The sequence below is a fragment of the Vanessa cardui genome, chromosome 4 (assembly GCF_905220365.1).
Source record: "Vanessa cardui chromosome 4, ilVanCard2.1, whole genome shotgun sequence".
In the NCBI taxonomy this organism is placed as follows: Eukaryota; Metazoa; Arthropoda; class Insecta; order Lepidoptera; family Nymphalidae; genus Vanessa; species Vanessa cardui.
The window spans coordinates 5,825,313-6,057,258 of NC_061126.1; the positions used below are offsets into that span (position 1 = coordinate 5,825,313).

General features: G+C 32.9%; 7 protein-coding genes and 1 pseudogene across 21 annotated transcripts; 2 read left to right on the forward strand and 6 right to left on the reverse strand.

The window, feature by feature from the left end:
* Nucleotides 1–201: 201 nt before the first annotated feature.
* Nucleotides 202–34,972, reverse strand: LOC124544044 (annotated as a pseudogene).
* A 34,204-nt stretch (nt 34,973–69,176) lies between these two features.
* On the reverse strand, nt 69,177–131,546 carry LOC124544352 (proton channel OtopLc-like). 11 transcript variants are annotated; one of them, XM_047122862.1, is made up of 10 exons: nt 131,463–131,546; nt 130,275–130,638; nt 96,867–97,115; nt 93,384–93,539; nt 79,706–79,823; nt 78,996–79,104; nt 76,211–76,390; nt 74,384–74,544; nt 73,767–73,929; nt 69,177–71,641 (listed from the first exon to the last, which is right to left on the reverse strand). In XM_047122862.1, exons 2-10 carry the CDS (start codon nt 130,493–130,495, stop codon nt 70,635–70,637), a joined length of 2,364 nt encoding a protein of 787 aa, XP_046978818.1. In that variant the 5' UTR covers nt 130,496–130,638; nt 131,463–131,546; the 3' UTR covers nt 69,177–70,634. The 11 variants fall into 11 exon arrangements, with proteins under 11 accessions (XP_046978818.1, XP_046978824.1, XP_046978821.1 ...); XM_047122868.1 differs by having other exon boundaries at nt 131,467–131,540; XM_047122865.1 differs by having other exon boundaries at nt 130,275–130,674; nt 131,463–131,540.
* A 259-nt stretch (nt 131,547–131,805) lies between these two features.
* Nucleotides 131,806–137,968, reverse strand: LOC124544119 (vesicle-associated membrane protein 7). Its single transcript, XM_047122565.1, has 4 exons — nt 137,490–137,968; nt 137,177–137,405; nt 134,552–134,619; nt 131,806–133,683 (listed from the first exon to the last, which is right to left on the reverse strand). The coding sequence occupies exons 1-4, from the start codon at nt 137,691–137,693 to the stop codon at nt 133,525–133,527; spliced, it is 660 nt and encodes a 219-aa protein (XP_046978521.1). The 5' UTR covers nt 137,694–137,968; the 3' UTR covers nt 131,806–133,524.
* Nucleotides 137,969–138,499: 531 nt separating this feature from the next.
* LOC124544357 (pyridine nucleotide-disulfide oxidoreductase domain-containing protein 1) lies at nt 138,500–140,254 on the reverse strand. The gene has a single exon (XM_047122873.1). It carries the CDS (start codon nt 139,988–139,990, stop codon nt 138,572–138,574), a length of 1,419 nt encoding a protein of 472 aa, XP_046978829.1. The 5' UTR covers nt 139,991–140,254; the 3' UTR covers nt 138,500–138,571.
* A 1,260-nt stretch (nt 140,255–141,514) lies between these two features.
* On the forward strand, nt 141,515–164,129 carry LOC124544292 (sorting nexin-25). Of its 2 annotated transcripts, none has more exons than XM_047122771.1 (17): nt 141,515–141,980; nt 142,397–142,704; nt 142,812–142,984; nt 143,212–143,398; nt 144,843–145,089; nt 146,873–147,082; nt 147,156–147,330; nt 148,167–148,324; nt 149,684–149,857; nt 150,800–150,934; nt 151,179–151,319; nt 151,398–151,528; nt 152,007–152,149; nt 153,312–153,462; nt 154,313–154,446; nt 155,065–155,213; nt 160,710–164,129. In XM_047122771.1, the coding sequence occupies exons 1-17, from the start codon at nt 141,750–141,752 to the stop codon at nt 160,764–160,766; spliced, it is 2,904 nt and encodes a 967-aa protein (XP_046978727.1). In that variant the 5' UTR covers nt 141,515–141,749; the 3' UTR covers nt 160,767–164,129. The 2 variants fall into 2 exon arrangements, with proteins under 2 accessions (XP_046978727.1, XP_046978728.1); XM_047122772.1 differs by having other exon boundaries at nt 148,179–148,324.
* Nucleotides 164,130–165,323: 1,194 nt separating this feature from the next.
* LOC124544321 (low-density lipoprotein receptor-related protein 4) lies at nt 165,324–187,760 on the reverse strand. 3 transcript variants are annotated; one of them, XM_047122818.1, is made up of 35 exons: nt 187,533–187,760; nt 183,742–183,917; nt 183,455–183,637; nt 183,157–183,275; nt 182,873–183,077; nt 182,427–182,553; nt 178,832–178,938; nt 178,485–178,644; nt 178,040–178,190; nt 177,508–177,818; nt 177,180–177,366; nt 176,939–177,092; nt 176,651–176,860; nt 176,285–176,466; nt 175,814–175,977; nt 175,554–175,691; nt 175,001–175,106; nt 174,780–174,930; nt 174,120–174,281; nt 173,600–173,815; nt 173,030–173,219; nt 172,867–172,957; nt 172,611–172,773; nt 172,388–172,521; nt 172,233–172,320; nt 172,052–172,157; nt 171,668–171,971; nt 171,249–171,577; nt 171,041–171,164; nt 170,865–170,959; nt 170,544–170,787; nt 170,161–170,419; nt 169,709–169,903; nt 169,416–169,579; nt 165,324–169,253 (listed from the first exon to the last, which is right to left on the reverse strand). In XM_047122818.1, the coding sequence occupies exons 2-35, from the start codon at nt 183,830–183,832 to the stop codon at nt 169,122–169,124; spliced, it is 5,742 nt and encodes a 1,913-aa protein (XP_046978774.1). In that variant the 5' UTR covers nt 183,833–183,917; nt 187,533–187,760; the 3' UTR covers nt 165,324–169,121. The 3 variants fall into 3 exon arrangements, with proteins under 3 accessions (XP_046978774.1, XP_046978773.1, XP_046978775.1); XM_047122817.1 differs by having other exon boundaries at nt 187,528–187,760; XM_047122819.1 differs by lacking the exon at nt 187,533–187,760 and adding an exon at nt 187,199–187,248.
* A 4,944-nt stretch (nt 187,761–192,704) lies between these two features.
* LOC124544530 (gamma-aminobutyric acid receptor subunit beta-like) lies at nt 192,705–200,435 on the reverse strand. 2 transcript variants are annotated; one of them, XM_047123128.1, is made up of 10 exons: nt 200,126–200,435; nt 197,784–197,884; nt 197,027–197,094; nt 196,186–196,331; nt 195,912–196,069; nt 195,505–195,620; nt 194,869–195,037; nt 194,549–194,797; nt 194,002–194,190; nt 192,705–193,299 (listed from the first exon to the last, which is right to left on the reverse strand). In XM_047123128.1, the coding sequence occupies exons 1-10, from the start codon at nt 200,230–200,232 to the stop codon at nt 193,124–193,126; spliced, it is 1,479 nt and encodes a 492-aa protein (XP_046979084.1). In that variant the 5' UTR covers nt 200,233–200,435; the 3' UTR covers nt 192,705–193,123. The 2 variants fall into 2 exon arrangements, with proteins under 2 accessions (XP_046979084.1, XP_046979083.1); XM_047123127.1 differs by having other exon boundaries at nt 194,002–194,193.
* Nucleotides 200,436–202,682: 2,247 nt separating this feature from the next.
* LOC124544525 (gamma-aminobutyric acid receptor alpha-like) lies at nt 202,683–229,921 on the forward strand. Its single transcript, XM_047123123.1, has 11 exons — nt 202,683–202,863; nt 222,889–223,235; nt 223,323–223,390; nt 223,467–223,687; nt 225,761–225,843; nt 226,364–226,498; nt 228,269–228,396; nt 228,577–228,762; nt 228,831–228,962; nt 229,090–229,273; nt 229,608–229,921. Exons 1-11 carry the CDS (start codon nt 202,817–202,819, stop codon nt 229,769–229,771), a joined length of 1,695 nt encoding a protein of 564 aa, XP_046979079.1. The 5' UTR covers nt 202,683–202,816; the 3' UTR covers nt 229,772–229,921.
* The last annotated feature ends 2,025 nt before the right edge of the window (nt 229,922–231,946 follow it).

The window sequence follows — 231,946 nt, forward strand, 5'->3', positions numbered from 1 at the left end:
CCTTAGATGATAAATGAGAAGGCGTGTTTAAAAAGAACGCTATGGTTTTTTATAGGTCCATAATTTTAGGTAAACTTTGCCATTATTGTATTAAATAATATATTTAAAACATATCAATATATAATAAAAACTGAATGCTTATTCACTATTAATAATAATAACACTGAAAACAGAAAATAAAATATAAAATAAAACTAACAATCACATAAGTATTATTTAATTTATTCAAATAGACATTTATATTAATCATATATTTAAATATGTAGAGGATCCAAATTTTTAATTTTTGGTAAGTATCTATAACACTGACTGAGTATCCACTTAATAATTTTAAACCTAAAGATACAAACATCGGTACATTTTGTTCCAAACATTTAGGTACACAGTAAATATCACTACAAAATTGAACAAGTTAGAAATAGTATAGATTTATCAAAGACTTACTATTAAAATGTGGTTTAAATATTATATCGGCAGTGATAAAACAAGCCAAACACGCATACGTACCATAATACCGCCGAATGTTTCGAGATGCTAGGTATTTATAATCATAAAGTGATAGCGATCATCACGTAATCCTTTATTTAGATAAAGTACTAGATTTTAAGAATTATTACGATCGTAAAGATTATACCATTCAAAACTCCGAACTACATTCACTCAAAATCTCACAATGTGAGCACACATCACTCCCTGATTCTAGGATAAACCAGACAATTAAATCTTAAAGTTAATTACAAAATTAATAAATATATTATAAATAATTTTATATGACCTATTTATACAAAATCTGTAAAGTAGAAATGATATTGCGCATAACGCGTTCGTTAACTTCGATCTCCAGATAGGTATGTTTCTACCTACCATAATAAGTCAGCCTATAAAAATAGATTGCACATAAAGTTAGTTACGAAAATATTTGCAGTGAGATTTAACGCAAAGGAATCATAAATTGTGATAAGACACAAATTAACCAAACGAACTTTTCAAATTATACGCTTAGTTCTCTCAAGCTTCACATGTAGACAACTTATATAATAGCTAGAAGTTGTTACTTTATATAATAATAAATATTCCAAAACGCTAAATACATAATACGTTATACTTAAGAAGTGTGCGAAATAGTGATAAATGTTTTAGATCTTCTGGCCCCTTGCAATAAAATCAAATATCCAACATATCAAGCAGTTTACTGCCAATAATTCACAATCTGATGTTTCTGTAACTTTAAGTACATTTAATAAGATAATCATTTCGGCACGTCAACTATATAATATTCGTATGTAATATAAACCTACTTCTCTATATCAAATAATTACGTAGCTCTAATAAATCTTTTGATACTTTTATATAATTATCTCTAATTTTTAAAAATACCCTAAGCTTCTCAAATATTGAAATTGTGGTAAATTATTTGTTTTACACTATTAATTCTGATAATAAATTAAGGCGCCCCTAATTTCCTATTGCTTTCATTTGTTTTCGTTAACCGAACTGACGATAAACCAATCAATGTAAAATATTGTCGAATTTTAAAAACGTCTTAAATCCTAAAACCATGGCACTCAAATTACTTCTAACAAAGGAGGGAACTCTTCACAACTGGTTATTAATTTAATTTTGATTATGAGCAATAGGTTAATACGTATTTGTCGAATGTCGGCATTCTTTTTATTCAGTCTTCCACAAATTAAATGTAATGCAAAACTATTGTACTGTGGAATGTGAGAAAGAATTTAAAAAGAAATACGTATAATATCTGGGAGTCAAATAAATCGTAGTTATAGTTTCTGTTCTGACATATTCTGATTTACGACTCATTCCGGGAAAGCAATTAGGTACTTACTTATCTTGTTCTACTTCATAAAGTGAGAGTCATTTCAATATTACTTCCTATTTACCTACCGACTATGAATACGGAATTACCTATCCAAACATGAAACTGTCATACCCAACCTAAGTTTAAAATTGCTGCCCCGGACCAGGACGAAATTTATTGTTCAACCTAGGGCGTTGAAAATGTTGGACTTTGTTTCTTAACGTCCCGCAGCTGATGTCGTTCACTCCAAACGCGCTTTGTAGCTAGTCTTCCATATCTCAGCGAGAGTTACCGCTGAGTGGAAGCGATGGAAGATGCAAAGCGGGAGTGTGAAACGTTGGACGAGAGACCAGGCGACGAATCCGTAGAAATCAAGTTGAACCTTAAATGTTTGAAAATAGCATTGATTAAGCTTTTTAAACATACAATTTTAGACCATTTAATTAAAAACGAAACGAAATAAATGTCATTTTTTGTACCATAACCTAGAGCTAACCTAACCTCAATCTAAAGTGTGTGTAAAGTTACTGTTCATCTCTTGTTGGATTTTTCTTGAAATTCTGTTGCACGCTTTGACCCAGGCATACATATAGGCGAAGTCAAATAAATGCCTTTAAAAGGATTTCTCCTTTTAAATGTAAATAAATATGTTTCATTCTATTGCATGACTCTTATCTAATGAAATTAATGTTTCAGGTTGAACTGCTAATGGCCTTGGATTATTTGTAAAAAAGAATTAAAATTCATAGTTATGTAATTGATAGGTTTAAAAATTAATTTCAATAATAAAAAGTCCGTTTCATTGCCTGTATCAGTAAGAGGAAAACTGGTTATCTTTTTACCGTAAGAATCGGAATTGCATTTCCACGAGAAAATGCTGTCAGCATTCTTGCGCCCATTCCACTCAGTCATGATTTAGACAAATTGGTTATCTTTTTCATATACTTACTATAAGGTACAAAATATTTACCGGGTTAGCGAGAACTTTCTGTGCTTCAAAAGTGTAGATCAGCCACATGGTGACATTGCAAATAAGCAGGAAAGTAACAGCTTGACGTGCTGGCTTGCTGCGCTCTTGTTCGGGAAGGTGTACACGGCGACGAGAAACATCCGCAATAAATAGTAGTTGCAAAACAACCTGTAAGAAAGAGATCATAGCTTTACAGTAAATTACTGAAATTTTTTCATCAGTATGAAAAATCTCTTAATTATGAGAATGGCATATTCAAAACCTTAAAGCGCATCAAAGTTAAAATATTCTATACAATATTGAAAACAATATACATATATTTTCGTCAATGATAACAGTTGCTTTAAGAGACAATGTAACTTAAAAAAAAAAAACTTAAAAAGTATTGCATTAACTTTAGATTATTCAAATTATCAAGTCCGCGACAAGTAGTTTTTTTTAATATAATTTTACCTGGAGAACGCTCAAGCATCCAGTAATCATGACAAGAAGATTGGGCTCGTGGGTGAAAGCGCCCATGCCGCCAGCAATGACACTAAATACAGCATACACGAAGAGTCCAAACGCCGAGACACGTAGAAGAATATCATTCAAGTCCGATTGCTCTTCTGAGCGGAACTTCAGTGATTGTACCCTGCGAAGAGGTTCGGTACAGGAGGAAGGATTTGAGCTCCATTTCATTTTTCTACCACTACATTATTATAGATGAACCAAAACCGGTAAACATGTATGTTAAAATTTAAGATGTGGCCATTGTTATTGACAATAAATGAGAGTGCACGGAATGTGCCCGAAGTTTAATTGGAGCAATTAAAATTAATTACGAAATAGGATTTAAGGAATGTTACGGGAATTTATGGAGTTAAGAACGGAAGGGAAAAAACAAAAATGATAAATGAACAAAATAAACAAATAAATTAAACACAAACAATAGGAGAATAAACAAATTAAAACACTGTTTCTACATGTGTGTGTTAAAAACAAATAACGTACATTAATACTAATTTAAAGAAAATGTTAAACGAAACCCTTTAAATTACTATGATTTATGTCAAATAAACAAAGTGTTCTAAAAACATGAATGAAAAATAAATGATTGTCTTACCGAATAAATCCAATAAGAATAGCAAAAATTGACAGCACCATCAGCGCGCAATGGGAAACATCTGCTAAATAAATCGATAAACGCTTCAACTCTTGATGTCTTATCAGGACGAAGAAGAGAATCAAGCAGATGAGAGAAGCGACCAGGAGCAGGAGTCCACAGAAGAGTCCCTTCGATGCTCCAGCGCAGTCAACACGATTGCCACGCTGAGCCGCCGCTAACGCCGCTGCCCTGCGGGACAGAACAGCTTCCAGACGTCTTTCCAGATCTTCATCGCTGGCCACGCTGCAACCAAACACGTACGCACACGTCATTAACGTATGCGATGGTTTTGGTGTTAGTGCTACTAATGGTATACTAATCGTGCAGATGTGTGAATGACTTTTCCCCAATAAAACATGAGTAAATACGTATAGCTATATCTAAAAATAATCTAAGCTATATGTTATATGGAGAGACTTACAAGAGACTAGAGATACGTTAATTTTTTAAAACTTACCTGGGATATCGTCCAATATGCTTCCACATAACATAGATTACAGCTGCCCCAATCAGAGAGTATTCAATGATAAACGGATATAGATAAGGAGCCGAATCCGAAACAATGGTCCCCATGATTGGGTTTCGTCCGCATACTGTACTATTATCGATGTTGGCTATTAAAGCAGCAGGATTCAGATTGTCGAATGATTCAAAGATTTCTGTAGCGTTGTTGGCTACAAACATAAATTAATATTTAATTAGGTTTAAGCTAGTTAAGAAGATAAACAAATAAATTAAAACGATAAATATATAAAGTAAAAAAATATATTCTCCAAAAATAACGTAAGTTTTATTTGAAAATTTTATTTTATGGACACTGACAACTCATTTAATAGCGAGAAATTTAGATAATAATTGAATTTCAATAATTTTACGTTATAAATGGCGTAATTTTTACAAACAAATATTTTATTTTTGCTTATTTAGTGCAATCGAAACTAAACACCAACGTGCTAACACTTGTGTACAATGAATAATTGATTAAAAATAAAAAACAGGTGCACCTAGACCTACTCGAGAAAAAAATAAACGCAAACTATAATCTCTATGGCGGGGAACCAAAAACGAAGATGGAAGACACTCCGTCGACAAACCTGGTGAATGTGGTGGTTCATCGACACGGTACGTTTCGATACTATTCCCCCATTCATCTCTAACCGATGGTAATGATCCAGAAGTGCTTGACATCAGTAAGGTAGACATAGTGCTTACAATAGGTTTCATGGTGGAGGAATAAAGCCATTGGAATACTTCCAACATGGCAGTTTGTGATTGTGTCACTTTATCAGCCCCTACGGTTATTGGTGCTGCAGTGGAAGTCGTTGTAAAGGGGTTGTCATTTGGCCATGAATCTTTAAAATCCCGACCATAAGCTATTCCGGTGTCATACCCTAAAGTAGTCTTTATTGAGTCAATTATTTTTGATTTAGGAATGGAACCACCACCCATGTTATAATATGATGAAGTAGTAGTCGCTGAAAAGTTAGTCCAATGCTCATTTTAATAACATACATGCAGTTAAATGAAGGGTTTAATTATGTTATTAGGAAGTTATGCATCTAACAATTAATATTGAGTAAATGTAATCCGAAACTTACTCGTAGTGGGGGTCGTTGTAGGAGTAGAAGTGGTAACCGAGATTGCATTTAAAATCTGTTCTCCGGTAGATTTTGCAACAGTAGTTGCAGTTGAAGCAATCGTAGTCGCAGCGGTAGTGACAGCGCCGAAAACTTTGCCAGAATGTCTCAAAGTATGTTTTCGGATAACTTCTTGAAATTATAAATTCATTAGATATTTTATTGCTCGAAAAAACATCTTACATGAGATGATACATCAAAATAAAAACTTACTTCCCAGTACGCCTTCTCCGGGAACCCCTTGAGGGTTCTTTACGTGATAATCAGTAATTTCCTTTAGTGATTCCAGAACCAGAGTTCTTATCCAGACACATATATTAGTAGCGACAACATGCATCAAACCGAATCTTGCTATAACTTTGAATCGATGTATATTTAGCTAAAATAAGAAGAACAAGTAGTTATAATTGTTTTCTAAAAATGTTAAACATAAAATTGATTACGGTATGTACTCACTCTTGAATTCATGAATATGAAATACATTTGCATGAAAGTAAACACCATTTGAAGAACTGGATTTACACCTTTCAAAATCAAATAGCAAGGCGACTCCAAGGGTAATTCGAAGAACGTTCCAAACTCCAAACCGTTATAAATCATTGTTCCTAGACCAAAAGCTGTAAACATAAAATTAAAATATTCAAAATTTATGAAATCAATCTAAAAGAAAAAGGGCGTAAACGTTACAGTATTTATTTTTACCAATGGCGCCGATTCTTAGGAAGAAGCTGCCATGGCTATGTTCGTTCTGAGAAGTCTTCCGTCGGCGCATTGGACGGGCAACGGGTCCTGCCTCCAACTCCACGACATCTTGTTGCTACAGAAAGATTCAAAAACGATTTAAATAATATATTATATCATCCATTCTTAAAATGTCACTATAACACAACGTATCGTATATTAAGAAATATATCAAAGTTTTATTATATAAACTTGCCTTGGTATTTGCAGGTTTATTAGTGAATGAAGAAATAAAATGTTGTTATCATTTATAAATAAATTTGGGTACATTCAACACAGGAGCATAACATGTTTTTAACGATTTATGAAAAACAATCTACTACTTGATAAAGCAAAAACAGTGTAATAGCCGAGTAAACAAGCATTGTACGTTATCGCAGTCACACACGATAGAACAACAGCACATCCAAAGCTTTCCGTGATAATACAATACGCATATGATAAAGCAGGATCTTCTAGATATACCTCACCTGTTCTGAGGCATATAATTGCGCCATTTGTATTTGCAATTGTTGTTGTCGTACTTTATCACGCATCTTACGGGGATACACCTCCTGCCCAAATGATATGGAAAAAACAAAAAGTAGGCGGCATAAACAAAAAGGGGTTTCATGCGCCAGTCACGTCCTAACGAAGCATTTTACAAAAATCAGGGTTGAGTGAAAAGCTTATAAATAAATTTGCGATAGAGTGCTAGAGGATCACAAAACTTAAAATGTCACATAATAAAAAAAAATTATACGTGAAGATATTATATGTTAACTAACACAGAACAACACAATGAAGTGACCATGTATTATGATAACTGCGTTATAAACATTTTATTGGATGTGCTGATGATGTGCGATAGATGATGGAAGACTTTACACGAACCTGAAACTGGCTATGTTTCTTGCTCTCTTTGGCCGTCTTGTCCTTTCCACTGTCTTCTTTCTTATCTTTTTCCTTATTCTTTCCATCTTTCTTGCCATCTTTCTTTCCATCCTTTCCTTCTTTACCTTCTTTGTCTTTAGTCTTCTTTTCTTTTTCTTTCTTTTGTTTCTTCTCTTTAGGTGGAGGTTTTGGTTTCGGAGGGCTACCGTTGCAGCATGCACTTTCTGGTAATACATTAACATGGATACTTTTAATAAGTATAATGAAAGTCGTTTTATTTGATTGGTAGTATTTAAAAAAAAATAACAATGTAATTATGTAAATGCTGACCTTGTAGTAAGAAGCAGAACACGTACAGCAAAAACAATATGCTCATGCCATACAAGTAGGTGAAAAATCCCTCGTAGTAGTAAAGAGGGAGATTGTGAGTGATTACATCGCTGATGACGTAAGCAATACACACAACTACCAGAAGCTTCGCGTAGATGAAACTCGAGATAATGAACAGCGAAGTTCTGCAAAAAAAAAATGTTTTTGAAATTGTTGCCAGGAAGGTCAATGAACAATGACTTCAAATCAAAACTTATAGACAGTTTTTAATTATAAAGAGGTTTTATAAATAAGGTATCTTAAGGTATATCCTAAATTAAACAAATAACCCGTTCCGTTAAAAGTGTTTATGTTTCAAATATAATGTAGCACCCACCTATCAACACTGTTACAATTAAATAACAACAATTCGTATTACGACATTAAAAATGCACTTATCAATAATATATTTTAAAAATAAAGTATGAAACAAAAAGATCTCTACATTAAATATTTTCATACAAACTCTTTTTAACATAAATTATAAATATCGTTCTATTCACTGATATAGGATGAGCCATAAAAGCTTGCTTTATTCATAGAATAATAAAATAAGCTTTTAAATGCTGCATAATTTATAAAAAAACCAGGTTAAGTTAGGCCACTATTCATTACCCGCCGCGTATTAGCATTCTGGGTCATGGACAAAAGAAGGTGAAAAGGTAGAGCATAAAATGGAGATAAATCCGCGAATGAAATCAACTTTTCAAAAAATCAACTTTTGAAAAAATTAATTTCATAAAAAATAAACTTACAATCAATTCGTTATTGAAATATATTTTATAAGTTACGTTCTTATACATAAAAATATACAATAAAAATGTCTATGTAAATGTGTGTATTGATATTGTTTTTTTTTTTTTTAATTTTTCTATTATCTAATAACAATATGAAATAGATAGAATATGGATATACGCTGTTAGAGACATACTTCTTCGATGGTTTCGGCTGAACGCACTTTAGCTCCATCTCTTTGTTAGCGGTGTTATGCTTCTCAGCGATTGCTATGTCGCTGCCCTGTTGCCGGTGCTGGCCGACAGGCAGCGTAGCCATGTTGTCTACCGCCTCCAGTTCCACCGTCGCCACCTTCACTTCAGCCTCCATGGGCTGATGCTTATCCTTCCCCATCGCACTTCACTTAAACCGGGACACTACACAATATGATGGACATATCACGGGGTACTGGGTTAAGGATAAGGAACGGGTCAAGAAGGGCTTACGAGGAGCCTTTACTGAGCAAAACGACTCCGGAAGTTTGAAGGTGCGGCTTTGCTCTGTACCCGCGGCTCGAGTGCGCCGAGAGTTGCGCAGAAATGGATGCTGCGCGTAAGACTCCCAATCCAGGGCCGGCAATCGACGCCCCTATATTGTAAATTGTACTAATGGCATGAGGGATTTTGTAGTTCAACGATGGGGTGGTTATTAGGAGGGTCGCTTAAACAATGCATCGAGTGCTTGCTAAAGGTTATTTTGTGAGGAACGTGTGAGACTAAATCAAAAAGTGCAATGCTGCACTAAATCATTCATATCTATATTATTGATTGTAACTCCTGACTTTAAATATTTATGTTCGTTTGTTACTTATTCTGCTTAAATATTATTTATTATAAAAATATAATATTTGTGGAATACTAAGAAATTGACAGCCCTAATATGGCGGCACGCGGTCGATAGAGGCGCGTCTCTCCCAGAAGCTTTGGGAAGCTGCGCGACCCACTGACCCGGCCTTTGGTTTGAAAACACCCATCAAAATTACCTTCAGTCTTATATCAGCAACTGTCTACTGCGGTTGTGGCAACCCTAGCACCCCATAAAATTCATACACATGAAGGTTGAATGTCCGACTATTATAAGTCACATAATAGCTGTCTCGAAGGATGAAAGCGACGCGCATGCTCGATCTCGATTGAATAGTGACCGTAACAGGTCGCTGAACCCTATTGCAAGCAAAACACTACGTAATACTAACTCACCCACTTCAAATAATAGAGGTCAAGCGCTAAAAAGGACAAGCATTTGCATATAAATGACGTCCGTTTAAAGGTACTTTTACACTATCAGAATATATTATTGAAATGGCTTGAAAACACACGTATAAGCCTTAATTGGCTTGCAATATAGACGAGAATAGCTTAATCTATAAAAATTAAAGCGTTGACTACGGCAAAGCTCGTTTACTACTTCAACTATAATGGGTTAATTGTGTCATGTAGTGCACAATAATGAAACAGGCCAGATAAGCTAAAGTATTAACAGGGATTCCACTCATTTAATATTTATATAATAATTCTATCGAATTTTCCTCAATATTATTAAACCTTTGTTTAAACACTTTTCTCTCCAGCTAACGCAATTTTCTTTGGTCTAAATAGTTCGAAGGAAAAGTCCTCAATTCGTTCATAATACAGCGCAGGTAAAATATATGAGGGAACTGGTCCCTATGTCTTCATAGACTTTTTTTATGGTATAGGTTGGCGGACGAGCATATGGGCCACCTGATGGTAAGTGGTCACCATCGCACATAGACAATGACGCTGTAAGAAATATTAACTATTCCTTACATCGTTAATGTGCCACCAACCTGGGAACTAAGATTTTATGTCCCTTGTGCCTGTAGTTACACTGACTCACTCACCCTTCAAACCGGAACACAACCATACTGAGTACTGTTATTTGGCGGTAGAATAACTGATGAGTGGACGGATTTGCACAAAGCCCTACCACCAAGTGATGTATATGTCACCGTACCAGGTCCCAAACTACTTCGATGTTACATTTCTTTACGCCCGTTTTACAAAGTCGCTTACTGCTATCTGTAGCTGTGTATGCTTAGATATTTTTTTAAAAGGTAGATTCGGGAGGAGGATTTTTGTATCTAACACATTGCCAATATAATAAAGAAACACTGATTATTTTAGACGTTTATAATGTGTGTTAAAGAAACAAATTCTGCGTATATTTAGTATCAGTATTGCACCCGAGTGGAGCCTGGGCGGATCGCTAATATATATATAAATTAGCTTAAAGTCATCAACTCTTGTTGCAAAACCTACATGCTTTGTTTCATGAGGACATTAATTTAATTAGCTGCCTACCCTACTTGACACTCTATACGTTAAAATCGTCACACGCATTCTAAGTAGAAGCCTTGCGAAATCGTTCTCGATTTAAATCACTTGTATTTGTTTCTAAGCTAACTAGTAATGTTTATAATGTACCTAACTAATTTGAAAATAGAACGAAAATAACTACAACTTATATGCATAAGATTATTACTATTTATCAATTCTATTCTATACTTATAATGCAATTTATTAGTGATATGATGAAAATAATTACTTTATTTCGTTTTAAATGTTTTAAACTTATTACATAATTCACGGTGGTTTTAAAACTATTATCGTGATATTTAAACGAAATATTTCATCTATTATCACAGCTTGAACTTTATAAAGTAAATATTATATAGCTTTATATTGATGTTTAATTATGATTATGAAAGATGTTGGACACGCGCCATCGAAGATCTATTTTCATCGACTCTTCAGCTCATTAGTTCGATATAATTACATCACCTTCTAAATTCAAAAAGTTCATGGTTAAGGTTTTGAATTGGTGAATTAAAGTTTTTTCATTGTTTGTATGAAATTATACAAGATTTAAGTCAACATTTACTTTTTTAAAAAGGGTAATAGTGGTCATAAATGTAGATTCTACAAAAATAACCAGCAAGAAACTTAGTAGCTACTCCTTTCCATTGAACAAATACTCAATGCGTATACGATATATGTATTTTGTATTTAATAAATGATGTTATGAACTGTCTTACACTGAAGGATTTTAATAATTCATGAATTGTTAATAGTAACATACAAATGTTTTTTTTTCTGTGACGAATTGTCTTTGTTGTATAATAAACTGCGAGCCAGGATTTTTTAATATAACTTATATTGCAAGTGTTGTTCGTGTTTGCATATTTATATTTTAGTTTAAAAATTCTTTTCAATTTATTACATTACTCGCATAAGCTCTTAGTACATTCCTTTAATAAAACGTCATTTCACAAACCTAGTGAGAAATAAAACAAAACTATTGAGTATCGAATATCATTAATTGTACCTTCAGACTTAATTAATTCATTTAACACTTGATAAATATTCCAATTACGTTCCAACAGTTCGTTGTAGAAATTTTAATTACCAACGTTTAATCCGCCAATGACATAATACGAAACTTTGTCGGTGACCGCATACAATATGTCATTACAATATTTTATGGCCGTCTGAAAAGGCAGGCGGAACGGAATTAAGCATCTCACGTATTCTCTGCTTCTCATTTGGAACGACTTTTTGCCGCAACGTGTCTTACTTGGGAATGCTTGTGTTTTCGAATATGAATCAGAATCAGATCTTATATCTGTGGAAGTTTTTTGAAATCATTACAATGTATACATTTTATTGAATCAAATAATTATTCAGTGACACGTTTGTGTTTGTAATTCATCTTGTGTTAGAAATCTTAAACGTGTATCTGCTGATCCGCTGTAGGACCGGACGGTGGAGTAAGGTTCTAATCTACTTCTCAAAAAAGGAACGTAGGATTTGGCTCAATAGTGGGACATATCAGACTGTTACTTTACTTTATTGCGACATGCAACAATACTTTTAATACGAGCGAGCAATTCGGATTTATAGTATTGGTTAGACCCCAAAATGTGCAAAAGCCGTACTATAAATGGTTCAATTTACATGTTACATGTCGCAAAGATAACTTGGTAAAAATACTACATATAAGCCGAGATGGTTCAGTGTCTGAAGCCCGTAAATCATAAGCATAGATTGCGGGCTTTAAATTTTATTACCTAAGTAGTAAATACTTATGAATAGCTATATTTCTCTCATCTCAATTCCCATAGATACTCTACGAGCTCTTAGCATTAACCCAGGTCCTAAGTAATATGTCACTAGTAATAAACAACCACTGAAAGATTGAACGATAAACATTTATCCGTGCCATAAATAACTATGGATGAATACATACTATTAATAAAACATGAGAAATGATGAGGTGATTATGAAATATGTATGTGTTTCGGTGGTTCAGGTATCTTATAGGAACATATTAATATATTTATATAAAACACGCTTACAACGCAATTTTATTACACAGGTATACATCTCATATACATACTACATTTACGATATACCATACCTACGTAACTTAAATGTATAACAATTACAAATAAATACTCAAATTGAACTTACAACTACAACTTACTTATCGTATATACACATATTCCTAAACTCACACATGCATACATGGATACCTATGTATATATAGAAAAAGTTTCTGACATAACATTTTAAAGATGAACCAACGATTTCAATAATATAAATTAACCTGTAATTTACTAGTCTCTAATTCTCTTTTATAAATAAAATTTTCAAAATAACAAAAACTGTAACCATGTTACGGCGTTTAATTCATCTCATTATCTAATCGACTTTATTCCTTTACAATTAAGTTCAATTTATAATGCCGCACGTGTTCCTTTGATGTATGCACGGAGGACCGTATACGCTATTGTCCGTCCATGCAACGTGGAAGTGCTTTGATTACAGCTTCCTCCCCTCTATTTATTTTTAAATAGTCTATTGAGTTTTTTGTGATGGCCTGTATGTGTCCCCTATGATTTAATAGGTCAATTGGTGATTTGCTTGACCACCGCTTTATAACTTTTTAAATTATATCGCTACGAATAATCTCAATGATAATCAATAAAGCTCTGTATTAAGAAATTTGGCAACAGGTTTGCTATAGAACTAAATCTAATTGCATAAATAGCCCAATTTTTTGGTTTTTTTTTTTTTGTGTGGACTTTTGGAGTGTATTTGGTGCTTTGCATATATCTTTTTATTTCGCTGGTAACGATTTACGGGTTCCCCAAGTGAACTGGGAGGGATATGCGAGATTTTCCGGATCCCAGGAGGACTAGTAGGTATACTGGAATACCAACTAATAAACCAGCGGTCATCTCTCTGTCTCTTCGGCGAGCGCCACGGGATCGCTTTCGCATGCAACCGTGACGATGCATGTCAGTCCTACCATAATTCTCGACATTAAATTACAATCGCAATAAAACTAACATATAATTTCACCTTATTGCCTCCACTGTGTCAAGAGGGCTGGTTCGTTTTTAGCACAGAGGATCGGAATTGCGATTCAAAGAGAAAATGCTGTTAGCATTCTTGCCACCATTCCACGCGGTCAATTTACACACTAACTATTTTTAATTCATATTTGTATATATTTAAACATTTAATGTTTTTCATTTTCGTTAATAAAGATATTTCTTTATTATTATTAAAAATATTCCAATAATTAAATTAAACTAAGTATAAAAACCGGCTCTGACACATCATTATCATATGTAACATATATATGTATAATTTATAACAGATTAGTACACATCTTTCGTATCTGTTCTTGACAGTAAACTATGAAATGTACCAACGTGAAATTTGCTCAGTTGAAGCGAACTTAATTAGTGTGTCTCTGGGTACATATGGAGAGCCCTCCATCAACAAATCATAGATATAATTGACGAAGGCAATTGACCTCTTTACAAAGGTTGGGAGAATTATATTTCCCATGAGAAATCCAAACTTGTTGTATGTGTAATGTGTTCTGAACTTTACCTTCACTTTTTCCTTCTTTTCTGGATAGATCTTAATTCTTTGGTCTTACCAATAATATTGTATTGGTATTCTAATAAATCACTTTTTATTTTATTCATGTACACCCCATTAAGATTCACTTTCCCATTAAAATCCGTAAACAGCAACTTAAATACAACACAGCTTAGATGTAGCATCGGCAAATTTAATAACACCGATTAATGCCGCTTTACTCAACCAATAGAAATTCGATGCTATAGATTCTCAGTTCAATCCGAGAAAGCAAGTGATGTATATCGTGTCAAATTGACGAATATATTAGGTCACAAGTTATTACGTTTGTGTAAAGATCATTTTCACTTAACAAATAAATATTGATATTTTGGGATAGCGTACTTAACTATCCACATATTTTATAAGCTTACTTGTGCATTTTTGGAAGAGGATCAAGGGAAACCATCTTTCGTTCGTCTAACACAATTCGCACATCCGTATGGCTTGCGATGTGATCGGATTTACGAAATTTACCATTGCTACATCTAAATTTTGTCATACTATATCTGCTTGCACAGATCAACTGGCGTGAAGTCTTCCCACTAATAAGAACGTTCAATTATTATCAACTAACAATAGCGATGGCGTTTGTATGTAGTAATGTATGTCTTGGCTCTGTACACTATAAATATATAATAAATGGTACCGTGTAATAAGAAAACGACAAATGAGAATTACATTTAATCATCTGGTAAGATTGATCGACGTTCGAAACCGGAATGTTTGTCTACGATAAATCTTACGTATCAATAATCTTGCCAAGATGATTATCATTGTTGTTTTATGTTATCATATCTTAAGCAGGAATAACATGTTCGTACTTTAATGTTTCTTGTCAGCTTTAAATATACCTTTGAGACATGAACAGAACAATACATTAGAGGTCATAGGACAACGGGTTTTAACGCAGTTGCTTTCGCTATATATAATGAATTATATAACAGACACAAAGAAACAGTTAACAATGTGTCAAGATAATTACATAAAAATAAATAAAAATTGAACCAAAGAAATTGAAAAAAAGTTTCGACAATCTTATATATATACAACCTTATAAAATAGAAAGCCTTGAGTGGAGCAGGCTTTTCTTATGAGACAATTTCTAGCAGTTCACTCTATCATAAGCAGCTTAAAAACTTCGAAACAAAATGATTTCAAATATATCAATTGAGTTTAAAAAATGACTACAAGTTATTGAAAATATATTTTAAACGTATCTTCAGATTTATATTCTTATCGGCATACATATTTATGAATACTCACTTGGCATTCTTAGGTTTGGTTTCTGGCTGGCAACAAGCGCGGTACCGCAGCACCGCCTCTGTGGGTGTGAGTGCATCGGTCTCGTCCGCCGGCGCCTCACACTCGTCCGTGACGAGCGGCGCGCGCGCCGGCGACGTATGTGATCCGTACCCGTCGGAATTCAGCTAGAGATTTAAGTAATATATTTATATCTGCTGATAAATAAGTTATGGTAAAACATACAATTACCAAATTCACATATATATATGTTTTTCAACGTCAAATTTAAGGTATAGCTGACAACACTTATAAAGATATGGGTTAAAGGTTAAAGGCTCTCAAAATATTTTTACACGTTTGAAAGGAGCACTTATGTTTCGGAACGGCCTCGTATGATGGTTAATATTATGAAAATTTAAGTTAATTTAAGTAAATAAACGAATGAAATAAGGTCGAGTCCTCAGCGATTACATGATTTTTAATAATTAAACTAAATAGCTACGTATAAATATAATTATACTGGCTTTTAAAATAAGGAGAAGAGTAGATCGGTCACCAAAGTAATACTTAATATGGCAAGTTGGCTTGGCAAACTAGATGATTAACTTTCTCTGTCTTTGTACTCTTGTATTCAAATTGATTTTTCTTAGCGATACAATAAATTATAAGTAATTAAGCAACATAAATGCGATAACTACATTCGTATAATATTTTTACAATTACCGAAATAAACTTTTGCAAAAAATCCAATACCTGGCTTTTTATGTCAAGGACCATCACTCTTGATCTGAGTTCAGGTTTATTAGCAAAGCGTGAGGAGCAGTAGGTACTTATATATAGAACTTACTTTGACAATAGTGCCGACCTGAGGGTCGGCCAGCTGTTCGGATTGCGCGCGTTGCTCGCGCTCGATCCCGTCTATTGGTGCGCCCAGCAGCCGCTCCTTCATCTCGTGGATGTAGGGGCAACGCTGCATCGCGATATAAAACTCGCGGACGCGCACCTAAAAAAGAAATTATGCATAAATTACTCATCATTTTAAATGAAAACCCGTTTTTTTTTATTATTTCCAAGAATAAGATTTTATTAATATACCATTTATTTTATATCTACCACTGCCCTTAATTTTTTTATGGTATAGATTAGCGGACGAGCATATGGGCCACCTGATGGTAAGTGGTCACCATCACCCATAGACAATGACGCTGTAAGAAATATTAACTATTCCTTACATCGACAATGTGCCACCAACCTTGGGAACTAAGATGTTACGTCCCTTGTGCCTGTAGTTACACTGGCTCACTCGCCCTTCAAACCGGAACACAACAATACTGAGTACTGTTATTTGGCGGTAGAATAACTGATGAGTAGGTGTTACCACCTAGTAAATTAAATTTTATTTTAAATGTCTATGTTAAATATATTTTTTATTTAATATATTTTTTAATAATTCGATTATGACTTTTTTTGCCTGTCTTAAATAACATTTTCCTATGTACGAGTACCAAAAATTTATAACAAATCGATATGTTATATTATGTAGCATATTTTAAAGACTAAGATCTGACAAATAGCGTTCGTTTAACGGCAACTCTTAATTTTTGTCAAAAAATGACAACTCAAACCCATACAAAATACTTCGACAACTTGTGTTATCGACTAGAAACATTATATTGTATTCTCAGATAGATTTAAATCAAAATAAGATTTCCGATGCATGATGGCTATTCATTATTCAACAATAACATCTCTAGAGTATTATTGACAAGGCAAAATTCTTCGACACAATACGACGTCGGGAAGCAGTAACGTGACATTGTTCCCGACCTTGTTTATTGGCGTGACAATAACTAAAATCTAACCTTGAATGGCTTTGTGCTTAACAATAATAAACAATTATATAAATGTCCATAATGTGCGTGCAGACTGCCCTACTAACTGTGAATTATTCGTTTAAATACCAACGCGTGCTATTTATCGACGTAATCGAACACGTGCGAAATAAATAACGTAAACTTTCAATAAAACTTGTAAGAAATGAATAAAACATTTATTTTGTCATACTTCGGTTTTTATTCTAAACTAGCGACCCGACCCGGCTTCGTTCGCGTGCTAAACTGATACTAAACGTACTACAGAATTTGTTTATTTACGATATCACATTAAAAACTACCAAAATTATCAGTTTCTATACTGATTTGTCCATGTATTACATACAAAAACCTTCCTCTCGAATCACTCTATCTATTAAAAGAATATGCATCAAAATCCGTTGCGTAGTTTTAAAGATTTAATTACACATATTTGGACAGAGAAAGCGACTTTATTTTATATTATATAGTGATAATCGCATTGATGTGAAAATGAAATTGATAAATAAAAATTAAAAAAATAAATAAAATAGTTTTGTAGCCATAAGTTTTTTGTACATTTTTGCTTGTGATCTTTATTTCATCGTATTTTTGGTGACAGTTAAATTCCACGATTTTTCCGTCCCTGAGCGAAGTTCTTATAGCTTCGAAGTTTTTTCAATCATATCATTCGATGAGACTGACAGTTCAAGGTCTTAAAGATTGAAGACTCTCAATGTGACAGTTGAGCGGAACGCTTTTACCGCAAAAACGTTTTAGTATTTTATTCGGTTTTCTAGTCACAAATCGATTATTCCAATCCGAGCCGAATCGATTGCTAATTAGTATAACAGATGAGCATTAAATACTTTATAGAATTAATTATAAAATGCTGTATAATTAGATTATTTAGAATAGTATATATAGTACACATAAAGAAATAAATACATACATTTCTAGTTAATGGAATTATTTGAAATAATCTAAATACTATAATTTTTTGTATTAAAAACCTAGAGTACAAATATGTTTTACAGAATTTTTAGGGTTCCCTACCGTTAAGGGTAAAACGAGACTCTAGTACTAAGATAAGCTGTCCGTCCATCCGCCTGCCCATCAGTCACCAAGCTGTATCTCTAATCTCTAATTAATATCTTTAAAAAAATGTCAACTATCATAATATATTTAAAGCTTAATAAAGAACATCAGAATCATTTGAACTTAATGTTATCAAGTAAATGTCGCATGAAGTGAAAGTTTTAATACAAACTGAAATAATTTTCTAAGATTAAAGATTCTGACACTATCAGAATATAATATTACAGGGAAACAGTGTTAAGAGCAGGAGCCGCCGCGGAAAAAGCTGAGACAAACGAACAATGCAAATCTCTTATTCCAAATGATGTTTTGTTCTATTTGCAGTTGAGTTTCAGAGCAGTTGGACAAAAACCTTTATTAAAAGTATAACACCTCGTCTTAATGCCTCCATTGTTGACAGGAGGGCTGGTTCATTTTTTCCCTAGAGGATTAGAATTTCGATTCAACTGGGAAATGCTGCTAGCTTTTTCCCATCATTTCTCAAGGTCAAGATTTATGCAGTGACTATTTTTTATATTAATTATATAGATGTTTACGTAAGTAGTATTACAGTTTTCTTAAGTACATATTATGTAAGTACAGATGATATAATATACTTCGAAAAGTAAGTTTTTACCTACTAAATTTTTTTATTTATTTATAAAAATGCCAAGTTTACATGGAAGTGGAAATTTAAATTTATAAATAAGATGTGCTACAAATACCTTATAAAACATTCATATTTTACGTACTGCTATAATGTCGTCATAACCAATGTAGGTAACATATTAGCCAGGACGATACGTGTAATGTCAATATTAACAAAACATTTTATTTTTATTTTTCCTTTTTAATAATGACAAGGTGTCGAATCAATGTGTCTCATATTTTTATCGACGACGAACTTCGATCGAATTTTGACCAATAAACAACTAGTGTTTAATATTTTTTTTATAAAACTTGTATAAAGAATGTCCACGCTATACCTATTAGACTAGCAACGAATGGACGAATGTGTAACTTTCACGTGACTAGGCTGTATACCGTTGAGCTAAAGAGGTTTTAATGACAGTGACACAGCTAATTATTAATTGACTACCTGATAGACACTAGTAGCGATAGGTAAATGCATTAGCACTTTAACGGTACTATATGCAAATATCGTTCCGAAATCTGTTGACGATCAATAAACTTGTAAAACTTGTAAACTTGTCTAAAATTGTTTTCTTATAGCATTCAATAAAAATCTACGTTCTACAATACATAAAATTTGAAATGGATGACATTTTAAAAATTAAAGCATTTTATTTCAGTATAAGTAACTTTCTCCCTTTTAAAAAAATATCAGAAAAAAATAGTTTCTAAAGTCTAGTCTATAGACTTATAAGTCTCTTTCCAGAAATCTTGGTTTATGATTCGGCTTAAAAAAGTATGTCGGGGATTCGCAGTGACAATTTTTTCAGTCAAATTCAATCAAAGTTAAAAATAAAATTACCTTAGATGTTATAGAAGATAGAAAAGAATCGGAAAAAATAGAAATAAAAAACAGACCGATATCATGAACCATATCGGATGAAATATCATTTCAAAGCTCATGTAAGCGAACACAATATTAACATTCAACAAAAGCATAAAAAGATTGAGGCTAATTAAAAAAACAACACTTTTCTAATTCCAGCGACGGAATAAATGTTTTGAACAGAAAAGCGGACAGAATGTTTTTACTGAGAGAAACGGCAGTATTATGTGTGGAAATACTGGGACAGACCCATCCGCCTCATGTGGGACTACACCGTATATGGTATAATTGCGACGTACAGACACATCATTTCTTGATTACTTTATTGCGGACTGAAATGACGTTAAATGCTGTTGATTTTAAAGATCCGTTTATCTTCCTTGCTATATTTATATATAAATCTTCTGTACGTTACACTCACACTTAGATACAGTTTGAACGGCTCCTAAACGGTTGGTCTGGTTTTGATATTTTTTTTTTGTTTGTATCTTGGTTATAACAGTTTGAGCTGCTTCTAAAAGATTGGTCTGATTTTTATGTTTTATTTTGTTTTATCGTGATTGCTTACTACTGATATCTTATTTAAATTAGACTTGGTAGATGGCGCTTCTATTAAGAAGTAAATATAATTCGGACTCTCGGCCTACGGTTGTCTATAAATGTAGTATGTATGTATATCAAAACGGATGAAACTAGTTATGGCTACTTTTGATCGATGACTTTTCAAAAGTGTACTTTTTTGGACAATACAATCACAGCACACTTTTGAAAAATCATCGATTTTTTGATAAATATTAAACACAGAAATAATATTTAAGATAGTTTTTTTTAATTAATTTTATTTTTTAATTAAATTACTCTCACAACTGTATTATCTGAGCTTTTTGGAACATATTCCACCACGCTGTTCCGATCCACCATCCCGGTGGAATACACATGTGGCAGAATTTCTGTGAAATTTGTCACATACAGGTTCCCTCACGATGTTTTCTTTCACCGCTGAGCACGAGATGAATTATAAAGACAAATTAAGCACATGAATCAGCGGTGCTTGCCTGGGTTTGAACTCGCAATCATCGGTTAAGATGCATGCGTTCTAATCACTGGGCCATCTCGACTCTTGTGACCGCTATAATTATAACAAAATACTTCATGTATAATTAAGCCATATTATAAATTTATGTAAGGAGATATTACATAATTATATAATGATTAACTAGGTTCCAATGAAAATGATTGCAAATTATAGCAAATTTTGTTACAGTTAACTAAATACCAAATACCGATAACTAGCATTTTAAAATAAATACTATAGAATTTAAATTTATAACTTGCAGGTTGGGAAACTGTGAGCATAATTCGGTAAAAAAAACAGGAAGACTGTGATAAACAAAACACAAAAAAAAACAAATACATATATAAATTTAATTGTGTCGTGAATTATTTTTAATTTCTTTATTAATTGCATTTTAGTTCTAATGAAAATCGTTAAAAAATATACTTTATAAAGGTTATTACAATAAGGTATTTTATCTTCTCATATCAATTTTACAAATCACTTAAAATAAGATTAAAATACATAAAAAGGCATTTTAACAATTGAAATACTTGTATAACGTAGCCATGAATTTCCAGTAAAATATAACAGAGAAGGCATTTGTCACCAGCAGATATTAGATTTAAAAATAGAATTAAAAGAGAAGTGATTCCGTTATTTTATATTTTAACGGTATAGCTACAAGAATCAGTTCCAAAACCGTATAGCACTTAATTCTACTTTATATCAGAAACACGAAGATCTGCTATAACTCTGCAATACCAAACACGGAATTGACACAATAATATTTCTTTGAATGCTTGTACTTACCGCGTACTCGCACGGCTAGCACAGTACAATCGATTGAGTAAAACCGGGCTATTAGGTCACTGGGCTATTACATGCAGAAATTAAATTCGCTTATAATTTTTAATTTATGGAATAGGAGTCAAGGCGATTGAAACTTGATATACAGCGATACCGCTCAAAGAAGTTAATTGAGCCAGGCATATGTTTTCGTTTGTGACAGCGTATGTAGCTAAAATGAAGGTTAGAGGAATTAGGGATACGTGTTATAATGATATCCGAGTCCCTGATGAATGTTTTGGCCATAGCGACCAATCTCAAGGGATCTATCTAAGTACGTACGTCATATAACTGAGCGCGATTATGTGCGCAACCACAGGTCTACTGGGCTCACACATTTCTTGATTTTCACAGTTCAATGGGATACTGATGTTTGGAGAAGGATTAATGGCCAAAGGTCATACGTGCCTTTTCGAGATACGGGAGTGTTTAACAACTTCGAAACTTTTCTACTAAGGAGTTCTTGACAGACAAACTCTGAAGCATTTTACTAGTTCAGTGTGGAGTTTCATCTCCACACCTCGACATCTGCAGCTTGATGAGCTAGCCAAAAAACCAACGAACTTAGCAATGAATACATCATATATGGGTATCGATGTCAAACATGATAGTCAGAAAACATTATTATTGCTATTACAGTAGCGTCTATGTGTGTAGTACCCACACAAGTAAACCAACTTCGCGGTGTATTATTCCGGTTTGAATATTATGATACACCCTGCAAGGACAGGCACAAGGGGCGAATTGACGAGGGGTATTTTGGCACTCTTAGAGGTATTTGTTACTGTTAAAATGATATGGGTGACATACAAAGATAAGTCGAATAGCTGTGTATGTGAATTGACATATGTAAGAGGAAATTCAGTCTTGTGTAATTTCCAGGAAATCCTTAATGAATTTAATTTATATATACCTTTTATTTCATAAGTGAATTGACTGCAAATTTACTATTTGAAGGTAAGTAAAGTAACTCAGCGTAAATTTATTACATTTATCTAAAATAAATTTTCAAAGGCTGAGTTATTAGGTCACCTAGCAGAATCAGTATCTCCCTCAGGCTTCGGTTATGATCATCACGATTTCCTCATATCGCTTAATACAAAATATAAAAGTCAACCTACTTTTATGTTTCGAAAAATATTTTATTTGCACTAAATATGTGTTTTTTATTAACAATTGAATCGCAATAAAACCATACGAAGATACAGATTTCGGATAATCAAGTCCATATATGGATTTATCAAAATTTATAAAATTAATCGGATATCAATTTATTAATATTCAATTCTTAAAGAAGTTTATCAAGGCTCTTTTAGGTACCGGTAACATAAATTTCAGTAATTTGTTACATAATAATGGATAACGATTGTATTAAAAATTATACCGTAATCTATGTAATAAATATAATATAATACAGTGCGAATTGTTAAAACGAATGAAATGCTGTATTAAAAAAGGTTAATGACACACACGCTGAGCCGAGATGGCCCAGTGATTAGAATGCGTGCATTATCGTGCGGGCTCAAACCTAGTACCACTGAATATCCACATGCTTAATTTACGTTTATAATTCATCTCTTGCTCGGCGGTGAAGGAAAACATCGTGAGGAAGCCTGCATTTATCAATTTTATAGAAATTCTCCCACGTGTGCTTTCCACCAACCCGCATTGGTACCTCCTGGTGGAATATGTTCCAAACCTTCTACTCATAGGAGAGGATGCCTTAGGTCAGCAGTGGGAAATTTATACTGTTGTTGTTGTAATGACTCAATATATACATACATACAAAAACAAAGACTGTAAAAAATTAATGCTAATATTAATAACTGCCATATTAAAATTAGCATTAATTGTCAATCGTGTTAAAGTACTTACTGATATACGACTAACAACTTTCACCTCATTTAACAATTGAATTTAATTAACAACAGATAACTTCTATTTGTTAGAAACTCTATCCACGCATCTTACGTTACAGTTCGCAATTAAAATCTAATAAGAGTCAATGAGGCAAAAAAAAATGTACTTACTATTTTATAAAGAAACAAACTGCGTGGTCAAGTTGACTTTCCTACGGTATTACGAATTCTAGGTTAATTTATATGGCACAGATACTTTAAATGCGTTTTTATTGTTGTTTCGTTTGACATTGTATACTTTCGGATCTCGAGCCCATTTAAGGTCGAGACATCGAGAGATGTACAAAGATTAAAATAAATGCGGTGAATGTATATTACATTCCAATCGACGGAGTAAAAGATAAATAAACCTTACATATTGCATGCGTTTTCCTCATCTCGCTTGTGTTGTATACTACAAATAGTTCATGATTAATATATCTTTATTTATAGCACAACACTAAGACTCTTATTAAATCAACTAAAATGTTACTTCCAACCTTTCGGAAATAACTTCAACTTTTTTTTCCTTATCCATCCTGTACTTGTATGTATAATGATCTGTATGTGTAGATGTGTTTAATGACTTCTTCAAAATCGTTGGATGACGATCCATTCAACAGCCATTCTTGGACAGGGATCAACAGGTGTCGCATAGTCATTATAAGGAGTAAGTGTAACTCTATTCCTGAACAATATGAACTATATCGATGTTTAATATTTGTGACATAAATCGTTCCATTTAATATTAAACGTTACAATAACGTTCTTAATATAATCAATACGGCTTAAGAAATATTCTTTGTAAATTGTAATCATAAAAATAGAAGCATCACAGCTGCTTACATACGAAACATATTTCAAAACATTCGCTGACTACAACGAAAAATAAGCTCTTTAACAACACCTGTGGCAGACTAGTAAAATTCTCGTTAATATATTTTCGTCTACTTTATGACTAAGCACTAAAGTTAAAACTAATAAAAACATAAAGAACGGCATAACGAAATTGGGTCACGTGGAGTAACAGCCATTAGGCTTCGTATCGTAAACACACTGAACGCCCACAGTCCGATAGCCCGCGGACTGTTGACTGACTATCAACAGGTAAATCCTCAATTGATTTATGTTCATTAAACTATGCTTACATAATTCTCGAGAGAAATAGAGCGTGCACTGTGGCTGGAATTTGTAATATTTGTATATAATTTTGTATATATTCTCACTGCAATAAACAAATTTGTAATAACAAAATTTATTTATTGCAGTGAGAAGAACATAGTTCAATATTCTGGAACATGTGATCTATGTTATTCACATTGGCGCTGTAAGAAATACCAGAACAATTCTTTACATCACTAACGGACCAACAATTTATGGAGCTAAATAGTATTCTGCCTGTAGTAACAATGGCTCACACAACCTTCACACTGGAACACAATTATACTATATATATTTCTACCTAATAGTATCTGATGAGTGGGTGGAATTAACCCAGGCGGGCTTGTACCAAGTCATATCACTACTGAAAGTTAAGTTTACTTTTATTGTTGCATAAAATATAATAACATGTCATATATATTAATTATACAATATAAGGTGTAAAAAAACTATAGAACACCCAATAATACAAAAAATGTGATTAAGTATAAGTTTTAAGAAATATCTGAATGTCAATAGTTAAGGCCGTTAAATAAGACTCCCGAATAAGGCTATGAATTAAAATGGTTTGGGTATATGGTCGAGTTAGCTCCAGGTACACAAATATTTACTTAAAAATTCAGGCAATAGCAGCGGTTTAGCACGAGAACAATTTAGATACAGTGTACATTAAAGTACTCGGGATAATTAAGCTTTGTACCTGTGAAAAACCAATTAGAATTTGATCCTTAGCGTTTGTAAACAACCTAAATACAAACAACTAAGTTTAATTAAATTTATTATTTATTAAAATATATAATTTATAAAATAATATATGTCGTAATAAATAAAATTTTAACAAAAAGAAAAACCGACTTCACACAAAACACTATTTTAAAACAAATAAAAATGTACTAAAAAGTAATAAAAATAATTGCATATTTAACATATTTTTGAGAGTCCTCCTAGGTAAAATGAAATGAAAAATATTAGACTACTTAAAAGTCGATTTACGATTATATAACGTAGTTATAGTTAGTGTTATATTTGGAGCCGGTGTCAGCCACGGGTACACGCTTCAACAATCAAAAGAAAGAAGCGATACGAGCCTCTTGATTGACCCAGTATATTATCGTATAAAAGGTAATTTGTAAGAAACATATTTCTTAAAGTATTCTTGTATTGTTTTTTGATAGATATAGTATAGGTTGGCTGACACCGACTCCAAATATAGCAATAATTATAACTACATTATATAATCGTATATCGACTTTTAAGTAGTCTAATATTTTTCATTTCATTTTACCTAGGAGGACTCTCAAAAATATGTTAAATATGCAATTATTTTTATTACTTTTTAGTACATTTTTATTTGTTTTAAAATAGTGTTTTGTGTGAAGTCGGTTTTTCTTTTTGTTAAAATTTTATTTATTTTTTGATTTTAAGTGAAGCTGATGTAGACTAACATTTTTTTTTAATATGGCTAGATTAAGCGTGCCGTTTATATGAATCAGAAACTACTTCGGGGACAATTTCAAAAGAAACTTTCGAATAAAGCAAAAATAGATTTTCGAAAATGCGGCTTTAATACGTCATGCGGCATAAACTACAAGGTACCACCCTCGAATGAGCTGTAATCGACCTCAGTAAAAAAACTTTGCAAAAGAGCTATTCGTATGCTATGTCGTACATCATATGACATCACATCATATACACAAAATTTGATTAAAGACAGTAAGAAATTCTGCCCCAAATCGCACCCTAACTGTAAGCCGTTTAGGAGTTCCGTCAATACATATTATAAAACAAAGTCGCTTTCTCTGTCCCTATATCTTTAAAACTACGCAACGGATTTTGATGCGGTTTTTTTTAATAGATAGTGTGATTCAAGAGGAAGGTTTGTGTATATAATAAATGAACAATATAGTAAAGAAACACTGACAGTTTTAGAAGTTTGCAATGTGATGTCGTAAATAAACAAATTCTATATTTAGTATCAGTTTTGCACCCGTGAGAAGTCGGGGCGGGTCGCTAGTTAATTATAATATTCGATTATGATAATTACATGAACATAACCACGTTCCGGAAGGTGATTTAAATATCCAAGTAACCCATAAATAAAAGATTCGACCGAGTATTGCTAACGTGCTCCTCAGAATTGTTCCGTTCCCTCCCGTTCCCTTAATTTGTCATGGATCCTATACTCAGAACCTTACCAAACTTTCACCAAACTACCCTTAAAGTATGTCCTTTATAATTTTAAAAGTACCATCAAAATTGTGCCAACCGATTTTGAGTTATTCACCTATTTATCGCGCACATACATAATGCAAATTTAAGACTTATGTCGTTTTCATAGGGATACCATCATCGGAAAAAAAAAAAAAAAATGGGACCCCACGGGAAGCACTACCTTTCAAACAAAAAAAAAATTATCAAAATCGGTCCACCCAGTAAAAAGTTATGAGGTAACAAACATAAAAAAAAAAAAAAAAAAAAAAAAAAAAAAAAATACAGACGAATTGATAACCTCCTCCTTTTTGAAGTCGGTTGAAAAAACAAAATTACCTTCTTTTATTGTTAATTATAAAAATATGCTTCGAAGTCAAAGTGTTTTATTATCGCTACTGACATAAAAAAGCTTTATGTATTTAAAACATGCTATGTAGACACACACGAATACCTCAAAAATGTATAAAGTAGGAAATGCCACAATGTATAATACTTATATGAGTTACTTGTCCGTTCCCCTCGGTAGAATCTACATTCCGAACCGGTGGTAGTTTTACTTTTAAAGTTGTCTAAAATTAGCATTTAAGCCTACTTTAATAAAGTAATTTTATATTCTGACGTTTTATTTTAATATTTTATACATTCAGCCTTAGTCGTTATAAATAATTATTTAATAACTTAATGTAAACGAAAATAACTTTTTGTTTCGGTTCATTGATGGGCGTGGACTTTGAAAAAGGTTAAAGCAACTACTTTAAGTCAATCTCTCGGATTTTATAAATCTAACATTTTTTGTCTATTACTAGTAAATTCCAAAAATGTGTGAATAACATTTTATTTTTAATTCACCAAACAAACATCTTTCGACTACATATTATAGTTTTATAGAAATACTGTTAATTAACGGTTTTAAATACAAACTAACTCTAAAACGTCGAAATAAATGTTTTGGAACCAATTTATATTTAAGCAGCAACAATAATAAATAATCTCAAGTATTATAAATTAATCTTTCAATCCGACAAACGTCACATAACATTCTAACAACGATACTAGTTATATAAGATGGCTTTTATTTAATTTAATGTCGAATTATGACAGAATAAAATCTTGGCGTCAACCAAAATACAGCGCATTTTTTCATTGTACATAGAAGAGATAGAAAAATAGCAAAGTACAAAAGCACTGTTGTTTAAAAGAGACAAATGTTTCTGGGTACACCCTTGGTAACGTAAGCTAGACAATCGTCATTGTATAAAACGTTTTCTGAGTGGACTTGCCGAGAGATAAAACATCATCGTAACAATTTACACTTCAATCTTGAGTTGTTAATACTACCATACAAATACACATTCCTCAAAATATAAAAACATTTTTTTAATATACTGATGCATATAAGTAGGGCGAAAGGGCTACCACCACTAGTGAAGAAGAATCGCTCATAAGAAATACTGATTTACATCGCCAGTACACCTTCAACTTTACCAACAAATCATGATTTTAAGTCAGTTGTGCATCACACAACTTAAATGTAGCATCGACAAAATTCGTTAAACCGATCACATCCGAATTAAGAACGCTATTCCAAATTATCAATATTTATTTCTTATGCGAATATGATTCCATAAACGTAATATCAAATGACCTAATATATTCGTCAATTTGACACGTCGATTTACATGCACTTGCTTTCCCGGGTTGAACTGACGCGAGAATCTATGGCGACGAATGGCCACGAATGGCGCGATATGGTAGCTCCATCATTTCTCTTCTCATAATTACTATTGGTAGTGTACATAAATCTTCAGTAATCGGTTTTATTCAATTTGCCGATGCTACATCTAATTTGTTTCGTACTATACTACTCAAGTATACATGCACAAAAAAACAAAGTGAAAAATATAACATAAAAATATTATGCATGATAGCCTTCAAATATAAGAAAAGGTATGTTTTCAAACACAACTATTTTGTAAGAAGTTGTGAAATTTTAAGATTATCTTCCAACGATATGCTATTTTTAATGGGTATTGTACACACTTTAAATTATAGTTATTGTTAACAATATGGGGCATCAATTTCTAACGTAACTTATTATGAAATCCATGTTAGTTTCTCGTTTAAAATATAATAAGTGTCAGTAATTTGTAAGCTGAACTTTGAATATGATGTTAGTTTGTTTAATATGATAACAACTCCATTCATTATGATACCGTCAAATATAATTTCGACGCCATTCGATTTCAACCAATAAGAAACTCTTTCGTGGCGGCTACCTCAATTAGTCCAATTATATCATATTAACATTCAAAATAAAAAAAAAGATATATATTTCGACTTGTTTTTTGTAATTACAAATATAAGAAATTTGTTTATAATTTCTACTGTACTAACAACGGTTGTTTAACAATAAATAAACAAGATGTTTATTAATTAGTCCTCTAAGCGAACCGTTTATTTATGGCGTGTTTACAACGTGCCTTCCAGTAAGCTGATTAAGGCTATCCTAATTTTTCACGCCAGTTAAAACCACTTTATTTAAAATTAGTACAAAGTCAAAGTGACTAGAGTAATAAAACTCGAAGCTTTAAAAAATCATTTATATACATACATACTACAGCTATAAGTTAGTTTTATCTATAATCCACATCATAACCATCTGTCTGTCGACCTTTTACTGACAAACTATTGAAAGATTTATTGGTCTTTTGTAAGAAGCAAGCATTAGGTCCATGAAAATACATATTGTAATACCTAGCAAGTTACAATCAACTCCTAAAACGCGACCGAAGTTTCGAGCAAAACGAATATATTAGAGGGAAAATCTGTGTATGGAGAAATCTTTTATAAACAGTATTTATTTTAAACTTATACGTATATGTATGTAATAGAAACAAAACTAAATTCGTCGTTAAAATTTAGCTTTCAAGTCCACCCCAGCTAGACTACACAAAAAAAAAAATTAAATTAAAAAAAAACTTTGCTCAGCGCAGCGAGATTGCAGCTAAAAGCAACTTCCGATGTAATTTCTCTCGGTAACATAAACATAGCTTCTACTTATAGAGTTTGTTTGAGGCTCTTAAACAGCCTGTTGCTTGGTCAAAGCTTACCTTCTTCATTATAATTTACATGCGTTTATTTCACGGTTGTAATATTTTAACATCAAACTCATTGAATTAAAATTTAACAGATTGATGATTTGCGACATTTTTAATTAACACCTTAATTTAGAAATTTAACAAAATCAAAACATTTTGCGTCAGTAAAAGCCAAATCAAATCCATAAACGTTTTTTATAGGTAATTTGTTAAACGGGATGTAAATATATTTTAACTTAATGGAATCTTACCCATGCTGGTCATACGGAAAAGGCCTTCTATTGAATGTGGGCAACACATGACTACATCCTACAATATATTTATAGATAGAGTATTCTATAAATAACAGGGGGTGGTCAATTCACACAAATGGTCAGTTTGTCTATAATATATTATTATAAATATTAAGTAACACTGTCTAAATAGACAGTGTTGAAATAGGAAAGTACAGACAAATGTCTGTACGTTCCTCTTTCAAACCATTGAACTGAATTCGATTAAATTTTGTTTGAAGCAAATTTAAACTACAAAGAACAATATAGGCTACAATATATAACTAACATATGAGGATTAATCCCTGAATCCGGGGGCGAAAAATACTTTATAAATACTATACTTTTACAGCTCTTACTCTTGTAGGTATATAGATTTTTTTAGTATCGAAAATAAATGCATACGCTAACAGTAAAGTTCATTTAAATATAATCTATATTGATATTACAAATGTAAAAAAGTAACTCTATCTGCCTGTCTGTCGTTTTTCACGACCAAACCGCTCTGAACCGATTTTGATGAAATTTGTACGAAGCAAATTTGAACTCTAAGAAAGGTACATAAGCTACTTTTTTGCGTAGCACATGACAACTAATACCCTAAAACGCGAACGAAACCGCGGGTTACTATTATTTTTGTCATGTATATACAAAAGAAAGCTTTAGTATATGAGAAAGTGGTTTGCGTAATAATATAGTACGCAGCTTAGATAATGCCTGCAAATAATTTTCTCCAACTCAAACCCGCCTTTGCTTATTAGAGCAGCGTAATATGTTTATCGCTTCTAATTTTCCGCTTGCTAATTCTGGTTGCGCCTACGATGAGCAACGATCAATATTATCCCTTAGTAACAATACTTTTTTATTATTAATGGGTTACTATTTCATTTGAAGTGATTAGCTTTTAAGATAAACCCAGGACGAGTTAAATATAAAGAATTAGTTTTTAAAAAGAAATTATTTTTAGTAGCTACTTCTATATAGGGAAATACAAATGCATGGAAAGTAAAAAAAGCCGTTAATGGCCTGAACTCTCTCCAGTTGCATCAGTTCATCATCCTATCAGATTGTAAGTGAAGGTTACAGAGACAAGTATACAGAATTTTACGAACCTATATCCTTTTGACTTATCAAATGAGAAACAAAAATACTTAGTATTGTTAAAAGGATCATAACATCTTAGTTCCTAAGGTTAATAGCATATTGGAAATGAAGGAATAGTGACTTCTCAGTGCCAATGTAGGCGGTAGTGATCACATACCATGAGGTGGTCAATTTAGCAATCTACCTCCTTTTTTAAATAAAAAATGAGGAGTATCTCGCTATCACTACATAATAAGCCTAAGAACGATATATTTAATGCCTAAGAACGGAAATGTTCGGCTAAATTATTAATCTTTTCATTTCGCCCGTTTTTATAACAAAATTAAAATTAAAATTAACTTTACTCGAGTAAAGTCGTACTTAAGAACTTACGTAAGCACTTTTGAATCGTTTACAAGTTAAATTAGACTTAAAACGAGCATTACGCAACCAAGACACTATTGTGAAAAGCCGACAATTGACTAAGTTTGTTCTAATACTCTTTAATAAGCATTGTAACGGTTATTAATTATTTACAATTAAATTATTCCTAATACCCACCCACCATGCCTACATGGGTGCGTAGGCATGGTGGGTGGGTATTAAGTATCCACAGTTATACCTTCAAAGTTAAGGAACATAACATGGACTTAAATTGAAGTAAAATTAAATTTTTCTTAACAATTTGCTTTTTCTGTGACTAGGTTTTTGTAAAACAACTTTAACATCATAAATTATACCGCGCACATTTTCATTTGTTATTAATAAGACTATAAAAATATTCTTAATTATATAATGTTATTTCTTGCATTCTTAATTATTATGACTATATTCTTTAAATATATTTCGGATATTACTTTATTGAGATAATTAGAGAACTGTCATTGATATAATTTTGTAATCCATCAATCTATCTACTAATAGCTAACCGTCATCATAGCTTATTATATTTATAATGATAGGCGGACTGGCAAATGAGCCGCCTGGTGGAAACGGTCATCACTACACTGAGATATCGACGTGATAAGAAATATTGACCACCAACCATAGGAAGTAAGTTCCTTGTTTCTGTAATTACTTTGGCTCATCCTTTAAATCAAAACACAAAAAAACTAAGTGTTTCTATAAACAAATAGAGAGAGCTTATTGCTACAAGAAGGTAAAAGTAAAAAGGTAACTACACAACAGGTCACAAAAACAACAAGTTAATAAATATATGACCAACAAGAATATTAAATATAAAAATAAAATTACATTGTTTTGTAAATTTGTAACAAAAACGTATAAAATTATGTAGTATTCTCACCATTTTATACTTAATAATGTTACTAAAAAACGTTGATTTTTAAAACTCGATATCATATAATCATTATTTAAAATGTATAGTATGTAGATTGTAAAATTATATCATCACCGCGACCTCATTTGCGTTGCAACTTACAAACTAAAAATAAAAAAAGGAAATTTGTGCTATGAAAATGTACCACTCCTAATATGAAATAAGGACTAGGGCCTGCCTTCTCTTAAGAATTTGGAGGTATCCTTCCAATGCTTTCCTTCATCACAAATCAATTTAAATCAAAATACCAGAGCATGAAAATTGAGCTTGATCAGCTTTTAAACCGCTATCTTCGGTAAAACTCACGTGTACTAAACCACGAGGCTGTGATTCCTACCAGAACACAGATAATAAAGTATAGCAAAAACCGTTTTTCTATTATATACTTAATTAACTTCCTGCGTTGAAATTGTAATTTGCCTTCACACGTTTAGTATTTACTAGCGTGCGAACTAAAATGAATTGCGATTACATAAATGTACAATTTAATTAATTTATTCTTATGTATTAAGAACATTTATGACTATGAAATAACTATTTATTTAAGACCACATGGAAAGCTGCCACATATCAAGTGCTCAATTGACATGTTAAAACTGATGTCCTAGTAACCCTTTTACATGCAGGAATTAAATTTATTTTACGCTTTCAACACGTAAGCCAGCATTGTGTAAAACAGGCAGATAAAATAAACTAAAGGTTATAATTCTTTTCAAAATAATCTCAAATATAGTTTTACGATATTTCTCTATTTTTTTACATCTTGACGAGATCTTTGATTAATGTTTTGTATATCGTAGAAATTGTAAATGATGTTAGGAATAAGACATAAACGTTCTATTTACTAGTACATACTTTTAATGGACATTTAAAAATATTGTAAAAATGTTATATGGACATTTACGATTCCTATTTGTTATATGTTACAACGTAGATCGTTTGTAAAAGGATTTACAACAAAGGATTCTGTGCTAGAAAATTTTCTAAGGGCATCTACAAATAAACGTCAGTTTCATCGTCCGATACACGCGGTGATCTCATCGACTCGTAGTTCGTATTCAAACGAAGCTATTAGAATTCTCGGATATGACATATCCCTTGTCGTAATTCAGTTACTCCATCTCATGTGAACGAAATCTAATTTGAGTTCGAGACTCAATATTTAGGTCGCGAATTTAGATAAATAATTCGATGATGTCGGAAGATTCATTAATGAGATTAATGTTTTAGCTGAATTTCTCCTTAAAACTATATTAATAATTGTAGATCGATGACGTAATTGAAGGTTTAAAATACTACGTTCCAATTTCACAAGGACCACCGGAAGCCTCGTCCCTAATGAGGTCATCGTAAAAGATGGCCCATTGGACCAAATGTAATGCTTTTCTAAAATTTTGTATTAAGCTAGATACTGTGATCTTTTGAAAATAAATACATATATTCATATATTATTACTAAAAAAAAGGAAAGAAACGTTCTGAAGAACTATTACGTCTTTAATAAAAAAAATGTATACTGAGGTGCTTTAAGATATTAAGAATGGTTTTATAGCTTTTTGTAGAAATAGTCAAAAAATAAATTTATTTTAATTCATACGATTACTTTTTACTACATGATTACTTTGACATTTGGGGGTAACGACAAAATTAAGCACTGGAAGTGGTACTGGATGTCAAGGCTTCGGGTGGGAAAACAGGCTCTATCACATTTAGTTTGGGTCGTTTTTTGACTGCACTAAGTAGGTCACCAACCTTTTGACACTGAAATTCAGTCACGGTGGCCGTGTTATCTACGGTCGATTCGGAAAACGTGACGCCGCGTCGAGCGCGGCGTACGTCGTCCGCCAGGGCGCAAGCGTGGTCGGCTTGCTACGGCGCGCGGCCAGACGCGCTCGCGGGCCGAGACTGGCGTGTTCGCGCGTTTTCCCTCCCGCGCTTTCCCACTGGCATGCGCACATCAAGCCTGCATTGTTCTGCAAATAGCGGCGAGGGCTGGGCCGCTATTCAACCGTGCGTCTTTCAGAGCCAGCGATACACTGAACTGTTGCCGCGGCACTAAAGATGTGCGCGGACAACTTCGTTTTGTTGGTCGAAACAGTAATTTAACCAACTACTTACACAATCGCAGGTAGCCTTTAAAATGTGCTAAGGTGGCCCGTTTAGAACTTATTACCTCTTATTTATATTATTTTGTTTTATTTTTTTTACTATAAATATATTTATCGTTAGCTAAAGAGCTACTAATATCTGCCAAATTACTGACTGTATTAGGATTATAAATACATAACAGATTAAGAACAGCTCAGTATATACTATTCATTACTGTTTTTCAGTTATTATCATACATAAAATTGAATCAAATTTCGAATTGCAGTACTTATGATAAAATAAATTTTATTATTGTATAAACTTACCTTGTGAAAATCTTAAGATATAGCACGAAGAAAAAAACAATTAAAAAGGTCGTAATAAATCCAATGACCCAGTTAAGCTTTCTCTCGCATAGTACGCGTTTGTTACGAGTAGAAATTGTCGAGCTATTTCAAGAACGCATAAAGATTAAAGTCGGTATAAACAGTCAACAGTGGCCACATCACAAATGTCGATCGTCGATAAACAATTCGTTTCCGAGTACAGAGCAGTATACATGCCCTCGTTTCAAACATACTAATGTTCTGAAATCCGGAAATCATGCAGATACTTATGAGTAAAAAGGTTTGTCGAAAAAAACTATTTTAATTACATCAAAGGCTTGGGATGTCTGAAATGTTCTAAGTTATTACAAATTTAGAAAAAAAAAATATTTTAACTCCTGGAATTAATAAAATTAAAATTTACTAGTTTTCGTCTCGACTTCACTGCCATGTGGGAGGGGTAAGTGTTTGATCATTTTTGTTGCCCCAACGTATAAAATGAGATATTGTGAAAAAGATTATGAATGTCTGAAATTATCGAAGAATAAGATTATTCAACGAAAATAATAAAAATTATTAATATTATTAGACAATTATAACATATATTTTTCGCTAAGACATTTTATAAATATACATAATTACATATATTACTTCTCTACGTTTATTTGTACTTGTATCATTTTTTTTATGGTATAGGTTGGCGGACGAGCATATGGGCCACCTGATGGTAAGTGGTCACCATCACCCATAGACAATGACGCTGTAAGAAATATAAACTATTCCTTACATCGTCAATGTGCCACCAACCTTGGGAACTACGATGTTATGTCCCTTGTGCCTGTAGTTACACTGGCTCACTCACCCTTCAAAACGGAACACAACAATACTGAGTACTGTTATTTGGCGGTAGAATAACTGGTGAGTGGGTGTTACCTACCCAGAGGGGCTTGCACGAAGCCCTACCATCAAGTAAAATTTTGATTGACTTAGAAATATTCTAAGAAATTAATTATATTTACTAAAATTAAAAAATGACGTCTCAAAGTCAATTATGTTATATTTTACAGACACAGAATGATAGTAAATATTTTTGTTTATAATAATGTGATCAACTACGTGTGTACCTAAAAAGCTACAAAGGATGTTACAAGGCTTCCAACGATACCCCATACGTTTATATGGGTTATTGTTAGAATATGTTTAGACATTTAAAAGTTAATGGTGGAAAAAACTCACATACATAAATTAACCCTGAAAACATTACACTTCTTTTTGGTTATTACACGATAACTTTGGTACTACCTGTTTGTTTCAGGTAAACTATTATTTAAAAATTAATATTTACGCCAAAAAAGAGAAACAAAATGATTTTTTTATTCTTTATATTTAAACCAATAGTTTTAGAGATTTTACCATTAATTTGAAGAAACGTATTATAAAAGGATACTGTCAGTGATACGACAGTTAGAAGCTTGATTTAATACACTAAATATATTAGCAAAAATATATATATCCCAAACTTTAATAACATTTAAATAAAACTAGTTTTTACGGATTTTAATCGCGTATATTAATTATTTTGGACATCCCGACGTTTCGAGCACTTTACAGCGTTCGTGGTCACGGGTAGGTCTACCCGTGACGACGTAAAAACTAGTTTTATTTAAATGTGTAATAATCGCGAAAATTTAAGACAACTTTAATAACATTATTATATGGAACCAAGAATTTTTCCGTACAAAGTTGGAATGGAAAACTAGTATTATGATAAATACTTGAACTCGAAATTTTAATCTAAGGTGTGAGTCGTTTTTGCCTCGTATAACGAGTTAGCGTTAAGATGGATCGAATTCGTTGTCGAGTTTCGAATTCAATCTCAGAAAAGAGCTCGTTAACTCATACACAAAACAACATTCAATTTTCATTTTATCTCTAGAATTTCATATAATCAACTATTTTTATTGTATTATAGTCAAACCTCTTTGGACGCTATGTGAGTTATTAGACCTTAATCAATCATTAAATGTGTAATATTTTACCAAAACAAACGTTTACATTTTAAAATTTTATAAGCATATTTAATCTACTAATTAAATCAATAAAATATAATGAACTTGGAAATAAAAGTTATAAGTTTTTGTATGTTTTGATGCAAAATTATTATTATTGTTTTCATAATAAATAAATACGCCTAAGCGTAACTATGTCAACAAGCTATTTTTATGATAATTTACCACAAGTACAAAAAAAAAATTGATTAGTTAAAGACATTATTTACTTTCAATCACGAAGCATAAATCCTTTTTTAGTCTATAGTAACTAATCATAAATCGTACTCATACATCATATTATTTTATCATCAAACCTGTTTGCTGTATTTATATCGTATAAACTTTTCTTTTTAATGACATACAATGATATCAAAGGTTAAAGAACAATCACAGTAATTACATGAAAATAAATTAAAGTTGTTATCACTTAGGCACAGCGCTCACTGAAAAATTGTGAATATAAAATAGATTCAAAGGGAAATAGCGGCTCACTAACAATACTGAGGCCGGCCAGATTCAAGCCTTTTAATTAAAACTTTATCTCGAAAATAGGTCGTCATATTATTATTTTTTTCTGTTAGCCGATTCAATTATCTAAATCATTTACTATACAATGAACAGTTAATGAAAAAATCAAGTGGTTTAAATCAAATGAGGCTCATAATAAAACAAGTAGTTAATATACTACCATTCGCTAAAAACTTTTTAGTTAATCTCTTGGTTATGCATACAGCATTAAATACAAGTGAGTGCATGGACATGTGTGTGCTTTTAACTTTCTTAATTTAAAAGAATCTATATGTAACCGTGACTTTATATATGTATATACAACCATTATTATAAGCGACGAGGCTTAAAGTACAAATTTATAGACCAGGGACCGGCTAACAAAATGTAATGCATATCTTTATAAATTGGTTTATAATATCCACTCATAAAGACATCCATCCATTCATTCGATTACAGACATCGTTTCAAACAAAGGAACATAAGCTACCAAATTGTTGATATACTAAGAACTTCGATCAATCGAATATTCAAGGTTTGGTAAGCTGTAGAATATCTGTATTTAATTATGTAAATAATATATATAAAAATAAAAATATCTCTCGTGGTTTGTAAACATTAAATTTCAATTAAAACACTTACCCATTTGAAGTAACAAGGTCCAAAAAGTTATATAAATTGATAACGTTCTATAACTTCCTAGGTTTAATAAATAAGTACAACACAAAATGAACTATTAAAATGCCTGACTTTTTTCTTATTAAGAAACCTATAATACTAATCAGGATGAATAGCCCCGAAGTAAATTTATTAAATACTTTAATATAATACTAAATTTCCATCAAAGCGTTTCGTATTATTAGGAATATTAACCTCTTTTATTACAAACTATGAGCAAACCTTAAACCAAAATGCTCGCTAGATCCCTAACTATATTCAAATAGATTGATATTTTGAGGCCGGTAGTATTTTGTTGATCTAGAGATGCATATATACAATACAATGCACATACATATGTATAAATTATATTACTATGCTATTATTGTTCAGTATGCATGAATTATTTACTATAAGTTAAAAAATAATTACGAAACGTAAATGAAAGGTACACTGGGGTATTTACCCATCAAATAATACCTAAAAATCTGCTTGATTTTTGTAATATAAATAGTAGTAAGTCAGGATTAGTAAACATTTAAGAAACCTGTAAAACTAGTACTAGTGTAACTCACATTTTTGTCAGCGATTACTCCGATCCGTTTTAAAGGCACATATATTCTTCACTGCAAATAACACAAAATCACGCTTGATTTCAAAGCGGCAACTGCATGTTATTTATACACAAATAAGTCGTAACAATGTTCATATTATTTAATAACAAACACGTACTAGAACGGTCGTGTTACAACGCAGCATGTTTATGAGAGCTTCGGAGCATTTAACTTTGAGCTTACTCGTGTTTTTGTTGGAGAGAGCGAGACGGAATAAAAAACAACGTTAACTTTCGGCTAAACTCGGCTCCTTCCGCGTGGCGTTGCCTTTTATGTCTAGACGCTAGTAACACATGGATAGGTATAGCATATGTTTTTTTTTTTTCACAACGTTATATAATTTATTAGTGGACATGGAGAATATTATTAAACTTATTAAAAAGTATTATTAATTATATTTTACATATAATAAAATGATGGCAATTAAATTAACCAATATAAAAAACATAGTAGTCACTGGTTCGCGTTTTAGGGTGTCATATTGTGTTAGGTAAAAAAGTAGTCTATGTCCTTTCTTGACAGATAGACAGGCAGAGTTACTTTCATATTAATAATATTAAAACAATGTAACAGCAATTGAAAAAAACAATTGTATTTTTCAATTTCAATCATTCTTAAAAATTAAACATAAATAGTACATAATTATCCACACTAGTATCACCGATCGTAAGACGTAATATCACCATAGGAAACAGATGGGGGCGGCGAGTGTGGGGTTCCGAATGTCCCATAGTTTCGTAATGCACGTCACAATCGCCCATAAATAAAATACGAACTAAAGAAGTATGACATCCTACAAAAAGTATTAATTCAATCGCATACAAACTAAAATATATGAGATTCTTTTTTATTCATAGCATTTTCTCTCATATTTGGTGAATCATAATATCAAAAGATTATAATTATAAACGTTATATAGCTATGTTATAGCAATAATATGATATAGAACTTTGATCCCGCAATGTCATTTAGTAAGAAATCGCTTCATATTTCACAGCTGTAATATCGAAAACCGACTTACTTGTTTTAATCAAATATGATATGATTATTATAACGCCGCAGATCACTTTCGACATATTACGATCGTGTCTGCGGTGAGTTGCGAGTTTGTTCATACAGAATAACTGTTCAGAGCTTAAACTTTGACAATCTTCTACTTCTAAAGAGTTTATTATTATCTATTACGGTTTCAATTCTGGTTCTTTCGATATGTTTACGATAAAATGCGGCAGAAGACTGCGAATAATATAGTAAAGCGCTAGCAGTGTTAAAAATAGGGTTCAATGAAATTTGTCGATGACATATATATTTTTTAAATATAATAAAAATAAAAATAATTAACAATACCGGTGCCTGCACTTGCACCTGTCCTTATATGTGCGAGATTAAGGAGCAGGTGCATTCCCAACCCCCTAATTATCTCTTAATTTCTTACTAACATTAAGTGTCATTAAAACCGCATCGAAATAACTACAGGATAATTGCATTCAATTTGCAAAAAAGAATACGTATCTTACCTGTATACTATGTATAATCAATAATAAAGAAAATGTTCTTAAAATTAAATTTTGAACACGTTACATTACATTTTTTCATATATTATATTATATGTTTAACCAATTATTTACAAAGTTAAAAACATTTCATTTTATTTGTTACAGGAAATATTACGAATCGAACTACTTACTAAGTAATGAGACGACTTATCGGAATGATACAAAGCTTTCGCCGTCGCGTCGTGAGACATTATCTTAGATCTGCGTTTTAAGGCCATTTTCCAGTTAAAGCATTGACCGATATCGGCAGATAGACAAACAAATGCAATCTTGAAGCGTGTGCACGTCTACTAATGTTTACGTGAGCCGCTGTCATAACAGTAGCTTTATAACTTGTCCATATAAATTAATTTTCTTTTTTTTTTAACTATAGCTATTATATTGAACACGCAACAAATAATTACAATTTAAAAAAAGAACACAACCATACACGCTATTAGAACGTTAATTTTTAATCTGTGCTATTTAATTGTTAATATATAGATTTTTATTGTGTTGAAAAAGTTTGACTCAACTGTAATAAGGTTGTATTGGTATATTTATTAATTATTATTAGTGTAAAATTTTATGCCAAATAAATACGTCATGCATTGGTTTTGAAGTAGGCTAGTTATCCGTGAGAAATATAACAATGGATCAACAAATTCTCAACTCATTTAGTTTTAGTCGTTTATTTTTACAGAGAAAGTTATAGGCGCCGTTAAAACAAAAACGTTTTAGTATGTCTGTAACCGACACGAAACTCACAAACTCTTAAATCATATAGTTTTAGTGACATTTCTGTACATATTAAATATTGATAATTATTATGTAACATGCACTAAATAAAAACTTTATTTACACAAAAATTATTAACATTATGGCCTTAACTGTATATAAATAATAATTAAATATAGTTACTGTTTTTTAATATGATATTGGTGATATATATAAAACAACAAAGTGGGAAATATAATGAATATTATTTTGAATACTTACGTAACTGCGATCAAAATATAACGTTCCATTACACGTTTTCATAAAAGTTTTATGTACAAATTAAAAGATATTTTTTATGAACATTTTTACTTTATTTTATTATTCTCGTTTAGCGCTAATTTTAAATAAAACCCAACGGAACTACTATCTCTTTCAGTGAAACATTAATATGCTAATAGCTCACGTACGTTACACATAATGGTATATCTTATTACATATAACTTTAACATAAATAATGATAATATAATAGTTTAGTAGTAAATTATGAAATTGTATATAATACTAGCTGTATATTTATATATGAAGATTTTAAAGCTATTCGGTAAGAACTAACTAGTAGAACTAATATTTCTGTAATTAGTTTTCTGCCGGTTCATTTCGGTAGAATACACATTCCGAACCGGTAACGCTTGACGATTCATTATAGTTGTTGCACTTGAATTTTAGACTAATTTTATTTTTTTTCTATAACGAATTTCTCTTCGTGATTGACAGTAAGAAAATGTTCTTAGTCCAATTTTATTTGTAGTTTATAGTACCAAGCTACTCTTTGCACATTGGTGCATGTATAGATGCATGTTAACTATGTTTGGCACAACCAATGGCAAAACGAATTATAATGGTATGTTAACTATTATTTTTTCAGTAGTTCTTACACTAATTTGCATCTGCTTTTTTGACTAAGAACCACACATTCTGATAGGAGTATCCCATGGACCTTTTTAATAATTAAGTCAATACTAAACGAAGTATTTATTGATTTTATGTTTACATATATAATATATATGTGTATATATAACATAGAATTCTAAGGATACAACATTATCTGACACCGGAAATGGGTTCATTGTCCTCGGTTAACAAAATGGGCATAAATGATAACATCTTTAATTAACTAACAGAATTTAACTTGACGTGTAATTTGGACATCGTGGAAGCGTTAGAGCATTCGTGTTACGTAAACATAACTCGCATTCAGTTAATTAAATTTGAAAATTATTTTTCTTATACATTATTATAAATTAATAAATTTTGTATATTTTTGTAATATACATTAAAAAATAATAGTAAGAAGAAGTAACAATGACTATGTTCCATTACTGAGCTAAGGTGCTCATTCCATCACGCTTCCCCAATACGATATGCTAGATACACTATAGTGGAAGATTTTCATCTCACACATGCAAGTTTCTTTACAATGTATTCCTTGAAGAAAGAGATGAATTATAAATACTAGTATATACTATTTTATAAAAGGTAGAAAGATTTATTGAATCAAAAGTTCATTGAACTGTTAAAAATGCGCAGCAATTTTAACAAAACAGAAGAAAGTGTACCCTCTACAAGGGAATCGTGCAAACCGAATTTCCCCTAGCGATGTTGTGTTTTGACAGCTGTCGTAATAATACGGTGGCGTTGTGGCCAAAATTTATTATATTTTTGTGAAGTTAATAAAAGTAAAGTAACATAGTCAATTTGTTATTAATGGGTTAAAACGTCGACTAACGAAAGAAGGAAAGTGGTTCTTGTCCGGGCTTGGACCGGCAACCGTCGGTTAAGGTTATAAATAAATAAATAAATTTAAGACAACATCACATACATTACTCTGATCCCAATGTAAGTAGCTGAAGCACTTGTGTTATGGAAATCAGAAGTAATGACGGTACCACAAACACCCAGACCCAAGACAACATAGACAACTAATCGTAATCTGCAACGACTCGGCCAGGAATCGAACCCGGGACCTCAGAGTGGCATACCCATGAAAACCGTTGTACACACCACTCGACCATGGAGGTCGTTGACATATTCCAACCAATGGATGATCTGAGCACCTGTATTATTGCTAATTATTTTACACTTGGAAGAAGCAACAACCGATGCCATACAAGCTCAGTATAATAGGATTCCCAGATACATTATATCCTTGGGTCACTTATATGCAGCAATTATGGTCATACATCGTGGTAATTGAGCAATCTTCTAAATCAAAACAGTACGGGCTGAAATCTATGCAATTCTCCATAGAGTTGAGTTAAAGAAAGCTATAGTGCCCTCAAGAATACGCTTAATCGCGCAAATTAGATACAAGTGCACCTTTTTAAGTGGGTATAGAAAATAGTATACATATATATGGATTAATAGCTAAATATACGCATTAAGTTTCAGTAATAGTACCAAATATTATTCCTGATTAAAATTGACAATAAGAGTACCATAGAATGCCTATTATGACAATATTATATAAATGTATGACCTGTAAATGCGTCATATTTTAATGATGTATATCCGTAACCAAGATGAGTGAAAAGTTATTTTAAAAATGTCATAATGTTGGCAAATTTAATACTGTTCTCAATTTTCAGTATCAATGGAAGCTCAAACGTTATTTAGGTTAACCAACCTATTATACGTAAAAAATCTTCTCCATCCTCTTGAATCAATCTATCTATTGAAAAAAAACCGCTTCGAAATCCGTTGTATAATTAAAAAAAACTAAGTCATAGGGACAAACAGCGGTAAGCAACTTTGTTTTATACTATGTAATCATAATGATTAATTATGTTCTCCCATGAGGTTGACATAATAACTGAGTGACTAAAACCTCTTTAAAAAAACGACTACAAAAATCGTTATAATTTTATTTCTGGCCAAATTGCCAATCTCTTTCATAAACTACAAAAGGGAACGGCACATTATTATGCAATACTGTCACGTGTGACTGGATACGACCAGGATTTTGTGCGGCAGTCCGTCGTATGTAGACCGCAATCACATTCCATCATAAATCAAATCAACATATACTTTATTCTAGTAGGCATTCAATTTCGAATCGACATTTTACTTTGATAACATTTAAAATTAATAACGCGTTATCATTAAAACAGGTAGCCTTATCTATCTCATGTTATTGTAAACAAAAACATACCTACACTACAAAGGTCATGAACTCATTATATTGGTTATCTAAACATATAACTATAATATAATAACATAACATACGAAAAGATCGAAAGATAATAAAGATAATAAAGATTTTTGTATTGACTTTAAAAAACCATTATTTTATCCAACAATACTAAATTGTATTGTAATCATCAACAAGCATGTGTGCAAACAGCTTAATCGGTTAGGTGGAACCGGTTTAATATTCAGCTGCAAGATTTAGCCCACACATGACGTTAAATAACAGCTTGCAATAAACCTCATAACAATGACAAATTTACCTTCCTCGTTTTTTTCATTAAAAACTCATGAGACTAAGTATAATTTACTTATAACACCGTGTTGATAATTCTGTAATTAACACATACGTACCTTTATAATTCGAGGAGGTATCGTATAATTAAGAGCCGTAAAAACAAAAGTGGATCTGAGGTAATTGTTTTTAGTAAGTAACAGCCCAAACTCAATGATAATATGTTGATACCTACACAAAGTATATTCTGTTGTTTCGATCCTGCAAAGTATTGTATTAATAATATTTCGTGTTTCTTTCAAAGGGCAAGGATAAAAGATGTAGGTACACATGCAATGCTTTTATTTTCATCAAGAGCAGTCTCTAAGCTGTCAAAGGGCCATCAATATGCAACGACGGCACGCCGAGCCGGATATTGCTATACACAAAACATAATCACACCTGTGCACAGTACGCATAGACGTCGCAATATTCCACGTGGAATAGGATATGAACGATGTCTCGGATATTAAGATAACAGGAAATATTTATGCTGTAAACCCATATTTGTTTTATTGGCAATGTTAATTATTAGTAGTTGTTTTCATTTAATTTATTGCATCATCGTCCATAATACCTTAGTCGCCATCAAAAACGTTTCTGTGATTTTTTTTTTATGCCAAAAAGCACAGATTATATCGCCAATGTCACGTGCGATGGAGAAGATACGATAGAGATAGATCGGTACGGTCGAGATTACAGGCTCGAATTAATTTTGAAGTCATAGTAGAAGACGAATTGAATCAACAAAACAAATCAGCTGAGGAAAGACCACAGGTCTTAAGGTTTTCGTTTTGTTAATTGCAATGTTATAGTACAACACAACTTAGATGTAGCATCGGCAATATTGGTAAAACCGATCACATCTGAACGAATATGACCTTCTTGATCTTTCTTATGAGAATATGATCTTTATACAAACTTAATAACTTGTAATATCGTATGACGAGGGAGCAATTTCTATTGGTTGTATAAATCGGCAGTAATCGATTCTATTGAATTTGCCGATGCTACATCTCAGTTGTTTCGTACTATCCCCTACTTTTAAAAGGTGACTGATATCAGTGACATCAATTTTATTGAGCTAGAAAGCAATTTAAACTGTAAATAACTTTCCTGAACTCGATATGTAGGTAAATATCTAATTATGGAATTTCAAAGTCCAAATGTCATAGTAGAGGAAGGACACATTAATCATAAAGTATAAGAGGCGACGTATTACGACATAATGATTCTCTATTTTGTCAACAAACTGTTCTCTTCTTTGTTTACAGTAACTTGCAACTAAACGATGTACCTGTCTCTCTCAACTTCCCCCTAGAGAGCCATAGAGGGTTGTAATGGGAGAATGCTATTACTCTTTGCAGCGTACGTTAGCGTTAAGTAGATTAGACATTCTGCTTTGCATATTATGGAAATCAGCTCCTATGTATAGCCGAATATAATGAATCTATATTTTATCATATAACGTCTTTATAATTATAATTTTTTATTAATATAAACCTTAAAGAGTGTTGTACAAAAGAGCGCTGCATTGCATTATTTCTAAAATAAAACACATTCAATTGAACTTTTATTATGCTCTCATGATCTTAAATTACAGCTGAGCAATATTGACAACGAATTACGGATGACGTATGTTGAATAAACATTCGCGCAAAAGTATTACGCAAGATGGTGATTTATGTTTTATTTCGAGAAACATCTCAAAAACACAAACGCTCGTAATTCGGATCACTTATGTGTGTAAGTTACATGCAATTGAAATTAAAACACCGAGCTGTATCTGATATGTTCTGTTTGAAAGATGAGCTTGCTTATATTTATATCATCATAACACAATATAAAACAAAGTCGATTACCGCTGTCTGTTCCTATGTATGCTTAAATATTAAAAATTACACAACGGATTTTGATGCGATTTTTCTTGATAGATAGAGTGATTCGAGACAAAAAAATTTACATATAATACACGGACAATGTAGTAAAGAAACACTGATAATTGTAGAAGTTTCTAATGTGATGTCGTTAATAATTAAATTCTGTAGTACATTAAGTATCTATCAGTATTATTATTAGTATTACTAGTTATAAGTACAAGCAAGCTTTATCTCCGGAACAAAAGTCCTTTATTGAAGAAGGTTATAAGGTTACACTTCACACTACAGCTGTAAGGCGGGGCATTAACCATAAGCTCTTACCAATTTTGCACACTTTAGTCTCAGATTATAGAACAAAAGCCAGATAGAGCGCGGAGAGTTAAAGTGAAGCAAAAGCGAATAAAAAATTGAGAGCGAATACAAATTCTTGGTAGTGCGAAACGACCCGTCTTTTTGTCAATCGAAAATTTTGTCACTTTAATATATTTTTAGTCAATAATAATAATTCGTAATTTTATAACGAATTTTTATTCCATATATATATATTTGTAATGACATAACAATAATACTAAGTTTCTGTTTGTATACGGTGCAAATACCAAAATAACATTTTTACAATTTCTGTCAATCTGTCAGTTTGTTTCGGCTAATCTCTGGAATGGCTGGACGATTACGATAGTACTTTTACTGGCAGAAAGCTGATGTATTAAGGAATAACTTAGGCTACAACAAAAACTCGCGGGTACAGCTAGCTATAAATAAATACTGCAAACATTTTTGCAATCATTTCACGCGTTCGTACAGTAATTATTATTAGGTATTATTTGTATATAATTTACTGTAAATATTTCTTTATTACGTATCCACACTACCGATAATTTGCATTCGCTATTGATTTTGTATTCGCTTGTATTGCTTCACTATAATGTTCCTTGAGCTTCATCTGCATTTTGTTTTACAATTCAGATTATAAAACAAAATGCAGCATGCAACAGGTAAATGAAATAATCGAACGCATCATACACGGATAATACCGAGTGTCATTAAAGCCTATCCTTATTATTATGACTTCAACAGTAATATTTATCGAGTAGCAATACTTAATAGCCTTATTTAAGAAGTGTTTTTTTTATTTGTTTGTTTTAATGCGCTTACCTCAGAAACGACGTCTGATTTAAAAAAAAACTTTCAATGTCAGATAACCCATTTAACGAGGAAGGCTTTAGGATTAACAGAAGTAGAGTATCGCTGCAGATAGCGGTAGCGATAATACCAGAGTGTATTGTCAAAAATGTTGCAAAAACAGGGAAAAATATTATTTTTGAGAACTCCTATTGCGTCACCACCCACTCATAAGATATTCTTGCACAAGGGACATAGCATCTTGGTTCCCAAGGTTGGTGGCGCATTGACGATGTAAGGAACAGTTAATATTTCTTACAGCGTCCTTGTCTATGGGTGATGGTGACCACTTACCATCAGGTGGCCCATATGCTCGTCCGCAAACCTATTCCATAAAAAAGTAAACTTCAAGAACGGGTGTAACTTTGAAGGAATCACCCGAAAAAGTCGAGGCGGGCAGCTAATGATATGTGCTCAACATGTTACGAATATATTTTATCGTATAAGATTAATAGGATTATCCTTGTTTCCAAAATTAATACGTAATAACGCAAACCGAATCATTTAAATCTTCGTACCACACAATTTACGGCTCGGAAGTGCAAGGGTGAGCCAGGCCGCCCTCTAAGGTCGATGACCGCAGGAAAACAAAGCCGCGCACCACCTGTAGCCCGACACTGCTTTCGGTGCCGCCTTTATCATACATCGGTAACTAACGATACTTTATAACAGTACTACAAACATCTTACCGTTTAAAATTGGATAGTGTCGAAATATTCTTACCAACACTATTTTATTCGCCTACATTTTAAACAATTTTTCATATTATATATTCAGCGTATCTATATTTAAAGATATATGTATCGCAGCATCAGATAATTAAGCACTTTGATTGAAATTACTTAGTTTAGAGATTTCATTCTGGATAGCCTTTTTTTTTTTTTTTTTTATTACGCTGGAAAAACGCTTTACGCGCTTCCCCCAAGTGATGGAAAGTGGGGGGGTGTGTGGGACTCCCCGGAGCCCTGAACGCCTAGTGCGCCCAAGCACACCGGGTTTACCCACTAAAAAACCAGCGGTACCCTCTCCGTCTTTCGGCGGACGCCACGGAATCGCTTACGCATGCTACCGTGACGCCCTGACGGTCAACAGCTAGGGGGGATTCCCAGGGTACTGGGACCCCCCCTGGTCCCTACGGCGCCTATTGAGGCGGAGGGAGAAGATGCGCGTAGCGCCTTTTCCTTCTCCCCGGTCGTCTTCTGCGGAGCGAGTCAGAGGCGGCATTTTTTTCCCGCTCCCGCTCCGCTGCTTCCTTCTGCGACATGACACTTTCGCAGAAGGAGCGCATCTCTGACCAGCACACCTCGCTACCGAGCATGGTGTTGATAACGCTCGGTAGCGAGAGGTCTCCGCCCATAGTCGCCGCAAGGATGTGCCTCTGGGGCCCCCACGCAGCACACTCGTACAGGGTGTGGTACGCCGTGTCCACTGGCGCACCACACTCGTGACAGGAGGGTGACTCCTCCCGCCGCGCTATCCCGTGCAGGTACTTACCGAAGCATCCGTGTCCGGTAAGTACCTGCGTCATTCTATACGACAGTGTGCCTTGCTTCCTCTCGACCCAGCGACTCAAGTGGGGACGGATCGCCTCCACTGTCGCTAGGCCCGCCGTGGGAGTCCCCAGATCCTCCTGCCATCGGGCGATCAGGGCTTGCTGGGCTAGAGCCCTGATCCGCCCGATCTCCGCCGACCCTGGACGGTCGCCGCGGTCCCTCGCCTCGACCCGGAACCGGTACACTTCCGCGAGCACCTCCGCCTGGAGCTCCCAGGGCGGATCGCCCGCGAGAAGTGTCGCCGCAGTCCACGACACCGTACGGTACCCTCTGATGCCTCTCACCGCTATGACCCTCTGCGGCTTTCGCAGCAGAGCCCGATTTTTAGCGGTGAGGGCGTCTATCCAGATCGGGGCACCGTACAGCGCCATCGACCTCACTACGCCGGAATAAAGACGCCGGCATAGCGACCCCGGCCCTCCCACATTCGGAAGGAGGCGACCAAGAGCGGCAGCGGCGTTGATGAGCCTTGGGCCGAGATGAACAAAATGCTGCCCGAAGCTCCATCGTCCGTCCAGGATCAGGCCCAGATACTTCATCTGGGCCTGCACCATGATAACCGTCCCCTGGACGGTGATACTCGCCCCTCGTGGGGGTCCTTTTCGTGGACCGTGAAAGAGGAGGGCCTCCGTTTTGGATATGGAGACCCTCAAGCCCAGCATTCCCATGCGGTCCACGGTGAGAGCCGTTCCGACTTCGGCAAGGCGAGCCGCCTCCCGGAAGTCCCGTCCAATCGCCGTGACGAGAGTGTCGTCAGCATAACACAACACCCCCATCCCGGGAAGGACGGGAGCCCGCAGGAGCCAGTCGAAACCGACGTTCCATAGAATTGGGCCGAGGACCGACCCCTGTGGAACGCCGCAGCCCACTCGATGCCGGACGATCCTCTCATCGACCCCCGCCCAGAGGATCTCCCTGTCCTGGAGGTACGCCTCCAGCAGTCTCCTCAGATAGGTCGGCACCCCATGGTATCGGAGTGCCTCCCGTATCGTCTCGAAAGGGAGACTGTTGAAGGCGTTCGCCACGTCAAGCGACACAGCCAGGACGACCTGCCCCCGGGCCACCGCTTCCGTCGTCCGAGTCTTCAGGGCATTCAGGGCGTCGACTGTCGATCGGCCCGCCCTGAATCCGTACTGCGCCTCCGAGAGACCCGGACCGACCTCCTCGAGGTGCTGAACGAGACGGGCTGCGAGGACCTTCTCGAAGAGTTTTCCCGTCTCATTCAGCAGCACAATTGGCCTGTATGCCGAAGGGGAATCCAACGGCCGACCTTCCTTCGGCAACAGGACCAACTTCCCTTCTTTCCAAGGCTTCGGAAACTGCCCGCTGCACAGACACTCGTCGAATAGCTCCCGAAGCCTTGCACCTAGGTATTCCAGGGCGTCGCACAGAATACGCCCTGGAACCCCGTCCGGACCCGGCGCCGTCTTCCTGGCCCTCAAGCGACCGAGGGCCATCTCCATCTCCCGCTCCGTAATCAGTGGTGAAACCACTGGGTCTTCGGTCACGGAGCGGGGCGCCATCTGCGGAGGGACGTGCTCGCCTGGATGGGGGAAGAGTTCCCCAACCAGGCGAAGGAGGAGTTCCGGTGGCATCGTCTCGATGACGGGGGCGCCTTGGGTGCGGAACTTCCCGCGTACACCGCGGTACGGGCGCCCCCACGGGTCTCGATTGAGACCCGCCAGAAGTTCCTCCCTGGCCTTCTCCTTGGCCTTGCGTATCGCCAGCTGCAGCTCTTTTTTCAGCTGGCGATAGGCGTCCAGCAACTGTCCCTCCAAATCCGTGTCGAGGCCGTTGCGTCGTGCCCGACAGCACGTCGCCCGAAGGTCGGCGATTTCGGGCGACCACCAGTATACGTGTCGGCGCGGAACTCTGCGCCGGGTCCGAGGCATGGCCGCATCGCAGACTTCCTTGAGTGAACTGCGCATCCGGCCTGCCAGCTCCTCTGCGCTGGCGCCCTCCCTCCTCGCTGCGGAACCCCACCGCTGCACGATTGCGGCCTCCTTGACCAGCTCTCGATCGACCTGGCCGAGAGACCACCTCGGCAACGTGGTCGGCACCCTCTGGGGTTCCGCCGGCCTGCGAGAAGTGGAGATCTCAAATCGGATGTACCGGTGATCCGATAGAGTCTCCACCTCCTCCTCCACTCTCCAATCAACCACTCTGCGTGCTACGACAGCAGTGGCGAACGAAACGTCCACCACGGAACCCCCGTGATGGCGAACGCAGGTGTGAACCTGTCCCCTGTTGAGAAGGGACAGGTTGGAGAGCAGGGCCCACACCTGGACGGCCCTCCCTCGCGGATTCGTGACAGGGTTACCCCAGGCACGTGACTTCGCGTTTAAGTCGCCGAGAACCATTATCGGTTTCGGCGACTGCCTGGCCACCGCAGCTCTGACCAAGCCGAGATAGGTCTCGAACTCAGCCAGGCTGCGGTTAGGGGAGAAGTACGTCCCGACGACGACGTACTCCCCCCACCCCACGACTACGTAGCCCGAACCCCTTTCGATGAGTGAGAGGGGGGGCCCCGTTCCGCTCCTCGTGAGGACCGCTACGGTGTCGTCCAAGTCTCCCAGCCAGTGAGGTAGGGGAGGGACGTAGTAGGGTTCACAGGCCACCGCCAGGTCTACCTGCCACTCCGCCATGGACTGCAGTAGAAGATCCTGAGCCCCGGCGCAGTGGTTGATATTCGTCTGAAGGAAGCTGAAGTCTGCGCTCATGTTGACATTGCAGCTTCCTCCTCAGCCTGGCGTCGTCCGACGTTATTGGTAGTCTGAGTAGCGAGGGCCACCTTACCTTTCGTGATGGGGGGGCTACATTCTTTAGACCCCATCACGTGCCCGGAGGGCTTGCCGGCGTCTGCGCATACTACGCAGTGCAGCTTCCCGGTACATGTAGACGATTTGTGTCCATCAACGCCGCACCGGTAGCAAAGGCTTCCTCGTTCCGCACTGAATGGGCAGAGCAACCTTGTATGGCCTAGACCCATGCACTTGTAGCAGCGCAGAGGGCGCTGCTCCATCACGTATACTCTGGCCGAGCTCCACCCAACCAAAAGACGACCGGTGACAGCCAGCTTTTTTGCCGCAGTTATTGGACAAGACACGAAGACCATACCCATGGAACCAGGTCCTCGTGAAATATCCCCGCACCTTACCGTTTCAGCGGGGCAACTCCCCTCGCGAACGATTGCGGCAATAATTTTATCTTTAGTGACGGAGTCGTCTAACCCTGTCACCTTGATGTCCACCTTTCTTATGGGGCGAGCAACGTTGGCCACTCCATCCAGCACCGTACGGAGCTTGTCGGCTAGTTTCTCTGCCTGTTCCGTCTGTGCTTTCGGCAGCTCCAACACTCTGGCCCCCGTCGCTGAGCGTCGAACTTTGAGCCCACCATTGATCCCAAGGTCTTGGAGTTTCACGCTCTGCTCAGCGCGCTCCAAGACCTGAGCATACGTGATGCCTTTCTTCTCCGCTTCCGGCTGCAGAGTTAATACCACTGCAGCTGTACGAGGCGCGGACAGCTTAGGCTTAGTTGCTTGTCCTGCCTTAGGCACCATAGGCGCAACTGTGGTGGTTGCAACAGTCGGAAGGGAAGCCGGCTTTCCCTTCTTTCCCTTTTTAACTACAGTGGACCAGGACACCTCCTGGACCATCTGTGGCGGAATTATCTCCGACGTAGGCTGAACGCCTGAGGGACCAGCAATAGATGCCGTCGGAACAGCAGGTGGCGCCCGTTTTGGCGCGGGTGCAGCTTTCGGCGGTGGAGCAGGCTGGACAGCCTGCGTGTAGGGCGTAGCATTCTGCTGTGCCACCTCCCGCCTCTTATCCGCAGCTAACGGAGGGCGATGTATTTTTGCGGGAGGCAACCGTTCCTCTAGTGCGGCAAACCGTGCGTTGATCATGTCGCCGACCGAAGAAATTATGGAGGCTTTAAATCTCTCCATTTGAGCATCCTGTGCCGAGCCGGAAGCATCACTTGCCCCTGCCACCTTGGTCCGCATTTCTGCAAACTCGCGGCGATGAGCCTTTACCTCGGCCTTGAGGCTGTCCACCTCTTTGCGCAGGCGGCCATTATCGGCACGGAGCTTTTGCGTCTCCTCGGCTTCTGTCCGAGCTGCTAAGGCGTCTACAATGCCCTGTAGTGCAGCCGCCGACTCCTTCAGCCTCTTTGCAAAGCCACCTTTTAAATTGGTGGACTTTTGGGCCACCTCCAAAATTAGGGCTGCGCTTCGGCCAGCTTGTGCCCGGAGTTCCTCTGCTCCCATCTTCGTGGGATCTTCGGTGTGTACATCCGAGGATGAGGATTCCTCGGAGTCCACGACAACCTGTGGAGCGTCCTTTCGAAACGCCCGACTACGCAGGGACCGCTCGAAAGCCTCCTCTCTGGCCTCGCTGGCCTTGGCTTTCAGCTCAGCCTTTGCCCGAGCGAGGCCACTACCCCGTCCTTTCGCGGTTTTGCCGCGAATCGCAGGCTTGCTCTTCGCAGCCAACCTCATCTCCGTCTCCGTTTCAGAGTCGGAGTTATAAATAGCAAGGCCCCCATAAGGCCGTTTTCTACGAACCAGGGCGTCGGACGACAACTCAGTGTCGACGTCCATCGCCGAAAACGAAAAACATCTATAAACAAAACAATAAAACAAACGAAAATATTTATATACAATAATAAATATTAAACTGAAACAATTAAGATCTAAAAAGATCTATTCCACAACAACAATAGGACCAATCCTTAAACAAAACAAGTGTCCGATAAACAAAGCCAATAGTCCAGATGTTACGCGTCAGAGATAACGAAAACCGGCAAGCAGGTGTCGTTTTAAATCTTCAATCGTAAAATCTTATCGCACAATTCAACACAACCTCTGTCGACGACGTCCGAACGTTGAATCATTCTGGATAGCCTGTGCGGTCAAGCTCTTTATCATGTCAGAAAAAACAAGGTATGTCAGCTGTCAGAATGGTGTCATGGCTTATAAAATATTGTAAAAGTCAATACACGAATCCGGCTCTAGATTTTTTTGTACTATTTCGTGAATATGTGAACCAAACAATCTTGCCAGTTCCTCGTCATATATAATAACGCTTTTATATGAATCAATGACGCACTTGTTTTAACATCCCCCTGTTACCAAAAATTTATGGATTTAATAAGTTCGACATCGTACGCTGTGCGCGCTTTTGTTTTAGGCATATAATTTTCAAAATTCGACCCCCGCTTGTTCATCACTAATTTATAAACACAAGGGCAGTCCAAACAGAGAGAACAAAACATCATGTCCCTAGAGAACCCTCCGATTCGTGTAAGCCAGATTAATTAGACGCCTGATAGTCACAGTGCGACTTTGCACTTGCACCAAGCACCAAACGAGGGGATCCTTATATTATATTTGTACAATGCAAAATAGTTCTTATTCGTATAGAATATGTGTTATTTTACCTTAACATTTAACAAAATCTACGAATACCGTCTACGAACCTGCAATTACATTATTTGCTGATTCCATTCAAGAAGTGCTTTTTACTCGCTATCTGTAATGAACGCTTTTATACTAAATTATAAAAATCTTACTTTTCATATGACATCTCACTTTAAAATGATTCGTTAGTTTTATATAATTTAATGTTATCGTAAATACCAATATCAAAGTATTCTTTATTATTGTTAGTGACGATCAAGAATTAAATTTAATTGTAGGTAAAATGCTTGCTCATTCCTTCAAATTTAATACATGTCGACTGTATATGTTAGGTCCCGTAAGCTTTTAAGTACAATATGTGAAAACACTATTTATATGACAGGTGACAAACATTTATTATAAATTCTGTATTAAAAAAAACTGTAGAAATGACTTTTTTATTTTATAAAATGCAACCCGACCCGGCTTGGAACGGGTATATGATCTATATGAAACATACCTGTTTGACAAACTAAACATACAAAGATGAATTCTTATTCTTCGTTATAAAATCAAATATCGATTATCAAAATCGATTTGAAATATAATATGCAAATCAAGGTCAACACTATTATTGATGTTAAAACATTCTAAATGTTTGAATTTTTAAAGCATGTTAAAATAAACAGCGATGTGAAGTGATTATGTCACTGTGAAACTGCGACGGGCCATGAACGTAGCTTGGTTGCAAAAACCAAGGTTACTTGAAAACTCGAGTAAATTTTGTTTATCGGTAATATGTATTATCTGTGCCCGCGACCTTGTACACGTTTGAATTTAACAAAAAAAAAAATAATGTAGCCTACGTTACTCCTTATTATATCAGTTATCTGCCAGTGAAAGTCCTGTCAAAATCGGTCCAGCCATTCCAGAGAATAGCCGGAACAAACAAACGGACAGACAGACAAAAATTGAAAAAAATGATATTTTGGAATATGTGCCGTGTATACATACACATGCATTGAGTAAAAAGGGCTATTTTAATATTATAAACAGACTCTCCAATTTGATAATACATGTATAGATTATTTGGGTTCGATTTTTGAAAAACCGAATTTTATTGTGTATCATTTAGATGCATATCTATACATATGTATTAGTATTTGTGTGTTTGTAATTTTGAATGCATGGTGCTGAATCTACCAAAAAGTTTAGTTTTGGAAGTGAAAAAATACTTGGTTTCTTTTTGCCCCACCCAAGAGTAACAACAATGACTATAGCCTGTCGAATTGACAGAGTTCAGAAATTAGGTACAACAGAATCGGAACAGCACCATTGACTCTGAACTAAACTAACTAAAGGGAAACTCGCTAAAGCGTAATTAGATTTACGTGTCCTAAATAGGTACTTGATAGATTATAAATAAGTTGACATTAACAAATATTTGTGAATGATAAAAATTAATATATGTGTTTTCATTTATATAAAAGATTAACTGCTGCTTTTACCGTTCTTGACAGGACATCAAAGCTGGTTGTTTCATATTTAATAAATATACTAGCATAATATCTTTGCCGGCTGTCTGAGTTTATCATTAAAATAAAAATCATAGTATACTACTTTCGAGTATTTTCTAACACACATCAAATTTAATTGTTCTGACTTTATATACCAGTCAAAAAAACTGAATAGTTACTCTTTTCCATCATCACAATAGTTTGTGTATCATCAAACCTGGGACATTCAGATAGCCTACTCGAATACCGAATACTGCTGAGTAAATAAGGTTATACCTTTATCAAGGTTTCGCCAACCTCTGACTTAACACAAAACGATTTAGCCTTTGAAAGCCGAACATATCGTTAGTGGGACGAATGACGCTTTAACAAGATAATATTTGGAGCTATATAACTAAACCTTATTTCATTTATGTTTCCGAACTGTAAACAATGAAATAGTATTCATATTATTCTTATGTATGAGAACGAAACAAGTTATTCTAATAGCTGTTATATAAGGCTCATTTAAATAGCAATTAAGATAACTCGCAGTTCGCACACAATACATCCGACTATAATAAAGACCTAAGGAACTTCACATGCAATAACATTTTTATATCGAACTTATATTGTGTATAAATGTTTCTAAGTAATAATTAAATGTATATAATATATTCACAGGAATATGTCATATCCTTAAATAATTAATCAAAGTCGTTTTTTGCGTCCGTGTGTTGTTTATTACTTCTCAACAAATAGTGTAAAATATAGTAATCGAAATGAAATTTTTAAATACAATTTACACTCTAACAGGACTGACGAAATCATAAAAGATATTTCGAATTTATACATAACGTAATCGTAGGTCTTAAAAATGATGACATATAAAAACAATATTGTGTGCATACTTTAATTTTACTCGTATGAAGTCAGCTTGAGTTGCTACTATAATAATAATTTATTACAAATGAAGAAGGTATAAAAACAATCAATATGAATGATCATGAAGCGACAAGATTGTAGTCGCTAATAATATTGCATGGAAACACAATATTAGTTTTATTTTTAAATAAAAAGTAGAATAGAACAAAAATCGTCTTTTTGGGCTACCTTATATCCCAAAACACGACATCTCACCAAAATTTCACAACAAATGAACGGCTTAGGAACGCATACGGAACGACAAATAATTCATTTATATTATACATTATAATTATCAAAACAAAAAACAAATTGCATTGTCACGCGTAGCGTTTTAATATGTCATGCTTAAAAGTAAATTGAGTAACATTAATTACGTTTATAAGTTGTGGGAACTCGGTTGACAATTAACGCCAGTTGTTCAGACCTTGAAATTAAGACAACAATACGCAATTTAAAATGCGAAGTGGCAATTCGGTCAAGAGTCAATTAAAATCTGTCTCCATGCATTGATTGAACGAACGAACCTTTTATGTTGAGTATGGCGTTGTTTGTTAGGCTTTTATCTCAACCGGAGCGAAACCTGCGTAAGTACCGATTACTTTTCAAATACAGTGAGGGTAGAACGGATTGGTGACAAAATCTCGCTCATTCTTTTCATAGAAATTCTCGATGAACAATTGATGCATTTGAATGAACTTATATAACTCATAGGATTTCATATATTTATGTACAACATTGTAACAATACTCGGCAAGTAATTTGTCTAACAAGATTTTTTTTTGTGTTTGTTTTTCATTAATCGACGTTATAAAAAATGAAATCATTTAAAAAAAATATTTTTGAATTAAATTATAGAATTTTAATGTTAATTGATGTTTTTGTTACTGTTTTTGTAAATACCGTGTATTTTTCTTTCAATTAAAAACAAAAAACATTTTAAACCAAACATTCGCTAGACGACAATTATAAAAAAATCCGTAATTGTAAATTACGGCATTATTTATAATTAAAAAAAAAAACTAAATTTTTTACGAATTATTATAAATGGTACGAAACAAGAAGTATGGGATATATAAAAAAATCCGAATTAAATCATAAATGACGGAGTTCAAAGACTAAAAACAAAATAAAAAATAAAAAACATCGACTCAACAAACTCGTCATTTGTCGTATAAAGTCGGATAAAATAAACTACCAGAGCATCATAAATCGACACGACACTCGTATGATATATATTCATATTTATTCAAACAACCGCAACTACCATAAAATAGTTTTTACAGACATAAAAATAAGTTTCCATTGACGATACATTATTCACATGTAAACACTGCATTCATTGGTGTAGTATATATTCTAATATTTTTTGAATGTTTTATAGAATATTACACGAATTATTGAGATGTTAATTATATTGTATTGGCATGTCAATTTGATTCGCAGGTCAGTAGTAAAGATCATTACGTGTAATTATATCAACCTGCGGTTATCGCAACCGCTAGACGCGCTGATTCCTACACGAGGACAGTAACAAGATGATTCGTTGACACGGTACTACTTGAGCAAATTCCTATATAATATAAATACATTGTAAATAATGTCCATTTTTTTGTATCAAATTTATAATACAACGGTGTATATATATCTAAAATTAAAAAGAACAAACAATGCTTACGTTTTCATTTTCCCGACACGAAAATCACTAACAGAAAAGTCCCATTGTCCATTCAAATTTGTAAAGCCGAGCACTCACAACACAAAACCGTTCCAAACCCAAAATCGCTTGTCTATGACACACTTTCTAAAAGGTCACAGACAAACGCCTACTAATGGCATCTATTTGTAATTATTTTTAAATTCGCTGTATTATTTATGCGCGCTCCAATTCGTTCGCAAACGCGCGATCAAGACCAAAGCTCGGCGCCAACTCGCTGTTCATTCGCGTTGTTTGTTACTACAGACCTATAACTACCGACATGGGGTCCTTTGTGCCGTAGAAGCCAGACACGCGAACCCTCCTCTCGTATCTAAAACTCATCTATAGCTATACTTTCCCTGCATTTCCCATCGATTTTCGACCATTCAAGTTTGATAGGAGTAAAACGAAACCGGCAGTATATTTGTGTACATTTTGTTAAAAGTAAACGTCGATTAAAAACCTATTCTTTGTCTATGATCGATCAAATAGTTGTTCGAAATTTAAAATCTGTTGTTTGCTTGTAAGCATGGGTGTATGAGGTATTCATAACTGCTTTTGAAGTTGATTGAAATATAGTGTAGGTAGTAATTTATAGGCTATCTTTGTTTGTCAATATCAGGTGTACCGTTATGTACGACCGCTTTTAGTGAAAGGGTGATAGCTAGCAATTGATACAGTATAAGAATTTTTAATGAAGTTCCTACACATTGTATATATAATTACTAGTTATGACAGCTTGTAACACTGTTAATTGGAAAAGAAATATTTCTCAAACGTTATAATTACTTTAAAAAAATGCAATTTATAAATACCTAATGGAACATTTATGGGTTGTAACTTTTTCTATGACAGTGTCTGAACTAGATCGAAAAGACTCTTGGTCTGAATACCACAGAACGAAAGCAGTGGCGCCATTAATAATTTAATTATAACACAATATTAACACGGTCTAAGAGTTTATTAACCTCTTTAATCTAATTTGGATTTAATTTTCAAACCAAGTTTATTTAAACTTGCTCATCATACACAAACAAAATTTATTAAAATAAATACCTAAAACTCTTGTACATATTCACTTCGATTATATTAATTACTTGCGATCCGCCCCGACTTCGCACGGATGCAACACTGATACGAAATATACTAAAGAATTTGTTTATTTACGACATCGCATTAGAAACTTCTATAATTATCAGTTTTTCTTTCTAATCAATTTTGGAATTTAATATATAAACCTTCAACGTATTTTTATCAGTCCATCAGAGCCCTTTCCTTAATCTATGTACATTAATATCCAGTTAAATTCAAAAGCGATTATTTTTAAGATATATTACTTGATATGTACTTTGTGGACGATGTGCGAACTAAAGAGGAATATTAGGGCGCGTTATAATGTAGGGGATCAGTGACGTGGGTTAACAGCATTGAAGATGCATTGAACAAATTCAATGAACGAAATTAATATAGACGAGGTATTATTTTTAAAAATAGAATTTAATCGTATCTTATGCAGAAAACGCTAACTTTATTTTACATTAGGTTCTATTATAAACTTTTTAAAACTTCATGATAAGATTTTTTTTGTTTTTTTTTTTTTTTTAATTGCCAGTCTTGTCAACTTGTCAATATTGCTTCCATATTTATACTACATTCATAATTATTTTACTGATAAAATGTCTGAACCTGTGTTTTACCCGCGTGAAATTTAAAAAACACTTCACAACAAATCCACCAAGTATTTTATAAAATAAAATTCTTTCTTAGGGAATGTATAAGTCTGTAATTTAAAAGGAACCTACCTGCCAAATTTCAAGTTTATATATGTTATAGCTTTTGAGATTTCTTGATTAAACACTTTTGATATAGATTATGATATTCTATACTATTTTTTGAATATTACAATTAAAATATCCTCCCAATTACGACATTTCGAATACATTGCTTAAGTTTTTGTTATATTAAAATTTAAGGACTCCATTAATCTTCGTAGATTTGCGTCGACGCAGCCGCCTGCATCTCCTCGGCGCATCATATTGATCGCCATTCCACTCACATTCAAATTATTTCATTGATTTAATATGCAGCGAACATCTTCAACACTGAACTATTTTTTTTACTTATATAAACACCGACCGTTGGTCTGATAGACCACAGACGGATATTATTAGTTACATAAGATAATACGTGATACATCTTTCGATTTTTATTTATAAAAATGAGAAAAAGTGGAGATAACGAATACTTTGACGACATCCATGGTCGAGTAGTGTATAAACCTGTTTGTTATGGGTATGTACTCTGATGTCCCCAAGTAAGAACTTTTCGTTATAATAGAATAGATAAACACCAAGAAAATATTTTTCGCTTTTTGATGGGGGCGCTGCACACCCCAAACTTCATTCTATCGATCCGTCCAAAGTTTGGTTTTGAAATAATATCAAAGCCGTGAGGAGTACGTATTTTACATTAGAGAGTTTTTTTTATTTAGATAATTATTTACTTTTTGCCTTAAGATTTATATATAATAACAATGAGAACAAATGATATTTTTAAAAATAAAAGTAAATAAGTTTGTTAATTAAATGCCTTTTATTCTTTAATATCATTAATTTTCGTTACGAACATTAATTTTATTATAATTAACTTTTCAATAAATATTTACCCTGTATCCAAAATAATACAAAAATAAATTCCACATAATATTATAACTTTAGTGTTACCAAAATCAAATACTAACATTACCGTATTCCATTGCATAAATATTATTCAATAAATATTTGTGATCATATATTACGTCGTAGTCTGATTAATACACCAATTTATTACGGTTAAATCTGGTGCTTTCCATTAGTCGAATGACAGTTAAATGCGGTAGATAATTTATGACAAATCAATTGCACGTTATATGGCGGCAGATCGCGTCTATTAATTCCTACTCGTTCCGAACCTTATTCCGAAGCCACACGAACGAAGCATACAGAAGATCTGTATAAATAAAATTGATATTATAACGTTCTTTACAGGTAACAATGATACACAAAAAACTTTTAGAATGTTGTAATTTTTTCTAAATATGAATTTGTTATATGAGACTTAAATTTTATACGGGAGAAGCTGAGATGAGTTACTAGTAAAATTAAATCGATCTCCACCGCTATTCTGAGTAACTGTAAAATAAACGTAATCGTTCACCGCGACTATACTCAATTGAGACGATATAACCGTGTGCACAATCACATATATACTCTATTCCCTCGACGTCATATGTCATATGCAAGATCAAAAATTTTAGTAGTTTTCCAAGACACGACAATGAAAACTCCGGGCAGCGTTATTAATCAAAATCAAAATAAACTTGATTCAAGTAGGCTTTTACGAGAACTTTTGAATCGTCATTTTACAATTAAGTGAAGCTACCACCGGTTCGGAAAGTAGATTCTACCGAAAAGAACCGGCAAGAAACGCAGTAGTTACTCTTTTTGAACATTAAAAATACAAAGTCAAGTTAGTTAAATACATTTATTTATATTAATATATCCCGCTTGGAAGTCATCAGGTATTAACTCCACGCTTTTTTATCATCTATAAAATCTTGTATCGAATAATATGCGTTTTTTACCAATGTATTTTTTTATAAACGATTTGAATTTACGGAACGGCAAAGTTAAAAATGTCTGCCTTGCCTATAGACACCTTGCCCCAAGAAGGATTTATTGCCTTTGAATTATAGTAACCGTACCAAATAAATTTGTTTTACCAGAGATTTAAACCCAGGACCATGTGTTCTACAGCCATATAAACTAGCTATTCAAGTCATAAGGTTAAAAAAGAACGTGACTGTATAGTATTACTACTGCTACATTTTTTTTAAATATAACTCAAATTATTAGCTAATATTTTTTTGTTATTTGTCGTTTAAGTTGGAAAAATGTCGTGCGGCCCCAGCGCCTCTATAGCGTGCGCTGTTTAAATCGATACGACCATATAAAATCATGAAGGAAAACTTTAAAATAGTCCAAAAGAAAATATAGCGGCTTTGTTAGATTTACTTATAAAAAATATTTTGGGGGTCATTAGTTAAAACAATTAATGATTGTTTAACTGGCTGAGTTGCGCTAAAGTCTTTATTGTATATAAACTTCGGGCCTGTATGCGTTAATGTATGTAGTTTTATTTTCAAAAATAAATATACAAAAAATATCTTTGGCGATCGAATATTTAATATTTAAGAGTCGAGATGGCCCAGTGGTTAGAACCTCGTGCATCTTAACCGATGATTGCGGGTTCAAACCCAGGCAAGCACCGCTGATTCATGTGCTTAATTTATCTTTATAATTCATCTAGTGCTCAGCGGTGAAGGAAAACATCTTGAGGAAACCTGCATGTGACAAATTTCATAGAAATTCTACCACTTGTGTATTCCACCAACCCGCATTGGAACAGCGTGGTGGAAAATTTCCAAACCTTCTCCTCAAAGGGAGAGGAGGCCTTTAGCCCAGCAGTGGGAATTTATAGGCTGTTGTTGTTGTTGTTGTTGATCGAATATGTAATGTTGATGGTACCTACCCAAACGAGCACGCATAAAGCCTTAATGTCAAGTAAAAAGTATATAATAAGTAAGATATATGTATATATTGATTCATAGTTAAAAATACGGCCAAGTTTAAGATTAGCGTTGCAAGAATATAATCCTCTATCAAGACCCGTATGATGATTATACTGAGTAGTTTCCCATGTGTAGGAGAGGCATTCATACGCTCACGTAGCGCCTTTATGCTGTCTACAAAGAATTTCTTTAGGGTTTTCAACATGTTGGACCTTTATATTGTAATTGGATATAACCATCAATCAATTTATATTTTATTTTTCTTTTATTAAAAGGGAAGTACTGAATAAGAGGAAGAACAGAACACCTAACTTTGTTTGCTGTGTTCAAATCATAATAAATGACTTAAATGTTATTAAAACTTACATTGAATTATTAGAAATAATTTGTAGTACTAAATAATTAATTTGGTCAAATAAACAACGTTGAAATAATTTTATTCATCTTTTATTTGGCGGTGAAATAAAACAACTTGAAGAATTTCTACAAATTGATGTAATTGTATATTCACTAACCCTCGCAGAAGTAGCAGGGCTACAAAACTTCGTCTTTCTTTTTTTTTCCAACAGTAAGAATAATACAGATTATTTTTTACATGATTGCATTATGTTAGGAACATAAACAAGTAATATGTAATTTTCTGAATTGAAATTTGAAAGATTTCATAGAAATGCAAGATTCCAAACACTTAAACATTTTAACAAAGTAGGATTGCATAGTAAAATACATTAAAATACAATCAATATTTGGATCACAATTTCGGTTGTATTTAAAGAAAACTTTTAATTTTTACATGCAAATAAACCTTTTACTTTTATGTTTACTGATTTGAATATACCTTTATGAATATGTATGATGCGTTCTTCTCCTAACATTCATAGTATGTGACAGCCCTAGTAAATCGACATTCAATACTGTTAGAAATAAGGTCAATAGAACCAGATTACGCGTTCAAGATTTCAATGTTTGAATACGCTTAATCTCAATCGAATTTGTGTATCGCTCATTCATTCATGGAAACTTACGACTTAAACTTAAAAAAAAACTATAATAAAAGAAACGTAACAGGTATAATGAATCGTTTCGTTAAAATTCATTGACGTTATTCAAATAATTTACGTAATTTTATGTGTCTTGCTATGGACCATATTTAAAAAGAAGGTTTTATCACGAGAAAAAAATGACTCCGCAAAGTCAATAAATCCTTAATGGGGCAAGGTAGCCGTTTCTATAATAAAATTCCGCAGACATTTTTAACTTTGCCGTTTCGTAAAATCAAACCTTTTATAAAAAATACATTGCTAAAAAAAGCATATTATTCGATACAAGATTTTATAGATGATAAAAAAGCGTGGAGTTAATACCTGTTGATTTCCAAGCGGGATGTATTAGTTTAAATAATTGTATTTATTGACTTGACTTTGTATTTTTATGTTGAAAAAGAGTAACTACTGAGTTTCTTGTCGGTTCTTCTCAGTAGAATCTACTTTCCGAACCGGTGGTAGCTTCACTTAATTGTAAAATGATGATTCAAAAGTCCTTGTAAAAACCTACTTGAATAAAGTTTATTTTGATTTTTTGGATCTTGACCACTTACTTGAAATAAATACTATTTTATATCAACAAATATTGTTCAATATATGTTGATATAAAATAGTAGTTTTAACCCAAATATTGAACAATATTGATAAAACAAATAGTTTTATATAAATAATAAAAGTATAAAACGTTAAGAAAAAAAACGACCAATATTACCAATGATAGTTTTTGGAAAACTATTTACACATGAATTATATTTATTAAGATTTTTATTACGAGAAAAATACTGTAATTTCCTGCAAGGCTCAATGTGAATGTGAGAGATAAAAACAATATAGATACTGAAATAACTTTTGCTTATCATTATTACGCTCAACACTATATATTAACTTCAAGATAAGATCCCAATGACAACATTAGCAGTCCTTTTCTTGTAATAGGGTATTACTTAAGAGTTTTATTGTTAAGATTTCAGGATTAGTTATTTTTATAAGCTTAAGCGGAAACCATACATTTTAATTGTCTTTATGCAATTACTGGGAATTTCGCATAAGCTTGTGCACAAGTTAGTTATCGCGTGATCTTGCACGTTGAACACTGCAAATTCTTGTAATAAGTAATAATTAATTTCACCACCGCCCATAGACATCTGCAGCAATGAGAGGATTTGCAGGTGCAATGATGAGAATATTACTTTATATTTCATTATAAGATTAGATTAAAATTCATAAATAAGATATTTTCTCTTTTCACCACTGTCCATGAACATTAGCGCCGTAAAAAATTGAATCACATTACTTACTCGCCCAATGCGCCATCAACTGTTTTTTTTTTTAAGTTCCTTGCGCCCGTAGTTATACTGGCGTTATCATCCTTCGAGCTTACACTACGCTATTATTAAGTTAAATACCACCCAGTTAACTAATATATATACTGCTTATCTAGCTAATGTACATAATGTATTAAAACTTTCATATTTACAATGAACATCAAAAATAATATCACAAAAAATAGAATTTTTGCTATGATATCACCTTCCAGATCTATCCTTTACAGCAAGATGAAAATGCAATCCAATCCTAAACGGCTAGATGGTGTGAACTAAAAATATATTTCGATAGTTATAAATTTGATCTGGAGGTTATGACACCTATCATAATGTCGTTAGCGCAAAGTTTAACCTAAATGCGAGCATCGATACTCCAAATCGGTAATATTTGGAAATGTAAATGTAAAAATAAACTAGGGCCACTTACCAAATATATCGATTACACGCTCTCTGTAATGATTAAATTAATTTTTTGTTCATACTTAATTGTACAATTAAAATAATAATAATATTAAAAACTAAAATTAGAACCTACAAACTTTTACTTGGTGGTAGGGCTTTTTGCAAGCCCGTCTGGGTAGGTACCACCCACTCATCAGTTATTCTTCTGCCAAATAACAGTACTCATTTTTGTTGTATTCCGGTTTGAAGGGTGAGTGAGCCAATGTAACTACAGGCACAATGGACATAACATCTTAGTTCCCAAGGTTGGCGGCACATTGACGATGTAAGGATTAGTTAATATTTCTTACAGCTTCATTGTCTATGGTTACACCTGGTATTGGTTTGTTTTTAAAAGTATTTATTGGTGTGTCTATGGAGCATAGCTTAATTGAACTTGCCGTGATCTAGACTGCTGTTTAAGTGGTATTCCTATTATATATAAGATTTTAAATTAACATGGTTATTTTTATTACTAAAGTTATTAATTGCGGGATATTTACCATGTTTTTTATTTTCACATGAACAAGACATTAGTAGATAATGCCGTAATATCGAGTTCACCGAATATAAATAAAAAACATGGTAAATATCCCGCAATCAATAACTTAGTAATTCCTATTATAATTATAGAGGTTACTAACTTATATGGTGAATTACTGTAATAATAGTAATGATTTTAGATAAAGGCTTTGCCAAAGTCAGTCTTGCAGCCTGTTTGTACTCTGAGATAAAACTGGTATCATTCGTATTTTTTTCCGCAAAACCGCACGAATGCATAATTGCGGTTTGAAGGGTGAGCGATGCAGCGCAATTACATACAAGGGATAGATCTTCCTATTAGTAATAAATTAATGAACTGATACACAACGAGAAATGCGATAGGACAGCATTGACGTAGCTACACTCGTTGCAAATAAATGGCTGGTGTCATTTGTCAGTTGTGTAAATTTAATCGGCATTTCAGAATCTAGATGTGTTTACTTTTTAAGCTAATTGTATAAAATATGATTGGCTTTGAAATTGAGGCGATGGCTCAGCGGCTAGAACGCGTATCTTAACCGATGATTGCGGGTTCAAATCCAGGCAACCACCTCTAAATATTCATGTGCTTTATTTGTGTTTATAAATCATCTCGATCTCGTTGGTGAAGGAAACATCGTGAGGAAACTAGCATGTGTCAAATTCCATAGAAATTCTGCCATATGTGTATTCCACCAACCCGTATTGGAACAGCGCGGTGGAATATGTCACAAACCTTCTCCTCGAAGAGAGAGGAGGCCTTAGCAAAGCAGTGAGAAATTTACAGGCTGTTGTTGTTTGATATTTAAAACAAGATTTCGAGATAATTTCAAGAAAGTTTATTTGCTTGTAAACGTTAAACATCCAAGAAGATATTCTTACAGCTATCCACAATATCGCCTAAACAAATAAATAGTATACAAATATATAATCGAAAAACTTTACTCTAGTATCACTATCACTTTAAATTAACACATTAGTTTGAGAATATTTAATAATACAAATTTCGGACTTAAATATAAAAGGCATAACACATTATTTGGTGTATTTTGGAAAATTATTTCAATACAAATTTTAATCAAACTGAAAATTATACTTAGTTAATTTAATAATAATAGCAATATAATATGCGACATATATTTTACAATATAACATACTCGTAGCTTAATGTTCGCTATGTTGCATGTAAAACAAAAAAAAGATTAATAATATTTAAACTTCGTAAAATAACAAACATATGAAACATTTGTTATAAGAAACTTAATAATGTAGCTTGCTTGCTTGCTTTATTTAATACCAAAATGTATGAATTTGATATTAAACATAGTGTACATATAACATCTGGGTGAGTAATTTTGTAATACAATACAAGTTAATATACAACTGTACTTTATATTTGTTGACCAAAAATCCAATATAATTAATTTTCAGCTAATTTTTATATTTCTTTCCAGTTAATAAATAAATCTTATTATTTTTATAAATAAATACAGATACTAGATCTGGCTATTGATTTATTTCTTATAATATAACTGTTAAACACAATCGGAAATGCTTATAATAAATAAAACGCCCGATGCGTTGCAATCTTAAGCATTAAAATATATTTGTTGCAAATTAATGCTTTTCAAATAAATTATTATAAAAATTCATTTAAAGCTGTTTTATTATAGTATAAGAACATCTCTTAGTGACATTTGCTCGTTTTAAACTAAGACATTGTAGCTTTATGCTTGTAAATTATAAAGATTCTTACAAAGAAACTACAAATATATTATTAATAACTTTTTCCACTAAATATACTATTGTACCGATTGTAGTTGATAAATATTATAAAAAGTTAAAAAAATGCAAGTAAAAGTTATTAATTTGCTTAAAAGACAGAAAGCTAAATATCATACAAGAAAATTGAGCAATGAATATTCAGTTTTAGTTCAAATTTATGTATATGTTTAAAAAATTTGATAATAAGTATATCAATCAATAAATCCATGGCCCTCTTTCATCTTCAGTTTTCAATAAAAATCAGCATCATCATAAATTATATTAACATCGCTTTATTTATAGGAATACACATACAAAAATAACATCGAAATTGTTTAATTACGGTTATAGTTTTGAATAATATATATTTTTTTAAATGATTGAAATTATACAAGCAAAAATCGAATCATTCAAGATGATTATATATTTAAAGCTAACGAAATAAATATTTGAAAGTGTGAACACATTGTACTTAAAGGAAAATGAAGACGTATGGAAGAAACTGAGCCATAAATTTATATCAGCCAAGTCCTACTTATTTTTCAAGACATAATATTATTACAATTATCAAATACGGAACGAATCGTCGAATGACCTATGAATCTAACATTATAAAGGCAGAACCATTAATACTGAATAATTTTACGTTGAATATAAAATATATAAAAGTAAAACTGGACGAAATAATTGAGACTATTCGCTATAAAATTGGTGTTTCTAATTTATCGAAAAATGTCACGTAACTATTTCATAAGCTCCAATATTTCCTACAGATTATATAAAACTTGGTGTCACTTTCCGCCTAACTACTGGGTCCATTCGAGTAGGTATTGCTACGTTTTTATAAATTTATCCAAAATACTGACACTACATTTATATCGCAAAAATATCGCTACAAAATCTATCTGATCAGACTGAACCGATTTCCGATCGATTGAATACAAAAATCACTACATATACTTTTAATCAAAAGCTTTCGAAAAAATATTATTAGGTCGATATTATTGTTCCCACTGTACCTAATAAAAGTTCGCGTGTGTCCTTTAAAATATCTTACAGCTTAAATAAATATTATTGAAATGATATTTATTGTGATATTAATTACAGTTTTTTGCGTAAAATGAATTTAATATTAAAAGATATAAATAAGGACACAAGCACAATACATTAGTTATGTTTGACAATTATAAAGCAAAGATGAAAGTTAAAATATGTGAAGGTGATTTACAAAATAACCTATTGGAAGACTCTTTATTTGAAACGTGAATGCATGACAATAAATGTTATACAGTTAATCTGTAATGTATGTGGAATGTGAAGATATCTAAACGCCTAGATACGTCTCTACGCTAATTATTCTAAGTTTACCTAAATAGTGTGACAAAATGAACACAAGGATTTTATTACTCATCCACTAATAACGATAAAAATGAAGAAAACAACATCAAAAACATTAAGCGCTAAAAGTAATATAATTAATCCAACCCGTCTAATTGAGAAATACTGCATCAATTATCAACATACATCCGCTAAGATAGTTAAAGCGTTTCATAGAGCTACAAATAAATAACACATTAAAATATCTAAATACAATAACTTAACATTATAGCAGTCAACTTCAGAACAAATACAAGCGCTAGTTTAAGTGCACACCATGTATAAACAAATGATGTACGGTTTCATCTCAGGGTAGTTAATATTCGATACTCTTACACGACTTTATTCCTATACAAATATCTATATACTTTATGGCACTAACATCTATCTACGCCACTTGTCTACGTTCAGTGTCATAGTTCAGATCAAAAGTAACATGATTCGATACAAATCTTTGGCGCCGTTCGCTACATGTAAGCGGGTTTCATTTTGTACGCCCTCTTCCATATTTCACACAAGCACACCGTCGAGTGGAATCGGTAAAATATCGCCAGAGGCATCGAAACGTGCGTTATGATCGTCCATGCCCAGAGGCCGTAGAAATGCAATTGAACAGGATGTGACTCTGCCCTAGATTTCTCCAGAGTATTAATAGCCCACATTGCCAAGTTGGTCACGAGTAGGAACGTTACAATTTCCCTTCCCGGTTTTTTGCGTAATTGCTCCGGAGTTTTTGCTGATCTCCGACTGGCGTCCAATATAAACATCGTCTGGCATGTGGTCTGGACCAGTGACGATAGAGCCGTTATCAATATAAGTATTGTATTCTTTTCGATTGTAAAATGTCCCCCGATGATCGTGAACGTTCCATAAATGAACATTCCGGTTTGAGCTCCGACGAGGAGGATGTTGTCGAGTTCCAAATTCCTGTTTCCATCGTACTTCAGGTTCCGAACGCATACCATTCCCGCTAAGCTGGCAAATGTCGTCATTGCATATAAAACCAGTTCGCAAACATTTACTTCGACCACCGCTAGAGTAGCATATTCTTTTCTTGAAATCAGAACGAAGAACAAAATGAGCGATATGATAGTAAGAACTAATACTAATATTCCAAAAAATAAACCTTTATGAGCTCTAGCGCAGTCGACGCTGTATAAATGAGGTGATTTCTTGTAAGCCAATCCTTCTAAGAGTCGAGCTTTGGCTATTGCTTCTGCAACATCTTTCGATGGATACTTAGATATGTTTTTCCACATAACATATAGTATGGCTGCACAGATGAGAGAGTATTCTATTGTGCACGGAAAAAGGAACGGCGAAGCGTCTTGGACCAATGAGCCCATGATGTTCGTTCGACGGCATTCGAAAATATGATGAGGTCCTTTCAGTCCTCGAGGTACTCGCAAATGCGCTGCTGCTGGATGAGATGGTGGAACTTCAGTCGCCAACGATGCAAATGCCTTTTGAAATGCTGAAAATATAAAAAAGTAATCGTTTTATATCAATGTTTCCAATTACTCTAATTATTATAATCTTATTCCAATTAGTCTAATCTTACAAAAATAAAACTATTTTTTTTATTCAAAAAGGTTCTAATATATTTATTCATTTTCAAATTAATCAGATAGGAAAGCCCAATTAAAACTTGACTTGACATGATGCAGTAAATTTCTTTCATAACTCAATGTAAAAAAGATTTATAGATATGGATTATAGCACTTTAGCTATTAGAAATATTTTTCAAGCAATAACATAGAAGACCCCGTTAGGAATTAGGAGTATCTATTATCGATCTCGAAACTCACGCAAGAATTTAGGGCAGAATTCCATTTGAGGTCAACATTGACAAGAATGCTATCAACATTGTTCGGAAACATGCCTACCCATAACAATGGTTTCCACAAATTAAAATCATTTATTTTATTCTTAAACATGTAAACTCGCAACGAATTTCATTAAAACCTTGTATCTACCTACGTACATAGTTAATAAGCTGGGTCAAACAGAAATAAATTGAAACAAAGGTTCGCGTGAAGGAAAATTACTCGGTAGGGGTAGTACATAAAAAATGAGGTTAGCCTGTTTATGGAAACGTTAAGCGTACTGTGTTAGCGGTTTAAAATTGTTAACTGGGCTTACATAAGTGGAACTCTGTAATTGGTCAGATTTGATTCTGATAACAAACAGCCAGTAAACAGCTTTTTTATGATAGCTTTTGCGCATAAAGACGTTGCATTATTTGTTTTATATGTCCAACTGAAATTTGGAATCTTGTTTTTTGTTTTAAAATGTAAATATATTTTTCGAATTTTTACGCATATAATGCGATATTATATTATTGAACAAGTTATCTCAGGATATCAGAAAATAGCTTATAAATTGCAGGAACTAATAAATCGAATCATCGAAGCGAACTCTCCGACATCACTACGTTATACAGCAGCGTTCAATCATAATTAATTCAATTAACAGTACACAAAGGAAATAAACGAAATAAGCGTGAGATATATAATACTGTCACAGGATATATTTTAGCGTGACTACTGTCCGTTCTGGTAACAATTTTACACTCAGCGTTTCGACAGTAGTAATTAATTATGATAGCTCGAATTTACCCATTCTGCTGTTTTTAGCAATAATTGGTAAAATATTTATTTCAATTACGTCAGTATCATTGTTGGAATAAACTTGTTTAAGTTTTTCATTGATAGTGCATTGTTTAGCATAGTTTCGTTATATATAAACTAATATTTTAAAGCCGAAGGGCTTGAATGTTTGTTCGTGATTCCGAATTCCGAGTCTGATTTTGAATATGTATATTTATAAAGACGACAACCGAAGACTTCTTATGACAAAGCGTTGACATAATAATCAACCAATCAGCCAAACTGTAGTTGTTTAATTATTGAAATCCAAGTGGATTACAATAGTTATAATTATATGCATATTTTTTTCCATAACAAGTAAACTTAATACGTATGAAACAGTCATGTATAATCGTGAGACACGTAATATTAAAATATTTATTCCGCAACGAACCTTTTTGTTTTTACGTATTTTATTCGTGTGGAAAATATCGCGTATCTTTCACAAAGGGATATTCAATATCCATTTTATACAACCTAGTATTTATATATTGATATTTATAGTACTGATTATTGAAAAAAACAGTGTTTGTTAAAAAATTATGATTGTTTTTTTTAATGTGCTATAAAGCAATATAATTGTGGGAATTGCTAAAAAGTACTGAATTGGTCTAATTACGTTGTGACAAAAATATTTCATTTAAAATATATTACATAAATCAAGTTCTCGTACAACAAAATTTTACTGTTACAAAATCCATTCATTTTTTAAATAGTCAACAATATCTTCACTTTATATGTTGCAATGAATTTGTTCTGATATTCTAAAAAATAAATATATAGCAATTTACAAAACACTTTATAATAGTCGAGGGCTTTATTTTCAAATCATGTCATCGCGTTAAATGCGTGATTTGAAATCAAATAAACACAGAAGCTTACCGTGTAATGATACTAGGTTCTTTACAAGATGTAGCCGTTCTAACAAAATGACAGGTAAAATAAACTTACCAAGACGATGGGAGATGCCAATTGTTTTGTTCTCAGGGTCGTAAAATGTCAGTATTTCGTGTTTTGTCTCCTGAACAAGCACGTTGAGCCAGACGCTAAGGTTAGTGCCCACCATGTGCATGAGGCCAAAACGGGCCACTATCTTATGTTTGTATACTTTCATCTGAAAAACATTTATATGGCAAATTAGAAAATAATAAAGGTGATTTTAAAAGCTAGTCTTTTTGCTCTACTTAATAAAATTGATACAGACCAGACTAGGTGGAGTAGACTAGCACTTAGCTGACTCAAAGAGTTGTACGTTTTGACCAACTCTCCCAGACATTATTTTTGTCATTTTATAATTGTTACAATGTTGAATTCATACACTATTCCATTATATTTCAATATATAACAGCATTAACAATAATTTAGCTGCACACTTTGACCAATCGTTGGTTATTTTTGTAATTTTATCTTTTAAATTCAAATATGATTACATTTTTTTCAGTGGGTTAGGAACAAGTAATACAAATGGTTAAAAATTAAATAAGGACAAGAGTTCTGTTACAAAAAAGGGCAGCAATATTCCAATTAGACTTAGTTGTTATAAAAAAAGTGATGTAACTTTTTCTAACCTCATTGTTGAGAAAGATGAAGTACATCTGTATAAATATGAAGGCCATTCGCGTGGCGGGCGTCAGAGCAAGCAGGACATTGTGGCAATTCGTATTCCTCTCGAGCTCCCAATACTGCCCAAACTCCAGACCCGAGTAAATCATTGAACCGATGCCGAATGCTATTAAACAAACAAAAAAAACATAAAGAAATATCTTGTAACTTCTAAATACCCAATATATGTATACTTTCTAAATAAAAGTGCAAAAATATATACTAAAAGTGCGTATATTTATCAATATACATATGAAAACAGTTATACATAATATAGAATATTTCAACGATAATCGTAATTATTATTAATATATCCAACGTATAGACAAATATTTAAAAGGGTCCATTAAACAGGATAAAGTTAACTATAATTCAGATAGCTTGTTTGCGAGTTAAAGACTCATAAATAACAGTAAACGGACTATACGGGTTGGCTCAAGACAACATCATCTAAACTTTTCTGTAATCCTGAGACATTGAATAATTCATATAAGACAAGTCGCAGAGATAAAATCTCTTAATACTTAAGTACGTTAAACGTAACACACATACGTCAGCACCTCAACACTATTTATTATTCTAAGCGTAGACAACTGAATGAAAAGTTGAATTGCAAACGTTGTTTTATCTCTTTTAGAATTCTCTTACAGTTCCAGCGCCCGGAGTTAAAAAGAAAATAAGCAAACGGCCTTTCTGAGCGTCCACTTAGCCTACTTTGTAAAGGTATAATAATGAAACATAGAGAACCATAACAGCAAAATGAAAAATAATACTCTACACAATGCGAATTGTTATTCCTACTACTAACACAGTTATTTTCCATTCAAAGTTAAAGTTGAATAAGAAAACTTTTTTATTCGTATAAAATGTTGACATAAAAATAATCAAGGACTTCTTAAGCCCAGTTGAAAACAAACTGTTGTATCATTGCTGTACAAAATATAAAGGAAACAATTGCTCATAAACATTGCTTAGCATGTGTTTAATTAAAAATTGATTTAGCTCTGTTTGTTTGTTCGGCGAACTTATAACGCAGTTCAAATAATTATTTGAAAATAGTTCGGTAGTAGCTGTTGGCAAAATTTTGTTATTAAAAATAAAACTTTTTTTAATTTATTTTTTAATGATCATCACTAACTATTTAATTATTTCGATTTGTTTATTTACTATCATAATTCTTAAGAAACAACACGAAATCTGTTTAATTTATTTAACGAAACAAAGAATAAAGTGTTTTCGTGTTGTTAAGTAAATTACGTTCCGTTTAATTCAATACGTAATGAATACAATAACTTTTCCTTATCAAGGCTGGTGATAAAAGTCCTTGAAAATTTTGAGCCCTAACTTCTGAAGGTCGTTTAAATTTTATTTATTTAACGTTCTTGAAATAATGTTTTCAGGCAGTGAAATGTTTGTTTGTTATTTAATATTAACATTTATTTGCCTTATTTAATAAACGCGTGTGAGCGTATTCATAAAATGTTGATTGTAATCTACCGACACACATTTGGCGAAGAACAGATGTTGATAGGTAATTACTGATCAAGTCAACAAAAAATATATTATATCGTTACAAATATTTTATAATTTTGTATAAAATATTTATCCTGTAGCAATTACAGACTATAGTTTTGTGATCGTAAAGTATTTAGGGTTACTAGAATACCAAATTAAAATAGTTTTACGATAAATTCTCTAGGTATAAAACTCCAGATTTTTATACTATCGTCTATTTATAGCTTTACACTTTTATTAGATAATTTATGTAACTACTTTTAAGATTTATAACTTACCAACTGCGCCCATCCTCAAATAGAAGCTACCGTAGTGATGTGTGCGTGTGGCGAGGGCGAATCCCAGCGACAACCGCTTAGCGGCCAGCTGCGGTTGCACATGCGTGGCTGTGGTGTTGCTGCGCTCCGTCCGGGATGAACACGAGTCGGATTCCGATGGAGATGAACTCGAGTCTGATTCTAAATGAAGTTGGTTTTATTTATTTTTAAGCTATATGAATGCTTTAACGAATAAAATAAATGACATTAGATATATTGCCTTTTTCCCTATGTTAAAATCAAGTGAATTTCAAATTAGTGCGAAAGGGAGAGTAATCATAATGATAATCTTAATAAAGTTCAACTACAAATACATCTTCAGCTAAAATTATAATTAAACTATATTACAATATATTAGTATATAACAGTTTACATGTTAATGCAAACTATTTCAGAAATAAATATTGAAATACATTAAATACTCTTGTGTAGAGAGAGATAGAAAGTCTATTAGAACTTTTAAATTTAGAACAAATTTCAAATTCACAGCATTACACAATTCTCATAGAAGAACTATGGATTAGAACCTTTCTTTAAGTATTTATTTAAAAACAAGTCTATCATCAATTATATTTTATTTTATATCAAACACAAGACAAATAAAAATAGAATTAAATTCATATCGCCACTTGAACACGTATTTATCTCCTTGTCAGTCAAGAGCCATTCATTATTTTGGATTTAGAATTTCATATTTTGCTTGAAATTATTTTATTCAATTCCTTTATAAGGACGAGGGAATATTTAGACGCAAATACCATATGAAACGATGAATATATTAAAATACGTTTACTCAAGTAAACGAAAACATCAGGAAAGAATATAATAATCTTTTGTCTCATGTCAACGCTTTGTTCTGCCAGAAACAGCTTACTACAAAGCGGATTGAAATTTTTCCGTCTGCAAAATGTTTTTACATAAACAATTCATACACTCACATACGATTTTACTTGCATTCATTTTTTTTGTCAGAGATTTTTTAATCGATACTTTTTTTGACATCAGATAAACTATTAAAAACACTGTATTTTGCTTGAATTTTATTTATTTCATAGTCGCGTAAGCCTTACAGGAAGACAAAGTTACTTTTATCTATATAGTATTTGTATACATTTTTATTAGCTTTTAAGATGAGATCCTGTCCGCGAACGGTTTGTTTTATTCATGACAAAAGTGTTTCATTGGGTTTTGCGAATGTTTTTTAAATAAGGATATATAAAATGCAAGTCTCTTTGAGACGCAAAATTGAATTGACGAACCGTCAAGGATTTTTACGGTTGATAATACAATATCTAAAGATAATATATATTTTCTAAATTTGAAAATTAACAGTTATTAAATGACCCGTATCTTTGCTTTTTAAGAAGGTTAGGAGCTTATTTTACTACGTTGCTCAAATACGGGTTAATGCATACTCATGTAGTAGAATTTTACGGAAATTAGGCTCATGCAAGTTTTATCGCGATGTTTTCCATCACCGTTCAGCACAAAATAAATTATAAACACTAATGAAGCACATTATAATTTAGTGTTGTTATGATGGTACGAAAATCCAGGCAGTGATTAAATGGGTATTAATTCACGCACAATTCATTATTAATAGTTTAAAAAATAAAATGTCACAGACAATTTTTTTCACTCTGTCCTGTGCTATTTTATCAATATATTATACCATAGATTACAATTAAATTTTAAATTAGAGGCATGTAAAAATGTATTGAATTTATTATTATAGAGTTGAGGCTATATTCATGTTTACCCCGATTCAACAATTTAAGCCCAAATCTAAGGTTTTAAACACTTCCCTGCAAGATAATTTTGTAAGAATCGCTTAATTAACAAGCAACGCTCATTTCTTTTTAAAACCTCCAGACTCGTAAGAGGTAATTAGTGAGCCGGCTTCGAAAAATAAGATTTTCTTTAGTCTTCATTTTGGGCTTTGTAAAATAAATTTTACTTTATCAAGATCGGTTAATCATCAATAAAATGAGTGTATTAACTAAATGTTACTCTGAATTAAAGACGTATATTCTGATTATCAGAGTAATAAAATCAGAGTTTCTCATTAGGAGTTTAATTTGATAAATAAACAACTTGAAATCATTCTTTTTGTACAAAGTGTCAAACGCTCGCTGAACATGTTTGCCGTCTTAACGAAGTGCATTTCAAATTAATATCCGAGTAAGTTTGTTTAAACATTTAAGCCCAAAACAATGACGAAACTAAACACACATATAGTCTTCCTACAATATTTTTTTTATGGAATAGGTTGGCGAACGAGCATATGGGCCATCTGATGGTAAGTGGTCACCATCACCCATAGACAATGACGCTGTAAGAAATATTAACTATTCCTTACATCGTCAATGCGCCACCAACCTTGGGAACTAAGATGCTAAGTCCCTTGTGCCGGTAGTTACACTGGCTCACTCACCCTTCAAAACGGAACACAACAATACTGCGTACTGTTGCTTAGCGGTAGAATATTTGATGAGTGGGTGGTACCTACCCAGGCGGGCTAGCACAAAGCCCTACCACCAAGTAAAAACAATATTTTCATTATTCGTTATTAATTAATAAAAGATACACATTAATGTAGTAAGAAAAAGTTCATTATGAAGATAACAAGTACGCTTACTACATAATATGATTCAAATACCTTTGAATTTCTTTTGAAATCCAGGAGAAGATTCTTAGTATTTAAATGTTAAAAAAAATGCTTCGTACATGAAATAAAACAACTCACTAGCAACGACAGCGGTGTCAGCTGCGGAGCGGGATCTGTCTCGGAGCAGAGCAGCATACATGTATAGAAGGAACACCATACTGCCGATATACAGGTACAGATAAAAACCCTGCCGACAAAATTAAACATTTGTATCTGATTCTAAACAATACATAGCATTATTAAACAAGGAAAACTTACTTATAACTAGTGACAGTAACGAGAAAGATATCGTCACATAACAGTTTTAAATAATAATGTCTAATATAAAAAAATATAAATAACTTTCATTATTATTGAAAATAAGTAAAAGGAAGAGGAGTCTTAAATACCTATGTAAAACTAGGGAAAAAAATTGGTGGTGAATTGAATTTAGTGAGACCTAAATGAAATAATGAATTCGCTGGCCATAATTTAATAGAGATGCACAGAAAGATCAGTTTTTTTAACACGCCTTATATATTTGTTTGTCGAAGAAAAGTAATGTATAAGCTATGTAAGGTTAAAAGGTATTAAAGAAGTTCCAGTAAATGATTATCCAACAATCCAATTCGCTTTTATAATTTAGAACCAGCTCAAAGTCTTTCTTAGTAGAAAAAAATAAATTTTACTTAGCTTTTTAGTACAGTTATCTATCTATAAAATAATATTAGAAGTTTTTGGAATATATTCATCATCGGTTATATCAAATTGACCATTTAACAATGTATTTGTATTACCATAAAACTTACCTCATAAAAAGATGGTGGTATGTACGTTGAGATGACTTCGGCCATTGGAAACGCAACTCCCATCACAACCAAGAGTTTCCCATACAACGCCGAAAGGGTCGTCGCGAGTGCATCCCCTCTGTTAACAAAAATATAAAAAATATATTAAAAATATATTATACAGCAATGACACTTTTAACAAAAGGTATAAGGTAAATAATATCACAAATAGGCATTCGTTGGTAAACATACATTATAATAAATACGCTTACTATAACAACTAGCATTTAAACCTTGATTATAAATACTAAGTATCCAATGATAGGTCATAAATCCTATACAATTATTGTTGTAAGTATTTATAATTCATCTTTTTAGCTATTAAGGAAGACGTCACGAGGAACCATGTGTACTTACCCGCATTGGAATAGCAGGGTGAAGTAAGAATCAAACCTACTCCTTAATAGGTAGAAGAGGCCTTTAGAACACAGAGGGACGATGACAGATGATTACTTTAGTTATTTTTTAAAATGATGGAATTAAAGCTTTTTTGTTGGATTATAATCCTGTACAATATTATGATATTTATCATATTATTGTTTCAAATTTCAATAATGAGTACTGTTCACACGATAATACGATATCACAGTTATTTTTAATTTAATTTCATGGCAGGATTTATATAAATTTAATTGGCCTCTGTTATTGTTAATGTTTTGTTATATTGTTCATATATGGGTTACTACATTTATTTTTTATATTAATGTACTTTATTACGACTTTACTTTCTTGTCGATTCTTCTTGGTCTCGGAATCTATATTCCTTACTAGTCTTACATTTCATTCAGTAGCATGAAGATTCTAAAGTTATTTTATGAATAAGGATTTTTTGATTTTTGAAGCAATGTAACATTTTAAAAAGATATAAATTTTGGCAAGATTATTATAAAATTAACACATACTACAAAATTATTGTGTACATACACACTATATGTTAAACAATAAACTAGTGTAATTCTATTATACGAGATAAACATAGGAAACATGATACTATTTGCTTTTAAAGTGGAATTAATTCGGTCGCTCTGTTTATTGAAATTAGTTGATTAAATTCTTAGTACAACAAACAATGAAAGACTGTACATTGATATTGTTTATTTCAATGCGCGCTGCTGTAATGTACAGAGTTATTACATTATAAGTTAGCACCGCAATGTACATCTTGACGTATAGATCATGTCACTTAAGATGCCCCGGTAAGTGCAAGAGTATCGGAGTGCATGAGATTATAATACTAGTTTAAAAATAGCACCAAAATACAAATTATATTAAATTTATTAAACGCTGATTATTTCACGTGGCGGGACACAACCAGATCTATATGTATTATTGTAATACTTGTTTCCTTTAAACATTTCAAATGAATGCTCTCGATAAAATTAATAAAATAAAAGTAAAATTAATCACTAACATATTGAATACAGTTTTCTAACTGCTTGTTATATTCTAGTTTTTCATAGTAAATAGTTCATGGTAAAATATAAAAAAGAGAAAGGTAAATGCTACCCTTTATTATTTTTTAACCTAGCAAGAAGTACATTGCATCGCCCACCTGATTTGGATTGAACTATACAAATATTTTTTTTTATAATCGTTCCTATGTTCAATCTTAGAAAAAAGAAATAGTTTATTTTGAATAGAAACAACAATGGTACCATCATCATTGAGTATGACGGAGGGAGACATCACTCTTCCATATTATAATATAGAGTTACTTAAATCTTATCACATATTCTGTTTAATTGTGACTGTCGCATACATAACCTGAACTAATATTTTAAACGCGATGTAACGCCAAATGTTTGTCCGTCTGTTCAGAGATAATCTACTGAATCGATTTTTGTGAAATTTGTTACAAGTTTAAGGACGAAATGACTCTTTTTCACCCTCGAAGGCTGAAAAACTTCTTGTCCTTTCAGTTCAGCTTAAGTTTCAGCATTTTCATTATAAAATGAATTTTGATGTGATGCGATCATCTTTTCACAATTTAAATAAAATTAATCTTAAACTAATGCTATCACCGGTCAAGCAGTTTCAGTTTTCAGAGCTCTCGTTGAAGTACATAAAATTAATGAATTTTTCTCAGAGTCTCAACATTAATTTACATAAAACGTTGAATGAAAACGAGCGTGCTACGGAAATTATAAATGAGCAGTTTCGTCGTTTTCATCTTATTATTGAGAATCAAAGAGCTCTTCTACAATTTAAATTAAACTATTTTTCGCCCGTGGCTTAGCTCGCGTTTTAGATTTTTGTTATCATGTTTTAACTAAAAAAGTAGCCTATGTCCTTTCTCGGAGTTCAAGTTTTACGACCTCTATGGTCGAGTGGTGTGTACACCGGTTTTCATGGGTACGCCACTCTGAGGTCCTGGGTTCGATTCCCGGCCGATCCGATGTAGATTACCATTCGTTTTCTATGTTGTCTTGGGTCTGGGTGTTTGTGGAACCGTCGTTACCTTTGATTCCCATAACACAAGGGCTTCAGCTACTTACATTGGGATCAGAGTAATGTATGTGATGTTGTCTCATATTATTTTTTATATCTATTTAAGTTTGCCTCATACTAAATTTCATCAAATTCGGTTCATGGGTTTTATCATGAAAGAACGACTGACAGACAGACAGACAGAGAGAGTTACTTTAACATTTACAATATTAATATAGATAAATTATTAAAACCTCACACGAATTGATATCTGAAAATGCTAATGTATTCATTTTGTTTGCTTATTAATTCGAGCAATACTTAAATCTAAATATTTATAGTACTACCAACTACTGTTCGCGTTATTACCCGTTAAAGTTTTCGTCACCATGGAACGTGGCGTGATCTTGTATAGCAAGGATGTTATGGAGCTCTATAAGGGTAACCGAAACTATCGGATATCCGAAATAAAATTCTATCCGAAACCATAACCGAAATCGATAAAAATTGTCTACTATATTTTTAAAAAAGTATCTTAAGTTTTCAACCGACTTCCAAAGGGAGGAGGTTATCAATTCGTCTGTATTTTTTTTTTATGTTTGTTACCTCATAACTTTTCACTGGGTGGACCGATTTTGATAATTTTTTTTTTGTTTGAAAGGTAGTGCTTCCCGTGAGGTACCAGTTTTTTTTTTTTCCGATGATGGTATCCATATGAAAACGACATAAGTCTTAAATTTGCATTATGTATATGCGCGACAAATAGGTGAATAACTGAAAATCACGTGAACCAATTTTTATAATTCTTTTTTTATTATAAAATATATACTTCAAGGATAATTTGGTGAAAGTTTGGTAAGGTTCTGAGCACAGGATCCATGACAAAATAACGGAACGGAAGAGAACGGAACAATTCTGAGGAGCACGTTAGCGATACTCAGTCGAATATTTTATTTATAGGTTATTTGGATATTTGAGTCACCTTCCGTAATGTGGTTATGTTTATGTAATTATCATAGTCGAATATTATAATCAACTAGCTACCCACCCCGGCTTCGCACGGGTGCAATACTGATACTAAATATACTACAGAATTTGTTTATTTACGACATCACATCGCAAACTTCTAAAATTATCAGTGTTTCTTTACTATATTGTTCATGTATTATATACACAAACCTTCCCCTTGAATCACACTATCTTTTAAAAAAAACCGCATCAAAATCCGTTGCGTAGATTTAAATATATAGGGACAGAGAAAGCGACTTTGTTTTATACTATGTAGTGATGGAACTCCTATACGGCTCGCGGTTAGAGTGCGATATGGGGCAGAATTTCTTACTATCTTTAATCAAACTTTGTGTATGTGATGTGATGTCATATGATGTACGAAATATAGTTTATCTTTTTCAAAGTTTTTTTGCTGAGTTCGATTACAGCTCTTTCGAGGGATCCTTGTAGTTTACGCCGCGTGACGTATTAAATCCGCATTTTCGAAAGTTTATTTTTGCTTTATTCGCAGGTTTCCTTTGAAATTGTCCTCAAAGTAGTTTCTGACTCATATAAACGGAAAACTTAATCTATCCATATTTAAAAAAAATAGTTAGTCAACATCAGCTTCACTTAAAATCAAAAAATAAATAAAAAGTTTAACAAAAAGAAAAACCGACTTCAAACAAAACACTATTTTAAAACAAATGAATATGCACGAAAAAGTAATAAAAATAATTGCGTATTCAACATATTTTTTAGAGTCTTCCTAAGTTAAATAAAATGAAAAATATTAGACTACTTAAAAGTCGATTAACGATTATATTATTTAGTTATAATTATTGTTATATTTGGAGTCGGTGTCAGCCAATAAAACCCAACAGTATATCTATCAAAAAACAATACGAGAATATTTTAACAAATATGTTTTTTACAAATTACCTTTTACACAATAATATACTGGATCAATCAAGGGGCTCGTATCGCTTCTTTCTTTTGATTGTTGGGGCAAGGGCACCGTGGCTGACACCGGCTCCAAATATACCAATAATTATAACTACATGATGTAATCGTTAATCGACTTTTAAGTAGTTTCATTTAACTTAGGAAGACTCTAAAAAATATGTTGAATACGCAATTATTTTTATTACTTTTTCGTGCATATTCATTTGTTTTAAAATAGTGTTTTGTTTGAAGTCGGTTTTTCTTTTTGTTAAAATTTTTTGGTACTGTTTTTCTCCGTGATTACACCTAAGCTAAATAAAAGTCAACAAATAAATGTAAATTCGTGCCCTGTAGTTCTCCCATTTGCAATTTACCTATTTAATTAATCTATCCGAAAGAATCGGACAATCCGAAATAATTTCGTATCCGAAACCGTATTTGAAACCGGTGAAATATTATTCACATATTCATATCCAGGTCTGAAATAACTTTCATTTAACATCCCTGTTATATAGTGTATATCTCCATAAATAAGTTTATAGGATTTTATAAATCAGACTTGTATATTGGGTGTAATCCTGGCTGTCTAAAAAACGAGTAATAAACTCTTTAGAATTATAAAATAAAAAAACATTTATTTGAATGCTTAAGAAAATCTTGTCTTATTATTTTGAATTTAAGTATATTTTTTACTGGATATTAATTCGTATATATTACATATTAAAAAGTCATTCAAAAACATCATTCAAACCTCAAGGAATCAAAATTCCAAATTCGAAATTAATTAAATCATTAGTATAAACAAAAACAATTAGGGCATCCTAGAATAAGTAAATTAATTACTGAGAAACCGTCAAATTTCCGGTTACCAGAATAAGCTTTTATCGTAATTTCCGCTGTTTAAATGCTTGTGTATGAAAGAAAAAAAGAATTCATATCAAGTTAATGAATACGAATGCTTAAAAATTTTTTAAAAGCATTTTTGAGGTGTTTAAAAATGCACCGTTTACTGGATAAAACATTTAGGGAAATGCCAAAATAATTAAAAGGTAAAAAATATATACCAAATTGAGGATATAAAGACTTAAAATAATTGGTTTTATACAAGCATTTCACCAAACTTTGCATGGAGTATATTAAATTTTGATCTTAATTTTTTTATGACGATATAAATTTTGTAATTTAAAAATGCAAAACATGTTTACATTGTACATTAAACACGCACTACCCTCACGTTAGCGTGAACAAAATTATATTAATTATTTATATTAATTTCTCCAATAAAATTTCAATAATATTGCTTTTCATTTCAATATAAACGCACTAACTATAGCATTTAATATGTATGGTTTATTATTGAACATATTAACTATATTCACGGGAGATATGTATAGAAACTCTATTTAAGTTGACTAATACAAGCTTTTAATATAATTAATAAATCCATATAAAACGATGTTTATAACATGAAATAAAATCATATGTTAATAATCATATATTGCTTCACCTGTAACTAATATTTATAAATGCGAAAGTAACTTTGCTGGTGGCTCTTTCACGGCCAAACCAGCGAACCGAATCTGACAAGGCAGGAATCTATTATGAACCAACCTCTAAAAAGCAATCGAAACTGCGAGCTACAACTAGTATTACATGTTGAATTAACTATAACGAAAATGGTATATTTTCGAGCCGAGATGGCCCAGTGGTTGGAACGCGTGCATCTTAACCGATGATTTCGGGTTCAAACTCAGGCAAGCACCACTATGCATATGTGCTTAATTTGTATTTATAATTTATCTCGTGCTCGGCGGTGAAGGAAAACATCGTGAGGACACCCGCATGTGACTAATTTCATTGAAATTCTGCCACATGTGCATTCCACCAACCCGCATTGGAACAGCGTGGTGGAATATGTTCCAAACCTTTTCCTCAAACGGAGAGGAGGCCTTTAGCCCAGCAGTGAGAATTTACAGGCTGTTGTTGTTGTTGTTATACATAAAACTGGCTCACTAACCCTTTAAGCAAAAACTTATTTACAATGAATAAAGACTCCCAGTGAAATTGCGTTTCAAAAATAGTGTTGTGATTTTACTATGTGCCAAGAAAGTCTGCATAGAAAATTGTTTCAGTTACTAATTCATTCAACCTGTATATACGTTATAAGTGAATTCCATTCATCTGGAGGAACCCGTCGCGCGATGTTTCTTTGATGTCTACTAAAGCATAAACTCTTAGCACGGGTTCTTTGAAATCTACTACATCGTATTCTATGAGCCATGAGATTTAATTTTTTTCTAAACATCCGGTTTTCACGTTACTATTTTCATTCGAATGCGCTATTACATGTTTAAACCGTTTGATATGCGTTGATTAATTTTATAAAACTTTTACTTTTGTAAATATTATGATTGCCATTATTAACAATGGTATTTACATAAGATTATATTATAAATGTTTATTTATCTTCTTTACCAAGACTGGTGATGTTCTTCCATTTGCGGTTTTACAACGGCGTTCAGTCAAGGACTAACTGACCTCTAATCAAATCCGATCGTATACCAAAAGTGTCTCTTGCGCGCAATATCTGCGCTAGTGTTTATAGGTTCCATCAGCACCAGCCATTTATCACATATATAACGGACAGCAATACTTAATATCGTTGTGTTTCGAATTGAAAAGCAAGTGATTCCTATAGTTGGTGGCACCTCCATGATATAAAGAATAATTCATATTTCTTAATGTACATTGTGTTAACGCTCGGAGTTAACAATAAAAAAGACGAATAAAATAGTATGCGCTTTACTTCGAAGATTTTTCGCATCGTAATAATCTTTACAAATATTGTTAGATATGTTGTTATTTTGATATTGTTGTTTTTATATTGTTAGAATAGCGTAAAAGGACCAATCGCAGTCGTCGAAGTCAGTTTGCGTTTTGTAAATGCTTGAAGTTTAGTTTACTCTTGAACACATTGTCTCACAAAGTTATCATTTTGACAGAACTCCCGGACTTAAATACTACTAATTACTGCTCCAACAGGGGATCTAAATCTAAGGCTTCAGGATCAGAAGCGACATGACTTGATATTAAACAAAAAAATTGTCACTGAGTGATATTGGTACATTCTCTGAAAAGCAGTCCGACTCTAAATTATAAAATTACAATTTAATTAATATCAGAAGCTTATCACGAAATGTTTAAGATATAAACATACTATTAATTAATATCGTCCATATCAATCACACTTATACTTAAAAAGACCCGAAAAGAAACGAATGAACATACACTCTTTATAATATGGATCCTACCTAAACTATTTCTAATTAAAAATATCAGCGTGATTAATGCAAAGACAAAAAACCGAAAATATTATATCTTTGCTTCGTAAAAATAAGAAATGAGTCGCTAGAAGCATAAAAATTGTTCATTAAAAATAAGACATAATATTCTCGTATGTACCTGCACGATATGAAGTATCCTAGTGAGAGTTTTATATACATGTGTTTCAATTTCAAATCAACAGACACATGCAAATTTCACGCTTCGAAAAATAGGGAGCTTCTCTCTAAGCATTTTCTTTATAACAATTACGGAACTAACAATGATACCCGCTACTATCCTGGCGAGTTATATGAAGCATTGACTTTTTTTATACAAAACTAAGGGCGTCTTGAAATGTAAAAAATATAACGAACAATATGTTCTTCAAACTATTCAGCTTGATAGATACAAAAAGGGTTCACTTAAAACATGTTTTTTTTTTAAATATAAATTGGTTCTAGATATGTAGATTCACCATATAGTTTTATTCTTCGCTTCTATTTAGGATGTTGGTTCTTAGGTGTCAGACAAAAAAGTAGCCTATGTCCTATATTATATTCAAAGTTAAATAATCAATTTATATAACTTTGAATATTATGTTTTTTTGTAAATTTTTAGGTTGGAAAGATTAAGTTATGTGTTTATTGGCGATTCTACGGTTAATTCTACATTCGAAACCGAAATAGCTTTACATTTGATGTAATAAAAGCATAAGTTGATTTGATATCCTTGTTAATTAACTTCACACACGTGACTATATATTAGAATTAGTATATTATGCAAATATGCCTTGAAATTTGTCGTCTGGCTTAACATGGGACGCGCTGCGACGTGCTGCTAAGATAGATGTACCGAGTGGCACTAAATAATAGAAGACCAGGAAGCAAGGACCCCTCGGCATTATCTTTCGCAATCTCCTTGTAAAAGTATTATTCAAAACGTTTCAAACTTGAGGTATCTTTTCGCCTGGTTTCTGGAAACCCTTAACGCTCCCTCTGGGAAAAGGGGCCCCTCTCGTGCGTGCCTCGTTGTCATGGCAACGGTGTGTTATTGGCTCCCCACAGCTATTGTAACTTCCAAAGATGTCTATAGGAATACGTATAGTAAGCCACTCTGTCCGAGATGACATAGCCCCAAATTCATACACGCCCTACTTCCCAGTTGAATGTACGCACTTGATATTTTTTTTTTAGATTTGAGTGTACGAGGGTTTTGGCTTTTGAGATATTTATGTTTTTTATCATTTGTTTCCTGTAGAGGGTAAATATTTATATATCGTACTTAAATAAGATAATGATAAAATTTGTGTTCCACACGGTCACATCATATAGTTCAGGATCCCTCATCCATTTTTCACTTGATCGCTATCAAATTAATAATTTCGAGAGTAGCTTCATTATGATGAGACGCCCAAAAAGTTCCTGTACGAAAACACTCGATTGTGGTAACCAACAGAGGTAGCAAGGATATAACATATTTATTTGATGATTATCGAAAAAATATCAGCAATCATATATCATTATCATTTCAGAATTTACCTGAGTAAGCAACGAAAAATTCTCTTAGTGACGTTTTTTTGTATTAAATTACTATTTACTAAATTATTCTGCAGTTTTTAAATACTTCGTGACCCTATTAAAATATAGACATATTAAGATATATTTTATTAATAAATAAAACAGTTTATTTACATACACTTAGCACATTACAAAATTATTATTGCATTTAATACTATATGTAATCATTATATACTTTAAGTTCAACAGTTCTACCAGCACTTGGTTATGCTGTTTTTCGTTGAATATAAATGATATTCACGAAGACTCAAACCCTCGGCTACCCAAAATGTACCTGATTCATTATCAAGTTCACACCAATAATTTAATAAGCAATCGAGATTAATGAATTATATTTAAGTTTAGAATTAATTTGCTGTCTAAACTGTTTAACTGTATTCGTTAGATATTGGTCGATGTAACTTCTCAAAATACCAAAAAAATTAATACGTTATTAAGTTTATTATATCAGCTGTGAGATATACTATTTTGTAAATTCATCTATAGTACCTACAGTCCACAAGAGGACAAAAGTCAAATATTTGATATCGAATTGAGTTGATATCATTGATCGAATGCTTGTATAATAATAATTTATGATACTATTTATGGATATTCAAAAAAATGGCGTTGACGTTAAAACGCATGAATTCAAGTAAATATAATTAGATGAATGGAGGACATACATCGTAAGCAATAAAAAGAAAACATTTTTACTTATATCTGAAATGATATCTGGCACTGAATGGAACTTGAATTACTGATTAGGGGAGGTACTTCTACACCCCCCTCATCAGTAATTCAACAACCAATTAGCAATGTCTAATATTGTCATATTATAAATCTATTAGGAAACTTGACGTGAATTATACAGGTAAGATGAGTTAATTCATTAATCCAAGGAATAAAATCAATTTGCCCTTATACACGGTTTGTAGAAATAATTGTAAAATAATGGCCCGTTAATGGCCTACTTCACCTCCTAAGGATCAAAGGTCACCTCTTAAAAAGCTTACTGGGATTCCATTACGCGGTTTCAATAAAGATGGATATACATATGACAAAATATCAACCGGCAACGAAAGGTTCCTTACGGTGAAAAAATACCCTATACGGCCTTCGACATAAATTAGAATGACGCTGTAAGTTCAAAAGTGTTTTATATAATTTCTATTAACTATTTAAAAAATGATGAAAGATTTCATTGGCTTATAAAAATCATTTCAATCAAGTATGCATTAAGTTATTTTATAAGTAAAAACGTGCCGTCTAAAAACGCTTTTTTTTTAATAAGTACTTAGAAAATGGTAATAAATAAAGATGTACGAGTAAAGAGAACATCAATATAACCTCGTTATACTCGGGAGCTATCGTAAATTTCGTTTATATTTTCGATACTTCTGATCAATTTATTAGTATATATATATAACGAAGCGTTAATAAATTATATTGTGATATATATAATATACGTCAATTTATATGTGCTTCAATTTATTTATAATTCATTTAATGGGAAACATCGTAAGGAAATCTGCAATCAAATGAAAATCAGTGAAATTAATGAGTAATTAATAATTAACTAAAAGTTGAAATCGAAAATCGTTAAACTTTTTTATTATCAAAATAAGCGATTATTTCAAACCACTGGGTCATTCAACAACCCTAGAATTCCTTTAGTCAAGCTTAAAGTTTAATCAGACCTTCTGATTACACGTCCCATGTAAACAAAGAATTTCCATTAAAACCTTTTATTATGGAAGCATAAAATCCTCGCCTTTTAGAGATAACTTCCACTTTTTTTCGTTATTTTTGCAATGTTTTATTGTTAGCGAATACGCTCAAGATTTAGTGGCTTCATAGCTGTTAATTTACGAGCACTCGAGTACATTTTGTGACAAGTCCAAGGCACTCGGTAGAGTGAGCATTTAGCCGGGAAATATAATTTCCCTTCCTCGTGCGAACAGATCCGCTAGAGATGAACGTATGCTTGTCGATGGTTTCATTAAATGATTTTAATTAATATTTTTTCTAATATTTCAATTTTTTTTGAAATTAGCATAAGTATACTTTATTCAGGACAGCTATTGAACTTAGCACTAAAGCCCTTTTCTTTCAAGTTGCCAGTATTTTTTTTAATAATAGAAAAAGCTGAAGAGGTTTTATATATTTGAACACGGAATCTCAAGAGATCTGTCAGTTTGGATAAATCATTTTACGTTAAAGAGAAGGACTCTTGACAACTTGAGAAACTTTAGTAATTCTTTATATACATTTATTTATACTAGAATTACAAAAGTTTCCTTTTTCTAAAATATCATATACATCACGTTTCGACTCACAGATAAAACAGTAATGTTAAAGTACGTGAACTGTGAAAAGCAATGAAGCTTGTATTTGATACACATATTGAAAGTCAATTTTGAATATTGCCTCTTTATTAGCATACAATTTTACCAAAGAAACGTTTTCACATTTCAAAAAGGGAAAAAAGCATTACGAAAACCGGTAATAATTAATTACATTACCTATCCGCGTATCGAACAAAGTGCTTCAATCAATCAAAACACTTTTATAACATTATTTAATTTATTTCGTATAAAATATCATGCGTGCATCAGATATGGTGCACTGAAACTTCAAAACCCTTTGAAAAAGTTTCTCTACAATTACATTATCCTTTGCAATTTAATAATGTTCCTTAATAATATTTTATATCGAAGTACGTAAGTCGTAAAATGGCTTCGGTCATCATACTTATTACTGCTACCAAATAGTATTACCAAAATTGTGCCATGTAAGGCCCCTTACATAAATGTTGGAAAAGGAGTTCCAATAATATAACCTTTTACGATGGCAACATTTGACCGTCGGAAATATTTCATTTATTACGTATACTGTTGGGAGCGGAGTAAGAAATTATGCGCATAGTTCTGATAAATTGCTTTCCTCGGTTTAAGGTCCGTATATCAACCAAGAAATTATTTCATTAATACATAAATACATTTGCACATACACATATTATAAAAAATACTATAATGAACATTAAATAAACTTTTTTCAAGTAGGCTTTTACAAGCACTTTTGAATTTTTGAAACAATTAAGTGAAGCTACAATCGGTTCGAAAAGTAGATTCTACCGAGAAGAACCGGCAAGAAACTCAGTAATTACTCTATTTGAACATTAAAAAAATAAAAAGTCATGTTAATATATCCTGCTTGGAAGTCAACAGGCATTAACTCCACGATTTTTTATCATCTATAATAAAAAAAAGCGTATATAATTTATATTAGTAATTGGCTTAAGAGCAGAGAACATTGGACAAGTGACAAAAAAGGCGTTAATAGCTAATTATAAATAAATAATACGCGTATACTCAAGCAAACACTAACCACAGCTGCTAATCTTTATTTGCTCAATTGCACCTCATTTTATGCATATTGACAGTGATGACATGCATGTGTCAGGAGTGATCGTGTCACAGTATAGCGCAATTATTTGAGCTTTCAAATTTTATATGTTCAGTAATTAGGTGTTAAAATAAATAAAATTGAATTAAAAAAACGAAACACGACACAGCCCTTGGATATTACACGCACTCAACCACCGGGATGATTCGTTTTGACACAGACGGACACTACAATACGCATGGCTTGTTCAGATTTGACAACGCTACTCGCAGTGTCTGTACTTAACACTGTTATGTATTCTGTATAAACATTTACCATTACGAAGATCTGATACTAGGCTTTATTTATGATCATATTTTTGAAATTGATAAAATATAAAATTCATTACGATATAATTAGTAACTCCAAATGTACTCAATTTAATTTCTGTTTCATTATAAACTTATTCAACGTAAAAAATATATTATTTCACACCTCGGACGCGAAACAGCGCGATTGTGCTCTATAAAAAATAAAAATTTGTTATTTTTATTTTTTTTCCGCTAACATTTAAAATGCTAACTGAACTCTAAGAGATAGATCAAAATAATGTACATATTAGTAGTAAGTATATCATAAAAAGGTTTACAAAATACTGTGTATGTATATATGTCCATCTCCTACGTAAAATTAACTCTAACCCTTTTTTATTATTCACTTTTTGCGAGTGAATTTAAGCTTTACAGCATTAATGTTCACCCTATTAAGTCCCTTAAATGCATTAAGCATTTCATATAGATTAATAGCACCCTTTACTACATGTAATTAAATTGATATTTTCAAATATATCACAGATCATAAATGCCAGGAATTAGGGGTTTGTATCGTCTAATGACAAAAAAAATTGATGTCGTATATAAAGATAATCAGTTGTATATTCAGTATAAGTATTGCACTAATGATAAATAAAATAAAACTATGCTTAATTTATGAAAACAACAATTACTTACGCGCTTATTATGTGCATGTTTTGGATCGAAGCAGATGGCCTCGTCGGATGCCTGCTCGGAGGTAGGGGTGGTTGAACTGAACCGCTGCCGGACCCGTACAGCATTGGTTGCAATGACAGTGACGCGCCCAAGGTCATTGATGGCGGGCTGGATAACCTGAATAAAATAAACCTTCGTATAAATAATAAGCATAAGCTTCATCTTTTAACATAGACAACAACAACAACAGCCTGTAAATTCCCACTGCTGGACTAAAGGCCTCCTCTACCTTTGAGGGAAGGTTTGGAACATATTCCACCACGCTGTTCCAATGCGGGTTGGTGGAATACACATGTGGCAGAATTTCTATGAAATTTGTCACATGCAGGTTTCCTCACGATGCTTTCCTTCACCGCTGAGCACGATATGAATTATAAATACAAATATAGCACATGAATCAGCGGTGCTTGCCTGGGTTTGAACCCGCAATCATCGGTTAAGATGCACGCGTTCCAACGACTGGGCCATCTCGACTCATAGACAAAAAGATAATTTCAACAAACTTAATAAATATTCCAAGTTATGTTATATATATGTGTACCTATGCTATGTTAGGTGTAAATATATATAAATAAATGAATTAGAAAGTACACAATGTTAGGCTCATGTCAAAACAAAACTGATCGGCCGAGCTATTCCGACTTGAGTTACGACTTCTCCGTAAATCTCCACACAAAAACAAAGATTGGAGTGTACTCAACTGTAATGGTACGAGAAAAATTGCTCCGTATTTTATTTAGATAATTGCCAATGTTTTTTTTATAAATGGATGTCTCGTGAAGCCAAATTGTTGTGGAGAGAGTAATTTGTTAATAAGGTTTTAGCCCCTTCATGTGTTACAGACGCTGGAACGAAAACGAAAACTTAAAATATTACAACACTAGTAGTCACCAGCGGCTTCGCTTGTGTTGGGGGCTGGCTGTGATTTATTTATTTAATGCCACACTGTATACATATCATTACAGATTGTGTCCCTATTCGATATTACAGCACTTTAAGAAAGAAATTTAAAATATCTATCTATGATATAATACTAAATTGTATATGATATATTCCAAGCAGCAATTATTGTGATTTCAGTCAGGATGCAACAAAACAAATCTGCTCTGTCTGCTATCACATTGAGAGTACGTAACGTGCGCGTCAGAGGTGCTTCCTTGAGTAACTTGGTTCGTAGTGTTAGGTAAAAGAGGAGCCTATTAAATTACATCCAATTCGATTCATTGGTTTGATAGTGAAAGATCAACAGCCAGGCAGACAGGGTTTCTTACAAATGTATAATACTAGTATATAAGTACATTTATAACACTGATGGAAATATAGATTAGTATGATTTAATAATATGTGTCGTGTCCTATTCATTCAGATATATCCAGTTTATTTGTTTGATTCTATTTAACAGCAAAATGTAGATTATCCTGGATCGGATATTTGAGTTTTATAGGCAATAAAATGGTTCCCATGACAGGATAGAATAACCTTAAACGAATATAGTCGTGAGTTCAATTCGTATATAAATAAACATCGTATTCATTGAGCCGGTATCGTTAAAACGTTATCATTGAAATAGGAGTTACATCAGCGCGAGCCACAATAGTTAATAGCCTGTCGCTTCAGAGAATACAGTTTACAACTCAATCCATTTCTATAAAATTGTATTTTCAAAGAGCTTTACTTTTAATATTTTATTATTTCGCTGCAAATGAAACATTAATTACATTTTTAATGAAGAGCTTACTGGTAATTATAACAGAACCAAATCTCTATACAAACATATATTATAGTCTATCTTTTGTTTGGATTTATAATTAATAATTCGTGTTTTAATTATATAATTAGTAATTAATTATTATATAATTTTGATACGTTTGTTAAATCTATATTTTAAAGTAGTTTCAACATATTATTCATGTGTTTTTTACCGATTACATACAAATATTTTGTTTTGAATGGTTTGGTGGTAGAGGGGCTATGACCGTTTGCGTAAGTACCAGCTACTCATCATTTATTCCACTACCAAACAGCAAAACTCAGTTTTGTTTGTGTAAGTGAGTCTGTAATTACAGGTACAAAGCACATAACATCTCAGTTTCCAATGTTGGTAGATCATTTGCCATGTATGGCGTAGTTATAATTGCTGAAAGGCCAATGTCTAAGGGCAGTAATGACCACTTACCACAGATAATTCGTTTACCCGCTCGCTGCCTCTGTTATAAGATAAATTGTATATAACGATTATGATTGTATACTTGAATGTTAGAATGGAATTGTTATAGTCGAAAAAGCATCTTGTAACTGGACTATATCAATAAATATGATAATTTATTTTTACGAAAATCCACTTTATAACTAGGATTAATTGAAGCCAAGTCGTGCTCAGAATTTAAACAAAATATACGACACGCGCTCAAACCTTCAATAATCGTATGTAATAAAATATAATTTTGCGATCAATATAATTCATACAAAGTAAAGAAAACATAATATATTGGTACAAACACTATTGATTTATGAACCCATTAGAATGGCAAAACAGTTTAGTGAAACCTAGACCGCGTCTACAATTTACTGGTCGCCGTTTCCGCCTGTCTGGACATTATGGGAATCTGATACACTCCAATCGTAATTCCCGCTGGATATTATATTTCGAAAAGCGAACAAAAACGAAATAAAACTTTATGGAGAGTACTGGAGACGAATATATGAGAAAAGTTAATGTCATGATTGCTTCTACGCTATGTTGAAAAGAACATCAAAATGTTCTATAATTATTTTTTATATAAAAACTTATTTTAACACAACCTCTTTAAAAAAAAATAGCAGTTCCTCCAAAGTATTTATATTAGAATCTTATACGAGACTTTTTATTCTCTATATATTTTATTCCGTTTAAACTTACTCTAGTGTTATAGGTATTACCTCTTTGAACGATAAGCCTTAAGATTCAAAGCCTTTTATTGGAAAAGAAACTTCAGAAGCGTTAATGTGTGCCTTTACCCTTCAATCGAAAATAGATTTCAATCGATCAATGAATTACTTAAAATACCTATTAAATTATCCCTAATTTGTCCAGACAAGTTTTAACAGGTATACGAGGTAGAAAAATTTTGTTGTCATTAGTAAATCTGAGTAAGAAAACACGAATTGAATTTTTCCAAATGTAAAATAGCATACCGTTTATACAGAATATGTTATAAGTGTGGTTAAGTTTGTTATTCAATCTTGCCAAAACAGCTGCGCGGATTTGGTTGAAATTCTGAATAATGATAGTTTATACGTAGACTGAAGATATAGGCTACTTAAATTACAAATGAAAATAGTGGTGAGAATTATTGTTATTTTAATTTAGAGATGCACCTAAACTATACTTTGCCTTAGCAACTTTTTAGTTGAACTATTCGTATAATTCGTAATCACAAGATGCTACTTATTATATGAAAATACCTCAGAGGTGATTCCAAATGAACTCGATGGGATGAACAAGATGGCGCCGGTTGGTGTGTCGGGTGAGCCGGGATTGGTGGAGGGCTGCTATGCCTGCTTAATGTCTCCGGTGACACCAGTGCAGCTCCCGGTGACGCTGGGCTTGGCAGAGGCGGAGCACTGCTCCCAGACATCTCGGAGTCTGCGCCAAATGTACCCCTCGACACATGGGACCCGCCCGACATGTTGTTCGCTGGTATTGAGTAGCAGCTAAAACAACAAAATTGGAATTAGATTTATATCTATGTAGACATAACACATGTTCCTGAAAGTAGTTTCTTTAAGAGTCAATCGTTCCTTGAAATAAAAAAAATATGGGTTTTTGAATACAGAGCGTTCCTTCTCATAAACTAGACAAATATTGGTAAAAAAAGTATATTATTCGATAGAAGATTTTAAAGATGATAAAAAAGCGTGGAGTTAATAACTGTTGACTTCCAAGCAGGATATATTAATTTAAATCATTGTATTAAACTAACATTTTTTAAATGTTAAAAAAGAGTAACTGGTGAGTTTCTTGCCGGTTCTTCTCGGTAGAATCTACTTTCCGAACCGGTGGTAGCTTCACTTAATTGTAAAATGACAATTTAAAAGTGCTTGTAAAAACCCACTTGAATAAAGTTTATTTTGATTTGATTTGATTTGATTTGATTTGATTTGATATAGTTTGTATTTACGTGAGTACAATATCGAAATATACAGGTATTTATATGAAAAACGATAAAAAATAATGAAATAATTATAAAAATAGTTTTAATGTTTTTTAGTAATCTTTCTTCTCGGCGTAGATAATTTAAGTAGTAAAAACAATATAACGAAGAAGTACCAGTTTTCTTAAATAACGTCTAAGGTTTCCATTACAAGTTTAAACATTATTAAAAGTTTCTTGCCATGAAACTTTTAATCCTTCCGTTAAAGTTACTTGATATTGAATTAATTCAACACGTGAAATTCAAAGGAACCGCTTTTGTTGCATAATTTATATGGACTATGATTTTAGTATATATGCTTCTTGTCTGGGATTATTTTCACGTATTATCATTACATATTATAAAACAATGTCTTCTGTCATGTCTATTCGCCTGAACGCGATAAATTCAAAAATAACTGAACGGATTAATATACTTTTTTACCAATTAATGAAGTGATTTGAGTGTACAAATGAATATACAGGGTTTGGGTATATACCAAAAGTATGCCTATATTTTTGTTATAAAGTTTTTATATAGACTTCACTTGTATACGTTACTCTATCCATACAAAGCCTTTAACTATAAACATCAATAAGTTTGAGTATGTATTATGACGTTAACTTTAAATTAGATTTCTATTCCAAAGACAAACTCGTCTGATCTTATCAATCTTATCGAATAGAAGGCTCAATAGATCTGAACAAACTCCGAATAAGAGGTTAAGGGTAAAAGATGGGGAAGAAATTGATGGCTCAAGATTTCGAGTATTTCAATCGAAGACGTAATACGCTCGCTGCTCGATTTTAATAGAGCTGTCTAAATCCTAACGAATTTTGTTCAGTCGAGATTTCAAAAATCCATTTCCTCTTTTTGAATTACACGAAATCCAAGCTTTGAATAAATCGAAGCAGTCAGTACCAATTTCATATTTAAATTTCGAATACCTCTACATTTCTGTCAATCGTTTTGCAATTTTCATAGATTATGTTTTATTTTTCAGAGGTTAATAATACTGGAATGTTGTAGGAATCACGTTCGTTCTTCCTGTCACCATTCAATTGGTATAATACAAATAATAAGCCGATTTATTGGCGCCTCTAGATATCGGAGGACGTGACGAAAATCCCGACATCCGCTCCAAATGAAATACCGTTTGACAAACTTCGCTTTCAGTTGCCGAACTTCTATCTATTTAATATTCTAACGTCAGATCTCTGGGTATTGTTACGATTTACAATGTGAATAAATCGATTGATGTCTATTGAATTCTAATGTTGACTTAATAATTTTAAGCTTGTCTTTGAAACAGCCGATCCTATACACCACTAATATGAAACGAAACTAGTAACTACCAGCTCCATATAAGTGTTATATTTAATGGAGGAGTATATGTATGTATAAATGGTCAGTGAAAAATATGATTGTTAATCGACTGAAAGGAATAGACGCCAACAAAACATTATTATTTAATGTTTTGTGTTTTAATATAAAATCTTATAATTTCTTTTTAATTATCCTCCGCATTGAGTAACACAATCAGTGATGAGAGTTCCTTCATAGATTATTGCAGAAGACAAAGCCAATGACCTTTTGTTCGTATAATCTCTCTTTAACGTCGAACAAAAGAGGTATTTGAGCACATTTCTCTTGCTGATATTTGAACTGGTATATTTTGCTTGTGAATAGTAGAATTATCTATCAGTTATACTGGATATTTCTTTGAAGAATGTGATTATTGACAATGAAAATTATATCTTAACCCTTAATGTAAACGGAACAAGAACGAAAATTGTCTACTTATTCTTATTAGCTTAGGTTTACGTTTTTGCTTTACATGTTTTGTGTAGTATAAAATAAAAAGCTTCTGATAATCTCGACCAGTTTTAATAAAACCTTTTTTTAATAAAAACTACTATAATGATAAAATAACTTCCAATTTATAATATCTTTCCTAATTATCTGTAAAAAAGTAATTTAAATTCCAACACCTTCGAAAGCACTTATTATAAACTCGTTACCCTCAACTAGACCTCGGACGATTAAATGAAATTTTAATTAAATGATACTTCGCGTCAAAATAAAATTCGTTTCAACGTGTAATCGAATAACATGAAGCGACGAGCGCGCCATTTCCGCATCCAATATGGCAGCGTTTGATTTCCTGTAGCGTTTCCCGCGTAAACGTTTTACGTGGGATTACGATGTACGTTTATTTTAATCAAGCTTCGTTGCGCCGCGCTCAACAACTGTCTTTACGGTGTTGAAATATTTATCCCTTATACCTACATCTCTATAGTCTAGGCTTGGTCTAGGTGGAAAAAAAATATCAGTTTAAATCAATAATTTGCCTGAGCTTGATATTCATATCAGACGTGACGTCATAAAGCGTTAATTACATTTATTATAATTAATATTATTTAGTGTTTGTTTTTTAGAGGTTATTCTTTCTCCTGATTAACGAAAAAGCCGATATTATAAAACTTTTAATTTTCAATGTCAAATTTGACTTTAATAATATGTTTATATGTTGCGTATGCTACAAAGCATAAACTGTTATTACATTCTATCTATACATAAAAAGAGCCGTACGATGAGGCTATTAGCACAATACGGGCGGATCGATTGCTTGGCTCAATACTATGTGTACTATAATATTTATTTATTTCAAGTTTTCGTTACGGAGTACTGGATTTCCGATAGTCAAGATTCGGAAAACGATCATCAACATCGCCCAAATTCTTTACACATAACTTGACCTAAAATAACGCGAAGTTTATTTAAAAGAACATCAGTACATTCGTAAAAAAATAATTATAAAAATGTTGAAATGGGTTAAGTGTCAAAATATAATTAAAACGAATTCAATTCACGTTTTTAAATGCAACATTATATCATTTATCTAGAACAAAGGAAGACCTTCAACTTCAAACGAACAATGGTTACTTCAAGCGGCCTAAAACACGAACCGTCTACGGTTGGGTTACAAACTACCAATACTGTTAACTAGGTCTGGTCACGATCCTCGAGCCCCTATTATACGACATATGTTTATTATATTTTTGTTCGACACGACTTGTTTGGTTTGTAAAGTCCGCATAATTTTAAAGCTGTATGTATGTATTTAAATCGAAATTTGATCAAGTTGGTAGATATTTGATACGATTACAGTTTATAGCATTGACTGGCAATGCAAACAATGATTCGCAAAAGTTAAAATCTAGATAAAAAATTAAATCTGTATGGGGAGAACGTTTTTATTATTTTCGAATAGCCTATTTTATCTTAATAAAGTTATTAATTTCGGGATATTTACCATGTTTTTTATTTTTGTTCGGTGGAGCTCGATATTTCGACATTATCTACGAATGTCTTGTTCACGAGACATGGTAAATATCTCGAAATTAATAACTTTAATACTAAAAATTAAAAAAAAAAGAAATAATAATAATAATAATAATAAAATATTCGAAGCCTTATGAATAAAAACACACTTTACTTATTCCCGCTGCAAAATTTTAACAATATGAATACTTTGTTATGAACCGATTTTATTTTAATGCTGCAGTAAAAGAAGAATTATATAAAGGGCACCACTCCACTAGATTTTAATTTTATTCGATTATTTGTATATTTTAATTTCATAGAGGAAAGTATATAAAACTTAACATATACTACGTAAGTGTCTGTAAGCCTTACATCATATCGAGTATGCAGTTTATGTGTGATCGCTCGACTATCGTTTTACTTTTATTTTCAAGAGACAAAACAAAGGCTTCCTAGCTGTAACGGTAATAGCTACGGAACCCAAATAACGAGGTTTGGGCGACAAAGATTAAAACAATTATACGATACATATGTTTTTATTTTTAAAAGAATATCAATTGCTGAAATTGTAATTTATAACAAAGAAGTATCTATATAAAAGCTACCATAGATTCGAAATCTTTTTCTAAGTTTTTGTATCGTAGATATGTAAAAATTATTCCAATGGAAGTAGTAATAAAAGTAAATAAACCTTCGTATTTCATACACTTAGCTAATACTTCAGATGAATTGTGCATTATAATCAGGAATTCTTATTAATTCCTGATTAATATATTTTTATTTATAATACATCTCTATCACGCTTTACTTATTTCCACTTTAATTTTACTGCCAAAATACCGATAACAGTTTCGTTGGCGTTCAAAACGCTATTTATTCGAAAATCCGTAGTGAATATCATAGATTAATCAAGCTCTCGACTAATGATATCGCGTCAATTTGCCGTCAAATTTTGTTTATTTGGTGTATACATGTAAATAGTAATTTTTTATATTGTAGATAGATTCCGTAAGGGGAAAATAAACTGAAAATAGACAGAAAATCAAGCTGTGCTTTAATCGGAGCAAGGATGAAGCTAGAAGTGAATGGCGTCCAAAAACGGAATAATGAAACGTCAATAGTCCAGTAGGAAACGTGGAAGATGATATAACAAATACCATAGACTGAACCTCCTTAAATTTAGCCTAGGGAGCCTATGCTCAGAAGTGATCAGAGCACGTAGATAAAGACAGTATCTTTGACGACCTCCGTGATAGAGTTGTGTGTACACTGGTTTTCATGGGTACGCCACTCTGAGGTCCCGGGTTCGATTCCCGGCCGAGTCAAGTGTAGATTATCATTAATTTTTTGTGTTGCCTTGGGTCCGGGTGTTTGTGGTACCGTCGTCACCATATCATTTTCAGAGTAATGTATGTGATGTTGTCTCATATTTATTTATTTATTATCTTGTTGTTAAGCAAGGCATTAATAGTGAGATGATGAAACGTAGATCAGACTCTAGCTACCCACGCGAATATCCTACGAGTAAAATTCACACAAAGTTCACCAATAAAATCGAGATTTACAGATATTTATAGTGAGCCTCAACGCTGTAAAACAAGTAACGAAGCATCGTTTAGCAAACATCGTTAACAAAACTCCTTTACTTGAAATACGAACTCATTCACTCAATTCACTTTCACTATCTATAATCTCACTAATCTTTGAGCGCCAGTATAAATATTATCAGTCATATACACTGTATGTTTGTAGCGTACTATGCTCTGCCAATCCATAACCGAACGATCATAAGTATCCACTTTTGATCATAAGAAAGTGGACTTAAATTCATTGACGATAGAGCTGCTTTTAGTTTACAGCATAAAGTAAATACGTTTAATAGTATATTGTAGACGGTTTCGTAGCGTTCGCTTTCGTTGGAGCCTGTTGGCCGCCCGCCCAGTGATCAATGAGCGTCTGTAGTAACTGACTTTTTACGCTGAACGTAGTTTTGTACTTTTATGCAAAGGGATGAGATAAAGGATTCAGTTACGAGCTCATTCTGTTGGGTTTAATCTGAGGAGAAAAAGCTATTCAATGATGAACGATGAAAGAGAATGTAGTGAATGTTAACATTTAATTTAAATCAATAATGATCAAACGAGTAGAATATTTTATTATGGATTTCGCGCCTGAAATATGATTAAATTGATAATTATTCAAGCATAACTTAAATTTAAGAGGGATTTAAATAAATTATCCAATTGGTATACATTACGTCCAATTCCAGTGTAGTTCGATATTATTGGATTATACGAATGAATCAATTATGCAACTGTCTGTGACGCAATTACCAATTGATTGAATATGTTCGACGCTACATAATCCACAATTGTTTACTGTTCCACGCTTCCGCCGGGCCACATTACCGTGTGGTTCCGGCATAATATAGTACCATACCATCACGACTTTTTGATGTTGCACCAATCGACTGAGGAATTTTTTGTAAAGCAAATCATTAACACAAAGTCCATCAATCACGTATCTGATGATAAATATCAATGTAACGGCAAAAGTATTACCGAAGATAGCCCAGGTGATCAACCTCATAATAATTTCCTAAATTTGTATAAACTTGTACACTGCGCCGACTCCGACCAAATGGAACAAGGGGACGAGCAATTATTGATGATGATTATGTTATTGTTGTATATCGTTCCACTCTATACAATTTTGTTGTTGTTATAAGTGTTGTTTTAAGATCAATTATAAAGTACTAGTAGTCCCCGGCGGCTTCACTCGCTTTTCAAGGGGTTGATTGTCATACAACCACAGCCTGTAAATTCCCACTGGTGGGCTAAAGGCCTCCTCTCCCTTTGAGTTGAAGGTTTGGAACATATTACACCACGCTGTTCCAATGCGGGTTGGTGGAATACACATGTGGCAGAATTTCTATGAAATTTGTCACATGCAGGTTTCCTCACGATGTTTTCCTTCACCGCTGAGCACGAGATGAATTATAAAGACAAATTAAGCACATGAATCAGCGGTACTTGCCTTGCCTTGCGTTCTAACCACTGGACCATCTCGACTCTTTGTTGGTTGTCATGTTTTATGCAAAAAAACGTAGCCTATGATATGGTACTTGAACACTAAGAAAGGATTCTTGGTGTTCAAGTTTGCTTCATATCAAAATTCATCAAATTCGGTTCAGCGGTTGGGTCGTGAAAAAGCGACACACGGACAGACAGACAGGGTTACTTAAACATTTAATAATATTAAGATATTAGATAAAAAATAACAACAAGAATAAATGAGAAACAGTTCTTTATCTATTGATGTTTATACACAATATTTACAATAAATGTTAAATATTGTTAAAGGCTTATAAATAATAATACATATTCAAAGGAGCAGAACCTTGGTCTGTATTAATGGTAGCAAAATATTTAGTTACATGACATGTGGTCGATACCGCAGGAGCCGCGTTTGTTTACAATGTAGGTAACCGTACATGTGGTTACACGAACATTATTGAGTGAGCTCTTTGAGTATTCTCCTTTCCACTTTACTCTTCACCTGACGCGGCAAAAAAAGGGTAATGGGTTATCAAAACATAAACGCCAGATGATGTTCTAACCGAGTTCTTATGTAAACCAACTACTTAAATAAAACTTAACATTATTTTTACTCGTGTGATGTATACGTTTTAATATGCATGACTTTAGTGCAGTTCAGTACTGAGATGTATAAAAATACGTGAGCCACTGATGTGTGTGTTTGTGTATGTGTGTGTGAGTATTCTCAACTATTAAAACGATGACAAAAATTATATATAGTAATAAATTTAACTAGCTATATAAATCTTGTAAAAGAAAAGAATAGAAACAATGTCCACGTAAAAAAAGACTAAAAGAGTAGTGTTTTACTACCGCGCGAATATTCACTCCCTCTTTGCAGTTTCCCGTTTTGTTTCGTGAGTTTTTTTTAGCCAAGATGCTCGGCGAAATGGTCGTAAGAAAGAATAAGTAATAACTTCTTACGAGAAGTATGTTGTTACTTTTTGGCTTAGGCTAGAATTGTTGCATCATTTCACTCGCCTTATATATGAACAGAAAATAGTAAAGCCTTAACAAACGCTTTCGTGTAAAAGAAAATATACAAAATTTAGGACAAATTGCTTCATCATTCGCTCTTTAACACATATCAAGTGAACAAATGCTCCAGTTGCTATTTCATTAGCGAAGGGTCGCGTGAGATATACACATTCTCTTGCATTTTAAAATTAATAGTCGACCACCCTTGTCAACGGACGTTCGCGGGGTAACCGGTCAATGACCCCAAGTATTTAGGACGAACCGGGGCTTTATAACATTGAAACAAATACGCCAGGAAGTAGGGCGAGGGGTTCGAAGCGTCAATGGTTTCCTATCCTGACTTCAAACTTTGACAACTTCTTAAGGTAAATTATTCATCAAGGGACTCGGGATATACTTGTTTGCCTGTCCCTTAAGACGGCTTAAACCCTTATGACCGTCGTAATTTCATCAGACCAGCGTGAACAGTTTCTAAATTAAACATTTAACTTTAACAACCATTAAGAGCAGCGACTACCTTTCGATGGCATCAGCGTCGACTTCGTTTCCATTGGCCAAGGTTTCTGTAATCTTCATCGCTACGGATTTCTTCGAATCACAAATGATCCCTTTCATGTAAACGCTAGTGTCAAATCATTTTTAACTTTCAATAGCAACACGCAGGTCGCCGCGAACGCACTCTCCACACTGAATTAGATGAGAGCAACGCGGGGGATCTAATTCGATGATACCCAGCTCGATTGCAGCAATTTTGTCCTGCTATTATTGCAAGCACGAGGGCGGGACAGGACATAAGCTCTCGAGCGAAATTGTTGTACAAATAGGTTATTAACGGCCTCAAATGTGACTGACTTCGGGACGTGGGAATGTCAGGGACATATTATCGGTTCTCTTGATCGTAAGAAACAGAATACGATGAACGCAACATCAATACCTTTATTGTGGAGAGAATCCATAGAAGTGACTGGTGTCTATGATGAGGTTAATTTTTTGTAGTAAATTCTTGGAGTTTAATGAGTATAAAATCATAAGGGAACCGATATTATATTAAAACGGGCAGATAGTCGGTGCAGATAAGTAAGCTACAAAGCCTTATTCTTTGACCAACAGTAGGATATTTATGGCTTTACTTTATCTTTTTCAAGGTTTTTTTTTTGTACCTAGACGGAAAAGTATACACTACAATACGAGTACAGGCGTTTCTAATGTATTTTAGTATTTTGATGAATCAAAAACATGATAAACTTGTATCCTAATTATTTTAGATAAAATTAATTACTACGTGGTATAAATATAGTACGTTTTACCTTACTTTCTGGATGGGTATGTATATTATTCAGCTATTATAACAAAGGGTATTTTGCGCAAGAGCTGTAATTGAGGGACGCAGGGGTCGGATGGTTACGGATGCGGATATTGTCGATTTCACTGCGGAGACAGTCTGTGACCATGATTCTGAATGGAAATACGATTTTCCTTTTTTTAATTGATTTGTAAGACAGCTGAACAATAATCCATGTTATACTTCATAATCATAAACAAATGCCCTGTCATCGTCTGATTTAGGATGTTATGACCCTTGAGATCAGACGTCAACGAGGCCTGAAGTTGCACAAACTTCCGCTTCGAGCCGGAGTTTGAAACCAAGACATCTAGTCTGACGCCTTATATCAAGCCAGCACACAAAGATACAGATAATTAAGAATGAACGATTGTATTGAAGATACAGCTGAAGTTAACTGACTGACTGAGCTTCCACTAAACATTTAGAACGCATTAGAACAGCGTAGTGGAATATGTTCCAAAACCTTCTCCTCATAGGAAACCTTATCCCAGCAGTGGGAAATTTACAGTGTTGTGGTTCTTGATATTATTGAAACCCTATCAAAACATTTGCCTAAAATATTTTGTACTCTTATATTTGGTTTTATTTGTCTGTCATTTTTAATGGTTTGGATCATAAACATTACTTTGAATTGCCGACGATGCACTAAAAATAATTAATTTAAAAAAAAACACAAAGACCGATATTTCTAAAAAAAAGAATGTTGACCAAATTTACGTCCACCGACGATTTATAATATGCCGCTAAAAATATTCTCCGGTTAATCTCACCGTGTGAGCATGTAACTCGCAAAATGCACAACTACCGGCCACGGAAGATTAGTGTCAATTTAAATTTACGATCACATTCGCGGCTCACGTGACCGCCGGTGATTTTGTAACAGGTCGATTACGCTGCCATTTTGTTCTTAAGCCTTTTAAAACAATCGAGTATGAAATACAAGTTAGTTCATTAGCGTAGTCTTGAATACCGAATTGAAGCTTTTTTGCAGCAGTATCGTCGAAAGATCCTTCATTTTCCAAAATAAAAAATATATTTTACTCATTCAAAGACGTTCTTAAGTCTGATGTCTTATTTTAAGTAAATGCTTCTAATGATGGATTACATAAAACATTTTATTTCTTGAGACTTACTTGAAAGACAACTTATTATCCACTATTTAATTTATTAATATAAAGCCACATTTTTTTTAGTTACGTACTATCAAAATATATGTACTTTACTCAAGCAGGCTTTTGCAAGCACTAATGAATCCTCATTTAAGAATACATATATTAAGTAAAGCTACCACCGGTTCAAAATTTAGCTTCTGCGAAGAAGAGCAGCAAGAAACTCAGTAGTTACTCTTATCAGTTCTTTTTGTTAGTGTCTTAACTAATTACGAGAGAGTACACATTCTTATGCGAATCACGTAAGATGGAAGAGACGCGACTCCTTTATATACTATTATACCTTCGATTGACCGATTAAGTCGAGATTGAAAAATCAATTAAAATTTTCAAAGCAAACTAAACATATGTGCTTCACTTTCATTTTTGCCTTATACAATATCGTCACCGTAACTAAATTTTAACCAAAGTTTCACACTCACAATATATTTTCAAAGAAATTACGTATGTCATGGTCTGAGTGTTCATATTATATTTATATTGTGTGTATTCCCAAGCCCTCGACACAGCATTCAGGCAAAAGTAGTTGAGTGTGAAGCGTTTTTTATAAGAATATCTCGACATCGTCAACAAAAAATCAACATTTATTCAATGATGATAAATTCCAATGCCTTAAGAGTAAATTACAGTGATATAGCATTTCCTTAATAGTTGCTGAAAAACAATTACAACTATTCAAAAATGAAAACCAAAGTGTTAAACCATAAGCAAAATTTGTAAGTAAGAACAGTTACTGTATAAAACACAAAAAATACATTTATATTTTATAAAATAAGTACTTTACAGAAACCCCATTTTATTTGACATACAAATAAAACAATATGAGTTATTACCGTCACACAAAAAGCAAATGTTGTAGTATAATAAGTGTTCATTAAAACTTCACGTAATTATTATTTACTCATATATTTTTATTACTTAAAGTCGTTGGCCAAAAGGCGACGCGCAGTCTCGTTTCAAGCACGCTCGCGCTTGCTAAGAACACGAATTCAATTTATAAGCAAATCTCGACTTTAATCCGATGAAATAAATCTCATTTTGCAGTAATAGATTGCTGGTACGATTTTGTCTAGCTCTGCATACATAAATTGTACCATTTAGTAGAGACTGGAATAGATGGAAATATTCTCCGTGGAGTAGTGGCGATTTGCATAATAATTCATTCAAGAACTTCCTCATAAGTGGGAATGCTTCGGATTAATTCGGACAATACCGTAAATGTATTATTAAATCTATTAGCGTTTCTCTAATCGGTCCGGACTGTGTCAGAAGCTTCTGATATCTTCTACGTCATTCTATGGTAAAGCAACAATCTGTAAATGTCCCACTTTTGATTGCAACCTCTCCTTTTGGGTAAACAATCCGTTTGTATGTTTAAATAAAATGTCGCAGTAATTTGTACGTGTATATTTTCACTTAAAGTTTTATGCTAATTTGAATCAAAATAAAATATGGTTAACACTATTTACCTAATAGTAATCTAAAGTTATTACGTCTTTGATTTGTTTACAAAAAAAAGTAAGAAAAGCCTTTATTTTATACTGTATGGGGAAATAAGCTAGTATTATCATTATTTCTCCTCTAACGAATGTTCTCGAACTTTTGCTTTCCTAGTAATTGGCGAACAATAATATCAAGTGATATTGTTCTTTTCAATGAAACTGCTTGGAAGTGCTCATTAAAGAAACTTGACGTTTTCGCCCTGATTGCGAAGTCCCGCCAGCGGCGTCGTGACAGTTTATCACAGGAACAAATGTTGTCCTTCCGTCTGGCAGATAACTTTGTTATATACACTTGACATAACGTTACGAGAACAAAAACAAGAATTATTATGTTCGTTTGTTGTTCATATGCAAGAACACTTAATATTCTTGACTAGATTTAAATCTTTTGTAAAAAGATTTACGATGATTCTAGACAAGAGCACTATAAACAAATAAAATGGGCGCTAAAAGCTTTACGCTTTTAAATATCCAACTGGAAATACTCACAACAGTACATCGAAAGTTTAATGTTAACATTATAAACACTGAATTATGAAAGTAACCGCTGTTATATAAATATAAGTGAATATTCCACGACTGTGTAAAAACTCGAAGAGAAAGAATTTTGGAGCTTATCTACCACGTGACTTCAGTAGTTGGATACGTATTACAAAGTATCAAGTATACAATATTTCCTGAGGATGTTTTTTTCCACTGCTTTTGGTGGTCACCAAACATTTTTTAACAAAAATTAAATACATAAAAGTTGTCAGCTCCTTGATCGGATTTTAAACTGCAAACATTAATTAAGATTTACGTTTTTAAGCCACTGACCCCTGTCGGCTCTTATATTGGCTGTTAGATTTAAATGAACACCAAAATGCCTTACATCATAATAATAAATAGTCATAAATATAATATACTAAAATCATTTACTAAGGATTCCTCGATATTATCGATTTTTTTTTTATTTTTATAACTAGCGCTTGCAATTCATATTCCATGAACGCCTAGACATTTTACAAGGCAGGAATGTATTCCCCCAATAAGCTGCGTAGGCGACACACGTCGAGAGGTGGAGAGGCAGCGGAGACATCTGTAGGGTCCTCCAAGTCACAATAGCTATAAGCTAGGCGGTAGATGCATCTCGCACAATGCTCCATAAAACTTCAAACGGCATAACTCAGTTATATTTAATGACCTGCCCTTTAATTTTCATTTACAAAGGATTAGAAATATAAATAAAAGTCAAATATCTCAGGAAACATTTTTAATGTTATTTTTTTTTATGTAGTAAATAGTGTTCTATACGGGATATCGATTACCCAATTTAAATAAAGAACGATTCTGTAACCAAAATACGTTGCTACATTTTTAAGATTAGCGTGTGTTATTTTTACGTACAGATCCTAAAGCATTAAGCCGAAAATATACAAAATGAATATAAAATACCAAAATTTGTATACTGTAATCCCTACAACATCGTTGTGAAAACGCAATTTTACAGCGGTATTTATAGTTCTGAAGCTGACTAAATATAGCGTCATGGCAACACCACGGCCCATTAACGTTATCTCCCTACAAATCACCATTGCCTATTTTCACACGATCACAGAACCAGTATACGCACACATGTGCCATCAATTACGTAAAAGGAAATATAAGTATCTGAGATTTCATCTCAATTTAATGTATACCCATATAAATATCCTACTTGTCATTTACTCCTTGTTTTATTTTACTGTTCAAAGCTATGGAGTCAAGTATGAAGCGGTTCGAAACAGAAATATTAAAAAGGGCTTAAGTACAATTGTAAAAGATTCAAGTCGTAGATTAAATCAATCTCTCCTTGAAAGTCACTTACTATATGTCTTGTATATTTATATACGTTTCCGAAACTTTTTGTTGAAGTTCTAATAAAAACTATAACATATTTTAAACGGTGTAAATGATGAATTTTGTTATCAAGTACGATTGTTTTAGGAAAATTTCATAGAACGTACAAATAACGAGAAAAGTTACCGTATTACCTGCCAGCATATAAATAGAACAAAAACAAAAAGTTCTGAATTTAAATATTATCGAATGAAAGCATACAGTTCTAAAACAGTCTATCTTTGTCTCCAATATAGATACTATAACTAAAACAGAGCATTTATTAATAATTCATGGGACATTATTTGGTTTTTAGCTACAAAAATATACATGAGCAGAAAATAGCACACTAACCGCCACTCAAAGCGCCTCCATACACCAACAGCGTTCATTAACCACACAAAAGTGTACATTTGAAAACTAGAGTAATATCAAAGTTTTGATCAAAGTGGAAGCGACAGCGAACAATGAAAAAAGCGCAGGAACTACAATATGCATTTTCTTCGCGGACAATGTGCGAAATATAAAGTGCTGAAAAGCGCTTTCGTGCTATCTTTTTAAAAACTTTACAATTTTGTTGTCACTGTATTCTAAATTACAGCATTCGATGAATATGTATCTAAACATTAATACTAGTTATAAGAAATTTAATATCAGCGGTAAGATGCCGTAAAGTATTAGTAAGGGCTTCTCTCGCTAATTACATTCCGGCTATCATCGACCCCGATGTCTTATAATATTCCCGCTCAAGTAACTCGTAAAATGACTCGATTTACTGAGAAGGATGACACAAATTCTATGCCAGCGTTACTGCAAGGCGCGTATTCGAGATTAATCGCGTTACTGAATCGTTTGAGGAAAAATAATTTGAAGGTAAAATACAAGATATTATAATGTACCGCGTTAGGCTCCGCTAAAGGGTTTTATTATAATTAAAATAAATACAGTTAATTAATTCCAATGTAATTTGCTTATTCTAAGTCAGATAACCAACGGTGGCGGTATAGGGGCAATAGTGGACACTTGGTGCTTCCCAGGAGTATACATAAGAATGTAAATACATTATTTAAATATGTTTAAAAACTTGTTTTTATAAATAAATATGCTATATACAATAAATATTTATAAAATAATGCTACTGCTAGTTTTCTTTAGTTATCACTTTAATTGGAATTTTATAATTAGTATACAAAACTTCCGCACTAGTGATAGACGAAAAGCCTCAAGTGACGTTTCTCCTTTTTCGATAATTTCGATTTAATTAGTTTCGGGATGATACCTTTTCTTCTCGAAATTAACAGCACAGACTCTACCACCACATGAGATTCTAAATTACAATTAATTTTGTGTTCACATCTTTGTAACAAAAACAAAATCAAAACAATGATTATCGTTGCGTTGAAATTCACTCCTAAAAGGTAAGCAATCTATGGTCTAAATTTTATCCCGATGAAAATGTAACAACGGTACAGTTGTATCGAAAATTGGCTACTTTCATTATAAAAGATTTTAAGGGCCTGGAAGAATATAACAAAGAATAGACATGAAAGCGTTTCCGTATCAAAACAATGCAACCCATGGGGAGCCCCAACTTCCGGCACCTAATGTCAGAGAGGGAGATCATGGATCCACTTTATAGAGCATCTCTATATTTATGTATAATAGATTAACGAATATTTTCACAATGTTTTTGTTTTATAAATGAAACAAAGGAACCCATAAATCATAAATGTTGCCAGTTCAGACTGAAGCGTCAATAAAATATTCTCTAGTATAAAGATTGATTGAGCAATATATTATATCCGGTATATCAATATGGCTAGCCTAGTAAGTAATAATTAATTCTACTATAATGTAATCGCTATATTACCATTTAATAACATAAGACTAGCTTCTTTTATTACTCTAAATCAAGAATTTATTATTAGGTTATTAAGATAATTAACCATAGGGTACATTAGATTACCCGTATTATAGAATATTAAAAAAAAATGCACGTAACAGTTACCTACCGTAATTACTTCATATTATTGAACAAAGTCCTTCCGCAGTGTTTGTATGTTTATTTGTCTGAAAGCAATAAACTTAAGCATCGTCAAATCAAATGTAATTATATGAACGTCGCAAATGCTGCGTATGCCAAAAACCAAAAAAAACGAAAAGATTTATATAATGTATATTAAGATATTAACATTTTATGTAAACTCTTATACGGAACTAAGCCGAGAATGCTGGTATTTTATAAAATATTATGAAGTTATTTTTTTATTATTTCTAATAACCATAATTCAATTAGTAATTTGTATTTCTATTGGTTGTATTTGTATGTCCATACAGTTAATAACAAACAGCTAGCACAATCTTAATTGTTCAAGCTTGGAACAGGATAAGCATTAATCTAGAGTAAGGATTTAATTCAACAACGGGACTAAATAAACAATGCAATAACGTAAATGCAGTTCGATTAACCCTACTCTAAGAGCTTACAAGATCTACATATAAATACAGATAAACAAAGGCTTACCTAGTTTCTGTTAAGGAAGGTAAACAACTATAACTGCGATAACATAGTTGAATAATTATATCTTAGAAATTAGGAAAGCATTATTTATTCACGACGTAAATAAACACAAGATGTTTTAAATATTTGAACTTGTTATTTAAACCTTAACTTCTATGAAGTAAAATATAAATGTGTTTTAACTGATCTGATTAGAATTACTGATACGATAAATATGTCGATTTCAATGTACCCTTGTCATCCTAAATATTCGTACATTTCTAATTTAAATAGACTTCATTTGTCTTTTGATAACGATCGCAAGCGTAGCCTCAACGTTAAAAAGAAACATGTACCTTAATAAAAAATCACGGTTACTACATTTTAATAATATAAGTTGAAACATTCGTAAAAAAACTTCCGACATCTCAATTTCCAAATCCTTGTATGACATTAAATCTATTATAGTAATTTATCATCACGTCGTCATCCCAATGTTATTCAAATCGAGTAACTCAAACATTTTTATCAAAGATCGTACGTGACTCAAACAAAAAAACCTCAACGATGATTCCTGCAATGTTGCCACCGTATAAATTGATGGTTTCCCCATTTAAATAGTGAACCTAGAATAACAATGTTTGATTTATGACGCGTGATAGGTCGTTGAGTAAAATATTACCCGCGAGGGCGTCAAGAATGGGGGAGATGCGAGGCTTCTTTGTAGGAAGATTCAACGCAGATATGACTTTTATTCAAACGCAACCTATTGTATAGATATTTAAGTTAAGCAAATTGGTGTTTTATTGACCGTTTAAAAGGAAATTTAACTCTTATTGTTACATCTCAATGAATGTGCTAATGTATGATTTGTTTTTGTAACTCGATCTTGTTCTCGGCGGTATAGGAAGACACCATGAGTGTACTGTCTGCATATCTCGAATTAAACTGTCACATGTGTGCCATACACTCAGCCCTGTAATACGTTGGTTTTTACAATGTTACACGTTTACTATTTATGTAACGAATGTTGTGAGTGAGTATTTCTTAATCGAATGTACTGTGTACCTATAATATTTGACGTAGTGTTGAGCTTTTAACGCCTATAATATAGTTCAGTTACCATTTACAGTTTTCAATGTTATTTATAAACTAGCTATGTTCGCGAATTTGTACGCCTATCAATTTAACGATTTTTTTTTTTATTGTAGCTTAATTAACTCCTAATAATACCAGTTTTCTGTCAGTGAAAATCCTGTCAGATATTAGCCGGAACAAACATACATAGAGTCGAAAATTAAAAAAACATTATTTTGGTATATGTACCGTGTATATTGAGTATTAAATAAAAAAGAGCTTTTTTAATATTACAAACACACACTCCCATTTTATTATAAGTATAGATTACATTTAATTTTAAATCGGACTCATTTAATCGAGAGATTATAATTTTATAATGTCAGTTAATTAACAACCGGGGAACATAAAGTATTGAAACTGCTTTGTATTATCGATTAGGTTAATTTTCCTCTGGAACTTCAATTATGTTCAGGCTATCTTATAATGCCTTTTACTTATTCCGGCATAACGGCATCTGTTACCTTGCACGCCTGAGATATGAGCCTCAACGCCCCAATGTATAATGGGCGTGAATAACCATTATACTAGCATAGATGGAGGCATAACGCTAACGATATTTGCATTGTTTCGAATATATTGATTTTGGATTAAAGCGAAAATGGTAGTTTTAGCTTGTGGGGTTTCGAAAGGTTGTGTCGATATGACAGTCATATATTATAAGTCATCTTGATTTTTGCTGTTAATATTATAAAAATAAATAGCAAATCATTCCAGTTTTAAGTGTATAAAGTTCCAGTAATTGTTCATTTCTTTTTCTCGTATAACATGTAAATATAATAAATAAATAAATATAAATATGAGACAACATCACATACATTACCCTGATCCCAATGTAAGTAGCTAAAGCACTTGTGTTATGGAAAATCAGAAGTAACGACGGTACCACAAACACCCAGACCCAAGACAACGTTGAAAATTACTGATAATCTACATCGACTCGGCCGGGAATCGAACCCGGGACCTCAGGTGGCGTACCCATGAAAACCGGTGTACTCACCACTCGACCACGGAGGTCGTCAAATATATATACATATAATATTGACTAACATTAAAGTTTATATTTTTATATTTCCTTTTACTCGTACTCAAGATGAATACTGTGCTTATTTACAACGTATTATATATAACGTATAACAGAAAAAAATAGTGGGATAGCATAAAAATTTAAGAGTTATATATAATTTTAAATAAAAAACATGCGAGTCGTTTATGGTAAAGACTGTTATCAAGTACCGTAAATAAATTAGCGTTATATATCAAGTATATAATGGTAATTTACATAAACTATAGAACTAGTATTTTTCACAGTATTAGTCTCCCTTAATGTAATTGAGATGGTAATTTGATTTGTAGTCGATGAAAATACGAAGGGAGTGCTTAAGGTAATTGGCACTTGATAACCTGCCTAGACAAGGGAAGAGATCGCTTTGCGGAGTGATGACTGTATTCTTATTATTACTTTAGTCAGTCAAAAGAGCGAATGTTTGACTTGATGGTTGTAAGTCACCTTCTTCTATTAATATTCGGACCAAAACACATTAAAATTATTGCTACGCCAATCCATGCCAATCTTTGAAATCAACAATGTTATTTATATGTGCTATTCTACAAGCAACACTTACTATTTTTCTGTTACTATTTAATGGGTGAGTAAACTCATGTAACTACTCACAAGGGCTTATGCCCTTGTTAGTATCTAATGTCTTGTTTCCAATATCGGGGGCGCATTCTCGATGTAAGAAATAATTAATATTTCTGTGTCTATGGGCAGTAGTGACCTGACTTAAAATCACCATCAGGTGACCGTTAAACCACCACAGTAAAAAGCACCTGTGTTTCGTAACACGATAGCATAGTAAGAGCTCTGATTAGTCTTATCAACTCCTGTGTAAATAAATCGAAAGAAACCCTATAGCTGAATTATTTGCACATTGCAGTTCAGTATTTAAGACTTGTTTAATGAAATTGGAAACGAATCAAAATTAGGTTTAATTTAATTTAATTAATTTGCGCCGATAGTATGTTTTAATTCCAAACTAAAACATACTATCGGCTACAAACTAGTTTATTGAACCTGCCGGGCTTTCAAGGCACTATTTAAATTAGAATAACGAGTTAATACAACATTTTAACTTGATATTTTTGCTATTTTAATATTACCGTCTTATAATAACACTAAAATAATGTCGGTGAGCTGAAGTAGACTACTTTAACTATGAACGCTATTAATAAAAAAACGTAATTCCTACACTCAACGCGAACGATCACACAAAGTTATTTAAAATTAATAGCATGGTGGGTAGGATTGTTAGCGCAATTTTAACTTACATTAAGGTTTTCAATTTTAGAAGCGGAAGTTCCTTCATCGCGGATGAATATTCTGGTGTAATCATTAAAGCGATTAAGTTTATTACCTATCCTAGACACGCTTTATACGGTATAGACTTTTATACAAAAGTTTTTAAATAAATCGCATTTGTAAGTCTAGCAATTTAATAAAACCTTTGAAATCTCATAGTACGAATAGATATTCGATTGGATTGGCTGTTAAAGTTGAGTCCGATTTTATCCTTACTATCAAATCCTATTCGAGACCTGTAGATACTCGAAACTATTATATTAGAGCCAGTATTTGTGTTTTATTCGTTTAGCTAAAATCCGTTTTGGGATATTATAAGGAATTCATAACACAATGATATGGGTTTAAATATTGTAAAGACACTTGAAAATAATAGATATAAATTATTTTCAGAAGTAGAGGTTAAAAAGTAACTACTGAGTTTCATGCCGGTGATAGAGTTACATTTGATCCAAAACTGTTATATGAAAATGTTGCTTTTATAATTATACTTGAATAAATAATAAGTATTGTGTTTGATTGATTAATAGAACCACGTCTTTGGTTTATCCAAAATCAAATTTTGATTTAATAATGTTTGATAACAATTTTATCCCAAATAAATGTATAACAACATATTCATTTCGTACGTTAGTTCGAAATATATTTGATAATATTTTTATTTCTACTAGAGTATTGGCTGCCAATGTGCAGTCAGAGTAAGAAAACCATCGTCACTTTTCAAATTCATTCCTTTATCAAGTCTTAAAGTCTTAGTTCCTTTTGAACTAAATCACAAAACTAACAACTTTATATAATATTAAACTTACATAGTATGATAACTCGATTCAAAATAGTGTAACATCTTTGTTTTATATCATATGAAATCTTTTTAATGGCGTAATTAGACATTCCATATTTAAATTAGATATGACATCTTCTACTGAATTATCAAAATATTTCTGTCAGTGGCATATATGCTCGATCGGTAATGCAGATTATCGTTCATAGTGAGCACGCGAAAATAGATCGTAAGGTGACGAACCATTTTTTACCTCGACTGTACATAGTTTGGTATGTCATCCCATTATGAAAAATACCGCCTGTTTATATTTTGTCATTTCTATGAAATATATTTGTAAAGGTAAGTCAAAGGCCTCATTCATCCTGTAATTATCCTAGGCGAAAGAAACTTATACGCCAAATTCTATAGAAACCAGTACACATTATTTGTTAAATATTTCGACATATGAAATTAGACACATAACAATTTCGAAAATATAAAATAAAAAAGTAAACGTTTAATTTATTACGCGCTAGAAAGTACATGTTAATTACAGTGATTAATAATTACTGATATTTTTAAAGGTAATGCGTATTAAAAATCATATGAGGATAACTTTAATCTTTGCTCATCATGCCAGACACATTTGTTCTAAGATTTCATATAAATTCTGCTCCTTAAGCGCTATGAGTGTTTTATAGTCTCAAGCGTCAAAAAACTTATATGCTTTATATTTTTCAACGTCTACCGCGTTTGCTGAGAGTGACGTTAAGAAAAATATCTTGCTCGTGGAAATTAAATATCAACAGTAGCGTTGTGTATCTTCGTTTATACATACATACAGCGTTATTGTAATTTGTTATTGTATTTACTTTTATTGCAATATATACATGCTCAACAAAGCCTGTAAATTTCCCTAAGCCTGTTTTTTACTAAGGCTTTTTCTCTTAGGAGAAAGTTTAGAACATATTCCACCACACTGTTCTAATGCTGGTTGGTGTAATACACATATGGCGGAATTTCTTTGAAATTAGACACATGCATATTTCCTCACAATGTTTTCCTTCACCCCAAACACGAGATGAATTATAAACACAAATTAAGCACATGAATATTCAGTGATGCTTGCCTGGGTTTGAACCCGCAATCGTCGGTTAAGATGCATGCGTTCTAAACACAGGGCCATCTCGGCTTACGTACTCATTTACATTACAAATCCAATATATTAAATGTCATCATATTTGTTGTTCATTTATTAGTAGTAGACTTATGTGTTGTCAAATATACCCATGTCGCTTAAATTTTCACTAACACGTATGCAAAGTTCACGAGCAACTATACAAGTCAATTATTGTCGTGACAGCGAATTCAGAACTCGAGGTGTTCTAATTAATTGTATTATACAGCCTTCGTAATATCGGTTTACTTGATAGATATAACCTTATTTACTAAACATTGTTACTGTTCGTTTTACACAATTTATTTATTATATTATATACACATATCTGTTATATTTATATATAGTAATTTAAGTATTATACGAGAAAGCCCAGTAATTAGAACACCAGGCAAGTACCACTGAATTTTCATGTGCTTAAATTGTGTTTATAATTAAGCTCGTACTCGGCGTACCCAGCAGTGGGAAATTTACAGGCTGTTAATGAAAAAAAATTAATGACTATGTGAAAACGCATAATTAAAATGTTTGAAGAAATTTCTAATCAGTAATTCTGAGTATAAAGTGCGAAGTATTTCGAAAAGGAAGCAACACTTTTGTTTGTATAAGCGAATAAAAACGCGACTTCTATTGACTGACGCGAGGCACGCGATTCGGCAAATACGGCTGACTATCAAATGTCAATGTTATGTGAACGTTTCCCCTTTAATCATGCACCGGTTTCGTCACTCCGCAGCGCGACAGACTGTTTCGGTGCAATTTAGGGATCGCTCTTGCTGAGCTGTCTGGCGTGAAATTAGCGTCACATGTCGGCTCAAGTGCCAACCACTCATATGTTCATGTTACCGATTACGCCATAAACACTGCAATAGTGGATAGACTTTTAAAGGATCGCGGGAAGTTTCCAAGTGGCCATACAAATGAATGTTGATAATTATAAATGTGTAAGAAGAATGCCTGTGGGAATTCTGAGATAGGTTTTCATCGTACTTTTCGTTCTCATTTCCGTCCTTTTGTTTATGGAATTCATCCAATTTACACAAGAATCGTTGAGGCCCAGTTCATTATTTAAGTTCATTAAGACATTTGTCTCATTATACTTTAAAAATACAACCAACTGATTGTTCGAATGGCCTAAAAAATATATTTTTAAAGTCGGTTAGACATATCATCAAATTTATCATCGTCGCTATTCAATAAATATATGATATTAATTTACAACAGACACACTTATCACACCAGTACCAGAAGCCCTTCACGCTGACCGCAACTCCTCGAGAAATAGTTCAGTACTAAATGTTCTCTGACCTGTTGTGTGCGGAGTCGTAATAACCGACGAACTCCAACTGAAATTTTAAGTGCTCCAACTCTACCGAGGTCAATGGGATGCGTATTGGAGCATACAAAGTTTATTTTTCTCTCGAAACATTATTTGCTTACCTATTTTGCGAATATTTCATATTAACGCTTATTGCTTTATTGCTTTCCGGGACCATGTAAACTTATCTAGTTTACATGGTCTTCTGGGTACACCAAAATGCATGGTTTAAGAAAATGACAGATTTTCTGTTAAGAGACTTTTAGTAACAGACTAGTACGTTTCGAAATTGGTCGTGTTACATCCCTTGATGTAAATTATGGAACGCCTTTAGTCCTACATCCATCAAATTAATGAAAAGAAAATGGAGATTCCATTTGATGAACTGAATGAACCTTCCTCATGTATATCTTCTTTAAGAATTCCGGCGTAAATCATGGAGCAAAACATTAACATATTCATTAGTATTTACTTTTATTTTACAAAAAGAGCATATAATTGCTTGTGATCACATTTGCCCATTGAACTTACGATTAGAAAGAATCAAGAAGGTACCTTCCTCGATAAGGTATCCCATAGATCTAATAGAAATACAATAGTATACATACATTCTCGTTTTCTTTTCACTAAACACACACAAGTGATGACCAAATAATAACAGTAAATTGTTTCCATGAAATATGTGAATGCATACGCATGATAAATCGTACGCATTAATCTTAGCTAAAAGGCGGAGAAGCGATTATGATAAATGGAATCTCATAAAAATACATTAGAGCAAGAACGTACATAGATACACTCATATATTATTACATATACGCATAATTGAAATCAAAATATCTTTATTGAGTTATAATTTTGTTAAAATAATAATTTAGTAGGAAAGAATTCAATTCTACGATCTATGAACGATAGGTCAGCTACTAATGACAGGTTTTCTTACTGCTTGTGCTACATATTGGCTGTACTAATGATAATTTCAACCTGCGTGTGGTAAGGCCCCCTTTCTCTGACAATACATTAAGGCGACTTTAGCTGTTATCAAAAACCTCTAAACATGTACTTAAAGGTAAATTATTTTAATCCAATGTAATTCTGGCTTGTCCCTTTGTACTATGAAAGACAGCTTTCGATAAAACCATTAGAGATTAGATTTTGAAGATAATAGTGAGTGAATAAAAATTAATTGGTATGCATTAGTAGATATTATTTATTATAAGGGAAATTATTCATTATTTTTTAAGCTTTTTTCATGCAGTATTTCGAAAGCAATCGATACGAATTTGTTTAATTGCTTGATATTCATAATGAAATTTATACTCCAACAGTGATATAGTTAATATTTTTATAAATCTTAGAGAATACAATAGAGCAACATGCGTTGCCATGAAATTACCAAAGTTTACCATAATTAAAGGTACCTGTTACGTTTTGATTAATTTAATATATTCATCATTTTAGAGTAATTATATGAAATTAAGACATATTAATTTTAATTATCAGTATGAATCAATCACAAATCTAAGGATAATTTAATAAGATTATATATAAAGGTTCTTTATCAATTATATGAATCGACAACGAGTAAATTCCAAAAATCGTACATTTAAAGTGAGAAACAATTAGTTACCTTTTAAAATCTGAACTGAAACGGCGCCGGCGAATCGCAATTAACTTTACATTGAAGTTGACAAAGGACGCTTTGAATGTCATAGGCAATGTTTGTTTCGAGCGCGGGAATTTTCGAATAAGTACTATTACGACTACAGTCCGAAGTACAACAGGTTACCCGAAGCCTTTTTTACTAACATTGATTTTTTTATGGTGTAGGTTGACGGTCGCGCATATGGGCCACCTGATGGTAAGTGGTCACCATTACCCACAGACAATGACGCTGTAAGAAATATTAACTATTCCTTAAATCATCAATGCGCCACCAACCTTGGGAACTAAGATATTATGTGCCTTGTGCCTGTAGTTACACTGGCTCACTCACTCTTCAAACCGGAACACAACAATACTGAGTACTGTTGTTTGGCGGTAGAATAACTGATGAGTGGATGGTACCTACCCAGACGGGCTTGCACAAAGCCCTACCACCAAGTAAAATTGATAGTGACTTGACAGTCGTTCCCTATATTAATATTATAAATGTGAAAGTAGCTTAGTCTGTCTGCATGTCGCTCTTTCACGACCAAACCGCTGAACCGAATTTGATGAGATATTGTATAAAGCAAACTTTTACTCCAAGAAACATTTTTTCCTAACATCCGATACCCCATACACAAGCGAAACCGCGGGAAAAAACCAGTACAAAGTTATTTTTAATATCACTTTATGTTTGTAATAATTTTATTACAATTGATGGAAAGATTCAAACAATGTACATCCATTTCCCTGTTAAAATGTTATTGTAGACAAACCATAATGCGTTAATTGTGACCCCTCTAAAGCTAACAAAGCCCCTCCGATGAGATGTTATGGAGCGTGATGTTTTATTAGTAAAATTTATTATTTTATGTCATTCTTTGTTTTGGTAACGGAGTACGTAAATTACATTACACAAAAACACTGTGGGATCTCGTAGCCTAAGTTGAACTGTTTGTATTTTCTACCATCTGAAGTTTATATTTCTTTTTTCTATCTTTTAACAAGACTTATTGGTAAAACAAAAATACATTTTAATATTACATTAAATACTTGGACAAAAAGTATTATATACTTACAATTATTATATATATATATTTTTTTAAACATCCCGACGAATTGTTATATTTAAAAGATATTAACTTATTCTAAATAAGGTTTACATTAATATTTTTTATTCAAATTATTTCATTCATAATGCAATTCTTAAAATGACTAAAAAAAAATATTAAACATATTCTACGTACGTTTATAATATTAAATACGTATTTGAAAGAGCGTAGGTAGATTATTTTCTAAAAGATTTGAATTGGAAATGTGTGAAGAACGTGCGGCATTTCAACGTATTTTGTCGCCATAATAATAATGAGGTTTTCATAAAAAAAAAAAAAAAACTTCAAATGAAAAGCCGTGTCTATCCGCTGCGAACCTTTGTTTGCCATGTGTCTGGTAACTCAGTGCTGTAGTGTATGAAAACGCAGCTTTAGATCTTTCGCATGGCATCATCAATCAACACGTGTCATAATGTCGAGCGGATACAACATGTGAGGTCGAACTATTAACATAATAAATCTTACTTTCAAGTATTTTATTGTTTTGTTCTTTTAATAATTATCGTCTTTGATTTATCGTTTTTTTTTAAGTCGTGCAAGTATACTTAACAAAATATTTTGTCCAAGGTATAAGACGAAAAAAGTTTAAAATATCGATACTTAAGATAAATATATACAATATAACAGCATCATATAGCATCATAGCATGACATTATCTACAGGTTAGGTTTCTAATATCTCCCAAGACATGTTCATTAGGGCCGGCGCGGCCCGAAGGTACTTATGGATTAAACTAGGAGCAGGGGGAATCATTATAAACTCTTGTTATATTCTCTTAAAAATATAGATTAAAAAAAATCTTAAAAATTGTATTTAAATATGTATTTCGATCTATTTAAAAATGCAATATTCACATTACAAAAAAAACCTGAGATGGCCCAGTGATTAGAACACGTGCATCTAAACCGATGATTGCGGGTTCAAAACCCGTAATATTCATGTGCTTAATTTGTGTTTATAATTAATCTCGAGCTCAGCGGTGAAGGAAAACAACGTGAGGAAACTTGCATTACATTCCACCAACCCGCATTGGAACAGCGTGGTGGAATATCAAACCCTCTCCTTAATGGAAGAGGAGGCCTTATCCCAGCAGTGGGTAATTTACGGGCTGTTACTTTATACTTACATTTATGTTATGTAAACGGGTCTTTATTTTAGTAATAATATAGTATTATAAAGTATTACTCATATTCTGAAAGTAATTAAAATATCGGGCTTGGTGTTATTTCGGCGAGCTTCATATCTAATTAAGTTTCATGGACATGTTTATTCGTGATTGCAGTTCGTCCAGCAAATGATAACACTCGTTAAACCCGATGCTACCGTACTGATAAAATAAGCTGGATTATATTTATTACAATGCATTTGCATTTTTATTATTACATTTAAAAAGAATTTAAATTTTACATTCTACAATTCCTATTCTTTAGGGATTTGAATAATCTTATCAACGAATTGTAATAGCGTATGTATATCTTCTTTTTTTGAAATTTAAAAACCAATAGGTATACCTAAGTTAGTTCAAACCGTATTTCGAAGCTATGTTATTATATATAAAACAAAGCTGAATATAGCTGAGTTACCTATAAATAGCTAAATACCAATTTGTATATTGTTATTCATTAGATACAACAATAATTAATATTTAAGTTATTACTCGCCATTTCAATTAGATAAGTAAAATATAACTGAATAATGAAAATAATGAGAGTGTAAAATCAATTTCATTCGTCTCAAAAATATAGTAGAAAATCAAAGCGTCGAAGTAAAAATATCCTTAAATGGTTATGATTGTATACTAATCCAGAATGTTACAGCGTGGTGAAGAGCGCTCGAATTTCATGTCCTTCGCTATATAAAAAAATTAATCATATTAATGATAGTTTAAAATGTTCTTGCGTAAAATATTTTAATCGTAACGTCATTTGATGCTTGCTGAATACAGTTAAAATCGTAAATGCGACGCTGAAAATTCACGTGATAAATATAAAAATGTTTTTCCACAGTAACGTTCGCTTAGTATTGATGTTCGTTGACCTGTACCGATATTATATTCGGGTTCAGTGAAACGAAGTAGTTGTAATAATCTATATCAAAATGGAATAGTGTACCAGAGAATAATGGAACGAAAATATATTCTTAGAATTTTATAATTAAACGTCCATTTATTGTTATGTACAAAATGAGATCAAATTACGTCACGGGTACAATATAAGCTATATTTGGTCGCTTGGCTACACTGTCACAGATAAAATAAAAATAGAATTTATTAAAAAAAATTAAAACTATTTTCAAATATTGTATAAGAATTACCAGTAATTAGTCCAAATTATAAGCATATTTCATTCGATTTAAGGCTATCACACATCTATAGTAGTGAATTGTCAGTATCTACTTCGAACAGCAATTAAAGCGGCCTTAATAAACACTATCAACTTAATGGTTACAAATCTATGTAATAAATGTCTTTAAGTATTTTATGTGATTTATTTATTATTGCTATTGTATAGAATGAAAGTAAAACATAATAACTGCAATTTTCCCATTGCTGGAAAGCTCGTCATAAGAAGGATTGGAGATTATTCCTGCTCTAGTGCAGGTCATATGACTGACAACTGAAATTAAATCCGATAAAATAATTAAGCCAGTTCAACTTAATACACTTATTACAAAATAATTTTTTTGGTATGTCAACACAGCTGTAACAATGTCAACAGATCGATTTGATTTGCAGATATATTCGAAGATTACTGGCCGGAGATTGACTTTTTCTATCGGAAAAATGTACGGAAGCGAACCTTCCGGTATCAGATAATCGTGATACATTAATATTCTCCGCACATCATACGTCTAATCACATCATGTCTGATCAGGTGCGACGCGGCATTACGCTTGACGGTAAACAAATAGCGAGATTTCCGGAGAAAACGTGCGCGGCTCAACTAGCAAATTGAAAGAGGAATACTAAGCAGCTTCATAGAACTAGGACTCAATCTGTTAACACGACTGCGGAACTAATAGCATTATGTGCGAGACTCTATGTATTGTTCATAATTAACATAATATCATTTATTTATTACCTACGTATTCATAATTATATCGACATATAACTTATTGTCAAAAAGTGTAACAACTTATGTTCATGTAATTAAAAACCCAAAAAAAACACCAGAATAATAAGCTGAACTGGCAGTGGGCTGACCATATTTGTAGAACCGATAACCGTTGGGGAAAACGTGTTCTAGAGTAGAGACCGCGTCTCGGCAAGGGTGGTGTAGGACGTCCTCTAGCACGGTCGAGTGATGATTTGCGCAAGACGGCTGGCAGGAGCTGGATGCGACAAGCCGAAGGAATACCACAGTGGATTTGGAGAGGCCTATGTTCAGCAGTGGACAAATATCGGCTGCTGATAATGATGAGTTATGATAGTAATGCCATTTATCTCACAAGAGACAAATAATAATATAAATTAAACAACATGAAAAATGCTCGTCCTGATTTGGACCCAAATTTAATTAAAATTCACGAACATCTACTGAGCCATCTTGAGCATCATACAAATAACACAGCTGTTACAAAAGAAATACAGCGTAATCTTTCCACATATCCATTTCCAATAATAAAATACCTATTTGAACCGTATTATAAAGTCTCCAAGGAATATCTCGGAACGCGTGAACAAAAATAAAATGAACCGTAATAAAAACCGTTCCGTATCATTCCTATATAATGACAGAATTATTCAGCTGAATGGTTCTGTCGTTAAAAGGACATTAAATTTCAACCCGTAAATCTTATTCACGCTTTTTTAATTCAAAAAAACTTGAGTTATATTACGCTGCATATTAATAAACCAAGTATTGAAACGGCGCTTCTTGTTGTTTTTAAAAACCTTTAAATATAATACTACCGCTGCCTACGGTTTAAAACAAAATTCTTTAATCTTAGCAATTCATTCAATTTGCCTTAATTTTTCAACTAAAAGTATGAAAAATACGAGGATCATTGACATTAATTTTACGAGAAATAAATAAAGTAAAACATTTTTTTTCGTAGCTGAAGCGGCAATTATCCGTAATACGATTTTAATAATACGTCGTTTTAATCCTTAAAAGCTTTATACAATGCGTGTTTAACATTTAACGTGCGTTATACTCATGAGATTTTTTTAAACACATATTTTATCTGTTTCCGGTCGAATGAATCATTTGTTTCAGATGTGATTCGGTCACTTTTTATACATGTGTTTTTTAAAGATTGAGTAAGCTATTTATTGATGTTAGTCATAGAGTAATCTGAAATGATATTCTAAAAGCAGAGTAGCTCCTTCTGTCTATATGTTTCTCTTTCAAGGTCAAATTACTATACAGAATTTGATAAAATATGATATGGAAAAAAGTTGAACTCAAAGAAAGGTAGAAGAAAAGGTAAAGAAAGTAGAAGAAACTCATAGGCTACTTTTTATGACAAATTATCCCTAAAACTCAACTAAAACCGAAAAATTATTTAAATAAACCTATGTTCCCAATTTAAGACTCTAAAAGTTGCCTTGGCTCTACATTACTACAGGAGAAACGATTTTTTAAGGTTAAGTCTGGTTTGTTGCTATCCCATGTTTCTGGGATCGATCATCCCTATATATCCTGAATTTGGATCAATGCTTTCAGCACTGGCAATGAAATATATTTAATAATCATTGCAACGCATGCCGAATACATATGAGAGAGACTAAATTATTAAATAGAATAAAAAATTTCTGGGGATTTATCATAAATTACGATATTATCATACCCATAAATTTCGAAATTCCACCGTATGTTATGAGTAGAACATCTAATTATATCCCAAGTATAAATTTTAAATAGTCCAACGTAATATTCGTGTTGGAGAAAAATATGAATGGTAAAAATCTGGGTTAAGCTTTATACCGTCCTGTATGAGATAAACTCGCATAGAGAACGAAGTAGGAAGTTAAATTTATAATATCATAACTAGCTTAGTCAGGGGCCTTTGAGCAGACCTGACGTGGGGACCACCCATTCACCATTTATTCTACCGCCAAACATCAAATTTAGTTTTTATTGCTGTGATACCAATTTTAGTTTTTATTGCTGTGCGCCAGTTTAAATGGTAAATGAAGCAGTAATTACTGGCACAAAAGATCTCGAGGTTCATGGCATTCATCAAGTCAAAAATGTAAGACATTTCTGACTCAATACTTATCGTACCAATATCTAGAAAGGGTAACCACTGACCATTTATCAAAACGTAACCCATTTACTTTCCTGCTATCTCAATTCCAACTTAATATTATAATTAAAGAGCTTCATTCGATTCCAAGTTCTATTAGATTAAATAGTAGTGTTGCGTTGTTTGATTCTACTGAAATAATTCGCAACGTGAGGTCTCTTCGATCTGACACGTGTAGTGGTCACGTGTTATCTATATAACTGAATATAATATACATTTAAATATATCTTGCATGAAAATCAAGGTCTCCTAACTGCTTCAAAGTTCTTTTTTCAAATATATTATACGTATCGGTATTGTATCGGGCACAATAATATGCCTATTAATTATGCCATATGTCACAAAAATGTATTCTTAAACCGGTCAAATCGTTTTCCTCTTCGAAAAAACCTGAAATTTAATTATTAACAACCTAATAATTAAAGAGGTCCCTTTCAATATTTATCTTCAAACCTATGTATTCTTTCATCATTATCTCTTCTAGGTAAACTTATCTTTGAAATTAGTCCCATGTCTTTCAACGTATATTATAAACTTAAGCGACCCGTATAGTGACCGTTGGTGGTTTATCTGACCCGAGAGAAAGCCCAGATCAACACGACCCGTCAAACGGGTGCCGTTGGCATACATATGTCCTGAGTCGCCGCTCTATTTATATGGAACAAGATTTTACACTCCACGTGCTGGCAGTGCCTTATACGTCAAATTGGAGTTAACCGCTTTGCGACAAGGGACCGAACTAACCCTATTTCGTATAACATTAATCTCAAGTTTGCGGAATTATTTCCTAATCGACATATTAATTGGTCTAAAGTAATAACAGAGTTAATTTACGAACAAATACGAGAAAATTTGCTTCCTTTGTTTTAATTAGCACAAATATGTGATAAATATTCACGAATTCAATGGACATTAAAGTCACCTATAGTAATAAACTTGAGTTTTATTGTTAACATGTTTTAATGTCAATTAAAAACATAATCAAGTTATACATGGAAATAAAATAAGTAATATGTTGTATAACAGGATATAATATCAATTATTATTTGTCAAAGGTTAAAGGCGAACTTAACTATTAAAAATTTGAAAATACTATTTGTTATTAATAGTTAAAACTATTGTAATTATGGCTGAAACAGTTATAGCTACTTTGGTTTGTTTCTTATAATAAATAACAAATTGTGTACGATGACCAAAAGTCAATCAATCTTTACATTATCAAATTGTACCTTTAGACCAAGGTTGATTTAACCACAGCAGATCGATAGATTAACGCCTAATACTACAGTCGTTGTAATTGACATAAGTGTATTCAGGGTCTATTCTTACAGCAGAAAGAAAACGTGTACAAAGAAAAGGGATAATAGATCTTTTTCTGTGAAAACATTCGTTTATCCAAAGTAGTCTAGACATAAAAGACGATGTTACTTAGTGAGCGCCAAATGGCGACTGACGAAACTCGAGAGATTGACGAATCGTCGCAATCGTTGGTCAATCTAGCGCCATTCATAAAAGCTTCACTATTTTAATCACATTTAATTATGTTGATTATAATCAGGTTAACAATTAGCATTGGAAAATATTTATTAGACAATGCAAATTAAATACTAAGAGAGAGTGACTATTGTAAGCTTTGTGACCATTAAAGTAAAAATTATAGTGACAAAGTATAAGCTTTCAAGTACCTAGATATGTTTTGTTTGCTTACTTTGACTATATTAAATCCTACATTGGTGGTGACAGTTTTTAAATTTCAATTATATGTTTATAGATTTTGTTATTGATTACTTTTAAGGGCACGTTAATTTACGTGTTTTTTTATTAAGGTGTTACTTATTTAATGACTAATTTGTAAGTTTAAGTTTTACTACATTATTTTTAGCCTGATTTTTTTTTTAAACTATAACCATTTAAATAGTGCAGTGCACCTAATTAATGTGTGACATCTGTGGAAGCGATTTCGTGAAAAGGGAGGGAAGTGTGTAACTGTGTGAATACTATTTCGAACTTCAGTCTCTAATATTAGAGATTTGGAAATCTAATAAAAATAATTTTAACGATAATGAAACTATAGTTTACTTTGTATCATATCGAATTTAATATTCATCGCATTAAAATTTTATTTTAAATAATCTTACCATTGCGATAGATCCTTGTCGTCTAGTCCGGAAGGCGTTGCGAGCGTGTCCGCATCTCCCTCCGTCCTCCCGCCCGGATGCTCAGGTATTATCCGTTCAATCGTCGTCACCTCTTCTATGTCAGAGTCGATTCCTTGAGCGAAGTCCATATAAAACGACTCTCTCGAATCGCTGGATCCGCGTCGCAGTTTCAGCGACAGATCTGGTGAGCTGTCATCCATCTTTCTGTCACTCGTTATTTTACCTCCATTCGATACACTATTCGTTAATTACAAAGTCCCATTTCCTCACTTCTTTGTAATCCATTTTCGGCGTGACCAGTCTTTGTTAAGCAGTTACGACTAACCCATCTTCAAAGCTTTGTCTAAAATCGTTAGGGATTAGCTTCGTTTTATTTATACTTTAAGAATATCTCGGAGATGTTTTATACAATAGTTTTTATAAAAAATCTCACTATCCACAAGTTCAAAACGTAAAGAAACCTAAACATGTGCCTCAACAATTAATGGAAGACAATAACAATTTATCTTCGTGATACGGAAAGAACAGTTCTGAGTAAAAAAGAACAATGACCCGAGAACCATTCCTAGTGTTTCATTCCCTAAAATCGACACCGCTTCCTGTCGCTCTAATAGCTATTAGGCCATAGAACACGCACATGCAGTCAAATTTTACTCTAATAATATAAAATATTTAAATTTATTTTTATTACTAATATGAAAGAAATGGTTTTGTGTTTACAAGTTTTTTTATATAAATGAGCACTCGAAGACCATTCGCCACTGGCAAAATAATATGCAATGCCATAAATCACATCGGCTCCGTTAAACGCTACCTTTAATAAATATTTATAGCATATAATCTATCTTATTCGTTGTTATGGTGAATCCATCATGAGTTTTAGTTTTTTTTATTATTAATTCAATATGTTAATTCCAATTGACGACTGGCCCTGTATATAATAACCGATCATTATTAATTCAAACAAAATAATTTTGTTTTTTATTAAAACATGAATAATTAATTCCTAATTATACCAATTAATTAAATTAATCAGACATTCGTAAACAATACACGAATACGATACCAAGACCGAACAATAATACGCGCGTTTACATACACGCCGGCGGATTCCTATTCTGAACACGCATCGCTCCGTACGTCGAATTAAAAACACGGAACACTCACACACCAATATCGTAGACCTGTAATACTAGCACGTGGTAGAGCGCGGCGCGACTGAGGCGCCCTCCCGCGGCAAAGGATAGCGCGCGATTGCCGCGAAGCGGGACTACGGCGAGGTACGGAGGGGGACCCACCCTCAATGGCGCGGGATCAATCTGCCGCTCCCGAATTTGGAACGACCTCACATTTGTGAGGGTAGCGAGGAACTTGTGAATCGGTTATTCCTTCACTCCGATGAATATAAGCTCCTAACTTTATTATCAACTTTTTATTCGACTAATTCTGGAGGCGGCTATTTGGATTGTTCGTGAAGGAGAAATGAAACGCGTTTGTAATAATCTACAAATTTATAACATGGTTCCACATGGTTATTAAACAAATTCGTATTATACTTACAATATAAAGATATCACAATACTTTAAAAGTCTTTATAATACATAAAACAATTCAATGATAATTAGAAAATACATACATTTTCTTTAATTATTGTTATTAATATTATGGAAGATAATTTAAGAAGATAATTTTTATGTTTTGAAAGTAAATTTCACGATTCCAGAACATTCACACTAAAACATTATACTTGAATTAATTTCCATAATATACAATAATACTACAAACAATTTGGGTATGTGGACTAACAACAAACAAAAAAATTAAGTAAACATTATTATTTGACGAAAAAAATTACATCCTATAAATAAGTCCCTAAAATAAATCCAATTTTATGACATTTCAGTTGGCATATATTTAAAATTCATAGTTAACAATAGTATTGCATTAATTATTTTAGTTACTTTATTGACAAAAACATACTTGGTTATTAGTATACACTATTGATACACATTAAAGCTAAAAATTAAACATTTTTAATATACTTGTTAAACTTTTTATTTAATCATCAATTGTAAAATTAGAATAATGGTATTAGAAACAACTCGATATTGCTGTGTTCTACATCCTTTGTTATTAATTTATAAACATTAATTTTATATTTCTATTGTTTACATTTAAATTTTGTTATAATGTAACAATACAATGTAATTGTCCCACAACGGGGTCAAAGCCACCTCTCCACTTGAGGTTTGTATCCTATGTAAATTAATCTTTACGTTTTACCTTTCATTAATTAATCTATAAGGTTAAAGTACTCCAAATTTTTAATAGATGCTTTCGCTTCTTCGTTGACATTTATAGTTATCAGGCTTCAAATGCAACAGGACATACCTAATAAAAATAATAGCGCCAATTCTGTCACCAGCCAACCGTGAGCTGATTTATTAAATCAAATAACTGCTATATTTTAGGTTTCATATATGAGAAGTACGTTTAAATATTTCATTTAAGTGAAATGGATAAGATTGCGGAACATTTGAAAATCAGAACAACTGCGATTACATCTCTAGAGTCTACACATTATAAAACAAAATCATTTCCCGCCGTCCTTACGTTAAGATATTTTATATCGACACAACGGATTTTAATGCGGTTTTCATCAATAAACAAATTCAATTAATATATATAATACGTGCATATTATAGTAGAGGAAAGCTGAAAATTTAAACTTTCCTAGCCGAAAACGTTCTTTTTTTCTTGTTAAATTTGTATTTAGAACCTTATTGTACGGGTAGGTCGAAATTTAAATAATAATGCTAATGCGAGTTGCTATGTAATTAAGTGTTGTTAGTTAAAAAAAAAACCTAAAATTATTAGATATTTGCGTTTGTGATTGGAATGTAACTGGGGCTTAAAGTTTATGTTCTAAGAAGATATTTGTAAATAGAAGTGATTAAATTTAATATTTTATAACGATTATTTATTTCGAACTGGGTGAAAAAGAACTAGTGAAAGCGAAATATTTTTTTGTTTATTTTTTGTTATTAATCAAATAATACTAACGACCGCTACGTCTACAACAGATTTTTAAACTATTTATTTTTAATATTTTGTCTCAATAGTAAGATAAATATTTGGATACGTATAATTACTAATTAACTCAATTAATTATCTGATATAATAATATGATGTTGTATACTATGATATATGATATAGGAACAATATCAGTTTAGCCGACACAGGATCTCCAAGCGAGGCCGCCACATGCCATCGCCCCGATCAGATAAATTGCTAATGCAGCTATTAGTGTCAGAATGACATACATTTTTATATTCTTCCAAAACAGCGAACGTTGCAGAGTCCTCGCCGAAGTGCGATACGAAACGGACTGGAAAAAGACAAAATAATTAAAATGTACACATGTTTCAAACAACCTGATTTTCCTGTTTGTCGTGTTAACTTTAAATGTCATTATAACTACATATTATTACAAAAAATTTAAAAAACTAATTTTTGATTTCGAAATTAAAACAGCGGAAGAATATTTGACGAGTGAATAAAAAACCAGTTAACTCAAGAACAATCGAGAAACAATCGGCACAAAAAAATATTATAACACGTACACAACGGATTCGATAAACAAATCTTTAATATGGCTTCTTCTTAAAAATAGCCGGTCTATATATCTTGTACCGTAAAAGTCTACTTTAGTTCGCACTCAGTAAGGTAAATAAAAGCAGCAAAACTGATATGGCGAAATCATTAAAATTATAGAAAATGTTCCATTCTAAAAACACAGTGATAACATTTCCATTGGCCGTGAAAATCCGCATTTTTATAAAAGCATAAAAGGCTCTCATTTAGATAATTCAATCGGCATTGAATTCATCAACAAAACGATTACATATGAACGATGCATAATTGCAAATGCCAACAATAAATAATTATAAAACAATCTAATCCAGGTCTTGGTTTGTTGTTTGTGGTTCGCTATTTGGGGCAGCAGAATTAATACGTTTTTTCGGCAAGAAAATAACAATCTCATACTTCGGAAACATTTATATTCGTTGATTTGCATCTGATTTTTTTCGCTCAAGTTGATTTAGCCACCAAATCGTAATATCCCAGTATAAAATAGAGCGTTTTTAGATTCGGAAACAAAGCTAGACAATCTTTAATAATAATCACTAAGGCCGAAATTGGTCAAGTAGACATCATCAATTGCATCAATCATAAACAAAATCATGATTACTTACACTTGTGGCCAGATTATCTGCCTTATTTACGAGCAGCTCCAATTTTTCTCCACGCATTGCCATATTATCTGTAATAAAAAAGAGAATAAATATTTTTAAAACTCAAAATTATGAGTAAATTGAATGTGACTTAGTTACATGAATTTAATTTCATAAGATAAAAAATATTTGCATTAGCATAAATATCCATTAAAAAATAACTATATTGTAATATTATCGCCAGTATAATTAGCGTATGGAAAAATTCAGCTCAATCTATTAGGTGGAATCTGTTTAAAATTCAATTATTTTATCCACACATACTAATTATTTAAGTTCATTATAGGCCTGTAAATTTCTATTTATCTAGGTTACAAGGTCAACATGGTATTGAAAAACTTGTACATTCAACTATACTTTACAAAAAGGACTAAGATGTCAATTAATCCACTTTTGTTAATATACTTTTGCTGTAAATTGATCATAAAATATGATTATTACAATTAATACATTTAATATTTCTGCTTTTAACATCAACATTAGTAATGAAACTAATTAATTAATACCATTTACATACTTTTTTCAAATTTTTATTTTTTTTGTTTTATACAAGTTGAAACAGCCTTGAACTTGAGGTTTACAGTACATTCTGGCTCTACTTTTCATAAATTAATGTGTACGTGATAACATATATAATTGATTTATCGATAATGGTGATTTTGATACCATTTTCCTTACATAAAACATTAAATTCATTGCTACAGCTTAGTTAAATTAAACATTGTTTAATGTAATGAATATTTATTTGACTTTTATTATAATAATTGTCATATCCTTTAGAATATAGAATCTAGTTCCTTAGCAACGTATTAATTGTTATGTCATTACAAATATATATATGGAATAAAAATGCGTTATAAAATTACGAATAATTATTTTATTTACTAAAAACATATTAAACTGGCGACGAGGATGTCAAACACCGTAAAAAAATACAAAAGATTAAGAGCCTCCTTACGGGGTAATTTAACAAGAACAGAAAATTACATAAATTTACAAGAAAATATTACGGAAGAAGAAATAGATTCACGACTTTACACTTTACAAGAAAGCCTTCAAAGATTCCACGATGCACAAAGAGAAATTGAACTTGAAACGGAAGAAGATCAATTAGAAGAAGAAATACAATACAGGTACGAATTTGAAGAACTTTACACAAAATTGAAAGTGAAACTGTTACTTTTTCGTAGATATAATAATAATGAAATAGAAAATAGATTGGAAAATATTGAAAATTTAGGATCAGTTAAAAGTTATACCCGCAAAGAATGTGCATGGGATTTTCGGTGCACATTCTTTGCGGGTATAACTTTTAACTGATCCTAAATTTTCAATATTATCTTACTGAGCAAAGAGTGTTACATAGGACTTCAGCTCCTTATCACCCAGCAACTAATGGACAAGCGGAACGATTCGTTCAAACAATAAAGAGAAGATTAAAAACTATGGAACAGGAACGAGGAACCTTAATAGATAAAATAATTACAGTCAAGTGTTGCTTGCGACGAACCCCGGGGGTATGCGGGCGGAGTCCATACGAACTCATGTTTGGCAGAAATATAAGGACATATTTACATACAATATTTGAAAGAGATACGAATACTAGAGTACAATTAAAAGAAAACATAATTTTAAATAAACAATTTAAAGAGGGGGACAGAGTACAAGTTCGAGTATACGGTAAAAATAAAAAGTGGATTTTTGGAACAATTCAAAAGCGACTAGGAACATTACATTATCAAATAGTCACAGATGAAAACGAGATAATACGTCGACATGTCGACCAAATGCTTTCGGCACCTTTAATAGAACGTCAAATTGCGGCGGAGGGCTGTCATATCCTTTAGAATATAGAATCTAGTTCCTTAGCAACGTATTAATTGTTATGTCATTACAAATATATATATGGAATAAAAATGCGTTATAAAATTACGAATAATTATTTTATTTACTAAAAACATATTAATAATAATATTACATTTTTAATAATATTAATCTAAGACTTCAATTGACAAAGAATTTTATTTAAAAAAAGGAGAGTTATATGATATTATAAAAAATTATAACAATAAATTTTATAGTTGAGATTATTGCATTTCAAAATATTTGTATACAACATTGTGTGCACTGAGAGGGATAACGTGATTGTGATAATGACTTGTTTACTATATTCCCTCTTATCAATAAGCAATGAAACGTTAAATATTAAATGTAAATACTGTTTTCTTCCTCAATAGGTCAGAAAGTTGAATTGAGGACAATATCATTTTTTACCTCTTAACAACCTACAATTCTTTTATTCTTATATCAACAGCATCTAATGTAGATGGAATGAAATATATCTGTACTATTTACTATACATACAACATTTATGTAAATTAATTATTTGAAAAGGGCAAGTTGATAGCATATATCTTCATAAAACAACAAGCATGTAGGTAAGATCTAGTCTCATCAATTGTTAACTGCCTTGTTGCATAAAATCATGCTTGAATTTAAATCTTAGGGCAGTTTGTAACCTTTTGGGCCTGTTAATAAGAGTGAAAACTAAAAAAATGAGACATTACAGCTAATAGAGCTACTTACCAATGTTTTTGACCATGATGTTTTTAAGTTCATCCAACTCTCCGTGGACCCTGGAAATAGTTTCCAGATCTTTTGACTCGCTATAGTGTTTCATTTCAGTGGCCAGAACTCTTGCAAATTCACTGTTCATGGCATAAGGTATAGCAGTTTGGGCAGTATCACCAAATAATGTTGTAAACCTTCTTTTAATTTCATTTAAAAAGAGGAATGCTCTCGATCGTTGAAATTTCTAGAACGAAATAGGAAAAAAGAGTGATAATTTTGAAATTAGTGTTTATTTAGAATTCAATAGGATTTTTATCATTAAACTTACGTCGTCAGTGATACAAAAATAGACCAATTTATTCTCTGCGATGTAATGGAATAAGTAATTTCCATGGGAGTATGTAAGTTTGTCATCGTGTGGTGGTATTTTAGATAAAATTTGTTCTGTTACTTCAGTAAAGTTACCAGCACATGTCGCATATTTGGCTAAAACAATAGTACCGCGGGCAACAACACTAAATAGGATAGGCATTTTCGATAACTTGCGTCAATAATACAATTACAATGAAAACACAATGGAGAAAACAATGACAAATTACATTAGACACCTACAAACTTCAAACTAATTAAAGAATTAACAATATTAATCCACGTCACTATAATAATTTCAACTTTAAGCGATAAAATGAGAAACTATGAATATCTTCTCTTTTTACTATAGGTTTTACAAACGCGAATAATTATCAAATTAACAGCCGACAGTAGTATAAAGTGTACTATGAGTACGGATAAGGTAGGTAAGTGTAATAATAAATGACAGTGACACATTAGAATATTGCCATTTACAAAATCCAATATCAAGTAAATCTTAATGACCTAAATTTATATAACGACAAAAACATATTTTTATATAATATTTAGATATTTTACAAATGAATATATACAATAAAATGGGACGTTTTAATACATTAAAATGCATATTTATTGATTGAATTGATTTAATGCTGTTTTTACAGAGTATTAATAACAATTAATAAATAATCGCGTAAACTTAGCATTTTATCTCTAGCTTAATGATGGAAGATAAAATATTTTTATATATCAGGTAGACAGGTAGAGACTACTTATCGATAAACAATATTGTATTATAAATAAAGCTGAGCTCATATCTTGACATTGTACGTGACAACTTTTATAGGATAATAAACTGGATTTTCATGGGCTATGTTTTAACATTTAAATTTTTTTATTATTTACTATATAATAATACTATAATCATGCAATTAGTTACATAACATGTATATAAAAATTAACATGTATATAAATAACATTATAATTCCAATAATTTATTATTTCAGTAACAATTTATACTTTGGTAATTTTTTTTAGAAAATTTTGAATTATTTTGACTTAGTCAAAATAATCATCAATGTCTATGTCTGGATTTAATATATCATCACCAAAAGGTGTAAGATCTATTTGATCAAGTATTAAATTTTCACACATTTCTTCTAAATCAGTTTCACCGATTAATATGGCACCTTGCAACCTTCCATTTTGCAACACAAATTTTATGTATTCATGACGAGGAGTTGTTCTTAAAAGTATTTCATAATCATTTCCTAGACCTTGACCATTGTATTTACCTAATAATACAACTCTATACCCAAAAAGAGTTGTGCAATGTGTAAATAATTCAAAGCAAAAATCTTGCAAGACTGGTTCACTTGTTATTCTAGCATGCATAGCTTTAGCTGCCATTCCAGCCATCTGACGGGCTTGGGTCCATAATCTTAGCTGAAACCAGTGAGGAGCATGTTGCCAAGTTGCACTTGCTACATCTCCAGCAGCAAAAACATCTTTTATTGAAGTTTCTTGATATTCATCTACAGCCAAACCACCATCAGAACCTCTTTTTAATGATTCATCACAAGAAAAATTTACAGCAGGTTCAACTCCAGTGGCAGATATAACAAAATCACATTGTATGGTTCTTCCATTGGTCAATTTTATATTTAAAGCAAATTCTTGATCATTCACCTCTTCCACTGATTCAACTTCAACTTTATAAATTATTTCAAGTTCTTGTTCACCACTTGCATTCTTAATATTTTCAAGTTTCCTATACCAATCAGGGCCTAAAGCTGCTGACTTCAAATTCTTATTAATAGATACTACTGTATCCTCTTCAGAAAATATGTGCCTTCTTAAAATAGTGGTATCTTTTTTTTCTTCAGATTTATTTCGGAATGTATCTTGAAAGAATTCAGCCGCTCCAGGATCAACAAATGTGGCTGATATATAGTCATCTCTGATCACCCATACCTTCTGAATGCCTCTGGTAGCGTGAACAATTTCTGATGCAATACCTCCATTTCCAACGATGACCATGCGACGGCCATCTTTAAGTTTTTCCTGAAAATCCTTTACTGAATCTGTATCTCTAATACCAAGTATCCTGTCAAATTTATTTGAGTCTGATATTAATCTTGGTATTCCACCAGTACAAATGCATACTACATCATATTGGATTGAAACATTGTCATCAGTAACAACTATTTTATTTTTTGTATCCAGATATTTCATTGAATCATATACTATTTTTAAGTTAGGATGTATCTTTAACAATGAACTTGCTTCTGTATCTTTAACATCAAACTTCACCACAGTTTTCGCATAAAAACTTACATTGCTCACATTCTTAACAAGTGAAGACGCAGTAACTATTACAAGTTTTTCTTCGGGATGTAAAATTGCTAATGTCTCAACGCAAGTGACGCCAGCTATGCCGCCACCAATAACTAAATATCTAGTTTTTATTGTAGACATTTTTATATCCTTATCCCGACAAGATTCTAAATATGTAAAATATAAATTATGAAATGTTACGTTATCGTTGTTTACTTTATTAAATACATAATAAAATTATATACGGCACATTTAATATGATGCTGCTGTTGCTAGTAAGGTAGTTTTACTTTATTAAATTTATTTAATTATATATTACTTTATATCACATTCATATTTTCATGAAATTACAAAAGTTTTAAAACACCTCCCCTTCAGTTTCCACAGGTTGTGCAGTAAAATAAATTTGACAATTGACATATCTGTCAAATCTAATAGTACCTAATAGTTTTATGCAGAACTTAACCAATTGCATAGAGAATATATAGTAAATAGTAATACAAAAAGAACAAGTGGAAAATGGACCAAGATTCTATATTTAGTACTGTCATTCCTGTTTCCAGTGTCCAGTATCCAATTTAGTGAAGCTACAACATGACACCAGTCATATAACAAAAACTATCGATGAACTTGAGCTGACTTTAATAAAATATAAAAGTAGAAGTAAACGCAATGATATTCTAATAAACAGATATGTTATACCGTTTATTAAACATTTCATTACAAGTAAAAAGGATAGCTTGATAAAAACAATAAGTAAAAGGGATAACTAGATGTTTTAATTACGCAAAACGTATTACTACATAATTATGATGAAAACGACTAAAGGCAAACGTCCCAATTAGGACGTTTTCTAGTCTTCATTTTTAGCGTTAATGACGCAGCTGTTTACTAGAACATCAACAGAGTCAACGTAGTTTTGTTGAAAAAATAACATACCATGCAACTAAAACTTATAATTTTATCATTTAACCAGTGGAAACTTAGCTGATATATGTAATTTTGTATATTCTTATCCCATAAGTTTATCTTACTATTTGTTTCCCTAAAATAAAATAAAATAAAAAAATTATTGTGATATAAGTGTGATTTTAGGTATTATTGAACAATTAACAAAAATATTTTCCGTACAGCTGTATCGAACAGCTCGTCAGAGTAAAATTATTCTATGGTATCGAGAGTCAAATTATTTAATGATCGCAATTCGTCAATATTTTATAATATAGCATTTTCTTGTATAAGATAGCTTAGCTCTGATTTTGCTTTTCGATGCCTAAAGATGTATCATGGATTAAGCAAAAATAAAAACATTCAGTCTAAAACGGATGAGCGAAAAATGGATGGGTGTTGGCTTTTATTGGCCAACTTGTATTCTCAAAATGAATCTCCAAACACGCCCACTTGATTAGTCGGACTCTCTACCAAACACCTTCTATTTACCAAACATATAGATATAAAATTAAATATTGATAAGTCTTTGCGTAACTATACTTTATTTTGGATATGTTTGTTAACGGTAACAAACTTTATGAAAAACCGTATTTTATTATCACATTTAATTCATTATTTTAGAACGTTGTCGTTGTGTTCCTGAATAATTCGATATATTCAGTAAAAGTAAACATTATATTTTATCTATATCAACAATTATTGTCATAATGACAATGAATCAAAACTTGAAAAAACCAAAATATCAATACTGAAACAAAAAACAGACTTCAGTAAATAAAATCAATTTTTTGAAATAATATGAATTTATGCAGTAAAAGAATGTATTAAAGTGAAGTTAATTTTTGTGCGAACATTTAAAATGTGAAATTTCATCATAACGTAACTGGAGACAAGTTAAAATATTTCATAACTTATTTGTTTACGTATATAACACAGCTTAATAATAATCATGTTAAAATGTCTTATATATATTTTTGCTCCAATTTGTTTATCTCTGATATATTACTTCCCTTTTATATTAAGCCTGACGTATATAGCGCTTCTTAGTGCGTGTTGTATATCGGGTGTATTTGTTTTAACTCTTTGGGGTCATCTTGCACTCTCTTCACCACACCAAACTTCTCTGTTTTTACTGGATAATATTGAAAAGGAAGCGCGACTATTGGATACTGCTATTCGTGTGGGTATTAAATGTTATTCTCTAAAAGAAAATAGTTTAAATTAACAATAAAGATATCACTATCGTAGGCGTACTTTTAGAAAGAGGCGACGTTTTCTTTAACACCGGGCAATAAAAGTAATTTATCATTATTTCAAGAGAAAATATGATTTACTTGAAAGTGTAACATTGCCCAAAACACATTATTTTTGTATAATTTTGTTCCTAGTTTCGCTAGTAATACTTTGGTTATAATAATAAGACTTTAACTTTTAACAGAGTTATTCTTCATCAATCATCTATTTATAATCAAATATAAAATTTTACACAATTTATTATAGTCCCCTAAATACAATCCTCTTGTTATTTTGTCAATTTCAATTCTTAAAGTGTTTTTAGTATGTTATAAAAATGTTAACTCTTAAAATTGTTTGTAGGAGGAACAAAGTAACTGGATTTATTTAGCTAAAAAACCTCATTTACCTGTCATCTTTGGACGAACTGTGGATAGTCAATTGCAATTATTAATTGACTATTTTCTTAGAGATTTTGTAACACGTTGGCTGAAGGAACTTTCTTATAAACCAGAGCCAGTAATTGATAAGTTTAAAGAACATATTTGGAATGCGATACAGACCCTCTATGAACGTCTTTTAAAAGTTGATGCTGAAAAACTATTAGCTAATGATATAGTCACAAAAATAACACAGCATTTTGAACGGATTCGGATAGCCAGAAGCTGCGCGTAAGTATTTAACTTGATATATTTAATCAGAAATGCTTTGTTTAATTAGATTTTTGTAAAATTTTAAGGAATATTTGTTTTCAATAAAAATGTTAATATTTTTACAGGTTGGAATTAAATCAAGCTCCTGTTTTTGCATTAGCTTCGCACTTGATGTCTAGTGATACAGAATTGCACTACTTGCGTCAGATCAGCGATCTGATAGTTATGTTTCTAATGCCACGTTGTTATTCACTGTCTCCTGTCTCATACCTTGTTAGAGAGATATTAGCATGTAAAAGTATGTATAGCTATTGCATTATTTTATTCTGTATAAACGTTAAATTTTGAAATAAATGAACTTTGATTAATAAATTAATTAAACTGTATAACAAATGAAAGAAGCAGCACTTTACTATATATAAAATCAATATTTAGCTTTCATACCTGGAACCGCCATTGGCATAGTGTGGTAAGATAATATATTTAATTTGAAGACATTCTAAAAAGAGAATTCATATATTATAGTACTTCAGCCTGCAATTGATCTTATCACCGAACCTGATTATATAAATCAAAAGATATTGCAATATCTCGAAGCCCAGAAAGAAGTGGATGCCATGCATATAAGAACACATGAATATGCCAAGACCTTTGAAGATTACATCAGGCTTATTAACAACTGCAATAATGTGGACACACTAAAACGTTTAAGGTAATATATACACAATAGGTATTATTAGAGCTTGAAATTATTCATTATGAGTTATCGTAACTGGTATTGCATTATGTAATAATGATTTTAATGTATGCTTGTTGTCTGCAACTATGTTTGTTTAAAAATATGTTATCACAGTTCATCATTTTCAACAAAATAATGTCATAAAAAATTCACACACCATGGCCATTTTATTACACAACCTTCTTACTAAATTTCTAACTCTTAATAAACCTATTTATTAAAAAACTGAAATGAATATTTTTTTTTATGAGATTAATAACACTAAATATGTAATATTATTGAAAAGATTTTATGCATAAAATTATGGTAATCATTTGATTTTCCAAAAGTGGGTAGATTTTATTTAAGTTATTTCTTAGTAGGATTTTGTCACGGTTTTCGTCTCACATATATGTCATCAATATCTTTGCTGTTGTTTGCTTTCCAAATGCATTACATATAATTGCCAAATATTAAAAAGGCCAAATCATTATGATGTTATTTCACACACTAAAAAAAAAAATAAAGTCTATAAATATTAAGACAAAATATGTTGTTTATTACAAGATGTTTTTACTTATTTTGGTGCGAGTTAAAACTGCGATGCCCTTAATGTAATACGTAATAAAAAAAATATCAATACATTCATTTTTATTCCGTTATTAGGAATATACTTTTCTTTAACTCATTAGTTATTTCCTGTTGTATTCATTATCATCAAAATTTAAAACACATTGTTTTTGATTAATATACTGATGTGTTATTTTATAAAAAATTAATAACAATTGGAATTTCAGATTTTTTTTTCTGATTTTTGTTACATTTGAATGTAATTTTTGTATCATTTCAATTACAATATAATTTATCATGGGTTATGCTGTAAGACCTAGTACGTACCTAGATATAAATGCCTACGTGTAGGGCCAGCTTGGTTTTCGTTGCCCTCATTGATCATAACGATGTCTTCGTAACAATCAACGTATATTTTACGTATTATTGTACCAGATGGCCATCGCTGATTCATGTGCTTAATTTATCTTTATAATTCATCTCGTGCTCAGCGGTGAAGGAAAAACTCGTAAGGAAAACTGCATGTGACAAATTTCATAGAAATTCTGCCACATGTGTATTCTACCAACCCGCATTGGAACGGCGTGGTGGGATATGTTCCAAACCTTCTCTTCAAACGGAGAGGAGGCCTTTGGCCCAGCAGTGGGAATCTACAGGCTGTTTTTTGTAGAAATCCAAATTTAACTTTCAAATATGTAATCCAACTTTAACTTTTAATAAAAGTAGGTATCTGTTGTATATATTGTGCTATTTCACACCACCTTACGGATGTGCTAACAATGACTATACGAAGTTCAAATAAACGATCAGTGAACACTCAGTACGAATATATCATGAGATTAAACAGTTTTTTTTTTTTAAATTACAGATACGATATCGTTACACAAATAATGCAAGCGACAACATTACAAAATATAAAAAGAGCGAAGGGTGTGGACGTTGATGTGATTGAAAAGACCGGTAACCAGCACAACGTTAGCAGGCAACAAGTGACTGATGCTAAGAAATTGAAGAGATACATCGACCAACTGACTATAGCCAAGGCCGAGTGTGAGGAGGCATTACGCAAGTTAGGCTGGGACGGAGCTTTTCCAGCTGTGGAGTCAGATAGCAAGGTTAATATTTTGTCATGTATAACAGTTCAATCGTACACACTTAATTTTATCAGTCACAAGTTCCGCCGATTTGGTAATTCTAGCGTATTAAACTTTTTCAAAAAATGTCCAGTGATTGGGATATCCATCTCACTAAGTTTATGAGATATGTACACAATATGTATAGTACGACACAAATTAGATGTAGCATCGGAAATACAATGGATTGAAAATAAAACCGATTACTGCTGATTTACACAACCAATAGAAATAGCCCCCTATCGCGCCATTCGACGCTATTCGTCGCTATAGATTTTCGCGTCAGAGAAAGCAAGTGCATGTTAATCGATGTGTCAAATTGACGAATATATTAGGTCATATGATATTACAAGTTATTACGTTTGCGTAAAGATCACATTCGCACGAGAAAGAAATATTCATAATTTGGAACAGCGTACTCAATTCGGCTGTGGTCGGTTTAACGAATTTTCCCGATGCTACATCTAAGAACTAGCGCGCACTGGTAACTTTTGTCACGGTGACTTTTTCGTCAGTCTTGTCAAATCCGTGAATATGTACAGAGGCAGACACAAATGTCACCCCATTGTCACGTCGTAACGTGCGCGCACCTCCATACATATTCATGGAGTCGACAAGAGTGACGAAACAGTCACCGTGACAAAAGTTACCAGTGCGCGCTAGTTCTAAGTTGTGTCGTACTATACAAAATTGCTGTTGAGATAGGACCTTTTCAATTGCGTTATGTTGTTTATCTACTGTAATAGATCGCAATTCTACATATAAAACTATTTACAAGACAGTTACATTGTCAACTAGTATATATAATATAGTATAGTGTACTTAAACTTTTCGTTGACATCATGAAACTTGGCAACTTTTCTATTACGGTAAACATATCTAATCAATTTAGTCGTTATCTTAATTTTAGAAGCGCGATGTTGCTTTATCTTTTACCGCAAAACCATTTAAACGTGAGTGGGCGTGACCCACATAGCTCACACCTTACGCATTTTTATTTCCTAAATTATTTCATCTAATTGTCAATTTTGTTTGTTCGTTCAAAAATAGGGAAACCACGAAATAATGTCAGGGAATTTTATATTAAGTAGGAACATTTTCTTCAAATTTTATCTAAGAGACGTGCCATATTATTATTAATGTTAATTTAAATAACTGTATTAACTAACATGACTGTATTTTTTTTAAATGTTGAAAAAGAGTAACTACTGAGTTTCTTGCCGGTTCTTCTCGGTAGAATCTACTTTCCGAACCGGTGGTAGTTTCACTTAATTGTTAAATGACGATTCAAAAGTGCTTGTAATAGCCCACTTGAATAAAGTATGTTTTGATTTGATTTGATATATAATTCGTTTTCTCCATTCTCCATATGCCAAAGGCGATTATCGCAAACTGATAATTATAAATCTTGATGGTAGGGCTTTGTGCTAGCCCGTCTGGGTAGCTACCACCCACTCATCATTTATTCTTCCGCCAAATAACAGCACTCAGTATTTGTGTGTTCCGGTTTGAAGGATGAGTGAGCCAGTGTAATTACAGGGACAAGGGACATAACATCTTAGTTCCCAAGGTTGGTGGCACATTGACGATGTAAGGAATAGCTAATATTTCTTACAGCGTCATTGTCTATGGGTGATGGTGACCACTTACCATCAGGTGGCCCATTTGCTCGTCCGCCAACCTATACCATAAAAAATAAAATATGCGAACAATAAACCTTGTTTTAAAACTGAAGTTTTATTTATAATATTAAAATCAATTTCAGGCAATGCCTCTAGATCAAGTATTGGAAAGTGTAACCGGTCGACGATACCTCTCAATGTTCCTAGAGACACTGTGTTCGCAAGGTCTGGTTGGTTTCTGGACAGCGGTGGAAGAATTACGTCACAGCGCTAGAAGCAGCTGGCATCAGCTCGGGGCTGAAATATTTTACACATACATAAGATCACCCAGTGCAGAAATTAAAGTAGACAAAGTATGAATAACCATTTTCTTATTCACAAATGTATTACATTAGAAATATATAAAATTATTTGAGTGTTTTTTAGGATACAAGAAAAAGAATGGAAGCATTCCTACTGGGTGATAAAGGGCCAGAAGTGTTTTATGAAGTCCAAGACTCGGTAGTCGACACAATTCAAGAGAAGTATTATCATTCGTTTTTACTGAGTGACCAGTATAAAGCTCTAATCGCTGAGCTTGCAACGGAAGAGGCGAATCAAGGTGACTTACTGAACATGTATTAATCTCTTTCAAGCTACTTAATTAATTGTGCTTATTTTTAGAATAACAACAACAACAGCAGCTAGTAAATTCCCACTGCTGGCCTAAAGGCCTCCTCTCCCTTTGAAGAGAAGGTTTTGGAACATATTCCACCACGCTGTTCCAATGCGGGTTGGTGGAATACACATGTGGCAGAATTTCTATGAAATTTGTCATATGCAGGTTTCCTCACGATGTTTTCCTTCACCGCTGAGCACGAGATGAATTATAAAGACAAATTAAGCACATGAATCAGCGGTGCTTGCCTGGGTTCGAACCCGCAATCATCGGTTAAGATGCACGCGTTCTAACCACAGGGCCATCTCGACTCTAATAATTTTTAGAATATTCACGAATAAAATTATTCTTTTTTTAACTGTACTAGTAGTAGTCGTCTGTGGCTTTTAGAGTGTTGGGTGTTATGTGTCAGTCAAAAAAAGTATGTCCTTTCTTGGAGCTCAAGTTTCCTTGAGTAATTATGTCTGTCGCTCTTTCATACCCAAAGCGCTGAACTGAATTTGATGAAATTTAGTATGAAGGAAACTTGAGCTCCAAGAAAGGACATACTTTTTTTGACTGACACATGACACCCAACACTCTAAAAGCCACAGACGACTACTAGTACAGTTAAAAAAAATAGAATAATTTTATTAACTATACTAGTAGTCGTCAATTTCATCAAATACAGTTCAGCGCTTTGGTTATGAAAGAGCGACGGACATAATTACATTCACCTTTATAATATTTGTATGGATTATTTGTACCGATTTAATAAAGCTTAATAAAATTTATCACAGAACTGTGTTCAGAAAGGTCTCCAATCGAAGACCGTCAGCTGTCGAACGAGTCGGTCTCGTCGGCGGAGAGCGCGGGGACCGTGCACCTCGCCGAGCACTCCACGTACGCGCGCCGGAAGTTAGACCAGCTGCAAGAGAGGCACAACAACAAGACGCAGGTGATTACAATATGTTACGGCTTGACACTTCATAAGTAATCATCAAGATCGAGATGGCCCAGTGGTTAGAACGCATGCATCTTAACCGATGATTGCGAGTTCAAACCCAGGCAGGCACCGCTGATTCATGTGTTTAATTTGTCTTTATAATTCATCTCGTGCTCAGCGGTGAAGGAAAACATCGTGAGGAAACTTGCGTGTGACAAATTTCATAGAAATTCTGCCACATGTGTATTCCACTAACCCGCATTGGAACAGCGTGCTGGAATGTATTCCAAACCTTCTCCTCAAAGGGAGAAGAGGCCTTTAGCCCAGCAGTGGGAATTTACAGGCTGTTGTTGTTGTTGTTGTATATGCATTATAACCATTTCTCGGAAATACTCCACCAATATTGGGAACTAACTTACTATGTCCCCTGCGCCATGATACTTCATAAGTAATCATCAAGGTATATGCGCTATAACCATTTCTCTGAAATACTCCACCAATATTGGGGACTAACTTACTATGTCCCCTGCGCCATGACACTTCATAAGTAATCATCAAGATATATGCGCTATAACCATTTCTCGTAAATACGTCACCAATATTGGGAACTAACTTACTATGTCCCCTGCGCCATGACACATCATAAATAATCATCAAGACATATGCGCTATAACCATTTCTCTGAAATACTCCACCAACATTGGGAACTAACTTACTATGTCCCCTGCGCCATGACACTTCATAAGTAATCATCAAGATTACTATAACCATTTCTCGGAAATACGCCACCAACATTGGGAACTAACTTACTATGTCCCCTGCGCCATGACACTTCTTAGTAATCAAGATATATGCTCTATAACCATTTCTCGGAAATACTCCACCAACATTGGGATCTTAATTACTATGTCCCTTAGCCACTGGCTTCTTATCTTTGAAACTGTAAAATATAAATACTAAGTATTGGTGTTTGGTGGTATTCCTTATTAAATTGAATACCATTACTTTCAATTCGACTCAAAATATTTGTGGACTTTAAAAATGGAATTCAATGGATTTTCTCTCGAGTTTGATAGGAAGTTATTACCATCTTGCGTTATCTATTAAAAAAAATACTTCTTATACACCTGCCATATCCAGTGTTGAGAGAAGGCCCGACAAAGGATTCCTATTTTACCCACAGCGGATTCAGTACCCATTAACAAGATTTTTTTTTTCGATACAATGCTCATCTTTACGATGATCTCTTTGTAGAATTGCACCAAATCCGTTAGTTGAGATCATTGCACTTAAATTTTACCCTAAAATTTTAGTCATTTGCATCGAAAAAGCTATTACGAAATAACCCTTATCTTCTTTTAATCGGTAAAGGCATTAGCGGCTCTACGAGCGTCGCTGAAGCCGGAGTCTCCCGCGCTGGCGATGCTGGCCAACGAAGTGGAGAGGCTGGCGGGCGAGCAGATGCGCCTGGAGGCGCACCTCGCGCGCACCGACACCTGGGCCGAGCACCTGGGACGCTGGCGCGCCACCGTGCACAGTGCTGAGGTGAAGTATCCAAGTCTTAATATGGTAGCTGATTGGAACTTCTGTTATATATTTTGAATATAAATAAATAAAATAATAAATTTGAGACAACATCACATACATTACTCTGATCCCAATGTAAGTAGCTAAAGCACTTGTGTTATGGAAAATCAGAAGTAACGAAGGTACCACAAACACCCAGACCCAAGACAACATAGACAACTAATGATAATCTATATCGACTTGGCCGGGAATCGAACCCGGGACCTCGGAGTGGCGTACCCTTGAAAACCGGTGAACACACCACTCGACCACGGACGTCGTCAATATAAAATATAGAATATATTTATTTGAAACACAGGCACAGGTATTGCAATAAAAAAGGAACAAAAGAAACAAAAAAATCTACAAACTAACTAAGACAATAAATCCAAAAACAATTATGTGCGTAGACATGTACACATGGAATGCCTGCAAATATGCCGTGTCCCAAACAGGCGGACCATTCAGCAAAATATGGGTCCTAAAATAAACCCAATGCTGATTTTCAATGGTCACCTTTTTGTCGTATTTTGTGATATTACATACTGGAGCTACAATAAAAAAGCAGTCGAATTAAAGAACCTCCTCTTTTTTAAGTTGGTTAGCAAAATTGATTGTTGAAAATATATATTATCAACTAATAAAATATGTTTGATAAATTATCCAATATTTGTTTTATGGAAAAATATTGAAGATAACGCGGATTTCATTTATTATCAGTAATATTCATTCATTATATCTAGAAAAATTGTTTCAAACAAATTTTATGGATAATAGACAAAAAATAACATAGAGATTTTATTTTACATAATATAAATTCTTACAATAGAAAATAATAATCGTTTTATTTAAAAGGAATCAATTTTTTTTCGTATTATATTTAACAGATTAAAAATATTTATACTTTAATGTTGGGTATAGATTATAGATGAATCCAAGCCGCCACAGTTCGTGATAGTAGTTCATATGGCGGAGCAGGAACCCACGACCGCGGACGAGAAACCAGAACAGATATCAACTGGATGGGTTTTGCTCAGGACTCTCAATGAATTTCAGGTGACCTCCTGACCTTTTCATCAGAATAATCAAAAATAGAATTTTAAAAACTGATATTTAATGCTACTTTTGAAACATTTCTTTGATATCGAGACACTTATCAACTGACAAAGTTTTGTAACTAATAACTGATTTGTTTAAATAATGAATTAATCGCAGGTTTAAAAGAGAAATTTATTAGCTGATTCTTTTATTACCTAAATTAACTAATTAACATTGTTTATTTCATATTTTTTGCTTTCAGGAATTACATAGAAAGTTGAGACCTATGTGTTCAGAACTAAAAAATTTAGAACTGCCATCGAATTCTTTTAAATTTATATTCGGAAAAAACGATAAGAACTCTCTAGACAAAGCAAAGACTCTCATTCAAAAGTATTTAGAAGTAAGTAATTTGTCAAAATACCTTAGCTTCCTTCGAGGCCTCATTGAATCTTGATTAAAATATGTTTTAATTTTTCAGTTTGTCTTAGAGGACGATAGGTTAAACCAAAGTGAAGCTTTATATACATTCCTTAATCCTAGTTCGGAGTACCTGAAACAAGGTGATCTACCAAAGAAGAATAAATTTTCGTTCTCTACATTATTTAAAAGGTAATAACTTTCAAAAGGTAACATATAATATATTTGTGTCCAAATATCTAACAGTTATTGTTACCGCATTGTAATATTACCTTGGCGGTAGCGCATTGTGCAGTCCCGTCTAGGTAGGTACCCCCCAATTATTGAATATACTCTAGCTACTATTTGACAATAGGAATACTTATGACGTTGTATACCGGTTTGAAGAGTGAGTGAGTCAGTCAGTGTAACTACAGACAAAAGACAACGCTAATGTCAATAGGTGGGAGTAACAACATACCATCAGGTAATGTTTTATTTCAACGGAGTTATTACAATACGATTTTTTATATAAATGGTTAATTGTGTACCGTTAATCAATAACAATTATTGCTTATCTATAGCATACATTAAAAATGCATACATTATGCATATTTCTCTTTGACTTGTCGAGTATTTTGAAGTTAATCTAGAATGAAAATATTTCTATCTACTCATTTTCGTTTTGTAGTACAAGCAGTGACGCAACAACAAGATCGTCTCAGGATAAAGAAGCGTTTACACACCTGTCGGCTGACGAAGACGAGATATCCCTGTATTTGGACGGAAATGGCGGAGACGCGGCGAATAAGAATATGAATAATTCGATGCGTGGTACGTATTCCGTACATCTTTATTAATTAACAATGTTTATATATCTGTGTATGAGCTGGTTACCACTTACTGTACTGTAGGATAAAGTTCTTATTACTTATTTAGGTTATAGTTGTAAAAAAAGGAAATATATAAACAAAAAATAATTCCGTTTCTCGAAAAAAAAATGGGTGTTGGGTTTGTCAAAGCTTCAGATTGAAACTAGTGTCAAAAGGTCCAGTCAAAACCAGTTATTTGAAAACTTTGTTTAATGAAACATTTTACTACAAAACATACGTCAACACGGCTTTTTACGGAGTATCGATAGTCCGTTTTAAATTTTTACAAAAAAAGTATCTCAACGGTCGAGAAAAAATGCATAAGCATGAAAGGCAACAAGGACAAGTACGATCGGTGGGTCAGTGACCGACAAGAGTAACGTCATACGAAATAAATATCATGCAATTTTTGCAATAAATTAAAGTAATGTCTTAAATTTTCGCGATTATAACACATTTAAATAAAAGTAGTTATTACGGATTTTAATCGAATCGAATCGAATTCTTTTGTTCTTCAAATAGACAAATGCCACCTTAGTCTTACCGTGACCACGAACGCTGTAAAATGCTCGAAACGTCGGGATGTCCAAAATAATTAATACACGCGATTGAAATCCGTTATAACTAGTTTTATTTAAATAAATTAAAGTGTATTACTTTTGTAATATACTCGGTGGTCTATCTTATAGGGAGTTCTTTGGTATAAGCACAAAAATTAAGATTTAAACATCTTTACCAACAATATATTTAAATTTAGAAGGTCCGTAATGCCATTAATAAGTAATACTTAATTATTCATATTAGTTTTCATTATTATTTTTATTTTAGTTTATAATTTTTTATATTTTTTTTATAATTTTTTTATTAATTGATTTGTTTTGTTTTGTAACTTTCTATTTTGATTTGGCTTTTATTGTTTTTTTTTTGTGCTTTAATGTATATGTTGCATTACTGTACATGCAGTTATCACCTGTAATTGAGGTACCACTTCTTTTATTTTACGAACTGTGTGCTATCATGTATCGGTGTGTACTTTGTTGGTGATCTAATAAATAAAATAAAAAAATAAATAAAAAAAAAATATATCGCATCTTCCCTATTGTGTGATTGTGTGAATGTCGCAGGCAGCGGGCCCATCGGCGAGGAGCGTGACAGCATCGCGGAGCCGCTGTACGCGCTTCTCAGCGAGGTGTTCGACATGCGAGGCGTGTTCCGCTGGTTGCGTCGCACGCTCGTCACCTTCGTGCAGATCACGTACGGCCGCACCATCAACCGGTACGTCACCAGCCTATATCTCATCATACCATACTTGTGTTTTTAAAAAAAGAATATCAAGTTTCTTGAGTCATAATAATATTAAATCGCATCATACCATACTTACGTTTTTAAAAAAAGAATATCAAGTTTCTTGAGTCATAATAATATTAAAAAAACTGTGTCGGTACCAATGATGTTCTAGTAAACATATATGTTATTAACGCGCAAAAAGTGAAGACAAGAAAACGTCCCAATTGGGACGTTTACCTTTAGTCGTTTTACGTAGTAATACGTTATAATACATCATAATTGCGTAGTAATACGTTTTGCGTAATTAAAACATCTAGTTATCCCTTTTACTTATTGTTTTTATCAAGCTATATACTTTTTACTTTTAACGAAATGTAAAAATGAACTAAAATAAACGGTCCCCGGCGCGGCACACTTTTTTCTGTTATTTGGTATGGATATAACATATTTATTAGAATATCATTGTTCGGTACCAAGTTCTTTTTCCAGTCGATATTAGAAAACTTAAATTTTAAATTGAACTATTCAAGAACAGATAAAACGCTATCTATCGAACTTTTAAAATAATTTGTGATCAGAACTGAAACACACGATTCACTTTATATACCAGTCATTTCATATTTGTTAGTGTATTTTTGAAATAATTAAATTTAAAAAACTCTTGATAATAAATTAAAGCTCATATAAGATGTTTTTAGCACTGCCATTTTCATACCACATGGACTATATTAGTTTATTACTCAATCTTACTGGCTAAATCAGTTGTGATCATTTATGTTTCTAAAGTGTAATAAGGACTGTAATATATAGTTTAATTATAGACAAGACCTTCTTTCAGGCAAATCAAGGAGACAATATCGTGGCTGTTCTCGGAACAAATGCTGCACTACTACACCAGTATCGTGCTGAAGTCCTGGTGGCCGGGCGGGGTCCTGAGTGAAACGACATCCAACAGAAACATTAGGGATAAAGGTAGGGAGACGAAGAACTCTGCTATATAGATATCATATGTGCAGCAAAACGCCAAGCAACCACCATGTGATACACAGTATCGTCGTGTTCCGGTTAGAGGGGTGAGTTAGCCAGTGTAATTGCTGGCACGAGGGACATAACATCTCAGTACCCAAGGTCAGTGGCAGATTGACATTTATTTTTTATGCTACTGGTTGGCAGAATATCACATGGACCACCTTATGGTAAGTGAACACCACCGCCCATAGACAATGGCGCTGTAAGTAACATTAACCATTTCTTACATCGTTAGTGCGCCACCTCACTCACTCTTCTAACCGGAACACAACGATACCAAGCGCCGTAGTTAAATGATAGAATACCTGATGAGTAGGTGGTACCTACTCAGACGGGTTCGCACAAAGCCCTAACACCGAGTAAAGGAGTAAAGTAATTTGGTCTAAATATAAGGATACAAATCAAATTCCCGTGCGAAACTGGGGCAGGTCGCTAGTAAATAATAAGATCCGAGAAGAATCTGAATTGCGTGCAACTTAAGACTCTGATTTCAGAAGCAAAAGTGTCAGTGTCAGTGATTAAAAGTAAGCAATGTGTGTGTGTGTGTGTGTGTGTGCGCAGAGCACACGCGCACGCTGGCGGCGGCGGCGCTGCGCGAGGGCGTGTGCGGCGCGCTGGCGTCGCTGGTGGGCGCGCCCGCGGCGGCGCGCGGCGCGCACACGCTGTTCCACGCGCTGCAGCACACCACGCACAACAAGCAGCTCTTCTACGTGAGTCCCGTTACACTGTTACGCCATCGCTACACTGTGACGTCACGGAATAGCAGCCGCACTTTCGTTTGTTTAGTCCGCGTGACGTCACATTGTTTCAAAAACCGAACGGTTGACTTGTGCGAATTACTAATTCGCACGTTATAGTCGATTTTCAGTATTGTACTGCAGCACACCACGCACAACAAGCAGCTCTTCTACGTGAGTCCCGTTACACTGTTACGCCATCGCTACACTGTGACGTCACGGAATAGCAGCCGCACTTTCGTTTGTTTAGTCCGCGTGACGTCACATTGTTTCAAAAACCGAACGGTTGACTTGTGTGAATTAGTAATTCGCACGTTATATTCGATTTTCAGTATTGTACTGCAGCACACCACGCACAACAAGCAGCTCTTCTACGTGAGTCCCGTTACACTGTTACGCCATCGCTACACTGTGACGTCACGGAATAGCAGCCGCACTTTCGTTTGTTTAGTCCGCGTGACGTCACATTGTTTCAAAAACCGAACGGTTGACTTGTGTGAATTAGTAATTCGCACGTTATATTCGATTTTCAGTATTGTACTGCAGCACACCACGCACAACAAGCAGCTCTTCTACGTGAGTCCCGTTACACTGTTACGCCATCGCTACACTGTGACGTCACGGAATAGCAGCCGCACTTTCGTTTGTTTAGTCCGCGTGACGTCACATTGTTTCAAAAACCGAACGGTTGACTTGTGTGAATTAGTAATTCGCACGTTATATTCGATTTTCAGTATTGTACTGCAGCACACCACGCACAACAAGCAGCTCTTCTACGTGAGTCCCGTTACACTGTTACGCCATCGCTACACTGTGACGTCACGGAATAGCAGCCGCACTTTCGTTTGTTTAGTCCGCGTGACGTCACATTGTTTCAAAAACCGAACGGTTGACTTGTGTGAATTAGTAATTCGCACGTTATATTCGATTTTCAGTATTGTACTGCAGCACACCACGCACAACAAGCAGCTCTTCTACGTGAGTCCCGTTACACTGTTACGCCATCGCTACACTGTGACGTCACGGAATAGCAGCCGCACTTTCGTTTGTTTAGTCCGCGTGACGTCACATTGTTTCAAAAACCGAACGGTTGACTTGTGTGAATTAGTAATTCGCACGTTATATTCGATTTTCAGTATTGTACTGCAGCACACCACGCACAACAAGCAGCTCTTCTACGTGAGTCCCGTTACACTGTTACGCCATCGCTACACTGTGACGTCACGGAATAGCAGCCGCACTTTCGTTTGTTTAGTCCGCGTGACGTCACATTGTTTCAAAAACCGAACGGTTGACTTGTGTGAATTAGTAATTCGCACGTTATATTCGATTTTCAGTATTGTACTGCAGCACACCACGCACAACAAGCAGCTCTTCTACGTGAGTCCCGTTACACTGTTACGCCATCGCTACACTGTGACGTCACGGAATAGCAGCCGCACTTTCGTTTGTTTAGTTCGCGTGACGTCACATTGTTTCAAAAACCGAACGGTTGACTTGTGTGAATTAGTAATTCGCACGTTATATTCGATTTTCAGTATTGTACTGCAGCACACCACGCACAACAAGCAGCTCTTCTACGTGAGTCCCGCTACACTGTTACATCGCTACACTGTGACGTCACGGCATAGCAGCCGCACTTTCGTTTGTTTATAGCAGCCGCACTTTCGTTTGTTTAGTCCGCGTGACGTCACATTGTTTCAAAAACCGAACGGTTGATTTGTGTGAATTAGTAATTCGCACGTTATATTCGATTTTCAGTATTGTACTGATGATAATAATTCCAGTATAAATATGTTATGTTTTATACAAATAACAAATTATCCAGCTATCGCTGCGGACATTTCAGTGGATTAAAAATTAATTCGACGATGTATTCTCGAAAAGATTTTTCTTCCATATATCTGCTTAAAACAACAACAACAGCCTGTAAATTCCCACTGCTGGGCTAAAGGCCTCCTCTCCCTTTGAGGAAAAGGTTTGGAACATATTTCACCACACTGTTCCAATGCGGGTTGGTGGAATGCACATGTGGCATAATTTCTATGAAATTTGTCACATGCAGGTTTCCTCACGATGTTTTCCTTCACCGCTGAGCACGAGATGAATTATAAAGACAAATTAAGCACATGAAACAGCGGTGCTTGCCTGGGTTTGAACCCGCAATCATCGGTTAAGATGCACGCGTTCTAACCACTGGGCCATCTCGACTCTGCTTAAAAACACATTTTGTATCTGTCATTAAACAATTATTGACGAAATTAATTAATGGGTACAATATTTATTAACAACACTTAATTAAAGTGAAAACCACAACTTAAAGACAAACTACTATTTACTATACACTTATTTATTTAGTAAATAATGAATGACTAATAATATAGCCTATATTTTTGCTATTTATTAAATATGAATTACTTATACACATTATTTCTTATAATAGGATACAGTATCAGCACAACTATAACGAATGCAAATGTGTTTTGCGTTATGTTAACCCACCGTGGGTTGATTACAAACATCAATGATATTGCAGCAATTATGAATATTGCTAAAACAATTATTTTTGAATTTGAGTTTTTGACAGAGATCTCAATTTTTTCTGGTTCTTTTTCTATGTTTGAGATGGTCTGTAAAGGAAACAAATTTGTTAATAAATAATTAAAAGCACGTAATTTTTAACTTGGTGGTGGGGCTTTGTGCAAGCCCGTCTGGGTAGGTACCACCCACTCATCAATTATTCTACCGCCAAATAACAGTACTCAGTATTGTTGTGTTCCGGTCTGAAGGGTGAGTGAGCCAGTGTAACTACAGGCACAAGGGTCATAACATCTTAGTTCCCAAGGTTGATGGCACATTGACGATGTAAGGAATAGTTAATATTTCTTACAGCGTCATTGCCTATGGCTGATGGTGACCACTTACCATCAGGTGGCCCATATGCTCGTCCGCCAAACTATACCATAAAAAAAAACTCATCACAAATATAAAACTGCTACTTGCAACTTAAACGATTCAATGTATCTTTACACTAAATGTATCCTAATAGTCGGACTATAAATATAAACAACTAATATTATAGATGTGAACGTTTGTGAGGATGGATGTCTTTCACGAAAAATCTACTGAACGGATTTGGACGAAATTTTACAGTAATATAGTTTATACATTAGAATAACATTAACTACAATTTATAATGATTTTAAGTAATTTGGTCTAAATATAACGATACAAATCAAATACTCGTGCGAAACTGGGGCAGATCGCTAGTTAATAATAAGATCTGAGAAGAATATGAATTGCGTGCAACTTAAGACTGCTTTCAGAAGCAAAATGCGTCAGAAGTCAGTGTCAGAGTTTTAAATATCAAACGTTACAAGAAATATATTGAGAATATAATTTAAAACGCTTCTTAGAAGTGAGAACCCTTTTTGCGCCAAAATCGTTTCAATTTCAAACCTTGTAGGCGCGCAACTCGATTCGATTAACAGACTACTTCTATCTTTTAAATATTGCAATTTGAAACGTCACATAAATGCTTCACAATGAATTTTTACTCAGATCGTGCCAAAACAAGTTTATCTAAAATAGATAAATATAAGCAAGTTAAATAAATTGTAAAAAATGTATTTACCGTATATCTTAAATTGTTGTCGTTGCTCACAAAGAGTATTTTTTCCCCGAGAATGCTTTCTGAAATTTAAAATGATATTTTAATGTCAATTTACGTTACAGATTAAAAAATATTGATCATAAACAGACAAAAGATTTAAGCTTAAAAAGTTTATGAATTAAGTTCGATTTTTGAATAAATAAAGAATTAGTTACAAATTTTTTAACTAATTCTTTATTTATTCAAAAATCGTTTAATTAAACGTTACAAATTTTGGATTTTTTTTTTTTATAAAAAACATTACCACTGTTAATTTTTTATTGATAAACAATCAACTACCGTCACTTGAATAGAGCTGATAAAAAGGTTTTATGTAGTATAAGTGTCCCTATAAACTCTTGGGAGATATTTTATTGAAATTGTCAAGCCTGAAGTCTTAAACTTAGGCTATCGTAATCAAAACCAGTCCTTCAACCAATATGAAGGAGAACTTTAAAGGATCGTCTGCGAGGGCTGTTTGAAAGAACTCACCACTGCTGTCCACTCCTATCGTATTCAATTCATCTATTTCCCCTTTCCTTATGGTTATTGTGTTATAATCTTCATTGTAACGATACATCTGTTCAGCTAATATGCACGTAAAATCTGCCTGTTTTAATGGAAACCTTCGCTTTATTTCGTTTAAAAATAAAAAAGCTCTTGATCGTTGACAAAGCTGAAATATTAAAAACGTATTTTTCTTCAAAAACAAAATAGGATTAAAAACATCCATACGGTAGCTCATAGCTCCAATTGCTTGATTTTGGTATACATACTGGTTATGCTGCTATGACATAGAATATGATATTCAAAATACCCACAATTAAATTTTTGCCGGAGGAAAATTTAATTTTTGACTTCAAATCGGAGGTAAATTGTTTTTTTTTAATTGCTTTTTATTAGATAAATATATGTTTTTTAATTCTTATGACGCCAATGTTTAATGTGACCACTCATCATCAGGCTAATCCGTGATAACAAAAAAAACAATGTAGATTTTTTTGCTCCGAAAACGTAACAACTAAAATTAAAATCTTCAAGTTATTTTTCTTTTACTCAACTCATGCTTGCTTGCAATTTTATAAATATAAAACAATCTAAGAAAACGTTAAAAACATACGAACCTTGTCGGTAATACAGAAATAAAAATATTCGTCCTCCAATATAAAATGGAATAAGTAACGTCCGTGGTAGTAAGTCATTTTATTATTTCTCTCTGATATTTTGACGAGCACTTCATCCAATATCTCTTCGAAATTTCCATCACAGGACGCATATTTATTGGAGACTTTCTTTTTGTACGCAACGGCACTAAATAAAATAGACATCACAGCACTTTAAATTAAATTAAATGTTATTATAATTTATATATACATAATTCACATGTTAATACTTTGTGATGGGGAGCATCACGACTTGGTTGTGTAGTTATAAAATCGAGTGTGAGTCGTTCAACGATCTCACGGCCGTCGCATTCTTCCGCAAATTTACAGTCGCCGATATCACATAGATATCATTGGATTCTATAATTAGGTGTAATGTGGGCACGCTCTTAAAATATGTTCCGCTGAAACTGTCACTTCCTATATGTGATCAATTCTGATGCGACGTGACAACCGTACGGTCCATGACCGTCTTGACTGACATTTTGGAAATTAACTTTTGAAAAATATAATATCTAGTAAAAATTACACTTTAGTAGCGTCTTTGCGTTCGTGGATTTCAAATAAATGTACGTTTTTCATAATTATAATGTTTAAATGCGTTAATTGATTTTTTTATGTCTAATTATTTTTTTATTTAATGTTCTGTTACAGGAAATCTTCGAGCTTGTTCTTCTAGAAGTTTTTCCGGAACTTAAACGCTATCAGTAAATGTACGACGAACTTAAAAGGGTACAGCGAGGCAGATGATATACGTACAGGGAAGTTCGATAAACAAATATTTTATTTTGTTTTTTTTTTATTTTTTTATTTCTATATTATTTTAAACCAGTTACATGACCAGTGTTACAAATGTTTTTATTTAGCTTTCTAAATGTGGCATATTATAAAACGTTGATCTCATCTTGGCTATCACGTAGATATAGCATGAAACTTAGTTATATGAGTTCTGTGATCGTTTTAGCTGGAATAGCTATATGTGCCAAGACTACGCTCTCTACTTATTTTATAACTGGGTAACGTTTTATTACGTATTTTTATAGTTTGACGTATGACGTATCCAATGATGTTTTGTTCAGTGTACCTGAGACTTAAAAAAAAAAAACAAATTTGAATGTCATTAATGATATTTTTTATCTGTAATTACAGACCATAGACTAGAATTTTATATTTGTTTGATGCATGTGTAGTTTCAATTCGTAATATAACATTACAAATTTAGACAAACTCGGCTATTGTTGGAAATTTATTTAGATTATATTTTATAAAACTTTACAGTTGAAGTTATATTTTCCGTATAATATAATATTGTTTTACATTTCAGTATTAATAAACAAATGAGATGATAAACGAGTCATTCCGTGTAATCTTTATATTATTTACAATGCATTTTATAATTGTGACGCGCAAATAGGAAGCTTAAACTTTATTAAGAAAAGTATAATAAAAAAACCTTAATCCAATAATAATAATAGCTTTATTACTTTACTACCTTACTTATTACCTTATGTTATTAAATTTAATTTTATAATTAAATTAACAAAGTTTATTTTTTTATTTTGTTTAGAAGTAATGGTTTATACTGAGAAAATTTACGACGTATAGTACGACACAACTTAGATGTCGCATCGGCAAAATTCGTAAAACCGATCACATCCGAATTGAGTACGCCATCCCAAATTATCAATATTTATTTCTCATGCGAATATGATCTTTGCACAAACGTAATAACTTGTAATATCATATGACCTAATATATTCGTCAATTTGACACGTCGATATATATGCACTTGCTTCCTCTGACGCGTGAATCTATAGCGACGAATAGCGTCGAATGGCGCTATAGGGAGCTATTTCTGTTGGTTGTGTAAATCGGCAGTAATCGGTTTCATTTTCATTCCATTGCATTTTCCGATGCTACATCTGTGTCGTACTATAAAGTTTTTAATATTTTCATACAATTTTGTTGTATGTATTGCTTAGTCGTGTTGGCGCGTTGGTCACGTCCATGTTTATTGTTTAAAAGTTGCCATTGTACAAACTTTTAAAATTATATATTTGTGTCTTTGAAATTTTCTAGATCTGATTCAATTGTCCTGTATATTGTATGTGTTTTGTATACATGACGTTTTATTCCTTTCTTATACAGCCATATAGAGGTTAAAAAATATATTCTTATATTATAAATAATGCGAATGTTGGCGTTGGCTTTTTAATATAAGTAAATGTTCAGTGTTTACTATACGAGTGTATTGCTCTCGAATAAATAAGATCTCTTGTATGTTATCTATCTTTTATAATACGATGAACTATGAAACTATTAGAATCATTCCAATTTATTTATGTGCAAGTGTTGCTACATACAAAAAATAAATGGTAAATTTTAACATCATACACTTATGTAATATTTACAAATCACACTTATTACTTATATTTTTTTTTAAATATTATATATTGAGAGTCCATTCCACGAGTCGAAATCCTAGCGAAGAAAATAATCTCAACTACTTATCTATTAAATTATTAGCATATGAATGTCACGCTCATCATCACTTTCCTTTGGAAGCTGGTTTAATTAACATTAGATTAGTTATATATAGCATTAACAAAGCATTAAATGCAGTTTTTGTCTAACAGTATATTAGAATGTTTGTTGTTTAATATTATTTTGACGTCATTGTAATTAAAGTAAAAGTAAGGTAACAGCCTGTAAATTTCCCACTGCTGAGATAAGGCCTCCTCTTTCATTATGGAGAGGGTTTGGAACATATTCCACCACACTGTTCAAATGATGGCTGGCGGAATGCACATGTGGCAGAATTTCGATGAATTTAAACACATGCAGGTTTCCTCACGATGTTTTTCCTTCACCACCTAGCACGGGATGAATTATAAACACAAATTAAGCACATATATATAGTGGTGCTTGCCTGGGTTCCGAACCCGAAATCATCGGTTAGGATGCACGCGTTCTAACCACTGGGCCATCTCAGCTCACTCATTGTAATTGAAGTAATACAATTCAAATGTTGTTTGATTTATTGTAATGATTTTTGCTCGAAATTGATTATATCATGAAATACTATTTGGATCATTAATTAAAAACTTCATCTTGTATAACAAGCTATGTATGACTAGCAAATAAATATAAAATATATTTTATTACACGAATAATCTTAATAACAAATTACATGTTTTTGTAAAACTCATTCGTATTCCCTGTAATATTATTTTTTATCTTTTTACAATTACCAAGAATTTGTAGTCCATTTCAGTAACATCGTGTTACTCTAAACAACTATATAATATTTTACAATTAGTATCATGTAATGTATTTTATAATTACCTTAATACGCTGGGGCGGATTTAATTTAAGCTGCAAAGCCCGGTCCTCGGTGTAGTCCGGAAACAATAAGGCGAAAATGGTTCAGCTTTTATTAAGTATAAACATACATCTGTCAATGCATAAAAAATATATCTAGTTTTCTTATATATCTTTAAATTTTCATGATTTAGCGTGTTCTAGCGACCCGACTCGGCTTCGCACGGGTGCGATGCGGATACTTAATAAAGTAGAGAATGTCTAAATTAACAGTGTTTATTTACTATATTGTCCACGTAATGTATACAAAAACACTCCTTTCGAGTTAATCTATCGATTAAAAAAAACAGCATCAAAATCCATTGCGTAATTTTGAAGAAACATACATAGGGACATACAGCGCTAAGCGACTTTGTTTTATATTAAGTAATGATTAAATCCGCCCCTGTAAATATGTGTCATCGTTAATAAACCAAAGATAAGTTGCCTTGGTAATTCCGACTGTCTTCAATTGCACAATGTATATGTATATGTATCTAGCGTAAGTTTCAACGATGTATTAATTTTCTGAATAATCTTTTGCTAAATAAAATTGTAGGTACTAATAATAATAAAATAAATTTTGGAACTTATCTTTGAAAAAAAATACTTATTAAGTGTTATACTATATTTCGAGCGTTGACTAGGTTTAAATGTAAACTATTGTATATCTAATATATATGCATAGAATATATTAAAAACTGATATGTTTTATATAGTTTTTTTATTGCCACAATCATTATTTGTTCCTTATTGTTCCATGTCAGATGTACGAAATCAATACTTAGTATTGTTTTATCGGCTCTACGGTGAGTGACTCAGTTCAAATACAATGAGCATATCTCAGTTCTTCCCTGGCGCATTGATGACCTGAGGAATTTTTAATATTTCTTATAGCGCCAATGCCTATGGTGGTCGTGACCACAACATTGACCATTTGCCATTTGATACCCAAGAACAGACAATTAGACAATAAAGTTGATATGTCTCATAGACATTGCTTTTCGACTAAATTATTTAGAAAAATAGATGACAGAACTGTACTTACTGTACTTAGCATTAATAACAATCGCGACCATTATTCCATCACCCATTAGGGAGGACAGTGGCAGTGGGAGTAATAATCTTTTGTGTATAATTCGACCCCAACTTTAGTCGCCATCTTGGTTTTTAACGTTTTTCGTTAATAGCTATTTTTAAATTCACAAGAAAAATACTACATGATGTTTAAAATTGATCATTATTCAATTCCCTACTCTTTGCCAATTTATTGTTCGTCTGAGATTTGTACACGTTGTCGCTCAGTGGCAGATTATTAATGATTTCATGTCGATATTGTTTTCAAGCGTTATGTGAAGTAAATTTTCGATTATACGTAATCCGATGTCACGTCGTGACGTCATTTCGGTGTATCGGAATTAGACATGTCTACACAATACACCGAAATGAAACAAAGTAATTTAAAAATATTTTATTCTTATCAAACACTGACATGGTAATTAAAAATTGTAATGACTTTTAAATTATCTTTCTGATAAAAAAAAAATAAGGTAATTACGTTTTTTGTGTCGATTGCTAGAGGAACCTTGGATTCTTTCAAAAATTTGCAAGAATGGATCTGATATCTCTCTAGATTCTACATAAGTGCGAGAATATGTACTGAAACTGCATCGGTTTTCGATTTTATAGATTGAAATAGTGAGAGCAGAAGCGAGTAAAAACAACTTTAGTATAGTTTGTATACCTACAATAAAATGTAAAACAACGTACAATTTTCGCCTTAATTCATCGTAAAGAAAGATGTTAAGTTGTGTATAGGAAAGTCGTATATAACGTAAAGTTTCGGTGGCGGGTGCAAAATGAAACATCAATTTATTCGAATAATTTCTATTTTAATATTCAGTACAATAATAAATTAGATAACAGTTTAAACACCTCGTTTAAAGGAGGCATCAGGTGTAAAAACTGTTTTTTATTATCTTATCCTTATTAATATAATTTAAAATTATACTTATATAAAATAATTAAAACATTTTTCAAATTTGGCATGTACGAATTAACGTACGAATTTCATTTTTAATATGAAAAATTAAAAAAAATGTGCGCATTAAGCACCTTAACTGGCAACATTCATACTAATTATAAGGAAATAATTATAAAATTATTTTACTTAAAAAAAAATTACAGGTAATTTTTCACTCAATAGCTTCAAAGCATCTGTATCACAGCACTCAACGTTCTTTCCCTTATTAACTACGCTTGCAAAGAAAATGAGACATCCTTAAAAAAGGATGTATATTTAATTAAATATTTAAAAACATAAATATATTTGTATTAAACCATATCGATATAAAATTAGATACCCATAAAATATGGCGCCATTTGCTCAAGGGTGCGAATATAATCCATACCCCATGTCCCAACAAAGTTTGTCCTTTTTAAAACTTAATTTAAATACTTAATACTCAAGACAAGACGAATGTCTTTCTTATGCCACAAACCCAACGGCTCTTGTTAATTTCGTGGAAATCATTCTAATTAGTATATTACATGTATATGTTATGATATATGTATATATAAAATTTTATTGCAATTTGCAAATTATAGCGCATAAGGTATGTAGTCGTTGTGTTATAGGCTTTGTGAGGTCTGCAGATTTAAATCATCGTGTTCCTCTGCAACATTCACGCTCGAGACAGTTGGCTAATAAAAATATGAATTTCCACAACACAATTAATAGCTACCTGACACACGCTGAGCAGCTCATCGTCATTTTCTCTTGAATTCCCTGATATATACATATGTATACATTTGTTTGTAGATATGTATACATATGTAAGTACCAAGAAATCATAAAAAACGAGAGCACTTCCGAAATCTTCAGTAAATCAATGACACACATCACATCTATAAACTTTGAATAAATAACAAAATATATAACAGAGTAAATAGGATGAAGTATTTTTTTTTTCTTTCAGTTTTAGTCATACTAATGATAGTTACATTTGCTTCCAGTCAAGTAATACCTTTTTTAAATGAACTACTTAGAAGAGAATTTAATTCTCACATAATTATATATATACGTATCCTTATATAAAATATTATTATTAAGAACATTCTGTTGAAGTACAAAACACAATATTTCTATTTTTAAACTTCAAACGTTTCTGTTCATATTTAACTAAATAATTATAGTTTATATCTATTTCTTATATCTAAATTATTCTTGGCAAATTAAATGGCTTAATTAAAAACTATAATAAAAAAAAAACAATATCACAAAAAGAGTATAGAAATGATATAAGGTTTCCGCAGATTAAAAATAATTGGTATAGTTTGTAATCTGTACCCCGAGTGTAAGTATACGCTGAAAATTTAAAAAGAAATATTTGTGTAGGCTTAAAATAAATAACGACTATACTCGTTGCGCGGTTAGGATAATACTTGATGTATAAAAAGTTAGTAAAAATCATTTCGAAGCTCAGTTATTAGTCTTCCATTAAACGTAGCATATTTTTTTCCATTTTTGTGAACCACCAATCGTTCATTCGACACAACACATGATATTTGATCACCGCCTATTATCAGAGCTCTACTTAAAAAGTCAAAAAATAATGATATTATCATACACTAAATGTGCGTAAATCATACACTCGGGCCACTGTACCTGTTGACTCCCGTCCTAACTCTACCTTAGATTAAAACACCCTGTGTAATGAGCGCCGCGTAATAACGACAATGATTATTGTGAAATCCAAAAAGTATTCCTTAAAAACAAATATAATATATTTTTGCTGGCATCTGATTTTTATATCAATATTAAAGCAATCTCACATTTAGTAACTTCAAATGATTTTCATATACAATTCTAATTATTCTAATAAAGAAAATGTGTTGATATGAGATGTATAATCCTTTTCAATAGAATTTGTACAAAGGTACATAAATACATTTAAAAATAAGATTTTAAACCGCATTTTCACATAAAATAATCACCGCGATGCAATTATTAAAACTAGAAAAGACTTCAATTATATAAAATACTATATATTATGGCACAACTTTTTTATTTGTACAAATAAATTCGAAACGGATTATACAAATTAGTGGCAGCCCTCCAGCTTACCATTTTAAGTCGAAATAAAGTAATATTCACTTTAACGTGATAAAAATAAACTATTATTTACAAACCGGTTAGACAAAAAGTCATGATTAGAACTAATTATTTACATTGTAATCTTATTGTCACCATATTATCGTGGTGAATTAAATCTAATATATAATTCTTTTTATATATAAAATATGGAACTGAACCAAGTCATTTGAATATGAAAAGTGACCATTTATTGACAGGAAAGATGTGGGGGACACCGTACATGCGAAACCTGACGTAAAACAAATGTCGGTCATCCCAAACCCCTTAAACCTACATCCCTAATTGTTATATATAGAGATTATAACACGGTGTTCTAACAACTGTCGTCTTCGATCCTTTCCCGTGAGCCAGGGGAAAGTGAATTAAAGTCGACATATACAAAAATAATACGAAGATTTCCTTACATCTATATTAAATTTTATTTTTGACAGTTTACTATCGTGAATGAACTTGAGTACTGTATTATTTTTAGTTATATTTATCATTTTAAACATTGAAAGCGGAATCTAGCAGTCAATATCTGCTCAGGTGGATTAGGAGACACGTAATGTGTCTAACTGATTTCTTCAGCAGCATGTTTAGATATATATCTATATACACATGGGCGGTAGTCTTAACTACTCTATGATCGTAATAATTATGTGTTATGGTATAACAAACTTATGTACTGATACGCGTAAATGTTGTCATAATATAAATGCAATTCATCACATTATATTTCCATTCTGGTATTATTTAGTCGCTAACTCAGATGAAGTGTAAATCGCACATTGTATTGCAAGATATTTTACTTCTGTGAATTGACTTAATAATGACTTTATTTATATATATTCCAAAATATTAAAAGTTGTTATTCCGTATCATTACCATTTTAGCTATTATTAATGATATATCTTATAATTTATTACAAATGTATTCATATAATTATCTTTTCACAGGATTGTGCCCCGAAGATGATTATATGAACAAAATATTTATATGCCTATATTTGTAGGCATATTGACCCCCAGTTTCTGAAAAGCTGATCAAAATAAGATTACTAATTTGACTTTAAACTGAATGCTGATTGGTCGGTGACAGTCGATGACGTTATAGACGACCAATGAGCGTTCAGTATTCAATCAGATTGGTCAATCAAAAATACCCAGTTTCAGAATCTGGCGGTAAGAGTGTCGAAATCTTAACAATTCATGTTCTTATCACTCTTCATGATATAAGAAGTGGTAATATTGATATACCTTAATACTCTTAGCTAGTTGTTGTAGCATATTCGGTGGTTGTATTGCAGCGGGGCTTAATGTCATCTAACAGTGTTGTTTGTATTTTAACAATAGTAGACGGTACATCTACTCTATAAAGGTATGCTGACGTCTACCGCTAGCTACCAGTACTAATTCGATTAATATTTGAAAACGTGATTCCATTATGAAATAGAGTAGCAAAGCTGATAACGCGAGGCGATACTCGTATTTAACAACTTTTGTCAGTTTCACGTTTTCCAATGAAATCGTATTACAGGTAATTAGTTAATTGTCATGTCATATTGGTATTTAAGTGAAAGGATGTAAAGTGACGGGTTCAAAGTCGTCGCTCGCTGGCCTGGGGGGCAAACGGTGCGGGGGCGGAGGGGGCGGTGGTAATAAGCTTGTCCCCTCTGGCATGTAAACATTGGTTACGCGACCCTGGTAACAATTAAATCATTTAAAAATAATTTTCATCAACACTAATAGTATTTTTTCTTTTAATAATATTATCTGTATTGGATGGGGTATAATATGGCCTATACATTTTACGTCAAATAAAATTCAAATATCATGTCAATTCATCATAAAATAAATCTTTACCTGGCTTTTGTCGTATTTGAATATTCCCTGAAAGCGGTTCTGTCTCCGCTCTATGGGTTCTCCTGTGGTTGAGCAGCTATAGTTGGGATTGTGGAAGGAGATATGACCGCTCGATTCCCTGTAGTTTTCTTTCAGCTCACCGCCACGATCCTTACGCATTTTAACTATAGAAAACATAAGTTTATTTTACTCCTTCAGTCTTTAAAATGTTGATGAACTTTTCCGAATTTTAGGACCAATAATGCTAAAAAGACATTTGTAGCTAATATTAAGTTAATCATTCAATTACTCACCGCAGACAATAGCAGCAACCGCTATAAGAATGATAATAAAAGCAGTTGTTGCCAGTCCGATGATAATAGCTCCAATGTTAGTTTTAGGAGCGGCGGTAGGAGTCGGCGCCATATTATTGTTGACCTCAACATCAGCGTAGTCGTAGAATGCTGGATAATGAGATGGCATTCGCAAACCCACGCGGAGTTTTGGTGCTAAAATTGAAAACAAGTGATGATGTATTGGCTTAAGTGTATTATTATTTTAACGAGCAAGAGGACTTAAGAGGGCGCGTCAGAAGTGTCAGAAGTTTATAATAAAATTGTAGAACATAAAGTACCTTTGAATGCATTTGCTGATAAAAGTTATTGAAATCTAATCGACATTTTTGATTTTCTTGCTTAGGACTATTATATAACACTTTTGTAAATGTGTTAGACATTATTTCATAAAATTATGTGATAACACTTACCAGTTGAGCAAGTTTTTTCACCGAAAGCATCTGGACAAGCACACACATAATCGTGACCTCTAAACAAGCAAAGATGTGAACATCCACCATTGTCTTCCTTGCAGGGATTCCAACCGTGTTGTTTTTCCGACGATACTGCTTTAATTTCCATTACCATTTCCAAATCCGTTCGTATCGCTGTCACATTTTTACCTGTCCTCTTGTCAGCTCTCATAATTGACTTCTTATACCAATCAGTCCAGTATATGTATTCATTAAACTGAAAGACAATTAAATTTGTAGATATGTCAGCAATAACGTGAAATGAATATATAAGGTTTATTAGGTTTGCAATTTGTTTTTTATTTCATTAAAATATTTGAAAATTACGCCTTGAATCTTACTTGAGTCATTCCAAAAGGATTTTTAGCTTCTGGAACTAACTGCACCCTATGTTGGCCATTCAAATCGGATGTATCAATTCTATCTTTTAACGCATCAGTCCAATACAACCTTCTTTCTTTATAGTCTATAGTAATGCCATTCGGGAAGCCTAGGTCGTGATCGACGAGTACTTTTCTTTGGCTGCCGTCCAACACCGATCTCTCAATGTTAGGACTTTCACCCCAATCGCTCCAATACAAATACCTTAAAATGCATAATATTTTGTGAATTTTATCAATTGTATTTAAGTGTACTTAAGTGGTATTAGTTTTTGTATATACCCTTTTGCTGGAAATACTGCAATTGCTCTGGGCTCAGTTAATCCAGGTATCAGAGTTTTCCGCGAGGAACCATCAATCCTTGCAACTTCAATAACCTACACAAAAAATATTTTATATAATTGGAAATAAATTATAAAATATACAAACATTACCAAAATAAATTTTATATAAAGCACCTTATATTCATTATCCGACCAGTAAATATTATTAGCAATCCAGTCCACGGCAAGACCATTTGGTGTATCGATTCCTGTATCTATAACTTCTTTAGACTCTCTCATATCTTCCATACTGATAGACCTACAAGTATTTATTTCTTCATTAAATCACACATTTATATCTAACATCATACAAAGAATTTTAAAACAATAAAAAATCACGAACCTGATAACATTTTTATTTACATCAGTAAAGAATACAATTTTTTTCTCCCAATGATAATCGACTGCAACTGAGTTCTGGATATGTTTTACTGGAAGTGTAACATCCCATTGCTCTGGGGTGTCTAAAGAAATCATAGCAATGCTCCCTCTGGCAGCGAACACTAAGAAATTTTCCGGGTGTTTTTTACAGATTTTTGGATTATATTCTGTTTCGTTTTCGAATGATAGGCCTGTAGGGCAAGCGCAAGTATATCCTTGAGGCGATCGTAAGCAGAGGTGGGAACATCCACCATTCTTTGTTCCACATGCATTTTCTAAAATATGATCTCCCTGTAAATATATAAAAGCGTGTCAGAAGTTGAAATATTAATAATAAATTAATTATATGAAAACAAAAATAATTTACAAATTTCATTTTACCTGAATAGCTCGTATGTCCATAAGTCCTTCGAGGTTTTCCCGTATCGTCAACTGCTCCTGACCATTTGACTTATCTGCTCTATGAAGAGATTTGGTTTTCCAATCAGTCCAATAAATATGTTGACCAACTATCACAATGCCATAGGGATAAGGAACTTGGCTGAGAAGCGTACGACGATCGTGACCATTAAAGTCCGAACTTTCAATGGTTAAGACTTTTGCATCATTCCAGTAAAGGCGACCTTCAATTCTGTCGATTGCGAGTCCATTTGGCCATTTGATGTCAGTATCCACGATGATTTTCCTATAATTTTATTTTTCATTAAAATTATTGTATTTAATTATTTCGAGAATCGATACAATCAATCATATAATAATAAAAACCTATTTTTGCCATCCATATCAGCTCTCTCAATTTTCGCTGATGTTCCCCAATCAGACCAAAACATATAACCATATTCATAATGCAACGCTATGGCTCTCGGGGAATCTGAAATTGTATATAACAATAAATTCACTGCAGCTATAGAAATCTAAGTTAAAATGATGCTTAGAATTAGTTTACCTAATCCAGTCCAAACCAAAACTTTTCTATTCATTCCATCAAGTTCTGCTACTTCAATGCTGTTGCGACCACCGTCAGTCCAATAAATCTAAAACGAAGTATTTATTAAATAAAATATAATATTTTCACATTACACTCATTCAAAAGGTTCAAACCTTTCTTCCTGCCGAGTCTATAGCGATACCATCAGCAGTATGGAGACCTCTCTCAATAATCGTGTCGTTTTCCGTACCATCTTTGTTAGCACACTTGATTTTCCGCTCTCCAGTATCAGTCCAATATATGAGACCTATGTAAAAAGAAATAAACATTTTTATCCTGAAAGGCTATATGTCCTACATTACTGAAATATCTTCTGTGTAAATACGCTCTATTTACCGGTTCTTTGATCCACATCCACACCAAGTGCATTCTTTAGCGGTGGTAATGGAAGAACAACATCAACAAGATATGGCACGTCCAATGACACAATTCTTATATCTACGCGATGAGCAAATATCAAAAAGTTGATCGGTCCGTTGGTACACGTTCTTCCGTCCTTCTGCAAATAAGATAGTAGAACTTAAAATAGTTCACTTCAAGTATAAAGTTATTTTTGTATTATAGTCGTATTTTGTGATAGCCAAGAACGTACACTTAGTCTTATTCCAATGGGGCATGCGCATGAACGTCCTTCCGGCTTTAGAAGACACAGATGAGAGCATCCGCCGTTGTTCTTGCTGCATCTGTCAAATTAATATCAATATAAATTCGTTTTTTTTTCTTTCTATTTTTAAAAATTTCGAATTTTCTTTTACCTATTTACTCCTCCTCGTCTTTCCTTGTGAAATACTCTCACATCCATAAGTCCCTCGACTCCAGCACCGAGTGTACGTCGATTTTTTCCAGTAAATTTGTTCGCCGCTTGAATAGATTGCGTATCCCAATCGGTCCAAAACACTTCATCGCCATATAAATCCAGTCCAAATGGATGCGGTAGATGTTGTCCTGATAAACAAAACATTATGTTTAATAATATTTCAACATTATTGATTTAATATTTCATAATAATATAGAACCAAATATTGGGTGTATGTGTAGTGTTCAATGATATATGCCCTTCAGTGGGCTCCCATCACTAGGCCTGAGCATATAGCTCGCCTACCCCACCCGGTGACGCTGTAGAGGCCAATAGGGCCAACAGCAATACACATTTCGAAAAGTGTTCAATGTTAAGTCTTATTGATTAAAAAGGAATAACCAATTTCTTACTTTAAACTTAATGGTGGAGTTTCTTTAATAGTTGAGGGTTCAAAATATTTATTTTCAAAGTAATCACAGTAAGTGTTAGTAAACATAGTATAAGACACTAATACTAAAGTTCATACCGATCAAAACAGTTCGGCCAGTTCCGTCAAGATTGGCGTACTCAATAGTCCGGTTTCCGCCATCTGTCCAATAGATGCGATTGTTGGTTAGATCCAGCGCCAGGCCGTTCGGCCAAGTCATGTTACCGAAGATAAGCTTTCTTCTGTTTCCTCCATCCATGTCAGCGCGTTCAATACACGGCTCAGCACCCCAGTCTGACCAGTACATTATGCCCCCTATAAGTGATTAAATGTATTTTTAGATAATAAATGTATGTATGGGTGGATGTATGTATGTATGAATGCATGAATGTAAAGGAGCCATTAAGGACAAAAACATTTAAAACAATATAAACTAAAATAAGTTAGGGTGCTAATTTTAGGGGTATAAGAAATAAAAAGAAACGAAATATATTATATTTTTAACAATATTCAACATTTGGAATAACAATATTTACAAATAAGATAATGGTTTTATGATTTTTTTCTATTCCATGTTTTGCGTCCACTCGTACCTCAAACGCATGTAACTGAACATTACCTTTAGGGTCCAGTACAATGTCTCGGGGTTTATCAATATTTTCCCAAGCCAACAAAGTCCTCATTGTGCCATTAGTATTAGCTACCTCGATCCTGTTAGTACCAGCGTCAGTCCAGTACAGTTTGTTAGTCAACCAATCGTAAGCAAGTCCGGCCGGCGAAACTAAGATAAAAATAAAATATGTAACAAAGGTTGTTGGAACCCAACTTGAAAGAATGGTACACATTTAGGACCCGTTAACTCTCATTGTTTTGTTTTGTAGATAAAGTTAGTTAGTAGTTATAATTAATATGATTAAATTTTTGTTGCTTTTTCCTTTTCTTTTTGATTTTTTATACTTTTTATAATTGTTTCGTCTAATAAACATTTCTTTCTTCCTTTCAAAGCTATTCTGCCGTAGTATAACAAAAACGCCGTTAACCGACATCAGATCGATTTCTTATCACCGATAAGTTACATAGGTTTATATTTTACCGTGTTTTAAATTCATGGATCATAATTGAGTTTAGGTAGATAACGGTATTATAGATATACCACGGCAGTTTTAGATAGATTATACAAGGTATTTGATAATTTTGAGTTTATCAGAAACTTTATTATAATACAAAAATATCAGGTTTACTAAAGTTAAAATATCGATATATTTCAATTAAAACTTACTCAAATTAGAACCAATAACAATAATTTGTTGAGATCCGTTCAAATAAGCTCTATTAATTGTGTCTTTTTCGACGTCCGTCCAAAATATCGAATTGCTATTGTGATCCCAGTCGAGTGCGACGGCCGATTTAATGTTTTGCACAGGAATAACCTGAATGTTTAAATTGATATTAGTTACAAGTCTAACTTACGAATTGCACTTTATGTATTTGTTTATGTACCATGTCCAACGAATCCATTTGTTTTCGAGGATGCAATTGCTTTAATCTAATGTCCTTGCGTCGCGCGTAGAGCAGCAGTTTCTCCGGTGTTTCCTCACATGTTCGTCTGTATTTCAATATAATATATAAATGTATAATAAGACTAACTGCGCTCGTCACTTTGCGCGCATTCAAATTAAACAAAAAAATGTCGTAGCCTAAGTTACTCCTTATTACAGCAGCTTCCTGCTAGTGAAAGTTCCGTCCAAGCAACAGACTGACAGAAAAAAATTGGAATAGATGTTATTTTTGTATACCTATGTACCGTTTTTACATCCATATGCATTAAGTGAAAAGTAGTTATTTTAATATCACAAACAGACACTCCAATTTTGTTATACGTATAGATATATAATGCCATTATTTTTTACATTATAAAGACGATTAACTGATACCACTTACTTGATGTTGAATAAAAATTGAACGGAAAGACAACCCGTTTGTTGTCATAAATTATCATCATAGAAAATAAAACCTTTTATGAAATTTTTCATACAATTATCTATAAACTTACCCGTCCTGATTCAAGTTGAACCCAATATGACATCGGCAGGTGTACCCGTTGGAATTGGGAAGGCATAGATGCGTGCACCCGCCATTGTTGGTTCCACATCGATTCTTGTAAGTTTGTATTTGGCGCAATGGATGATAACTATATTAATATTAAAATTAATGATCAAATTCACTAAAATTTTGATGCCTATTTTTATGTATTGTCAAAATTATTGCTTTATAGTTTGTTATTATAATTTACTTTTTACATTATGTTTTTACCTTTTTATATCCATAGGCATATGCAAACTAGCATGTACAGATTGCATTGCCATGCCAGTTTTCTTGTTCACGGTTGATATACTCTTCGTATGCCAGTCAGTCCAATAAATCGCGTCTTCGAATAGTGTCAGGGCGAAAGGGTGTGGTAATCCTTTGCTAGCAACCTTTAAATAAGGTCGCAATTTAATAAACATAAAAATGCCTTCTAACCACGAGACCAATGAGGCAGACAAGAATTAATATGGTAAAAATTCGTTTAATGTTGCTGTACCTGGTTAAAGTGTTAAATTATTATAGCTTTATGTCAGATAACAATGTTAAAAAAATCTGCCTTATTTCATTTACTGACAAGTACGTTTTATCTAATGCTTTAATTTATCAACCATTATATATATATTTAAAATTTACCATATATAATCTATGTTAAGCTACTTTTTAATGATAAATTCTGTAATTATGCATAATACTCACTCGTTTCCTTTCTCGACCGTCGAATGTAGCTCTCTCGATAATATGATGCTTAGCATCAGCCCAGTATATCTTGGAATCCATGTAATCAATGGTCAAGCCATTGGGCCAAAATATTTCATTTACAATTACGGTTTTTCTATTACTTCCGTCCATATCGGAACGCTCTATCTTCGGATTTGGACCTAGAGTAATTATTTAATACATTTAATTAATTAAAAAAAGAAATGCATTATTGGTATTATGTTACATTATATTTACACTAAATTTAAATTTTTTCGTGTTAGTATGCCATGTTGTTAAGTTTGTTTTTTTCACCAATATAAAACCTCACTAATCAATTATAATCCGTATTCATACTCTACTTACCCCAATCAGTCCAAAATATAATCGCATCCCCTGGATGTACAACAATAGCTCTTGGCTTGTCAACGTCACTAGCGGCTAACACAGCTCTTTGTGATCCATCTAACGTTGCAACTTCCACTCTTCTCGTGCCAGAGTCCGTCCAGAATAAGAGATCGTGAATCCAGTCCACGGCCACGCCTCCTGGTGCTTCCAATCCCCAGCGAATTACATCTGTATATATCGTATTTCATTAATTCCGTAATTTTTGTTATAAGACTAAAAATTGTTATGGATTTTTCTTTAACTAACCTGACAGGTTGTTACTATTCATATGAGCCACGCGTATGACCTTCATATTATTTTCAGACCAAAACACTAATTTCTTTTCATAATGATAATCTAAAGCCACTGCGTTATGCAGTCCCTTGAAAATTGACATGTAGTTATCTCCAGTAAGCCAGACCTAAAATAAATGATATTATAAATAAAACTATTTCAAATGTAAGAAAAATTAATAATATAATCTATATATTTATGTAATCTTCTCTACCTGCCGAATTCCAACTCGGTTAGAAAACAAAAGCGTGGGTGACTGGCCAGTAGCTTTACAGGATCTCTTGTCTGGTCGAAGAACGTATCCCGTCATACAACCACAATGAAAACTCCCTGGAACGTTGGAACATGTCTGCGAGCAGACTGGGTCCTGTTCGTACATACATTCGTCCACATCTCGACAACTGAAACCATACTCTTTTGTTTTGTTTTGTCTTTCAAAAGATATCATAAAATTAAATAACTTGTAACATTATTATGAATAGAGGCAAAGTCTGAAATTATGATTCTGAAATTTTGGTCAATAATTTGTTAGTTCTACATACCTGATACCATCTTCTTCCAAAACGTATCCTATAGGACAAGCGCAACTCGGAGTGCCATCAAACGTGGTGATACATTGTTTCTCACACAAATCTTCAGGTCCACATTGTCTCTTGGTCGGACATTTCTGTTCATCATCACCTTGAGGGCAATCGTTCATACCGTCGCAAACATGTTTTCTGTTAACGCAGTTTCTGAACGCATCACTGAATATAGATTTGCACATGTACTGGTCCTCTTCACAAAACACTTGACAATCTTTTTCGTCTTCACCGTTCGAACAATCACGAACGCCGTCACAGAGCCAGGTTTTCTGATAGATCATTCAAACGATATATTCAATTTGTGTAAAAAGGAACATGTTAAATAAAATATTGATTTAAGGAATAAAAGCTTTCCTGTTAATAAATTATAAGGTTTTTCTTAATGAAATAAGCGGTTGATAGTATGATAGGAGTGAGTGAGCATATGTGATCATGTGACCGCGTAACGCAGTGAAGTATGTGACATATTACGGTGTAACATAAAACGTACTGATATGCAGCGTCGGTCTACACAGGCGTGCTCATCAGTGGTGCAGTTACGTATTCCATGCGGCTCACAGTTGATCTCGTCGTCACCCTCCGGGCAGTCTCGCTCCAAGTCACAGCGCCATCGGTCCGGGATGCACTTGCCGTCATTGCATCTAAACGAAAATAAGATTTACACCATGATAATACGCATACTTAGAAAATAGCAAACAAAATAATACTTGTTGTCTATCATTTATAGCAAACAAGGTTTGTTGAACAATCTTATGAATGATCAGGCAAATCAATAATAGCTATTCGATTGACGTATCTGTTATTCCGATTCCGATTTAAATTTTAAATCGTGTCTGGAATTTCCGATAAGACGTGAACATAACTTATCATTCGTCGATGCCAGAATGAATATATATTTATTGTAATCACGTATATTTTGTTTTTGATCGACTTACCTAAATTCAGCTGCACTGCAACTTCCAGGTACAATAGGGCAGGAGTCCTCGTCAGTCCAATCCCCGCAGTCATTGTCTCCATCACATTGGAAATCTTTACGCACGCAGTTCTTGTTATTGCATTGTATTTCATTTTCACCGCATTGGAGGAGATCCATTGCTGTATGAAAATTAAAGAACTTTTACATTTTTTGTGATAAAAATCATCTTTTAACAAAATCAATATATTATTGAATATTTTTATGGGTTGATTAATATTGAGCAATTTTATGGGTCGATTAAGATTATAGATGTATTAAAGTTGAATGCATATTTATTTTGGAAGTATTATATTTTATTTAACTTACGACAATCAGCTTCATCTGAGTTATCAGGACAGTCTGCCTCTTTGTCGCATCGCCAATGAATCGCAAGACATTCACCGGATGCACACGTGAACTGATTAGCTCGACATCTAAAAGAATATAATCCAAATCAATTTCCTTATAAATACCCCTAATTAAGGAAAAAATAGGAACAATAATGTAGATGTTAATGATAAAAAATAATATAATGATAATAGGATGAATTTAGGTTATTGCCGAAGTGATCCGTTCTCTATACACTGCAATAATTCGGCTATTTAAGACATGGACCATAACTTGCAATTATTCACGCAAAAGTAACCTGCCTGCCTGTAAATTTCCCACTGTTGGGATAAGGCCTCCTCTTCCATTAAGGAGAGGGTTTGGAACATATTCCACCACGCTGTTCCAATGCGGGTTGGTGGAATGCAAATGTGGCAGAATTTCGATGAAATTAGACACATGCAGTTTTCCTCACGATGTTTTCCTTCGCCACCGAGCTCGAGATGAATTATAAACACAAATTAAGCACATATATATTTTGTGGTGCTTGCCTGGGTTTGAACCCGCAATCATCGGTTAAGATGCACGCATTCTAACAACTGGGCCGTCTCAGCTCCTATATTATCCCAGCTATGCACGTTAGCATCATCGATATTTCATGGCTTTTTTATATTCTAGTTTCATGGAATTGTGACGAAAACTGCATGGATTTGGCACATATACGTCTATATCTACTAAAGTTTAAAAGTTTCCTTCGGTAGCGAAGGTTTTTTTAGCAATGAGATATAAAAAAACTATTACATACAATAAAAATATTATTTACCAACCAAGTAAAAAAGGTACTTTATTAACAAAATTAAAATCACAGTACCTCTTTTCAATACTATCCATTTTTGTTCAAGTACGTTTGATTTAGTAATCTAACTGCGAAACTTTACGATTATAAAAAATATTAAGGCTACAAATTAAAATTATTAAAATCTTATGTTTATGTGTGACATTTAGAAAGACGAGACAGAACACAAGGGTTTCATTAACAATTCACTATTCTATTTATAATAAAAATTATATACTTATAATAAAAACACAGCGCTACAATGTGTACTGTTTAATATCTATGTATGTGTCATATTTGTCTGTCTAAGCTTACTGTATCAAAAATATGAACTAAGTTTTGAACGAGGAAGACTAGGTATTATTATATATGTAGATTTGATCCATTTATCACCCTTGGAAACACAAGGTACCTTAGTATAGTTTTATGAATAAGTCATTTTCGTATTAAAATCAATAAAATAAATTGGTTCTATTTAGATCTTTAAAAGATGTTTCGCGTGAAACGTTTATTCAATAAAATCGTCATGTTACAAATAAAATGTGCCTTTACGAGTATTGATTGCGATAAAGTAGTCTCTTGGATATTTTTATGATATAATCATTTAATAATGTAATTAAGTTATTAGCATAAAAACATTTTAGTTCCATTATAGAGTCGCCCACAAAAGTCAGATATATCGGGTCTCCTTTGGAAGACACGAGCTTGCGCGTGGGCGCGTCGTCATGGAACCCGAAGACCCCTTCCCTTCCCGTCTCATTCCACCCCCGCCCGCGCCTGAGCTCCCCCGCCCCTTCCTTTACACCCCGCTTATTGATCTCTCGGCCGGTACCAGCCCGAAGCGCGTTAGTGACACAACAAAAAAGCGGACTAACAGGCGTAAATTGCGATTATTTAATGATTTTACTAATTGATTTTCATCTTGTTATATTTTTTAAGGCCAACTCTTTATCACAGAATACAAATACTATGTATGTTATTTTTTTATTTCGACGCATTCCGATGAAGACACGAATATTTATTTGTCACAGAAATATATTTGAATTGTATAATGTTATTTATGCTTTTATTCACTACTATACTAAATAGTTAATAAAAATCCTAATTCTGTTTTGGCTCAGCTACGTGATTGTATTTCAAAATAACTAGAGAACGAATAAAATTAAATTTACAAAATATGACGTCATGACTTCAAGCAAGTGCCATATTCAATTAAGCGAATTGCAAACTTGCGTCATCCCCTTGTATATTTCGACATCCCATTAATGGTTATGTTTTCGTCACCATAACGTCACGGACAACTTTAGAATACAGAACGAGTAGGGTTACCATCGGTTATGCATTAAAAATATATATACTAAGTTTAATACAATCAATTATATAATGTGTGTTTTTCATGACAAAATTGTTTACTTTTATAATAATAAAAACGATATACCTAGTTGTTTATATTCAGAGAAAACATCTGCTAATTCGACTTATTAAATTTAATTCTACTTATTTTAAGTAAAATAAACAACATAAGCAATTGATATGGAGACGATAATATCAGTTGTTTTCAAATATGCATGTGGGACGGCATAAACTTAAACGATCTAGTACACTAGACAACTGCGTTGGAGAAAAAATAATTCACAAGTTTATCGTGCAAAAACACGTGCACTCTCTATTTCATCACTCTATTTATTTATTTATTTATTTTATTTGGTTCTTCAACAATTAAGTATTTTCGGTAATTTACAAACCATATATTTACAAAAAAATCCCGACCCGTTCCGGAACTTTGCCTCAAGACAATATCTGTATAAATCAAGCACAATGGACATGTCATCTTAGCCTCCAATGCTAAGGAAAGCTAAGGAATATTTCTCATAGCGTCGATGTCTATGGGCGGTGGTAATACAATTACCCTCAAATCGCCTACTTGCCCGTCCACCTACCTAAATTATATAAAATAAAGGTATTGTAGAACTAATAGTCACTCTTGGTACATCTATAGATTCTTAGCTACAATGGAAGGATATATAAATAGATTGACGTAATGAATTAGGTCTGCAGCCTTCTTGGAAAAAAAAACCTAAACTGATGACTGATGCCGACAAGACACGTCTAGTATATTTTAATTAGTTTCACAATATAGTTTTCTATGACATTCTCCGGGATATTAATACGATTTTTGTATTGTAGAAGCGGGCTGTCAAAAGTTGGGGTCAAAATTTTGCGAAATCTTTTGTTTCACGAAACACTGAGGAACAGGGGTTGGGTTTGATCGTAGCTTTATGATATTATTAAGTAAACAATGTTTTGCTGTGTATTAAGTATATATGTACATGGTAATTTGGTTGAAGTGTTGTGTCTAGTATTATTAAATTGTTGAAAGTGTATATAAGTGTTTAAGGGTTCACAACTGTTGCACTAAATCTTTTCTATGTTAGGCGTGCATAGTTAGTGTGAAAAAATCTAATGGTATCCCTAGTCAGGAGGGGATTCGAGGAAGCAAGGGGAAACTCTATTATGTGCAATATATACGAGAGTAGTCACTTAATACGTTTTGTTTGTTCAATTAAATGATGTTTTTAGGGGAACGATGACGGGGTTCTATACATGAGTGTTTATTATTATTAATTATTAAAAAATGTACCTAATGGTTTACACACTAAACAATGCTGTGATATCATAACACAGTCTTCTTGATATTATATAATCGTAGATATATAAAGGAATAATAGTATGATTATGTAGGTAATGGTTTCCACTTACTTGGCTTTGGGGCAGTTAGTTTCGTCAGAGTTATCTCGGCAGTCGTTGTCACCGTCGCAGAGCCAGTCCGAGTGGATACAAAGTCCATTGGCGCACTGGAACTGTTTCGATGAACAATTGTCTCCTCCTGTGCATTAGAATATACATTCAATATAATAAATCTCTATGGATAGGATAATATAACATGACATTTTAAATCTAAATAAGTAAGTGAAACTACTAAAAATACTAATCTGTTATATTTATAAAAAGTCCTATGGGAAGTACATTTTATTCAAGTTCAAAATAAAACTATATATTCAACGTGTCAATATTGAATTTCGACTAATAGTTTCTATTTTTATAAATTAAATATGGTATAAAGCTGATTTGACATCACAGATTAGTATTAAAAATGTACAGTAAACAGTTTATCAGTGAAAAATCTCAATGCAAATCCTTCTCACCGCATTGAGATTCATCAGAGAAGTCTCCACAGTCGTTGTCTCCATCGCAGATCCATTCAAGAGCGATGCACACGCTAGTCGTGTGGCATATCGTACGGTTTTCGTGTTCGTCGCAAGATGGTGTGCATCCCACTTCATCTTCTGATCCCTCGCAATCTACTTTGCCATCGCAGCGCTTTTCCATTGGTATGCATTTGCATGTTTCCTGTTTGTTAATACACTTACATCAATACGCTAGTAAAATTAAAATGTGGACATTGAAACAACTATTATTTATGTATTACCTGGCACGTGAAAAATTCTTTAGAACAAGGTATATGACATCCGCCATCATCTGCGTCGTCATCGATATCGTCAGCAACAACATACGATCCTTTTGGATTGACGTGTATACGACCATTAGCTAAAAATTAAAAAAGAAACGAATTTAGTTTTCAAAACAAATATAAAAAGTGTGAAATCATTAACTAAACTACTAAATTAAGTTTATATTATAAACAAAAATATGACATGGAATGTCCATTGAAACTTATATGTGAGCAGTAAAATTATTACAGATTATTATTGATACTAAAAACTAACGATGCCAGGCGTCGACTCGTGTGTAAGGGCTGTGTGGTCGGAAGCCGGGTACTTGCATGCCGGCCATGCCTATAGCTGGTGGCTGGTAAGGTGGAACTCTGCCAATGGCGGAGCGAGTGTCCGGCGGCTCCACCGTTCCATTGCTAGGCCGGGTCGCAGCTGGTACCGTGTCATCAGCGTTCGCTGCAAAACAATCTTTATAAGCAACAGCATTCAAGGGTTTATAACACTTGGTTTGATTTCAAACTTTAAAATGATTGACTAATTATAATATTAAAAATACTCACTGCATAGCCAGAGAATTGCGAAAAAGATTAAGTGGACGGCAAGCGGAGCCGGCATGGTGACGGCGTCAGCCAGAGCGCGAGAGGATCGCATTTAGGTGACCTGCGCGGAGTCCGCGCGAGCTATGACTCTCAGACGCTGCAGCATGGCTCGCCTACACTTCGAAGTGGGCACCCTTCTGAAAACAAATACTACGTTAAAGTATTTTTTAAATAACTGGTAACTGGTTTTGTTTTGTTTTCTGTGTGAAAAATGGACAAACTAACTTATACACTAAGTTACTTAATATAAACATTACTATTAGCTGTACATCCTAAATGCATTCAGTTAGTATTCATACAAAATACTTTAATGGGAGATAAAGGATCCAATCTAATCCATAAATCCATTCTTAGTGGAGGTTACAGAATAAATGCATGTGCCACATTCTTGCTATCAGTAGTTCTGGGCCTGTTGTTTATAGTCAGTCCGGACTCACAATTTTAAATCATATATTTGCCGAGAAAATGTGTGTTACCTTTGCTAATAAGCCCAACTTCATATACCTTATCCCTTTAAAAATAATAGTATTAATTTTGAAATTGAAATTTAATAACATAATAAACTATTTATATCCTATTGTTAGTATTGGTCTCACTTTCTTGAGATTATATTGAAGATAATATATCTCCTACCTCTCTGCTCCAATAGTCGTACATATATGGCAAATTTTTCAGTAGACATAAGCAGGTTTCGTCACAAAGCAATTTACATAAAGTATAACTTGGTACTCTATATTGTTACATACTTAGTACATATTTTAAGTTTATTTAGGTAAAAGTACCCAATAACGTAATTACTGATGTACAGAAATAGCCTTTCAATCGTGTACATAAGTACACACGTATGAGTAATGTTAGAATGCTGTCACCTTTAAATATCTAAGGTCATCTGTTTATTCATGAGGTATGTATATATTTAACAACTTGGATACGATCAGATAGCAAACTAATCAGTTGAATCTTTTTCAGTTTTGTTTGTACTGAAAAACTGAAATCCTTATTTTGTAATGTTTCAATGATGCAGTATAATATCAATGTTTGAATGATACTATTTTATTTGACAAAGATATTTTCTTCAATCTGATGTTTTTCAAAATGTATGTGTGTTTATTCTACTTTGAATTTCGACCATGACATCTATCCTATTATTCCTAGTGTATGTAAACCTGTAAAAAATAATCTCCTTTGTGAAATGTTGACTACCGACTTTCAGTGATACGCCATTTTGATTGTATGCTATAAATTTTATAATTACTATAGTCAATTTCGCATATCTCATTTTGAAATATAACCTTTGTATTCTGCTGAAACAACAAACAGATTTAAATTGAAGCGTAAATAATTCCGATTTTTTATTATTCTTTTGAATATTCTATTTTTCCTTCTTATATTTTTTTTCGAATTTTCGAAAAAAAATATAAGAAGGAAAAATAGAATATTCGAAATCTGTGTTCTACCTTTAAAAAAATAAGTGCCTATCTATCTATCCTATGTAGAGAAGTGCAGTTTAGATATGTTTCGTTTTCAAAAATAAAAAATAAAATAATTAAAAACTTAAATAAATAAATTTAACGAATGGTTTTTAAAATAATCAAAGCAGATAGATGGGTAAAAGTTAGGCTCAGGAACGCGACTACGAGAGCGTACGCGCTACTTTACAATAACGGCGCGGATAAATCAATGCGCTATGTCGCGCTCGTTTGCGCGCTTGCTTGAGCACGAATCTGCCTAACAGCTCCGCCATGTGGGTTTGTAAAGATTTTTGCGCGTTCCTAGCCCATTTAATGCATACATATTACTCAAACCATCGATCAGTTTGTGCTTAGTTCTTGAAATTTAGTAATAAAATTTTGCAAATAATTCCGTAGTAAAAAATATTTTTCGTGGTAATAAATTGATTTTTATATATCCCCGCACATAAATGGCATAAGTATTAAATTTTTCTTAACAATATCCAGTGACTTTATATACTGACATAGAGTAACAATTCTTTCAGTTAATAAAGAAGGGTTTAATAACAATGTACTCTTTTGACATATTTTACAAATACACATTATAATATATTCAAGTGCATTGTCACGTTGCCAAATGCCAGTTATCAAATTAATAAAAAATCAGTCAATGATATGTTTTCATGACCTGTTGGTTATCGACTTGGTAACATTTGAGTTTGTGGCTTAAATTATAAGACTTATTTTAAGATATTTTTACTGACGTCATCAAAAACACATCTTGCTAGTTATTTTTATAGTTATATTAAGTTACGATTATCTATGGTGTCGACTCTACAGTGAAGTTGCTTTTTTTAATTTGAACGCAAAAGCAAATTGCCAATTTGTCCACATCTAGAAGTGTCTTGATAAGAAACCACCCATTCTATAAATAGATATTGACAATGAACTATGTAACTATATATATCTCTATATTAAGATTTGAATTTAAATTATGACATTAAAAACTTACCGATGATAAGCACTGAAGACTGATAATAAACGAATCTTACTGTTATTTTGTAAAAACCACTAATTTTAAATACAGAATTGATTTTATGATAACAGTTTTATACAAACGAGATACACTATAACTGAAACGGTTTTTGCTCCTAAAGATATCAATAACGCTTAAGATCAATGTACAGTCCTGTATTATATTCGATTTGAGTAACTTTATAATCGCAAATTTAGACGTAATCTTTTTATAGATGCAGCCATATTGAAAATTGTCAACTGTATTGGATTATGTAAAGGCATGCGCGTGTCAAGCTACTTGTTGAGTCCGATCCATTCACTACGCACCGCGTCGCGCATTACGCCTCGCCATCTCTTGATCTACCCTCATACACCTGCCAGTTGCCACATAAAGACTTCACTATCACATTCTCCAACGGCATTTGTACATACCTACCCGATTATCTACATATTTATCCTGTCTCACGTTTTGACCAATATGTAGAGATTGTACGAAAAATAAGGAATAGTTATCTATTGCAACGCGATACTTATAAAATTATCTTTTAAATCAATCACTTAAAACGTTATTCCCACATGTTAGTTATAATTTATATAACTAGCTACAGATTAATATACATGTTAAGTAAATTATGACTTTTAATTGCGTCCCACGCTTTTACATAAAAAATTTCATCGACTCTAGGAAAACTTCGCAAAAAATTCAATTGTATTTATAATCATTATTATTATCAAAGTATCAAAGCAAAAACAGATATTTTTATACAAGAACAATCCATAATTAAACTATCTTTGTATTCTCTATAATCATATATAAATCTAAAATAATTAATTATAATCAACTACAATAGACCTATCAAGAATAATAATTAGTAAAGCTGAGCTGAATATTAAGTCTAAAAATAACAATAATGATGTACTTAAAATAACTTTATTATGACAATATTTACCGTGTAGCTAGGAAAGCGCGATCAATACGGGATGGGTGCGCAAGTGCGCCCACGCCCGCCCGCGCCGCGACCCTACCGCTACCCTCGCTGAAACTAAACCTGCCGCCCACTCAGATGACCATGAAATATTTTATACCACGTCAGCCCCGATAATCGTTAAATAGCTATATTAATTTGTTCATTTTCTACCTATTGTAACTTATAGCTACCGATACCAATTTATTGCATATATATTTTTTTATTATTTTTAGTACTGTAAAACATACAAAGACATGTTATTCCTAAGCTCCGTTAAATTTTTGAGCATTAACAAAATAAATATAACATACCTTACTTAATGGCGGATGCGACGCAATATCATCCGAAGTAAGCGATCACAACACTAAAACAGACCAATGTCCACTATAATTTAAACGTGTCACTATGCCCGTTAGCGCTGAGGGGAGATGCAATAAATGTTTTATAGTTAATTAGAGTTTAGAGCATGAATAATATTCTCGTGTCGCGACCGCGGAGGTACTAGGCGATCTGGAACCTGGGACCACCCCCCCGCACCGCGATCGTCCCGCGCAGTCTGCGCTTCGTCGATGAATGGAGCCGCTCGCTAGTACCTAGCTACTATTTAAAGTCCTTTTTAGCACTCACCTACATTTGTATTGTATCGGCTTCTGAATAACTGACGATGAAAATAGCTTATTAGACTTATAAATATATTCGAATAAGTTTTTGTCACTTGAAATTTACTGCTTAAGCAGTCTTGATTTGTGTATCGCTTAATTTTAATTATAATTATTTTCAAAAAATCCGTAAGATGAAAATATCGCGTAGCTGCTTAAATCTGACTTGATAACTATTAACAGTTGTTTAATAATTAATTGAACTTGAACGATAATAGATGTACATTATTAATTTAAACGGTATATTTTAGGAACAAGAGTCCTCTATGAAATGGAGAAAACCTTTTTTTTAATTCTGATACTCTAAGAGAAAATCTAGCAAGTTCCGAAACATTATTACCCAACGAAAACGTTCACCCCCCAACAGATGGCGGTACAATGAAGACAAACTGTCTGCTATCGACTGAAATTTATGAATAGTATAATATTTTGAAATTCACATTTTTTTATATAGATTTAAGTTAATTTCATGTAAGTATGGAGTATGTTCTGCAATGTAACAAAAAAAAAATCAAATATCACTTACTTACAAAAATGCTGTACATTTTTAATCACCAAATTGTCTCAGTAAAATTTAAGGATTATTTTTTATCCCAATTGAATTAATCATATTTAAAAACAATGGTAAAAACCTAAAATAATAATAAATATGAACAAAAAAAAAAACTACATTGTCTATGCGCATTCTTAAGAGATAAATGCTAAATAAGCATTATACAGTGAATTTACATGCATCAGATACCCTGGAAGTTAAAGGTCATTGTTTTTTTGTCTGAATTTCAATTGTTATTTAAACGTGTTAACACTGAAAAGCATTCCTGCTATATTGACATTATTATTTTCTCATATTCAACTAACGACATCTATCGTATTTCTCTAGAACTTTTTCACAGTCCATTATAATAAATACGGCTTGATAGAAGATGGAAAACCATCTTTGAGTATAATAAAAAACAGAAGGCGCTTAACACTCCAAAGAATCTCGGTAGCTCTGAGATGCTGCTGAAAATTTACCACCAAGTATAGCGTCTAAGAAGTAAACAGATGTCACTACAATAGCACATAGATACCAAAATAAATATAAGAAAATTTAACATAAAATATGACGTTAATTGTTATGAAATTTATATTTTTCATAGTATCAGTATGTAAGCGCAAGAGGTCTTCAGATGCAAGACTGTAGTTTAGAAAACAACTTAAATATAAGTCACTCGGAAAAAGGTTCAGATATTAGTGTTAAAATATAAAGCCTTTTATTCATACAAGTGGTACAGGAACGCTGTTGTTCATATAAACCATAATTTCCAAATGTAATCTCGCTGATCGGCGACTATAAACGCGATACTATTCTAACATACCTAACGAGTATTCATTAATGGAATAAAGACTTCTGCGTTAAAAATGGGTGTTCTACAAGGGTTCCCTTTTGGTTCAATTTTGGGTCCCTTTCTATTTCTAGTATATATAAATGATCTTCCTTTCTACGTTAAAGGTATTTGTGATATAGTGTTGTTTGCTGACGATACTTCATTGATTTTTAAGGTTGACAGGAAAAAAAAACTGACTATGACAATTTGAACGGTGCATTATCACAGATACACGATTGTTTTACAGTAAATAATATAGTATTGAATGCTCAATAAACAAAATGTCTAGTTTTTTGACCTACCCCATGCTAGAAAGCAAAATTATAATATATCTTTAAACGGTGACCGTCTTGATGGAGCCGATACTACGATGTTCTTAGGAATAGAATTGGATTCTTTAACAAAGAAGGAATACTCACTGTTGCGTCACAGTATATTAACAACAATGTTATGTGTATTCACAGTAACATTGATCACTTTGATATAATTAGTGATAATTAATCATTGTATGTCTACTAGAAGTAAGAATAAGTTTATAACGCCAAGTTTCCGACTGCGCAAAGTCAATAAATCCTTCATGGGGCATCCGGGGTATCCGTTTCTATAATAAAATTCCGCAGGCATTTTTTACTTTGCCATTTCGTAAATTCAAATCGTTTGTAAAAAAATACGTTGGTAGAAAAAGTCGTATTATTCGACACAAGTTTTATAGATGATAAAAAAGCGTGGAGTTAATACCTGCTGTCCAAGCAGGATATATTAATTTAAATAATAGTAATTAACTAACATGACTTTGTATTTTTTAAATGTTGAAAAATAATAACTACTGCGTTCCTTGCCGGTTCTTCTCGGTAGAATCTACTTTCCGAACCGGTGGTAACTTCACTTAATTGTAAAATAACGATTCAAAAGTGCTTGTAAGCCTACTTGAACAAACTTAATTTTGAGTGATTGATTGATGGTTGGTCATACTATGACTTTTAAAAAAGGTATGTGAGGTTCTAAATCGCAATAATTAGTCTGACAGCCATACAGTAGAAATATTATTATTGTTACCACCGTTATAATTAATTGACAACATAATTACTTAGACGGGACTAGAATATCCCTATAAATTATATATAAAAATCAGGACTGGATCGGAAGATAATACCTTTCCGTCCGTTCACTATGCTATAAAATAATAATGGAATTTTTCATTTCTTCTAATTCTGTTAAAATAATTGAAGCTTATTCCGACACGCTAGTCTAATATGGATTCGTGAATGCCCATATGTCTGAAGTTAACAGAAGTCACATAAAGGATTTCCTTCGCCACCTAACACAAGATGTATTATAAAAATAAATTAAAGTACATGGAAATTCAGTTATGCAAAGTTCGGAACCCCCAATCGTCGGTCAACTCAGATCGATCTTAACCTTATTTAGAAAAGGCCTTAAACACCAATTGTTAGATTTTAGGCGATTCATGAAGATAGTACTCATTTAATGAAATTATTTTAATTTCAGCCTTCATACTTAGAATAGAACATACTTTCAGCAAAGAATGTTCTTTAAAATACAGGTAATAAAATCATGTATAGCAAGGTTTGACAGCATTATAAAAGGAACTTAGGGTTCCCTAATTCCTGTCGAAACGCTGTAAATCTTGCATAATATCAGTAACTTAAAACTTATGGTAAAGCAAAGGAGTTTTGCGTCAACCAAATGACTTGTGATATTAATATCGCATGACGAAGTATGAAACTGAAATCGGACAAATTTGCTAAACCCGGATGATATGTCTAAAGGAAGAAAATAAATTTGTCTCTTATTACTCTATTGGAATGGGTAAGCTGGCATTTGTCGCTTATATACCTTACCATTTAGTAAGGTGTTATGTTCGTATGGAGTATTGGAATTTAATATTCTCAAAATCTACCCACATTCATTCGTACTCGTATTTCCTTCCTTTGTAAAGGCATTACTTGTTTTGCTAACCGAAATGAATTTTGAAATAATTTAACCGCTCTTATTGATAAGTAGCAAAAAATTTGCCTGGAACCCAGATATGTGCTATGTAAAATATGAGGCGCGTTATTAATTCAAAACTTAAAATAACTAATACTTAAACATTATCAATACTGAAATTACAGTAAAAACTTGAACCTCAGAATAATCGTGCAAAAACTTTTATTAACAGTATATAAAACAGATGACCAAATAAAATTACTAGTTATTTTTTGTCCACAGGATCGAAATTTCGATTTGACAGGGAAATGCTTTGTTCTTATTTTCATTTTTGTTTATATGTAGTGAAGGCGGTTTAATGTAAATAAATGTTATACTTTAAAAATAGATATATTTACTGAAAGTAAACGAAAAATCTTACAACATCTTATCAAATCCACAATGTCGAACGAACTTAAAAAATAAAATATATATTTTTAGAACCAGAAGTAGGAAGTAGGTTAACCTCTAAAACAATTATCTTTAATTTAAAATAACAATCGATCTATCACAATAGAAAAACATTTAGTTTATAACACAAATAACCATGAATAATCATATTAAACCGTAATAATTATATTCTCGATCTTAATGTGTCAACTACGAATCTTCCGCCATTTTTTTTTAAACGGGAAGTTGTGTGACTTGACGCAGAGTTGCTTGTTTATTCCAACAATATATATATAAATAATAAGATGCTGGTTTTTATCTTTCGACTTTAGAATACGTGTAATTCTTCGAATTTAAGCTTTAGCACTTTATATTGTTTACCACAATAAATGTTTAAAACAAACATCTATTAGGAATTATGAAGCTTTGTTAAAAATAAAACGAAATGTGCCTGACATTTTATTTTTATTTTACAATATATTTAGTAAATTTCATTGATTTGCATTCACTAATAGAAACATCGACAGCTACTGTTTTGTTACAGATTTTCTTAAACCGATTAAAATATTTACATTTAGAGATAAATTTCTACATCATTTAATTGGCATAATACAATTATATAATTTAATGTAAATGAACGAGATACTGATATAATATTATCTGAAATAGAATATGATAAATATTTCAATTTGTTTACTTTTAATAGTAACGTCATTGTTAAATAAGTATTTAATACAGTTTAACTAGATTTATGTACTTTCATTAATCGTAATTATAATCTTATCTAATGAAAATCTAATTCTAATAATATATATTTATATTTTTTCATACTATACTATACTGTTTACTTAAAAATAAATAGCAGCGGGCAAAGTATAGTTCTAAGTCAAACTTATTTTCTTTTCATAATCGTAATACTTAAAGCAATGTTTATTTTAAAAATGAGGTTTATAATATGTTATTTATACATTTCAAATGGCAGTTTCCGTATATTTTACATTTATTAAATAAGCAAATAGGAATATTAAATTATAAGCAACATAAATTTCCTTAATAAAAATAATCATTAACAATATACAGTAATAAAGTGAACCCACATTTAGCTTTATTCATATCTTTTAATTACACATAAAAGAACTAAATAGAGATAATTTTCGTAATGTCAGATTGTCAGTTTAGTTTTGAAAATATGTACAACAAAATTGGTATCGATTTTAGATATTAATCAATATGAATAATATTATTACAGATTTTGTCAACACCAAAGAAACTAGATATATTGTAACGATATACGAACGTATTTGAAATTTAAATATAATGCTAAACACTATTTAAATATTTTTTTCGAAGCGAAACTTCACTGGGCGAGCTAGGAATACATTTTGAAAATGCAGTTCGAGTAGAATGTTTCGTATTATATGTTCTATTTATGTAATACTGATTTCATTTGTACTGATTTTAAAGTAATATATCTTGAAATTATTTTTACATAATTGAAATCCCTAATCAAATATATAGAAAACCCAATAGACACCGTTAAATATAAGGAAGCATATTGGAAAAATGACGCGTGAATACGTGTCTATGACGTTAACATCACGTATTTTGGGCATCGAAGCCTTTATGACGGTAGCGCCACGTTTCAGAGCGTGTATCATCTTTGGCTTGTTAGGGTTATCTGAAACAAAAACAAGAATACATTTGAGATATTTTAGAATAAGTTTAAATATTATATATGTGTAGTAGATAAGAAAATTTTAATTAAAATTATTTTAACAGTTTTTTTAAATGAATAGATTACAAATTAATAAACGTTGTAAATAAGGTTTTTGTATAATTATATGTATTTTTTGGAATCACAAATAATTGATTACACACACGATACATGTTACACACATTAAAAAATCTCTAATATAGCCCTTTTTATATTTATAAATAAAATCAAGCTATTTAATATACAATGTAGAGCAGAGATTGCCCACAGAGTTTTAGTGCAGCATTTCGAAATAAGCTTTCAAGTCTTTTTAGATGATGCCCTACTATGTTAAATTTACAAACGCTTTTATTATTTCAAACAAGTAAGCAGACTGTTAAATGGGCCACTTTAGAAGTATCATCACCAACAATATACATTGAAGAACATGATTGATAAGAAATTTTCACCATGCCTTCCATCGTCAATGCACAAACCTTGGTTAGAACATTTTTATTTGTAGTTATAGTGGCTTACTCACCTTATAAACCGGAAAACAACAATAATAAGTGTTGCTTTTTAGTGGTAAAATATGTGGTATAAGCTGTACGATATAACCAGATGGGATCCACAAAGCGTATGGTTTGGGGCCAAAAAAAAGCAAATAAAATATGTAATGTTATATACTTCTTGAATTCTTCGAATGAGGTCGTGTCCTGTAGCGTAGGTTCGTATAATCTCTCTGGAGTCGCAGAGACGGCGGTGCGCCGGTGGTCGGTGGCAGTGGTCGTGACCGCAAGCTTGGCAACGGCGACACTCGTCCAGCGGTAGTTGTGTACTCGCGAAGAGCTATGATTTCTTCAGGAGAGTGGGAACCTTCTTTGAAAGAGAGAGACTTTAAATTTTATTGTCATGTAGATAAAATATATGTTGATTTTGTTTTTTTTTTTACAAAATTAGCCGTTAGTAAATTTTGTTGGGTAAAGTGATAATCTGTTGGGTAAAAGAAATTGGCAAAATATTTTCTTAAAATAAATCATATTAATATGGTGTTAAATAATAATTCGACACAGTTACTAATAAAAATTATTGTGATTTATTTGGTAAACATGAGTTATATCTGATGTATTTTTTTTTCTTGGGTAAGGAATACTAAATACTGATTAAATATGCTTTCATAATTCTATTATGATGATAATACAATGAGTGTTAAATCAAATTCATAGAAACCCACCGCCAGATTTTAGTTCCTTATCCATACTAGTGCTACTGGAAATTTGGTCGCGGTTTTTTAACTTGGCTCGCTTTCTTGCCCTTGCGCCCCAGTAGGTATAGTTTACTGCGGCATATTCCAGGAGCGCCGCGAATACGAAAACAAAGCACATGACAAGGTAAATGTCAATCGCTTTCACATAGGATATGCGCGGCAAACTGCTCCTAACACCTGTGCTTATCGTAGTCATCGTAAGGACAGTAGTGATACCTACAAGAAAAAAAAATTAAGATTTTTGGTCATTGTATTACTGCCCAATTTATGTACTAATTTATTTTTACCTAATGCAACTCTCGCTGAAGTAGCCTCGTGATTGATCCAGAAGGATACCCAAGATAGCATTACAATCAGAATGCTCGGGAGGTAGGTTTGAAACACAAAATATCCAATGTTCCTGCGAAGCTTGAAACTAAGAGATAACCGTTGATAGATGCCAGTAGCTAACTTCTCCTGAAACGATACACGACTTTAATAGGTGCGCTTTCTCTGTCGTGATTTATGGCCTAAGTTAAGGAATTTGGATTAGGTGTAGAGTGCCAATCTCTAATGTGTATTAACATAGTATAAGTTATTAAACAATGTATTTGTAATAGAATTTTAAATGTTATATACAATATGTGAATATAAATAAAGTATAGATCTATTCACCACTCAGGATGACTTGCATCTTCACGTAAAATTAATAATTACTTAATAAAATAAGTTTAACAAATATAACCTTATTTGTTTTCTCTGTTTCTTAGTAACGCACGTAGACTAAGATTTACTGTAAGGACAAGCGTCACTCACACTAATGCACTTTGATAATGATTTAATTTCACGAACGCACCTGAGTGAATCTATATACTCTATATACTAATCACAATAATTGAATAGAAAATATGATAAACATTAAATACTAAAATTGGTCAACGTACCTTTCTGTCATTAGTTTCATGTCCTAGTATAGTGAACTGAGGGAGTTCTGCATCTTCGACTCCCCTTACAGGTGTTTCTTTCCAGTACATCACCACGTCCGACACCGTGTAGCCATCTATATGATAAAGTTGTACGTTAGTATACCGTTGTAAACGTCAATTATACGAATACAATAATGTATTTCGAACAAGAAGCTATTTAGCTCTTGAATGAAATTATGAAAAGATGCGTCGAAAGTCAATATTTAAAATTCCACATCATTCAATGGAGTATTAAATAAGCAGAAATAAAAAGAAAAACATTACTGCTCAACCACAAAAATCAACGCTTGCTCTAACAAAACTTTAAACTCAACAGACGAAGCAAGCGAGTAATGGTGAGCTGGATTGAGAATATAGAGTCACACAGCTTTCAATCTCGACGGTGCAGTTCTGGCTGTCAAGGGGGTAGTAGTGCAAGTCCATCATGCAGGCGAGCGTGGCCGTGAAACGCATGCCGTAGGTCACGCTGCCGTCCCCGCCGAGACGAACCAGCTTGTTGCGTTCCGTCACATCGTGGAGAAAACTACAATACAAACAAATCGATAAATAAATCAACACTTACAAAATAAACATTTGTTTTATGATCTACTTGTGAAAAGATTTCTTCTTACTTACATCCTACTTTTTTAGTGACCTTACCTATTCTTGTCGTTTGCAAAGAAGGTGTCCGGTACCCAAATTTTATCAGCAAAGTCTCCAGATAAGGTTAGGACCTCGTCTTGTAAACCGAAAGCGAGCCTTTCATCCTTCCAATATTGATTTAAATAAAGGGTTATTGTGTAGTCCTAAAAGTACATTTGCATGAAATTAATTAAAGAATGTAAGGGAGTTTTCAGATTGATTTGTTTACGGTAAGCACGGGATATCTTGACAATAAAAAGTGCTTGAAGATTCCATCGATTTGCTGACTCAACTTTGCTCCTCGGTCACCGACGACAGATATGTGTCAAGTGATCACGGCCTTGCTCTCTTTTCGCTATTAAAAGCTTAATGAATTACAACGAGCGATCGAGTACACCCCTGTTTTGTCAGTAAAGCAATCTCGAAGTCGAGTTATTGACGTGTCACGTTCAACTAACTTCCGAAATTCAAGATAATGGCTTCGTTTATCATTATTTTCTTTAAAAATAAAACTTAAGTTCAATTAAAAAATATTTTAACATAATTAAAATGTTAAGCGTGAGTTGACGTTTTAAGCACTATTCGCGATGAGTATCCCCACAGGGCTGCCATTTTAATTTACGATATGTTTTTAACATATGTAAATTAAAACATAGTAATTAAAACAAATTCTTATATGCGTCTAAAACTGCAAAATAGGTCAAATGAATTATAGAATTAACAGTTTTTATGAGAGACTGTAAAACCAAACCAATGAGGATGATTAAGACAACGTGTACATTTACAACGAAAAATAACAATAAAAAATTACCTTTCTTTTAAGTATGAGAATGTTTTGAAAACAATAATTTTCACTCACCATATTAACTTCGGATATTGCGTCGAAACTAGCAATGGTTAAATCCATGCCGACGTAAAGCGGGTCGCCTGTGGAGTAATAACATTTGTGCAAGGAAGCAGGTCCTCGATGCGAGTTAAATGGACTGCTGACGAATGGCAGCGTGTTTACTGAATTCAATATATTGAATCTACATGCCTCGGGAAATGCAATAAATAATGTGCATCCTAAAGGTTGCGTGTAATATGAAGCAAAGTTTAAGTTGCAGAATTGCAGCCATATTTATTTAGATATTCTCTATCTACGAAGTTACTACCATTAATTACTATGAGTGAGTATAAGTTATAGCTTCATCGACATATTAAACGCAGTGGTGTTTACTGTCACTACATTATTAATGTGCGAATCTTACATATACTATGACCTAGTTACAGTCTAGAATATTATTATTTTTCATTGAGATATATTTAGGCTAGATAAATAGCTCTTTTGGCTATATATAGAGAATACTAGGGGCATAGTAAAAGGTAGGAGCTGTGGTCAAACTACTTTTTTAATTATACATATTAAAAACAAGTCCACAATAGCTGTGTTTATGGATATTGATTTATAACAATTTAAGTGTAAATATATTATACTTACAATGACTGCTTTTATCAATGAAAATTTTCCTATATTACGAATATATATTCCACGAATAAAAATATACTGGAATAATCAATTGAAGAATCTGTTAGTTTCGTTTTAAGTTCTATTAGAAATTGTTTGGTTTACGTACCGCCAAAGTTAGGACGTAGACGTATGTCGTAGCCGTCGAGAATCCGTGTAACCGTGTGAGTGACGTTCTCCAAACGATCAACCGCTACGGTGCGCTCTGGTCTACGAAAGAAGAACAAAACCAAATGTTATCATATTTACTTATATTAACAATCAGCTGCTCTTTTAGCCGTGTCAAGCATTACTGCTACGTCACGATGGGTAGCGTGATGCTTAATATTTGACAATTAAGGCTTGAAAAATCTTGTTAGATGGGCTACCTGACTCAAACAGATTGATAGTCTGGACAAAATTGCGTTCAAACAACCAAATAAACACAATTCAGATTAAAGTAAAAAAGTAAAGTAACTGCTTTTCAGAACCTCCAACCCCCTTTGAAGATAAGGTTTGAAGCTTACTCTACCACGCTGCTCCAATGCGGATTGGTGCATACTCGAGGCAGATTCTCATCCGACACGAGCAAATTTCCTCGCTATATTTTTCTTGACCGCTATTTAATTTATTATAATAACATAACTATTAGATAGTATTTGATGAACAAATTGATATCAATCAATCAAAAAAAAATTGAAATCAAAGTCTAAGTTATTGATACGTAGGTTATCAAAAATATACCCCGGCTACCATCGAAATATCTAAGATCTGCAGAGAAGTAAACTCAGTTGAATTTTGATATTTTATACCAATAATGTGGGTAATAATTATAATTCATTTAACATTAAAAGTAAAATCTTTATGAGCTCAATAGGTCGAACTGTTGAAATAAATCCATAAACCAATATCAACTTCTTTTTGCAAATTTGTGCAAACCAACCGCCAACTGACACCTTGGTTTCTAGTGGTCAAAGACAAAACAGCCGGGTGTTTGAAAATCTTCGCCTTCTTTTACAAAAAAATAGAGCGGTGGAATAAAGCCCAAACTTTGTCTTCTCCTTTCTTCAAAGTGACATTTACTGGCTAACATTTTTATTTTTAGTTGAAAGTGAGTGGACCTATCTCTATTCATGCTACTAACATTATATAATACACGTTTGCTTTTCTTATTCTTTTAAAATTGATTTTATGACAAAAAATACTATGACAAAGTTACAGACTTTATTAAATCAGCGCGTACTGCCAATCAATAGTCAGAAGAGACGTAGATACGAAAATCGAATTACAAAATCAATTAACATAAATTAATAAAAGGTAAATATTATAATATTATTTTCAATCTTTTTACACATTTTTTTCTATTATAAAAACAAAGTTAACTTTTGAAATAAATCTATTCATAAAATTATCGTTATATCTAAGTCAATATTATGGATATCAGTTAACTGGCTATTTAAAAATCAGTCCTCAGGAATATAAATCCCTTTCAAATGACATCTGTATATATGCATCTAAATACTTAGAAGAGGTATTTAAATGAGTTTCCCCCTGGCTTAGATAGAATTGCCATTTAGCGGGAGGATTCCCTAAATCCAATATGAAATTAACCTAACGTCGCTGACGGTCGGGAAAGCTATTACAACAAGAAGATAGATTTGTGCTTAATTCAACATGACTGGTTTTATATGACCAACTACTATATATAATATCTTTTAACTCATATTTACGATTTTTTTAATATTTCTCTAATTAAAAACAATTATAATTTGATGTAATAAAAAATTTCAGTTTACTCAATTCAAGTTTATCTGTAAAATGCTTTTACATTCCTTCGAAATGATTTCTCGCTACCGTCGGCCGTCGGAAAGTATGTATTTACTAAATATTAAAACTAGTCTTTTACTTCTTACTTTCATTTCAAAATATATATTTATAATACGTAAAATTATTCTTTAAATATATTTGCAGATATTTTTTTTTTATTTTGTGCCTCAATCACTGAAAAATTACTAATAGCATCAACCAATCAACCTCAAATCATACATAAAATTAGGCTATATACCTACTATTATTTTTTACGTATTTAATTGATCGTTCCTCCTTTTTATAATTAGTACTCAGCGGAGTGAGCGGATCACAGCAAGTTTACAAAAAATAATATACTTTAAATACACGCAATAAATGGTAAAGTTATCTAATACCATATTATTGCAAGCCGAAATCTTTTAGATATAATTAATTAATTCGCTGTGAAAAATATATTTTTTAAACAAAGTATCGTGTTAGATTTTAAATTAACATGGTTATTTTTATTATTGCGGGATATTTACCATGTTTTTTATTTTTATTCGTTAGAGCTCGATATTTCGACATTACTTACGAATATCTTCATGAGACTCGTGAAAATATAACCTGGTAAATATCCCGTAATTAATAATCGTAATAAGTATCGTGTTATAGTATACTTACTGTGCTTTTACTAAAGCAAAAAATAGCGGGAGAATGAACATAAGCAGGAGTATCTGGCGCGCGTGCAGGCGAGCTGAACGCGCTAGCGGTTGGCGACTCACGCTCATCGCGCGGTCGAGGCGCGCGACTGTCGCCGCATCGCGCGATCACCGGCACCACATGTCTTCCAATACCATGTCCTTTGAACAGCACATTACAACTTTGAAACTTTCGGAGCAAGTCTCATTACCGGTAAAGCAAAGAGTTGCGTTGCGCGAGACGCAATGCAAGTTATCGCAGTGTGCGATCGCGGCAAGGCGTGAGCGGTCGCGGCGGCGGCGGCGCGCGGAGTGTCGTCGCGCGTGCGCCACGCCTCCACAATGGACTCTTATAACTTTGTAACTCCCTTACTTTTAACTTATGGAAGCCCGCCCAAAATATTTTCAATATATCACACTATATAAAATTAAAAGTAAATCCAGAACAGAGAACTTATAAACACTGTAGTTTAACATACATACGTACATCTAAAATCCTTTACTTAATAATTTATTAAAAGAAATCCGATAGGAACTTTTTATTTTATGACTAATTATTAAATTTATTTTATATTGTAAACACTACGATTTGCTTCCATCTTATTTATGGAATGGAACCTGAAGTATATAGCCGTCGACTGTCGAGTATCTGAATGCATGTTGGTGGAATGTGATGCAATGCTGCGCGCAACCGGCAGATGCGGAAGTTATTTGCAAGGCGCGACGCGTCCGCCCGTAGATTAGACTCGTCAGCGACGATAAAATGTTATATTTGTGCAGGCTTAACAATTGAACAATTTATCGGTTTATGAAATCTCGTACTAGACTTATAGGTTTCTTATTCGACACATCAATATTTTGTAAAGATATTAAGCAAAGTTGACTGTAATTTACAGCGTATGTTTTTGAATGCATATAGCTTTTATCGGGTATTAAACCTTGTATATTAACGTCTTTAAGGTTTTAAAAAGCAATGTTAATATCCTGAATCATCAATCAATCATGTCGAAAGACAAAACCTGTTGTAATAAAATGGCACTCATTCTGTTTGTATATTCTTTCACAAGTTCAATTGATTCCATATAATATTTTTTTCCAAACCAATAAGTTGAATGAAAAGATCTTATCGTATTACAAATAGCAATTCTCTTGATACCCAGCGACAACGCCGTCGACGCGTAAAAAAGAAATAAGTGCGAATATATTCGTATTTCGTATATTATATCGAAATATCTCTGCTAAAAAGTACTAGTTACGAAACATTAGGTAAAACAAATATTAGTTTGTATAGCTCTCTGATTACCCGGTAAATATTTTTATTTTATATAGAGCTATAGAGATCATCTACAAACATTTTAATCCTAGAGGAATTTCGTCTACCTTCTTGAAAATATGAATACAATATTGTTTTGCATACGACCGAAAGTTATTCTTATAATTGATAAGTAAAATCTGTATGTTATAATTTATATTTGCACATTAAGACCTTAAAATAATATGAAAGTACTACACTTTGATATTTTTTTATATGACATATAAAAAATCGTAGAAACCGAGAAATATCCACAAGATTTTTATCTTAAGTTTAAATCCACGAAAGAGATATTTTCTAAAACAGTCCTTGGACCGTAATATAATCGTAACTGCGACATACCTCGCAGGAGTAAAATGCCTACTTGAAATAATGTTGTCGTTTACGTTTGCCAGTGTTTTCACTCAAAGTACCGTCGTCCTTTCAGAATGGTTCGCCCGCTAACTATGTAGGTAAATAACATTACTGAGCTCGCTAAGACGTGCATGCGAGCGAATTCAATATACCTGTATTTAAAGAGTATTACAGCTTTTAAGTGACACAAAAATATATTTTTTGAAAAGAATAATACTTTGCAATATATCACTTTTTTTAAATTACTTATCTAAATACATATTATTCCAAACATTACATATGTTTGGAATAACATTCTTTACTTTACAGAATAGCATTTGAACTGATTATTTTTGGTTTTTCAACACTACTTAAACGCTGTATCTTATATTACGACCCTAACATACAATTCGTCTAAATTTGCATTTAAAAGGCAGTGTTGTAAAATAATCTTTTCATGCAAAAAAAATTGATAATTATAATAATTTATAAACGTAATTATATTTTCAAAAACGTTTAACATAACTTTATATTTAAAGAAACTTAACTTACTTAATTACAACTTAATGTTAATTATTATCAATAAAAACTTAGTATTAAAATTATCGAAAGCTTATAAAAATATATATAACATATAATAAAGTATATTTTTTAATTTTATGAACAACGAGTAACTAATATGTTTGTTAATGATAAAACATACCAAGCTCTAATTTGGTTCGAATTTCGAATTCCTATCGAGTCACATTTAATTATACATTTAAAGTAATTTAAACTTTTATTAACAGTAGTGTGTATCGAACAAAGTTGCGGTTTAAGCCGATTGGCTTTCAGGCATGAGGGAAGATCAGCGCATGCGTGGTTAGAAGAATTTCAAGTAGAGTCGCCGCGGACTCGGAGCGCGCGAACCACCAAGACGGGAATCATCTTAGCTACTGATTAGGGCGCCACAGAAGTACAACTTGCTTCAAATTAACTAAACAAAAACGCGTAACTATTACACAAAGTGAATATACGAAATTTTTAACGATGGTCTACGAAAATTTACTCATAACTGTCATCGTACTTCTTATGGGGTAAGTGATTTTAATATTATAAGAAATTTTAATGTTATTATTACAAGCTATTATTATTAATGTTACTGTTTTAGAAAATAGTAACATAAAACATATGTTGATATCTGGTCATAGAATCATAATGTATAATTATTTTTTCAAGGTATAATTAAATGATGTCATAAACAGTGTGTTTACAGAAAAATTTACCGAGTATAGTAATAGATAAGTAATAACATCATATGAAGACAGTCCATCCTTTCTATTGCTAATAAGTTAATTCTTATAAAAACTAGATTTTTTCGTGCTATTATTGTTAAAAGTATTAAAATAATGAAAGCATAAATACATGTGACTTTGATGTACGAAGGTATTGGCGATAACCTATAGAAGATAATCACTAAGAAATCGGAATAGTGAAAATGCTTGTACATATAATACCACAACAAATAAATATTACTATAAACAATAACAAATAATGCAATCATACAATTAAAAACAATTTATTAATAAAAGTACAAAATACATAAAACTGAATAATCAATATTTTTTTATTCAAATAATTATGTTTAGTCAAGAACTATATAACAAGATTATTCTAATAATTTCTCACAAGAGTTTAGAATCTAAATATATAACGTTAGTTACAAATTTTAATATTATATGTACCTATAAGTTTTTATACTCACAAAAAACAACCATTTTTTGTAGACCTTTCACACATAAAATTATTAGCGAAAGTTTAATTATTTACTTAAAACCAACAGTTCCCACTACTTTGATACTTTTTTAAATATAAAAATGCTTTATTTAATTCTCACTTCCAAACAAATACACTGAGTTAGTTTATAAAAGAGATTTTACGTTGAAAAATCTCTCTAACTCAGCCCATCTAAGTTATATTACTAATTTTCATCACGATGAAAGTTTACGGATATTAATATGGTAAGTGCGCTGAAACTTAAAGTTTACCTTTTTCGCTATTAAACCGCAGCTCTCGAAACATTTGAGTTCAAACGGAAACCTTTTTCGAATACCTCACGTGTTCGGGGCATCTCACTCCTGGAGTATGCTTTCCAATCAACTTTCGCTGATTTATGTTTTTTGAGGTTTCTAGTTTTAGGGGTTTTAATAAAGGCAAAGAAAAACATCCTGTTGTTTTGTAAAGTATAAAAACGAATATACAAAAAGAAAAGTAATATAATCAATAAATAAATACAAATTCCGAGCGAGGAAACTTATTTGAAACTCACAGATACTTTTTATATAATTAAATACCCACATAAAACAATACCAATAAATTGATTAAAAGATTGCATGTGATACGTACTGCGAATTGAGTTTACAGGACCTTCTTTTTTTGATACAACTTATTATGAGGCACGGTTTACCCACGGAACGAATTTCATTTTTGTAGATGTAAAAAAAAGAGGTTGATTTGCCGAATATCTTATTAGCCCTTCGCCCGTGCAGTTGAACCTTAAAACTAGCCCTTAAAAAATGTCCTTCTAAGTGCTAAGTCCAAGCAAAAAAGCCAACAAATATATGTGTTTACCTAGCGCGCTCTAGCATATGAATAGTAAGCCACATCTTATTAGATTAGCAGATTCTATATGATTTATCCAAATCCTTTTGGCAGTCGTTTTGTTGGTAAAATTCCACTGTTATTCTTAGCATAATCAAAAAACGTTGATTATTGCCTAACTGAAATACGTGGATCTTACTTGGTGGTAGGGTTTTATGCAAACCTGCATGGGATAATATTATCCACTTTTTTATGGTATAGGTTGGTGGACGAGCATATGGGCCACCTGATGGTAAGTGGTCACCATCGCCCATAGACAATGACGCTGTAAGAAATATTAACTATTCCTTGCATCGTTAATGTGCCACCATCCTTGGGAACTAAGATATTATGACCCTTGTGCCTGTAGTAACACTGGCTCACTCACCCTTCAGACCGGAACACAACAATACTGAGTACTGTTATTCGGCGGTAGAATAACTGATGAGTGGGTCGTACCTACCCAGACGGGCTACTTGCCATTCTACCACCAAACAGTTGGACTTAGAATTGTTGTGCTCCAGTTTGAAGGGTGAGTAAATCAGTGCAACTACAGTCACAATGATAAACATCTTAGCTCCCAATTATGACGATGTTAGGAACAATATCAATCCAAGAAGGCACCACCACTCACCATTGGGAGGTCCATTTATATAACATCAAAGCTGAGTGGTTTACCAATTTGGGCAGCTGAGTGGTTTACCAATTTGGGCAGCTGAGTGGTTTACCAATTTGGGCATCACATTCTTTCCTGTTTTTTGACATTTTGTATATTTTTTATTTTATTTTATGATTTGTATAATATGTATGTCCAAATAAAGAGTTTTTGATTTGATTCGAATTTAATCGTGTTCAATTAACCGCGTAAATAGCAAGTAAATAGGGTATAACTACTGAGTTTCTTGTCGGTATTTCAAACCACATAACATTATGAAGGTGCTCTTATAACCCAATAAGAGTTACAAAATCTCAATAAAGAACATTTTGATTTTAAACACACTTACTGGTATTTTTATTATAAATTTAATATTAATAATTGATTAATCGGAGCTGAAACTATTTAATTACATGCAACTCAATATATACACACATAGTGAGTGTAATTTTGTATCACTTGTTTTTCTATTAGGATCTATATCATGAGACGGTAAAACGAATTCCGAAAAAAAAATGATATTAAATACTTATATGTCCTCTTATATAGAGATTCTGGTATATGTCCTCGGTATCTATCTGCGGTGTAATTGAGAACAATGTATTTCTGCTTCTATTTATTTCTCCGTTTTCTTTTTCTAAACCATTCTAGGCATTTTCAAACAGGTTTTGCTACTAGAAAAAGCGATAAGCGACAATGGTCTATATGTATAATTCATATTGTTTTTATGAATGTTAATTACCTTGAACATTTCATGTCAGTACATTAAAAATACTTTGAAAGTTATATAAAAGTTTCCCAATAACTCGTGGACATATTGTGATCTTTTTCACAATACGCTTATCCACAGCCATGAGTCAATAAAATAACGTTACAAAACAAAAGTGTTAATAAAAAGTGTTTAATGTTTTGTTAAGCGCACTTCTCATTTTTGCAATTCGTTTCATCAACAAGAAGCCACGTCTAACTGAAATATAATTTTCTTTATTGCGCGTACTATAAGATGATTAAGGATTCTATATTAAACTAAGCTTTTTACTAATTTCAACCAAAATAACCTCAAGAAACAAACAAAAGCGTTCAATGTTTTGCCATCAAGTACAGTCGGATCTTGACAAATGGGTATAATTTTAAGGTAGATAAAACCTTAACAAAATGCCCACATTACTGTAACTGGATTTACCAGTGATTGCGAGCATTCTACGCCTTGCGTTACTTTGCATCGACGCGTAGCTTTTATTGAATTTATATTTTTCCATCGCGTTACAGAGTTTCATTACGTTGTAAATGTGGTACATTATTCGGTCATAATGAATTTTATGATTAAAACATCAGCTCACGTCAAATCATTTTCAATGGCTTCGCTAAATTTTGACTTGATAAGGAATTTTATTAGATAACTATATTTTTATTAAATTATTTATATATAGGTATATATTGTTAACATTAAGAACTTAATTAACTAGATAATCTAAAATCATAAGAAATGCCGCTAGTCTTCTTGCTAGCATTCCATGCCGTCATGTTTTGATGAATGTGTTTGATATTTCCAAAAATAAATTATGTTCAAATTATTTTTTGCACTTTAATCGTGCATGCGTTGTGAAGCAACTTTAAAATATGTGATATACCAATTTATTTTTATTATTTAGTACATTTAATTTTTTTTCAATAGCAATGATGGAAGGATTTGGAGTAATTAATACTTACAGGCCAAGGGCGTAAAAAAAGTTTGGTGTATTTTTATTTAGTAATGGTGCCCTCAAGAAACATTTAAAAACTTTAAAAAATAACATAATAAATGACACAATTTATTTATGTAATCTTATATATTCTTCTAGTTTTAGTGCTTTATGGGGGTGCCAACACGTCTGGGGCATGTCACTGTATCGAATCTGCCACTGTTTAACAGTAATTGAGGACTATTAATATAGATAACATAGATTTAAATTGAATTAAATTACTAATTACCGCCTTCATGGTTTTCTGTTTGACCTAAAGGTTGACTGACAAAGAATGCCTTCAGGCGTTAAATTCGCAAACGAGTAGGCGGCTCACCTGATGGAAAGTGACTACCACCGCCCATGGACATCTGCAACACCAGGGGGCTTGCAGGTGCGTTGCCGGCCTTCAAGAAAGGACGACGCTCTTTTATTGAAGGTTCCCATGTCGTATCGGTTCGGAAAAACCGCCGGCGAAAGCTGGTTCCACAAAGTGGCAGAAAATGCCTAAGAAATCGCGCTTTTGTGGATTTTCGGACATCAAGGTGGTGCGGGTGAAACTTCGAATTTTGACGAGATGTCTGAAGGTGACATTCAGCAGCCGGGATTAATCTGAACAATTTCTCGGAACATTCCCCGTGAAAAATTCGGTAGAAGATGCTGAGTGATCCAACATCTCTACGCAAAGCCAAAGGATCAAGGAGATCGGAAAAGGCTTGATCGTCGATAACTCGAGCCGCTCTACGTTGTATACGGTCAAATGGAAGGAGCTGGTACTAGGGAGCACCCGCCCAGAGGTGAGAGTAGGACTCCATGTGAGGCCGAATTTGCGCCTTGTAAAGTTTTAAGCGATGGGCCGACGTAAAATACTGTCTCGCCTTGCTGAGCACACCCAGCTTTTTTTAAGTCAATTTGGCTTTGCCTTCCAATTGACCGCGGAACTGAACGAGGCTCGAAATATCAACGATAAAGGTGGTCAATAAAGTATTTAAATAAATAAAAATAAATCAATAGATGTACCTACAATACTATCATTATTTATAGTCATATAAAACAGAAATGTGAGCGAGTGTGATCTGTAGAGCTAATCTGTAAGAAAAAAATCGAAACACCTCGCAGAACATCAATTCGGAAATACGTTGAAAATAATTAATTAATTTGAATATTTATAACAATTAAATGATACGCTCATAAAAATATCTATTAGCCACTTTCATATTTTACGGTTAATATACGCAATGAGTACATATGTATACAAAATATGTAACAAGTTTCTTAATATGAAGTGCTTACGAATTATTTGGTACAAATCGCTAGATTAATTTTCACTAATATTTGCCATGTTTCTCGTATATCTCCGACCTCGTTCTCATAACTGAGATAGAACTCTAAGCCGAATACCGGATGTAATATAGCAAATACGATATTCCAATCAATGGTTCAAGGCGAAATGAATCGTGTCGGATGTTATAATGTGTTGTTTGCTCAAATACCCATCGCTCAATGTTAATACAAAACAAGAACCAACGCATACTTCGTCCCCCAGGTTGATAGATTAGGATTGAGAGCCTTACTGAACATTGAACCGAATACCATGACCTGAAAGCCAATATACTGAAGAGGACAGTGATATCATACATTTTAGTGCGCATAAAAGACTTCTTGCGTATCTGATAACATTTCAAACGCTTTCGAGTAACGAGAGACCGCGGTCATATCACCTTTACAATGGGTTCAAACTATTTTAAACAACATCCAATTTATTCTCTTTATGTACTCACAATTTCAAAAAAGGTTTTAAGGTTTTATTTCAATCGAACTCGTAAAAATTAAACTTTACAAAATCGTTTGTTGTAACCGCTTATTTAATGAATAATTTTAGGAGGATTACATGATATTTACTAACTTTCAAGTAGAATATTATAAATGACATACAAAAAACTTGCTAAGCTGATATTCTTGATCACAAAAAACGTAGACGAACGCACAGAGCGTTGCATAGGAATTCAATAAAGAGTCCGCTATCTCTTGTTGTTCGCTCGAGGGCCTTAACTGAAAATATCACATCCCGTGCGTGCTTATCGCAGTCACATTGTATGTATAAAGGTCCTTTCAGAGTTTCGACCCTAAACATTTTAAGAATATTGAAATTTACGAGTGTCCTTTGAGTGTTCGCACGGATTCAATGTGACGAATTTTATTTTGAAAATAAAGAAATGGGTCGCAAAACGGAGGGCTGGGTCTCATTTAATTATTGCGTTCTTTATCAACTTTCCCTTTGATTCGCTATGATCTGAATAAACTCGGTTCAAATTTGAATATAACGTTTTTGTCGTCACAAAATCTTTAACTTAATGTTTGTCATTCAAAGTGTTATAACTACGTTTCTTATCATTTCCTTTCTGACATATTCCAGAAAGTTTTATATATCTGTATAAATAGCATAGAATGTTTGTATGTTTGTCCTCTTTTTGTCAATTTTCTAATTTCTGTGTAGGCTTTTCAGAAGCGGAGAATGGTAATTAGACGCGTATAAAACTGGCAGAAGTTTCAATGATCATCGATTGTTTTACGTAACCGCTGCAAATCTTTGTTGAATAAAAGATTTGAAATCCCTGTTCAGATATTAAAATTAGGTTTCCTTTGCTGCACGTACCATCACTTGTACTGCATAAGTAGCATTAACGTAGAGGGAAATTCGAATCTTCTGTAAAAAAAAGATTTTGCCAAGTATAACTAGAATGAAAAAAATTGAAAATATTTTATTTTAAACGCTACATCCATTTAAAAAAGCAAAATGTCAATAAACGCATTCGCATGCAAGGCATTCATTATAATATTGACTTCTCCAACTTCGATCTAGGTACAACAATACAGCTCCAAGTATTAAAAAACCTTAGCATACGATTAGGTAAAGACCAATAAAAATATTAAAGTAAAACCGGCCTAGTATGAGTCGAACTAACGCACGAAGTATTCCATACTAATGACTAGGTAAACAACTGTGGGTATACAAATTTTATATTGAATACGGAACCCTAAAAGTACACAACATGACACACGAAATATAAGTAATTTTATCAATAAAATAATTAATTGTTAAAACAACAACAAATTGTGAATATTTCAAGCCCGGTGCTCATTTTAAAATTACTTCTGTTTTAATGGGAGAACCCCTTAAATAATTCTTTTACTTTGGATTTAGTATTTGCTGTTCCAGCAGAAATGGAAATACATCATTTGTTAAAAATTTCAACTGTCTAGCTATCGCGGTTCAAAAGAGCTTATTATAGGGTCTGGTTTTTACCCTTTGGGTAGGGACCCCTAACAAACTATCAAATCATCATCAAATCATCAAGAATCAAATGCAATTTTAAGTCAAATGCCAAAACAAATCGCTTATATTCTATACAATGAGCTGGCTTACCCGCATTATATTACATCTCCGCAGATTTAGACTGTGTTAACAAGAACAGGTCACTTGATAAGGTGCCAATTTTATTCGACGATTAGATGACGCCGTCAATGTCAACGACCACTCAAAAGACATCGATCCTCCAGCTTCTAGATTGAAGCCTAGTTATCTGAGATGAAAATTTTGCTATGTTATAAAATAAAATAAAAGTCTAAATTATATTTAAAATATGACTAACTATTATAGCTTATCTAATTTTTTATATTTGGATATAGGTCTCCCTTATGTGGGTATGTACTAAATGTAGGTTTCTTTATGTATAAATATTAACTTGAGTTTGAGTTGAGTTTGAGTGGGTTAGGTAAATTTTGAAATTACCTAACTCAACTATGAAACTTTCGACTTGCCTCCATTTGAAAATCAATCACTATTCAGTTCGATAAGAACTATATTTGTGACCGCACACCTTAATCTGGTACCCCTGGTGGTTTTTCCACATGTGCATTCAATAATCGGCATCAGAAAAAAACTCTAAAACCTTCTCCTCTTTTGTTATGGAAAACGAGAAGGAGACTCATCTGATGAAAACTCTAGCACTGCCCTTAGAAATCTCCATAACCAATGAGCTTGCAGTTGCGTTGCTGGCTGGCAGGTCGAAAACTGGTTCCATAGAGTGGTTTTGCGAAAGACACCTTACAAGTCGCGCTGTTTTGGCTTTTTTGGACATTGAAATTCTCAAGATCCTTAAAAGGTGATAAAAATTTGGACAAATGTGGAGCATTTAATGGATGTTACTTTACAGGTTACATTTGAATGATACAAGTTTTAGCTAAGTACTAGATTAAAAAAGGTAATACAAAAATGAGAGGACTGGATGAGATTGATATAAAGTTTGTTTTAACCGCCATTAAGATAATACTATGATAGTTTGCTGCAGCTGTCGGAACTTTGCTTTTACTGAGAATAGACTAATTGGTATCTGACACTTTAAAGACACTTGTAAAGGGAATATTACACGTTTTTTTCTGGACTATTATTTTAATTACGAGTATTTAAAATGAAATTAAATCTATACATAAAATAATAAAATTAGAATGTCTGTTTGTAATATTAAAATAGCCCTTTTTTACTCAATGCATATGTATTAACATTGATTACAATTTTTGTCTGTCTGTCTGTCTTGTTCCGGTTAATCTCTGAAACGGCTTGACCGATTTGGACCGAAATTTCACTGGCAGAGAACTGATACAATGAGGAGTAACTTAGGCTACAATAATTATTTTTTTGTTGAATTCAAACGCGTACAAGGTCGCGGGTACAGCTAGTTTAAAATATATTTTATCCAGCACTGTAATACTTTTCAGCGATTAATGTGAAAAGTGAATATCGATAGCATTGTTGAAAATATATTTTGACGCAACAGTTTAGTATGCTTACTGTCTTAAAGAAATAACAAACGGAATCTTTAGCTCCAAGATCATTGATAGACAGGATAGCTCTCGTTTGTAAAATAAAATCAAATTTAATATCTGTAGTGGCAAATAAATATGCCGTACGATATCTGTAAAGCTTTGAAATAAACAAAATACACAAGACTAGTGGTATAAATATCAGTTAGTTGACTAACTTTTCTAATTGCGTATGATGGGGAACCCTGTGCGAAACCTGTCAGAGGATTCCTCTACAGCTTAAAATTTTAGATTATTAAATGTTATTTATTCCTAATAACATTGTAGTATAGGTTATATTAAGAAGGTACTGTTATTGTCATTGATATATTATAATATTTGTTTGTAATATTACTCAGGTTAAAAACTATATCTTTAATTTTTTTTTTCAATTTTTAAAACTAAATTATTTGTTTCAAACCAGTCGTGTATCTGTGATAATAAAATCAAAAGGCATAGATACTTGTTTTTTTTTATATAAAATATTTTGTAACGAATTAATGTCAGGAAAGAATATTTTTATCAGCTAGACTAAAAAAATATAAAAAAATTCTCACTTCATAGGTAGTGTAATACAAAATAACTGTTATCGATGGTCAGGCCACATGTGTTTTTGTTCACGGATAGCAACTAACTTTTATGCTCGGTGATCTGGTCGACCATCGATCATTCATAACAAACATTTTTTTCTCCTTCATTATAATCAGAAATAATAAAATATTAACTTCAAGAAGCAAAAGGATAAAAAAAGTTGACATTATTTCATAGACAATATTATACTCGGTTTTAATACCACCAACACCAAAAATTATTTTGTAAGTGTATTGGTGTGCTTTGGTATTTGGTACCAATGTAATAGTAATGAAAGATATTTAGAATTTCGTCTGAGTCATTAGAACACACTTATTTAAAATTAAGTTGAAACTTTTAAAAAATTAAAAGTTTCAACTTAATTTAATAATAAATATAATAATAATATTCTTTATTCATAACAAATAATTTACAGATTAAAATGAGTTCCCTGGTTCTTATGATAAGCAAAAGCTTGTGCCACAACGAACCAGTGTGCTCTTCCATTATTAACCTCTTAAAGGTAAATTATACATGTGAGAACGTAACCAAATTATACATAAAGAAATAAAAACAATAAAAGATAAGGAGAGTGAATGCGTTTCTGCTTGTGTGTGCGCGCGCGCGCGTGAATGTGCGTGTGTGCGTGTGCGTGTGTCTGTGTGTGTGTGTGTGTGTGTGTGTGTGTGTGAGTGTGTGTGTGTGTGTTTGTGTGTGTGTGTGTGTGTGTGTGTGTGTGTGTGTGTGTGAGAGAGAGAGTGTGTAAATTTGTGTGTTAGTTGTATGTTTGATGTTTGTGCGGGCGTAGGTATGTATATATATGTATATATGTTTGCGTATAGATTGTACGAGACGCGCATACTACCCCCTTATGGCTGTAGGAGCTTTTCAGTTTTTTGGTAGTCTAGCGAGGACAGCCACTTCAGAACAATCACTTTTAATTCTTTAAGGGATAGAGTGTAGAAGTTTAATATTTTATTAGCCTGATTATATATGTAGATGGACAAATAATTACTCTGTCTCCTAGCCAGAGCAGTGCGAGTCCTTGGAAGCACAATTACATTCCTAACTACTCGCCTACCGCTATTTATAATAGGGTCGTACGGGGTGTGCTGATGTTGCCAAACAATAGACTGTAGTATGAACAATTGTCTAACCGTTAATACTGAGCATTTTTTATACAATTCTACAGTCGGAAATCTATAAGGGCTGAATGTCATTGTTTTAAGCAGGGATCTTTGGGCTCTCTCAACTAGTATCATATGAGATTTTGCGGCACCTCCCCAAACAACAACGCAGTAGCTTAAAATCGACTGCACTAGGGCATAATAAACGCTACGCAAAATATCGAGATCAACTACGTCTCTGAGTTTTTTAAAAATCCAGATAAGTTTGCGAGTGCGAGTTGCTAACAATTCAATATGCTGCTGCCAGCCAAGTTTATCATCTAATACAACACCCAAGTATTTGACCGTAGAGGATCTAGAGATAGACAAACATGCACAAGAATCAGTCGTCGATGAATGGCATGTGTGAACCCTAATTTCGACGTTAGGGATACTCATTTTAGCAGTAGTGAATTGTAAAAATGTTGTCTTATTAATATTTAAAGTTAAACCATTTGTCTGTAGCCAATCAGTTATCCTACATAACCCTTCCTGAGCCCTGTCCCGTACTTCGTCCCAAGTTGCTCCATAAAATACAACAGCCGTGTCATCAGCATAAGCAAAAATTTTACCAGCAGTTAAGATTGTTTGACACAAATCGTTAATATAAATCAAGAACATAGTGGGACCCAGAACGCTACCTTGTGGGACTCTATAGGTGACGGGCACCATATCACTAACTAGATCATCAATTTTAACTTGCTGAGAACGACCAGTAAGAAAACCAGAGTACATGGACGGAGAAGTACCTCGTATACCAATCCTTTCCAGTTTCTCCCCAAGGGCTGTTATCGAGAGCGTGTCAAAAGCCTTTGCTAAGTCGAGGAAGATACCGATACATTTATCCCCGGAGTCGATATGACTGGTAACATAATCAGTTAGATTACGTACCGCGTGTGAAGTGTTTTTGTTAGATCTAAAGCCAAATTGATTATTAGACAAGATTTCAAATTTTTCCAAAAAGTTCATAAGTCTTTTATTTAGAATGATTTCTATAATTTTTGATAGAGATGTAAGCACTGAGATCAGTCTATAGTTTGTGACATCCTCTCGACTCCCACCCTTGTGGACTGGTGTAACAAGAGCCCTCTTGAAAACTTTGGAAAAGATTCCTTGTTCAAAACAAAGCTTCAATAAGGCTGTAAGAGGAGGAACAATGATATTTTTAGCCAGTTTTAAAAATTTACTTGAAATCATATCATATCCAACGGCGCAATTTGTTTTAAGGTTATTAATTATTGATTCAACTTCAGCTTCATCTGGCGGTAAGAGGACCATAGAGTTAGGTAGGTGCGGAATTTTAGGAGTTGTTAGGGTATGAGGTTTTCAATGTTGCTCGCTAACTTACTGCCGATGTTTGCAAAATAATTATTTACAGCTGTAACAGCCTTAGAAGGTTCATCATACTTATGTAAAAGTTCTTTAGATGAAACTTTTTTATTCGAATTGCCTACTATGGCTTTGAGAGCAAACCAAGTTTGCTTATTATTTCTAGCGTTCTGAATTAAGGACTTGTCGTATTGGATTTTGAGTTTTCTAATTAGTAAATTACAAAAATTTCTATACCTTTTATAGCTAATTTCTGTCACAGTATTATTTGGATCAGCTCTGAATCTTTTGTGCAACCTATCACGATGGCGAATGCATCTAAGTATGCCAGGAGTGATCCAGGGTTTGATAATTTTTTTCCTACTGGGAATTTTGATCTTCTTTGAGGTACTATTAATAACGCAGGAAAGTTTTTCAACAAAAGAAGACGCTGCTACATCGGCATTAGGAGATATATAAATAAATGAGAAATCGATGTTTTTAACACCATCTACGGCTGCAACAAGATCTGTTTTTATAAAGTAACTATCACTAGGTGGTTTTGGGCACGTTAGACATAAACTAAGCAAAACTGAGGCATGATCGATAACAGTAGAATTCATTACAACGACAATAGCGCGAAATTTTGTTTTAATAAATATATGATCTAAACAATTTTTAATTCGTGTTGGAAAGTAATGACCTGGAAGAAGTCCGAGTTCCGCCATTAGATTGAGATACGACGAGCTGTTTTTGTCACTATTCCCCCGCTTAATGTCAATATTCATGTCACCTATCAAAAATATGTTAGCACACCGAATGGGCCTAATTATATTGTCCAATGAATTCAGAAATATGTCGGCATTATAAACAGAAGGGGATCGATATGTACCAGATTTAATTCTTGTCTGGTATAATTGTATAAAATAATTTATTTTAAATTTTTAAAATAAATTATTTTAAAAATTTAAAATACAAATACAAAAAATTAAGTTAACTAATTCAAATTGCTTGCATAAGTTTAATTGTGTAAAAAAAAATGTCTCGATTTGTCGCATAAGTAAATAACTACAATTCCTACTAGTAATCCATATATATTATTTCATGTACACCTGTGTGCATAATTTTGCCTAAAGTAAAGCTAGTACAGAAAATAAATGCTTACTCAGTGCCCTTTTCCATGAAGGATTTTACCTTTCTATATAAAAACAAATAATGAAGTCAGTTCACCGTACCGCATCTGTGCAATGGCCTAATTTAATTTAACAATGACTACAGAGTTCTTAAGATGGAGTCTTTTCATCCTCCGTCATATAACATTCTAGGAAGTTATGATTTTGTTATTCAGATGGCATTTGGAAAAGCATCATTTTTATTTTCATTATTACCTAAAGGCTAAATGAAAATGACATCTTAACCACCTAGCAAAATAAAGAATAGAGGATAAAAACGATTTAACGTCAAATTTTATGAAAAAAAAAATAAAGATTGTCACTAACGTTAAAATGACAGAATGTACGGATCAAAGTTTCACAATCATGTCTTAGGCAATTCATACTTGATTAAAATAACTTCATACTTTTAAATATTCTTTTCCATAATCGAAACATCGTGAAGAATCTAAACATAAAAAACATAAGATGTATACAAAGATCCAATAACTCGTCAAAGATGCTGTCGTTGTCACGAAGAAAGGGGCGGTGAACAATTTCATGACTAATACAGACGTCTATTTAGCGATCGCCGGTAATTGTATGGTTATTCTTGGTTATGTTCTTGAAAAAATCCTTATTCACGATATAAACAAATATTATATTGGAAGCATTCTCATCATGACCGGACACATCATAGCAAGTATCCCGGACTTACAAAATGTCATCAAAGATTCATCCTATTTCAATGGAAACCGGACAAATTGGACCATAAACACAAACTGCTATTTCCTCATGGCAAATATTTTCTCAATAATTGGTGAATATCAAGAGTTGAGGTCAGCGATCAATAGAAATTCTGAATTCGTGTCAGTATGATCGATTCAAACAAATGTTGGATTTGCAATGGGTTCTGGAGGTATATCTGCCGTATTTCGGCCACGCTTTGATGGCTCTAGGCTACATTCTCGAACAGTTTCAAAGTATCGGACCTCCGCTGCCGAGTGCTGTAGTTCTAATCGGACATCTCTGTGTACTAACCGATCCTCGGACCTTATCTTCTGATCAGCCAAATTTACAAATAATTAACATTATATTTTTGTTCAGTAACATACTTATGTTTCTTTACGATTTGGTCCGAGCTCTTGATTACGAAGTGCCGCAAGTAGCCGAACTTGATCAGTATATGGGTTAAAAAATAATTCAGTTTTAAACATAGATATCCAAATTTAATATGCAATAATATTAAAAAAAAACAATTCGTCTTTATTAAATAAAAAATATGAAAACTAGACTGGCTGTTTTCTTAAAAAGTAAATGTAAACACTCTTAACGAATGATTTATGGAAGTTTGATGACGTATAAGATAATTTTAATTGGCTACGTGATGATATTGTTGCCACAACGAGACTTAAATTCATTAACCTTATTATTATGTAAACTTTTAACTCAAGCAACAGAGTTAACACAACTTTAAGTTTTGCGTTATTCTGACGTGATTACTCAAATCACGAAGCGTATACCTTCATTATAGCTGAATAGACACTTCTTTTCCCGAATATTATATTTTTATCAAGAAAATAGAGGTGAAGGTTTAAAAGTTGGTTTGTCAGAATTGAAACTTGTAACACTTCGGTATTCAGTAAAGAGTGCTTGTATCGATGAGAGCTCTCTGTCACCAATAAGAGCTTACAATCAAGGCTTTTGTAGCTACAAAGAAAAAATATATAATTTATATAAAGAATATTGAATAACAATAATTCGTGAATATTTCTAGTACACTTATTGTATATAATGTTTTACCCGTGTTGCTATAATTAGAACCGGAGTGGAATTGTGGATAGAGCTTGGGGATCTTAAACATAGTTTGAGAGTTTAAACGCATTCGGGCACTACATATTCCATTTGCATATTTTATTTTTTCCTATAATTCATCTATGGTTCGATAGCAAAAGACTTTGAGGAAAAGTTCATAAGTAAGGTCTGCGATTTTCACGTGTTTATCGCTGGAGGCGGTCTCTTTCTGCCAATGTGTTATGACGCGATAAGCAGCCGCGAAGAAGAAGCGTGAGGAGATTTCTGGTAAAGACGCGCTCCGCCGAAGATTTGTCGAGGCATCACGGTTGCATGCGTAAGCGATCTCGTGGTTTCCCCTGACCAAAAGTAAGTGGGTACTGCTAGTTTATTTTTTGTAGGTATATATACACTTAGCGACGGCGAGTCCTACATACCTACATATATTAAATAAATAAGTAAATAAAGAAATATTATGAGGTTATTATAACCTTAAGGATATTTATGCTATAGACAATTTTTTAAAGATTTTTGAAATATGAGACAACATCACATACATTACTCTGATCCCAATGTAAGTAGCTGAAGCACTTGTGTTATGGAAATCAGAAATAACGACGGTACCACAAACACCCAGACCCAAGATAACATAGAAAACTAATGGTAATCTACATCGACTCGGCCGGGAATCGAACCCGGGACCTCAGAGTGGCGTACCCATGATAACCGGTGTACACACCACTCGACCACAGAGGTCGTCAAAATATTGCATAAAAAGTTTTGCTAAGTCTAAATTGATGCATAAAAAATCTAAGATAAAAGTGAAAGAAAATCGTTACATAGATTTTTAAGAAAGAATGACAGTAATGAACAAAGTTTTCCAACCGCCATGGCAAGATAGAGAGCCCACCCGCTATCAGTGTCAACATAATTTTCATTTACACTTCTGACCGTAACTGCATACACGGTATCAGACTTAACATATTATGTAAGTTAATGGATTTGCTCCTCATGTTGTGATATAAAGACAAAATAAGATATATTAAAAAATGTATTTGCACATCAATTGTAATTACATTACTGTTGTATTTAGTAACATAAAATATTATTCATGCTCAGCTCGGCTTGTCAATTTATTTGTGGCAAGGTAATTTTAATGTATGCCCACTAAAAGTAATACTACTATAGATCCCGATATGAGTGTTTAATTAACAAACTTAACGTTTTAATTTGATAATTATATGGAATTAAAATATTGTAATGCGTTTCAAACAGTTACAAATGCTTACATAGAACAAATTAATATGACGTCGATTTTACTTAAGATCTAATGATCTAACTACTCGATTACGTTTTTTACGTCTAATGTATATAACAATTCTTACCTATAGAACAGAATTTTACTACCTAAATCTGTTTTCTTTTTTACATTTTATTGAATTTTTACTTTTCTATTTGATATATCCTTCATTAAAATCAAAATACGCATAAATTTAATTAGTCCTTACAAGCGCTTCTGAATCGTCATTTTGCAAGTTTAAGTTACATTTTAAGTAAAAGATTTTGTTAGCAACAATTTTATGATTTCTTTTGTACAACGCATTATTAGAAGGTTTCGTTTTCAACAGCAGTTTAAAATTATTAATTTCCAGTACTTTATTATTTGCCGAATTTTATTATAGAAGCGGACACCTTACTCGTTGATTCTTCTCAGCTAATTTTATACAGTGGTTATGACTTATCTATTAAAATAATGAATGTTATTGGTTGTTATTGTAAGTATTCGAAATTTATTTTAAGCTTAATAACATAATATCATGAATAGCGCTGAAGAGACAAAAACAGAAATTGAAAACTAAAAATTATACAGTTCCTGCACAAATAAAACAAGCATCTGGAGCCTGGCTTGGCTCCAAATAAATCGGCTTCCACATCAACTTTTTCGCGATTTCAGTATGTGTATGCGATCGCTACATTGTGTCTCTCTTTTTAATACATATAGGTATTACTCAATTTATAAAAAAGCGGATAATAATCCAATATCTCAGTAAATTTCAAATTCGTATATTTAAATCGTTTATTAAAATAGTATTAATAAATAAGATAAATTTCCCAATTATTGGATTGCGTCTAAGAGTCGTAAACTAATATTAAGTGGATTTTGCCTATCCTTGCCTTCTATATCTACTATGAAAGCCCTCCTTCCCTTTAGTAAGTCATGCCTATGTTAGGCGGATTAATATTTTCAGCTGATTAATATTGTATATAGACACCGAATTAGTCGCTCGTATGAAACTCATTACGGTTAAAATGACCAAATAGTTAAGTTGATAATAAATATTGAGTTTAAAAACTTTATGGGTTAGTTGTTAGTTTTTTGCAGAAAATACATCCTGGAACTTCATCGCCTATTTAAAAAAATCTATATTTGAAAGGTGCAGTTAGAGTAAGAAAACCTTCATCAGTTTTCAAATTAATTTCTTTATCAAGTCTTAAACTCTAGTACAACAATTAATTGTGACGTAATATGTCATTCTCAACCGCTGAAGCAGATTATTGCTCATACTGAACACACGAAAATAGATCTTAAGGTGACGCCCTGACTGTACATTACGAAAATTAGCTAAACTCATGATAATTTTCATTCATTAAGTCGTATATTTTAGAAGCTTGAATGTTGTACTATTGTGTGTATAGAGCTGAGATGGCAAAGTGGTTAGAATGTGTGAATCTTAACAGATGATTTCGGGTTCAAACCCAGGCAAGCACCACTATATATATGTGCTTAATTTGTGTTTATAATTCATCTCGTGCTCGACGATGAAGAAAAACATCGTGGGAAAACCTTCATGTGTCTAATTTCATCGAAATTGTGACACATGTGCATTCCACCAACCCGCATTCCACAAACCCTCCCCTGAATGGGATTAGAAGGCCTTAGCCCAGCAGTGGGAAAATTACAGGCTGTTTCTTTACTTTTTTTACTATTGTGTAATTTCTTGAGTATACTTTCTTACTTTGTTTCTTCTCGGAACAATCTACATTTTTACCTGTACCTTAATCAAATTCTGTAAAACGACGATTCAAATGTTCTTATGTTATTTGTATATGTCAAGAATAGCTTTTTTTTATTTTAAACCTCAAAAATATATTCAGTAGGACGTTAATTATTACGATCTTATTTATGTTATTTATATCTTAATTTTGGCGCCCAGTTCAGACATTTAGTAGCAAAAATATAATGTATAAAGATATTTTGATAAAATCACTTAATGCAGTTATTCATAGACAAGTTTTCAATTTTTTGGACCGAAAATAAAAAAAAAAATATTGTTCGATTTTTTTTATTCAAACAAATCGTGTTCGATCTGTTGAAGATTCAATTGATTTTTTTATTTATAAAATAAGTATATTATATCCTCATAATATTTACTTTTTTTATAAGTGCTTATCGTCAAGAAATTTGTATAAAAATGTAATAATTCAAACATCTAAATTGAGTCTGCGATATTTACAACTTTTCTCATCCATCAGATTACTCCGAAGTGAAGATTTTTTACAACAAAGTTTTCTTTCAGAAACAATTGTTCGTAAGAATTAAATTATGTATAAAATTTTTACTAACATTACTATTACCGTTTTATACTTACATAGTTGTATGAACCGTATTTTAAATAAAGAAAAAAACTTTATTTAAACAATAATTAGAAATTGAGAGAATATATCTAAAATTTAATTGCAAAATTATACCCAAACATAAAAAGTGATGTTAAAAATTTAAATGTCTACTACTACAATTAATATTGTTTCAATCCATCCCTTCTAATAAATAATAAGAGTAATACAGTACTATGTTCATCTCATATCTGTAACTATCTCTACTTACTGACTGAATATGTGATACATAATGAATTAAGTTTATAAAGTTTGAAATAGGCTGAAATCGCTACGTAGTTTTACAAGCTTCAATAAAAAGGGAGCGAACTCTTGAGCAATCAAAGATATGAAGAAGTCGCAATCATCTCGCGTGATAATTCAATTACAATAAGTGTTCAGATTGACAATTTCAAATTATCGTCCTTATATAAATTGCCAGATTTTACTTTATACATAATCAAATCACGCGTGTTCGTATCACGCCCAATAAGTATGTTATTTAGTTTAAGTGTTTGTTTGTTTTATTTTTGTTCAATGGTATAGGTTGGCGGACGAACCTATGGGGCACCTGATGGTAAGTGGTCACCATCACCCATAGACAATGACGCTGTAAGAAATATTAACTATTCCTTACATCGTCAATGTGCTACTAACCTTGGGAACTAAGATATTATGTCCCTTGTGCCTGTAGTTACACTGGCTCACTCACCTTTCAAACCGGAACACAACAATACTGAGTACTGTTATTTGGCGGTAGGATAACTGATGAGTGGGTGGTACCTACCCAGCCGGGCTTGCACAAAGCCCTACCACCAAGTAATAATACACATAAAATTAAGTTTAAGTTCTTAAATACCTACATAAATTCAATAGATTAAAATAATATACCTTAAATTACAGTCCATATCACATATAATCCAAGGCACAGTAAACTTTAAAAATCTGATATATAATAACATCCATATGTCATTTACCTACTTTTAAAACTGCTAACTTATTTTCTATTATAATAATTTAACTCTAAAGTAAAGACACTAAAGACTATATTTTGGAAAATAGCTGAGAAAATGAGGTGCCTTCCTTCTTTAAAGGCTTATGTTGTTTACTGTTCTGCAGTGACTACATCCGATTAGGAAGCGCCTGTCGCTTCGAAGCAAAACGAAGAAAACTGAAAATAAAATAAATTGTATGAAAAATACCCCGAAAACATTTTTATTTTAGGGGACACACATAAAGTACTATAACTCTAAATGAATAATGAAAATAAATGAATAACAAGTGCTACATTTTGCAATTTCTCATTGAAATACCATCAGGCAACCCTGTTTTACATAATACAAAATAAAAAGGGCGACGTTTTTGCAGGAAAGGTAGAACATTGGTACGAAATTGCATAACTAGATAGCGGTGTGTTCCTAAAATAATACTCAAATTGAATAAATGTAGGGGAAAGTATCACGTATCGTTTTTAAATAAATATCTAGAACTACAAACCTACCTATAAGTATAGGCATATACAATTTGAATTATCGTAATTGTATATTCATGTAATATTTATTACCTCTAAGATACTTAATATAATATTTTTGTAAATCAGCGACGAAGCGCTCGCAAAAGGAGCAATTTATTTGACGACAAAAAATGGAACATTTCCAATAACGCTGACATCCTTCAAGTCCCATGACAGTAGTACATCGGGTGACACTCCGAAGATTTTATCTGCAATTGCTAACAATCTATCAAGAGAGAACGTAGATGGCCACTGGGACAAAAGCTCTGGCGTATTATTTTCAAGTTATCTCAACGATACCAACGACAAAAATAACGCTAACTTATGGAAAACAAAGAGAAGCATAAACGACGCAGTGTCGAAAAACATCACATTAGTCTTGGAAAACCTCTTAAAGAACTACGAGAATTCGCAACTACCTACTCACGGTAAAGGTACGTAAGCAAAACCACCAAATAATGATAGAGTTGATGGCGTTAAATTAATAATGAATATTAAAAACATTTCTTTTTTAATACCAGGTTATCCTACAGTTGTACAAACAAATATATTAATTAGGAGTATGGGTCCAGTCTCTGAACTAGATATGGTAGGTAAAATCTAGTCGTATATTTTATTTTTAATAAATGTATGAAACTAATGCTGTTTTATATTTTCATAACTAGGATTATTCAATGGACTGCTACTTCAGGCAATACTGGAGGGACACTCGACTGTCATTCTTGGGCCCAATTCGCTCCTTATCCCTTTCAATTAAAATGTTAGAAAGAATATGGCGACCGGATACTTACTTTTATAACGGAAAGCATTCATACGTTCACACTATTACCGTACCCAATAAGTTACTAAGGATTAGTCAACACGGCGATATTCTTTACTCTATGCGGTAAGTATAATATTATTATAATCGTTTAATTTTTTTACGATATAAAAATATATAAATGTCTTTTGTAAACGAACTTAAAACTTTAAAAAGGAAAGGAGATTGTACAAAAATGTAAGTACGTTGGTCTACCTAATCGATCAAAAATAATAATTTAGTTAACAATGAATAATTTTATAACTATGTAATATCATACATAGGCTGGCACCAGGCTGGATGCAGCCAACTTGATATTGAGTTCAACATAAGTAGGTACCAAAGAATATAAATCATATGAGCTCATGTTGTACGACGTCCTATCAATCGTTCAGTCAGCGTCGTCGTAAGTCGCAGTAAGTTAGGATAACCAAATAAGAAAAACGCCTAAACTGATCAATAATATTCATACACAAACGTTAGTTGTATGTTTATTATTGTTTGATATGTTTAAAATATGAACATACTTGGAGCACATTGCCTAAATCTTTATTATCTATTATAATTATTAATTACATATTCTGCCGAACTATTTTCTGAGTATTTGGCGTATGCACTATCTGTAATTATCAGAATTTTTGGAGCAATGTGAAAGTTTTCAAACATATAATGAACAGATCTGTAAAAATTCTCAACTCGAAGAAGTTTCAAGTCCCGCTTGAATCGTTCGTTCACCACTTCCACTAGACATTTTGTGATCGTAATTAGGCGAGATTTATTTGTTCGATTATTCGATAAGTGTAAAATGTTCTTATATTTGTTGAGTGAAATATTTACTTCATAGTCACATGCATCTGAATTACTCACAACAATCCTAATATAATAAACAAATATTTGAATTAAAACCCCATTAAGTATTTTGTCGTTAAAATACTACTCTAATGAAATATTTGAAGCCGAATATTTAAATAAGATGTTGGAATACCCTTGTTATAAAGTAAATTTTCTTCTTCTTCGTAATTATAAATAAAATGGCGTTGTTGTAGAATAAAGTTGAGTTTGAAAAGAGCAAAAGGATCCCGAAATGTGGATTGCCTAGGGCATGGTTGAGTCGGTCTGGGCCGGAATCATATATTTTTTGTATACGTAGATTTCATCACATATTTTTCAGCATTTCTATCAAGTGTATTGTGTATTTGGTGTTATCAAATTCTTATTTAACACTATCTATATAATCGATCCCAAAGAAATAAGTTTTAATAAGAGACTAAATATTTTTAAAATTGATAATAGGTTCTCAAGTTCTTTTAAGATAAACTAACCTAACTTAAAACCACTAATAGACAATAACAGCTCAAATTAAAAGCCCAAAATAAATATCAAGGTCAAAGTGACGAAGGTTATATAATAATAACTGATCAAGTGAAGAAGAGCTATGAGACTTCTAAAGGCGGAATGGGTATGGAGGTCACACGTTTTTTGTAAATGCAGAAAGTACGCTGCACTTGCGGTGGTGTCTACACACCGTCTCGCTCCCACCTTCAGCCCATACGTTAACATAAGGGACTCAGATTGCAGTCATTAAACAGAAAAATATATAGAGTACAGTACGTTTTACTATATAAGAAGTAGCATAAGAAGTAAGAGGGCAAACCGTTTCGTTACGTAACGCGTTACGGTGCCAGTCTGTCTGACTTCCCTTTCTCTTGCGCATATGGCATCGTGAGGCAGTCTCCTCCTCACACTCTAACTTACTAGCGCTAGCCGTATTTCGGACAGATGTTTTTTTTAAACTGTTACTTCTCTCGACACGCACACGTTTTTTTTTTTTGTTTACATATACTTCATTAGTATTGAGTAGGTATAATACTTTGCCCATTCTCCATTATAAAAAATATAAATGATGCTCAACGAGAAAAAACATTAATTTTGCCGTCGCTAAAAGCATAGCGTACATTTTAATTGGCAATGTGAAAAATGTTGACGCTCCGGTTACCCGACAACACAATTATGATATCTTGCTGCTTATAAATTACATATTAAATATATGATTGAACAATAAATCTTCTACGTCTCATTGTAACTTCGATAGCCTAAAGTATGAATACTTAAAAAAACATCAATCTTTCGTAATTTACATAACATTTTGTTACACTACAGGTTAACGATTAAAGCGAAATGTCCGATGGAGCTTCGTAATTTCCCGATGGATCGGCAATCGTGTCCGCTCATCCTCGGCAGCTGTGAGTACACATGGATTTCATGATATATTCCAACCAGTGACGATTTAGGAAAAACCTGGCGGCCGTAAGAAGTTATCAGAGCATGCAAAATCGGCTTACAATACCGCCAAATGCTTAAACACCTTTTCGTATATTTTTATAGGAAAACAAATCGAAATATTTGAATATAACTCGGTCGATTAGTTAAATATGTACTGTTTAAAGAGTTGCACGCACTCATTAAAGCGCAATGGCTTTTTAAGGAGGAATAGGCATGTTGACAGATAATTCATTTTACATATATTGTGATGTTTGAGGTTAAATCTCATTTTATGGCATTCTGTAATTCATTCAGTTCATTATGCTCGTAATAACAATGACAGGGTAATCCGGCATAGACACAACCTCCTGATTATTGACTTCGTCTTTGAAAATAGCCTATCGCAACTCATACATATCTACTTATCAATCAGAATTAATAAAATTACATAACCGTAATACGTTCCTACTTTATATTTTTCTTTTTCATGACTTCCAAAAGATGCGTACTCAAACCAGCAACTAGTATATCAGTGGCAGAATTCGCAGAGCGTTAATTTCGTGCCAGGCATGACTTTATCTCAGTTCGACCTCATCAGCTTCCCATACAGAAATTTCACCTTTACCAGACGAGAAGGTAAGTAACAAAGTATTAATTCAAATCAAACTGACACAAACTAAAACACATACATACGCAAATAATAAATTAATGTAAGAAAAAGTGGAGTGACTAATTTATAAGAAAAGTTCAAATTATCTAAACCTATGTAATAATATATAAATATATTTTATCTCAAAGTAAAAGTCTGTAAAGACCTTTATAGACTTTCAGACAACTTTCAGACAACTGCTGGGCTAAAGCCTCCTACCCCGTTTGGTGCTTGATTCACCACGTTTCTAAAATGCAACCTAATGGCAGATTTTTTTCGGACTCCTGTAGGTTTTCTCATACTGTTATTATTCACTACCAATGAGATGAATTATCAATAAAAATTAAGCACAAGAATATCCAGTGGTGTTCACCTGCGTTAGAACCCCACAGTAATTGGTTTAAATCATCAAAGAAGGGAATAAAGGATAAGAAAGGCTAATCCCAAAAAATATCAAATCATACGTAAAACTAAACCAGGAAGAACCTCGACACAAACTTTCATTTCCATTTATAATTTTATCACTTTTAATAAATGTCTTGACGTTGTATCATCGGTTACGTCAGACACTTGAGATATAAAGAGTGTGAAATTAATAAAATCTAGGAAAGCAAAATGTGCTAACGCTATCAATATCGTAGGTACGCAAAAGCACTCGATCCCAGCCTCTCATAACAGCCTTCGTCCCACTAAACGCGACCCTGGCTAGCGAGCGTTATCCGCTTAACGCTTAATGTGATTTCGCACACTTCGATTGAGATATGCAAAACCCGAGCCAAATAAATCCGTTTATATAAAATGATTATGATTATGAAATATTTGGACGTGCGCACAATTCTGTCTCGTTACGCAAGAAATGCCACAAGATATATATTTTTTCGCATTATGGTAAGGGAAGCTATATATATATTTATATATATATTAAGCATCTTACTTTTGATTATTTAATGATATTATATATTTATTACATGTATGAATTGAAATAATTGCCGATAGCGGTAGATAAATAAATAATAGGCTCGTTAAAAAAGGAAATTTATGAAATGTAAATAAAAAATATGAGTATTGAAGAAATTTCTAAAAATATGTTATGTCAAATATTTAACGATCGCTACACATCGAGGCACATTTATCTAAATTGCCTTTCGGAAAGACTTTTCACACACTTTCCTGTACAAATATGATTTCAGATTTCTTTCCTTTAAAAGCCTGTTGAGACATCGTGTGTAGCGCCACGAGCGTCGGTCTTATGACGACACAAGTCTGCTTTTACGCTTCGATAAATTCACCATTTTCCGCACTCACATCGAATGAATGACGACATGACTCATTTATTTAATTAGTACAATAATGCTAGTAGACACTGTAAAGATAACTTTACAGATATTAGAGTGCAGTGACGGATTTATTAGCAGGCTGAACAGAGTAGGCTAGAGTCGAGTATACATATATTAAAGAGTCAATCAAAAGACATCGGAATATGTTCAAAGGGTAGGACGACAAAAATTGACAACAAATAGTCAATATTTAAACACTTTAATCTAACCGTAATTAATTAATAGAATACAGCTAATAGTATATTTTAACCGGTTCTTAACGTTAAGCACATAAAAATAGTTTAAATATTAGAATTTTCTCACGAAATGACTACAAATGCGACGAAATTTTATTACAAGACCCAATGCATTAAGCATAGCCGTAAGGACAATATCTTTAGAATTAAATTACATTAAAACTATATTTATGACATAATTCAGGGGACTTCTCGGTGCTCCAAGTGTCGTTCAATCTTCAGCGGCACACAGGATATTTCCTCATCCAAGTGTACGTGCCCTGTATCTTGATTGTGGTACTCTCTTGGGTGTCTTTTTGGATACATCGTGAGGTTAATATTTAATATCCTATATTATATCTAATAATAGCGTATCAATTTATCAAATATTCAGTATGTTGCAATTTTATCTGGTAATGACTATTGTACCACATATTAAGTTGAATACGTTTTTAATTTAAATTAATAACATTGTAGTACTATTTCATTATAATATAATTTGTTTGTTTTAAGGCAACGTCAGATCGAGTTGGGCTCGGGATTACAACGGTTTTGACTCTATCGACAATAAGTCTGGATTCGCGCACAGATCTCCCTAAAGTGCGATACGCTACCGCCCTTGATTGGTTCCTGCTTATGAGTTTTTTCTATTGCATCGCTACTCTGCTTGAGTTTGCTGGTGTACATTATTTTACAAAGGTAAACTGAAAATGTATGAAAAAAATATTGAAATTACTACAATTATAATGAGGTTTTATTATCACCAGGTAGGATCGGGGGAAATTGTGATAGATGACTCAGAATGGGAGGATTTAATAGAAGAAGTTGGTGGAGACGCTTTTGCAGCTCGGCAACTAGCAGTACGTCGACGCAGCTCTGTTAGATCGGGAACCAATTTCGTGAGTTACAATTTATTTAAAAAAAAACGTAGCTAAAAAACAGTAGTAATATAGTCTGACAAAAAAAAAGATGGACAGACATTATTTTAGCATCTATATTAATGTTAAACATTTCGTATACTTATAGAGTTTTTCCACGGCCAATGAAAATCACGATGAAACAGATTTAACACAAAAACCGGAGCAAACCGCCGTCCGTTTGACCATGGAGCGCACCACGCAGACTGAAGTCAGGGTGCCGCGCTGGAGACAGCTGCTATACTGCCTTGCGGGAGACGATCAGTACCGCCGTCAGAGACAGAGGGAGGCTGGTTAGTATAATGCAGGAAGACTTGTATATAAATAAATTGCTTGTCATTACAAATAAATTAAAAATCTTTTAGGTTAGATTGGATTGTCATTGAAAAAAAATTTATTTCTATTTTTATATTTAGTGTTCATTTAGTTGAATATTAGACCTTTTGATTAGTTATGTTAAATGTTTCATAAAGTATATGTACCTACTAATGTATTTAACGCTTTTTAACAGAAAAATAAAAAGCTACTACTTACTATTATCTACTAATTCTTGTCTATGTTAATCTTACGTTATTTAACATTATTTTATGCAACAAATAACTAACTTTCCCTTTTTCAAATTTGCAGGTAATCGCGGTCACATCAATAGCGTGTCGCACATAGACAAGGCTGCGCGCGTCTTGTTCCCGGCATCATTCGCTCTTCTAAACTTCTTCTATTGGATGATTTATGCTTTATCCAATGATACCTTTGCTTGGAGCGACAACCCTATCAATACTCTGTCACACTAAGTGAAAGGAAAGCTAATTTTAGTGTCATAAAGCCACGAAGTACAATAGGTAGCCTAATCCTATCTTAATAAGATAAACAAATTACATGTGATTAGCTAATAAATACGTCAATTCTGTTATATTTACTTTTACTTTATTAATAAATCCATAAACTACTTACATATATTCACTTTAATTTTAGTTTCAAAGTTTCGTCATTAAGCTCCCCGATATTTAAAACGACCTTTTCAACACTCACAGTGACTAACAGACGATTCGAGATCACAGCATCATCTCAATTATAAAAAGACTTCGTTCGAAGTTGCTTATTTTTATTTACCTCTTTGTGTATAATAGGCGGTAGTGACTCATTTTACGTGCAAACAATGTTCTTCTAGATTAGAACCAATTTTAATTTAAAATAGCTTAAGTTTTCAAGAACAATTTTGTTTACATGAATTTACAATACATATAAGATTTATCATTAAATGTTGTATAACATATATGTATAAGTATGAATACATATTTAGTAACGTGTAATTTAATAGAATCAAAGCAATAAATATACATATTTGTTTTATTTAAGAGTTGTGTCACCTGTAAATTTATTATTTACTGTAAAATCGAACTCAATATTATTTGTAATGCAATGTATTTTTACCGTTTCATACACATTAGAATATTAATTTTATGATTGTGTATATCTGTCCATAATGGATAAATTGTTATTAAAGTACAATTACCCCTCGTAATGTTGTTCTAAAATTGGTTGTGTGATCCTTATACATTTATGATGGACAATCTTGTTTTAACTGATTTGCAAAATATTGTAAGAAAAAAAGTTCATTGTTAAGATATTCGAATTATTATTTTTTATTTATTATTTTTATAACACGGCAAAAGAAAATCTATCGGTATATTTAATTATAAAATTAATCAGTAACGAATATTTTGCCGACCGTACTGAAATACTTTTCGTAAATTATAAATCTCTTTATTGGCAATTATTTTTCTCTTTTGTTTTGTATTATAATTTATAAGTATATATTAAACATTCCCAATTATTACCCAATCTTGGGTACGGATATTTATAAAAATGTACTGATTACATTTAGTTTGAAATGTAGGGATAGCATGCGGAGCTTTCCAATATTTTATCTTTATTTTTATTATTTTGATATTGTTTGAGTAAAAACTGGGACAAATGATAAAAAACGATTAAATAATATCTTTGTTTATTCACACAAATTATAATTTTAGTGTTTGAAAAATATAAAGTAGGTTAAAATTTTAAAATAAATATATACAATTATACAGTCATAGCGGCTCATATTGTAAATAGCACTAAATAGTTGAAATCCAGACTTAAATATCAACTACTAATTGTAAGAATTAAATATAGATTGTAAAGAGAGCAAATATCCTTAGTGTATTCCAAATTTGGTCCAACATTTGTTAAATCAGTACAATCGGTAACAATAATGGGATCGACCCACCCAACACATTTCATCATAAGTCAAACCATACACTGGAGACTTTATAATATGTAAAAAAAAAAAGTTCAAAATACATATGAAATTTAAATAGTATATATAAAATTATAGTATATGATAATCATTTTTAATTAAAAATATCTCCAATGTGCGATCTCTACATTGCCACCAAATATAAAATGTTGGAATTATTTCGTTGTAACATTCTGATGTAAGATTTTTCAAAGTATTGCTACGTCTGTCAATTCTGTTAAACACAATTTCTGCATACAACAAAAAAACATGCTATCTCTTTCTGACGTATAACAAGTAAAGGCTACCAAATTGGCGCGGCTATGAGACGATTTAGGTTAGAGATTGTGTATGACAGAATTGATTCCAATATAGAATAATCTGTAGACAATTTAACTACAAGTGGAATGTATAGTAAGGCTTTTATAAGTCCAAAGATGAACATGCATTCGTTAAAGAATTGTATAAACACGACATATTTATTTATAATAAAATTCATTATATTAATTTTGTTAACTGGCAGCAATACTAGTATATATTATTAGGTACATTAAATGTTTAAAATAATAGAAATGCACGGATGGATAATTCGTAATTCTAGTTATACGAACAAGACGTTATACATATAAGTAGAACAGGAAATAATTATAAACTACATTATATAAAATGTAATTAGTTTGCTTTTTTTATT

Coding starts and splice junctions, on each gene's coding strand:
- LOC124544352 (XM_047122862.1), bottom strand. CDS start 130,495: ATGGATGACAGCTCACCAGATCTGTCGCTGAAACTGCGACGCGGATCC. Junction 74,545..76,210: donor TTTGAGGATGGGCGCAGTTG/GTAAGTTATAAA, acceptor TTTGTTTAATAG/CATTCGGCATCGGTTCAATG. Junction 73,930..74,383: donor TCATCTTTCTCAACAATGAG/GTTAGAAAAAGT, acceptor AATGTTTTTCAG/ATGAAAGTATACAAACATAA.
- LOC124544119 (XM_047122565.1), bottom strand. CDS start 137,693: ATGCCTATCCTATTTAGTGTTGTTGCCCGCGGTACTATTGTTTTAGCC. Junction 137,406..137,489: donor ATTTTTGTATCACTGACGAC/GTAAGTTTAATG, acceptor ATTTCGTTCTAG/AAATTTCAACGATCGAGAGC. Junction 134,620..137,176: donor CATCATGGTCAAAAACATTG/GTAAGTAGCTCT, acceptor TTTTTATTACAG/ATAATATGGCAATGCGTGGA.
- LOC124544357 (XM_047122873.1), bottom strand. CDS start 139,990: ATGTCTACAATAAAAACTAGATATTTAGTTATTGGTGGCGGCATAGCT.
- LOC124544292 (XM_047122771.1), top strand. CDS start 141,750: ATGTTAAAATGTCTTATATATATTTTTGCTCCAATTTGTTTATCTCTG. Junction 142,985..143,211: donor AGAGATATTAGCATGTAAAA/GTATGTATAGCT, acceptor CATATATTATAG/TACTTCAGCCTGCAATTGAT. Junction 150,935..151,178: donor GGACTCTCAATGAATTTCAG/GTGACCTCCTGA, acceptor TTTTGCTTTCAG/GAATTACATAGAAAGTTGAG.
- LOC124544321 (XM_047122818.1), bottom strand. CDS start 183,832: ATGCGATCCTCTCGCGCTCTGGCTGACGCCGTCACCATGCCGGCTCCG. Junction 172,958..173,029: donor AGACGAGGAGGAGTAAATAG/GTAAAAGAAAAT, acceptor TTAATTTGACAG/ATGCAGCAAGAACAACGGCG. Junction 169,254..169,415: donor TCAAATACGACAAAAGCCAG/GTAAAGATTTAT, acceptor AATTGTTACCAG/GGTCGCGTAACCAATGTTTA.
- LOC124544530 (XM_047123127.1), bottom strand. CDS start 200,232: ATGAGCGTGAGTCGCCAACCGCTAGCGCGTTCAGCTCGCCTGCACGCG. Junction 197,095..197,783: donor TCTACGTCCTAACTTTGGCG/GTACGTAAACCA, acceptor ATTACTCCACAG/GCGACCCGCTTTACGTCGGC. Junction 196,332..197,026: donor CAATATCCGAAGTTAATATG/GTGAGTGAAAAT, acceptor ATGTACTTTTAG/GACTACACAATAACCCTTTA.
- LOC124544525 (XM_047123123.1), top strand. CDS start 202,817: ATGGTCTACGAAAATTTACTCATAACTGTCATCGTACTTCTTATGGG. Junction 202,864..222,888: donor GTCATCGTACTTCTTATGGG/GTAAGTGATTTT, acceptor TTTGTAAATCAG/CGACGAAGCGCTCGCAAAAG. Junction 228,963..229,089: donor TTAGATCGGGAACCAATTTC/GTGAGTTACAAT, acceptor GTATACTTATAG/AGTTTTTCCACGGCCAATGA.